Here is a 231,292-nt window from a genome sequence, read left to right on the forward strand (position 1 = left end):
GCTTTATTGGATTCATCTTGAAGAAAAAGTTCCTTATGCATGGATGCCCATAAGCTCAATTCTAGAGGGGCTTACCTGGGCTAATTGGCACTTCCAATGTTATATAATTGAAATCTAAATAAAAAAATTACAAAAATACAAAGCAGTCTCATTCATCCAGGAGAGGCTGACATCTCCCAATACCCCTTATGGGGACATATATTTCTCCGCTCCCACGTGGGCACTCATGTCCATAAGAGCATTTCTATACAAAGAATTGTGAGACAGGTTACACAATGGTGAACCCATGAAATGAGAAGCTGGGCACTGTTTTTAATGAATTTTAGTCAAAATATTCAATTTCTTTTGACTAGCGTTAATTGAAGGACCATCGAGGAGCAGGGGCAAATCTCCAGCATTTCTATTGGGGGAGGGGGAAAGAAAGATTCATATCCAGATAGTCAAGGGGTATGGGATGTAAAATATTTTTTTCTCCACATTATTCGGGAGGAACTGCCCCCCTTGCCCCCCTGATATAATTTTGAATTGCAATTTTGATCTCAGCTGAAGATTTTTGTTTTTGTCTGATAAAAAAGGCAGCAAAGCGAAATTCTCTTTGAATGTGTGTACATTTGTACAAACACACGCTGTGTACACTTGACTGGGAGTATTTAATGTTTTCTTCATTAAAATTTTTCTATTCCGCTTTATCCGAATAAAAATTTCCTCTTCTTCCTTTTGAGATCTAGCTTCTTTTTGTTGTGGGATAGCAAATTGTAATTTTAAATATTGGAAGTATTTAAAATTTTCTTCATTAGTTTCTTCTACGTTGTTATTGTAGAGAAAATACGCTCGGCTTTCGCCCTCTGCGTCATCAAACAAAAATAGAACAAATATCAACTATCCACATATTATAAATTAAATAAAATTAAAATAGAAAAAATAAAATAAAAATGTTAGACAAATCAATTCATCTTCTCTTCTCACCCATTCCTGAGACTGGCAACATGTAGATATCCTCTTGGTACCAATAAACCTACAATCTACCTTTTGTTAATAAACAATAATCCTTCTTTTCGTTGTGGAATAGCAAATTGTAATTTTAAATACTGGAAGTATTGAAAATTTTCTTCATTAAATTTTTCTATTCCACGTTATCCGAATAAAAATTTCATCTTCTTCCTTTTGAGATTTAGTTTATTTTTATTGTAGGATAGCAAATTATAATTTAGCTTCCTTAGATAAAATTGTTTCCATTTGTCTGATAAAAAAAAACGTTAACTGAAATTTTCCTATCTTCTCTTTATTATGGTTTTTGCCGTGGAAGTATTGGTGAAAAAATTTGGTTTTGATATGGCAAAGGTTTTAAAAAATTTGATTTCAAAATTTTATTCTGGCAATTAAATGAATTTTGCATCACAACTAAATGACGGCAGTAGACGAGACGTTAATCATTATCCAAAGAATCTGAAGATTTGTGATCTAATAGTTGAGTGTGCTGTTAAAGATCTGAAGTAAGATATTGCTACTGCATAGGCTAGATGCTTTTGAAGCTTTCATTAACTTTAATCAGTAGGCCTAGTCTAACTCTGTATTAAAAGACTAATGTTTTAATTTGGGTAAAATTGTACTTTAGCTACTTTTTGCTATCTTGGACAAGGGTTAGGTTAGGAAAATGAAACCTTCAGGGATAGGCCTACAGGCTAAAATACATCACTGGAAGGTATTTTGAAGTACATACCTCCACTAATTCTCTCTCTAGAGGATTCTGAAATTTTCCTACATGACAGGTCTATTGAAATTTTGACAAAACAACATTTTATCTTAATTTTCAGTTACTGCCCCTTCAGTCTTTTTCTTTGGCTTTAGTTCTGAAAATACAATTCCTGTTAGGCATTATAATACAATTCCTGTGACGTATTTTCCATTAAAATACAATGGTAAAATTCTACTTTAGTTACTTTTACCTATATTGGAAAGGGCTGAGGTTAGGAAACTGAAACTTTCAGGGATGGGTCTACAGGCTAAAATATGTCATGGGAAGGTATTTTGAAGTACTTATCTCCTCTCCTTCTCCCTCTAGAGGATTCTGAAATTTGCCTACATGACAGGTCTATCTATACCTATTGAAATTTTGACGAAACAAAATTTTACCTTAATTTTCTGTTATAAGATTCTTTTTCTCTGGCTTTAGTTCTGAAAATGCAATTCCTGCTTTTTGAGAAGTATTTTAAGCCATATCAATGTTAATTTTCAAAATTTAGGAAATGTATTTGCATATCTTTAAAACTCTATAAATCAGGATTGAGCAAAGTTGTGAAGCTGAAAACCATTTTGTTGGACTTCATTTTAAGTAGAAAATCTATTTTGCAAGGTTTAACTTTTATAAAACACATATTTTGAAAGGTCATCACAGGTCAGGACCCTGTAGAGGGAGAAGGAGTGGAGGTAGGTACTTCAAAATACCTTCCCAGGACATACTTTAGCCTGTAGATCTATCCCTGAAAATTTCATTTTCCTAACCAAACTCCTTTCCAAGATAGCCAGAAGTAGCTAAAGTAGAATTTTACCAAATACAATTCCTATATGAGTCAAATTTTAAGCCATATCAATGTGTTTTTGGTAAATATTTGCCAAATCACATTATTGAGTTAGGAATAAAGTGAATACAGCATTTGATGCCTTTTTTTTATGTTGATTATGAATATATTAATCATTTCTATCAGAAATGAATTTCAGCCCCCCCCCCCTAACCTAACCCCCACCCCCATATGTGCAAATATATATCCTGAATTGACATATAGGGGGGGGGCTAAAATTCAGTTCCAAAAGAAATGATTATTATATTTGTAATCAGCATAAAAAAGGCATTGAATGGTGTATTCACTTTATTCCTAACTCAATAATATGATTTGGTAAATATTTACCATTTTTTTCAAAATTTAGGAAATGTATTTGCATATCTTTAAAAACCTATAACTTGGGATTGAACAGTGTGAAGCTGAAAACAATATTGTTTTGCTTCATTTAAGCAGAAGGTCTATTTTGGGGTAAATTTTTTACCAAATCATATTATTGAGTTTCAAATAAAGTGAATATACCATTCGATGCCTTTTTTATGCTGATTACGAATATAACAACCATTTCTATCGGAAATGAATTTTAGCCCCCCCCCCCCATATATGTCAATTCGGGATATATATTTGCACATATGGGGGTGGTTAGGGGGGGGGGCTGAAATTCATTTCTGATAGAAATGATTATTATATTTGTAATCAGCATAAAAAAGGCATTGAATGGTGCATTCACTTTATTCCTAACCCAATAATATGATTTGATAAAAATTTACCTATTTTGCAAGGATTCACTTTTATAACACACAAATATATAAAGGTCATCAAAGGTCAGGGCCCTCTAAAGAGAGAAGGAGTATAGTTAAGTACTTCAAAATATATGCCCAGGACATACTTTATCCTGTAGACCCATCCCTGAAAGTTTCATTTTTCTAACCTAACCCCTTTCCAATATAGCCAAAAGTAACTAAAGTAGAATTTCACCTTATTTTGTTTTTATGATTTGTTTCACATAAATGTTGTTTTGCAAAACTCACTGCAGCCTATTTATTGATGTTGTATTTTCTTCTTTCATAGGCACCACAATAGTGCTGCCTAAGTAAAGAACAATGTTGGCACAATGTATGATTTGAAAATGGCTCGTTGGAGTGGCTAGTGCCCTTTTTAATAGTCGAAAGTGATTGGAGGGCAACTAGCCCTCCCCCCACGCCCATCATTCCCCCAAACACATCCAATCAAAATTTTGAGATAGCCATTTTGTTCAGCATAGTTGATCTCCAAATAGAAAATATGTTTTTAAGCAGGATACTCCCCCACAGCCCTTGGGTCAAGGGTTTTAAGTTATGCCCTGAAGGCATATAAGAATGATGTTGGCACAAAGTATTATTTATTATTTTTTCCTTTAGAGCAGGGCACTTATAATCAAAGAAGTTGTCATAGAAACTTTGAAAAGAGCTCATTCCATTAGAAATTAGAGCGGTTTGTCCCCTTTTTAATAGTCAAAAGTGATTGGAAGGCGACTAACACCCCTTCCACACCCACCATTTCCCAAAACACATCCAATCAAAATTTTAAGATAACCATTTTGTTCAGCTTAGTTGATTTCCAGATACAAATTATGGTTTTTGAGGAGGACACTCCCCCACAGCCTTCAGGGCAAGGGTTGTAAGTTATGCCCTGGGGGCATATAAGGTTTGTATAGAAGGTATTGTTGTAGAAACTTTAAAAATGGCTCATTCAATTGGAAATTCAAGGGCTAGTGCCCTTTTTAATAGTCAAAAGTGATTGGAGGGCAACTATCCCCCCCATGCCCATCATTCCCCCCAAGACATCCAATCAAAATTTTGAGATAGCCATTTTGTTCAGTGTATAGCCATTGTTTCCAGATAGAAAATATGTTTTTGAGGAGGATAATTTTGATATAGCCATTTTGTTTCCTGATAGAAAATATGTTTTTGAGGAGGACACTCCCCCACAACCCTCAGGGCAAGGGTTGTAAGTCATGCCCTGGGGGCATATAAGGTTTTTATAGAATGTGTTGTCATAGAAATTTCTAAAAGGGCTCATTCAATTGGAAATTCAAAGGGCTAGTACCCTTTTAATAGTCAAAAGTGATTGGAGGGCAACTAGCCCCCCCATGCCCATCATTCTCCCAAACACATCCAATCAAAATTTTGAGATCGCCATTTTGTTTCCTGATAGAAAATATGTTTTTGAGGAGGATACTCCCCCACAACCCTCAGGGCAAGGGTGGTAAGTCATGCCCTGGGGGCATATAAGGTTTTTATAGAATGTGTTGTCATAGAAATTTCTAAAAGGGCTCATTCAATTGGAAATTCAAAGGGCTAGTACCCTTTTAATAGTCAAAAGATATTGGAGGGCAACTAGCCCCCCCATGCCCATCATTCCCCCAAACACATCCAATCAAAATTTTGAGATAGCCATTTTGTTTCCTGATAGAAAATATGTTTTTGAGGAGGATACTCCCCCACAACCCTCAGGGCAAGGGTGGTAAGTCATGCCCTGGGGGCATATAAGGTTTTTATAGAATGTGTTGTCATAGAAATTTCTAAAAGGGCTCATTCAATTGGAAATTCAAAGGGCTAGTACCCTTTTAATAGTCAAAAGTGATTGGAGGGCAACTAGCCCCCCATGCCCATCATTCCCCCAAACACATCCAATCAAAATTTTGAGATAGCCATTTTGTTTCCTGATAGAAAATATGTTTTTGAGGAGGATACTCCCCCACAACCCTCAGGGCAAGGGTGGTAAGTCATGCCCTGGGGGCATATAAGGTTTTTATAGAACGTGTTGTCTTAGAAACTTCAAAAAGGGCTCATTCAATTGGAAATTGAAATGGCTAGTGCCCTTTTTAATAGTCAAAAGTGATTGGAAGGCAAATAACACCCCTTCCACGCCCACCACTTCCCCAAACACATCCAATAAAAATTTTGAGATAGCCAATTTATCCCATGACTTTCAAAGTTCAGGGAATTATACCTTTGAACAGGACACTCCCCCACAGTCTTCAGGGCAAGGGTTATAAGTTATGCCCTGGGGGTATATGAAATTTTTATTGAAATCTTTGTTCTAGAAACTTGAAAAAGGGTTCATTTGATTTGAAATTCAAAGGGCTAGTACCCTTTCTAATAGTCAAAAGTGATTTGAGGGCAACTAACCCCTCTCTCATGCCCACCTTTTCCCCAAACACATCCAATCAAAATTTTTCAATAGCCATTTAATTCAACATAGTTGAAAGTTTCGTAAATTAGGTCTTTAAGGATGACAACCCTTCAGGGTGTAGAAAAGTGCAGGATGGCTGGTCACCAACCCCCATAGCACTTCCTGGCTGAAGGGCCATGAACTGAAAATCAGCACCACCAGCAGGGACTGTTAAGTCCAATGACATAAATTAAAATGTTAAAACAACAAAGTTCTTATTTTGTAATATATACAATGTTTTTAGGCCATTAATCAGATAGCATGTTTCTTTCCCTTATTATCCACTTTTTAAGATGTTTCAGATAATATTTTATCTAATATTTCAATCAATCACAGACAAAACTAGATTAATTTGAGCCAAGACTATAGAAACCCATTTTAACTAAGAACCTATGATGTATCACAAGATTCAATTAAGTGGAAATATGTGTACTGGTATTTGTTTCTGATTTCCCCCCATCTCAATCTATTCAAAGCTTCCCCTTTATCCTCTCCCAAGAAATCCCTAATTTCTTTAAATCCTTCCTTACAACCTCTTACTGCCCCATTCAGGGGCAACATGCTTTTCATTTGGGCCTACATGAGTGCATTCTAAGACCACACTTGCTGTACATTATTAAAAAAAAAACAAGTTTTTTAAACTGAAAGTAAGGAGCGACATTAAAACTTAAAACGAACAGAAATTATTCCGTATATGAAAGGGGCTGTCCCCTCCTCTATGGCTCTCTCTTTATGATAACTTTTTTTTTTGTTTTAAAAAATAGAGTTGTGAGACAGAGTCTAACTTTAGCGTAAAGAACGAGACGGTGAGGAGGGGACAGTTCCTTCCATATATGGAATAATTTCTGTTTGTTTTAAGCTTTAATGTTGCTCCTCACTTTTAGTTTAAAATACTTATTTTTTTTTAAATTTCTGATCGTTTTTTAGTTAATGCAGCTTTTATTTGCATAAAAATTTTACTTTTCTTTTGCTAAATGGATGTCTTTACAAATTAACTTACGTAACTAACTTATATATTCGTATATTTTTCTTCTGGCAAAAAATACAAAGTTGCAGATTTTTGCAGATATGAGCTTGAAACCTATGTAATAGGGTTTTCTGATACGCTGAATCTGACGGTGTGATTTTCATTAAAATTCTTTCACTTGTAGGGGATGTTTCCCCCTCTTTAAAAATCGAGTAAATTTTCTCAGGCTCGTAGCCTTTGATGAGTAATACTAAACTTAATAAAATTTATATATTTAGAATCATCATTATAAAAACATTCTTTTGATAAATTTATTGACATCAAAATTCCGTTTTTAAAAGTTTCTATTACTATTGAGCCGTATCGCTTGTTTTTTTATTGTTTTTTTTTTATTACGTATATGTTATTACGTATATGAGGGGGTTGTGCCCGTAGTCAATACCATGTGCGTTACGTTAAAAATTAAAAAAAAATTTATGAACTAACCCCTGAATCACAAAGGCCGTTTAATTAGAATAGGTAGCTCTTTTGAAAGCACTAAAAAAAACTGTAGCGTAATCAGCGAGGTAATGACTTGGGGGTGAACCCCCTCACATACGTTATAATTTCTGTTCGTTTTAAGTTCTAATATTCCTTCTTACATTTCAGTTGAAATGTAATTATTCCGTATATGAAAGGGCTGTCCCCTCCTCAACGCCTCGCTCTTTACGCTAAAGTTTTTTATTGTTTTAAAAAATAAAGTTGTGAGACAGAGTCAAACTTTAGCGTAAAGAACGAGGCGTTGAGGAGGGGACAGCCCCAAACCCCTGAATCACAAAGGCCGTTTAATTAGAATAGATAGCTCTTTTGAAAGCACTAAAAAAAAACTGTAGCGTAAAGAGCGAGGTATTGACCTGGGGGAGAACCCCCTCACATACGTTATAATTTCTGTTCGTTTTAAGTTCTAATATTCCTTCTTACATTTCAGTTGAAATGTAATTATTCCGTATATGAAAGGGCTGTCCCCTCCTCAACGCCTCGCTCTTTACGCTAAAGTTTTTTATTGTTTTAAAAAATAAAGTTGCGAGACAGAGTCAAACTTTAGCGTAAAGAGTGAGGCGTTGAGGAGGGGACAGCCCCTTTCATATACGGAATAATTTCTGTTCGTTTTAAGTTTTAATGTCGCTCCTTACTTTCAGTTTAAAAAACTTAATGCAGCTTTTATTTGCATAAAAATTTTACTTTTCTCTTTGCTAAATGGATGTCTTTACAAATTAACTTATGGTACGTAACTAACTTCTATATTCGTATATTTTTCTTCTGGCAAAAAATACAAAGTTGCAGATTTTTGCAGATATGAGCTTGAAACCTATGTATTAGGGTTTTCTGATATGCTGAATCTGACGGTTTGATTTTCATTAAAATTCTTTCACTTGTAGGGGCCCCTCTTTAAAAAATCGGGTAAATTTTCTCAGGCTCGTAGCCTTTGATGAGTAATACTAAACTTAATAAAATTTATATATTTAGAATCAGCATTATAAGCGCATTCTTTTGATACATTTATTGACATCAAAATTTTGTTTTTAAAAGTTTCGATTACTATTGAGCCGTATCGCTTGTTTTTTTATTGTTTTTTTTTTATTTTGTATATGTTATTACGTATATGAGGGGGTTCTCCCCTTAGTCAATACCACGCTCTTTATGTCAAAATTTAAAAAAAATTTTGATTCACAAACCCCTGAAACACAAAGGCCGTTTAATTAGAATAGATAGCTCTTTTGAAAGCACTAAAAAAAAACTGTAGCGTAAAGAGTGAGGTATTGACTTGGGGAAGAACCCCCTCACATACGTTATAATTTCTGTTCGTTTTAAGTTCTAATATTCCTTCTTACATTTCAGTTGAAAAAACTTGTTTTTTTATTTAATTTCTGCTCGTTTTTTAAATAATTCTTGTAAATCCGGCGCCCCCTTCATAGAAATGTCCCTTACCCCAAAGAAACATCCTCCATGGAAATATTCTCCAGAGTAACCCCCTCCTCTAGCCCCCCCCCCCTCCAGAAAAAATCCTTCCTGAAACTGGTTGTATACTTCCCAATAACCAATAAATAATGCTGGCAAGTCCGGAGCCCCCTTCATGGCAATTTCCCTTCCCCCTTGAAAACTTCCTTCATGAACAGATCCTCCAACATAACCACCGACCCCACCGTCCCTCCCACTAAGAGAAAAAAAAAACACCCAAAAACTTCTGTATACTTCCCAATAACCAATACTATATGTTAACATTGGGTAGAGTTCATAACTTTTAGCCCTCCCCCTGGGAACTTTGGGGGATTAAGTCATCCTAAAAGACATATTTATCATATATTTGACCATGCTGAACAAAATGGCTGTCTCAAAATTTTGATCGGGTGACTCTGGGAAAGAAATGAGCATGGGAGGGGGCCTAGTTTCCCTCCATTTTTTTTATTCACTTAAAAAGGGCACTAGAACTTTTAATTTCCGTTCCAATGAGCCCTCACACGATATTTTAGAACCACTGGATAGATACGATCACCCCTGGGAAAAAAAAAACAAACAAACAAATAAACACGCATCCGTGATCTTTCCTCTGGCAAAAAAATGTAAAATCCCACATTTTTGTGGATAAAAACTTGAAACCTCTAAAGTGGGATTTTTTGATACGGTGAATATTAAAGTTTGATTTTAATTAAAGTTCTATGACTTTTAATGGGTCTTTCTTCCTTTTTTTGAAAATAAGCCAAATTTTCTCAGGCGCGTAACTTTTGATGGGTAGCACTAAACTTGATGAAAGTTATATATTTGAAATCAGCATTGAAATCTGATTCTTTTGATATATCTATTGGTATCAAAAACCCTTTTTCTAGAGTTTCGGTTACCATTGAGCTGGGTCGCTCCTTACTTACAGTTCGTTACCACGAACTGTTTGATAAATGATATAATCATAGGCAACACATAGGCAGCTCATAGTGCTGCCCAAGTAAAGAACAATTTTGGCACAATGTATTATTTTTTTTTTCATACCAGGGCACTTTTTATTGAAGGAGTTGTCATAGAAACTTCGAAAAGGGCTCGTTTGATTGGAAATTGGAATGGCTAGTGCCCTTTTTAATAGTCAAAAGTGATTGTAAGTTAGCTAACACCCCTTCCATGCCCACCATTTCCCTAAAAACATCCAATCAAAGTTTTGAGATAGCCATTTTGTTCAGCATAGTTGATTTCCACATAGAAAATATGTTTTTGAGGAGGAAAGTCCCCCAAAACCCTAAGGGCAAGAGTTTTTAAGTTATGCCCTGGGGGCATATAAGAACAATGTTGGCACAATGCAGTATTTATTATTTTTTTCCTTTAGACCAGGGCACTTCGTATTGATGAAGTTGTTGTAAAAACTTCGAAAAGGGCTCATTCAACTGGAAATTGGAGTGGCTTGTGCCCTTTTTAATAGTTGAAAATAATTGGAAGGCAACTAACATATATATATATATATATATATATATATATATATATATATATATATATATATATAGCCTAAAATAGCCAAGAAAACAAGTACTGGCTGCCTTGTTTTCTCTGTTATTTAACTATATATTCATATATTTTTTTTCTCCTTTGTCATATGTCCTACATAGATGGTTGAAAAGGATTATCTTTACTTATTGCTCATGCTTAATCTATGAAAGATAATCTTTACTTATTCTCTCATTATAATTCTTAGAAATAGCATTGTAATGCTTGTTTATTATAATAGTTTATTTGCCCAGGCTACCTACAAAATAAATAAATATCACTCACCATACAATAAGAATGCTGCATCTTCCTTCTTATTACTAAGAAAAAAAAAATTTGACAAAAGTCTTTCTCACTCTCACTCCTCCTCTTTAGTGTCTGTCTATTTTTTTTTGTTTTGTAATTGCTCCTACAGGTTCAGTTTCAGGGGTTTTCTTACAAGTCTGCCATATCTTGTGCATGCTATTGTTAGTGTCTTGTTAGATTGTAGAGGTGTCATCGTAGTGGTGCTCTGTTTCCATGGTCTGTCAGGCATTTTCTCAATGCAGATCACATCATATGGTTAAGCTACTTTACATCCATGGCTGATTTTTTGTGGTGAATTTTCTAGTGTTCTTGCATTTCAGTTTTTTGCTGGGTGAACTGTCTGGTAAGGATGACCTTGTTCTTTTAGTGATATATGGTGCATGATAGGATGGATCTTTGCTGATGAGACATAAGGTGTTGAGCAGGAGATGCAAACCCATTGACTGGTGTATTCCAATATTCTAGTATACCCAGGAAGGGGTTGTCCCCATTTTCAATTGCCTTGGTTATGATGTTTTTTTTTATAATCTGCCCAGCCTTCTCAGTAAGTTGATTGGATTTGGGATACCTGGGACTGGATTTGCTCAGTGATGTACCCCAGAATTTGGCAAAATTAATGAATTCTCTGGAGGTGAACTGAGGGCCATTGTCAGACATTAGCTATGATGGTATGCTGTGCTGGGGAAAGTGGGCCTTAAGTTTTTATGACCACTTTGAATGATTTTTTTTTTGTAATTCTGTTATGGTAACTTCAAAGAAATGGCTGTGACAGTTTATGGTTGCTAGGAAATTGAATGGTTGATGACACTGGGCCAGTACACTAGAATCCTTGCTTGCTGTTTGTCTTTTTTTGGTTCCAAGGTGGGCTGTGTGTAGCTCAGAGTTTGGCTAATTGCAGGTTTGTGGGAATGGTTAGTCTCTCTCCCTTCAGAAAAATGCCTTGGATGAATGACAGCTTGTGTTGGACATTCCAGTAGGTTAGGTTATTGGTTGGGCAGTCTTTTCTATTACTTGGCCAACCCTCTTGAATTGTTTTGACTAGAGTGCTCAAGGTTTTGTCCTGCATCATTTTGTCCCTATCTGCTCAAGCTTCTGATTGCTGACTGGATGGTTCCATACTATATGGTGTACATAGATATCCAGATCTTCTTCCAGTTTTGGATTTATCTTGCTAAGATGGAGGTTTGACAGAGCATCAGTGACTAGGATTTTGGATCCTGGTTGGAGCCTAAGAGTCAGGTGGTAAAGCTGGAGCTGAAGCATTAATTGTTGCACTTTTGGGGCTTTGCAAATCAATTTTGCTACAATAGTTTTGAAAGGGTGGTCATCAGTTGTGACATCAAATGGCAACTGTACGGATAATGGTCAAAGTGTGTACAGTGATACACAATGGCATATAACCCTTTTTCAAGTTGCAAATACTTCTGATCTGTCTTACTGAGCAATCTCAATGCATACTCTGTAACCTGCCCTTCCAAAACAAGGGCACCAAACCTGTGGCTATAGGTGTTGACGATGAGTTCAATGTTCTTGCTCTGATGGTTATAAAGCAGGGTGTATTAAACTATAGAGCTTTTCAGATCCATAAGTTTTTGCATATGTTCCTCAGACCAGGTGAATGTGCCTGCTTTGGTTTGGTCATGGAGTGGTTTGTTTTTTGTGGATAGGCTTGGTGTGTATTTGGTAAGATAGTTGATCCAAGGAGGATTAGGATGCAAATCTTTTCAGGATCTGGCTGCATTCCCATGGAGCTGATTATGTGTCCAAAATAGCTGACACTAGTGGCCAAAAACTCATTCTTTTCTTTGTTGAAATGGATCCCCTTAGCTAGGGTACATTTGAGTATCCTGCTAGGCATTCATTGTGCTCTTCTTGCATCACATGGTACATGATCATGTCATCAATGATGATAAAGAATCCTCTAGGCCTTCAAGGGCATCTTCCTCTAATATTCATCCTGTGCTGAGATGATTCCAAATGGCATTTGCTTGAAATGGTATCTTCCATATATTGCGCTGAATGTCATGAGGTAAGAAAAATTTTCAAATAGCAGGATCCACCAGAAACCGGAATGGGAATCAATTTCTGTGAATATTTTGCTCCATATAGCTGGGAGGTGGTGGTGTCTAGAGTGAGGCTGTTTGATGGACTTGTTTAGGTCTACAGGGTCTATGCACAGTCTTATGGACCAGTCCTTCTTCTCAACCATAATAATTGAATTTACCCACTCTCTTGGTGTAACAATGTTTCCAATAATCCCTAGGTCTTCTAGGTGGCTGAGTTCTTGCTTGAGTTTATCCTGCATGTCTGCAGGTACTCACCTAGCTGGGTAGACAGTTGGGGTGGCATTATTTTTTAGGTATATGTTGTATTCTCTATCATGTTTCCTGATTACACACGTCTGTACTTTTCTTTCAGAAATGGCACTCTTGAAGATGTTGAGTATATGTTCAGTACCATCTTAATCAGATCCAAGTTAAAGCTTGAACAGAAGCTTATGATGGGGAGAAGCTGAAGTATCTACTGCATAGAACTGTTGCCTGCTGCTGATGTTAGCTTTATAGCTGCATGATAATTCACAGACTCCCAATACTGGCATCTTTGCTCCACAGTAGCTGGCGAGGTGCTGGCTTATGGGTGTCACAGTGGGCTTTGGGGTAATGAGGTCAAAGTACTTCTTTGGAATGATATTGATCTGGGCCCGTGTGTTGATTTTGAACTGGACAGGAAACTGATTGTTGATGATCAAGAGTATTGCTGCTTTGTTTTTGTTTTCACATTGCTCAATAGGGAACAGGAAAACGGTTTCATTGCAAAAGTAAGCTTTAACAGTATCTTCTTCCACTGCACTTACTGTCTTGCTTTGATAAACTTATGCAAAATGGTTGAGTCTTTTGTATATGGAGCATGACTTTGCTGAGCAGACATGGGAAAGGGAGTATGTTCTGCCACAGAAGTTGCATGGTTTGCTCTTTGAGCTGCTTGCTTCCTGGTTGGTTTGACTGCTGTTCTGGTTTGGGTAACATGATATGACATCAATTTCTTGCTTTATGGGAATAGACTTAGTCCCATGGAATGGTTTAAACTGTTCCTTGGTCACTTCATGGATTCTGCACATAATAATTGCTTTTTCAAGTGTAAGTTCATCACCTTCAGCCAAGAGCTTCTTTTTATGTTTTGGTTTAGTATTCTGAACACTCTTTGATCATGGATAATTTCGTTTGGATCTTAGTAGGAACATGGTTTCACTGATGCCTTGTTCTCAGTAATATATTTCTTGGCACTTTCTGCCTCACTTTGGTCTCGTTTTTGGAACAGGTATCATGCAAAAACTGTGTTCTTCTGTGGTTCTGTTTCTTCTGTGGTCGTCTGCAATGGTAAAGGTATTGAACATTTCTCCTCCTTTTGCTCCAGCCCAGATAAAAAGGTAGGTACAGAGAGCTTTCTCTGTTTTGCCTGCCAATGGTCCTGCATACATCAGTTGGGTATGCTCTTGGAAATGGTCCCATTCTTCTGCTAGGGAGCTGGCTTCCCAGTTAATTGATGGCTGTAGGACATCCATAAGATCCCACTTCTGACACTATGTAATGGTTGTCTATTATAGTGGTTTATTGACCCAGGCTACCTACAAAATAAATAAATATGTCACACACCATACAATAAGAATGCTGCAAGCATAGAATCACATTTTTTGTGCAGCTTGAATTTTATGTGTTTTGGGAGGGGGATATGAATAATGTTTTGAAAAAATTGTCCAGCATGCCAAAAATGCAGACACATTAGCTAAATTAAGACATCAAAGATGCCCAAAGGTCATAGGTGTTGGCATGCAGTCCTGATGCCTTGGACCTTGGAGGGACGCCCCCGCCCCTTAGCTATGCTGGCCTTATCTTCTGAAGCATCCATCTTTCATAATTATATTCGACTACTGTCATCACTGTAGCTTCCAGTATTCTAATCTTGGTTTGCAGACTTATCCTTTCTACTGCTGCTCACTGTTTTCGGCTGTGAGAAAACACCTTGCTATTCTACTTCTTACATCTTTACTGCATCCACCATCTTTACTAATAATATTACCCAGGTAAGTGAAGCTATCCAATTATTGATATTCTTGTTAACTTACATCTTTACACTCTATTATTCCTGTTCTAAGCAACTTGGTCTTCTGAACATTAACTTTCAAGCTTAATCTTGCATCCAGAACTCTCAAAACCTCACAAAATTCTTTTTTTTTTGCTGGCATTATATCCAAGACACCCAATTGATCTACATAGTCAAAGCCTAGGAATGTTTTACCTTCCCATTTGATTCCTTGCTCTCCCGTAGCCTTTACTGTGTCCCTTTGGAAAAAGTGCATCAAAATCATCCACACAAATGGGGATAAAAACAGTCTTGCTTACCTCCTAGTGCAATACCACACCAACTACTAACCTTATTTCCTACTTTAACTATTGCAATATTGTATAGCATAGAATAGGACTAGACTATATAGTAGGCTATAGACTATTGTATAGAATAGGACTTTCATTAGGCATACTCTCTCAGCTAAATCAAACCCTTTTCATAACATATAAAAAACTGAGGACTAAAGGGTAATATGATTCTGGCACTTCTCAATTTCTAATCTAAGAGTAAAAGTTTGGGTATACATCCTCTTCTCTTCCCAAAACCATGATGTTCTTCTCTTATATCTTTATCTCTAGCATCTCTAAGTCTAAAAATATCTTCCTAGTTATAAGCTTCCTTCCTAGCAACCATATTGAAGAAACTCATTTCAACCCTTGGACATGGGGTCAAAATATTCATTAGTGGTTTGGGTTTCACTGTCTTACAAAAAAAAATCCCTATTGTTTGTGATTCTAAGGGCATTAAGGAGAAATTTTCAGAAAACGTTGAGGGGATGTTGAATTAGATTAAAACCCACTACAAGTTTAGGTTAGATTGAACCTCAACAGCCTGTATGCAGGCTGTCAAAAGGGTATATTAGTAGGATATCCAGAACATTTTAGAGTCGTAGATTGGTATTTTCAGAGAATGTTGAGGGGCATTACTATTTCTAAGGCTAATGTTATTAATGTAGAACTTTTAGAGACTGTTTAGGGAGACCTTGAGCTGAATCAAAACACTATGTGCCTGCAGGTTATCAACAAAGTGGATCCCAGAAGTAGATTAAAGTATTAAGATGTAACTACCAGGACGTGAGGAGGGGATGTTGAACTAGACCAAAAAGGCACAACGTGAATACTATTAATGCTTCTACTACTAGCACTACTGATGCTACCACTAATTTTACTCACAATGGTCCTACTTTTACTTCTGCTTCTATTGCTACTGTTATTGCTAATGCTAAGGGTATTAGTAAAACTATCAAGGAATTGCAAGGGCATTGTTGAGCTAGATAAAACAAACCCTTTACATGTGGGCTATCAAAATGGTGTATTAGCAATTTCCCTGCAACACCTTAGGGTGTAAACTTTCAGAGGTACTGCTATTACTACCTCTGCTTTTACTATTGAGCTAAATCAAAAGTATGTACATGCATCCAAGTTGTCAAAATAGCATAGATACAATGTCTTAGGAACATAAAAGAGTATTGAATTTATTTTTCAGAGAAAATTGAGGTGTGTAGCTAAATCAAAATATACTATGTGCATTCATATTTTCCAAAGGGTGAATATTATTAAAAATTGTTTAATTTTTTTCCAACATATGAATGGTAAACTGAAATCTTGATTCTTATAGAGAAAAACTGGAACGATTTGAAAAATGCTTTTCTTAACCAATGAAAAAGACTGTGTCAATTACGAACAAACTGAAATTATTAGAAAAAAATTTGCAAAAAAAAGTTTTTCAGAGAAAAGTAAAGAGCTAAAACTCAACCAAAGATAGGAAGAAATAAAGTCAATTCATTTTACTTATATAAAACTACCATAAATCACCATCAATAAATACTTGAAACCCAAAACAAACTGAAATTAAAATAAATAACCAAGTCATACTAAAAACAAGCAAAAACTAAGAGGAGTAGGGCTGCTGTCCCCCTTGCCTTCTAAGGATCAGAATATGACTTGTACTTTACAAAAAACAATCCGTATTTTGAGCTGTGTTTTTATTTCTCATAATATCGAAAAAAAAGAAAAAAATCACCATAATAACCAATATTACTGGAAAAAAAAATTAATGTTGATTGGCATATATATACTGATATTGGACTGATCTCTGGTAGGGAGCAATTCTCCTACCAGATGCACATCTGCTTGAGGCTCCCCTTCTTCAAATGCCTGCATATGCCCAGTGTTATATACCTATGCTCAAATGTTTGCCCAGTGCCCTATCCCCAATACCCAAGACACATATGCCCAGTATTTCTATACCTAGCTACAAAAACCCCAAATAACATATTTTTAGCTGCAATCATGAGGATAATCTGTGTCCAATACAGACATTAAAACAAACAGACAATACAGACGTTAATTATGTTTAAAACACTTTTTCCATGAAAGAAGTTTTTCAAAAAAAATAAAGAGCTACATTTAACCAAAGATGAGCAGAAATAAAGTCAATTAGTTTTTCAAGTGTAGAAATATCGTTTTGACTCTTAGAAAGGGCCTTAGAGCTTCTGATTTCCAATCGAATAAGCCCCTCCAAAGTTTATTCAACTACCCCTTTATAAAAACCTTATATATTAAGAATTGACAACTATTATAACTTATTGCCCTTGTCCTGAAGGCTGTGGAGGAGGGGACTGTCATCCCCAAAGACATAATTACTGGACCTTTTTAACTATGCTGGACAGAATGGCTATCTCCAAATTTGGTTGGATGTGGTTTAGGGAAATGATAGGGGTGGATTGGGGGGCTGGTTGCCTTCCATTCACTTTTGACTCTTAAACAGGGCATCAGAACTTCCGATTTCCAATTGAATCAGTCCCTTTGTAGTTTCTACGACGAGTCCTCGGATGCGAAGTGCCTTGGTCAGAAGATACAAAGAAACAAATAAATAATACATTGTGCTAACATTGTTCTTTACTTAGGCAGCGCTTTGTGCAATTAAGAGTGCTTATTGTATTATTGTATCCAAGTTAAATACAATGGCAATAGAAGGTCAAAATTTTAGTTTTTGATTGGGATGACATGGTATGAACACCATTGAGACCTACAGAATTAACCAAACTTGGAATTTTTTAATTCTAGTGAGTCAGCTGCTACTTGAAATAGTATGTATCAGCTTCTGCTGGGAAAACAGCTTGAAATTGTAGATAATATTTTACAGGCTGTCAATGATCCTGATTATGTTGGGAATTTTTTTTTTCATAGATGGTACTGGTAAAACTTTTGTGCCACATTCTGTATTGTGAAAATCACAAAGTAAAATGTATGGTTTATGCAGGAATAATATGGACTTTATTGACATTTGGTGTAACCATACACAAGACCTTTGGCTTTAAACTTGAAAGTTCTGCTTTCCTCAAATTCAGTTTCTAGCATAAGACTTGTTTCAAACAAAGCTTTAGAATTAGCTCAAGTAGAAGTTCTCTCACTTGACAAAGCACTGATTTTTACCAAGACTGGCTTACAAAGTATGGATCAGATGTTGCAATCCATTGCAAATCTAAACTTGCCATTTGGAGGGAACATTCCTGTTGCTAGAGGTGAATTCCGACAGTGTTTACTAGTTCAACTCCAAAGCAACCACAACGAAACACTTGAATTGTCAATACAAAAAAAGTCATCTTTGGAAGAATTTGAAGTATACGTCCTTAAAAAAATACACACACATGGAAGACCATAATACAAGGAATTTCCAAAATTCCTTTCTCTCTGCTTGGATTCAGTTAGCTTTGCAAGTCAGCTTTTTCAGTCTTATGTAACCTATGATGGTAAAAGTTATAGTTAGGCTAAGTTAGATTAGGGCTATTAGGTTAAATTTGGTTCCAAATATTAGAAATGGGTTAAAAACCTCACCCAAGCTAACCTAAACGAACCTATCCTTGTCTAATCTAATCTAACCTAAACTGCCATCATCAAACCTTGCATTAAATTGAAAAACATTGACTGGCAACAGTAACCAAATCTAAGGAGAAAAAAAAACGTATTTTGCACATTCACTGGTGTATATTGACATTAACCAATTTGCGGACAGTTACCATAACATATATATATATATATATATATATATATATATATATATATATATATATATATATATATATATATATATATATATATATATATATATATATATATATATATATATATATATATATATATATATATATATATATATATGTATATATATATAGTATATATATATATATATATATATATATATATATATATATATATATATATATATATATATATATATATATATATATATATATATATATATATATATATATATATATATATATATATATATATATATAATATAATATAATGTGTATATGATATGATTGAATGTAGTGCAAAATCGCAAGTCATAAAGGTTAAGCTCTGAAGCCATTCTTGATTCCTAATCTCCACTCTGATTTTGTGAAAACAAAAAGGCCTAAATGGGCTAGCGCTCAAAGAAGAAGACAAAGAAGAGTTGATTGAATATATCATTGTCTTCTGTCACATAACTATGTTTTTTTGCAGCTTTGAAGAAAGGAAACAGAAGATTATTCAGCATTTAAAAAGCAGTATCAGTTCCCTTGAAAGTATAACCAGAGCAGAATTTTACCTGGACAAAACGATTTTAGGAAGTTTAGATTTTGAACTTGATTACCTTCAATGTTTTGTTACTCCTTTGAAGTCTTTGAAGCTGGGATCAGAGGTAAGAATTGAAGAAGGTCTTTGCGAATTTATTATGAAAAATAATTTTTCTCTCAAATATTTTCAATCAATAATTTTGCTTATTTCAGCTCTAACAAATTAATCATACACTTAAAATTAGACAAAAAAAAAGAGTTATAGTTTTGGATTGAGACAGTGTATTTAAGAAAATTCTTATACCCGTTTCCAAATAACTCGGCTTCGTCTCTGGAAGATGAAGTGTAACAGAGAAGTGTAACGTCTACAGTGTAAAAAGAGAAACAAAAATTTAAATAGATTAAACAAATTAACACACAATGGCAATAAACATAAGATGAGAAAATACACAACCACTATACAAAGAAAAAACAAAAGGAACTAACACGTGATAAACTATTGTTGATATCTTTTAAACAAATCTGAATTTGGCAATCATACATAGGCTTGTTTTCCTATAAGATAAATGGCTTTTATGTACATTTTAAGAAATTGAGTATGTTGGCACTGTTGAAAATATGAGAGGGCTATTTAGAAAGTAGGGAACGTTTTGTTATAAAGCAAAAACTAGGTACAGGAAAAATATTTTATTATATACACCTGAAAGAGTGACTAAAATGCTACTTTTCTAAATAGTCACCAAACAAATTAAGGCACTTATCTTAGTGGTGGACAGGCTTCGAAATTTCTTCATCATAGAAATCCGCCGCTTACGATCTCAGCCGCTCAGTGACGCACGCTCGGAGCTCGTCGTCGTCATCAAAACGCTGTGTCGCTAGCCAGTTCTTCATCTTCGGGAAAAAGTGAAAATCATTCGGTGCTAGGTCGGAACTGTAGGGTGGATGTGGGAAAATATCCCATTTGAATGAGTCCCACGAATCCTCTCATCAACTTTGGCAAGAAGATCGTCTGTCACAATGGTCCGGCGTCCACTCCTCTCTTCATCATGCACGTTGGTTTGGCCATTTTTAAACCGGATACACCATTTTCGCACTGAACTTTCATTCATTACTTCGTTGCCATACACTTCGCACAGTTGCCGATGAATTTCTATCGTTTTTTTGCTAACAAAAACTGTATTACGGACCGCACTTCACAACTTGGAATATTGGGAAAACGGGCAGCGCGGAGATTTTCTCGTTCTCACGACTGGATTCCGACTGAAGCTACGAGCACGCGCATACCAAAACATGCGTGATCACCGCGTGTCTAGTGGCGTCAGACGGAAACGTTCCCTAGTTTATGAATAGCCCTCGTATAATTGACTATGTCATTTGCAGTTGAAAGTCGCTACTCAAATACATGGTAGAAAACGCAGTAGCAAAACAGCAGTTTGAACCAACACTTTTTTCGGACTTCGTTAACCAGTGTAAATCTAATAGCCTGCATCTGAACGAGCTGAAATCGAAAGTTCTACGTTTCAACCCGCTCAAACGAGATATTACAATACCAGATGCTCCCTTTCCAACTGTTTCGTCCGCGACAATACTAGGCCTGACTTTTACAAGCGATTGCTCGTTTAAAAGGACACTACTCAATCCAAAGTTTAACGAGTACGCGAAGGCTGGGTTTCTCAGATCGTCAGCTCTTACTGGCTTACACGACATACATCAGGCCAATCCTTGAATATTGTTGTCCTGTCTGGGGTCCCCAAGCACAAAACACTGTCAGAGGAATATATGTCAGAGGAACTAGAAGATGTTAAAAAACATGCTACTAAAATAATTCTTGGACCCAGGTATGAGAGTAACGAGCATGCCCTTGTGGTTATGAGCTTGCCCACTTTGTTTGCCCGAAGACACGACTTGATAATGATATTTGGGAAATCACTCATGTCAAGCGAGAAACATCGCTCAATTCTTCCTCCAACCGCACCGACCCCCAAACTCACCAGGCATCAGAACAGACTGCAACCTGTCAAGTCCCGAACAAACAGACTTGCAAATTCCTTCGTACCATATTTTATTAGTGTATTAAATAAGTGTTTTTTTGTTTCTTAAATGATTGTGAAAATAGCATAATTTAGCGTTCAGTTTTGTTTGCTACGAAAGCTATTTGATTAAAGGAATACGAATACGAAAGATAATAAATTGATAATTGGGTAGCATTGATGTGCATGTACAGATAAATAATTATTGAGTCATTGATAGAAGTTTAACATCTTGACTGAAGCTCTTGCATTCATAGTATATGCATAATTTTTACCATGCAACAATTCACCCTATGCGATTTCAAACAAGGTTAGATCTTAAAATTTCTAAAATGAAGGATTTTTATTCCTTCATTTAAAATTTCTATCATGGATTTTTATTTCAGTTTAAATGTTGTCCTTCCAGCACTAGAACTGTTGCTTTTCTCTACAAACTAAAAAATGGCCCGTAGGTTTAGTTTTTTAATTATTCACTTTATTTAAGTTTGCTACTCTTACAGTACCAAGGAATGTAAAAAAGAAATATGATCCTCTAAATCAGGTAAGTGGAGAATTACCCAACCATATAAGTCTTAAAACAATTTAGGAAAATTCGAGAACTTAATTTTCAATGTAAAAGACGTTTGATGCATGTATGCTGTTCTAACACTCAGCGGGATCCAAGTTTGAAAGTAAAGAACAAGTGCAAAAAAATCAGCAGAAAATGAACAAAAATAGATGTATCATCATGAAGCTCTAGGAAGTGTAACTTCCCTGATTGCTGTAGCAAATGACAAGCTGCAATTAATTGGCAGTAAACTAGCTAAAAAAAAAGAGAAAAGGGGGATTGAATGACAAAAATAATGTAATAATATAGCCATATCATCTTGTTACCAAATAGCAATTGAAGAGAAATGTATATGTAATTGAATAGCTAAAAATCTAAGCTACTCGTTAGTATGTTTTAATATTAATATTATTGATATTGTTCAAAATTAAACACTTCAAGGTATTTGTTAATTAAATTGCTCGTTTCCCTTTTTTGTCTCTTTTGTGTTTCGACTTTATTTCACATATTAATTAATCGTTATTTTCTTCTGATTCTTCAAATATGATTTTTTTTTAAAGTAAATTTTTATCATGTAAATCACGAAAATTAAATTCATTTTTTTTTATTAAGATAAGCATTGCCAAATTACTGGATTGGTTTCCGGTAAATTTTTTTCACGGTTCAGTATGGCAGCATGGTTAAACTTTGGGCAAGACAAATAATCTTTATAATTTTGAAACTAAGAAGAAGAAAAAATTGTGGAAAACCCCAGTTTTCAGGTATAAATAGACCTAAGATAAAGAGAGCAGCCATAATAAATAGAGCAGCCATAAAGATAAATAGAGCAGATAATAAATAGAGCAGCCATAAAGATAAATAGAGCAGATAATAAATTGAGCAGCCATAGGGCAAGAAAAGTTTTTATTTTGGTTTCCTTGGTACTTATATGTTTACCTGTTTTATATAAAACGTTCTTGTTTTAATAAAAGCCAGTCTGCATTTAGCAGATTCTGCAAATCTGCCATCTTGCAGAAAAAGCAACGTCGAAGGTTGTATTATCTGCAAACTGCCAATACGGAGCCGGAAAAGAAGTCCCCATTGAAATAAAATTTGTAGATTGGTGGTGCAGATTTGCAGAATCTGCCAAATGGAGACTGGCTTTAAGCTGTATTTCTCATCTTGTTCTATCTCGTTTTTAAATAATTGGGAATAATCTAGCTTTGCTACTGCAATAAATCTGGCTATTCCTCGTCTTTTAAGTATATACCGTGGCACGTAAAGCAAAAATTGCAAATGATGAAGTAGACCTTTGAAGTTATCACTTCTTAAGCTTTATGATCCCTGTGAAACATGTAATTTTGTGACAAGCCTAAAGCTGTAACTGATACCAAAACGGATTCATCAATTTTAGAAGGTTTGCCTGTAACTGAACCCCCGTTTAACTGAATCACCGTACAACTGAACCTTTGTGTAACTGAACCTTCGTTTAACTGGACCTCCATGCTACTCAATCCCATTTAACTGAACCCTAGTTCAACAGAACTCTCGTACGACTCTACCCATATCTAACTTGAACTCTCTTTTAACTGAACACCCGTTTAACTCAACCCTTATGGAGCTCATTTCTCATCTTAATCAAGTCTTGTTTGACTCAACTCTACCCAAGGCTTAAGAATAAGTTTGAACTATCGCTGATTAGAAGCTCAGAATTTACTTCTCGCTTCGTTTGCATTTTCTATAACTCGAAATAATTTTGCGGTTATATTTCACATGTGTAAATCAAAGTAACCTGAAAATTACCTGAAAATTACTCGAAATTCAGTAGATCAGTCGTCATTTAATCTTGACTTTACCTCCTACCTCCTTTACCTTTACTAACCAAAACGGTTATCTCTGAGTCTTGAAGTTTTTTCAAAGGACCCCTGTTAGTCGAAACCCTGGTATGCAGATTGCAACATGTAAACTTCAATTTGTATTAGTTTTTTTTAACATATTTTTGTACTAGATTCTGTTAATGTTCAAGTGTCTATTAAACTAAATTTATTATTGACATTTTAAGGTCAAGTCTTGATATTTGAAGTCTTGATATGTCAAGTTTATAGTAGCCTACACTAATAAAATTATTCTTAGCTTTGTAATGGCTGTAAGGAGTAAATTTAGCGATTTTGTATCTCTGTAACTTGAATTTTCATTTGGCTTTAGGTTTAATTTTATGTAGAATGACCTCTATACAACTCGAACTGTACATAACTCGAAGAAAATTCATGGTCCCATGAATTTCGAGTTAGCTGGAGTCGACTATATGAGCTTTTCAGTCAGTACTCAGGTAAGGATTTGTCAAGGCGCAAGTGAAAACTGATTTTATACCCGGTTCCCTAAGCGCTTTCAGTTTGACTTTTAAAATTACATAAAACTATTTTGTTTGGGCAGTTCCGCACAAGACCAACCAGGAAATGACACAGTGTTAAAGATTCTGAAAAAAAACTGATAGGTTTTTTCTCTGTCTTGGTTATAACAAGCCCTAAAAATTTCCCAGTGATTTTCTGTTTTTGGCTTTAAAGCCGTTCATAATTTTGACGATTTTGACTTAGTTGTGATAAGGAAAACAAGTACTAAAATTGGTTCTCTTTTGAAAATAATGTTGATTGTATTTATAAATTGATTTAAATCGAACTTTTGATTGTTGTAAACACCTATATGAAGAATTAGAAAAATAGTTTGAATATCTAGATCAGTGGTTCCCAACCACTGATTGCTTGCCCCCCCCCCCTTTCTTGACCAGTTTTTATTATTTTTAACTCTTTTATTTATTTTCCGTAGTTTAATTGCTTACACTTTCTTAGTATCCCTTTTAATTTAATTGCATTTAGGCCTCGTTCTAAGTTTAGTTTGACCATTTTTTAATGCATTTATGTCTCGCTCTAATTTTAGTTAGACCAATTTTCGTTTTTTTTAATTTTTTAATTGACTTTTTACAGTTTTAATTATTGACTTTTAAATGATGTTTATTAGGGTTTTCTCTATTTCGTTGTTGTTCTTTGCATTTTTAGTGTAACCATTTATTTGTTGTCGACTCCAAAGTCCGAATTCGGCCCTTTGTGGGCTTGTGATAGCGATTTTTTTGAAATAAATATCTTATCTTATCTTACCAATTGTACCTAGGCATTTCTAAAATGCCCCACTCGTGATATTTAAATTTTGTTATTCAAAATTTTACATGAATTCACCTGAAGGAAGCTTAAAAGGCTATTAACTTGGTATATTTTTTCGGGTTGTCCTCTAGACATATTTTATACTAATGGAAAATATTGTCTGAATACAACACTTGTTATACAATGTATAACATCTTTGCAATGCTGTCTTGTATCTTTCTGGCTCTTTAAATGTAGTAGAATGTTACGTCATTCGCGTTATTTTTTTTTCTAAAATTAAGGCCATGCTAAACTATAGTAAGCCGAAGGGTGCACGTCTTGCCCATGACTCATCAAAATATTGATGGGACATACGGCTCCAATGTTTTATTATTTATTTATTATTATTTTTCCCAAGAGCACTTCATATGGAAGGGGTCGTCGTAAAAACTTCAAAAGGGGTTAATTCGATTGGAAATCGAGAGTTTAGTGCCCTTTTTAAGGGTCAAAAGTGATTGGAAGGCAACTAACACCCCTTTCACGCCCACCATTTCCCCAAACACATCCAATCAAAATTTTGAGATAGCTATTTTTTCTACGTAGTGTATTTCCAGATAAAAATTATGTTTTTGAGGAGGACACTCCCCCCACAGCCCTCAGGGCAAGGGTTGTAATTTATGCCCTCAGGGCATATAAGCTTTTTATAGAAAACGTTGTCATAGAAACTTCATAAGGGGCTTATTCGATTAGGAAGTTAAAGGGCTAGTGCCCTTTTTAATAGTCGAAAGTGATTGAAGGGCAACTACCCTCCCCCCCCCTCTCACGCCCACCTTTTCCCCAAACATACCCAATCAAAATTTTGAGATAGCCATTTTGTTAATCGTAGTTGAAAATTCTGGAAATTATGTCTTTGAGGATGATAACCCCCCCCACACACACACAGCCCTCATGGCAACGGTTGTTAGTTGTGCCCTCGGGGCAAATAAGATTTTATAGAAAGCGTTGTCGTTGAAACTTCAAAAAGAGCTCATTCGTTTGGAAATTTAAATGGCTTGTGTCCTTTTTAATAGTCGAAAGTAATTGGAAGGCAACTAACACCCCTTCCACGCCCTCCATTTCCCCAAACACATCCAATCAAAATTTTGAGATAGTCATTTTGTTCAACGTAGTTGAACGCCTTCTCCTTGCTTTGTTCGTTATTATTTGTTCAAATCTTGAAATTTCGTTTCAAATTCAAATTAATTTATTTAACATAAAAAATACAAACAAATTTGCAGCAGCCATCTACAAAAACCCGAAGGTTTGTTTACGATGGCTGCAAAAAGTTTCAATCTTATACACACTATACCTTATTTTTATGGAAATTGAAATACAAGTTGAGCCTACTGAGTGCAAGATAAACTTAAAAGAAACTAACAAATTGAAGCTTAACCAATCATGCTGAAAAATTGATTGTATTATATTACTAGGAACAAAAAAAAAACTATTGGAGAAAATTTTACATGTCACCCAATAAGATAAAAGTTGAATATCGAAAGAAAGTTCCCTCAAAAGACCCAAATGCTTGTCATACAAAGGCATTTGATGCATATAATGTGTGGTGCAATGGTCTTGCTACTACTACTGAGACTCTCTGCAGCCCCACACCTCTGAGCAGGGTTTCCACAACGGTCAGTTCCTAAAGTGCTACAATCGCCCAAATTTACGTACTACACAGGTTTTTGATGCTACAGTCAAAAAATTGAATGTAATAGTGCTAAAATGGCACTTTTGGGCTAAAAATGGCAACTATGAGCACGTGCTGTTGTGCTATACATAATAAAATAGTGCTAAAATAGCCCTGTCGGGCTACAGGTGGCAACCCTGCGTCTGAGGCCAACACAGCTGTGCCTGCTCCTCCCATGCTCTTATCTATTTAGAGTTTCAGTGTTTATACCCCTCCGATGAAGTTTCAAATTTCTTTAAATCTTTCTGTATGCCCTATTACTACTCTATTGTGGTATATAACAATGTTACGATAAAAAGGGTATTGTTACCTGATCTACGGCTACCAGTACATAGACAAAACATTACACGGACTTAAAAATTTTTGATATTGCCCCTTGTTATTAATCTTTCTGATTAACGGTAGAATTAGTGCTTTACTAAAACTTTGAAAGCCTTTTGTCATTTCATAGTCCAGTTCCTTATAAGTTTTACGATGTAGAAGCTAATGCATTTTTAAGTAGGCTATTATGCAATATTATCTATATGATGTCATGAAATCATACATAGTTCCTATAAAAAAATAGTAGTTCATTCTTTATAGTATTTTAGTTATGTCTGTAAAAATATAAATCAAAACATTACTGAACAATCATTGGTGCTTCAAGACAAAGAAGCTAATATTTGATGTGATACCATGCCATTGTCAAAGCCTGTTGAATCTAAGAAAAGAGAAACGAAAAAAGGTTCAAACAAAGGAACAAAAATAATAAAACTTTTTACTAGAACAAATGTTTGAACAATGGGTAATTTACATAATTCAGGATCATGATGGGAGTTATGATGATCCTGAAGACACACTTATTAGACCTTTCAAAGTTACAAAAAAATTACTCTCCTAAATTATTGGATCCAAGATCATTATTACTATAATGCTTTTTCGTATTTTTATATTTATAGGTCAAATTTCGTATTTTTATATTTATAGGTCAAATTTCGTATTTTTATATTTATAGGTCAAATTTCGTATTTTTATTTTTATAGGTCAAATTTCCCTTCAGCACATCTTGTATATCTGCTATTAAAGTTCATTTATTTAAGCTGAGCAATGATGAAGCTGCTGAGGAATGTCTTGATGATGAGGATGAGGATTCAATAGCAGCAACTGTATGGACGGTGCCTTCTAGAGAATGGATGTGTTTATGGGACTCATTAATTTATGATGAAGGCATCAAAGAAAAAGTAGGTTTATGACAACTAAAAGAGCTTTTATGTGTGTTTTGTTAAAATTTAAATTTCCAAAGCTTAAGTATGTGTAGTACCTTTGAAACATGCAAGCACACTGAAAGGAGTAGATCTCCCATGAAATTCAATTGTGGATCCGTGTTTTTTGGGGCAGGTTGAGGAGCTAGAGTTTTGTGATAGTGACGTGTCTTAGTTCTTAATTTCCATGTTTCTATGTCAATTTCTTACAGCATTGTTTTCTGGTGGAGGAAGGTGACGTTGGAAGGGCAGGGTGGAGGAAGGAAGAGTGGAGTGCTGATAATTGATGGACATTGGGTTTATTATTACTTTTTATATTTTTATTTATCTAATATTATTTTTAATTCAGTTATTTCAATTAATTTTTGTTTTCAATTTTTTGTAGTATTTAGTATGAATAGATATTGAATATGATATTGAATTATAATAGATATTGAATTATGATGAATAGATATTGAATTGAAATAGGAATAGAATTGAATATAAATAGATATTTGAATAGAAATAGATATTGGCTGCTGGTATTTATTCTTCTTTATTTATAATATTGTTAGTTAATTAATGGAATTAACAGGGAAGCAGTTAAGTCGACTTTCGTGCGACCGCAAACCGTCATAAGTTTTTCTTTAGAGTGAAAGCCTGTGCGCGTTTCTTTTATTTTTGAATATTAAAAATAAAACTTTAACTGACGAAGGCACTCTAAGCTACTTCCCTGAATTGAAAATAGATGGCAAATAGATTTGAATAGAAATAGAATAGAATTGGATAGAAATGGATATTGAATAGAAATAGAATTGAATATAAATAGATATTTGAATAGAAATAGATACTGAATAGAAATAGAATAGAAATAGGAATAGAATTGAATATAAATAGATATTTGAATAGAAATAGATATTGAATAGAAATAGAATTGAATAGAAATCGATATTTGAATAGAAATAGATATTGAATAGAAATAGAAATAGAATTGAATAGAAATAGATATTGAATAGGAATAGAAATAGAAATAGAATTGAATAGAAATGGATTTGAATAGAAACATAAAATTTAAATGGACAGAAAGAAAAATGAAAATACTAACTCTCGTAATGCCATTTTATAAGATTTGTGTGCACCTGCAGTGTTTTTTTTTTTTTTTTTTGTATCAAAATTTGTGATTCCATAACTCACAAACTAAAAAAAGAGGTTCCTAAAATTAACCAATAAGAGGCGCCTTGTTTTCCATTGTAGCTTGTGGCAGTATTGTTCTTTTCCAAGATTAGAGAGAGGTTGGTGATAATTTAACCCTTCCTGGGTGATACCAAAATTGTACTTAAGAGTCTGATGCATTTCTGTGAAAAATCTCTTCCTCGGTTCTTTTTATGAAAAACAGAATTTGGATATCAATAGATACATCCAAAGAATTTATTTTTATGCTGATTCCAAATATACGAGATTCATTAAATTTTGTGTTACCTATCAAAGCTAGTAGCTTAAGAAAGTTTGTCTGATTTTTCAAAAAGGTGGAAATGTTCCCAAAAATTCAAGAAATCTTAATGAAAAGTGAAACATAACATTCGGCGTATCATAAAACCCTACTGTAGAGGTTTCAAGATCTCATATTTAAAAATGTGGAATTTTGTTGTTTTTTGTTTGCCGGAAGAAAGATCATGGATACGTGTATGTTTTTGTGTTTGTTTGTCCCAGGGGTGATTGTATCGAACCAATGGTCCTAGAATATCCGGAGAAGGTTTATTCGAACGGAAATTAAAATTCTAGTGCCCTTTGAAGAGACCAAAATGATTGGCCGTCATATTGGAACTTTAGAAACCATCCAAAAGGTTGTAACAGACATTCTAAAGACCATTAAGGTTGAAGACTTCCAGTGCTGCAACGAAGAGTGGGAACAACGTCTCCATTGGTGTTTAGCTACCCAAGGGAACTACTTGAAGGTTTGAATTTAATAGAAACTTTTTTCAGAACAAAAAAATCAGTCTCATTACTTTTCTAGCGCACCTCGTATATAGCTAGTTTACCATTGAAAACCACATTCTCTGCTCTTGCAAATAGAGCAGAAAATATAAACGATGAACAAATTGAAAAAGAGAATTTTTTTAGAAAAAGAACCGGGGAAAAGATTTTTCAACTAAATGTATCAGATTCTTAAGAATGATTTTGGTGTCATCACATAAGGGTTAAATTATCGACAATCCTTCCCTAATCTTGGAAAAGAATAATATTGTCATAGGCTACAATAGAAAACAAGGCGCCTCCTAGGGATTAATTTTAGGAACCTTTTTTTTATTTTGAGAATTATGGAATTACAAATTTTGATAAATAGTCTTTCAATAAATAATTAATTAGTGCAACTCGAGCTAAGCATATTTCTCCTAAAAAACCGCTGCAGGTGCTCGAAAATCCCATAAAATCTGATTCTTTACGCTCGTTAAGTGGAAACTTAAACAGCCACATACATCTTAAAAATTAGGAGAAACTGGAAATTCAGTTTTTAATGAAAAAGACATCCATACGTAGTTGTTAAGATTTTGATTGTTTGAGGGGAGGTTGGAAGAAAGGGAAAAGATTTTTCTTTCAGTCTGGGTGTAAAAAATCAATCTAGAATCATGTCTAGTTAACAGAGAACTATCAAATGATAGGCGGCTTGACGAGTTTAAATCTAAACTTTAAATATATTTCTTTGTATAATCTCAGCCTCTGTAATATAGAACAATCATTTATGTTCAAAAATAGATATCGCGTGACATATCATTAGAAAGCTCTTGACTGTCAATTTCAACTATAATTATTTTGACTTGAGGCTCCAGAACAGGAACGGGATTTGTTATATTTCTTCTTTGGTAGGTATGGTGGCATCCCAAGGATTTTTGGGAATAAGAAGTCATTTCGTTTAGGAGAGACCTTAGTTCAAGATGTCTTTTTCCCTATCCGAATTATTCTTGATCTAATGAGGAGGCTTTTTAGAGCCTATTCAGAGGAGGTGAGAGGTTTAAAGAAAAAGAGATTTTATTTAGATGTTTCAGTCTGGTGTGGAAATTCATACTAGAATCATTTCCAGTCGATAGTTTTCTGTCCATTTTCAATTTGATTGGCTTAAAGCTAAAGACCAGTAAGGGTGTTTAATTTATGCTTATATCAAGGACTGTAAAACTGATGTATTGTAAAGTCAATAAAATTTAGCCTAATGGTGATCGAAATAGTTATTTAGGAAAGTATCTTTTTGTTGTGACGGGGACCTTTTTCAAGGCTATATTAGGTTTATTCTATATAAAAATGGAATTTGTTCTTTTCTTGCCTTGTCTGTTGATTGTATTCTATCATCTGATTGTCTTCTAACCTTAAAATGTTCAGTTATATTTAAAGCCGTACCCAGGATTTTTTTTCGGAGGGGGTTTTACTAAAAAAAATTTGGGGGGGGGGGGTGTTACATAAATAAACCTCAAAAACGCATACAAAATTTGTTTACATCCATTTTGTTACGTTTTTACGAGTCAGACAAACATTTCAGGGAGGGTTCAAACCCCCCTAAACTCCCTCCCCCCTCTGGGTACGGTCTTGGTTCAATTTGATTACTTGTGTTTATCCTTCTTACATGAAATCAGTTTCATGTAAGCTTTTAGAGTAGTGTGACAGTGTGAAAATGTCCTTGACAAAAAATAGATCAGTTTTACAATCCTTGACGTAAACATAATTTATAGATTCAAAAAAAGAATCTAGAGTATGTATTCTCTTAAGATAAATGACATTCTGTAACAATGAATAATTGTTTACAAAAGAAACTTGTTTTTGATAAGAATAGTGAAACGCTCCTATCCTCTCTCCCTTCTCGAGTAAAAACTAGCTTTGTTGCTTCTTGACTGTGCAAAACTGTTATTTCTCCTTTTGAATGCTTTCTCTTGCCTTTCCTATCAAGTTTCCTAAGTCCAAGTTTCCCGTCTGTGCTGTATACAATTAGTTTTGTAGTGCCATCAACTCTTTGACGATATTTTGCTTGTACTGACAGTTAGGATTTTTTCTTATAAAGAAGGTGGAGGATTTTTTTTAGAAAGAGCTTGAGAGAACTCTTTTGTCATACCATCTGCTGAGTGGTCATCAAGGATGCTTAATAACATTTCATGTTGAGGAGAGGGGGACAAATATTTTTCAAGACGGAACATTTTTTTAATGGTTTATAACCATGTTTTAGTCAGAAATTTCATTTTGCTGAATTTTGTTATATATTTTACTGTTCTGAATCTTTTTGGTCTTCTAAAAGAGGGGCTGGGTACTCTCTCGCGCTTGCCAATAGTGCTCACTTTTTCTAAGTGTTGTTTTTATTCTTTATTAGTTTCTAAGCCGCCAATCCTTACTTTCTTTATTAAGGGTTCAATGCTAAGATTTACATCCTGGGTTTACAGAACGGAGATTTTACTATTAAGGAAGTAATTTAACCTTGTTGCGTCTACTCTGTAAAATGTTGTATGTGTGTATGTGTGTTGTATGTGTTGATACTGCGTTGTTGAGGTTGTAAAAGTAAGTTGTTGTGTTTTATACATCTGGAACTATTATTCGTTTTAAGGTGCGGCTGCTATTTATCTTGTGTTGGGTTGCTTTGTTAAAGATCTTTTATATTCTCTTGTTTTGTGTGTTTTTTTATATCTTGATTTGCATATATTGAGATCTGTAGGTTTGTTCTCGCTTGAGTTCCCTGTTTTGGAGGAGTGATAAACTCCTTCCTGTGACTTCCGTGCGTGGTTGCAAGTGATAAATTCTTCTTTTTTGATTTTGAATTTCCCGTGTTGGGGTTTAGGTTGATTAGTTGCATTTATTTACCAATGCGGGCTTTTATTGATTTGATTTTGAGGTTTTGTGCGGCTTTGCTCACATTGAGTCGTACATGTTGAATAGACTTTGCTATGCCAACTGCGTTTAGTTCAGGTGTATTGAGTTTCTTTCTTGAATATTCCTGGGTTTAGATAACTTAAATTGATTATCCTGTTTTTTTTTTGATTTTACATGGGTCTGTTATCTGTTAATTTATTTGGGTGGTTATACTGTCAGTTTATTATGGTTATGTCTCCCGTGTGGACTTGTTTGTGTATACTGGATTGAGCTGAAAGTGCTGATTAGCTTGCGTTTCCTTGGGTGGAGTTATGTAGAATTTGATATGTATATTGAGTTGAATTGGTCCGGATATCTATATTGATGTGTTTTGTTTGAGTTTACTGAATTTAAAATGGTTGGCACGTTGAGTTTCTTGTATTGAGCAATCTACGATGACAGTTCGGATGTGGATGTACCTTGTTTGAGTTTACTGAATTTAATGGTTGGCACGTTGAGTTTCTTGTATTGAGCAATCTACGATGACAGTTCGGATGTGGATGTACCTTGTTTGAGTTTACTGAATTTAATGGTTGGCACGTTGAGTTTCTTGTATTGAGCAATCTACGATGACAGTTCGGATGTGGATGTACCTTGTTTGAGTTTACTGAATTTAATGGTTGGCACGTTGAGTTTCTTGTATTGAGCAATCTACGATGACAGTTCGGATGTGGATGTACCTTGTTTGAGTTTACTGAATTTAATGGTTGGCACGTTGAGTTTCTTGTATTGAGCAATCTACGATGACAGTTCGGATGTGGATGTACCTTGTTTGAGTTTACTGAATTTAATGGTTGGCACGTTGAGTTTCTTGTATTGAGCAATCTACGATGACAGTTCGGATGTGGATGTACATTGATTGAGTTTTTGCATGTTTTTTTACACTGTTAGCCTTCTTCCCAGGAGTACTCCATAATTACTATTAAAAAATTGGAATTAAAGTTGAAGATAAAGATAAAATTCATAGGAAGGAGAAGAGAGCGGAGAAGGAATATGTGTAGCTGTAATAGCCTTCTTTTTATGATGGGTTCTCATTAGTATTTGAAAGACAAAACTAGGCTCGAAAAGAAATAAAAAACTCATAAGGGGATTTGAGAATGACGAAGAAGTATGCGCAATTGCTATGATGATGTATCATTAATATTCAAAAATAAAATTAGAATACAAAAGAAAGATAAAAATTAGACCTAAAAAGAAAGATAAAGTTCATGAGAGTATATAGAGGTTAAAACAGATGAATGTGTAGATCTATCTCCCGTGTTGCTAAGATAGGGATGAGGTATCATTAGTCGCTGCTCACCGCTAACAATTGATTTTCCCTCTTGTGCCAGATGCGTCAGTCTTCACGAGATGGATCGGGTTTTCGCACGAGCGAAGAATGTATGCAAAATAAAACTACCCGCTAGAAACCGGCCATGAAAAATCCTTTTTACCTGGAAAGCCAGGTCTTCTACATTGGAAAATGTTGTTGGAAAAGAAGAATATGTTTTTGACTGACAAACTCCTAACGTAGGGGTTTAATGTCGTAAATCTTATATCTGGTCAGTTAAGGTTCACAATAATATCTTCAGGAGGAAAAATCTGTCTTGAAAGTGTTAATTTTTGAATACGAATGATAGGGATCTGCAAGATATGTGAATCCCGCAGGAAATTCGTGTTCACATTACTTCTAGTAAGAATATATTACGAAATTCGTAATATATTCTTAACAATAGAACAGTAAAGAATAAAGGTTAGGAAAAAATAATATGCATATATATGGATATCATTTTCTTTTCGCAAAAGTGGTTTTTCTGTCGTTGGTTCGATGTAAAGCAAAAAGAAAAAAGGCTAGAAAGTAAAATTAGTATCAATAAATAGATTTTTGTAATTAAATCTATTTTCTGATGCTTAAATGCCTTTTTTTCTTTTTTTTTACGTGTATTTCTTTCTCTTATCAGTTTCCAATATCCTTTTTTGTAGCTGGTATCATGCTGCTGTCAGCTAAAAAAAATGGTGTTTTCTTTTTTAGTGAACGGTTTCCTCTCTTATTAGTTTCTCAGGTACTTGTATGATATACCCCCTACCCCTCAAACTGTTAATTCATCGACGCATTATAGAACCGTTTTTTTTCGTTTGTTCCTTTCAACATAGCATGGGCCATGCTAAGTTTGATTATATATTATCTCATATTTTGTTAGGATTGAGCGTTAGAGTAACATATTAAAGGATATTAGGTAGGGGGGAAGTTGTTTTTTTTTCATAATGACCTTGCTTCCTCTTTTTCATTTTCCTATACTTTTTGTTGTAGCAAAATTTAAAAAGTTCAGCGAGATTTGCGCTTTAGTAACAAATAAGGAATTCAATTAGTTAGCCAAATAAGTAATTTATTTTAGTTGTAACTAAATAATTTATAACTAAGTAATTTATTCAGGGACGAGATTTTTTACTTTGGGTTTGTTGTTAATAAGATAAGATTTTATTCATTATTAATACACATACAATAATACACTGTGCTTATTTCTTTTAATAAAACCTTTTTTCTTCAGATAAGAGTAATTATTCTAGTTAGTCAACTAAGAAATTTATTTTTGTTTTAGCTTCTGCATTATGCTTATGTTTCGATGATGCTGGCTGATAAACGAATTAAGAAAGACATTCTTTGTGTGAATAAGGTTGTTTTGCTGTATGGACCAACGGGCAGTGGAAAAACATCTCTATGCAAAGCGCTTGCTCAGAAACTAGCCATTCGTTTTAGTAACAGATTTTCGTCAGCAAACCTGGTCGAGATTAACAGTCACTCTTTGTTTTCTAAGTATTTTTCTGAGGTAAGCTAACCTCTTTTATATCTGATGAAAAACTATTGTTCTGTTGTATCTAACTCATAATTGAAGTTCTCTACAGGGCCATATCTAGGATTTTCGTTCGGGGGTGGTGAGTTTACACAAAAATACTTTATAAAACCCATCAATTTTTTTATACATTTTTGTTACGTTTTTACGAGTTGAAAAACCATTTTGAGTGGGGGGGGGGGTCAGACCCCTAACTCCTGCCTCTTGGATACGGCATTGGTTCTGTAATATTGCAAAGTTTTAAATCATGTATAAATTATAATATACATAAAGGTTTATAATGCTATGCTGAAAGCATTTATGAGTGCAAGAAATATTCTGTCGAATGGGTTTTAAGACATTTTGGCTGAAAATTGTATTGTTTAAAGCAAAACAATACCGTTTCCTATTCTTGACATATTGCGAATAAAAAAAAACAATCATTGATTGTTAAAATAAATAAACAATCAATGCAAACTAACATATAATAGATATTAATGTAAATGAAAAAATAAATCTTAAAACGAGTGAAACTTAAATTGAATATGCAAATCAAGCTTGAAACGAACAAAAACAACCGCAAACAAGAGTTTGGGTATCGCCTCCTTCTCTCACTGTAAAAGTCTAAAACCTACTGCGTCATTGGCGCTCTACTGAAAACCAATTCTATTACAAATATTGTCTTTTGTGCTTAATATTGAGAATAAACATTAAAATTATAGTAAAATTTTGAACTGATGAGCTTTCAGCAATTAATATCGTTATACATAATACATTAAACCTTTAGTTTAATTTATTAGTTCTTTCTAAGATTGTTCAATACGAATATGGTTTCACTACAAACGAGTTTGGATACTGCCCCCTTCCTAAACTGTAAATAAAAACCAAAAGCCTACTGCGTCATTGCCGCTTAACTGAAAACGAACTATATTACAAATATTTTCTTTTCCAGTTCTTACTGTCTTACAGCATATAAAATAAAAATAAAATTACAGTGAAATAAATTCTGGAACTGATGGACCTTTCAGCAATTAATATCATTATACATCAAATATTCAATTTGATGTTGTTTATACTTTCCAAGACTGTTTAAGACGCATATAGTTTTCGACCTTTAAACTATTTTTGATGAAATGGCTATTTAAAAAATTTTATCGGATGGGCTTGGGAAGAAAAGAGTGAGGGGGGGGCTAGTTGCCCTCGGATATCTTTTGACCCTTAAAAAGTGAGCTAGAACTTTCAATTTCCGCTCAAATGAACCCTCTCTGAAGATTATGCGTGAATCCCTTTTATAAAAACCATATACGCCCCAGGACAACACTTACAACGCCACCCACCGGGCCCTGGGGGGTTGCGCTGAAACCGGAAGTTTTGTTATCTAATTTTTGAACAATTTTCAAAAAACTGGCTATCTCAAAATTTTTAGTGGATGGGTTTGGGGAAAAAGGGCTTGGGGGGGGCTAGTTTTGCTTAAATCTCTTGACTCTTAAAAAGTGAACTAGAACTTTCATTTTCTAATCAAGTGAGCCCTCTACGAAGTTTATACGAGCATCCCTTTCATAAGAACAATACATGCCTTTAGGGCATAACTTAGAAAACTTCCAATTTCCGCTCGAATGACCCTCTCTGAAGTTTATATTATGTGTGGAAAAAAGGGCGTGGAGGGGGGGGGGCTAGGTGCCCTCCAGTCTCTTTTGACTCTTAAAAAGTGAAATAGAACTTTCAATTTCCAATCGCATGAGCCCTCTTTGAAGCTTATACGAGCATCAATTCGATAAGAACCATTTAGGCCCCAGGGCATAACTTACACTGCCGGCCCCGGGCCTGGGGGGGGGCTGTGTCGGCACCGTAGTTTTTGTTATATGATCTTTGAATTATTTTTAACAAAAAAGCTGTCTAAAAATTTTTATCGGATGCATTTGGGAAATAAGGCCGTGGTGGCGAGCTGGTTACCCTCCGATATCTTTTGACGCTTTCGATATCTTTGACGAAGTTTATACGAGCATTCCTTCCATAAGAACCATATATGGCCCCAGGACATAATTTATAACCCTTGCCCTGAAGACTGTGGGAAGATTTTCCTGCTCAAATATATAATTTCCAGAACTTTCAACTACGTTGAACAAAATGGCTATCTCAAATTTTGATTGGATGTGTTTGGGGAAATGGTGGGTATGGAAGGGGTGTTAGTGGCCTTCCAATCACTTTTGACTATTAAAAAGGACACTAGCCATTTAAATTTCCTATCGAATGAACCCTTTTTGAAGTTTCTACGACAACGCTTTGTATAAAAACCTTATATGTCCTCATGGCATAATTTACTATCCTTGCCCTGAGGGCTTTGAGGGGAGGGGGTTGTCATCCTCAAAGTCCTAATATATAGAACTTACAATCACGTTGAAACAAATGGCCATACAAAAATTTTGATTGACTCTGTTTGGGGAAAAGGTGTGCATCAGAGAGTGCTTAGTTACCTTCCAATCACTTTAGTCTCTTAAAAAGAGCACTAGCTCTATGAATTTCCGATCGAATGAGTCCTTTTTGAAGTTTCTACGACAAAGCTTTGTATAAAGACTTTATATGCCCCCGGGGCATAACTTACAACCCATTCCCTGAGGGCTGTGAGGGGAGTGTCCTCCTCAAAAACATAATTTTTATTTGGAAATCAGCTACGTAGAACAAATTGGCTGTCTCAAAGTTTTTATAGGATGTGTTTGGGGAAATGGGGGCGTGGTAGGGGTGTTAGTTCCCTTCCAATCACTTTTGACCCTTTAAAAGGTCACTAGAACTCTCGATTTCCAATCGAATGAGCCCCCTTTGAAGTTTATACGACGACCCCTTCCATATGAAGTGCCTCTGGGAAAAAATAAATAAATAATAATAAAATGTTGGAGCCATATGGCCTTTACTATAGGCAACGCTATAGCGTTGCCTCCGATGTGCAGCTTTAGGTCTCCGACAAACCTTTCTTTTTCCGATACATGGTGAATTCATTGCCAGATGCAAGAAACAAGAGAATTTGCTGGGCTTAAGCTTATTTTTCATTAGTCCATCCTTATTTACTATGCTGTTATTGTGTTTGGTCTGGAAGATTTTATGTTCCACTCCAATGAGTGGACTCCATTTTATGTTAGACTCCAATGTGCCTTCGTCATGTGTTTGAGCCAGCTGCTGATGTTCATGGGCATCAAACAAGACAGGTTGGTATGTATAGAAGGCCGATTAGAGTGTTTGCGAGGTCTGCTTTTTCTGCTCGTCATATTCTTTCGGTGCTGTGGTCTCTGCCGCCATCTTCTATTAGGGATGTTGTTGAAAGCTCTGGCTTCTTTGAGCAGTTGAGACACCATTGCCCGCAGGTTTATGAATTGTGACTTTTTTTTCATTAGTTCTATATGTTTTACATGTTTTATATATTTTTTGTTTTGTGGTGAAATGGGAGCCCGAATGCACTGGTGTAAATTAATGCCTTTTTTGGAGTGGCAATACAAGCCCAGTAACATGGCTTCATGCTTTTATTTTATTTTATTTTTTTAATAAATACTTCTCCATTGAAAAAAAGCTATGTGGCTAAAGAGAATAATCCTAAAAGTGTATGTTTGGCTTCAGGCAATCGGATATGTTGCTATTGTTACAAAATCGTAGTTCTAGGATTGAAAGTTTGAATTTTGATTTACTTAACTTTTGAAATCAGACGAGTGTAAATATTCGAGTGTAAATCTGGATTGATAACTGAAAATTTAGATTCTCAACTATCCTGATTAGGAAATACTGCTCCATGACAATCTGCATGACACAATTCAGTAAAGAATTCTCTATAAGAATCTACCACAGCTGGTGGTCATCTTCCCATTTTCTGAAGAAAATTTCCTATATTTCAGAATTTGAAGTGATTCATTGATATCGAAGAAAGAAAAGTACCATTGGAAAAAAGAGGGGATTTCAATTCAATTTATTCAGATAAATTTAAAACATAATACCAATAATAATAAAGATCCTGGAAGCGATCTTGTTGAGGACCATAACAACAAAAATTGAAAATGAAAATGAGACAAAAAAAAAGAAAAAAAGAAAGAGAAAACACGGTAAATTAAAGTAAATCGATTAAGAATTTGGAGAACCGGAATAATAATATCAAAGGCTAGTAACATTGATATATAGCGTGCGAAAACTTGTGGATAGCTTGACACTAGAGGGTATTATATTCCATTGAAGTATAAATTTATAAATGGTGGATCGCTGGGCTAGAGGTGACGACGAATGGTAAATTAGGGCCGGTGATGAAAAAGTTGCTATCGTCAGAAAAAAGTACTGGGTGCACTGATGAACCCAGGTCCGTAACCAAATCATTATTTAAACTGCAGATTTTGCTCATCAACCCTCAAAACTTTATAACACCTCATCTTTAGCTGCAATAGTATTGTAAAGTCAGCAAACAGAATAAGAAATATTTTCTCCAGACCAAAAATAAAGCCAGACACGAGCAAGCTACTTAATATCAAGTTGCCAGGAAATGAGGAAATAACATTATTCCAGGAGATAATTCATTTATTAAGGTGTAATAATATAGTTTAGTATGGTTGCCCTAACTCTAAAACCTGCTTCAGTTAGGTCAACTATAACTGTGAATGAAAAGTAGAAGAAAAAAACGGAAAGGAAATAAACCAGCGAAAAATTATATTTGAAGATGAAAGGAGACTGACTTTTTTGCTTGTTCAAAATAACAAAGATTCGTTTTATTATGTCCTCCTTCCTGAAAAAAAAACTCTGCATACAAGTCTGGTTAGGGGGAACCCACCTATAATTTTTTGCAATAGGATGCAAAATTTTGGTGCATATTAATTATTAAATATTGGCAAATTGATCGCGAGCATCGAAAAATCAGTTACAGACAATTTATGGTCTCCCTTGAAGAATAAGATTGGACATTTATTTGACAAAAGTCGTATCCAATAGCGTCGGATGCAAAATTGTATTTGAAGATGAAAGGAGACTGTTTAGACCCCAAGTGCTGCTTTTCCAGAAGAAAAATTGACTTTTTGAGTTGGTAACTTTGTTCTAGTTTGCTCATATTTAAGAGCAAAGTGATTTATAATTGGTAATTAATTGGTATAATTGGTATAAATTTGGCAAGTGGCAAGTATTAATTGGTAATAATGGTATAATTGGCAAAGTGGTATAATTGGTAATTGATTTATTTGCCATAGGAAGTAGATCCATAAAATAAAGGCAGTGGAGAAAAGTAGTGAATAAAAGTCACCACTGGTTACGATGATAAGGTTTTTGTTAGTTTTTTTTCCTTATGTTTGGTTTGTGTGTTTGAGTTTGGAAATATAATATGTAAGCCAAGCATTATGAATAAGAAAAAAAAGAGAGCGAAGACTAAAACTGAAGAAATATTTACTATTATTTAAGTATCTTGGTAGTATTATTAGTAACGATGATGGGAGCAGTGAAGACGTTAAAAGTAGAATAGCCAAGGCTCAGGGTGTTTTAATCACAGTTATAAAAAAAAGTTTGGAAGAATATGAAGATAATTCTGCAAACCAATATCAGAATATTGGAAGCTACAGTGATGACAGTGGTCAAATATGGCTCTCAAGCATGGACGCTCCGAAAAGCGAATGAAAATTTGTTAGATATTTTCCAGAGAAATTACCTATTGTTCTGGGTACCCGGCTGACTGACCGTATTTCAAACAGTAGACTGTATGAAAAGTGGGGTTCAATCCCGCTTTCTAGGGCTATAGTGAGAGAAAGATTGAGATGGCTGGGGCAAGTTCTGCGATTGCAGGTTGATGGATTTCTAAAGATTGTCCTTTTCGGCAAACCATTTAGGGCTTAACGGAAAGCAGGTCTTCCGTGGTGGGGGTGGGAGGGTGCCTCAAAGAAAGATTTAAGGGAAATGGGAACTTCCTTGGAGGGTGTAAAGATGGAGCTTTGAATGGATTGGGGTTGAGGAGGAGCGTGCGTAGCTGTGTTGGCCTCAGACTGCTTTGGGCTGTGGTGAGTTGTTAGTAGCAGTAGTAATTGAAGCTCTACCTTATTGAGTCACTTTCTGAATTGAAAATGAATCGGAAATGCTACAATTGCGATTTCAGTTTTCGCACCCCTACGTCAGTTACTTCTGAAAACGGTACGTCGTTTGATGCAAGTGAGTTTGAGAATATGACAGTTTAGGGAGGGGGCTGAACAGGGTTATGCGAAGGGCCGATCAAATGTTTAGTGTTAATATCCTTAAAACTATAAAAGTGGATTTAGTCCGTTTGATTTCTGAAATTTTCATCTAGTATTAAGAATTGGTAAAATATAGCTTTTGTTAGATAAATCCTAATTAAGCTAAAGAACTATTACAGGAATCATAAAACATATAGTTACCAAGAATTTCAAGAAGTGAAATGCATGATCAGTTAGAATTGCGAAGGGTTCCTGGTCCCTGGATGTCCCTAAAATCGCATAAATTCCCAAAATGATCCCATTAAAAAAAAAAAAAAGTTCGATATTTCCGCTCTGTTGTCTACACAGGACATATAGACTTTCATATATAAATACACCCTATATTTTTAAAAGAATTTCATTGATTAAACACTATATTAACTTAATGGACACAAGGCGAGCTCTTTGCTACATACTTGGCCCCATATACTTGGTCGATTAAATTCATACACATACCTGAACATTTCTTTAAAATACCCCGTGAAAGGGGCAAAAACAAGGTTTTTAGTTTTTGTGTTTCCAAGGTGGCACACAAAGAAGCGTCTGGAAGTAACATTCTTGGTGCCACACAGCACTTTCACCGGACGCTATCGGTCTTGCTTCATAAAAAGGACCTAAAAATGAGTTGAACGAGTCCTTAACATCTCTCCATGAGCAACCAGTAGCCTGCTAGTGATGGTGAAAAAGGAAGAGAAATCAATGCCACCCATACAAAAAAAAATGACTTTATTTAGTTTTTGGGGTGTGGTGCTGCAAATCTCCGGTAAAGGGTTTTAAGTCGTGACGAATCCTTGAATATATATATATATATATATATATATATATATATATATATATATATATATATATATATATATATATATATAAAACATTCATTTTTTTTAGGTTATTTTTTCGGCTGCATGATTCTCAGCCAAATCAGAATAACAGTTTGCCATTGATAAATAAATGTTATGTATTAGTGTTATTTTGCAGCGACTGGCTGAAAGAAACTTGTCCCAAAACTTCTTTGTCCCAGTCAATTTTGGCTGGGTAACTCTTATAGTGTAAATAAAAGACTAAAAAGTCTTTCCCTTTTCTTTGAAAAACTCATTTTGTGAAAAAAGTTTTTTTTTTAATTAATACTATAGAAGAGTATTCTCATATTAGGAATCCCTGAGATTGAGTACTGAGGGATTTCCTTGTATTTACCATATAATGGACTTTACAGTCCCTGGTGGCGGTACTGATCTCCGTTTCATGGTACTTCAGCCAGGAAGTGCGATGGATGTTTGAGGTCAGCTATCCTGCACTATCGCACACCCTTCCCATTTACCATCCCCAGGTTTTTCCAGATATCCACTAAGAGGTGTGTCAACTGTGGCTGAGCTTACTGAGTCAGGCCACAGACCCCCGTTTCATACCAAATAGTCAGCGACACTAGGAATCGAACCCGTGTCTTCACAGAAAAAGGATTTGAAATCTAGCCTGCTAATCACTCGGCTAGGACGGAAAATTTATTAGAGAAACCCTTTTGTCTGGGTAGCAACGTGAGTATGTCTATTTTTTTGTGTTGATTACCTCACTTGTGCATATGCACATGTTTTTGTTCGCATTTACCCACATAAATCTCTGTATCATGTCGCAGCCCATATATTATCACCAGACACGTAGAGAAAGGAAAGTTAGATTAGGCCTGCCCTCAAAATCCCTTCATTGTTTCTTTTTTTGTTTTTTTCTCAGTTTTAAAAATGCTCTTAAATATCCCTGCTTTGAAAAAACTTTAGTGAAAAAACTTTTTTTCCCTTTTTATGTCAACTATATCAACAGTTCTCTATTGAGTTGCAGTAAAAAGGGAAATAAAGTTTTTTCAGTAAAGTTTTTTGTGCACTTGCACATGTTTCCATTTTTTTTTTGCGTCTAACCGCAGACCATGTATTATCAAAAAAAAAAGAGAAGGGGAAATTAGGTCTTGGGCTGCCCTCAAAATATCATGAGTGTTTATTTGTTTTTTTCCTCAGTTTTAAAATACTCTTATAATACGCCTGTCTTTTTTTCTATATTGACAAAATTCTATTTCCGCTTTTTTTTATAAACTCAAAGGAGAACTCATAGGAACGGATGACTCGCTATTAAAACTGGGGTCAGATACATCCTTCGGTCTGTGTCATAACTGTGTTGTTGTATGTATTTCTTTATATGGGCCCCCGTTTGTTTTTGTGCACCCTTTAGGCCTTTGACGTCTTTCAGTTGTGTTTTTTTTATAGAGCGGTAAGCTGGTACAGAAAATGTTCAATTCCATCTACGAATTAGCTGAAAATCCGAATTCACTAGTGATGGTGCTCATTGATGAAGTTGAAAGCTTGGCTCTGGCCCGGAAATCGGCAGCAAACAGGAGTGAACCTGGTGATTCAATTAGGGTAGTTAACGCCATGCTGACACAGTTAGATAGAATTAAGAGGTAAGTTGAAGTTCGTATAATTTAAACAAGATTCATTTTTAGTCTTAAAATGGTTGACTTACTCTCAAAACGTTAAAAACATGTCATGTTTTACCTAAAATATGTACAAAATTTTATTCAAAGCTTTTGAAACTTATTAAAACGTTTTGCTTGCTCTTACAAGTCAAGCTACCAAGCATGCATTTCAGGGGCAATGCTATAGCGTTGCCTATAGTAAAGGCCATAGGGCTCCAATGTTTTATTATTTATTCATAAAAGAAAACTTCCCGAAAAATGAGTTTTTCAAAGAAAAGTAAAGACCATTTTAAACTTAAGCTCAGCAGATACAAATACCTGTTAAAATTCAAACTCAAAACGACCAGAAATTTCTATTAAAGAATAAATGAAACGCAAAACATGCAGAAATTAAATAAACAATCATAGCAAAAAACATACAAGATTTAATAATATGAATGAATAAATAGATCTTAAAGCGAGTAATGCTTATATTGAATATGAAAATCAAGCTTAAATTGAAAAAAAAAATTTCCTATTGAAGTATAAATGAAACTTAGAACGAACAGAAATTAAATAAACAATTAATGCAACCAAACATACAATAAACATTAATGTAAATTAATATATAAATCTCAAAACGAGTTAAACAAGAGCTTGGGTACTGTAAAAGTCTCTCACTGTAAAAGTCTAAAATCTACTGTATCATTGGCGCTTTACTGAAAACCAATTTTATGACAAATATTTTCTTTAGTACTTAATACTGAAAATAAACATTAAAATTATAGTAACATTTTGAACTGATGAGCTTTCAGCAATTAACATCAATATATATCAAATATTCAGTTTAATTTATTAGCTCTTTTTAAAGTTTTTCAAGATGAATATAGTTTTGCTACAAACAAGTGTTTGGATACTGCCCCCTTCATTAACTGTAAATAAAAACCAAAAGCCTACTGCGTCATTGGCGCTTAACTGAAAACGAATTATATTATGAATATTTTCTTTTCCAGTTCTTACAGCATTGAAAGTAAAAATAAAATAACAGTGAAATAAATTCGCGAACTGATGAATCTTTCAACAAATAATATCATTATACATCAAATATTCAATTTGATGTTGTTTATACTTTCCAAGACTGTTCAAGACGCATGTAGATTTCAATAAAGTACCAATGACGGAGTAGGTTTCAGACTTTTACAGTGAGGGAAGCAGGCAATATCCAAACTTCTTGTTTGTAGTGAATTTTGTTCGTTTCATGGTTGATTTGCAGATCCAATTTAAGTTTCACTCATTTTAAGATTTATTTATTAATTTACATTAATATCTACTGTATGTTTGTTTGTATTGATTGTTTATTTAATTTCTGTTCGTTTTAAGTTTCATTTATACTTCAATAGGAAAATCTTTTTTTTCGTTTTAAGCACGATTTTCATATTCAGTGTAATGATTACTCGCTTTTACACCTAGTTATTCATTTATATTATTACTTGTTGTATGTTTTTTGCTATGATTGTTTATTTAATTTCTGTTCGTTTTGGGTTTCATTTATTCTTTAATAGTAACTTCTGGTCGTTTTGAGTTTGAATTTTAACAGGTATTTATATCTGCTGAGCTTAAGTTTAAAATGGCCTTTACTTTTTTTTGAAAAATTTATTTTTCGGACAGTTTTTTTAATTAATTTTTGTTCGTTTTTGATTGCAAAAAGTTTAAAAATCAAACTTAAAAAAAAATAATCAAATGTTCATCAAAGTATCAAAACTAGCATCAGAGTATCAATACCAAAGTGAAAAAATGGGTTTGTGTCAACCTCGGGGTTTTTATAATCTGGTGTTTGAGCTATTTGTAACAAAATGGCTATCTCAAAATTTTTTTCGGATGGGATTGGGGAAAAAGGGCGTGGGGAGGGGGGGGGTTATACGAGCATCTCTTCTATGAGAACCATATATATCCCCAGAGTATACCTCACAACGCCTGTCCCTGGGCTGTGGGGGGTTGTGTCGACCCCGGAGTTTTAATATCTGATGGTTGAACTATTTTTAACAAAATGTCACCTCAAATTTTTATCGGATGGGTTTATCCATCCAATAAACCCAAAGGTGCGGAAGGCGGGAGGGGCTAGTTGCCCTCCGATCTTTTTTCACTCTGAGAAAATGCACTACAAATTTTAATTTCCATTCAAATGAACCCTCTCTGAAGTTTTTACGAGATCCCTTTCATAAGAACCACTTACAGCCCCAGGACATAGCTTTCAATACCTGCCCCCGGGCCCTAGGGGGCTGTGTTTCCGACACCGGAGTTTTTTTTATATAACCTTCGAACTATTTTGAAAAAATGGCTGTCCATAAATTGTTGTTGAATGGGTTTGAAAAAAATAGGGTGTTGAGAGGGGGGCTGGTTTTCGCCCGATATCCTCTTGCTCTTTAAATCTAAAAGAGGTCTTTTGTCTTTTAATCGATAGAACCCTCTTTAGAGTTAATACGAGCCTCTCTTTCAGAGATACCACCTATACCCCCAGATCAATGTTTGTGATGCCAGTTCTGAGCCCTGGGGTGGGGGGGATGTATCGACACAGGAGTTTTTCTTATCTGACCTGTAAACTATTGTTAACGAAATGGCCATAGATAAAGGAGTTTTTGTTGTATGATCTTTGAACTATTTTTAACAAAATGGCTACCTCAAATTTTTTATCAGACGTGTTTGGTGAAAAAGGGCTCTGGGGGGTTAGTTGCCCTCCGATCACTTTTGACTCTTAAAAAGGGCACTAGAACTCACGATTTCTAATTGAATAAGTCCCCTTTGAAGTTTATACATCGACCCCTTCTATATGAAGTGCCTCCGGGGAAAAAATTAATGGTGCGTGGGGGGAGGCTATCTGCCCTCCAATCACTTTTGACTCTTAAAAAGTGAATTACAACTTTCAATTTCTAATCAAATGAGTCCTCTATGAAGTTTATACGAGTATCCCTTCCTTAACAACCATATATGACCCCAGGGCATAACTTAAAAAGCCTACCCCCTGGCCCTTGGGGGCTGTGTCGACACCGGAGTTTTTTGTTATCTGACCTTTGAACTATTTTTAACGAAATATTTATCTAAAAATTTTTATCTGATGTATTTAGTGCGTGGAGAGGGGGGGGAGGGGCTAGTTGCCTTCCGATCTCTTTTGACTCTTAAAAAGTTCTTTTGACTCAAGAACTTTCAATTCCAATCAAATGAGCCCTCTTTGAACTATTTTTAATGAAATGGCTAATAAAATTTTATCGGACATGCTTGGGGAAAAAGGGTGTGTGTGGGGGGAGAGGGGGCTAGTTACCCTCGGATATCTTTTGAATCTTAAGAATTGAACTAGAACTTTCAATTTCCAATCAAATAAACCCTCTCTGAAGTTTATATGAGCAGCTCTTTCATAAGAACCATATACGCCCCCAGGACAACACTTACAACGCCTATCATCTGGGCCCTGGGGGGGGGGGAGTTTTTGTTATCTTATTTTTGAACAGTTTCCAAAAAACTGGCTATCTCAAAATTTCTAGCGGATGGATTTGGGGGAAATAGGGCGTGGGGTGGGCTAGTTGTCCTTAACTCTCTTGACTCTTAAAAAGTGAACTAAAACTTTCAATTTCCAATCAAATGAGCCCTCTATGATGTTTATACGAGCATCCCTTTCATAAGAACCATACATGCCCTTAGGGTATGACTTAGAATGCCTTCCCTCGGGCCCTGGGGGGTTGTATTGACACCGAAGCTTTTCTTATCCGACCTTTGAACTATTTTTGAAAAAATGTTTATCTCAAAATTTCCATCAGGGCGTGGGGGGGGGGGCTAGGTGCCCTCCTATCTCTTTTGACTCTTAGAAATTGAACAAGAAATTTCAATTTTCAATCAAATTTGCCCTCTCCGAAGTTTATATAAGCCTCCCTTCCATAAGAACTATATATGCGCCTAGAGCATTGGTTACAACACCTGCCTCCGGGCCCTGGGGGTTGCGTCGACAAATGATTTTTTCTTATTTGACCTTTTGAACTATTTTTTAATGAAATGGCTCTTATAACAATTGTATCGGATGTTCTTGGGGAAAAAAGGGTGTGTGGAGGGGGGGGGGCTAGTTGACTCTTAAAAAGTGAACTCGAACTTTCAATTTCCAATGAAATAAGCCTCCTCTGAAGTTTATACGAGCATCTCTTTCATAAGAACTATATATGCCCCTGGGCATAACTTACAATGCCTGCTCCCGGCCCTGTGGTGTTGTGACGACACCTTAGGTTTTGTTATCTGACTTTTGAGCAATTTTTTACGTAATGGCTATCTCAACATTTTTGTTGGATGCCTTTGGGTAAAAATGGACGTGGGGAGGGGCAGTTGCCCTCCAATCTCTTTTGACTCTAAAATCTGAACTAGAACTTCAATTTCCAGTCAAATGAGGACTCTATGAAGTTTTTACGAGCATCCCTTCAATAAGAACCATATATTCCCCCAGGACATAACTTACAACACCTGCCCTCGGGCCCTGGGGGGCTGTGTCGACCCTTGAATTTTCGTTATATGGTCTTTGAACTATTTTTTATAAAAAGGTCATCTCAAAGTTCTTATCGGATGGTTTGAGGAAAAAAGGGCGTTGAGGGGGGGGGCTAGGTGCCCTCCAATCTGTTTTGACTCTTAAAAAGTGAACTTGAACTTTCAATTTCCAATCAAATGAGCCATCTTTGAAGTTAATACGAGCATCCCTTCGATAAGACCCGTATATGCCCCCAGGGCATAACTTACAACGCCAACACCGGAATGTTTGTTATATGATCTTTGAAATATTTTTAGTAAAATAGCTATCTCAAAATTTTTATCGGATGCAGTTGGTAAAAAAGGGTTTGGAGGGGGGAGCGCTTTACCCTCCGATATTTTTTGACGCTTAAAAAGTGAACTAGAACTTTCAATTTCCAATCAAATGAACTCTCTCTGAAGTTTATACGAGCATTCCTTCCATAAGAACCATATATGCCCCAAGGGCATAACTTATAATCCCTGCTCTGAAGTCTGTAGGGGGAGTGTCCTGCTCAAACATATAATTTCCAGAATTTTCAACTACGTTGAACAAAATGACTATATCAAAGTTTTTATTGGATATGTTTGGGGAAATGGTGGGCTTTGAAGGGGTGTTAGTTGCCTTCCAATAACTTCCGACTATTAAAAAGGGAACTAGCCATTTAAATTTCAAATCGAATCAGCCCTTTTTGAAGTTTCTACGACAAAGCTTTCTATAAAAACCTTGTATGCCCCCAGTGCATAACTTACAACCCTTGCCCTGAGGACTGTGGGGGAGTCTCCTCCTCAAAAACATTATTTCTATGTGGAAATCAACTACGCTGAACAAAATGGCTATCTCAGGAATTTGATTGGATGTGTTTGGGGAACTGGTGGGCGTGAAAGGGGTGTTAGTTGCCTTCCGATCACTTTTGACCCTTTAAAAGGGCACTAGAACTCTCGATTTCCAATCGAATGAGCCCCCTTTGAAATTTCTACGACGACCCTTCCATATGAAGTGCCTCTGGAAAAAAAAAATAACAAAACATTGGAGCCGTATGGCCTTTACTATGGGCAACGCTATAGCGTTGCCTCTGATTTATTTATTTAATTATTCATTTTTTTCCCAGAGGGACTTCATATTGAAGGGGTCATCGTATAAACTTTGAAGGAGGCGTATTCGATTGGAAATTGAGAGTTATAGTGCCCTTTTTAAGAGTCAAAAGGGATCGGAGGGTACTTAACTCCCCCCCCCCCTTTTCACGCCCTTTTTTCCCCAGATGTAAGTGATAAAATTTTTGAGATACTCATTTTGTTCAAAACAGTTCAAAGATCATAGAACGAAAACTCCAGTGTCGACACAACCCCCCGGGGCCCGGGGGCATGTGTTGTAAGTTATGCCCTGGAGGTATATACGGTTTTTATGGAAGGAATGGTCGCATAAACTTCAGACAGGGCTCATTTAATCGGAAATTTAAAGTTCTACTTCAATTTTTAAGAGTCAAAAGAGATTGAAGGGTAACAAGTCCCCCCCCCCCCTCCACGCTTTTTTTCCCAAATGCATCCGATAAAACTTTTGAGATAGCCATTTTGTTAAATATGGTTCAAAGATCATATGACAAAAACTCCAGGGTCGACACAACCCTGCAGGGCCCGGGGGCAGGCGTTTTAATTTATGCCCTGGGGGCATATATGGTCCTTATGGAAGAGATTCTGTATAAACTTGAAAGAGGGCTCATTTGATTGGAAATTGAAAGTTCTAAGCAGTTTTTGAGAGTCAAAAGCAGATTGGAGGGCAACTAGCTCACCCACACACCCCTTTTTCCCCAAATGCTTCCGATAAATATTTTGAGATGGCCATTTTGTTAAACATAGTTCAAAAGCCAGATAACAAAAACTCAGGTGCCAAGACAACCGCCCCCCCGCCCCAGCGTCCGGGGGCAGGCGTTGTAAGTTATACCCTGGGGCATATATGATTCTTATGAAAGGGATTCTTTTATAAACTTCATAGAGGGTTCATTTGCTTGGAAATTGAAAGTTTGAGTTCACTTTTTAAGAGTCAAAAGAGATCCGAGGGACACTACCCCCCCCCCCACGCCATTTTTTTCCAAACACATCCGACAAAAACTTTGAGACAGCAATTTTGTTAAAAATAGTTCATAGGTCGGATAAGAAAAACTCTGGTGTCAATACAGCCACCCAGGGCCCGGGAGCAGGCGTTCTAAGTTATGCCCTGAGGACATGTATGGTTCTTATGAAAGAGATGCTTGTATAAACTTCATAGTGGGGTCATGTGATTGGAAATTGAAAGTTCTAGTTTACCTTTTAAGAGTCAAGAGATCGGAGGGCAACTAACCCCTCCCCCAAGCCCTTTTTTACCCCAATCCATCCGCTACCAATTTTTAGATAACCATTTGTTTTTAATAATTCAAAAATTAGGCAACAAAAACTCCGGTGTAAACACAACCCTCCAGGGCCCACTAAGTAGGCCTTGCAAGTGTTGTACTAGGGGTGTATATGGATTTTATGAAAGGGATGCTCGTATAAACTTCAGAGAGGGCTCATTTGATTAGAAATTGAAATTTCTAGTTCACTTTTTAAGAGTGAAAAGATATTCAAGGGCAACTAGCCCCCCTCCTTCCCCACACACACCCTTTTTTGCCCAAACCCATGCGATAAAAATTTTTAGATAGCCATTTCGTTAAAAATAGTTCAAAGGTCAGATAAGAAAAACTCCTGTGCCGACGCAAACCCCTAAGGCGCGGGGGCAGACGTTGTAAGTAATGCCCTGGGGGCTCAATGGATTCTTATGGAAGAGGCTCTCGTATAGACTTCAAAGAGGGCTCATTTAGTTGGAAATTGAAAGTTCTAATAAGTTTTTGAGAGTCAAAAGAGATTGGAGGGCAACTAGCCCCCCACCCCACGTCCCTTTTTCCCCGAATGCATCCCATAAAAACTTTGAGATAACCATTTTGTTAAAAATTGTTCAAAAGTTAGATAAAAAAAAATAACTCATGTGTCAACATAACACAAAACCCCAGGGTCCGGGAGGAGGCGTTGTAAATTATACCCTGGGGCATATATGGTTCTTATGAAATGGATGCTCTTATAAACTTCATAGAGGGCTCATCTGATTAGAAATTTTAAGTTCTAGCTCACGTTTTAAGAGTCAACAGCTATCGGAGGATAACTAGCCCCCCCCCACACACACACCCTTTTTGGCCCAAACCCATCCGATAAAAATTTTTAGATAGCCATTTCGTTAAAAATAGTTCAACGGCCAGATAAGAAAAACTCCTGTGCTGACGCAACCCCCCAGGGCCCTCGGGCAGGCGTTGTAAGTAATCCTCTAGGGGCGTATATGGTTCTTATGAAAGGGATGCTTGTATAAACGTCAGAGAGGGCTCATTTGAATGGAAATTGAAAGTTCTAGTTCAATTTTTAAGAGTCAAAAGAGATCGAAGGGCAACTAGACCCATCCCCACGTCCTTTTTCCTCCAAAGTCGCCCGATGCAAATTTATAAATAGCCATTTTTTTAAAATAGTTCAAAGGTCAGATAAAAAAATTTCGTTGTCGACACAACTCCCTAGGCCGGGGGGCAGGCGTTGTAAGTTATGTCCTGGGGCCGTATATGGTTCTTATGGAAGGGATGATCGTTTTGATACTTTGAGTTTTGATACTTTTGATACTAGTTTTGATACTTTGATGAACGTTTGATTTTGAAAAGAAAAAAGTTTGATTTTGAAAGAAGGAATTTTTTAAAACTTGAAACATTTTGCAATCAAAAACGAACAAAAATTAATTAAATAAAGACTTTCCGAAAAAACGTTTTTCAAAGAAAAGTAAGGGCCATTTTTAACTTAAGATCAGTAGATACAAATACCAGTTAAAATTCAAACTCAAAACGACCAGAAAATACTATTAAAGAGTAAATGAAACCAAAAACGAACAGAAATTAAATAAAACAACCATAGCAAAAAAAACACACAACAAGTAATAATATAAATGAATAAATAAATCTTAATGCGAGTAATCCATAAATTGAATATGCAAATCAAGCTTGAAACGAACAAAAATCACTACAAACAAGATTCTTGGTATCGCCCCCTTCTCTCACTGTAAAAAATCTAAAACCTACTGCGTCATTGGCACTTTGCTGAAAAATATATGGGTCTTAAACAGTCTTGGAAAGTATAAACAAAATCATATTGAATATATAATATATAATAATATTAATCGTTGAAAGATCCATCAGTTCAAGATTTTATTTCACTGTAATTTTATTTTTATTTTCAATGCTTTAAGGACTGGGAAAGAAAACATTTGTAATATACTTCATTTTCAGTGAAGCGCCAATGACGCGGTTTTAGGTTTTTACAGTTAAGGAAGGGGGCAGTATCCAAACTCTTGATTGTAGTGGAACTATATTCGTCTTGAACAATTTTAGGAAGAACTAATAAACTAAACTAAATATTTGATGTATAATGATATTAGTTGCTGGAAACTCTTCAGTTCAAAATTTTACTGTAATTGTAATGTTTATTTTCTATATTACGTGCAAAAGAATATATTTGTAATACAATTCGTTTTCAGTGAAGTGCCAATGATACAGTAGGTTTTAGACTTTTACAGTGAGAGAAGGAGGCGATACCCAAACTCTTGTTTGTAGTGATTTTTGTTAGTTTCAAGCATGATTTACATATTCAATTTAAGTTTCACTCGCTTTAAGATTTATTTATTCATTAAGCTAAGATTGTTTATTTAACTTCTGTTCGTTTTGGTTTCATTTATTCTTTAATAGTAATTTTTGGGCGTTTTGTGTTTGAATTTTAACAGGTATCTGTATCTGCTGATCTTAAGTTTAAAATGGCCTTTACTTTTCTTTGAAAAACGTCTTTTTCGGAAAGTTTTTTTGAATTAATTAAGTATAAAAAATGACAGGTTGTAGTCCAAAATAAGTGTCATGCATCAAATGCGTCGATGTGTCAATAAACAATTTATTTAGTGACGAAAAATTGAAAAAAAAAGGTTTCAGAGCACTATGTTCCACCAAACCTTCAATAACCAATGACTTGCGAAACTGCTTTCTTTTCAAAGGAACCATCCTCTCGCAAACGACCATAGATGAATTAATTTTTGATATACTACAACCTCATTGGTTTACAACTACAACCTCATTAGTTTTCGTCGAAATCAAGCTTGTTTTCTTCCATAAAAGCCATTGGAACGACTAAACGGGTTAAAAAATGAGCATAGTTCCTAACGACGCACTGCAGTACCAAGCCACCTGTGGCCAACGCAGCTACGCATGCTCCTCCTCTATCTCAATCTATTTAAATTCCCCCTCTTAAAAAGGGGATAATAAACGAGAGAAAGCATGGAGGCACTGCGTCCTAATAACCATTGAGTAAATCAATCTAAAGAAACGCTAGTGAAAGTGTTTTCCTTTCAAAGAAACTATCCTGTCGCAAATAACTTCAGACGTATTAATACATAAGAGACTACAGACAACATTGTTTTTAGTCAGAGTCAATCTTTTTTTTTTTTTTTTTTTTTTTTTTTTTTTTTTTACAAAAACTTTCGAACAACTAAACGTGTCAATAAAAAATGTAAAAGAAGAGATAATAAACGGGAAAAAACATCAAAGCACTGTATTCTGGCGAACCTTGAATAATTCACGTAAATTAAGGTTAGTGAAAGGGTTTTCCCTTTCAAAGGAACTCTCCTGTCGCAAATGACCACAGATGTATTAATGTATAAAAGACTACAGACAACATTGTTTTTGTCGAATCAAGCGTTTTTTTTTTCACAAAAACGCTCGAAACACCAAAACCTGTCAATAAACAATGTAAAAGAAGATATAATAAACGGGAAAAAGTATCAAAACACCGTGTTGTAGCAACCCTTGAAATTGAAAACGTTTAATTGTTTCATTTTGGGCACAAGGTGTGAACGGGTGAAGGTCACCTTGTCCATGATGTTTGTTGTTGAATCCCTCCCAGAATTTGAAGACGTGAACGACCGAGAAGGGTACCGTGGTGTTGAAACTTCCGTTGAAGATCAATGAAGATGTCCTGATGAATAAGCCCCATTGTCCTCTTATCTGACAGTTGGTGTTGAAAGATTTAAGCTACTGGCAATATGAGTTTTTGTGAGCTTCAAGCGCTTTGTCCTCCTTGGCGCCAGCAAAAGCTTCTTTCCAGAGATTTCTCTGTTATTTATGTTTCTGCGGAGAACGCTCCATTCGTGCGTGCTGGCTAATGGGTATTTATCAGTTCCCTTTTTTCAGTTATTATTATATATTATCTGGTACTATTCAGGTAATAAATCAAGCCAAATGACGTATACGTCAGACTTTCGTTGTGACTTTCTTTTTTCCTCTGCTCAAATTTGTATGGAAAATTTAAGACTCTTCTCATATCCTCTATAACAGTTCTTTTTGTTTTCCTCATTTTCCTTCTGTGATTCTGAAAGAATCACGGAGGACTCTAGACTACATGCACAAATAGATCATTAGCCGATAATCGTTAAGAAAATTCTGTTCTTTGTGTACATTGCAGTTTCAATTCATTTTGTGTAGGAGACTCGAGACTCTTCTCATGTCCTCTGTAAGAGTTCTTTTTTTTCATCTTTTTTACTGAGTTACTGAGGATTCTGGAATATATGTAAGGATAGATCTTTTCCGGCAATATTAAGGAAATTTTGTTCTTTTTGTACATTTCTCCAGCACAAAAAAGAGTGTTTTTGAAATTCAGCTTTTCTGGTGGAAAGACTCCATGTATCTCATCTCTGTACACAGGTATGTCTTTTGCTGTTTCAAATTATTTGAAGGTCACAGTGGACAGATAAAAGACTACTCACAGGATGAAACACGTGAGAGAATCAAATTTTCATTAGGTTTTTCCGCTTATTTCCTTCTTAATTTTATTTTACTTTTGCTTTTTAACTTTAATCTTATCTTTCGATAAGACATTTTTATAATATTTTAATTCTTGTCTATTTTTATTTGTTGATTCTTATTTTGGTTCTGAATTTAAATCTTTTAGTATGATTTAAAACTCTTTTGTTTTTGAAATTGTAATTCTTTTAATTCTTGTCTGTTTTTATCTGTTGATTCTTATTTTGGTTCTGAATCTAAATCTTTTAGTATGATTTAGAAATTTTTTGTTTTTGGACTTCTAATTCTTTTAGTTCTTGTCTATTTTTATCTGTTGATTCTTATTTTGGTTCTGAATCTAAATCTTTTAGTATGATTTAGAACTTTTTTGTTTTTGAACTTTTAATTCTTTTAGCTTGTCTATTTTTATCTGTTGATTCTTATTTTGGTTCTGGATCTAAATCTTTTAGTATGATTTAGAAATTTTTTGTTTTTGAACTTTTAATTCGTTTAATTCTTGTATATTTTTATCTTTTGGTTCTTATTTTGGCTCTGAATCTAAATTTTCGTTTGTATGATTTAAAACTTTTTGGTTTTTGAACTTTTAATTCGTTTAGTTCTTGTCTGTTTTTATCTGCTGATTCTTCTTTTGGCTCTGATTCTAAATTTTTGTTTGTATGATATAAAACTTTTTTGTTTTTGAACTTTTAATTCTTTTAATTCTTGTCTATTTTTATCTGCTGATTCCTATTTTGATTCTGAACCTAAATCTTTTAGTATGATTTAAAACTTTCTTGTTTTTGAACCTTTAATTCTTTTAATTCTTGTCTATTTTCATCTATAGATTCTTATTTTGAATCTGAATTTAAATCTTTCAATATGATTTAAAACTTTCTTGTTTTTGAACCTTTTTAATTCTTGTCTATTTTTTATATCTTTTAGTATGATTTAAAACTTTTTGTTTTTGAACTTTTAATTCTTTTAATTCTTGTCTATTTTTATCTGTTTATTCTTATTTTGGTTCTGAATCTAAATCTTTTAGTATGATTTAGAAATTTTTTGTTTTTGAACTTTTAATTCGTTTAATTCTTGTATATTTTTATCTGCTGATTCTTATTTTTGTTCTGATTTTAAATCTTTTAGTATGATATGGAACTTTATTTTTTGAAATTTCAATTCTTGTCTATTTTTATCTTTTGATTCTTATTTTGGTTCTGAATCTAAATTTTTGTTTGTATCATTTAGAACTTTTTTGTTTTTGAACTTTTAATTCGTTTAATTCTTGTCTATTCTTATCTGCTGATTTTTATTTTGATTCTGAACCTAAATCTTTTAGTAAGATTTAAAACTTTTTTGTTTTTGAACTTTTAATTCTTTTAGTTCTTGTCTATTTTTATCTGTTGATTCTTATTTTGGTACTGAATCTAAATCTTTCAATATGATTTAAAACTTTCTTGTTTTTGAACCTTTTTAATTCTTGTCTATTTTTTATATCTTTTAGTATGATTTAAAACTTTTTTTTTGAACTTTTAATTCTTTTAATTCTTGTCTATTTTTATCTGTTTATTCTTATTTTGTTTCTGAATTTAAATCTTTTAGTATGATTTATAACTTTTTTGTTTTTGAACTTTTAACTATTTTAATTCTTGTATATTTGTATCTGCTGATTCTTCTTTTTGTTCTGATTTTAAATCTTTTAGTATGATTTGGAACTTTATTTTTTGAAATTTTAATTCTTGTGTATTTTTATATTTTGATTCTTATTTTGGTTCTGAATCAAAATTTTCTTTTGAATCATTTAGAAAGTTTTTGTTTTTTAACTTGTAATTATTTTAGTTATTGTCTATTCTTATCTGCTGATTCCTATTTTTATTCTGAACCTAAATCTTTTAGTATGATTTAAAACTTTTTGTTTTTGAACCTTTAATTCGTTTAATTCTTGTCTATTTGTATCTGCTGATTCTTATTTTGGTTCTGAATCTAAATCTTTTAGTATGATTTATAACTTTTTTGTTTTTGAAATTTTAATTCTTGTGTATATTTATCTGTTGATTCTTATTTTGGTTCTGAATCTAAATTCTTGTTAGTATGATTTATAACTTTTTGGTTTTTTAACTTTTAATTATTTTAGTTCTTGTCTATTTTTATCTGTTGATTCTTATTTTGGTTCTGAATTCTAAATTTTTGTTTGTATGATTTAGAACTTTTTTTTTTGAACTTTTAATTCTTGTGTATTTTTATCTGTTGATTCTTATTTTGGTTCTGAATCTAAATTTTCGTTTGTATGATTTAGAACGTTTTTTTTTTAACTTTTAATTCGTTTAATTCTTGTCTATTTTTATCTGCTGATCCTTATTTTGATTCTGAACCTAAATCTTTTAGTATGATTTAAAACTTTTTTGTTTTTGAAATTTTAATTCTTTTAATTCTTGTCTGTTTTTATCTGTTGATTCTTATTTTGGCTCTGAACTTTTTTGTTTTTGAACTTTTATCTGTTGATTCTTATTTTGGTTCTGAATTTAAATCTTTTAGTATGATTTAGAACTTTTTTTTTTGAACTTTTAATTCTTGTGTATTTTTATCTTTTGATTCTTATTTTGGTTCTGAATCAAAATTTTTGTTTGTATGATTTAGAACTTTTTTGTTTTTTAACTTTTAATTCGTTTAATGTTTGTCTATTTTTATCTGCTGATCCTTATTTTGATTCTGAACCTAAATCTTTTAGTATGATTTAAAACTTTTTTGTTTTTGAAATTTTAATTCTTTTAATTATTGTCTGTTTTTATCTGTTGATTCTTATTTTGGCTCTGAATCTAAACCTTTTAGTATGATTTAGAACTTTTTTGTTTTTGAACTTTTAATTCTTTTAGTTCTTGTCTATTTTTATCTGTTGATTCTTATTTTGGTTCTGAATCTAAATCTTTTAGTACGATATAGAACTTTATTTTTTGAACTTTCAATTCTTGTCTATTTTTATCTTTTTATTCTTATTTTGGTTCTGAATCTAAATTTTTGTTTGTATCATTTAGAACTTTTTTGTTTTTTAACTTTTATTTAGTTTAGTTATTGTCTATTTTTATCTGCTGATTCCTATTTTGATTCTGAACCTAAATCTTTTAGTATGAATTAAAACTTTCTTGTTTTTGAACCTTTAATTCTTTTAATTCTTGTCTATTTTCATCTATAGATTCTTATTTTGAATCTGAATCTAAATCTTTCAATATGATTTAAAACTTTCTTGTTTTTGAACGTTTTTAATTCTTGTCTATTTTCATCTATAAATTCTTATTTCGAATCTGAATCTAAATCTTTCAATATGATTTAAAACTTTTTTGTTTTTTGTTTCTGAATCTACATATTTCAGTATGATTAAAAATTTTCTGTTTTTGTGATAGTAAAATATTGTACTGGCACGTTAACAAATTGAGAAGGAATAGTCAATCCGGACTTGGCCCAGTTAAAGATAGGAATGGGGTCACAATTAGCGATAAGGAAAAAACTAAGAGAGATGGGCCGAACATTTTGAGAATTTGCTTAATCGAGATAGAGTTGCAGGAAAAGATTTAGAGGAAAATGAAAAAGTTTCTGATACCTTGGATGTGAACAAAGATTTGTTTTGTGATGAGGAATTAGCAACAGTACTAAAAGGATCAAAAAATAATAAGGCTCCAGGTACCGATAGGGTGGTAAATGAGTTTCTTAAATATGGTGGCTCTGAGCGTAGAAATAAGTAACTGAAGATAATAAATATGATTTTTGAAAAAGGGGAAGTGCCTAACGATTTTAGGAAAAACTTAATTAAGCTATTTTATAGGAAAGGTGATAAAAGTGAGTGTGGTAATTATTGAGGCATTAGACTGGTCTCTGTAGGTAGTAAATTACTTAGTAATATGATACTTCTTACACTGAGAGATGCCGTAGACAAAGTTTTAAGAGAAGAACAGTGTGGTTTTAGAAAAGGTAGAGGATGTGTCGACCAAATTTTCACTCTTAGGCTAATAATTGAGAAGTGTCTGAGTTGTCAAACACCTTTGGGCCTCAGTTTTATAGATTATGAGCAAGCGTTCGATTCTGTTGATAGAAGGGCTTTAGTAAACGTTTTATCCTTGTATGGTATACCAGACAAATATATTAAAGTGATTAGTGCTATGTACGTGAATAACACCGCTGTAGTTAAGGTAGGAAGTGAGGTTAGCACCTGGTTTTGTATTAAATCAGGAGTTAAGCAGGGTTGTGTTCTATCCCCCTTTATATGGATTATTTTGATGGACTTTGTCTTAAGGAGCACAGGAAAGGCAATGGGAGACCACGGACTCAAACGGGGAGGAAAAACTCTGCTGGACTTAGATTATGCGGATGATTTAAGCATCCTAGATGAAAGTGTGAGCAAAATGAATGAAATTTTAGAGGTTTGGCGAGTTCAGGGTGCTAGAATTGGTTTGAAAATTAATGTTTGGAAGACTAAGTCACTAAGGCTAGGAATAAATGAAGATGAAAAGATGATGTCGGGTAATGAAAAGATTGATCAGGTGGGCAGCTTCACTTACCTTGGTAGTATTATTAGTAAAAATGGTGGGAGCAGTGAAGATGTTAAAAGTAGAATAGCCAAGGCTCAGGGTGTTTTTTCACAGTTAAAAAAAAGTTTGGAAGAAAAGGAAGATAAGTCTGCCAACCAAGATTAGAATATTAGAAGCTACAGTGATGACAGTGGTCAAATATGGCTCTGAAGCATGGACGCTCCGAAAAGCGGATGAAGATTTGCTAGATGTTTTCCAAAGAAATTGCTTAAGGATTGTTCTGGGTACCCGACTGACTAACCGTATTTCAAACAATAGGCTACACGAAAAATGTGGTTCAATACCGCTTTCTAGGGCTATAATGAAAGAAAGGTTGATGTGGCTAGGGCACGTTGTGCGGATGAAGGATGATAGATTGCCGAAGATTTTTCTTTTCGGCTACCCATCTAGGCCTAAACAGAAAGCAGGTCGTCCTCGTCTGGGGTGGGAGGACGTCATAAAGAAAGTTTTAAAGGAAATGGAAACTTCCTGGGATGGTGTAAAAAGGAAGGCTCTTAAATAGATTGGGGTGGAGGAGGAGCGTGCGTAGCTATGTTGGCCTCAGGAGGCTTGGTGCTGCGGTGAGTTGTTAGTAGTAGTAGTAGTAGTTACATGAGGAAATCCACTGATTCATCTTTTCGTGACAGATACTAATAAAGTAATAAGAGTTAAATCCATTTGGCTTCTTTTTCTATTCCTCTATCGTTTTCTCTGTCTTTGCATGTTTCTGCTCCCGAAGAAAATTAATTTTAGTTCACAGTTTTTGTTTTTTATCAGGGAAAGGGCTCCCTGTATACTCCCTCTTGTGTGCATATTTGTCCTTTATTTATTTTTATTTAGGTTTTCAAACGTTTTTCTTTACGGCTTTTTATTTAGGTTTTCAAACGTTTTGATATTCGTGACATCAAACATGACAAACTCGATTGACTTGGCCTTTGTAGACAGAGCTGATATCAAGCAATATATTGGAAATCCTAAATGTGGAGTCATCGAATCCATTCTGGAGTCTTGTATCAAGGAACTTATTCAGGTACCCCATCGTTCCCTTTTTTTCTCACTTTATTTCCAAAGACTATTTAACAATTCTTAGCTGTATTGAAAAAAAAACAACTCAACTAGACCCTGGTGCCGTGCAGATGAGGGAAGACCGGCGGGGTGGGACCAAAAACAGCAGGGCGGTGCGCCGCCTGTAAGTTGTCGGCAGCGTGCCGCCTGTAAGATGTCGGTGGCGAGTCACCGGCGCGTTCAATTTTGACCGAAAACATTAATGTTTTCATCAGTCTTTCACGAATCACAGTTTAAATTTACAAATTTACTTCCTCTACTCATTGACAGTACACTTTCATAGGATACTCCACCTAGTAGCTACTGGCAGCAGCCAAACTGTCATATTCTTGTGAAAGTCTCACACCTCCCTTCACACTCCCCTTTGTATTTTTTTAAAGTAGCCATATAATGTTCTATAAGATCCGTCTCTTCTTTAAATTATAAAAAAATAATGAACTTTTTGGCATCTCTGCTTTCAATAAAAAATTCAAGATATTATCATTTAAATATAATAATTACCTAACCCCCCTCTCTCTCTGGATACTACTTTGATAGGATACCGTCTCTGCTTTAAAAAAAAAATAAATTTGAGACATTATCATTTAAATATAATACCTCCCTAACCCCCCCCCCCCCTCTGGATACCACCTTGATAGAATACCGTCTCTACTATAAATTAAAAAAAAAAATAACTTTTTGGCATCCCGGCTTTCAAAAATTCAAGGTACTATCACTTAAACATAATAACTCCCTATGCCCCCCCCCCTCTGGATACCATCTTGATAGGGTACCGTCTCTGCTTTAAATTAAAAAAATGATTAACTTATTGGCATATCTGCTTTCCAAAAAAGTCGAGGTATTATCATTTAAATATTATAGCTCCCTACCACCCTCCCCCCGATCTGGATACCACCATGATAGGATACCGTCTCTCCTTTAAATTAAAAAAAAAATAATTAACTTTTTGGCATCCCTGCTTTCAATAAAAAAAAATCGAGATATTATCATTTAAATGTAATACTTCCCTACCCCATCTGGATACCTTGATAGGATACCGTTTCAACTTTATATTAAAGAAATGATTTACTTAATAATAAACTAGGTTACTATGTGGTTCAAACAAACACGCGAAATAACGTAAATGTTCCTTGAAATAAAGCTTAATGTTCCATGAAAAAAAAATTGAAGGTATGAGTAAGGGGGTACAATGACAACAACAAAAATGTCGAAATTATTCAGATATACCTCAAATTATAGGAAAACTGAGTCGTAGATTCGCCGTGGCATTCAATAAGATCCAAAGAATCTGATTAAAAGGGAGCACACGCAAAAGCCAAATTAGGGCAGTAGCTTATGAGAAGTTGCAAAATACCCGAGACACTGAACAAGTCTCAATGGAGGTCCCTGGGTCTATCAAAATATTTCAATGGTGTCGCAGGGAATTTGATATTATTTTCTTCCGTCTCCACTTTAAATAAAAAAATAATTATCTTTTTGGCATCCCTGCTTCCAATAAAAAAAAGAGGTATTATCATTTAAAAATGATAGCCCCCTATCCTCCCCCCCTATAGGCAATAATTTACAATTTTTTTATGAATTACGTTTTTGGGATAACTTCTGTTTCAATCTTTTTATTCCCCAACCTTGTAAATAACTTAGTTTATAGCTAAATTTTGTCTCAATAGAAGGGTTTTTTTTGGGGGGGGGGGTAAATTTTTTTCACTTAGAAGGTTGTATTTTCTTTAATCTATCAGGCGTCCAACAATTGTGTATTAAACATTAAGAAAATCTTATCTAAAAACAGCAAAAGAAAACAAAATTCTGCAAACTTACGATTCAGCTGTAGAGACAAACTGTCGATTATCAATTTCAAAATCTAACTGAAGCTGTTTCTATTCTACTCAAAAATAAATTCTTGACTACAAATGACGTAAGAAATAGCAGTTGGGAAACTGAATTCGAAATGATTTAATCTCATCTTATAAAGACGATACTTTTTTTGTCAACATATGAAGAACAGTGTATATTGCAATTGCATCTGTCTGGTTTGTATGCAAAGTAATAAAAGAGACGAAAATTGACGAACAAGAGAGTAGTGAAGAATTATGGTAATGCAAAGTAATATTTGGCAGAGAAAGCCTGCCAGACTGGTGATAAATCGCTAGGGGTGGCACCGTGATTGGGTGATTTTCGGGGATTCGGGGAACCAAATTTTTTTTCGGGGTGACGCATAGATTTTCGGGGAAATACCCAAAATTTCGGTGATAGTGCAAGCCCTGCTTGATTTCTAATCAGGAAAATCGAAATACTAAACCACACGAAAAAGAAAAGCTCCGACTTTGCGGTTCACGCAATAAAGAATTGCCACAAAATTGATTCAAAGTCAGCCGAATGCCACTGCCTATGCCGGCGGTGGAGCGCCTGAGTGCACCGGTGGCGTAGCGACACTTCGGCGGTGGTTAACCGGGCATCTCGTTGGCGGCGTTTAGTCGACCCGCCGGCGCGGCGCCGGGGTCTAAACTCAACTCTGTGTTGGCACATTGGAATGATCTCCCCTTGATAGAAAGGGGCCTGGAGTTTAATCCCAACTGATGCAGTGCCTGGAATTGTAAGGAGATATTGCACTAGTATATCCAAATAATCAAAAAAAAAGAAGGAAAAACTTCGCCTTCTAACTCTGTGGTAGCATAGTGGGATTGATTTGTGCTTAGCAATACGGGGCCCGGTGTTCGATTTTAGCTACCACAGGGCCTGGGATTGCACGGAGATTATGCACTAGCGGTTCAATTAATCAAACAAGAAGAAGAAGACCAACCATTTTTTATCCATACAACTTGAGGCCTTGCGGCTGTTGGGATCAAACGTTGGTCTCTGTATTGCCATGGATGCTCATTATGCTTGGTAAATTCTTTCTGTGCGAAATCGAATTTTTTCAAATAGAATTAAAGAACAAAGTTAGCACTTCAAATGAGCAGAAGCTATCCTAAACAAGACGGGGGATCCCGTCCTCCTCAATCTTGGCTCATAACGTTTAAGTGATGATGGCTATTGATGATACAAAAGGAAGAATAGCCTTTTGGTACTGACAAACTTTTTTGTCGTTTTTGAAAAAATAGAAGCATTTCTATAAAAATGTCAAAATTTCATGCTTTTCATGGAAAATTTTCATGCTTTGCATAAAAATGTCAAAAATATGCTGTTTCAGTTAATCGTAAGCCACACTCTAGGCCCACGGTAGTTTTGCTTCCCATGGGAAGTAAGGTCCCTTACTACCCTTACTTCCTTTACTTCCTTTACATAGGCCCAAGGGAAGTGAGTAACACTTAGAACCGACTCATGTTCGGTAACTTCTGCCAATCTAAGCTATGTTTGCTTTGTGCACTCACTGCAAACTGATTTGGACGTTTTGATCACTTAATAAACGGAAACGAGCTAGATCCACTGTTAAAAAACAATTCTGAAAGTATTTCAAGTCAGATTTGCTTGAAACACTTTTGATTCCTTATGTGGCAAACACGTCTCATTGGATTATTCCGTAGTGATTATAGGGTAAATTACCGTTCTCTACTGACGGAACATCATAAAATATGCAGGTGTATTGGAGAAAAGATATAAAAATCTTATCTCTGTTCTTGCTATGTTTTATCTTTCGTCTAAATTTTCTCTTTGTTTTTTTCCTTAATTATTCATTTATTTTACATATTTAGGCATAGTCTATTGGGAAGTATAGAGAATTACTGCTCCATATTTTTCAGAAAATTTCTCATTTTTTTCCTGCAAATTCTTGAATCACGGTTAAAAATTATTTTACCTGATATCAGTTGTACTTCAATTAATACGAGTTACAATAAATAACTTTATTAGAAGTTCCTGGTACAATATTAAAATATAAATTGATATATATATATATATATATATATATATATATATATATATATATATATATATATATATATATATATATATATATATATATATATATATATATATATATATATATATATATATATATATATATATATATATATATATATATATATATATATATATATATATATACGTTTTTTAAACTGAAAGAAAGGAGCGACATTAAAACGAACAGAAATTATTCCGTATATGAAAGGGGCTGTCCCCTCCTCAACGCCTCGCTCTTTACGCTAAAGTTTTTTATTGTTTAAAAAATAAAGTTGTGAGACAGAGTCAAACTTTAGCGTAAAGAGCGAGGCTTTGAGGAGGGGACAACCCCTTTCATATACGGAATAATTTCTGTTCGTTTTAAGTTTTGATGTCGCTCCTTACTTTCAGTTTAAAACACTTTTTTTTATTTAATTTCTGATCGTTTTTTAGTTAATGCAGCTTTTATTTCGGCTCACCGACATTGAATAAGCAAATAAAATTTGCATAAAAATTTTACTTTTCTTTTGCTAAATGGCTGTCTCTAAATTTGGTTCTGACGTAATTTACAGATTAACTTACGTAACGAACTTCTATATTCGTATATTTTTCTTCTGGCAAAAATACAAAGTTGCAGATTTTTGCATATATGAGCTTGAAACCTATGTTATAGGGTTTTCTGATACGCAGAATATGACGGTGTGATTTTCATTAAAATTCTTTCACTTTTAGGGGATGTTTCCCCCCTCTTTAAAAAATCAGGTAAATTTTCTCAGGCTCGTAGCCTTTGATGAGTAATACTAAACTTAATAAAATTTATATATTTAGAATCAGCATTATAAGCCCATTCTTTTGATACATTCATTGACATCAAAGTTCCGTTTTTAAAAGTTTCGATTACTATTGAGCCGTATCGCTTGTTTTTTTTGTTTTGTTTTTTTTTATTACGTATATGTTATTACGTATATGATGGGGTTCTCCCCTTAGTCAATACCACGCTCTTTACGTTAAAAGTTAAAAAATATTTGATTCACAAACCCCTGAATCACAAAGGCCGTTTAATTAGAATAGATAGCTCTTTTGAAAACACTAAAAAAAACTGTAGCGTAAAGAGCGAGATATTGACTCGGGGGAGAACACCCTCATATACGCAATAATTTCTGTTCGTTTTAAGTTCTAATGTTGATTCTTACTTTCAGTTGAAAAAACTTGTTATTTTAAATTTAATTTCTTATCGTTTTTTAAATAATGCTTGGAAATCCGGCGCCCCCGTCATAGAAAAGTCCCTTACCCAAAAGAAATATCCTCCATGGAAAGATTCTCCCAAGAAATCCCTTCCTCCAGCCGCCCCCCACCAGAAAAAATCCTTCCTGAAAATGTCTGTATACTTCCCAATAACCAATACAATATGTAAACAATGAGCAAAGTTCACAGCTTGCAACCCTTCCCCCGGGAACTTTGAGGAATAAGTCATCCTAATAGATATATTTATTCGATTCTCGACTATGGTGAGCAAAATGGCTATCTCAAAATTTTAATTGGGTGACTTTGAGTAAAAAATGAGCGTCGGAGGTGACCCAGTTGTCCTCCATTTGTTTTGGTCACTTAAAAAGGGCACTAGAACTTTTAATTTCCGTTTCAATGAGCCCTCCTACGATATTCTAGGACCACTGGGTCAATACGATTACCTCTGGGGAAAAGAAAGAAAAAAAAACAAATAAACACGCACCCATGATCTTTCTTCTGGCAAAAAATGCAAAAATCCACATTTTTGTAGATAGGAGCTTGAAACCTCTACATTATGGTTCTATGATATGCGAATATGATGGTGTGAATTTCATTAAGGTTCTATAACTTTTAGGGGGTCTTTCCCCCTTTTTTCGAAAATCAGCCAAATTTTCAAAGGCGCGTAACTTTTGATGAGTAAGATTAAAATTGATGAAACTTATATATTTGAAATCAGAATTAAAATCTGATTCTTTTGATGTATCTATTGGTACCAAAATTCCGTTTTTTAGAGTTTTGGTTACCATTGAGCCGGGTCGCTCCTTACTTACAGTTCGTTACCACGAACTGTTTGACTGGATCGTCCCACTAAATGTATGGGTCATGAGAGAGTCGCTCAGCATGTTCTCTGAGTGGAGAAAGGTTTTATTCCTAGAATAGTTCGACTAAGCAGCCTTGGTGGTGGTAAGGGAGAGACAAGACTGGTTAGAATTCATCTGGGTGGACGTGGCAGTCTGCATGCTCCTCCCAAAATCTGATAAGCTTTATTTATACTTCCCCCACCTTTTTTTCACTCTCCAAAAAACTATTTCCATGGTGTATCTGTTGCTGGGGTTTTCATTTCTTCTGGTCATGTTTGTTCTAATAAGCAAGTGTCTCATGTTGGAAATAAATTTAATTTGGCTGAAATAACTTCTAATTTAATAAGTCGATTTTCAATGAAAAGGTTTGCGTTGATGAATATTCTCTGTCAATATTTAGGACTTGCGAAAATAATAATAGATTTTGTTGTGATTTTTGTTTGCGCTATAATTGCGCTGCTTTTCTTCCTTTTGCTTTTTGTTTTATTGTTTGATCTTTTTCTTTTTTAAGATCTTTGTTCTAATTGGCATTACTGTGCATTTATTTCTGCATTAAGTTTATACATTGCGCTCTGCTCTCCATTGGCTAGGCCTGTAATTTTTTTCTAATTAACTAAATAAGTAAATCCTTCATGTTCATATACAATCTTCCTTTTTGCTACTTCGATTTGCTTTTTTTGTTCCTTCGACAAATTGCAAAATGATTCATCTAAATATTTTGTGTGACTAAACTACCACCCAAATGAGGCTGGGACAAACTTTAAAAAACAAGAAAAGCAGAACCTTTAAAGGGGTGAATGAAGGAGAAATAGTCGCCAGTGTGTGGCCCTTAAGGAATATAATGCTGCGTCAAATTTAGGGTCTTAGCAGCAGTAATTAGGTATGTAAAGGTACCAATTGCTGACTTGCTATTATGTTTTTTAGATATTATATTAGATTATTGCTATTATATTAGATTAGATATTATGTTTATAAACAATAATCATAGTTTAGCTCCTTTGATCCTGTTCAAAATTGTAGTCAAAATATGCTTTAGGAAGGGGACTTGTGCGAGATGGTAATAGACTGTTGCTATCAAATAAATAGGAACCTTATTAAGACAATTTGCCTCTGTTTTTGCGAGGAGGGGGGTCTGGATATGTGGAACATCCCGTCCTTTTTTATTATTGTTTCTTTTTTGCCCTTTATCAACATGAAAGAGTTAGTTCTCTTTGTACCTCTTTTTTTCTTTTTTTTTCTTTTTTTTCTTTTTTTTTAGAAAGGTGTCCTCTCTTCAGATAGAGCTCAAGGAGAATCAGGTCTCAGGAATGGAACATCAAAAGGGGAGCTCCATTTCAACAATACTCTGAAAGAAATTGCTGTGTAAGTTTACCTTCATTTGAATACGACGTTTTGCTTACAAAAGGATTTGTTGTTCATGGAGAGTACTAATTAAGCTTAAAAAAGTGTATATTGAGCATATAGTAATTTATCATATTTTCCAGTCATATGCAGTATATAAATAATTTATAAATCCTTTGTCCGTCAGCTCCTTCCCTGAATTTTGGAATTTTTATGTTTTTCCAAAGATATCGAACATTTTCCACATAATTTTTCTATATTTAGCTTTGTTTTGCTAACTTGCTCCCCTTTGGAATTCTGAGTCCCCTCCGTAATAAGTTCTTATCCGTGTGTCTGAATCTTAAGGTACATTCTTTTTCTGTGACTTTGTAGTCACATTGTAGTGTATCTGGTGTTTATTTAGTATTTATTTTTTATTATTTTTTAACATGGAATTTTTAATTTAACTGAGATAACTATTTATTTAAGTATTTACCAACATAATTAAGGTAGTGGGCACGATGAACATTGCCCTTGGGGCCTAATAAGTTTAGCTGTTTTTTCAGTAATTTCTAAAACTTTCCTTACAGTTCGCCTATATTTTGTGCATTTTCAATAAGATGAGTTTATTTATACCCGCTCGCAAACACACATAAAAGAAGTGGAGTAAGAAAAAAGGAAAGGAAAGGAAAAAGGAGAAAAGATCGAGATCTAAACAACACAAAATACAGAATCAATCCAAGCATTACCCATAAATAACGGTAAATGGCTTAAAATGAAAAGAAGGAATAAATGCATACCACTCTCTGTGATTCAGGACATCTAAAGGGTCGGGTAAAGAGCATTTGGCAATATAAAACTGTTCCTGAAAAACATTTCAAAAACTTCAAATAGCGACAATACCCAGAACCAACCACCAGCTTCTCAGCTAAAAACAACGAATCCCAAAGTGGTAGGAACATTCAGCGGCAGGGCCCAGTCGTTGATGAGTCTTCAGCAAATTCATAAAGATTAGTAAGTTTATAAAAATAAGTAAATTTATAAAGTCTACAAATAACATTAGCTGTACCTATTATCCTAAAGTCTATTTAGATATGTTCATATTCTAAGCAAACCCAAAACCTTTCTGGGGGAGGGGTCTTATGTTATTTGCATGGTTATAGATCATTTATATGTTACGCTATTTTTTGTTTTTTTACGGCTTTAATGTTTTAACTTTTAATTTCAATTAACTTTCAGCTTTCTTAGTCTTTAATAAGTAGTTTGGTTTATTCTTAATTTATTTCTCCTTATTGATATGTTATAAAGAGGGTGCTAAGTCGTTAACAAACTATAGAATTCTATAGTTCAAACTATAATATAATTCTTATAATATAATATAATTCAATGCAATTGTTGTCATATCAATTATGATATAAGAACATAATTCAAACTATAGTTCAATATAATATATAATTCGAACAAACTATTCAAATTATATAACACTCAAGAATAATATAACTCAAACTCTTTGTTATTAATAAGCTAAAGAATAACAAACTAGGTCATTAACAAACAAACTGTCGGAATCTCTAACAATCATATTTTATATGCCTTTCAAAGTTCGGTGTGTTAGTCTTATATTTTGTAAGTCTCTAATATTCTGTCATTGGCAAGTAGATACGTTGTATAATAACTATAGATGAATTATAACTTGGGTGGGACGATTTTACATGAGATTCCCCCAATAATGGTCCAATAGAATATCCTCCCGGCAAAAAAGGTAAATTGTTGCTTCTTCTTTTTGAGTTATAGATTTTGATTATTTTTTTCTTTTATTTGGATTAATTTTATTCTTCTTCTTTTTCAAGTAAATGTGAAGGACTCAGTGGTCGTTGTTTACGGAAGCTCCCTGTTTTAGCTCTAGTAGATGGCTGTTACGACGAAGTTATGCCTTTAAGTGAGTTTTTCTTCTCGCTTTCCTCTGTTATTGACAAGCAACACAAAGTTCAGGCCGAACTTGGACAAGAATTTCTATGATTATTGACGGAATTTTCATTAGTTTATATTAACTTATGTATGAATTAAATTAAATGTGGAGGCTTATATTATTATATGATTGTTCCTAAATGAAATGTCAAGGACCATTGTTTTACTCTTCAGCCTATGGCTGTAACTTAACTCCAGCCTATAGTAAGCGAAAATTAAAAAACGTGTTTTTAACTAAATTTTCAAATGTGGAAGAATCGCCGTTTGTCTCTGAGGTGAAGAAAAAAAAAATAGACTGCTACCCATGCAAAAAAGGGATTTCCTTGTTGTTCAGGCCGCAATTTTCCTGTACGGTGCAAGTAAGGGGGTGGATGCAAGTTTCCTGTATGGTACAAGTACGGGGGGTGCAAGTTTCCTGTACGGGGCTGCAAGTTTCCCTCACGGTGTTTTCGACAATGACAATTCCAATGGTGCACTTTTCGTTTGACCCGATACTATTTTCAAGGGCTTTCATACTGTTTTCGAACATCATAGTTATATTCCTGAATCAGCTTCAAATGGATATTCTTCCTCACATGACAATTTTTCTAAAACATCTTTATAAAGTTTCGGTTACTATGGGCTGAACTTCGTTCTTTACTAGGCTGTAACGAATGCTGATTCGGTAACGGTAAATATTATTCATATTAAACCTAAGGTAAAAAGTAATTACAAAAACAAATTGTTGACAATTTTATAGAAGAGCTTAAAAACTATCGAAAATGGCGGATCGAAGGAAAAAGTCCTTCGGGATTCCCTTTGTCGGAAACTCTAAACAGGAAGTTTTTTTGTTGTTTTTTTTTGTCAGTGACGTGTTTTGTTTTTCCTTTTTATGCCAAGATAGCAGGCTACCACAAGGTCATAGAGAGATGTTTTATGGCTCATTTAATAGCTAGTACAGGCATCTGTATGCTTTTTATAAATTCGTCTTGATAGAAGTACCAGAAACTGAATTTTCTGGTGCCATTTCCGTATTATTGAAATCATCACGGTGATATTTTACGTCATAACATCATGGTAAAATCTGACCCTTAGAGCAGTTATTCCCTAGGGGGGGGGGTCTTTATAATATGACAAAAAAAACTTTTAGGTAGTGGCATTATTTTGTCAAAATCCTGGGGGCGGGGGGCAAAGTTGGAGCCGATTTTCCCGAGTCAAGTGAAAATGACAGTGAAAATAAAAAATGAGCCATATAGTTATTCTCACTACTCACTCTCTCACTATTCTCACTATATTCTTATTCTCACTACGCTCTCTGAGTTTTGTACAATAATTATACTAATCTGTAAATTGAGCAAGTAGCATAATCTCAAGTAATGAGCAGTTGAAACTCCGAGAGCGAACATGAATAAAATTGCTGAAAGACCAACGTTGAGTCCAGTGAATGCATCAGCATTGCCAGGTGAGGACCATAGACGTTTCAATTTGCCCAGACAGTGTGTCTTTTTGCGGTCTTTCTCTTCTATGCCACCAGCGAAGTTTTCCTAAGGTGTTTAAATCAAGTAAAACCCTTCATTTAGGTCTGGTGCTTTATTGCCACCATTGATTGCTAAATGCTTTATGTATGTTTACTAGCCGCCCACATGTTGTAATTCTTTTTCTATGTTATCTGGCATCTATTCCTGTAATAAATTTTTGAATAACCACGCTACTTTATGCATGGACAATAAACAATAGGCCTAATATGATAATGCTGTTCATTGAGACATTTAATATTTATCGAGGGCAAATATTAGGCTTTTTTCCTTTATTCCGCTGCAATATTCTGTTGTTGTTGTTTTTGTTTTGTTTGTTTGTTTTTTTTTTTAACACCGAATGATTTCATCAATTGATAAAACCAATGCTTTAGAACCATACTTGTTGGGGTTTCACCCCTGTTTCTTTTTCTTTCTCAGATAAATGACCTGTTTTCTTTTCCGTAATTACATTTGCTTAGATTTGCCTATAGGATGATTTTCAGTCATAATTTTAAGTCTCGTTGCTTAGCTATAGCTGTTTTGCAATAAGCAAGCTTTCAAGATAAATTTTATTTTTATCTTCTTGACCTGGGCCATAGAAAGATCATATTATTCAAAAGAAGCCAGGGATTTGAACTTTGATTTAGCGGATTGGTCAGGGCCAATCTAAGGTCCACCCCTAAAGAAGTGGTGTTCTTGTAAATAGTCTACTTTGAGACCCCAATTAGGGAATCTGTCTTGAGATTTTATAGATGTGTGTTTGGTGACCTTTGGAAGAATACAAGTAAGCTATTTTCTACAGCCGTGTGAGATTATTTTCACAGGAGCCCAGGCAGGGTAGGGAAAGAGCTGGCGAGAAATACCGGCACTAGTATATCGACAGGTTGGCCGTTTACCCTCCAAAGAGATAGCTAGAGATGTTAGGGGTGACCCAAATGGGGTTACCCGTTGCCTTGAGAGTTGGCCGTTGACAGTTCGATCACGTTACCATACCCCGGAAAAGGGTATACCGTAATAGGGTGGTAACGTACTTTATAATGTTTCAGAGGTAATTACTTGGCTAAAAAAAAAAACAGGAGAGAGCGAGAAGAAGAAAAGAACTGTCATCCTAATCCAGAAATTGAGTTAAAGGCGCACTTGAACGTGGTTTTGACCTTGCTCATATATCCAATTACCTAGGACAACAGCATAAACGAACCGTCAACCAAATCGAAATGCCCAGATCCATGTGAGCCGTTGTAAATTTACAAGCAAAACTACCTTAAATCTAAGAAAATATTTCCATGCAATTGCCTTCCATTAGGGCTCATCAGAAGAAAACCGCCTGCCTAAATGGGTTTTGACGCTATACTTTCCTTACCCGGCACGGTGGAGCGTCTACCATAAGCTCTTTTATGGCATCCCTATGTTAGGTAAAACTTGTGAAATACATGCATGCTAGTAAAACTATTCAAAAAATACATACAAAATAAGATTTGTTCTATCCTTAATAGAATCCCATTGGTCAATGAAACTTAAAAATAATTCTGAAACAATTAGAGCCTATTGGCCGGAGATGAGTTATAAAACAGAGTGCTTTATTGGTTTCTGGAACCAATTATAGATTTAAAGTCCTTCAAGCTGGTCTGGAAACATTATACAAATTCGAAAATCCCAAAAGAAAAGTGAAAGAGAAATTACATTGCATTATAATTTTTGTATATTTACCTAAAACTTCATTTTACAGACAACTGAATTTTTTAAATTGCCAACTAATTTTATTGGCAGAAAAACCTCTTAAGACCAGTTTTTGGCTAAGCGTTTGAAATCGATTTTTTAAATCTGTGTAATTACTGCAAATTCCTGCATACCTAAATAATTGGGAATAATAAGCTGAATAAGTAATATTTGAATGAATATTACTTTCGAGGAATGGGAAATTAATTAATTCAAAATTAAAATCATCATTTTTATTATATATTTTAAAAACTAATTTAACATTGTCTGAGATATTAATATTTAAATCTAAGAAATGATCAGAGTGTCCTGTCCCATAGCTAGGCTCCAGAGTTAACTCTAGTGCAGTGTTTGGCAAAGTGCGGCTCTGGAGCCGCATGCGGCTCTTTGGCCCCTCAAATGCCGCTCCGGCACAAATATTTAAATGCAGGTAGCAGACGCGCAAGTCGCGCCGAGGGTATCGGTCGGTTGACGATTGAAGGGAACGCGGCGCGGGGAGACTCGCGCGTTTCTACATGCCAGCCACTGTGCCAGTCAGTTGCAGGTAGTGGTCGGAGCTTATCGTGTCTGTGCTTGTTACAAGGGTACCTTCTTGAAGATTAAAGTTGTTGTATTTTTCCATCTAGCTGCACATCTAACAGGTATTTTTCTCATCAATTTAAAAATGACAATAAGTTTGTATTGGTGGCTTTTGAAAAGATTATATTTAGAAATGTTTTTTTAGGGGCCTTGAAATGGCTACCAAAAAGAAGCAAAGAAAAATAGAAGATGAAAACCGTGAATTTAGAGCTGAGTGGACCGAGACTTTCGCATTTATGGTAAACTTAAATTGGTCTTCCGACATGTCTTATTTGTAAGGAACAATTCATGCATAACAAGAAGTCAAATTTGGAGAGACATTTTACAGCTAAACACGCGTCATTTAGCACTAAATATCCTCTCGGTGATGCAAGGAAGAAAGCAGTCGAGGAACTTCAGAAGAACCAAGAGACATCGGCTTCTGTATTTTAAGAACTGGATGCAATCTTCCAGTAATGTTAATACGGCAAGTTTTGTTATGAGTCAGGAGATTGCTAAGAGAGAGAAACCGTACACAGACGGTGAATACATAAAAAGTTGTTTTGTAAATGCATCTGAAGAGCTACTTCGGGGTTTTAACAATAAAGCAGATATACTAAAAAAACTAATGAGATACCATTGTCTGCCAAAACAATGAAAGATAGAACAATTAAAATGTCTTCGAATATAACCATCCAGCTAATCGAAGATCTGAAATTGATTTCGGCCTTATCAATAGCAGTTGACGAGTCTTGTGACATAAATGATACAGCGCAAGTTTCGCTTTTTGTAAGATTTATTTCTCATACTGGTCCTAAAGAAGAACTTTTAGGATTATTGCCACTCAAAGATCGGACACGTGGAGAGGATATCGCAAATGCTGTAATTCAGTGTATGGATAAACATCATATTGCTCTCGATAAAATTGTGTCGATTTCAACAGACGGGGCCAAAAGTATGATCGGCGTAAGAAAAGGGTTTCTTGCTATTTTGAAAGAAAAAATTAATCACGAGATACTTGCTTACCATTGCATCATTCATCAAGAAGCGCTTTGTGCGCAGACATTTCCAGAAGAAATTCGTAAAGTTATGGCATTGGTGATTACTATAATTAACTCCATTTTGGCTAAAGCTCTTAATCATCGTCAGTTCAAGGAATTTTTAGTTGAAATGGAGAGTGAGTACGCTGATCTTGTGCTTTATAATAAGGTTCATTAGTTATCAAGAGGAAACGTTTCGCATCACTATTACCAGAAATAAGATAATTTCTTCTTGAGAAGGGTGTTCACTATCCAGAACTAACGGACGATCAGTGGATACAAAACTTTTATTTCATGATAGACGTTACGTCTCATCTAAACCAGCTTAATCATAAACTACAAGGGAAAGGAAATACTATTTTTTCGATGTTAGAAGAAGTAACTTCATACGAAAATAAATTATCTCTTTTTGCTTAAGATTTTGAAAGGGAAACTTTGTTTCACTTTCCGAGCCTGTTGAAGCATCGCCAAAAAAATAATTCCTCTATTGACAAACACTACTTCAAAACCAACATTTTAAAAATGAGAGAAGCATTTCTCAGCAGGTTTCAGGAATTTAAAAACAGCAAAGCGACCTTAGCATTCGCCAAAAACCCCCTTAAAGCTACGATAACAGATTTAAATTTTCTCCTTTTGGCATCGACATTAGTAACTTCGAAATACAATTGCTGGATTTAAAAAACAAGGAAATATGGAGCTCTAAATTTGAACGTCTTTGTGTTGATTTGGAAATACTTGAGAAGAACAAATGTGAACTTCGTTCACAACACAAGTGGTCTGCTTTGAAAGACCTGGAGAAGGAAGACATGATCATGTTCAACACCTGGAATAGTATTCCTGACTCTTATGATCAGCTGAAAAAACTTGGGTTTGGTGTTCTTTGCCTTTTCGGCTCTATATATTCATGCGAACAATCTTTTTCAAGCATGTATTTTATCAAGAGTAAATTGAGAAGTCGTCTTATTGATGAGAACCTGGAATCGTGCCTAAAATTAAAAACAACAACATACAAACCTAACATACTCAAACTTACCAAGGAGAAGCAAGGACATTATTCGCATTAAGTGTTTGTCAGTTATTGTCATAATTAAATTTATGGATATCTTACTTTAATTCTTTTTTTAATAAATAAACATAATCTTTATTAATTTGAAATCAAGTTTCATTCAGTGTACCCGTAATTTAATGAAGGTCTAAAATTATAATAAAGGTTTACTACATTAATAAACAGATCTGGCTCTCAAAATTTTTTTACATCCTGTTAATGTACATATATAGCTCTTTGGCAAAAAAATTTGCCGACCACTGCTCTAGTGGATAAATATTTTTTGAAATCTCCATAAACTCCGCGCAATTTATTACCAAGAGATCATCCAGGTATCTTTTATTATTTGAAAGGTAATATTTTACATTACTTTGGCTATTTTTATTTATCATATATTCATATTCTAATTGACTTAAAAACAAGTCCGCTATAAATGGACTAGCGTTCCCACCCATAGGAATACCGATAATTTGTTTATATAAATTACCATCTAACCTTACAAAAGTATTGAAAAAACCAAATTCCAGTAAATCCCATAGCTATAACATCTTGAACTAATAGTATTTTTAAAGAAATTCGTCCATCGGGCTTTTTTGTTAAAACTATCAATTTTCAAAATTCCGGTATTATGCAAAAGAAAATATATCTTACCGACCGTTTTCAATTTTTCGAATACTAAATTAAGTGACAGATTTGTATACAGAGTAGTAAGATCAAATGAATCGACTATTAGCTGAAATTAAATAAAAAAAAACAAGTTTTTTAACTGAAAGTAAGGAGCGACACTAAAACTTAAAACAAACAGAAATTATTCCGTATATGAAAAGGACTGTCCCCTCCTCAGCGCCTCGCTCTTTACGCTAAACTTTTTTATTGTTAAAAAAAATAGAGTTTTGAAAAAGTCAAACTTTAGCGTAAAGAGCGAGGCGCTGAGGAGGAGACAGCCCCTTTCATATACGGAATAATTTCTGTTCGTTTCATGTTTTAATGTCGCTCCTTACTTTCAGTTAATTTTTTTTATTATTTAATTTTTGAACGTTTTTGAATTAATGCAGGTTTTAATTTTGGCTCACCTTACATGAATAATTAAAACAAAATTTGCATATTAATTTTACTTTTATTTGGTTAAATGGCTTTCTCGAAACTTGTTGAATTTTATTTACGAACGTTTTTATTAGTAATAAATATACATAACTTACGAATTAACTTACGTATCGAACTTCTATATTCATATATTATTAATACGTATATCTGGGGGTTTGTCCTCTAGCCAATACCTCGTTCTTTTCACTGAATGTAGAATTTTTTCCCAATTCCTTAAAATTCAACTCTTAATCAAACTGACCGTGCATTAGAGTTAATAACTGCTGTGAAAATAACAAGAATTGTCTAAGTCAATGACTAAGGTAATGAATAGGGGTGAAACCAATCATATTGCTAATATTTTCTGTTCGTTTTAAGTTTTGATGTTGCTCCTTACTTTCAGTTGAAAAACTTGCTTTTTTATATTTAATTTCTGATTTTTTTAAAATAATGCTGGGGAGTCCGGCGCCCCCTTCATAGCAATGTCCCTTCCCCCATGAAAACTTCCTTCGTGGAAAGATCCTCCCAGATAACGCCCGACCCACCCCCCTCCCCCACTACCAGAAAAAATTCCCCCCTGAAAACGTCTTTATACTTCCCAATAACCAACGCTATATGTTAACATTGTGTAAAGTTCATAACTTTCAGCCCACCCTCCGGGGGCTTCGGGGAATTGAGTCATCCTAAAAGACATATTTATCACATTTTCGACCATACTAAACAAAATGGCTATCTCAAAATTTTGATCGGGTGACTTTGGAAAAAAAATGAGCGTGGGAGGGGGCCTAGTGGCCCTCCATTTTTTTGGTCACTTAAAAAGGGCACTAGAACTTTTAATTTCCGTTCCAATGAGCCCTCCTACGATGTTCTAGGACCACTGGGTCAATACGATTACCCCTGGGAAAAAGAAAAAACAAATAAACACGTATCCGTGACCTTTCTTCTGGCAAAAAATGGAAAATTTTACATTTTTGTAGATAGGAGCTTGAAACCTCTACAGTAGGGTTCTCTGTTACGCTGAATATGATAGTGTGATTTTCATTAAGGTTCTATAACTTTTAGGGGTTCTTTTCCCCTTTTTTCGAAAATAAGCCAAATTTTCTCAGGCACGAAAATTTTGATAGGTAAGATTAAACTTGATGAAACTTATATATTTGAAATCACAATTAAAATCTGATTCTTTTGATGTATCTATTGGTATCAAAATTCTGTTTTTTAGACTTTCGGTTACCATTGAGCCGGGTCGCTCCTTACTTACAGTTCGTTACCACGAACTGTTTGACCATAGCCAAAGAGTCTATCACTTGTAATGAATTCCTAACACTCCAATATGGATTAAAGTTAGAAAAATTTTTAATTCCAGAGCAATATGCTTTAAATTTATTTTTAATTTCTCCTAAAATTAAAGACAGGTCAGTGGCCGCAATTTTGGTTGGACACCTCGCTGCCCCAGCAATAAAACGTGGTTCTGATGGATTTTTATGAAAATTTACCGTCTAATATCAAAAGGAAACTTTTTATCATTATCATTAATTTTAATATTGAATTTTCTCAAAACTTTCTTCTATGTTTTCAATTAAACTCTTTTCCTCTAGATGAGGCCTTTCGTATGTATTTTTTGTTTCTAACTCTTTTGATAAAAATCACAGTAGAGTTTCTGACAAATTATGGCAAAATTGTTGCTAGCTGTATCAACGGGTATAATTACAAATTTATTTTGTATATTAGCTATTGCTTGTTTCATATTAGCATTATAAAATATTGAATTTCTCAGAATTATTTGGATTAATTTTATATATGATATTTCGTGCACTAGTCAAAATCAAACTCCTCCAATTTTGAAAACTTTCTTTAAGAATTTTCTCCTTCTTGCACAATTTATCAATAAATAAATTTAATCGACTAAGAATACTTGCTGGCTTTATGTGGTAGGAAAGATGTAATTTAGACCCCATCTTCATTATATTTTGAAGATCAAGATGCTTTATAATGGACAAATCCCCTGTTACAACATGTTCCTAAATTTGATTCGCATATGGTAAAAAATGCTCGCAACTACAAACCGGTTTCCAATTACTCTCCTTGTCAAGTTTTTTAAGTATAAAATTATAGTTAAAAATCATTTGATTATCGTTTTGCAAATTTATACGTTAGTAGAGTAGTAGGTGCCATTTTGCTTGCCTTATGTTCCTTCCTGTGCTATTTGCTTGCCTTACGTTCCGTGGTACCTTTCCAGAGCATGTACTTATACTTTGTTTGCTGCCTTAGGAACCACTGAAGCGTATCAATTTGATAGACTTACAAAGTAATATAGCATTTGTGAATTGGACTCTATGAACGATATTAATTTTTGATTGAATAATATGGATGTGAATGATCCTAATTAGTGATCGGATTGTATGAAGGTGGAGAAAAAAGGGTTAAACTAATTGCCAGTTAAGGTAAGCCTAAATGGCTTATTAGCTCAGGCAATTTGTTATAAATTTGGAACAACATCAATCTATAAAAATGGTTAACGATGATAGAATGACCTTGTGACTTGACCTAACTTTACTTCTTCGATGTGTTCTGTATAATACACAAGTGGCGTTTGAACAGTGTTGTCAATTTAAAATAGGGTCTAACGTTATGGTATACTAAAAAGTTTATACTAATAGAGATATAGATGTCAAGAAAATAATTTTAATAATGAAATTCAGAACAATCCGTAGAAATCCTTACAAATCAAGTAGTGAGGTGTATATGAGTACGAACCGTCAAGGATCATAAGCACCAATGACCCTAACCACCAGGGACCTCAACCCCCAAAGGTCCCCTATCCCCAAACTCCAAAGGAACCCTCCCCCAACTTTTTGTCTCCCCCTGCCCCCCTCAATTTTTTTAATTTTATTTTTTATTTTTTTTAAACTTTGTTTTATTATAATTTTTTGACAGTTTTTTACAACTTTTTTTTATATTTCTAAATTATATCAGAAAAATAGAAAGACACTTTTGATTTAAACTTTAGAACATATTCTTGTGCATACCCATACTCCTATTGATGAGGACGGATGGTTCTCATTCAATATTTTTCATGAAAAACAAACTATTTTTTTAACTAATTTTTTTTTTTGACTTCGAAATTATTCAACTTTTTGACACTTTTGATTTAAATGTTAAAACATATTCTTATGCATATGCATACTCCTATTGATGAGGATTGATGGTTCTCGTTTAATATTTTTTCATGAAAAACAAACTTTTTTTTTTATCTAAATTTTTTGTATGGACTTCGAAATTATTCAACTTTTTTTTCTTTTTTTATTTGTTTTTTAAATTTTAAAACATATTCTTGTGCATACCGATACTCCTATTGATGAGGACTGATGGTTCTCATTCAATATATTTTCATGAAAAACAAACTTTTTTTTAACTATTTTTTTTTGGACTTCGAAATTATTCAACTTTTTGACACTTTTGATTTAAATGTTAAAACATATTTTTGTTCATACCCATACTCCTATTGATGCGGATTGATGGTTTCCATTCAATATTTTTTCATGAAAAACAAACTATTTTTTTAACTAAATTTTTTTGGACTTCGAAATTATTCAACTTTTTGACACTTTTGATTTAAATGTTAAAACATATTCTTGTGCATACCCATACTCCTGTTGATGAGGACTGATGGTTCTCATTCAATATTTTTTCTTGAAAAACATTGTTTTTTTAACTAATTTTTTTTGGACTTCAAAATTATTCAACTTTTTGACACTTTTAATTTAAATTATAAAACATATTCTGGCGCATACCCTTACTCCTATTGATGAGGACTGATGGTTCTCATTCAATATTTTTTCATGAAAAACAAACTATTTTTTTAACTAAATTTTTTTGGACTTCTAAATTATTCAACTTTTGACACTTTTGATTTAAATGTTAAAACATATTCTTGTGCATAGCCATACTCCTATTGATGAGGAATGATGGTTCTCATTCAATATTTTTTCCTGTAAAACAAACTATTTTTTTAACTAATTTTTTTTGGACATCGAAATTATTCAACTTTTTTCTTTTCTTTTTATTTGTTAACATGGTATTTTTTCAACTTTTTTTTACATCTCTAAATCATGTCAGAAAAATAGAATGACACTTTTGATTTAAATTTTAAAACATATTCTTGTGCATACCCATACTCCTATTGATGAGGACTGGTGGTTCTCATTCAATATTTTTTTCACGAAAAGCAAACTTTTTTTAAACTAATTTTTTTTGGACTTAGAAATTATTCACCTTTTTTTTATAACATGGTATTTTTTCAAATTTTTTTTACATCTCTAAATCATATCAGAAAAATAGAATGATACTTTTGATTTAAATTTTAAAACATTCTTGTGCATACCCATACTCCTATTGTTGTGGACTGATGCTTCTAATTCAATATTTTTCATTCAAAAAAAAAGATTTTTAACTAAATTTTTTTGGACTTTGAAATTATTCTACTGTTTTTTACATCTAAATCATATCGGAAAAATACAATGACACTTTTGATTTAAATTTTAAAATATATTCTTATGCATACCAATACTCCTATTGATGAGGACTGATGGTTTTCATTCAATATTTTTTCATGAAAAACAAACGATTTTTTAAAACTATTTTTTTTTTGGACTTCGAAATTATTCAAATTTTTTTAAAATCTCTAAATAATATCAGAAAAATAGAATGACACCTTTGATATAAATTTTAAAACATATTCTTGCGCATACCCATACTCCTATTGATGAGGACATATGGTTCTCATTCAATATTTTTTCATGAAAAACAAACTATTTTTTTAACTAAACTTTTTTGGACTTCAAAATTATTCAACTTTTTGTACATCTCTTAGAATGACATGAAACATTATTAAAACATTAAAACTTTACATTTAATATTTTCCAAACTCAAAATGACAATGGTGTAGATATGTTAGTCATGACCTTTACTATTAGAAAAATAATGTTTGTAATAGCACTTTTTTTTTCATTGGACTAAATTTTTTTATGCACTTCGAAATTATTAAACTTTTTTTTACGTATCTTAAAATTGCGTGTAATATGATTACAGCTATACCAGTCGTAATCTATGCTTGTTCAGAAACAAGTTGTGGCTATCAAACTGATACGTTATGGCCGGTTATCGACACTAGTTACTTTATTGCATGCATTCAATCAGTATTTTTTACACAATGGAAGAATAAACACATGACTAACATCTCTAAAAAGTGAAGATGAAGCATTTTAAGAAAGTGTGCTCACATGATAGTGTTATTGTAGCATTGAATGCTGACAAGGAGAAGTATTTAAGCTATGAAATAAGTACAAGTGGTAGCACTATCGGAAACGTATGCGTGCATTGTCATAACAGTAAGGAATTGAATTTCTTTGGGGTACCAAAAAATTCAAATCTTATGATGATGGATAGGCCTATGCGAGATTGAGATCTCCGGAGATGATTCCACTCAAAGAGAATGCCAACATAAAAGAAATAGTTGATAAAGAGGGGAATCTTCTTGCTAATGCTAGTGGTAACATGTTACCCAGTGTTAAACCATATCGTCAGCTTTCGGGTATTAGCATTCAAATGAAAGCAAAGACGAAAAGAAAGGCCTACTCTTCTACTAATATCATAAACCATATCTTGTCTACGTGCCGGAACTGTTACCTGTGTAAAAATAGTGGGATAATAGACAGTGAAATTGCCAGAAAAATAAAAAGGGCATTGGCAGAAAATATCACTAAGGAATATAAAGATGAATTGATGAAAAACAAAGTACCAGCAAGCGTTACTGCCATTGAGCAAACAGTCAATGAACCAAATAATACCAAAGACGGAAAGCATATTGAATCTGTCGATGATACACCTGTAAAAATTGTGTATAACTCAAAATGGAATAATGATTGTTCAACTGATTACGGACTAAGTGAAGACAATAGCTATAATATCAAGAGAGAACATGGTGAACCATTTTATGGAACAGATTCAAAATGTCCAAAGTTGTTCAGTGATATTAATAATGTATAATAATATATATTTTTTGTATTAATATTCTACATGACGTTATTTCATTAAAAATATGTTATGCATTGCATTTTTATGTGTTCTTTATTTTTAGAGTAACCTAGCATATCAAACGTTTACAATGTTTATTAAAACATCGGATATTTAAGAAAAGGAATTTACATACTTCAAATGTCGGATAGATAGGTCAACATAGAGAAAATCTAAGTATAAGAATGAATAAATTCTCTATCAACATCTATTGACATATACTTGGGATAGCATTAACAGAATTTAAGTATCAGAGTGAATAAATTCTTTTAAAATGTCTTTTGACAGAACGTTTGATAACACTGACATAATTTAAGTATCAAATTGAATAAATTCTTTATTAACATTCTTTATCGATATCATTTCTCGGGTACGTTGGATAACATTGACAAAATCCATCTATTAGAATGAATAAATTATTTATCATCATCCGTTGTCGGATTTGTCATTATGAAAAAATTGTAAGTAAGTAAGTAACAAACTCTTTCTTGAATTCAACTCTTGGATACATAATACAGAAAAAAAATCGTAATTTCCAGACTTCATTTACATGCAATAGATACCGAGAGTTCTATGACTCCTCCCCGCAATGAATTCTAAGGGTTTTATGACTCCTCCCCACAATGAATTCAGATTGTTTTAGGACTCATCCCCCTGCCATAACTCCATTCAACCTTGAACGAAGGTATAAAAGTTTAATGAAGTACTTTTCTACTTAACAACTACATTAATAGCTTCCAAGATGATAGGACTGTATGACACAGAATTTATCGGTTTGAAAAAATCATCTTGTGGTGCTATATTTGAATTTGCATTTTCATTATTGTCTATGGAACTCGAAGAAATTGACTGTTGTCATTGGGTATTGAACTATAATATGTTTGAGTATGATAAAAGCTTGTGGAGTACTACATTACGTCGTATAAACAGACTGGGATTCTACGATAGAGTGATTACACCACTTAATAATAGTGGTCAGGAACTGAGAAATGTTCAGGAGGAAGTCAGTGAAATTTGCAGCTTTTTCGGGGTTGAAGCACTACGTAAAGGGTAATGTACCTACAGATAAAGTTTTTATTCAAAAGTGTGACCCTAGGATTCCACTTTTCAATCTAGAAGAATTTATGTGTCCTAAATTTGAAGGGGCTTATCACCGTCCTGAAGACGAGGTTAGGTTCTTCGCGCAGTGGATGCCTAAGGACATATCTGGCCACGATAAATGCATAAGACACGGTAAAAAAAACTATTCTATATCATGGAAACTTTCTTGAAATCATATCATGGTGACTTTCTTGAAAGTCACCTCTTGGATACACAATGCAGAAATTTCATTCAAGAAATTATGAAAAAATTGTAAGTAAGTAACAAATTCTTTCATGAATTCGCCTCCTGGATACACAATACAGGCATTTCCTTCAAGAAATTACGACAAAATTCTAAGTAAGGAACAAACTCTTTCTTGCGCTTTCTTGAATTCACCTCTTGCGTACACAATATGGAAATTTCGTTCAAGAAATTATGAAAAAATCGCAAGTAAGTAACAAACTCTTTCTTGAATTCGCCGTTTGGATACACAATACGGAAATTTAATTCAGGAAATTATGAAAAAAAATTGAAACAAACTCTTTCTTGAAATCGCTTCTTGGACGCACAATACACAATTTCACTCAAGAAATTATGAAAAAAATTTGTAAGTAAGTAACAAACTCTTTCTTGAATTCTCCTCCTGGATACACAATACAGACCAAAAAGTTGGGTTGATCTAGGTTCGCTACAACCCAACAATGACAAGCATTGGGACTAGCAAACACCCGCCCCGACTTAGAGTGGTCAGACACACAGTCATAGTGAGAGAGATATCCAAAAAGTTGGGTTGATCTAGGTTCGCTTAGAGTGGCACGACACTCTTTTTAAACAGGTAACAGTTCCGGCAAGTAGACAAGATATGGTTTATGATATTAGTAGAAGAGTAGGCCTTTCTTTTCGTCTTTGCTTTCATTTGAATGCTAATACCCGAAAGCTGACGATATGGTTTAACACTGGGAAATATGTTACCACAAGCACTAGCAAGAAGATGCCCCTCTTCATCACCTATTATTTTTATTTTGGCATTCTTTTTTAGTGCAATCATCTCTGGAGATCTCAATCTCGCATATCCACCATCATAAGAGTTGAATTTTTTTGGTACTCCAAAGAAATTCAATTCCTTACTGTCATGACAATGCACGTATACGTTTCCGATAGTGCTACCACTTGTATGCCAAGTTCATTGACAAGTGCTATGCCAAGTTCATTCTTATGCCAAAAATGGACTGTCTAAGACAGGTGAACTGTCTAAGACACAACATCTAGTGAAACACCCATCAATGAAGTTTCTATGCCCAGCGCAAGTCCTGTGGGACATTTAGACTCCTATTTTAACATAGACACCGATACTGAAGCAGCACAGGTTCCAGCTCCAAATGAGGAGTAAATGTCAGCAGATGGTTTGCTCAAAGAGATCATCAATACAAACCCCTTCCCAAAAGGCTCACTGCAAAAAATTAACAGGAAAAAAAATATGAAGAAGTCAGAAGCGCTCACTGACACCCGTGAAAGAACACATTACTGTACTGCAGAGTTAAATGCTGCAACTGCCAAAAAAGCCCTAGTCCTGGAATATGAAGAAAGTCAAGCAAAAAGGCTAAAAAACGAAATGCTTGTTTCTCTTAACAATAGTCGCAATGTGAGTGACGATTCTGACATAGGTGAACATGTATACAACGACTCTTCAGACTCCAGTATGGACATTGAAGACGAGCTTTCTGCCAGCAGCTTCCAATTTGACACTGAGAACGTCAAGGTTGGCGATTACATTCTGGTTGGGCTGAAGAGCAAGAAAGGGAATCCCGTTCACTATATTGCCATTATTAAAGACATAGCAACTGAAGAACTTGAGACCCAGTTTCTGAAGAAGACTGGAGTAAGAGACTTTCTGCTAACTGGCAAGACAGCTAGTGCCTTCAAGACAGAAGTTGAAATAAAACTAGCACTGCCAACAGTTGCAGGTGGAACATCAAGGTTAGTGGAGCAGCTCACTTTTGGTGTTGATCTATCAATTTACAATTGGAAATGAATGTTTTGTCAGTTTTTTTTTAACCTTACTGAAGCTGATTCTCTATCTTTTTATACTGATCATACTCTTTTATACTTTTGTAGCCGTAAAATAAATTTTAAAGTTTTCCTGGGCAATTTTCTATTTGTCTTATCAGGTGGCCGAACGTAGGCCAGAGACGGCCAAACCAGTACCGGGGTGGCCCAGGTTTGGCACTTTTGGCCACTTGGAAAGAGCAGCTTCCAGCTAGAACAGTGGGGGAGTATTCCTAATTATTTTTTTTCTGAGATGATACCCACGTCCTATCAGTTGAATTAATGACTGTAGAATTAAAAAAGTCGAAACCTACCAATTGTGGGCTGGTCTCCCCTACTATTGCAGTAGTTAGGCCTACCGTCCTCTGAAGGAAACACCATGAAATCCTAAAATAGGCCTAGGTTATTTACTAAGCCTGGCCTATATCATCCCTAAAAGCACTTTACACCTATTTCCATTTTATATCTGCAAATATATAGGCTAGCCCGAATCATATAGACTAACAATATTAATAGTAATTTATTTTTAACCCACTAAAAACAACAAAACAAAAGGAGAGTTATGAATTACATAAAAGAGACCAAAATAAAACAAAAACATGGGATAAGATGATGAAATGGCTGAAACTTTGAAATAGCAGATTTGGACAACTCCCCATATAACAGGGCCAGTTTTGCCTTTATACATGGAGATTTTAAAAGGTAAAATTTTACTTTAGCTACTTTTGGCTCATCACTGTAGCTTCCAAAATTCTAATCTTGGTTTGCAGACTTATCTTCCTATTCTTCCAAACTTTTTTCAACTGTGAAAAAACATCCTGAGCCTTGGCTATTCTACTGTTAATATCTTCACTGCTCCCGCTCTTTACTAATAATACTACCAAGGTAAGTGAAGCTGTCCACCCAATCAAAGTTTTTTTTACTCAACATCCCCTTTATATCTTCACTTATTCATAGCCTTATCAACTTACTCTTCTTAACATTAATTTTCAAACATATGTTGCAAATCCTCTTGAAGTTCATTTGTTTTGCTTATGCTTTCATCTAGGATTAACACTTTCATTTTCATCAGTGTAGCCTAATCTAAGTCCAGAAGAGTTTTTCCTCCCTATTTGATTCTGTGGTCTTCCATTGCCTTTCCTATGCTTCTTACAACAAAATCCATCAAAATGATCAATATTAAGATGGATAGAACACAACCCTGGTTAACTCCTGATTTAATACAAAACCAGCTGTTAACCTCATTTCCTACGTTAATCACAGCAGTGTTATTCTCATAGATAGCACTAATCACTTTAGTGTATTTGTTTGGTGTACCATACAAGGATAAGATGTTTACCAAAGCTGTTCTATCAACAGAATTGAATGCTTGCTCATAATCTGTAAAACTGAGGACCAAAGGTGTTTGATAACTCAAGCACTTCTCAATTATCAGCAAGTTTAACCTTTGTTTGTTGGTGTCACTTTATGTGTCATCTGTGGATATAATACTTGTGTGTTACTCATCTGTATGGTATCCTCTTAATAAGAGAGACAGAGTAATAGTTGAAAAAGTGCAACAGAGAGCCACCAAACTTGTACCTTAACATTAACAAACACATCTATTATACCCCCTGAGAATGGAGAGACTAAAGTCACATAGTCTTCAGCTCCAACATGACCAAGAAGACCTAATAAGTACATTCTTCATTGCAGGGAACATTGATGATGTCAGTCCAGATAACTCATTCTCTTCTACAGAATATAATAGTAACCTACTTAACAACACCAATGCAGAATTTACTCACCTTTTTCCATAATAAAGGATTAGGCCAAAACTCTTTGTCCAGCCATGTAGAACTTAACCTAACCTGCAAAATACTTTATTACTTCAATTCAAAATCAACAGACACAGTCAAGGAACTTGTAGAACTGTAGAACTGCATTTGGAACTTGTAGAACTTACTGTATTTGGTGTTAATATATAAAAAAATAAATCACACAATAGGAAAATTCATAGAGATTATATAATGTGGGGTATATGTATTTGCACATTAGGGGATAGAGGTAAAGTAAAGTGGGAAGGATTCAACTTTTTTTAACATATCTAAATCATATCAGAAAAATAGAATGACACTTTTGATTTAAATTTTAAAACATATTCTTGCGCATACCCATACTCCTATTGATGAGGACATATGGTTCTCATTCAATATTTTTTCATGAAAAACAAACTATTTTTTTAACTAAACTTTTTTGGACTTCAAAATTATTCAACTTTTTGTACATCTCTTAGAATGACATGACACATACTTAAAACATTAAAACTTTACAGTTAATATTTTCCAAACTCAAATGAGAATGGTGTAGATATGTTAGTCATGACCTTTACTATTAGAAAAATAATGTTTGTAGTAATACTTTTTTTTCATTGGACTAAATTTTCTTATGCACTTAGAAATTATTCAACTTTTTTTACGTATCTTAAAATGGCATAAAATGTGCTTATGGCTCTACGAATCTTGCACTATGCTTGCTCATAAACATGTTGCGGCTTTCCCCCTGGTATTCTATGGCCGTTTATTGAAACTACCTAGTTTATTGAATGCATTAAATCAGTATTTTTTACACAATGGAACAATAAACACATAACTAATATCTCTACAAAGTGAAGATGAAGCATTTTAAGAAAGTGTGTTCACATGATAGTGTTATTGTAGCATTGAATGCTGACAAGGAGAAGTATTTAAGCTATGAAATAAGTACAAGTGGTAGCACTATCGGAAACGAATGCGTGCATTGTCATAACAGTAAGGAATTGAATTTCTTTGGGGTACCAAAAAATTCAAATCTTATGATGATGGATAGGCCTATGCGAGATTGAGATCTCCGGAGATGATTCCACTCAAAGAGAATGCCAACATAAAAATAATAGTTGATGAAGAGGGGAATCTTCTTGCTAATGCTAGTGGTAACATGTTACCCAGTGTTAAACCATATCGTCAGCTTTCGGGTATTAGCATTCAAATGAAAGTAAAGACGAAAAAAACGACCAACTCTTTCTACTACTATCATAAACCATGTTTTGTCTCTGTACTGTAATTCTTACCTTCATAGTAAAATGTGATCATAGACAATGCAATTTCCAGCAAAGTAAAAAGGGCATTGGCAGAAAATATCACTAAGGAATATAAAGATGAATTGATGAAAAACAAAGTACCAGCAAGCGTTACTGCCATTGATCAAACAGTCAATGAACCAAATAATACCAAAGACGAAAAGCATATTGAGTCTGTCGATGATACACCTGTAAAAATTATGTATGACTCAAAATGGAATAATGATTGTTCAACTGATTACGGACTAAGTGAAGACAATAGCTATAATATCAAGAGAGAACATGGTGAACCATTTTATGGAACAGATTCAAAATGTCCAAATTTGTTCAGTGATATTAATAATGTATAATAATATATATTTTTGTATTAATATTCTCCATGACGTTATTTCATTAAAAATATGTTATGCATTGCATTGTTATGTGTTCATTATTTTTAGAGTAACCTAGCATATCAAACGTTTAGAATGTCTATTAAAACATCGGATATTTAAGAAAAGGAATTTACATACATCATATGTCGGATAGATAGGTTAACATAGAGAAAATATAAGTATAAGAATGAATAAATTCTCTATCAACATCTATTGACAGATACTTGGGATAGCATTAACAGAATTTAAGTATCAGAGTGAATAAATTCTTTTTCAATGTCTTTTGACAGAACGTTTGATAACACTGACATAATTTAAGTATCAAATTGAATAAATTCTTTATTAACATTCTTTATCGATATCATTTCTCGGGTACGTTGGATAACATTGACAAAATCCATCTATTAGAATGAATAAATTATTTATCATCATCCGTTGTCGGATTTGTCATTATGAAAAAATTGTAAGTAAGTAAGTAACAAACTCTTTCTTGAATTCAACTCTTGGATACATAATACAGAAAAAAAATTGTAATTTCCAGGCTTCATTTACATGCAATAGATACCGAGAGTTCTATGACTCCTCCCCGCAATGAATTCTAAGGGTTTTATGACTCCTCCCCACAATGAATTCAGATTGTTTTAGGACTCATCCCCCTAGCCATAACTCCATTCAACCTTGAACGAAGTTATAAAAGTTTAATGAAGTACTTTTCTACTTAACAACTACATTAATAGCTTCCAAGATGATAGGACTGTATGACACAGAATTTATCGGTTTGAAAAAATCATCTTGTGGTGCTATATTTGAATTTGCATTTTCATTATTGTCTATGGAACTCGAAGAAATTGACTGTTGTCATTGGGTATTGAACTATAATATGTTTGAGTATGATAAAAGCTTGTGGAGTACTATATTATGTCATATAAACAGACTGGGATTCTACGATAGAGTGATTACACCGCTTAATAAAAATGGTCAGGAACTGAGAAATATTCAGGAGAAAGTCAGTGAAATTTGCAGCCTTTTCGGGGTTGAAGCACTACGTAAAGGGCAATGTACCTACAGATAAAGTTTTAATTCAAAAGTGTGACCCTAGGATTCCAATTTTCAATCTAGAAGAATTAAAGTGTCCTAAATTTGAAGGGGCTTATCACAGTCCTGAAGAAGAGGTTTGGTTCTTCCCGCAGTGGATGCCTAAGAAGATACCTGGTCGCGATAAGTGCATAACACACGGTAAAAAAAACTATTCTATATCTTGGAATCCTCGTTTCTGGATGTTTAACAGTGAACTTTAAGTACTACTTTTATGTAAATGTGTTTTTTCTCAAAAAATCTATTAACATGTTTAAGCAATAAATATCTTTGAGCTTAACCCGTATTTATTCTTTAGAATAGTTCTATTCATTTCATTAAATCATGAAGACTTTGTAAGTAAGTAACAATCGCTTTCTTGAATTCACCTCTTGGATACACAATACAGACATTTCATTCAATAAATTATGACAAAATTCTAAGTAAGTAACAAACTCTTTATTGAATTCGCTGTTTAAATGCACAATACAGAAAGTTAATTCAGGAAATTATGAAAAAAATGTGAAAAAATTCTTTCTTGAATTCACCTTTTGGATACACAATATAGAAATTTCACTCAAGAAATTATGAAAACAAATTGGAAGTAAGTAACAAACTCTTTCTTGACTTCTCCTGGATACACAATACAGGCATTTTATTCAAGAAATTATAAAAAAAATGTAAGTAAGTAACAAACTCTTTATTGATTTCACCTCTTGGATACACAATACAGATATTTCATTCAAGACATTATGAAAAAATCGCAAGTAAGTAACAAACTCTTTATTTTTTTTCACCTCTTGGATACACAATAGGGAAATTTCATTCAAGAAATTATGAGAAATTGCAAGTCAGTAACAAACTTTTTCTTGAAGTAACCTCTTGGATACACAATGCAGAAATTTCATTTAAGAAATTATGAAAAAATTGTAAGTAAGTAACAAATTCTTTCTTGAATTCACTCCCTTGATACACAATACAGACATTTCATTCAAGAAATTACGACAAAATTCTAAGTAAGGAACAAACTCTTTCTTGCGCTTTCTTGAATTTCACCTCTTGCGTACACAATATGGAAATTTCGTTCAAGAAATTATGAAAAAATCGCAAGTAAGTAACAAACTCTTTCTTGAATTCGCCGTTTGGATACACAATACGGAAATTTAATTCAGGAAATTATGAAAAAAAATTGAAAGCAAACTCTTTCTTGAAATCGCTTCTTGGACGCACAATACACAATTTCACTCAAGAAATTATGAAAAAAATTTGTAAGTAAGTAACAAACTCTTTCTTGAATTCTCCTCCTGGATACACAATACAGACCAAAAAGTTGGGTTGATCTAGGTTTGCTACAACCCAACAATGACAAGCATTGGGACTAGCAAACACCCGCCCCGACTTAGAGTGGTCAGACACACAGTCATAGTGAGAGAGATATCCAAAAAGTTGGGTTGATCTAGGTTCGCTTAGAGTGGCGCGACACTCTTTTTACACAGGTAACAGTTCCGGCACGAAGACAAGATATGGTTTATGATATTAGTAGAAGAGTAGGCCTTTCTTTTCGTCTTTGCTTTCATTTGAATGCTAATACCCGAAAGCTGACGATATGGTTTAACACTGGGTAAAACGTTACCACAATCACTAGTAAGAAGATGCCCCTCTTCATCAACTACTATTTTCATGTTGGCATTCTCTTTTAGTGCAATCATCTCTGGAGATCTTAATCTTGCATATCGATCATCATAAGTATAAATTTTTTTTGGTACTCCAAAGAAATATAGTTCCTTACTATCATGACAATGCACGCATACGTTTCCGATAGTATTACCACTTGTATGCCAAGTTCATTGACAAGTGCTATGCCAAGTTCATTCTTATGCCAAAAATGGACTGTCTAAGACAGGTGAAATCAATTCGTGCATTCCCAAGAAGTCATGTTGTCCATGCTAAATAAATGGGCAATATAGAATTTGACTTTAAAACTTCATCGGATTCGCTTAATTCACCTGATCCTTGATAAAATTTTGTACTAAGAAGTCATGTAGTCCATGCTAAATAAATGGGTAATATAGAATATGACTTTAAAACTTCATCGGATTCGCTTAATTCACCTGATCCTTGATAAAACTTTGTAATTTGGTTTTGAATTGCATATCAGCTATTATGGAGGAAAGTCTGTGGGTTGTGGTTTAGGTGAGGGGATGTGGCTGATGCCTTAAAAACGCATTCTTATGCCAAAATTTTCTAACTTCTTGTGAGTCTTCAGATAAGTTTAGAAGAGGGTCTGTTGTGGGAGGGGATAAGTTAATTTCTAATCTCCCTGGATTTTGGGTAAGCCCGAATATAGGTACTGCGTGGTAATACCTCCCTTCTTATTGGTTAAAAATGTTTGATTTGTAGTATAAAATACTATATTGGTACGCGTACTGGCACGAAAGGTGAAGGAGGTCTTCATGGAATTTCTTAAGAGGGGGAGGCAAGCCGCAAGCGTTACCAGGAGCTTTTTATAGACGTTTAAACGAAAATATTGAATTATAAGTTTATTTTTTTTTATATTAAACAGTTCTTCACAGTAAACTGCAAGTAAGGAGCGACTCGTGTTAATAGTAACCAGAACTCTGAAAAAAGGATTTTGATAGCAATTAAATAAAAAAAGAATTTTCAACTGAAAGTAAGGAGCAACATTAAAACTTAAAACGAAAAGAAATTATTACGTATATTAGGGGGTTCGCCCCCTCGTCAATACCTCACTCTTTACGCTAAAGTTCGAATTTTGTTCCAATTCTTTAAGAATGACCCCTGAATCACAAAGGCCGTTTAATTAGAATAATTAGGTCTTTTGAAAGTGCTAAAAATACTTTAGCGTAAAGAGCGAGGTATTGACGATGGGGCGAACCTCCTCATATACGTTATATTTTCTGTTCGTTATAAGTTTTAATGTTGCTCCTTACTTTCAGTCAAAAATACTCGTTATTTTTATTTAATTTCTGATCGTCTTTAAATAATGCTGGGAAAACTGGCGCCCCCTTCATGCAAAATTCTCTTACCCCATGGAAAGATCCTCCCATGGAAAGATCCCTGCCCCCGAACCCTCTGACCCCCACTCAGAAAAAAAATCCCCCCTGAAAACGTCTGTAAACTTCCTAATAACCAATACTATATGTAAATAATAGGTAAAGTTCATAACTTGAAGCCCTTCCTCCGGGAACTGTTGGGGATTAAGTCGTCATCAGAGACATAGTTATTCGATTTTTCGACTATGATGAACAAAATAGCTATTTCAAAATTTTTGCTCTGGTTACTTTGAGGGAAAAAATGAGCGTGGGAGGGGTTCTAGCTGCTCTCCAATTTTGTTGGTCACTTAAAAGGGCACTAGAAATTTTAATTTCCGCTCGAATGAGCCCTTTTGCAACTTTCTAGGGCCATTGGTTTGATACGATCACCCCTAAAAAAAAAAATAAATAAATAAACACGTATCCGTGATCTTTCTTCTGGCAAAAAATACAAATTCCACATTTTTGCCGATAGAAGCTTGAAACCTCTACAGTAGGGTTTTCTGATGCGCTGAATCTTATGTTGAGATTTTCATTAAGATTCTATGACTTTTAGGAGGTATTTCCCCCTTTTTTCGAAAATAAGGCAAATTTTCTCAGGCTCGTAACTGTTTATGGGTAAGACTAAACTTTATATATTTAAAATCAGCATAAAAATCCGATTCTTTTGATCCATATGTTGGTATCAAATTCCTTTTTTTAGAGTTTCGGTTACTATTGAAATGGGTCGCTCCTTACTTACAGTTCGTTACCACGAACTGCTTGATATCTAAATTAAAAGAATTTGTTTTTTATGTCGATTCCAAATATATGAACTTGTTAAGTTTAAAGTTATTCAATAAAGTTAGGAACCTGAGAAAGTTTGCCCCATTTACGAAGAGGGGGAGAAGCACTCTCAGAAGGATGAGTGATTTTGATAATAATTGAACCATCCAATTCAGGATATCAGAAAACTCTACTGTAGAGATTTTGAAATTTTGCATTTTGTTTCCGAGAAGAATGAACACAGATTCGTGTTTGTTTGTTTGTTGTTGTTTCTTTCTCTCAAAGGTAATCGTATCGAAACAATTGTCGCAGAATACCAGGAGAAGGTTATAGAAAAGACATGGAGAGTTTTATCGAATTTTTAAGGGGATGTGGTACCTAAAACTTGTTGCTCGATTTTCAATCTCTCTCTATTAGTCAGAAACTGTAAATGCACGAACAACTAAAAAAAATCGTTGAAAGTTGACTTCAAAAGTAGTCTCTCCGGTATGTGGATTCGGGAATTATCTCGTCAGTAGAAACACGCAAAAAATTCGAAAATTGTCGCTGAAATCAAATTCGAAACTGCGCCCAACCAGGGTGTTATCCTACCCCGAATTGATAAGTATTAATGGCAAGGAATACAAAAAAATATATATTTAGGTACGAATTAGAGTAGTTGCATACATAAATACAAATTAATTCAGCAAAATACTAACTCAGATAGTCTAACATAAACATATGAAGGTTTTATATACCCATTAACCCGCCCAAGAATGGCTCAGAGATTACCATATTAGGAGACACTAATCTCTCCACAGTTTCTGCTAACAAAGCATCCATATAAAATTTATAGAGCTTCGGAAACATTTTCTGTTGCCAGAAATTTTTGTCGTGGTTGATTTTTTCTGCATGGATATCTCCTTTACCGAAGCAAACAACGAAAATCGTAGGCTGAGGTCGCAAAACTTTAGCTGTATCACAACTTGATAGAAAAAATTATGGATTCTCTTTAAATTGACGCTGTTTTTATTATTGAAGAAAACACCTTTATTTCCCTTCTTTGCGTTCAGCCAGAGCACTCTTTCTAAGATTTAGAATATGTCTGAAAAATATGCGGTAGGGGGGGGGGTGAGATTTAAGTAGCTGGATACTATGAATATATAAACAACTAATATAAAAATCGGTAATTTCAAAGTAAACCATACCAGAGTCTTAACCTAAATAGAAAAAGTTCAATAATAAGGACCGTAAGAAACGTTGACACAATACACAGTAAATTCGTATATAAGTATAAATTCACAATTTTTTGCATTTTTTTATACGTTCAGCATATAAAAACTAATGCTGGAGTACAGTTTCTTGATGTAATGCATGCGGTTTTACTTACCCCTCGACTTGCCTAGAAATGGATCACGGATTGCTATATTACGTGGTATCCATCCACTATTTCGGGTAATAACGCCTCCAAGAAATTTTATCTTCACTGGTAATTTCGCTGGTAAAATTAAATTTCGCTGGTAATTAAATTTTAAATTCTGTTTTTCTTTGGTCTGCCTAGGATACTCGTTCTAAGAAACTGAATTAAAAAAAAATAACTGAAAGTGCGGAGCAACATTAAAACATAAAACGAACAGAAATTATTTCGTATATGAAGAGGTTGCCCTCCTCCTCGATACCTTGCTCTTTACGCTAAATTTTTTATCCTATTTAAAAAATTTCATATCAAACAATTTGTCGTAAGGAACTGTAAGTAAGGAGCGACTGGGCGCAATAGTAAACGAAACTAAAAAATGGAATTTTGATGTCAATAGTACATCAAAAGAATCTGATTTTTATGTAGACTTCAAATATATAAGTTTCATCAAGTTTAGTCACACCCATCGAAAGTTAAGTGCCTGAGAAAATTTACCCTTTTTTTTTCGAAAAAAGGGGAGAACACCCCCCAAAAGTCATAGAACCTAAATGAAAATCTTACCATCAGATTCAGCGTATCAGAGAAACATACTGTAGAGGTTTCAAGCTATTATCTGCAAAAATGTAAAATTTTGTATTTTTTACCAGAAGAAAGATCACGGATGCGTGTTTTTTTTTTTGTTTTTTTTCCAGGGGTGATCGTATTGACCCAGTTGTCCTAGAATATCACGGGAGGGCTCATTCAAATGGAAATTAAAAGTTCTAGTGACCTTTTTAAGTGACAAAAAATGGAGGGCAACTAGGCCTCCTTCCTCGCTCATTTTTTCCCAGTCACCCGATCAAAAATAAGAGATAGCCATTTGTTCAGCGTGGTCGAAAAATACAATAACTATGTCTTTGAGGATAACTTAATCCCCCACAGTCCCCGGGGGAATAGCCTTGTGGCATATTTTGTAATTTTGTGGCGCAAAACGATAATTTTGGGTCAAAGTGTGCCAAAAACCATCAAGTGATGTTTTCAGATCGCCAATCAATTCAAAATTATCAAAACACTGCATACTGGGCTTCCCAGTTTTTGAGACAGAAACACTCTGCGGTGGTGAATTCGTTCCTTAAGATGTATGTTGTAAATACAAAATAAACGGTTTATACAGATATTTGTTTTAAAGCTTCGCGTAACTAAGTTTTCTCATTTGAGGCTTCACAAAAGTATGTACAATAACGTATAATTGCACAAGAGCTATTATGAAGGAGGACGGGTGGCTCTTAATGTGGGTAGGGACGGGGAGTATGCTTAAAGCCAAAAGCGTGATTCCATGCCCATATATCCTAACTCTCCGGGAGCTTTCAGATAAATATATAATGAGGTTTGGAGATAGGAAGGGGGGGAGAAATTAATCTCAAATCTGTCTTGAATCCCAGAATTTTGGAGTTTTGGACCTGGTGGTCCAAAACTGATGGTTTTTTTGGACTGATGCTTGGAAGTTACAGATTCCCTCTTACTGCAGAAATTCTTTAGTAGTATATTAGGTACCATAATACATGGTCCTATATGCCATTGATAGGGAGTGCGTAGTCCCTGAGTCCCAAGTTCAAGGTCACAGGGGAAAACCCAGAAATGTTTTGTCAGCAGAGACCTTGGGAAATACCCTAGTTACATAACATGTTTGTGAGCAATTTTGGGAAAACCTAGCTAGTTTCTCAACAAGGGAAGACCTTGGGGAAAAATATACCTTCAATATGGGGTCACCACTGAAGTATTATGTAACATGGGGAAAACCCAATTACTTAACTTGTTTGCTGGTTTTGGGATAATCCAATTCACTTGGGCAATAGGTATTGTGATTGGTTAATTTTTTCTTGATATGAAACCGGGACTTTGGGGGGAAACCCATGACCTTCTGAAATGTACATATAAGGTGAGAAATCAATAATAATATTATCATTAGTTTGATAATACTTGACTGATGCAGAATAGTTAAGTGAATAAATTATGTCTGAGAAAAGAAATTTGGACTATATTGATTCTATGGAATGGGTAAGTGTTCTTTTTTTTATTATTCTTAGTGAATATAAGTGGAAGAGAGATAGTCTCATTAAAATATATATTTATAAATTTCATAGCTATTGAATTATCAAGTAAATATCTAGTGGGGCTATATAATTTATAAACTAATATATATATATATATATATATATATATATATATATATATATATATATATATATATATATATATATATATATATATATATATATATATATATAAAAAAAAAAAAAAAAAAAAAAAAAAAAAAAAAAAAAAAAAAAAAAAAAAAAAAAAAAAAAAAAAAAAAAAAAAAAAAAAAAAAAAAAAAAAAAAAAAAAAAAAAAAAAAAAAAAAAAAAAAAAAAAAAAAAAAAAAAAAAAAAAAAAAAAAAAAAAAAAAAAAAAAAAAAAAAAAAAAAAAAAAAAAAAAAAAAAAAAAAAAAAAAAAAAAAAAAAAAAAAAAAAAAAAAAAAAAAATATATATATATAAAGACAGATTACGTGCAAATGCGCTAAGTGAGCTCTTTTTCTCCAAGCACTACCGTGCAAGACTTAAAGTCTTTGATCCAAAGAGTCGTGTTTGAGGGGGTTATAGCCTCCTCAAAACTAGGGTAAAGCCAGGTTTGTCATTAAAAACGAACAGAAATCAAACTTAAAACAAAATTAAATAAAAAAAAGCAATTTTTCAGATGAAAGTAAAGAGTGATATTAAAATTCAAACGGAGCAGAAATTACTTCGTGAATGGGGAGGATACCCCTCCTTAGCCCCTCGTTCGTTACGCTAAAATTTGACTTGTCTGCCTCAATCGGTTTAGAATGACAGAGTAAATACATGGACCGTTTTTTAAGCACTATATAATTTAAGTGGAAAGATCGAGGGACTTAGAAGTGTTCAGTTCCCCTCATATAGGGAATAATTTTTGTTCGTTTTAAGTTCTAATATCGGTCCATAATTTCGTCTAAAGTATATCCAAGTCTAAAAAGTATCATCATAGTAAGTAATATTCTTCCTACAGATACCAGACAAATACCTCTAAAATTTCCACATTCATTCTTGTCACTAGGGGCTTAATTTTCTATGGGGGAGGGGGGCAACTTCCCCCTCCAGACCCACACCTCAGTCCCCCACCCCCTGAAATTGAGTTTCTGCTAAAATCTTGTCAAAACTAAGATAAGCCTGCACAATTCAATTATCCAGTGAAACAGGTCAGTTTTCTTTAGTAGTCCATATCTTTATCTTTATGGTAATATATGGATCATTTTTCTGTTTTTACTGTCGTTTTCACTTGATTTGGGAATATTGGCTCCAACTTCGCCTCCCTCCCCCCCTCCCCAGGTTTTTGACGAAATTACGCTACTGCTTGTCACCTTTCTTATGCAGGGGTTTAATTAAAGTTTTCCTGAAATCGCTAGGTAATTCCTCTTTTTCAATAATAATATTCACAATCTTCAGTAACTTATCTGTAACCTCACAACCACCATATTCATAAACTCATTTACCCCACTATCAGCACCTAGGGCTTTATTATTTTTTAATCCTTTTAGTATAGTCACTAATTCCTCCTCACAAAACAAATGTTTCTTCACATCCAAAGTGTCACAAAATTTTTCATTCTTTGCTGTATCCTTTTCTATAACTCAATCACGGTTTAGCACATTCTCGAAACGTTCTGGTCCCCTCTCTTTAACTCTTTCTGTATCACTAATTGTGGCCTTTCTTGTCTTTAACTAGGACAAGTCTTGATTGACTATTCCCTTTTAATTTATTAACATGCCCGTTCAATATTTTAATATTATATCGTCTGGTTGCATTTTTTTTCTTTTATATATTTTTGTCTTGCTATGGACGGCCTTTAGACATAAGGTCGAAATATTCATTCAAATTACCGTCACTGTCTTACAAACAGATTCTCCTGTTGTTTCTCGTGCTTTTGTTTTTTGTTATGGAAAAACACTGTTGTCTTGGTCGCTAGTTTCTTTTCATACACCCAACTAACCAGGGAAGGACATCCTACAAACTTGCAGAATCAGGATCTTTCAATCAGGAATTTGAAGCTCTAGCCCCCTAAGAGTCGTTAGTCCTTTTAGCGAACGGCTAAAGTTTCAAAAGTATGCCTCTGAGGTATTTTTCTTCACTATTGACACTCAGACTGCAGATTACAAACTAACTACTCTCCTAGAAAGAGTGTTCAACTTTCTTTTACTTCGAGTACTCGCTTCAGATTTCCTAAAGACAGAATAGGAGGAGGAGTAAACAGGTGACGTCACACTTTAAACATGTTTGAACAGGATTTATTTCCCGTTCTATTCGCTTCGTTGGAATGTGAGGTTTTAGATTTTCCATATAAACTGTTCCTATTGTTTTTGGAAAATCTATGTAATGTTCAAAAGCAAATCTACAATACTATTTTATTTTGTTTCAATTAGTATGTCAATAAATTGAGTGAATGCATTGGGACCACTATGTAAAAGCCCCATACAATAATCCAAGGTTGGAGAGTCCCGTTTCATGATGTCATCAACCATTCTTTGGCTGAAGATTCTCCTTTGCACCGACAATTTCGTAAACTGATCATTTAGATTTAAACATTTTTCCAAAGTGACAAGGTTCTGTATGATTGTTTCTTTCTCAAATACATTCATTTTTTTTTTTTTTACTCTTGATGTTTACACTGCTGAACACATACTAACTAAGAAATATTGAAGAAAGAAAATAGTCTCTTTCAAATACTCTCTCATCACCTATTGGCTCTTCTGGAAAGAGTAAACAACTCTCAAAAATGTTTAACTACAAAAAAAAGAAAATGATCATCAATATATTTATTCAACAAATTTATATAAATATAAAACACAATATTATGGCATTTTCAGCAAATGACTCAGACCATTTTTCTCTATATGCTCAACAATTGTATTCAAACCTGCTTTTAAGGTAGATATATTCATTATATTCACTTTGGCCGCAAAACATAACTGTTCATCCATCTTGAATCGACTCAGAGATATTACATATCTACTGAACATCTCATCCCACTCGAAAGTTAATTTACTTCCTGGTGCTATCTCTACCGCAGCATTTGGAGCTCTTATTTTCTCTTTATCACTATTCTCTTCCTCCTGTCTCTTAATGTTCAATACAGTGAAATTACTCATTTTTGTAATATTCCAAAGAAATTAAAATAATATTCACAATAAAACTATCGAACAAAATCCAATTCAGAACTGTGACACTAACTAACTCTTTCCCACTTTATATAGAGTATTTGCCAAGGCTATGGGGTTTTTCCCCAAATCCTAATGACAAATCGGTTAAGTAACTAAGTTTTCCCTTGTTGAGAAACTAATTAGGTTTTCCCAAAATTGTTCACAAACATGTTATGTAACTAGGGTTTTTCCCAAGGTCTCTGTTGACAAAAACATTTCTGGGTTTTCCCCCGTAACCTTGAACTTGGGACTCAGGGACTATGTACTCCCTATCAATGGCCTATAGGACCATGTATTATGGTACCTAATATACTACTGTCTTTTTCCACATTACAAGACAGATTACGAGCAAATGCGCTAAGTGAGCTCTTTATCTCCAAGCATTACCGTGCAAGACTTAAATTTTGATCCAAAGAGTCGTGTTTGAGGGGGTTATAGCCTCCTCAAAACTAGGGTAAATCCAGGAATGTCATTAAAAACGAACAGAAATCAAATTTAAAAAAAAATTTAATATAAAAAAAGCAACTTTTTATTGAAAGTAAAGAGTGACATTAAAATTCAAACGGAGCAGAAATTTCTTTGTATATGGGGAGGATACCCCTCCTTAGCCCCTCGTTCGTTACGCAAAAAATTTGACTTGTCTGCCTCAATCGGTTTAGAATGACTGAGTAAATACATGGACCGTTTTTTAAGCACTATAAAATTTAAGTGGAAAGATCGAGGGATATAGAAGTGTTCAGTTCCCCTCATATAGGGAATAATTTTTGTTCGTTTTAAGTTCTAATATCGGTCCATAATTTCGTCTAAAGTATATCCAAGTCTAAAAAGTATCATCATAGTAAGTAATATTCTTCCTACAGATACCAGACAAATACCTCTAAAATTTCCACATTCATTCTTGTCACTAGGGGCGTAATTTTCTATGGGGGAGGGGGGCAACTTCCCCCTCCAGACCCACACATCAGTCCCCCACCCGCTGAAATTGAGTTTCTGCTAAAATCTTGTTAAAACTAAGATAAGCCTGCACAATTCAATTATCCAGCGAAACAGGTCAGTTTCCTTTAGTAGTCTATATCTTTATCTTTATGGTAATATATGGATCATTTTTCTGTTTTCACTGTCGTTTTCACTTGATTTGGGAATATTGGCTCCAACTTTGCCTCCCCCCTCCCCAGGTTTTTGACGAAATTACGCTACTGCTTGTCACCTTTCTTATGCGGGAGTTTAATTAAAGTTTTCCTGAAATCGCTAGGTAATTCCTCTTTTTCAATTATAATATTCACAATCTTCAGTAACTTATCTGTAACCTCACAACCACCATATTCATAAACTCATTTACCCCACTATCAGCACCTAGGGCTTTATTATTTTTTAATCCTTTTAGTATAGTCACTAATTCCTCCTCACAAAACAAATGTTCTTTCGCATGCAAAGTGTCACAAAATTTTTCATTCTTTGCTGTTTCCTTTTCTATAACTCAATCACGGTTTAGCACATTCTCAAAACGTTCTGGTCCCCTCTCTTTAACTCTTTCTGTATCACTAATTGTGGCCTTTCTTGTCTTTAACTAGGACAAGTCTTGATTGACTATTCCCTTTTAATTTATTAACATGCCCGTACAATATTTTGATATTATATTGTCTGGTTGCATCTTTTATCTTTTAAAATCTTTGTTTTGCTGAGGATGGTCTATGGACATAAGGTCAAATTATTCCATCAAATTACCTTCACCGTCTTACAAAAAGATTCTCCTGTTGTTTCTCGTGTTTTTGCTTTTCCTTATGGAATGAAACTATTATCTTCGTCGCTAGTTTGTTTTCATACACCCAACTAACCAAGGCAGGACATCCTACAAACTTGCAGAATCAGGATCTTTCAATCAGGAATTTGAAGCTCTAGCCCCCTAAGAGTCTTTAGTCCTTTTAGCGAACGGCTAAGATTTCAAAAGTATGCCTCTGAGGGTAAAATAAAGCATATAGCCCCAGAAGCAAGCCTCACAAACTATACAACTAGCCCATATGATGCAGTGTCTTATAGAAGTATTTTAATCAATTTAGTTGTGTCGAAATCTACGTTCTGGATAGACATAATCTCTGTTTTTCTAGAATTTCAAAAGTGTACACATAGGAACAATAAGCTGGCTTTCTCCAAAGAAAAGGATGATACTCTCTCTCTAAAAAAAAAAAAGTTGTAAATTCAATATTGAAAGTATTCTGTTTTAATAAATCAAGTTCTCAGATTCTTCACAATTTAGCGTCATAAATTCGCAAATGGCTTTAGCCAAGATAAAATTCCTAGTTTGAAAGCTAGTGTAACATACACCTTTATTGAATAAATAAGATGGTTTTTAAACTTGAAGGTGTTAAGTCTGCTGAGGCCTATACTTCTTCTTTGAGATAGCGGCCTTGGGTACCGCTTGTATATGCCTTTAAGCGTTTTCCGTGGGAAACCAGATTCTTAAAACAAGATTGTGAATTGTCAATGAATCAAAGAAGCTTATGAAACTGGATTATTTATTCGCCAATTGTTAAAGAATAAAGTTTATAAACCAGACCAAAGCGACTGGGCAAAATCAATAATCCGAATCTTCCATCTTGGTTTCGATTTATCATCTAGATTTTGATCTCAAAGATCCGATCATCGGTGGAACAGTATTTTTGTGATCTGGCTTATCAGCAGAATGGCAAATTTACAATCCAGATTGCAATTTTACAATTTGGCTTGTCAGGTGAAAAGGCTTTTTGCCATTATAGTATACTCGAGATGCCATCTACTTGTAATAACTTCATCAATATTTATCTTCCCGAAATAGATAATTTTAGTATTCATGGATTCGGCTTGGACTTCGTGAAATGGGAGCTGTAACGAAATCAATTCTTATAGCTCTATTAACCCAAGGTAGTTTTTGGGAGGAAAGAAATTGGTAAAATTCTACTTTTGACTCTCTTAGAAAGGGGTTAGGTTAAGAAAACGAAACTTTCAGGGATGAGTCTACAGGCAAAAGTATGTCCCGGGTCCACTCCTTCTCCCTCTAGAGGGTCCTGACCTTTGATGACCTTTAAAACTCTGTGAGTTATAGAAGTAAAACCTTGCAAAATAGATCTTCTGCTTAAATGAAGCATAACAGAATTGTTTTCAGCTTACAACTTTGATCAATCCCAATTTATAAGGTTTTAAAGATATGCAAATACTTTTCCTAAATTTTGGAATTAAAATATTGATATGGCTTAAAATTCTGCTCAAATAACTAAAATTGAATTTTCAGAGCTAAAGCCAGAGAGAAAGAAACTGATAACTGAAAATTAAGGTAAAATGTTGTTTTGTCAAAATTTCAATGGGTATAGGCTAGACCTATCATGTAGGCAAATTTCAGGACCCTCTAGAGGGAGAAGGAGTGGTGTTAGGTACTTCAAAATACCTTCCCAGGACATTCTTTGGCCTGTAGACCCATACCTGAAAGTTTCATTTTCCTAACCTAAACCCATTCCAAGATGGCCAAAAGTAGCTAAATTAGAATTTTACCAAAGGGACTGTTGAAGTAGCCTACTTATATCTATCCATTGCCCCTCCAAAGGGAACTGGCCTTTGATTAACTGAAACCTTGTGTTATAAAAGTAAAATGGTAAAGTTCTACCAAATCATATTATTGAGTTAGGCTAGGGCTAAAGTGAATACATGGTCAATATCTACAAAATCATATTATTGAGTTAGGACAAAAGTGAATACACCATTCGATGCCTTTTATATGCTGATTACGAATATAATAAGCATTTCTATCGGAAATGAGTTTCAGCCCTCCCCCGTCTATATGCCAATTCAGGGTTAGGTTGGGTTGGGTTAAGTATAGCCTATATAGGGGGGGGGGTTGAAATTCATTTCTGATAGAAATGCTTATTATATTCATAATCAGCATAAAAAAGTCATCAAATGGTGTATTAATTTTATTCCTAACTCAATAATATGATTTTGTAGATATTGACCAAATACAACATTCAATGCCTTTTTTTATTCTGATTATGAATATAATAATAATTTCTATCAGAATAAATTTCAGTCCCCCCCTATATATGCCAATTCAGGGTTAGGTTAGGTATATATATAGGGGGGGGGGGGGGGTGAAATTCATTTACAATAGAAATGATTATTATATTTGTAATCAGCATAAAAAAAGGCATCAAATGGTGTATTCACTTTATTCCTAACTCAATAATATGATTTGGTAGAACTTTACCAGTAAAACTTTCAGATGTAGATAGGCCTTGAGACTAGGCCTAGCCTCTACTAATCTGTTCATTTGTAAATTTTATTTTGAGCCCCTTAAGAGACAAAGGTAGACTAACAGTGGAAGGTTATGTGTTTATTTTCTACCAAATCATATTATTGACTTATGATTAAAGTGAATATATAACTTTTATTTTCTATTAAAATAAAGTTATATATTATTTTCGAATATATAACTATTATTGAATATATGCCTTTTTTATTTTCTTTCCAAATATAATAATCATTTTTGTTGGAAATGAATTTTACCCCCACCCTATATATACCAATTAATGGTATATATTTGTACATTAGTGGGGGGGGAAGGAGCAAATTTTATTTCCAATGTAAATGGGAGGTAAGTTTAGACTTTATCTCTACCCCCCTAATGTGCAAATATATACCCTGAACTGGTATATAGGGGTGGGGGTAAAATTGATTTCCAACAAAAATGATTATTATATTTGGAAAGAGACATCAAGTGGTATATTCACTTTATTCATAAGTCAATAACATGATTTGGTAAAAATTTACCAGTTATGTCTCTTTTAAAGAAAATGTTGTAAAATTAAAAGAATAATATCTATAGAATTCTTATTCTGGTAGAGGAGACTGGTCCATGATTGGCACAGCCCATGTTCAGCCAAAGAAAATAATCTCAATTTAAAAACAGATGAAAACTTCTGGTAGATTGCAAAAGCTCTGCTGGATGAGAGTGTATGTTTGTAAAATAGCTCTCCTTGATAACCAATTTTACCAAAAATATCAGATTGGATCGTGTTTTATGGCTAGTAAATCCTGAATTTTGTTCAAGCTTTGTCTGGAGCTCTACGCCTAACTACAAATATTTGATAGGACATAAACTCATGTTGTGTTCTCTGATTAACTGCCTGTCTTTTTACATCTTCAAAGACGCGCCATCTTCACCGGTCTGCTGCTAACATTTTTTCATCCCGCGAGGTAGCAAATTCCAATGTTTGGCCACACTGTCCGGGGCAGGTTTGGCATGCCGAACCGAGGTATTCAAACATGGGTCATGCTTATAAAAGCTGAGTAAACAGCATATTTTAAGGTTGCATGTAAGCTCAGAATCCAAGAATCAATTAATTCTGGCATTATTAACCCTGTGAAAATAATAGATTGTATAAGGTAAAAATGCAGTACCCAAATGAAATTAATATTGAAAATAAAAAAAAAATCTAAAAATCAGTTAACTCTTGTTTTCTGAGAAGCAGAAGCAAGATATCATCAAAATGAATTTCGTGATTCAAATGTGATTCACCTCGGAAAACATAGAAAATAATAAATGAAAAAAAAATGTTAAAACAAGAAATATTCTATCCCACATTATAATTCATGAAGGCCTTAAGATAACTGATGAGCAAGGGATGGCAGAAGTATTTGCTGACCATTTTAGAAAAGTTGAACATGATCTGTTGGATCAAATTTCTGTTGAAACACATAATCATAGAAAATATTTACCAAATAAAGTAGATAAGACTATAATTATGTACCCTATCTGGTTTTTGGAGTACCAAAAAGCTGGTACTAATTTGAACAATGGATTTTTGACAGTGTATGATGGTAAATTGACTTCTCTGTTTAAAGAATTAGCTGGTGTACTTTTTCAGTCACTTTTATGTATTCTTAATTCTTTCATAAAAAATGGACTTTTCCCAGTTTGTCTTAAAGTAGCTAAAATTTTAGCTTCATTTAAAAAGGTGATAAAGATAACCCAAATAATTATAGGGTTTGACAACCGTCCACAAGCCTGGTAAAATCATTGCATGTCGAGGGAAGGAGCAAGTAGGGAAAGTCACGTCAGCGGAAATTGGCCAGTTGACCGCGATCTGTGCTGGTCGTTAATGCCATTGGGAACACAGACCCTCCTCTGCTTATTTTCCCCAGGAAACAGTGTCCATAAATTTTACTCAAAGGAGTTCCACTGGGAACCATCATGACCGGCTCAGAAAATGCTTTTGGCTGGATGACTGCCTCCCTTTTTTTGTATTACTTACAGCATATTATCAATCTTGTCAAACTTTCCAAACAGTCCCCATACTTCTGGTGCTAGATAACCACTTCAGCCAATACACCACTGAATTGCTTGATCTGGCTAAAAATAATGGTGTTGTGCTTTTAACTCCCCATACCTACTCACAAACTACAGACTCTAGACAGGACAGTCATGGGGACGCTCAAGACCTACTACAACCGGGAAACTGCAAGTTTAATGACTCTCCTTAAATGTAAAACTATGTCAATGTATAACATTGCCGAACTGTTGAGGAAAGCATATCCAAACGCTTTCACTCCTGATAATATCATCAGTGGATTCAGAGCAAGTGGGCTATACCCCACCATCAGAGATTTCTTCAAGGATTAAGGGTTTCTTTCGTCCTATGCCTCAGATAAAACACCAACATCATCTAGTGAAGCACCGATAAGTAAAATTTCTAAACCCATGGCATGTCCTGTGGGACATTTAGACTCCTATTTTAACATAGACACCAATACTTCAAGGATTATGAGTTCCTCTTGTCCTATGTCTCAGATAAACCACCAACAACATCTAGTGAAACACCCATCAATGAAGTTTCTATGCCCATCGCAAGTCCTGTGGGACATTTTAACTCCTATTTTAACATAGACGCCGATTCTGAAGCAGCACAGGCTCCAGCTCCAAATGAGGAGCAAAGGTCCGCAGATGATTCGTTCAAAGAGATCGTCGATACAAACCCCTTCCCGAAAGGCTCACTGCAAAAAATTAACAGGAAAAAAAAAATATGAAGAAGTCAGAAGCACTCACTGACACACCTGTGAAAGAACACATTACTGTACTGCAGAGTTAAATGCTGCAACTGCCAAGAAAGCCTTAGTCCTGGAAATAAAGAAATTCAGAGAAGCGAAAAGGTTAAAAAACGAAAACTTGTTTATCTTAAAAATAGTCGCAATGTGAGTGACGATTCTGACATAGGTGAACATGTATACAACGACTCTTCAGACTCCAGTATGGACATTGAAGACGAGCTTTCTGCCAGCAGCTTCCAATTTGACACTGAGAACGTCAAGGTTGGCGATAACATTCTGGGTGGGCTGAAGGGCAAGAAAGGGAATCCCGTTCAATATATTGCCATTATCAAAGACATAGCAACTGAAGAACTTGAGACCCAGTTTCTGAAGAAGACTGGAGTAAGAGACTTTCTGCTAACTGGCAAGACAGCTAGTGCCTTCAAGACAGAAGTTGAAATAAAACTAGCACTGCCAACAGTTGCAGGTGGAACATCAAGGTTAGTGGAGCAGCTCACTTTTGGTGTTGATCTATCAATTTACAATTTGAAATGAATATTTTGTCAGTTTTTTTTAACCTTACTGAAGCTGATTCTCTAGCTTTTTATACTGATCATACTCTTTTATACTTTTGTAGCCATAAAACAAGTTTTAACGTTTTCCTAGGCACTTTTCTGTTTGTCTTGTCAGGTGGCCAAACATAGGCCAGAGACTGCCTAACCAGTACTGGGGTGGCCCAGGTTTGGCACTTTTGGCCACTTGGAAAGAGCAGCTTCCAGCTAGAACAGTGGGGGAGTATTCCTAATTATTTTTTTTCTGAGATGATACCCACTGAGTTACCTTTGCTTTGGCACACTCAACCACGTCCTATCAGTTGAATTAATGACTGTAGAATTAAAAAAGTCGAAACCTACCAATTGTGGGCTGGTCTCCCCTACTATTGCAGTAGTTAGGCCTACCGTCCTCTGAAGGAAACACCATGAAATCCTAAAATAGGCCTAGGTTATTTACTAAGCCTGGCCTATATCATCCCTAAAAGCACTTTACACCTATTTCCATTTTATATCTGCAAATATATAGGCTAGCCCAAATCATATAGACTAACAATATTTATAATAATTTATTTTTAACCCACTAAAAACAACAAAGCAAAAGGAGAGTTATGAATTACAAAAAAGAGACCAAAATAAAACAAAAACATGGGATAAGATGATGAAATGGCTGAAACTTTGAAATAGCAGATTTGGACAACTCCCCATATAACAGGGCCAGTTTTGCCTTTATACATGGAGATTTTAAAAGGTAAAATTTTACTTTAGCTACTTTTGGCTCATCACTATAGCTTCCAATATTCTAATCTTGGTTTACACACTTATCTTCCTATTCTTCCAAACTTTTTTCAACTGTGAAAAAAACACCCAGGGCCTTGGTTATTCTACTTTTAATATCTTCACTGCACCCACCGTCTTTACTAATAATACTAACTAGGTAAGTGAAGCAGTCCACCCAATCAGAGTTTTTTTTAAAAATCAGAGTTAAAACCACCCAATCAGAGTTGACATCATTGATGATGTCAGTCCAGATAACTTATTATCTTCTACAGAATATCATAGTAACCTACTTAACAACACCAATGCAGAATTTACTCACCTTTTTCCAAATAAAGGATTAGGCCAAAACTCTTTGTCCAGCCATGTAGAACTTAACCTAACCTGCAAAATACTTTATAACTTCAATTCAAAATATAGAGACACAGTCAAGGAACTTGTAGAACTGTAGAACTGCATTTGGAACTTGTAGAACTTACTGTATTTGGTGTTAATATATAAAAAAATAAATCACACAATAGGAAAATTCATAGAGATTATATAATGTGGGGTATATGTATTTGCACATTAGGGGATAGAGGTAAAGTAAAGTGGGAAGGATCTCAACATTCCCTCCCTGCCTAATGGTGCTTATAAAGCCAAACTGAATGTATCTTTGATAGAAAAGAAATAAATAGCCTAGTGTTTATCACTAGAAATATTTTAAGAATATAAAAAAACATTAACATTCAGTAACCATTTTATAAAAAATTGGTTTAATATAATTTTGTCTTACATATTATGCAGTAAAAAATTAATTAGGCTGCTATAGTGTCCCCTTCAGAAGACAGCAAAGACAAGAGTGTTACCAGATTTTTTTTCTGTATTAGTGTAGTACCTTCAATGAAAACAGAGGCAGCATTTCAATAGACAATTAATATTAATAATATAATATGATGCAAAACAAATAGGCCACAGGGCCTCTATAAAAATCTTTTAAATTAGGCACTTTTACTGTAGTATTTGTCTAGTTCCTACTTGAACGAGTTTAATGAGTTGGCATTGATGACTTCAGAGGGGAGCTTGTTCCAGTGTTGTGTTACTTGGTTCTTGAATGCCCATCAGCCAATATCCTTTTGGAACATCTCCTCTTGAAGCTTTAGGTTGCAACCACAAAGGTTTGTGTGGCTAAAGTTGAGAACATTGGTAGCCTTGATGATTTTGTAGGTGTTGTAGCAAAGCTTGTATACTCTCCTTGGTGCAGTCAATAAGCTAGTGAAGGAAGCTTGAGCTTGCAGAGCTGACAGAACTTTGTTATTCATCTTTGAACTTTTTTGAGAGCTTTGATGTCTTTGTTGTAAAAGGGACATGTAGTGCAATGACTGTATTCAAGGATTGGCCATACTAGAGCTTTGTAGAGTAGGGACAGTGTCTTATCATTTCCAAAAGTGAAGTTGGGCCTTAAAAATCCTGCAACACAATTTGATTTCCCAATAATGCTGTCATAGTGGCCCTGGAAGTCGAGGTTGTTGTCAATGACAATTCCCAAGTTGTGCTCCTCCTGGCATGATGTGATTGGTAAGTCTCCTAGTCTATATTCATAGTGGATAGTAGGTTTCCCTATTGTTAGCTTGTGTCTTTCATTGATATTGATTTCCATCAGCCAGTTGGACAACCATCTGTTGAGCTTGTCAAGGTCCTCTTGTAGATATTGTGCATTGGCAGCTGTTTTGATTACTTTATACAGCTTGGTCTTGTCTGCATACAGTAGAATCTCTGAGTTGATGCCTTCTACTAGATCATTGAGATATAGGTTAAATAAAAGAGGGCCAAGGACCAAGCCCTGGGGAACACCACTGATTTACCTTGACTTAAAGTGTGCTTGGAACTCCATCTACTGATAGTGTTTGAGACCTTCCAATAAGAAACTGTTTGATCCAATCAACTGTGGCTCCTAGACCAAGGTTGCAGAGTTTGTATAAGAGGCAATGATGAGGTACTTTGTGAAACGCCTTTTTAAGGTTTATGTAAATGACATTGACTTGATTGCCCTTATCTGCATGCATTTTCCAGTTTTCCACTGCCAGAAGAAGCTTTGACTCTGTGGACCTTCTCTTCAAGAACCCAAATTGTTTGCTCATGCTTATCTTTCTTTTGTGCAGGTGCTCAAGGATGTGATCAGATATGATAGACTCCAGTATTTTGCAGGCTATGCAGGTTAGACTGATTGGGCAGTAATTTAGTGGATCTTGGCAGTTTTGCTTTTTGTGCTATGGTATCACTGTTGCCTTTTTGCAGATACTAGGGAGTTCATTTGACTGTAAAAATTTTTGAAAAGTCATTGGTAGGGGCTCTGTAATTACATCTGTGGTTTCTTTTAATACTCTGGAGTGAAGTCCATCCAGGCCTGGCAATTTGCTTGTCCTTAGCTCTTTGAGTTTCTTCGGGACCACTTGTGGATCTATCTCAACCCTGAGAGTTTGGTCAGAGACTATGGTTTGCAGAGTTGGTAGTGATGACTGAATGAGGTTCCTGGGTGAAGATGGTAGTGGAATACTTGTTGAGTAAATCTGCTTCTTCTGCATATTTTTCAATCAGGAGTTCAGTCGTAGGGTCTTTTAAGCTTGGAATATCTTGCTTTGCAATGTGTTTAGAATTTATGTGGTTCCAAAACATTCTGGGATTGGTCTGGACAGATTCTGCAGGGTTTTGCTCTTGCATGTTAGCTGCTTGCCTTGTTTGTTTCCTTGCTTTGTTTCGTAGCCTTTGATGGGCTCTTGCTCTGAGAGGGCTTGACTTATCAGCTGCGTAATTTTTCCAACAGACTTGCTTTTCCTTTATGAGGTCCAAAACAGCACATGGTAGGGTTGGTCTTTTATATTGTTTGGCAACTGATATGTGTTTCTCCTTAGCCTGAAGCATAACGGAGAGAAATTTGGAGTACATTTCATCACAACGTTTAGTCAAACTGAACTCTTTTTCCCAATCCACTATGCTGAGGTCATTTTCCATTGCATTGAAGTCTGCTCTGTTCTTATTTTTTTTTGTCTTTGCTGCCATTGGCCAAAATCTGGAAGCCTACAATACATTGATCAGACTTTCCCACCAGTGCTAATAGGCGGATATCCTCTATCAGTTCTGAATCATTTGTCAGCTGTAGATCCAATATACTTGGTCTGTCTATACCTCTGGTTCAGGTGAGTTCTAACATCAATTGGTTCAGATGAGAGTTATTCACCACTTCTAAGAATTTCGCCTCAGGTGGTGTTGGGCTGTGCGAGTGCATGTGCTGTCTGGACTAGTCCCCGAAGCCGCGCCACGCCGAAATGACGGCGGCGAATGTGTGATTCAGTATCGGCGGCCGATTTTTTTTGGCGGTGCGCCGATTTTTCTGATTAAAAATAATAATAAAAATTCCACTTCACCAATCACGTTCAACCTCGATTTTAGTAAGGATTTTTAAATGGTTGGCTAAAAACATACAAGAACAATATGACAAAACAGGAATTTGTTGGGCCGTGCGGAAAGTGTTTATGTTCACCGTCAATCAGACCAAGTAGAATTCTCATTTTTAGCCACTAGACCCAGGGAAACCTATGTTGTGTTTATGTTGAACATCGCATTGTTCCTATAAAATCCCGTGTTTAGTCATTTTCTTCTTTTTAATAATTTGGGCTAATGTGTGTATAACTTTCAAAGTTTGAAGTTCAAACATCTCCTGTTCATCAAATACATACGAAAAAGAAGTGAAAAAAAGACAAACAAATAACAACCTCGAAAAAACACTGTATACAAATCAGATACCATGGCTTAACAACACCAACAGTTTTAAATCAGCGGTTACATCACTTCAGTTACAATTGAGGTAACAAAAGTGAGTTTGTTCACTCTGCTTGGAGCCATTGATCTTTTTGCAGTCATTATCACTCCTGTCGTGCTAAAAAGCCGTTTAGCTGGGGCACATGTGGCCGGTACAGCCAGAACTTGACGAGCGTAAACTGCAACTCGCGGGATCTGATACTAGTATTGGACCTTGGGGTCCCACAGAATGCCGCAAATGGGCTTCTTCTTTGTATCTGCTGAAATAAGTTGTTTTATAAGGGAGAACAAACCTGCACCTTCACTATAACGCTCCTTCGCCCTACACTACAGGAGGAACTAAACTGCACCTTTACCCTTTATTCTTATCAACACGTACTAACCCTCCGAAATTTTTTTCTGAATGAAGTGGTCAAGTTATAACGTTTCAAGTCAAAGTTTAAGGCTACTTCAACTTCAGTGTGCTCTGCTAACTGTGCAAAAAAAATGTAATTCATTAATGTAGATATATTTCTATACTAGCTCTAGATAATCTACCAAGCGGGAAACTACCGCAAATCAGCATCGATAAATAAATGAAACCCAAAACGAACAAAAATAACAATGAATAACTGAGTCAAACTCAAAAGGAGCAGAAATTAACATGAGTTGGGCTCAAAACCCCTATGCCTTCCCAAGGCCAGAACATAATTTGCACTTTACTGAAAATATATAAATGTTTTTGCTTTTATAACTTTAATAAATCAAATAATATTAACATTTTGATTACTAAATATCAGTAAATGTATATTAAACTGACAATGCATATCCATTTGTATTTTTTTCAGTAAAGTAAAAATTATGTTCTGGCCTTGGGACGGCATTGGTCTTTTACGTCCTACCTGTGTTAATTTCTGCGCATTTTAAGTTTCACTCTGTTATTTATTGTAATATCTGTTCGTTTTGGGTCTCATTTATTGATTGGTGTTGATTTGTGGTAGTTTCACGCTTGTTAGATAACTTAATTTTAATTTTGCTCATTTTTGGTTTAATGGAGTTCTTTACTTTTCTTTGAAAAAACTTATTTTTTGGAAAGAGTTTTTTTAATTAATTTCTGTTCGTTTTATATTGACATAGTCTTTTCAGGGAAAAAGAAAATCATACTTTAAATGTTTTCGTTTTTTTAAGAATTTTTAGTTTGGCCTGCTAGTTATATGCTGGAAAACGATTTTCAGCAAAATTTAACAGCATAGACCCTTATAAAAATCTGGACACAAATAGTAGAGTTTAATTTAGTTTCATACCTCCTCTAGTTGACCTGAAATGGAAAACTTGAAAACATTCGCAAAAAAATTTGTTTACTTTCTGTGATAGCTTGGATACACTTGCACTATTTTGATTCGGTTAAATTTTAAAAGCAGAAGAAGCCCTGAAAGTTTGAACATAATACCCTCAGTCGTTCTTGGGATACTGCTGAGATGCCTTATTCGGAATTAATATAAACACAGTGCATTAGTAGTATCGTTGTAATAGATATCAATTACACATGGAATTACACAAGAACGTGCAACACAGTTTCACGTGGACATTTTAAAAAGCTGGCAAACCTTTACCTATAAAGTGGTCAAACACGTTTTGAGAGTATAGTCGAGATTTTTTTTTTTTAAATTGAAAAGAGATTGTCAAATTGCGTATTTAGGAATGATTTTGTTGGAAAACCTGTCTATCACCAATGCGTTATCCACTGTTCCATTTCTTTGAAGTATGTGCTATCAAGAGCGGTTTCTGATTTTTTTGGACAATTGCCTTTAGCCAAGAATAGTTTGTTATGAATGTGTCGGTAGATAGCATTTGCGAATTGGATCGTATGACGGTGGAGAAAAAAGGGGTGGTCTTATGACTTCACCTAGCTTTACTTCTTCGATGTGTACTGTATAATGCACAAGTGGTGTTTGAACAGTGTTGTCAATTTAAAATAGAGTTTAGCGTTATACTGTACTAAAAAGTTGATACTAAGAGAGATGTAGATGGCAAGAAAAGAATTTTAATAACGGATAGCTTTACTTCTTCGATATGTTCTGTATAATACACAAGTGGTCGGGTGATGGGAGCGGGGTGTCTTAGAGTACTTATAGTACTGTACTGTGGGCCGAATTCCTAGCGAAAAACCCGAGTGGGTGACTTGAAAATAAAATTTTTAACGAGAAATGGCTGAAAAGTGTTTTGGGGGAGACGGGTTAATTGGCAGAAGGATGTCTTAGCGTAGTTATAGTGTGATATTAGGGGGCGAGTTGCTAGCTAAAAACCCGTGTGGATGACAAATAAAATTTTTTAACTAGAAATCTCTGAATAAAATATTTTTGAAGGGATGGGGTGATGGGAGCGGGGTGTCTTAGAGTACTTATAGTGCTGTACTGTGGGCCAAATTCCTAGCGAAAAACCTGAGTGGATGACTTGAAAATAAAATTTTTAACGAGAAATGGCTGAAAAGTGTTTTGGGGGAGACGGGTTGATTGGCAGAAGGATGTCTTAGCGTAGTTATAGTGTGATAGTGGAGGGGCGAGTTGCTAGCGAAAAACCCGTGTGGATGACTTGAAATAAAATTTTTTAACGAGAAATCTCTGAATAAAATATTTTTGGAGGGATGTGGTGATGGGAGCGGTGTGTCTTAAAGTACTTACAGTGCTGTACTGTGGGCCAAACTCCTAGCGAAAAACTCGAGTGGATGACTTGAAAATAAAATTTTTAACGAGAAATGGCTGAAAAGTGTTTTTGGGGAAACGGGTTGATTGGCAGAATGATGTCTTAGCGTAGCTATAGTGTGATAGTGGGGGGCGAGTTGCTAGCGAAAAACCCGTGTGGATGACTTGAAATGAAAATTTTTAACAAGAAATCTCTCAATAAAATATTTTTGGAGAGACGGGGTGATGGGAGCGGGGTGTCTTAGAGTACTTAGAGTGCTGTACTGTGGGCCGAATTGCTAGCGAAAAACCCGAGTGGATGACTTGAAAATAAAAATTTTAACGAGAAATGACTGAAAAGTGTTTTGGGGGAGGTGGGTTGATTTGCAGAAGGATGTCTTAGCGTAGTTATAGTGTGATAGGGGGGGGGGCGATTTTCTAGCGAAAAACCCGTGGATGGGGTGATGGGAGCGGGGTGTCTTAGAGTACTTATAGTGCTGTACTGTGGGCCAAAATCCTAGAGAAAAACCTGACTGGATGACTTGAAGATTAAATTTTTTACGAGAAATGGCTGAAAAGTGTTTTGGGGGAGATGGGTTAATTGACAGAAGGATGTCGTAGCTTAATTATAGTGTTATAGTGGGGGGTGAGTTGCTAGCGAAAAACTCGTGTGGATGAATTGAAATAAAATTTTTTAACAATAAATCTCCTAAAAAACACTTTTGGAGGGATGGGGTGATGGGAGCGGGGTGTCTTCGAGTACTTATAGTGCTGTACTGTGGGCTGAATTGCTAGCGAAAAACCCGAGTGGATGACTTGAAAATAAAATTTTTAACGAGAAATGGCTGAAGTGTTTTTGGGGGATGGATTGATTGGCAGAAGGATGTCTTAAAGTAGTTATAGTTTGATAGTGGGGGGGCGAATTGCTAGCCTAAAATCTGAGCTAATAAGTGCTTTGGGACTTAAAATCTAGTATTTTGAAAGAAAACTGTGTAAAATACAATTTGTTGACTCTAAGGTAAAACCTGAGAACAGTTTAGAAACTATTTATATAAAATTGGAAATAATAAGGGTTTTTGGCAATAAACTCTAGTTTTTTGTAAGAAAACTATGGAAAATAAAATTCGTTGACTCATAGGTGGAACTTAAGTCCAGTTATGGATCCAAAAATAAAACTTTCCGTAAAATCTGAGCTAATAAGGGTTTTTGACCGTAAACTCTAGTTTCCTGTAAGAAAACTATGGAAAATACAAGTCACTGGTTCAAATATGAAACTTAAGTCCATTTAGGATGGAAAAATAATACTATTTCAGTAAAATATGACCTAATAAGGGTTTTTGACAGTAAAATCTAGTTTTTTGTAAGGAAATGATGGAAAATAAAATTCGTTGGCTCAAAGGTGGAACTTCAGTTAAGTTATGGATCGAAAAATAAACTATTTATGTAAAATCTGAGCTAATACGGGTTTTTGGCCTTAACTCTAGTTTTTTGTAAGAAAATTATGAAAAACACAATTCTCTGGTTCAAATGTGATATTTAAGTCCAGTTATGGATCGAAAAATAAACTATTTCTGTAAAATCTGAGCTAATAAGGGTTTTTGACCGTAAACTCTACTTTCTTGTAAGAAAATTATGGAAAATACAATTCTCTAATTCAAATGTGAAACTTATGTCCAGTTTTGGATACTCATAATGATGAGGACTGATGGTTCTAATTCAATATTTTTTCCTAAAAACAAACTTTTTTTTAAACTTCGAATCTATTCAACTTTATTTATTTTTTTTTTTGTACGTATCGTAAAATGACAAAATAGACTCACAGCTCTAAAAATTGTACTCTATGCTTGCTCACAGACACGATGAGGATTTCCCACTGATTCTTTAAGCCTAGTTGTTGACACTACCGAGTCTATCGCATATATCAAATCAGTATTTCTTACGCTGTGGAAAGATAAACACATAAATCATATTTTTAAAAAAAGTGAAGATGGAGCATTTTAATAAAGTGTTCACATGACAAGGTTATTGTAGCATTGAATGCCGACAAGGAGAAGTATTTAAACTATGCAACAAGTACAAATGGTAGCACTATTGGAAATGTATGCATGCATTGTCATCACAGTAAGGAATAAATTTCTTTGGAATACCGAAAAAATTCAACTCTTATGCTGGTGGTTATGCGAGATTGAGATCTCCAGAGATGATTGCACTCAAAGAGAATGCCAACATAAAATAATCGTTGATGATAGAGGACAACTCCATGCTACTGTTGCAGGTAACACATTACCTACTGATACATCCAATCGTCAGCTTTCGGGTATTAGCATTCAACGGAAGGTCAATAAAAGAAATGCCTACTCTTCTACTAATATCGTAAATCATATCTTGTCTACGTGCCGAAACTGTTACCTGTGTAAAAATAATGTGATAATAGACAGTGAAATTGCCAGAAAAATAAAAAGGGCATTGTCAGAAAATATCTCTATGGAATATAAAGATGAATTGATGAAAAACAAAGCACCAGCAAACGTTACTGCCATTGATCAAACAGTCAATGAACCAAATAATACCAAATACGAAAAGCATATTGAGCCTATTGCTGAGACACCAGTAAAATTATGTATGACTCTAAATGGAATAATGATTATTCTACTGATTACGAACTAAGAGAAGACAATAGCTACAATATCAAGAGAGAACATGGTGAACTATTTTATGGAACAGATTCAAAATGTCCAAAGTTAATCATTGATATTAATAATGTATCTTAATATATTTTGTATTAACATTCTACATAGCATTATTTCATTAAAAATATATTATGCATTACATTGCTATGTGTTCATTATTTTTAGAGTAAGCTAGCATATGAAACGTTTAGAATGTCTATTAAAACATAGGAGATGTAAGAAAAGGAATTTGCATACATCTATTGTCAGACACATGGGATAACATTGACAAAATCTAGGTATCAGAATGAATAATTTCTTTATCAACATCCGTTGTTGGATATGTCATTATGTCATTATGAAAAAATTTGTAAGTAAGTAAGTAAGTAAGTAACAAACTCTTTCTTGAATTCACCTCTTGGATACACAATACAGAAATTTAATTCAGGAAATTATGAAAAAAATTGAACAAATTGTTTATTAACATTCATTATCGACTGAAGTCGCTTCCTAGACAGACAATAGAGCAATTTCACAAAATCTAAGTATAAGAGTGATTAAATTCTACAAAAACATCAATTTCTCGGTTACATAGGAAAAATTTTACAAAACCTAAACGTTGAAAGGAATAAATTTTATTTATCAACATCCTGTATCAAATAAAGTAGATACAATTCACAGATTCTACGTGCCATAGTGAATATTTTTTTTATCAACAACATGTGTCAGATACGTAAAATAAAATTTACAAAATGTAATTTTCAGAATAAATAAATGCTTTAACAACATCCTTTATCGGATGTGTCGGATAAAATTAACAAAATCTAAGTATCAGAGTGAGTAAATTCTATATCAGCATCCTTTTCTTGGATACATAGGATAAAATATCGGGTAAAATTGAAAAAATTGAAATATCAGATTGGTTAAATTCTATATCAACATCCAATTCTCAGGAACATGGGATAACATTGACAAAATCTAGGTATCAGAATGAATAAATTCTTTATCAACATCTGTTGTTGGATATGTCATTATGTTATTATGAAAAAATTGTAAGTAATGTAAGTAAATAACAAACTCTTTCTTGAATTCACCTCTTCGATACACAATACAGAAATTTAATTCAGGAAATTATGAAAAAAAAATGAATAAATTCTTTATTAACATTAATTATCGATTGAAGTCGCTTCCTAGACAAACAATACAGCAATTTCACAAAACCTAAGTATAAGACTGAATAAATTCTGTATCAACATCCATTTCTCGGATACATAGGAAAAAGTTGACAAAATCTAAGTGTTAGAGTGAATAAATTTTATTTATCAACATCTTTTGTCAGATACATTGGATAAAATTGACAGAATCTAAGTGTCAGAGTGAATATTTTTTTTATCAACATCCTTTGTCAGATACATCAAATAAAATTGACAAAATCTAAATTTCAGAATGAATAAATGCTTTAAAAACATCCTTTATCGGATATGTCGGATAAAATTGACAAAATCTAAGTATCAGAGTGAGTAAATTCTATATCAGTATCCTTTTCACGGATACATAGGATAAAATTGACAAATCTAAGTATCAGATTGATTAAATTCTATATCGACATCCATTTCCTAGGTACATGGGATAACATTGAAAAAATCTAGGTATCAGAATAAATAAATTCTTTATCAACATCCGTTGCTGGATGTGTCATTATGTCATTATGAAAAATTGTAAGTAAGTAAGTAAGTAAGTAACAAACTCTTTCTTGAATTCACCTTTTGGATACACAATACAGAAATTTAATTCAGGAAACTATGAAAAAAAATGAACAAATTCTTTATTAATATTCATTATCGATTGAAGTCGCTTCCTAGACAGACAATACAGCAATTTCACAAAATCTAAGTATAAGAGTGATTAAATTCTATATCAACATCCATTTCTCGGATACATAGGAAAAAGTTAGCAAACTCTAATTTTCTTACAAAAAACTTGAGTTTACGGCCAAAAACCCTTATTAGCTCAGATTATACAGAAATAGTTGCTCTTTCTTGAATTCACCTCTTGGATACACAATACAGAAATTTAATTCAGGAAATTATGAAAAAAAATTGAACAAATTCTTTATTAACATTCATTATCGATTGAAGTCGCTTCCTAGTTAGACAATACAGCAATTTCACAAAATCTAAGTATCAGATTGATTGAATTCTATATCAACATCCATTTCTCAGGTACATGGGATTACATTGACAAAATCTAGGTATCAGAATGAATAAATTCTTTATCAACATCCGTTGTTGGATATGTCATTATGTCATTATGAAAAAATTGTAAGTAAGTAAGTAACAAACTCTTTTTTGAATTCACCTCTTTGATACACAATACAGAAATTTTATTTAGGAAATTATGAAAAAAATTGAACAAACTCTTTATTAAAGTTCCTTATCGATTGAAGTCGCTTCCTAGACAGACAACACAGCAATTTCCCTAAATCTAAGTATAAGATTGATTAAATGTTATATCAACGTCCATTTCTTGGATACATAGGAAAAAGTTAACAAAATATAAGTGTTAGAGTGAATAAATTTTATTTATCAACATCTTTTGTCAGATACATCGGATAAAATTGACAGAATCTAAGTGTCAGAGTGAATATTTTTTTTTAACAACAGCTTTTGTCAGATAAATCGAATAAAATTGGCAAAATCTAAATTTCAGAATGAATAACTGCTTTAAAAACATCCTTTATCGGATATGTCGGATAAAATTGACAAAATCTAAGCATTAGAGTGACTAAATTCTATATCAACATCCTTTTCTCAGGTACATTTGAATAAAATTGACAAAATCTAAGTATCAGATTGATTAAATTCTATATCAGCATCCCTTTCTCAAGTACATGTGATAACATTGACAAAATCTAACTATCAGCGTGAATAATTTATTTTTATCAACATTTTTTGTCAGTTACAACAATTATAAATAACAAAATTTAAATATCAGAGTGAATAAATGCTTTTTCAGCATCCTTGGTTAGATATATTGAATAAAACATGCAAAGTCGACATAGCTTTATTTCATTTTCTAAGGTTAATTTAGACGAGGTTACGTGTGCGCACGTAACCTCGTCTAAATTAACCTTAAAAAATGAAATAAAGCATATCCGACAAAGGATGCTGAAAAAGATTTTTGTGAAATTGCTGTATTGTCTGTCTAGGAAGCGACTTCAATCGATAATGAATGTTAATAAAGAATTTGTTCATTTTTTTCATAATTTCCTGAATTAAATTTCTGTATTGTGTATCCAAGAGGTGAATTCAAGAAAGAGTTTGTTACTTACTTACTTACAATTTTTTCATAATGACATAATGACATATCCAACAACGGATGTTGATAAAGAATTTATTCATTCTGATACGTAGATTTTGTCAATGTTATCCCATGTACCTGAGAAATGGATGTTGCTATAGAATTTAGAATTAAATACTTAGATTTTTTCAATTTTATCCGATATTTTATCCTATGTATCCGAGAAAAGGATGCTGATACAGAATTTACTCACTCTGATACGTAAATTTTGTCAATTTTATCTGACATATCCGATAAATGATGCTGTTAAAGCATTTATTCATTCTGAAATTTAGATTTTGTCAATTTCATTTGATGTATCTGACCAAGGATGTTGATAAAAAAAAATATTCACTCTGACACTTAGATTCTGTCAATTTTATTCGATGTATCTGACAAAAGATGTTGATAAATAAAATTTATTCACTCTAGCACTTAGATTTTGTCAACTTTTTCCTATGTATCCGAGAAATGGATGTTGATATAGAATTTAATCACTCTTATACTTAGATTTTGTGATATTGCTGTATTGTCTGTCTAGGAAGCGACTTCAATCGATAATGAATGTTAATAAGGAATTTGTTCTATTTTTTTTCATAATTTCCTGAATTAAAGTTCTGTATTGTGTATCCAAGAGGTGAATTCAAGAAAGAGTTTGTTACTTACTTACTTACTTACTTACTTACTTACAATTTTTTCATAATGACGTATCCAACAACGGATGTTGATAAAGAATTTATTCATTCTGATACCTAGATTTTGTCAATGTTATCCCATGTGCCTGACAATAGATGTATGCAAATTCCTTTTCTTACATCTTCGATGTTTTAATAGACATTCTAAACGTTTGATATGCTAGCTTACTTTAAGAATAATGAACACATAAAAATGTAATGCATAATATATTTTTAATGAAATAATGCTATGTAGAATATTAATACAAAAATATATTATGATACATTATTAATATCAATGATTAACTTTGGAAATTTTGAATCTGTTCCATAAAATATTTCACCATGTTCTCTCTTGATATTTTAGCTATTGCCTTCTCATAGTTCGTAATCAGTAGAATAATAATTATTCCATTTAGAGTCATACACAATTTTTACAGGTGTCTCATCAATAGGCTCAATATGCTTTTCGTCTTTGGTATTATTTGGTTCATTGACTGTTTGATCAATGGCAGTAACGTTTGCCGGTGATTTGTTTTTCATCGATTCATCTTTATATTCCATAATGATATTTTCTGACAATGCCCTTTTTATTTTTCTGGCGATTTCACTGTCTATTATCACATTATTTTTACACAGGTAACAGTTTCGGCACGTAGACAAGATATGGTTTACGATATTAGTAGAAGAGTAGGCCTTTCTTTTATTGACCTTTCGTTGAATGCCAATACCCGAAAGCTGACGATTGGTTGTATCAGTAGGTAATGTGTTACCTTCAACAGTAGCATGGAGTTGTCCTGTATCATCACTTTATTAAAATGCTCCATCTTCACTTTTTTTTAAAAGATATGACTTATGTGTTTATCGTTCCACTGTGTAAAAAATACTGATTTAATACATGCAATAGACTACGTAGTGTTGATAGCCGGACATAGAATACCAGTGGGGAAGCCACATCGTGTCTCTGAGCAATCATAGAGTACAATTCTTAGATCCGTGAGCATATTTTGTCATTTTACGATACGTAAGAAAAAAAATAAAGTTGAATAATTTCGAAGTTTAAAAAAAAGTTTGTTTTTATGAAAAAAATATTGAATTAGAACAGTCCTCATCATTATGAGTATCCAAAACTGGACTTAAGTTTCACATTTGAAATAGAGGATTGTATTTTCAATAATTTTCTTACAAGAAAGTAGAGTTTACGGTCAAAAACCCTTATTAGCTCAGATTTTACAGAAATAGTTTATTTTTCAATCCATAACTGGACTCAAGTTTCACATTTGAACCAGAGAATTGTATTTATCATAATTTTCTTACAAAAAACTAGAGTTTACGGTCAAAAACCCTTATTAGCTTAGATTTTACGGAAATAGTTTAATTTTTCGATCCAAAAATAGACTTAAATTTCACATTTGAACCAGAGAACTGTATTTTCCATAATTTTCTTACAAAAAATAGAGTTTACGGTCAAAGAACCCTTATTAGCTCAGATTTTACAGAAATAGTTTATTTTTCGATCCATAACTGGACTTAAGTTTCACCTATGAGCCAACGAATTGTATTTTCCATAATTTTCTTACAAAAAACTACAGTTTACGGTCAAAAACCCTTATTAGCTTAGATTTTACGGAAATAGTTTTTTTTTTTCGATCCAAAATGGACCTAAGTTTCACATTTGAACGAAAGAATTGTATTTTCCATAATTTTCTTACAGGAAACTAGAGTTTACGGTCAAAAACCCTTATTTGCTCAGATTTTACGGAAATAGTTTTATTTTTGGATCCATAACTGGACTTAAGTTTCACCTATGAGTCAACGAATTTTATTTTCCATAGTTTTCTTACAAAAAACTAGAGTTTATGGCCAAAAACCCTTATTAGCTCAGATTTTACAGAAATAGTTTATTTTTCGATCCATAACTGGACTTAAGTTTCACCTATGAGTCAACGAATTTTATTTTCCATAATTTTCTTACAAAAAACTAGAGTTTACGGCCAAAAACCCATAATAGCTCAGATTTTACGGAGATAGTTTTATTTTTGGATCCATAACTGGACTTAAGTTTCACCTATGAGCCAACGAATTGTATTTTCCATAATTTTCTTACAAAAAACTAGAGTTTACGGTCAAAAACCCTTATTAGCTCAGATTTTAGGCTAGCAATTCGCCCCCCCAAGCAATACGCCCCCCAACTATCACCCTATAACGACGCTAAGACATCCTTCTGCCAATCAACCCATCCCCCCAAAACACTTTTCAGCCATTTCTCGTTAAAATTTTATTTTCAAGTCATCCACTCGGGTATTTCGCTAGCAATTCGGCCCACAGTACAGCACAATAAGTACTCTAAGACACCCCGCTCCCATCACCCCATCCCTCCTAAAATGTTTTATTCAGAGATTTCTTGTTAAAAAATTTTATTTCAAGTCATCCACACGGGTTTTTCGCTAGCAACTCGCCCCCCACTATAACACTATAACTACGCTAAGACATCCTTCTGCCAATCAACCCGTCTCCCCAAAACACGTTTTAGCCATTTCTCTTTAAAAATTTATCTTCAAGTCATCCACTCGGGTTTTTCGCTAGGAATTTGGCCCACAGTACAGCACTATAAGTACTCTGACACCCCGCTCCCATTACCCCATCCACGGGTTTTTCGCTAGCAACTCGCCCCCCACTATCACACTATAACTACGCTAGGACATCCTTCTGCCAATCAACCCATCTCCCCCAAAACACTTTTCAGCCATTTCTCGTTAAAAATTTTATTTTATAGTCATCCGCTCGGGTTTTTGCTAGTAATTCGGCCCACAGTACAGCACTATAAGTACTCTAACACACCCCGCTCCCATCACCCCATCTTTCCAAAAATATTTTATTCAGAGATTTCTTGTTAAAAATTTTTATTTCAATTCATCCACACGGGTTTTTCGCTTGCAACTCGCCCCCCATTATCACACTATAACTACGCTAAGACATCCTTCTGCCAATCAACCCATCTCCCCCAAATCACGGTTTATGCAGTTCTCTTTAAAAATTTTATTTCAATTCATCAAATCGGTTTTTTCGCTAGGAATTCGGCCCACGGTACAGCACTGTAAGTTCTCTAAGACACTCCGATCCCATCACCCCTTCCCACCAAAAACATTTTATTCAGAGATTTCTTGTTAAAATTTTTTATTTCAAGTCATCCCCATGGGTTTTCGCTTGCAACTCGCCCCCCCCACTATCACACTATAACTACGCTAAGACATCCTTCTGCCAATCAACCCGTCTCCCCCAAAACACTTTTCAGCCATTTATCGTTAAAATTTTTTTTTTCAAGTCATCCACTCGGATTTTTCTCTAGGATTTCGGCCCACGGTACAGCACTATAAGTACTCTAAGACACTCTTATCCCATCACCCCATCCCTCCAAAAATATTTTATTCAGAGATTTCTTGTTAAAAATTTTTAATTCAAGTCATTCAAAAGGGTTTTTCGCTAGCAACTCGCTCCCCACTATCACACTATAACTACGCTAAGACATCCTTCTGCCAATAAACCCGTCTCCCCCAAAACACTTTTCAGGCATTTCTCGTTAAAAATTTTATTTTTAAGTCATCCACTCGGTTTTTTCGCTAGGAATTCGGCCCACAGTACAGTACTATAAGTACTCTAAGACACCCCGCTCTCGTCACACCACCACTTGTGTATTATACAGAACGCATCAAATAAGTAAAGGTATCCGTTACTATAATTCTTTTCTTGCCATCTATATCTCTCTTAGTATCAACTTTTTAGTATAGTATAACGTTAAACTCTATTTTAAATTGACAACACTGTTCAAACGCCACTGGTGTATTATACAGTACACATCGAAGAAGTAAAGCTAGGTCATGTCATAAGACCATCCCTTTTTTTTCTCCACCTTCAGACGATCCAATTCGCAAATGCTATCTACTGACACATTCATAACAAACTATTCTTGGCTAAAGGCAATTGTCCAACAAATCAGAAACCGCTCTTGATAGCACATACTTCAAAGAAATGGAACAGTGGATAACGCATGGGTGATAGACAGGTTTTCCTACAAAATCATTCCTAAATACGCAATTTGACAATCTCTAGTTTTCTATTAAAAAAAAAAATCTCGACTATACTCTCAAAACGTGTTTGACCACTTTATAGGTAAAGTTTGCCAGCTTTTTAAAATGTCCACGTGAAACTGTGTTGCACATTCTTGTGTAATTCCATGTGTAATTGATATCTATTACTACGATACTACTTGCATTTTGATTTAATCTTAAGGCAACATTTAGTTTTTAAACATAAAGGCGAATGGGAGGGTGGGCGTGGGAGGGGGATTAGTTTCCCTCCAATCACTTTCGACTATTAAAAAGGACATCAGCCCTTTCTATTTTCAATCGAATGAGCCCTTTTCAAAGTTCTTATGACAACTCCATCGATACGAAGTGCCCTGGTCTAAACAATAACAACAAAAAAATAATACATTATACCCACATCGATCTCTACTATAAATATGTCAAGCCTTCCAATCACTTTTGATTATTGAAAAGAGCACTAGGCTTTTTGATTTCCAAACGAATGATCCTTTTTTGAGTTTCTACGACAACGCTTTCTATAAACACCTTATATGTCCCCCGGACATAAATTACAATCCTTACCCTAAGGGCTTTGAGGGTGGTTGTCATCATCTAAGACCTAATTTCCAGAACTTTCAACTACGTTAAAAAAAATGACTATCTCAAAATTTTGATTGTATGTGTTTCGGGAAATGGTGGGCGTGGAAGGGGTTTTAGTTGCCTTCCAATCCTTTTCGAAAGAAAAACGAGCAAAAATGGGGTTTTACTTATTTAATTGCTGGTTCGTTTTGTTTTTTTGAGTGAATGAATTGGTTCCTTTTCTTTGTCAGTTATTCGCTAGTATCCGTCGATGGCAGTTCATATTTTTTTGGAGTTTGTGCAAATCGCGGATATTGACGAATAACTCGCTTTTATGGTTGTTAGGTGTTTGGTTTTAATTCTTTTAATTTTTGGCTTTTATTGTATTTTATTCATCTGTTTAGTTTTCGGTTTTTTCTTTGGTTTTTTGGTTCTTTTCACATTAAGTTTCTGTGTGTGTGTTTTGTTGTTGTTTTTTTCTCTTCGGCATTTTCCTTGGATGAATCGTTTCGTTTTGCACTGAACAAGAGAGGTGTTTGTACGCTCAAAATATTCGCTTTGTTTTTTCAGTATTTTCATTTGGCCTATAAAAACCCCATTTTTCCTCGTTTTTCTTTCTTTATGTGATGTCAGGCCAATGTGGTTTAAGAAATTATCTTAATCCTTTTCGACTATTAAAAAGGGCACAAGCCACTCCAATCTCTAATTGAATGAGCCCTTCTCGAAGTTTCTACGACAACTTCTTCGATATGAAGTGCCCTGGTCTAAAGAAAAAAAAAATAAATAATACATTGTGCCAACATCGTTCTTATATACCTCCAGGGCATAATTACAAAACCCTTGACCTAAGGGTTGTGGGGGAGTAATCTCCTCAAAAAACATATTTTCTCTCTGGAGATCAGTTACTCTGAACAAAATGGCTATCTTAAAATTTTGATTGGATGTGTTTGGGGAAACGGTGGGCGTGGAAGGGGTGTTAGCTGCCTTCCAATCACTTTCGACTATAAAAAAGGGCACTAGTTATTCCAATTTCCAATTGAATGAGCCCTTTTTGAAGTTTCTACGACACCTCCTTCGATACGAATTGCCCTGGTATGGAAAAAAAAAACAACAAAAATAAATTATACATTGTGCCAACATTGTTCTTTACCTAGACAGCTCGATTGTGCTGCCTGTGACAACATCCTGACTTGCCTAATGCTCTTTTACCTACCTCTTTTCTTCCGAAAAATCAGAAAGAAAAATGAACAGAATTTTAAAGTGGAAGGTAGAATTTTTGTTTAGAGAAAAATTTCTTCTTCTGCTTCCTATGAACCGATATGCATGGCGAGCCCAAGATGACAGTATTTATCTTTGAGAAACAAATTAGCCGGGATGACGGTTGAAGACCGGAGGTCGATATCGATAACCAAAAAAGAGAGAAAAAAAAAAAACGGCGGCGTATTAGTGACGCCGCCGCCGATAGAATCAGCGGCGGCGTCAGCGCGCTGATGCAAGCTCGGCGGCGCGCCGCCGTTTTTTTTTGGCGGCGCGCGGTCGACTTTTCGGCGCGGCTTCGGGGTTTAGTCTGGACCAGTTGATTTTCGGTAGGTTGAAATCGTCCACGAAGCCTATATTTGATAAGTTTTCACTGCAGATCTCAGTAATTTCTGCAACCACGTGCGAGTCATTTTCAAGACTGCTATTGAGACTTCTGTAGTAGATTCCGAGTTTCATATTTACTCCATCAGCTGCTGTTATTTTTAACCAGATACTTTCTTGGGATAATTCGTTTCCTCTGGGACTTACTGGGGTAGCTTGGATGTCCTGTCTGTAACAGCAGAGGATTCCCCTTCCAGTTCGCTGTTCAATGTTTCTCTCTAGGACCTTGTAATTTGGAATCTGTAGCTCTGGGAGTGTAGGCAGGTATCTGATATTTTTTGGTTTCACCTCAGCTATTCCGACTGTATGGAGATTTTCAGCGCTTGCAATCTGTCTCACTTCATCCATCTTGTTTAGCAGAGAATCAGAATTAAAATAAAGACATTAAATTCCAGTTGATGCCTTTTTCTAGAACCTGCAGCCTACGCCATGTCACTGATGACGTGGGCTGGATAGCGTCGACAATTCTCTCCAAAGAGGGATAGATCCATTTACTAAGTGTCAGAATACTTTAATGGAAAAATTAGACATTGTGATACAAACATTAGACAGGCCAGTGATACTATAAAGATATGAGATTCATTTCCAATTGTTACTTGAATTTTTTATGGGCCTTAGAACCAATTACGCTGGCTCACACATTTAATTTCAAGAGTATACCCCTGGGAAACTCTAGGAAACCTTGCCTAGTAAGCAATCTAAGAGTTCTAAGCTGATTGGACAACCAAGACCAAACGTGCCACCTTGCCTTCAATATGAAGTGGTTGGGGAAAATGCATTGAGGCATATGAATCTTTACTAAGGCAATGCTAATGTGGTTTATCCAATTTAGATTATACCAATTACCTCTGACAGAAAAATAAGCATAGCTTTGAGTTGTCTTTTTTATCTGACCCTCCTCTCCCTTCCTATAGTGATTAAATAAAAAAAACAAGTTTTTTAAACTGAGAGTAAGGAGTGACATTAAAACTTAAAACGAACAGAAATTATTCCGTATATGAAAGGAGCTGTCCCTTCCTCAACGCTTCGCTCTTTCAGCTAAAGTTTTTTATTGTTTCAAAAAATAAATTTGTGAGACAGAGTCAAACTTTAGTGTAAAGAGAGAGTCGTTGAGGAGGGGACAGCCCCTTTCATATACGGGATAATTTCTGTTAGTTTTAAGTTTTAATGTCGCTCCTTACTTTCAGTTAAAAAAACTTGTGTTTTTTTTATTTAATTTCTGATCGTTTTTTAGTTAATGCAGCTTTTACTTTGGCTCACCGTCATTGAATAAGTAAACAAAATTTGCATAAAAATTTTACTCTTCTTTTGCTAAATAGCTGTCCCTTAATTTGGTTCTGACTTAATTTACAAATTAACTTACGTAACGAACTTCTATATTCGTATATTTTTCTTCTGGCAAAAAATACGTTGCAGATATAGTTGCAGATTTTTGCAGATATGAGCTTGAAACCTATGTAATAGGGTTTTGTGATACGCTGAATCTGACGGTGGGATTTTTATTAAAATTCTTTCACTTGTAGGGGATGTTTCCTCCCTCTTTAAAAAATCAGGTAAATTTTCTCAGGCTCGTAGCCTTTGATGAGTAATACTAAACATAATAAAATTTATTCATTTAGAATCAGCATTATAAGCCCATTCTTTTGATACATTTATTGACATCAAAATTCCGTTTTTAAAAGTTTCGATTACTATTGAGCCGTATCGCTAGTTTTTTTGTTTTTTTTTATTACGTATATGTTATTACGTATATTAGTATATTAGGGGATTCTCCCCTTAGTCAATACCACGCTCTTTACGTTAAAAGTTAAAAAAAAATTTAATTCACAAACCCCTGAATCACAAAGGCCGTTTAATTAGTATAGATAGCTTTTTTGAAAGCACTAAAAAAAACGGTAGCGTAAGGAGCGAAGTATTGACTTGGGGGAGAACCCCTCATATACGTAATAATTTCTGTTCGTTTTAAGTTCTAATGTTGCTTCTTACTTTCAGTTGAAAAAACTTGTTTTTTTTTAATTTAATTTCTGATCGTTTTTAAATAATGCTTGGAAATCCGGCACACCCTTCATAGAAATGTCCCTTACCCTAAAGAAACATCCTCCACGGAAAGATTCTCCTGATTAACCCCTCCTCCAGCCCCCCCGAACCAGAAAAAAATCCTTCCTGAAAATGTATGTATACTTCCCAATAACCAATAGAATATGTAAGCAATGGGCAAAGTTCATATCTTGCAGCCCTTCCCCTCGGAACTTTGGGGAATTAAGTCATCCTAAAAGACATATTTATTAGATTTTCGACTATGCTGAACAAAATGGCTATCTCAAAATTTTAATTGGGCGATTTTGAGAAAAAAATGAGAGTGGGAGGGGGTCTAGTTGCCCTCCATTTTTTGGAGGGCACGCATCATGATCTTTCTTCGAGCAAAAAGTGCAAATATCCACCTTTTTGCAGATAGGAACGTGAAACTTCTTTAATAGGGTTCTCTCATAAGCTGAATATGATGGCGTAATTTTCGTTAAAGTTAATTCAAAACGCAAAATTCCACATTTTTGCAGATAGGAGTTTGAAGCTTCTTTAATAATGTTCGGTGACAAGCTGAATCTGATGCTGTGAATTTCGTTAAAGTTAATTAAAAAAAATTGCAATTAAAACCATATTTTATAGTTTAAAAAAAATTGAGTTGTGAGAAAGTCGAAGTTTAGCGTAAAGAGCGAGGCGTTGAGGAGGGGACAGCCCCTTTCATATACGGAATAATTTCTGTACGTTTTAAGTTTTAACGTCGTTTCTTACTTTCAGTTTAAAAAAAAAACTTGTTTTTTTTTGTTTCATTTGTGAACGTTTTTTAATTAATGCAGGTTTCGATTTTGACTCACCGTGCACGAATAATTAAAAGGAAATTTGCATATTAATTTTACTTTTATTTGGTCAAATGGCTTTCTGGAAAGTTGTTAAATTTTATTTACGAACGTTTTTATTAGTAATAAATATACGTAACTTACGAATTAACTTACATAACGAACTTCTATATTCATATATTTTTAATACGTATATTAAGGGATTCGCCCCCTAGTCAATACCTTGCTCTTTAAGCTAAAGCTTGAATTTTTGTTCCAATTCTTTAAAAATGACCCCTTAATCACAAAGGCCGTTAATTAGAATAAATAGCTCTTATGAAAGTACTAAAAAATCTTTGGCTTAAAGAGCAAGGCGTTGACTAGAAGGTGAACCCAATCATATAGCTAATATTTTTTTTGTTTGTTTTAAGTTTTGATGTTGCTCCTTACTTTCAGTTGAAAAACTTTTTTTTTATATTTAGTTTCTGATTTTTTTTTTTTAAATAATGATGGGAAATCCGGCACCCCCTTCATATCATTGTCACTTCCCCCATGAAAACTTCCTTCATGAAAAGATTCTCCCATATAACCCCCGACCCACCCCCACCCCCTACTACCAGAAAAAATTCCCCCTGAAAACTTCTGTATACTTCCCAATAACCAATACTATATGTTAACATTGGGTAAAGTTCATAACTTTCAGCCCTCCCGCTGGGGGCTTCGAGGGATTAAATCATCCCAAAAGACATAGTTATAATATTTTCGACCATGCTGAACAAAATGGCTATCTCAAAATTTTGATCAGGTGACTTTCGGGAAAAAATGAGCATGGAAGGGGGCCTAGTTGCCCTCTATTTTTTGGCCACTTAAAAATGGCACTAGAGCTTTTAGTTTCCTTTCGAATGAGCCCTCCCCCAATTTTTTAGGACCACTGGGTCGATACAATAACCCCTGGAAAAAAACAAATAAACACGCATCCGTGATCTTTCTTCTGGCAAAAAATGGAAAATTCCACATTTTTGTAGATAGGAGCTTGAAACCTCTACATCAGGATTCTCTGATACGCTGAATATGATGGTGTGATTTTCATTAAGGTTCTATAACTTTTAGGGGGTCTCTCCCGCTTTTTCGAAAATCAGCCAATTTTTCTCAGGCGCGTAACTTTTGATAGGTAAGATTAAACTTGATGAAACTTATATATTTGAAATCAGAATTAAAATCTGATTCTTTTGATGTATCTATTGGTATCAAAATTTCGTTTTAAGAGTTTCGGTTACCATTGAGCCGGGTCACTCCTTACTTACAGTTCGTTACCACGAACTGTTTGATATACTGCTTGCTTCTTGAATTCAACTGGGTAACACCATGCTGTTTATGATGCTAATAGTTCTTATTTTCCAAATCTGCCATGTCAGAAATCAAAAGATCCTGTTCTCTGTATATCTCAAAGTATAAATTTTGAGATTCAAAAAAGCTCAAAATCAACCCTTAGAGGGTGATACAAGTTTTGAAAATGGCTCTGCCCTTAGTAAACAAAAGTTGAATTTGTTATTATCCCTATTATTTCAGTTATAGCCAGAACCTCGGGAAAAATTTGTCCATTATTAGTATAGTTTAGTTTATAGTATAGTTTTAGTTTTTAGTATAGTTTAGTATAGTTTAGTATAGTATAGTTTTAGTATAGTTTGTCATATTCTACCCATCTATTGCTGGTTAATGCTATGTTGACAAAGTGAATGCAGAGGTTACCTAACTGCCTATAGGCAATTACCTCACACAATCGAAGCACACCACTGTTTTATTTCAAGTCCATTATTAGATAATTTTTATGATGAGATGAATTGCTTTAAATTGGAATGTTGGGTGATAATTTGACTAAAGAATATATTGATGTCTCCAATTTCTATATTTGTTATATATCCAATTCAATCTTTCTTTTTTTCCTAAAATTTAATCACTCTTTTCTTTGCCAATGTTCAGTAACAAAAATTGGAGTTGAAGAGCATTTTGCACAATTGTTTCCCAAACATTGGATAATATAAAAACAAGCTTTGATGACATAAATGCTTACCAGAAAAATCTAGATTTGAAAATACATGGGCTCAGCCTCTGAAGAAAAGAAATAAACTACTGGCTTTTTTCAACTAAAAGTAAGGATCAACACTAAAACTTAAACAAGCAGAAATTATTACCTATATGAGGAGGATACCCCTCCACAACACCTTGCTCTTCATGCTAATGTTATTTAGAATGTTCAAAAAGCTATCTAACTTAACAAATCTTGTGTTTCACTCGTGGTTTGTAAAGGATTGGGATTCAAAGTCCTATTTTAGCACGAGGGGCAAAGTATTTAAAAGGGGGCATCCCCAACACCCCACCACTGAAGATTGTCCCAAAGGAAATTTGCCTCCCAAAGAAAATTTTTTAATCCTTTTAGTACTGTTGTTGATTCTTCCTCACAAAAAAAAAAAAAATCTTATTTCACATCCAAGGTATCACAAACTTTTTCATTTTCTTTTATATCTTTTCCTGAATCTCTATCTCTGTCTAGCACATTCTCAAAATGTTCTGCCCATCTCTCTTTAACTCTTTCCTTATCACTAATTGTGACCCCATTCTTATCTTTAACTGGGACAGGTCAAGATTGACTATTCTCTCTCAATTTATTAACACCCCAGTAAAATATTTTACCAATATGCAGTATAGCTGCATCTTTCAAATCCTTGACAATTTTATCAATGGCCTTCACTTCACATCTCCTTAGTTCATATTTTTATGCTTTCTCCACTTTCGTTACATTCCTTTTGTTTGATATGATCTATCAGTCAGATAATTCTTGTACAAGCCCCTTGTCCTTACTATTGAACATAAAGCCTTTTCACTAATACTCCTATCTGAAGTCCCAAATTTCTTCCCTAAGATACCATCAGCAACTTCACAAATTGTTTTCCAAAAATAATTCCATCTATCTTCCACATTATCAAATTTTAAACTCTCAAGTTTAGTATTCAACTGTTCCTGAAAAGTTTCTCTCAACTTCTCATCCTGAACCCTACCAACATCATAACTTCCCGGGAGGTAGTTACTCTTCCGAAATTTCAACTTTAAATTAACCCTAAACACTTCAAGATGTTGATCTTTACATTTAACATCAATAACAGCACTCATATATGCCCTAGTATCTTGTTTTGATTGAATAAAAAAAACAAGTTTTTTTAACTGAAAGTAAGGAACGACGTTAAAACTTAAAACGAACGCAAGTTATTCCGTATCTGAAAGGGGCTGTCCCCTCCTCAACGCCTCGCTCTTTACGCTAAAGGTTGATTTTCTCACAACTCTATTTTTTTTAACAATAATAAACTTTAGCGTAAAGAGCGAGGAGTTGAGGAGGGAACAGCCCCTTTGATATACGGAATAATTTCTGTTCGGTTTAAGTTTTAACGTCGTTCCTTACTTTCAGTTAAAAAAACTTGTTTTTTTATTTAATTTTTGAACATTTTTGAATTAATGCAGGTTTTGATATTGGCTCACCGTACATGAATAATTAAAACAAAATTTGCATATTAATTTTACTCTTATTTGCTTAAATGGCTTTCTCGAAACTTGTTTAATTTTATTTACGAACGTTTTTATTAGTAATAAATATACGTAACTTACGAATTAACTGACGTAACGAACTTCTATATTCATAGATTTTTAATACGTATATTAGAGGGTTAGCCCCCTAGTCAATACCTTGCTCTTTAAGCGAAAGTTTGAATTTTGTTCCAATTCTTTAAAAATGACCTCTTAATCACAAAGGCCGTTAATTAGAATAAATACCTTTTATGAAAGTACTAAACAATCTTTGGCTTAAAGAGCGAGGTATTGACTAGGGGGTTAACCCAATCATATACGTAATATTTTCTGTTCGTTTTAAGTTTTGATGTTGCTCCTTACTTTCAGTTGAAAAACTTGTTTTTTATTTAACTTCTGATCTTTTTCTTTAATAATGATGAGAAATCCGGCGCCCCCATCATAGCAATGTTCCTTCCTCCATGAAAACTTTCTTCATGGAAAGATCCTCCCATATAAACCCCGTTCCACCCCAATTCTCCCACCTACCAGAAAAAATCCCCCCTGAAAACATCTGTAAACTTCCCAATAGCCAATACTATATGTTAACATTGGGTAAAGTTCATAACTTTCAGCCCTCCCCCTGGGCACTTCGGGGGATTAAGTCATTCTAAAAGACATAGTTATCATATTTTCGACCATGCTGAACAAAATGATTATCTCAAAATTTTGATCAGGTGACTTTGGGAAAAAAATGAGCGTGGGAGGGGGCCTAGTTGCCCTCCATTTTTTTGTCACTTAAAAAGGGCACTAGAACTTTTAATTTCCGTTCCAATGAGTCCTTCCACGATATCCTAGGACCACTGGGTCGATACGATCACTCCTGGAAAAAACAAAAAAAAATGAACACGCATCCATGATCTTTCTTCTGGCAAAAAATGCAAAATTCCACATTTTGGTAGATAGGTGCTTGAAACCTCTACAATAGGGTTTTCTGATACGCTGAAAACGATGTTGTTATTTTCATTAAGGTTCTAAAACTTTTAGGGGGTCTTTCCTCCTTTTCTCGAAAATGAGGCAAATTTTCTCAAGCGCGTGATTTTTGATTGGTAACTTTTGAGGATTAAACTTGATGAAACTTATATTGAAAATCAACATTAAAATCTGATTCTTTTGATGTATCTATTGGTGTCAAAATTCCGTTTTTTAGAGATTCGGTTACCATTGAGCCAGGTTGCTCCTTACTTACAGTTTGTGGACCATTTTACGAAGCTTATGGACCATTTTACAACAAAACACTATATTTGTTATAACTAGATTGTTATACCTACAAAATTGCAACAGTCCGTAGCCATTGCTGTTTTCTTTTCCTATACCAAATTTACCTAGGCTAATATACCATCTATCCCTAACTCTACCGACTTGGGAGTTAAAATCTCCTAATAAAAACACCATATTTTTACCTGGGACCCTGTCTGTTTGCTTCTGTAACTTCTGAGTCACTAGTATCTCCGTCAGTTGGCTCTACAGGTACATATACTACTATAACTGATACCCTGAACTTTTTAGTCATAAAATGAGCAATTAGTATTCATATTATTAATACCTTCCCAGCCTAAACAAGGCTTAGCAGCTTCCTTATTCATCCTGAGCCCTACTCCCTGTCTATGTACCCCATCCTTCCTGCCTGAGTAAACAAATTCTATATCACCTAATTTCATGCTTCTTACCCCTGGGATATGAGTTTTTGAGACTCCTAATAAGTCCAGTTCGTATCGTCTTAATTCGTCAGTCAAAATGTCGATACGATAGTTATTTTCTAGCGTTAAAACATTCCAAGTTCCAATTTTCATGTTCTTTAAATCATTGAAATTATTTTGACGTCAGGAAAAGCAATGGCTCCGGAATCTCCTGCATTAAGGCAGGATTTGCACAATCTTGGGCCTATTCTTTGTCACAACATGGTTTTCAGCACTTGGCAATGCTCTTCCATCAACAAGTCAAAATCCTGCACAGACAGTCTCAAGTCTATTACCTTCTACTCATGATATATCCATGACTCAGGGCCGTATCCAGGATTTTTGTTCAGGGGGAGTTTTACTAATTTTTGAATTTTTTTTTTTGGGGGGGGGGGTTTAATAATTTTTGACTCATTTTTCGACTAATTTTACTGACTTTTACCTAGGTTTTACTTATTTTCGAGTCGTTCAAAAATTTTTTTGGGGGGAGGTTCAAACCGGGTAACCCCCCCCCCTGGATACGGCCTTGCCCCGACTACAAATATTCTGCTACTACGCAGAGGCAAACCGTAGTAGATAAATTAGCTAGGAAGAGATTTTTCAGCCTGAAAACGCCCACCAAAACAAACCAAGCCCAGAAGAATTGTCCATTAATCAGAATTCTGTGTTAATGATGTGTCGTTTATTTCAAATACAAGAACCCTTTTATGAAATTAAATAGAAAAAAAAAGTACTTCAACTAAAAGTAAGGACCTACATTAAAACTTTAAACAAACAAAATTTTTCAATATATGAGGGGGCTTCCCCCTCTCTTTATGTTGTCTTTTTTCCGAATTCTTTAAGAAAGACTTCATAAAAATTTGGGCCGTTTAAATTAAAATAAAAAGCTTTGTCAAAGCAATAGAGACGTTAGTTTAATGAGCAAACGATTTAGGAGGATGCAACCCCACTCATATATGGGCTAATTTTTGTCTTTTTGAATGTTGTTCTGTACTTTAAGTTGAAAAAACTTGTTTTTAAAATTTTACTTTCTGATGGTTAATCAGATCATGCCGGAAAATCCGGCTCCCTTAAGGTGGTTTCAGGCACCATCCCCTCTCTCCACTCTCCGCCCACCAACACTCTTTCATGACAGATGATTGGAAGTTTAAAAACTGCTTATTGTTCTTATTAAATGGCCGTTGTTTTTCAGGAGTTGTTCTTAAAGAATTAGGATAAAAAGTGAAAACTTTAGCGTAAAGAGCCAGGTCTTGAGGAGGGGCAACTCCTTTCATACACGTAGCAATTTTTGTCCTTTTACGTTTTGATGTTGCTCCTTACTTTCAGTTGAAGAAACTTTTTAAAATTTAATTTGTGATCGCTTTTAAATAACACTTGAAAATCTGGCCCCCCCCTCCATGAAAGATTCCTTAAATTTACTTTACCCACGGAAAAATTCCACCATGGAAAGTTGTTTTTTACATAAAATACCCCTCCCCCTTCTCCAGGGAATGCCTCCAAGACAATTCCATTCTAGCTGAAAATTCCACCCAGAAAATTATTCTGGGGATTATCTCAGATGAAAAGTTGTTCTTAGTGCACTTTCATTTGAAAAATACTTTCATTTCTGATTGTTTTTAGAACCATGCCAGTAATCCCCCCCCTCGGTAGAAAATTTTCCCAGCAAAAAGGCAGCAAAATGGTATTTTCCAGAACAGGTTTTTTTGGAGGGAGGGGAGGGGTACAAAAGAAACTTTAAAAAAAACATCAAAATATGAAATGATATCTACTCCATTTTGAATTCTGGTAATATTTCTGGTCTATTCTGTTATTATGAAAGTAAAGAATAAAACTAAACCCCAACTAAGCAGAATTTATTCCGTACAGGAAGAGGACTGTCCCTTCCCCAACCACACCTCCATCTCAAGGTCGCAGAAACTGGAGTGTGCTCATTGAATCAGAAATTAAGAGTTCTAGTCCCTTTTTTAAAGTCTTTAGGGGCTAGAGACCAACCAGCCGTGTGGGGGTGGTATTTTCTGAGCGGGATGGGGGTATTTTCCAGGGGATTAACGTCTGCCACCAAAAAAAGACAAGCAAAGATAAAAAAAAAGACCGCTAATATCTTTAGATGTTCCAAACGAGACATGTTCAATGCTGATAAAAACCAGAAAAGAACAGAAACGTCTAACAGTAAGAAAAAAGGAATTACAACTAATCAAGTGACAAAGAGATGGTGAAAATCAGAATTGCTTGACAATAAAACTAAAAGTAATGAAAATCTAACCTGTATTACCTGGATGGGGTTCGAGTAGCTTAAATAAATATTGGCTTGCTTTTTTATTGTGCGGGGGGGGGGGAGGGAGGGGGGCAATCGTTTTTAGTTTTCCTTTAAAAAAATATTGTTTCTAGTTTTCTTATCTCTTCTTGCACTGTTCTTGTTGTTCCGTTCTTCTGGTTTCGTATTGCTTTCGTTTCTATTCTTTTGTTGTACCAATATAAATGAATAAGTAAATTTTAAAACGAGTACAACTAAAATTGAATATGCAAATCAAGCTATTTTACTATTGTAGCATAAGTAAAACTCAAAACGAACAGAAAGTATATAAACAATAAAAAAAAACATACAACATGTACTAATATAAATGAATAAATAAATCTTAAAACGAGTGAAACTTAAATTAAATATGCGAGTCAAGATTGAGACGAACAAATATCATTACAGAAAAGAGTATGGATACTGCCTCCTTCCCTAATTGTAAAAGTCTAAAACCTACTGCGTCATTGGCGCTTTACTGAAAATGAATTATATTACAAATATTATCTTACATACTTATTACAACATTGAAAATAAAATTATAGTACAATTAAATTTTGAAATGATGCGTTTTTCAGAAGCTGATATCATTATATATGAAGTATTAAGTTTACTCTAATTTCTTCCGAAAACCGCTTACGACGAATTTAGTTTCACTACAAGCAAGAATTTAGCTAATGCCTCCTTCCCTAGCTGTATAAATCTAAAGCCTACTGCTTCATTGGCGTTTCATTGAAAGGGAATTATATTACAAATATTTTCTTTTCCAGTTATTCTATCATTAAAATGAAAATAAAAAATTACACTATTCAAATGTTACTCAATCAACTTCATTTATTATAAAAACAATTTTACTTTTTCAATTTTGTTTATTTAAATAGAATTAAACCTTCAGCCTCCTTATAGTACGGTATATTAAACGTTAAATGCATATTAAATGCGTTAAATACCTTGTGGCAATTAAATGTTTCTCCTTGTACTAAAAAATATTACATTCAGATGCATACTGGTACACAAATTTTAGCACACTCCGCCACTGCAGGTGTGGGTAGTTTTAACAGATAACAAGCTGAACATGTTCGATCAAATCAGCTTCCAACCCGGATGTTTAGCCTTTTGTTAAAATAGGTTCCGACTATACCTGATTTGTGGTATGCTTTTCTTTTTGTTTTAATTTTATGTTAATTTGTATTTATATTTTTTGTATTTATTTACATTTAAATGTTTAGTTTTTTAAATATAAATTTATCTTATTTAGCCTAACTGTTTATATTCATGTTTAGATTAATTTTAAATTTACTTTGTGTGTTTAATTTGATTTATATTTGTATATTTAATGTTGAATTTTTATTGAAAGTATTTTAATTTTGTGTTTAATTATATTTAGTTTTGTATTTATCTTTGAATTTAAGACATTAATTTTGTCTTGAAAGATCCAAAACAAATTTAAGTTCATTCTTTTTCTCTAGACATTGTCTTGGGTCAGCTTGATGACAAAGCAAAATATTTTGGAAAGCTACTTGGTAAGCTCAATTCTTACCATCACCAAGTAGGAGGTGAAGTATATGCTGTTGATGAAAGCACACTGTACATTAAAGATTTTATTTATGATGGACTTGGCCAAGATACTTTCTTTTTTGCTGGTGGAACAAATAGACCAGGGAGTCAAGGTTTCATCATTCCTAATGAGTTTGGAAGGTATGTTGCTGGAATTCACAAATATAAGCTACTTATTTTGAAAATTTCCAATTATGGTTCTAATTGTTGTTGGATTAGTTAGTTTTTGTTCAATTGTTGCTAAAACAGGCAGAATAGTTTTCAAATGTTTTCATAATGCTAATGTCAATTATTTTAGTTTATATTATTTATTTTGGACTGTGAGTTAAAATTCGAAAGATGGATAAAATATATAATGAATAAGGATTAAGATTTATCCTGTTTTATTAATATGCGTTTTTTTCAAGTTTTTCTTTGTGTAGTTTTAGCATTTTGAAAAGTTGTAGGGGGAGGAGGATTCTGGGAAAGGAAGGTGGAATGGAACTAGCATAGGAGAATCTAAGTATATTAATTCTATTGCTTTAAAATAAGCAAGGAATTACTAAGTCTGAGCTACTAGTCTCTAACATTCAACTAACAGATTTCTTTTAGAGTGAAAAATTAATTATACATGAGACGGGGGATACAAATGCAGGGGGGGGGGGTCTAAATAACTAATTTGTCAAATTGATATCTCAAAATTGACTGCAAATATATATTATTTGAAAAATAACGTTACTTTTATATTTTCCAGAATGTTGCAATGTTTTGCACTTTTATAATTTATGATCGTCTGATGGGTTGTATTCAGGCTATGAGATGGATATTGCAAGAATTTTCACTGAAATTTTCTCAAAACTTCTTTTATAGAAGAAAGAGTATTTCTTTTTTTAGAAGAAGGAGAGATAGGGGAATAAATCCCTAGCGATAGTCAGCTGAGTTCTATTTTAGTCAAATGACTTTTGTTATCTCAAAGAAGAGAGAAACGCGGACAATAACAGGCCGTCGAAACCATAAGAAAAAATATACAAATATTTCGTTTGAGACCTCTGCTCAACCAAAGTTAGGCAAACGCCCTTTCAACACCAAAAGCATCTAGGCTAGTAGATCAATAAAATATTAAATAATTATAAATATTAAGGCTTCTGCTTTTGACAGCAAGTCATTCTGTTACTGGCAAAATTTCATTAAATAAAGATGCCTCCCAAAACTTGTGTTAGTCCAGGCGCCAAGTGAAACTATCTTGTTTATTTCCAAAAGTACATGTTGTGTCAGGTACAAATTTTCTGAGTGCATAGGTTTATAGAATCTATTTCGTTGATTCTGATTTGCTCGGGTCCGGCTTTCCAGAGGGGCGGCATCATAGATAAAACATGCTTAGAAATATACAGTTTTTTCGAAGTTTTCGAATGATAATATCGAAACATGGCCAATAACTTTGGGACTAGGCAGCAATCATGCAGCAAGAAAAGTCTCGTATTTATAGAAGAAAACAAAAAAAAATCTAAATTTAGACTTTTTGGGTATTTTCCAAAGTAAAGTATTTGTTAAATGCTTCTGACAGAAATTAATTTTAGGCCTATATTTGGATTCCAAATTGAATTCTAATCCTAAAGATAAGTTTATCTCTTAGTTAGCTATTTCAATCCTACATGAATGGGAAAATTTTTAGGCTGGAATTTGAAAAACCTAGTTTCAGTTTAGCTTTCAGCTCACTTGGGGTTTGGGGTCTAGGCTAGTCAGGAACGCGGTATTTTTTCCACCTTTGAAAAGACAGAGGAGTATAGCCTAGGCTAGTTTAATATGAGGGCAGGCTAACTCAAACCGAATTGCTGCTAATTGAACCAAGACCAGTGGCGGATCCAGGATTTTTTTTTTGGGGGGGGGGGGCAAAATAGGTTGATCCAATAAAATTGCGTTAGGAGCAAGTTTAACTAACGCAAATTTACATTAATTAAGTAAATTACTACAATATTAAAAAATAGCATATAGATAGAAAAATACCATGCTCCTTACTGGTTTAGGCCACAACACTCACAACTCCAGGGCCTGTCCCTGAATCTCTTCTTTGGTGAAGCTGCAGATTAGCTACCCCTGATAAAAATATCTTATTTCTACTAAAGCCTAATTTATAGAATCTAGAGGTAAAAAGTAAATAAAAAATATTTTTTACTAAAGCTTGATTTATAGAACCTAAAAGATGTACAGAATACTGTCAATGACATTTTTTTTTTAATTTCTGGGAGGAATTTCTGCAAGTAATGGTTGTAATATTTGGATACAGTATTGAATTCTGAATCAAATGGGTATTTTTGTTTCTTAGTTATCTTGTTACGTTAGTATATTCTGAAACAACCAATAAATTGGTAAAGTTTTTCAAAAGACATGGGGTATGGCAGTCCTGTGCTAGTCCTGCATGGAAGTTATCTAGTTACTGATTCAGGAGGGAAAAGAATTTCATGAATCAGGTGTTTTTTTTTTTTTTTTAAATATAACAGTGACAATTGAAAAACATAAGCAAGTATTAGCAAAGCTGACATCAAAATCTGACAAACTAGAGCATTTTTAGGTATTGTTTTTATTGCTTTACAGAGTACTATGTATGGTATATTATTGACAGGCATCTCATTACAGGCAGTACAACTTCATTTTTTCTAAACTCTAAAGGACCAGTGGCAGTATTTCATCCTTTTGTGCAACTTGAGGCCCTGAGGATAATGAAAACTCAAATTTTACTATCTTTTGAAAGTAAAACTTCTACCTTTGTTCTAGCCTGGTTGCAGGGATTGCTTTCCAATTCAGAGGAAGGGTAGCTTTAACAATGCCGTATATCAATACAAATTGCTGTACTGTAAGTTTTCTTTGAGAAGCATGAGTCACATCCAAGGAGATGCCATATAAGCATACAATGACAAGAATGTCACATTTTCACTTTTCAAAGCTTCCATCTATCATTTGCTAAAATTTCCAATTACATTTTAGTAAGGTTTTCCTTAAATCCTTTTAAAGTTTAAATGATTGGCAAAAACTGGGTCATTCTGGTCAATTTTGACACCTTTTAGTTTCTCAAAAGGTATGGCACTCCTGTGCAGGTCCTGCATGTAAATCATTTAGTTACTGATTCAAGAGGGAAAGGAGTTTCATGAATTTGGTGACTTTGGTGGCTTATTTATCCGTCGACTTGCCTAGAAATGGCTCGCGGATCACCATTTTGCGTGGCACTCTTCCGTCCATTATTTGTGGCAACAAAATTTTCGTATAAAATTTATGGAGCTTTTGATAGATTTTTTGTTGTAAGAAATTTTTGCCGCGGTTAATTTTTCAACGTGGATATTTCCTTTGGCGAAGTACACAACGAAAAATCCCAGGTTGAGGTTGCAACATTCCAGCTGCGTCTGAACTTGGTGAAAATAATATGGTTCCTCTTTAAATGGACGGTTTTTTATTGTCAAGGAAAACCCATTTATTTCTGTTAAGGCAGAGGGTGGACTATTTCTGTTAAACAAAAAAAAAACACTGAAAATTGACAAACCAGAGCAATTTTTGGTACTGTTTTTATTGCTTTACACAGTGTTGTGTCTGTGTATGGCATATTATTAACAGGTATCTGATTACAGGCAGTATAACTTCATTTTTATGCCTCTAAAGGGTCAGTGGCAGTATTTCTGTCTTTTCTGCAACTATTTTGCTGAGTGGCTAAGAGACCCCGAGGATAATCAAAACTCCACCTTTACTATTTATTGAAAGTAAAGCTTCTAGCTTTGTTCTAGCCTGTTTGCTGGGATTGCTTCCCAATTCAGAGGAATGGTAGCTCTAACATGTAATTATTCTAATCCACCATTTCAAAGAGTTGGCCACTCTTAGCGTAGTTAAAGAGCCAGAATTGTATCTGTACATGGGAGGAAAGCTGATAAAAACATGGTATTAGTAAATTCTATAGGATTGATCTACTGCATTAGTGGTTGTGATACAGTGAGGTTTTTCTATTTGAAAGGGAATAAAACTTTAGTTGGTGCTGCAGGAAAATCTGTAATGACAGAGCTCAGGGTAAATATTTATTCCATTTTCCAATGTAATATCTCAAATCTGCCAAAAAATGAGGAGGACGTTACAAAACTATGTCAAAAAGTGGTGCTTGGGTGTATGTTAGAATCTGGAAGTGCATTTATTCCCCCAAAGGAAAGACGTGAAGCGTTTGACTCCAATTGAAAACTCCTTTAAATATCACATAAAATGTGCCCTTCTATAGTGGTCTGTCATTGTATAAGACAATATTCTTAAGCTATATGTGCATAATTCACTGGATTTAGGCTGAGCTTTTAGCGAGTTTGAAGGATTGGTGGTTCCTGTTATGACGACTTTGCTGCAATACTGGGCAAATTTAAGATTTTCGGCTACTTTATGGTGGAAAATTTTGAAATCAGTCACTGAAAAGTGTATTTTCTTACATTTGCCTTTTAGTAACCTATTTTAGCCAGCAAATAATCTTAAAAAGTAACATTATACCATGAAGTAGCTAAGTTTTCTAGTTTGGCCTCAGTCAGTACCCTGAGAGGATACAAAGGTCATAGGTACAAAGGTAAACTTCACGACTATTTTTTTGTTTATTTTTAACTACACATATAAAAAGTTGAGCTCAAAGTAAGCTCAGAGATCCAGGACCCTGGTAGATTTGTGATCAGTATCTTTAGTGAGTCATGAAATATTATCATCATCTCACCTATTGTTATGCTTTGTTGGGTGGCATTTTTTTCTGCTAAAATCAGTGATTAGATCAGTCTATTTGCATCTAGTTATTTCTATGCTGGCATGCTTTGGAACTCTGATTGCCATATTGGCTTAGCAAAAATTAATTAAACATTAGCTTCGTTAATTTTTCATAAGTTAAAGCATAATGTTAAGAATTTACTCCTGTTACATCACCGAAAATTAAACAATAGAAATAAGAGGGTCATGCCAGTGCTGGCGGTCACGGGTCCTGACAGATTCGTGATCAGCAGGGTCAAAATGACCAGAATTCGTTCGCCAACAATTTGTACCTTTTACAACATGGGGGGGGGAGGTCAAGATTTTCGCACTTGGCGCCTGGACTATGTGTATTTAGTCATGATTTGTGCTTCTTTACTAGTGGGATGAATAATCCTAGAATAAGGGACTGTTCCATTGGACTATGTGTATTTAGTCATGATTTGTGCTTCTTTACTAGTGGGATGAATAATCCTAGAATAAGGGACTGTTCCATAATTTATTCAGCATTCAGTTCAATTTAATACAAACAAAAATAAGTATTAACTAACTTCCCCTGAAAGAAATTGCAGAACACCTACAGCAGGGTAGCTACCCTGCTGTAGGTGTTTGACTACCCTGCTGTAGCTACTATGCAACGACATTAAACAAATGATAACCATAATAGAACAAATAAAATGAACAGAAAAAAGCACTAGTAATTACGTAAAAAATGTAAGGAATCTCCTATCTGCATATTCTATAAGAATCATTAAGAAGAAATGAAAACAAGAACACTAAGCCCTTTGCTTACAATGCCTCTTAACTTACTTTTAAACGACCCCAGGTGCTCAACTTTCCAAATGCTCTCCTGAATAGAGTTCCACACACCAGGCCCTAAAAACCAGGTAGAAAAGTCAGCCCCAATTCAATGCAGAATAAAAAATTTACTTGCATGATGGACTTCAAAATTGTGCAACAGTCTACTATCATCAAAAAAAAAAAAAAAAAAAAAAAAAAATTAAAATCCAACAATTTTTTTTTGGCACTGTGGACAATCGAGCAGTGGTGGCGGCCGAAATATTTGTATTGTATTTGCATTTTTACTGGCTGAAAATATCCTCGTTTTTTCTGCTTTTCGATTTTTCTTATCTTATCTAACTGTATATGGAGGTCTTATGCATTAAAAAATTAAGTTCTCGGATGTTACTCATATTTTAAGTGTTTATGGTTGTGTAAGTTTCCTATTAACCAATTCAAAAAATCAGATTTCATTTTTAATGTCCTTGGTATTTTAAAACCTTCCAAATACACTTTGAATCAGTTTCCATTCACACTACACAATCTATACACTTGCATTTCTTCCTTTATTTAATTGAAGGTATTTACAAAACTTTTTAGAATGAACAAAATCGATTTGGCTTGTGGATTTTGACAAAGTTAGGAAGCGGCATATGTTTCAGTATGTATTGATAGTTATATAAGAGGAGCTGAGAGAGAGGGAGGCTGCTTGCAATTCAACCGATATTCAAGCATGTAGAAAATATTAGAAATGCATAATATAACATTTTTGGTGCATGTATAAATCTCCAGAACTGATTTTGAGGGATGAAACAAGAGGTTCAGACCCCTAAAAATCCTATTTGATGGGTCACTCACTTTAAAAATTGTGTGTGCTAGGCTCTGTGCGTAATACTTAGTTGAAATGTGCGTGGTGGTACAGACTTCTGCGCGTCATTTCAGGAGGCTGCCACGAATAGTGGAACAGGTGATGTTCCAAAATGTACACCAGGTGATGGCAAGTGGGCTACCCCTCACCCTCGTTATTGATATGATGTTTTTATAATCAGTCTTTTACGGTTGCTTCAATTAATGATGAATTGAGGGGGGGGGAATTTGTAGCTTTTTCCAATGAAAACACCAAAAAAGAAGAACATATATTTTCCAATGAAAAAAAAAGAAAGAAAAAGGAATTTTTCGATATCTAGGGGGGGGCGAAATCTAGGGATGAAATGCTCCTCCCCCTATGGATAACACAGGTCTGTTTTGACATATTCATAGCCCCCTCCCCTGAAAATTAATGGGTCCTTAGAGTAAATATAGCCCCCAGACTGGATCTAAATTGTACTGTTAGGGGAATCACTAAACCAAACTACGTTGGCTTTCGTAATGAGAGGTTTCTGGAATTCGGTCCCACCCATAGTGAAGCTTGGTCATCTCTGTTATAAACCAATAAAAGTCTTGGTGAAACATTCTTAAAACATTAAATGGTGCAAAGACAATGATGAACCTTTGTTACAGCAACACCCCTCTGGTATTACCATGAAAGATTACAATCAATGCCAAAATTTAAATAACAGATATCCTCAACTTGTGCAGCATGATTATCATCAAAAATATTATAGAATATTAAATAAAATAGTCTCGTCAACATTAGTGATAATAAACTCTAACTGGTAAAAACATTAAAACTTTTTTCTCGTAATACCATTTACTTTCAACACAAGATCTGGCAAATAATGAAGAGAAAACATAAAAATCCTCTGAAATTATTTTTATTTTTACCTTCAGCCTTAAATTGCAGATACCAATAAATTTATATCTCAAAATTTTTTATAAATAAAAGAGATAAACATTTTAATCTGTTCTGCACTTTTAGTTTTACAAATTGCTTATAATCCTGCCTTATTTGGTGTCTTTGATGCAAAATAACAAATGTTAATAACAACTCATGTCTGGAATGCGCCCTAAGGTCTCACTGTTCCTAATGAGCTTGAAAGAACATTTAGGCATAGCGGATTTTCTGGCTTGATCTCGCAAATCTCGCCAAACTTCTCCAACTAGAGCTTCTGTCAAAATTGCTGCCACAAAAATTACAGCCTAAATATTCCATAGTTGTTGCGAAAACTGAGAAGGATTGAAATTGAAAAGGAGGAACAGAGAGAAGAAGGAGGAAGAAATTGAGAAGAAGGAAAAATTGAAAAGGAGCGAAAACAGAAGGATTGAACAATGAGCTAGGAAGATGAAGCCAGAGAATTCTGCTTGATTTGAAGCATGTTGATTTTATGCAGTCCATCTTGATTCAGAATTAAGAGCTTGCTTGCTTGCAGAGTTTAATTTTGCATTTTCAGTTGGAACTCTGATCTATTTTGTCAGGAAATCTCACTTATCTCTGATATTGATGTGTTTAAAAGCTGACTTTATCTGTACACGATTGACATTTACACATGTATCAAAAATCTTTGTAGTTGATAAGGAAATTTCCAATATATTTTATCCTATATAATTTATTTGCCTGTTTATCCTTTTGTAAATGTTTTTTCTAATAATGCATTTCCAAAATTGTTTTCATATTGAGTCATTTTACTAAATAGACTAAAATTTAGAATTACGATGCACTTAGAACACATTAATTAATAGGTTTAAAAAGATTTAGAATTAAGATACATTTTATTAAAGGACAATGATAAATAATATATAAAAAGAAACATTACTTTGTGAATATTATTTTAAAATGTTAATGTAACAATTGCTGGTTATTTTCTGCCTATGTAGTATCAGAAATGCATCCGAGTAGAAATCCTTAGGATGGGTAGAAAACTTTGCTGGGGTCTAATGATTAAACATGTTAAATCTTAGCTCCAAATATAATTTTTTTGACTTTAAAATTTTTATTTAAGAATAGCTAATTATTGTCTACTTATGTAGCAACAGAAAGGCATCTAAGCAGAAAGGCTTTGAATGGGTAGATGTGTTTGCAGTGGTTTGTGATTAAACAGGTTAAATCATAGATCCAAATGTACTTTTTTTTTATTAAAAATTTATATTTAATAATAGCTAATTATTGTCTACTTATGTAGCATCAGAGATGCATCCAAGCAGAAATGCTTAGAATGGGTAGAAAACTCTGCAGGGGTCTAACGATTAAACAGGTTAAATCTTAGGTTCAAATGTAATTTTTGTTGCTTTAAAATTTTTATTTAAGAATAGCTAATTATTGTCTACTTATGTAGCACCAGAAAGGCATATAATCAGAAAGGCTTAGAAGGGGTAGAAATGTTTGCAGGGTTCTAATGATTAAATAGGTTAAATCATAGGTCCAAATGTACTTTTTTTTTGTTTAAAATTTTTTATTTAAGAATAGCTAATTATTGTCTACTTATTTAGCATCAGAAATGCATCCAAGTAGAAATGCTTTGAATGGGCAGAAAACTTTTTAGGGGTCTAATGATTAAACAGGTTAAATCTTAGGTTCAAATCAAGGCTTTGGGTTTCAGAATTTTTATTTAAGGGTAGATAATTTTAAGGGTGCATCTGTAGACTCAGATCCATCAATAAAGCTTAGGGTGGCTAGAAATGTTTTGTGGGGTCTAATTATAATAAAAGTTCCATCTTAAGTCAAAACGCGAAATTTTTTTAGGTTTGGAGTGTGTTTTTCAAGAAAATTTTCATATTCGTGGCAGAAGTTTTAAGGGCAAAAACTCTTGGCTACTACAACATTGCTGAGTATAGGGACCTTTTTCAATGAATTGGTGACTCCCTGACATTGTTTCCCTTAGAGGCTGGGAGCTGGGAAATGAATTTTTATTTAGTTTAGCTAATTTCCATTTTTAACAACTCATATCTTCATTTTTTTCATTATTTTTATCACTCAAATGTTGATATAAGGACACTATATACCCAAAACCCTTGGAAGAAGGTAAGAATTTCCATTGTTTATAAACAAAAATTTCCAATGGTATCTGTTTTTGTAGAAGAAAGTTTTAATGCTTTCAAAAAAGGAGGAGGACAATTTATCTCTTGGGCATTTTTTTGAATTGAGCTCAATCTTCGTGAATAACATGTTTTTTTTTTTTCAGAACCAATATCTTGAAGGCTTATTTGAACAAAAACGTAAAACTGACTTTACCTGATAGTAAGAAGATTAGTGAGCTGAAGTGGTTTGCAATTTTTGACATTTCTAGTCAGGTAAGACAAGGTTAGAAAAAGCTGTAAAATTTTCTTCACCAGCATTCACTGGAACCGTAGGACTCTGGAGAAGATCCCTTGAGTTTCTCCAGAAGGACTCCTAAGGTTTCATATCAGTTTGTGGTAACGGACTGTAAGTAAGGAGCAACTCGTCCTAATTGTAACTGGAACTAAAAAAAAAAGGTTGAATGGAAAATAGTATACATAGAAAAGAATCGAATTTTTTTGTTATGTCAAATATCTAAATTTCATTAAGTTCTCGGTTACAAACCTGAGAAAATTTGCTCCTTTTCTAAAAAGTAGTAAATCATCTTCAAAAGGGCGAGTAATCTTGATAAAAATTGTACAATCAAATTGAGCATTATCAAAGAACCCTATTAGCTGGGTCCTAAGCTTCAATCTACAAAAACATGGAGTTTTGGATGGTTTCTGAGAAGAAAAATCGAAGACGCTTGTTTATTAGTCTTTTTTTGTTTTCTCTAGGATGATAGTATAAAACCAATGGTAATTGAGAATCGCGAGAAGGCTCATTCGGACAGAAACTGTAAGTTCTGGTGCCCTTTTTATAAGAGGGTGGGAAAAATGGGCTTCGTCAAAGTAGTGCCTTCTACCATTGTGTGGCTCAAAACTACAGTTTTGGCCCAAAGGGGCAGAAAGAGCTATCGATCGGCAATTGATCTGAGATAGTCAATCGATAATTTAAATTTGAAAATTGCCCAGTTTCTACTGCCCAGTTTCAGGGGCAGTATGGCCGCCCAGGGTCTGTTCGTTCCTAAAGAGTCATTTGCAAAACAAATGGTTAGGATGGACCAAGGCCGTACCCAGGATTTTTTTTGGAGGGGGTTTTACTCAAAGACTTTTTTTCGGAGGGGGGGGGGGGGTGGGTTACACAGAAAAAAAACTCAAAAACGCACACAAAATTTGTTTATATCCATTTTTGTTACGTTTTTACGAGTCAAACAAACATTTCGGGGGGGGGGGTTCAAACCTCCCATAACCCCCCCACCTCCCTCTGGGTACGGCCTTGGGATGGACATTTGTTTTAAAGCTGCATTTGTTGATTCATTTGGGGCTTGATAAAATCATACAGTGGTGAATAATCGTATATCTGCCATTATATAGGAGGGTCATTGGATCTTTGTGTAGAAGGGGGGAGTAGCCTTGAACCTTAAAAAGCGCGGTTTTATGCCCAAATTTCTTAACTCTCCGCGAGCCTTCATATAATATAACAGAAAATTTGAGGGAGGGGGAGGCAGGAATTAATCTCTAATCATCATTGATTACAGGGAATATTTTAACACTGAGTCTGTAATATGGATGCTGTGGGATGATAGCAGCCCTCTTACTGTGGGCAATATCTCTTTGTAACATAAAAGATTTTATAACATAAATTCGCTTGCTTAGTGGCAAAAAAGAAAAGAGGTGGAGGTGAGGCATCAAGAGCGCCATCAAGAAGTTTCCCGTGGATTGGTGGGGGTCTGTGATTAATTTATTTTTAATTCCCCCCCCCCGGCTTCCATGAAGAACGCGTCTATAAAAAAGATTTGTTCGAACAACTCGCCTTGAAGTGAGTAAATGTAATCTCATAGTGAATTTTCGATATACCTTCTAATGAATGTTTGGAGGGGTGCATTTTTTCAGAGATGATTATCTTCTTAGAAGCATAGCTATCCGAACATTAAACTTGTAAGTTAAAAACGGGAGTTGAAGGAGGAAGCAGTAGCTTCCGTCACATTCAAAAGGACCTTTGTCATTAGAATTGAAACTATAATAAAAACTATACTATATAAAAAAACAAGTTTTGATTACAATATATGCAACAACAAAATCTATTATTCATGCTGATTCCAAGCATGGAAAGTGTGCTAATTTAAAATCTGCTCACCGTTGATATTAGCTCATGAAAGATTGGCATAATTTTGGAAACAAGAAATAAACTCGCCCTGAAAAAGTGGTGCGATCTTTCGAGAAATTATGCAACAGAATTCAACATGTGTGAGACCCTGAGGGGTTGAAAGCTCCCATCTGATTGAGGAGGGGATTGTATATTTCGGACAATAATACTTTGCTTCGAAAAGCAAAAATCACTAAATGAGCTTTTTTTTGCTATAACATTGCTATATTAAATTAAATTCAGATTTTAAAGAGTAAAGGGGTATAAGTCCTTGTCACATTCAGGTTAACGCTGGGAATGCTGTTAAAAAAGAACAGAAATGGAAAAAACTTTTTTTCTCAAATCTGAGTAAAAAGTGACATTAAAACGCTAAAGTCGGACTTTTGTCATAACTCTTAAGAAAGACGAGGGCTGGCCAATATGAATAAGAAGTATTATTCAGTATTATTAAAGCGCAATAGAACGTTCCTGTAAAGAGCGAAAGGGTTGAGTAGGGATTAGGGCCCTTCATATACGAATAAGCGAAAGGGCTGAGTAGGGGTTAGGGCCCCTCATATACGAAACAGTTCTGTTTGTTTTAAGTGTTAATGTTGATCTTTACTTTCATTGAAAACATTTATTTGTTTAAATTTAATTTTAAGAAAAAGTGAGATAAGCTAATATAATAATTGCTAAATCAAGCATGGTAAGTAAGAATGACTGCACTAGACCCTCAAAGTCCAAACCGGCGGTGATGATCTATGTTTCGTGGCCCTTCAGCCAGGAAGTGCAATGAGGGCTGTGGACTAGCCATCCTGTGCTTTCGCACACCCTTTCTGCTTACCTTCCCCAGATTTTTCCAGGTACCCATTTAGAGCAGGGTCGACTCTGGCGGAATTTACAGAGTCACGCCACTGACCCCCGTCACAAACCAAATAATCGGTCATGCCAGGGATCGAACCCATGTCCGTCGGTCGAAGGATTTCCGACCCAGCGAGCCAACCACTTAGCCAGGATGGCATAACAAACATGGTGACATAACTTTTCTTTGATAATTCTCGGAATAAGGCGCTGTGCATACTTTATTCTGTAGTTCTTTCACAGGAAATAACTGCTTTTTCTTCTATTTTTTCTGATAACTAGAAGTAAGAGTTATGTAATTAACGTATACGAAAAGAAAGCGATTTTTATATCCAATTTATTTCTTGTTTACGTTAGAATTTTAAAAGAGAGTTAAAGAAAAATGACCTGGCCCATGTTCAGCTATCGTGAGGATATTATTTTACTTTTAAACTATTTTCCTTGATGCTGGGCAATCATGTAAGAGTATCTCCTTATTTAGCCCATTTCAGTTGCATCTTTAAAGGGAGTACTTCCTCCCTTTTCGGATCCTTTCTTTCCAAAACATTTGGGACTGTTTTAATTCTAGATTCTTGTCTTTTTTTGCTCTCTTTTACAATCAAATTTTTTCAGGTCTGGAAAATTATTTTCTAATAGCCTTAGTTTAATATTCCAAATAACAATCTCACGTAAGCTAAATTGTGTGTTTTATTTGTTTAACACTGCTAACAGTGGTAATTTTTAGGCTCATCTGAATTGATCATTTCGTTAATTGTGTTGTTGATCACTTTCCAAAGAGTACTTGAGTTTGGAGAGTATTTGCGGTAACAACCGCCTTACATACCTTCTCTTGGCCCTTAGACTATAAGATGTTTTGTTCTCTTCGAAACTCCTAGCACTGTAAAAAGGTTAATTCCGATGAAGCTTGTTCTGTTTTTTTTTTGTTTTTTTTTATAAATCCCTCGTTTGTGGGCCTTACTGTATTTTCAAAAACTGAACAAGCGGCTGATTTGGATGCTCATTTGAATCGGAAATTTTTTTAGGAATAAATTTTTTATCATTCCGGAAAAGTATTTGAGTTTGGACCAAACGTGTTGTTACAACAACCTTACTTGCTTTCTCTTGGTCTCCTAGACTTAAAATATTTTATTCTCTTCGAAACACTTTACGTGGCATGATGGTAAATTCAGTTTAGGCCTGTTCAATTTTTTAGGCCTTGTTCAGTTTTTCAGGCCTTGTTCTGTTTTTTAGGCCTTGTTAAATTTTTAGGCCTTGATTTCAATTTATCAGGCCTTGATTTCAGTTTATCAGGCCTTGTTCAATTTTGAAAGCCTTGTTCAGTTTTTAAGGCCTTGTTTAGTTTTCGAGGCCTCGCTCAATTTTTCAGGCCTTGTTCAGCTTTTCAGGCCTTTTTCAGTTTTTCAGGCATTGTACTGTTTTTCAGGCCTTGTTCAATTTTTCAGGCGTTTTCCAGTTTTTCAGGCCTTGTTCAATTTTTGGTCAGATAAAGTCCATTGGTTTTTATCTGTTTCTATGTAGACATAGAAGAATAATTAAATGCATATCACATTAGTTAAGGCTGTCACCCAGCTCCTGGATATCTGCCAAGGTTTCGTAGACAGCCCGTGCGCAATTCCCGGCCTTGGAGGGTCTAAGGTTTTATCCCCAGCAAGGAAACGGCTGGGATTCTTGTGAAGTAGCAGGTGAAATATAGTGTTTATTCTAATCGGTGATATAAACAAGGCTTAATTAAAAGAGGGAAGAAAATCATACGCCGAAAAATTAAGAAGGAATAGCCATTGATTTAATGTATAATTTATATTATAATAGTAATTTACATAATAAATAATTATTTATACTAATTATGAATAATAATTTATCATGCAAAACACTTTAATGCTGGAAAAAGATTGAGAATTTTACTATAATGCAAGCCCAACTATTTTGCAAAAGTCTCTTACTCACTGATGGCTGGTCCATCACCATATGCAATGGGAGATTACAGTCTGGATATTTTGCACAGAATAAAAAAACTTAGATTTTTATAAACAAAAAACAAATTTTCTATTTCAGTTTATTGCAGGAAGTTTATGGTGACATATCTATCCCTGAAGAATTTGAGTCCCCAGTTCGTCAGAGCCTTTCCGAAATGTCACGTCGACTGAATGGAGTACAAAGTGGCAACGTTGTCATTTTAGATGCAAAAACAATAAAAGTTCCAAAGTTTTATTATGATGGCCAAGCCGATGCTCGATTTTGGGCAGGTGTTGGCCCTCAACCCTCCTTTAAGGGCTTTATAGTACCTGACGAAAAAGGATAGAACATTTATCTTTCAGTATATTCGAAGTCTTTATCATAAAGTTCATACTTTGTTCGATGATCGATTTAGGGCAGGTGACACACCTCAACACTCTTCTATGGGCTATATGTTACAGGACGAAAAAGGATAGTACGTTTATATTTCAGAATATTATAATTTTTTAGGATAAAGTTAATACTATGTTCGATGCTCGATATAGTGCAGGTGACACACCTCAACCCTCTTCTAAGGGCTTTATAGTACCTGACGAAAAAGGATAGTAAGTTTATCTTTCAGTATATTAGAAGTCTGTAGCATAAAGATAATACTATGTTCGATGCTCGATTTAGGGCAGGTGACACACCTCAACCCTCCTCTAAGGGCTTTATAGTACCTGACGAAAAAGGATAGAACATTTATCTTTCAGTATATTAGAAGTTTTTATCATAAAGTTCATACTTTGTTCGATGCTCAATTTTGGGCAGGTGACACCCCTCAGCACTCTTCTAAGGGCTATATGTTACCGGACGAAATAGGATAGAACGTTTATATTTCAGTATATTATAATTTTTTAGGATAAATTTAATACTATGTTCGATGCTCGATTTAGGGCAGGTGACACACCTCAACCCTCCTCTAAGGGCTTTATAGTACCTGACGAAAAAGGATAGAAAATTTATCTTTCAGTATACTCTAAGTCCGTAGCATACAGATATTACTTTGATATAACTGGTTTTATTGCATTAACATTTTGATTTAATAGAAATAAATGAATTATATTTAATAATATTAAATTTAATACTTACTAGAATTAGATTGAATAATTTATGATAAAAAGTGTATGATTTTTCCACTGAAAAAGTAAAGAAAATTTAGATGATGATAATCTGGATTTGGATAATGGCATCGAAATTTAACGTACTTATTGTATACACACTTTCATTATTTGTTTTTTTTTCCATTCATAACTTACATTCGGTTATTTTAATAGTATTTACGTTTTCGATACTAAGGGATGTTTTGATATCAAGAAAATTTAATAAATTTTGCAGGATGATATATGATCAAATTTTATTAGAAGGATCAGAAACAAAAATTTCGGTAAGAGCTTGATTCATGATGGATAAATTACCATGTACGTAAAAAAAGCATTCTATAATATATATATTACCTTCCTTCTCAGGCATTTTGCAAAACGATCTCGGCTAGATTTGAGGCTACTAAAGTCACTCTTGGCATCCTCATTCGTGATGGTTTTTTTACTCAGGGAACCTGTGGGCGGGACCATTTGTCGAATATCGTCGAATGACGATACCGCGCTTGGTGATCAGTCCTCTCAGTAGAGGCGATTTCAGATAAGTCACATTTAAACTATTTCAAGTTTCAGCCGTTTAAAAGACGATTGTTGACAAGGCTAGTGTCATCCTTTTTTTTTTGGGGGGGGGGGGCATAAATTGAATAAATAGATGAATAATTTGAAAAATTTGATAGCCTACTGGCAAAAATTTTGACAACTAGAGGCAGGGGAGGGTGGAATGAGTCCCGAGTTTTTACATGCCTATGTGCTGAGTGGCATATAAGGTTGAATCATATTAGTGTAAATCGTTCAAAAAACAGCTTTTAGCTCTATTGTCATATTTTCTTCTTTTATTGTTTCAATTTTGAATAAATTCGAGTTTATCCTATTATTTTAAATGAATATATTCCTTAAACTGGAAAAAGGGACAGTTTATTAGTAAACAGAGTCCTGAAAACTATTGGATTGTATGAATACTGTAAAGAACGAAGAAAAAAGAATATTACTTATATTATTATACAGATTGACGTACTAGTGACGTACTAGATTGACGACCATTTTAGAATGAACCACCATTTTTTCAATAGTTTTCTTTAAATTATTATAAAATCCAATCTTTAAGCTATATAACAAAAAAAGAACTAATAAAGTACATCCATTTACAAAAATCATATTTTATTTAAACTGTAAAGTGATTAATGCGATACTTTGTACATATGCGCCCGTCGAAGAATATTATGTTTGCTTCGAGCATTTAAGAATTTTCTCTCTGGGTTTATTTTGATCTTCCCAGAGGGAAAGATCTTTGCCATCCCCTAGTTTCAAGAAAATTTACTTTTTGCTTAATTTTCCTAAAAGCCGTATTAGTTCAATCTCTTCTGGGTACTTGTATGATAAACCCCCTACCGTTCAAGTTGTTCATTCATTGGCGCATTATAGAACCGTTTTTTCTTTAGTTAGTTTCTTTCAGCTTAGCGTGAGACAAGACAAAGAGATGCGAAAGAATAGATGAAAATATGTAATTTAGGCTACATATTTGCACATTAGGGGGGTGGGGGTAAGTATTTGGATAATGTGAAATTAGAAAACAATTATTACTACATAATATGCAGAATAATTATACCTACAACATTAGGCATGCAGACCCGTTATACTTTACCCCCACGCCCCCCCATTTTTGAGTAGGTTGTAAGAAGCCACAACCCCATTGTAATTAGGGTTGTGTTCTATTCCCATTTATATGGATCATTTTATTAACTTTGTCCTAAGGAGCACAGCAAAGGCAATGGGAGAACACGGAATCAAATGGGGAAGTAAAACTCTCCTAGACTTAGATTATGGTGATGATTTAAGCATCCTAGATGAAAATTTTTGCAAAATGAACCAACTTGTACATGTTTTGCGAGTTCAGGATGCGAGAATAGGCTTGAAAACTATTGTTAAGAAGACTAAGTCGCTTAGATTAAGAATAGGTGAAAATGAAAAGGTGATGTTGAGTAACGAGAGGATTGATCAAGTTGAGAGTTTTCTATGCCTTGGTAGTATTATTAGCAAAGGCGGTGGGAGCAGTGAAAATGTTGAAAGTAGATTAGCCAAGAGCCAGGGGTTTTTTCCACAGTTGAAAGTAGTTTAGAAGAATACGAAGGGCTCGAAGGTCTGCGAACCAAGATTGGAATATTGAAAGCTACAGTAATGACAGTGGTCAAGTATGGTTCTGAAGCATGGGCGATCCGGAAGACGGACGAAGATTAGCTTGATGTTTTCCAGGGAAATTTACTACGGTACCCGACTGACTGACCGTATCTCAAAAAGTAAGCTCGACGAAAAATGTGGTTCAATCCCACTTTCTAGTTCTATAATTAAAACAAGGTTGAGATGGCTAGGACACGTTCTGCGAATGAAGGATGTCAGATTGCCAAAGATTGTCCTTGACGGCCAACCATCTAGGGCCAAACAAAAAGCAGGTCATCCCCGAATGGGGCAGGAGGTTGTCGTAAGGAAAGATTTAAGGGAAATGGTTACTTCCTGGGAGGGTGTAAAAAAGAAGGCTTTCAATAGATTGGAAGGAGGAGGATTTTTTTAGCTGTGTTGGCCTATGGCGCTTTGTGCTGCAGCGAGTAGTAGTTGTCAATAATTCATGATCAGTTATTGGCAGTTTTTCGGGGTTGTCGATAGGTGATTTACTGAAGGTATATACTTTACAATTAGTTATTAATTTTGGAATTACTTATTTGGAATTTGGAATACTTATTAGATTTTCCTAGACTGCAAGACAAATTATACTTATCTAAGTCAAACCGTGTGTTTAGGCACTGTTAACTGCTACATTACCTTAAAGCTTTGTTTTGACTGGGTTATACATCCATTTCTTTCTTGTTTTTACTTTTAAGATTTTGCTACAGATGTTTGGAATACTTAATAATTGGATTTTGCTTACAGTCTTGGGACCTCCAAGTTTGAAAGGCCAATAGCGTTTCTCCTTTTTTTTATGTATAAATTACAAAATATGTAAAATTCTATGCTATTGAAAAATTCACTTACAGCAAAATACTACCCTTAGTTTTAATAGGAATACAAAAAAATAGAAACAAATATCTCACTTAATTTAATTAAGAGACATCAGGTTGTTGCGTTTGAATTTACCCACATTGTCAGTTTGAAATTAGAATCGTCAGATTTTAGCTATGAATCATAAATCTGACTTTTTTTAGGCTATCTATTTGTTACTTTTGCTTTGTAATATTTTACTTTAGATACCGTAGAACATAAAATTGTGCCTTATACGGATGTCTCTTATTGCTACAAAAACCCTTTTTTGTTTCTGAAACATTATGATTTTAAAGCAATTTTTCGGACTGTTTGGCCAATTAGATTTTAGCACGTTTTTGGGATTATCTCCATCTTGAATTATTTTTGTGCCCTGTCGTATTTCATTTCTTTATGTTCCTATAATAATTAAAATGAAAAGAACATAACTAAAAACGGGTAAAATTTTTGGCAAGCCACTGAACGTTAAACAAAAAAAAGGTTCATTTGTATAAATAACATTGAAAAACTGAAGATTTAGCCTCCATATCAGGAATCATTTAAAGACAAAAAAAAGGGAAAAATGTAAGAGAAAACTAGCTTAAACGAATTAAGACATACATAACGAGTTGAGAAAAACACAAACGCTATAAAAAACAAATAAATAAAAAGGAATGATGAATCATTTGACTAATTACTTTCCTTTCATTTTTACTGCCTCGGTTTCGAATTTTCACTTCGTGGTTTTTGTTTTTTTTTTGGGGTGTGTTTTTGTTGCTGCTTTTGTGTTTTTCTGAACAGAAACTGAGAAGACCTGCAAATTAGACATTGTTTTTCCTTAACCAGAATTTTTTGTGAATACATCTTACGTTGCTATTTTTACAAAACAAGTAAAAATATTTGATATTTTAGCATTGACAACCTGAGACCTTATTCTGGTGAAGATGTGATATTAGTTCTCCCAGGTGACGTTACTGTAAATGATGTTGATTGGTTGAGTGTCTTTAATATTGAAACCAATGAAAATCTTGGATCTGTTCTAGTTCCAGACAGCCTGAATGTACCTCCTTCTCTACTAGCAATTGTTGTAAGTTTTGAGGAATAATTGTGTCTAGGTGGTGGTTTTCGCTAAAAACGATGCTGATTGGTTGAGTATCTCTAATATTGAAACCAATGAAAATCTTGGATCTGTTCTAGTTCCAGATAGCCTGAATGTACCTCCTTCTCTTCTAGCAATTGTTGTAAGTTTTGAGGGAAAATTTGTGTCTTGGTGGTGGATTTTGCTGAAACTGCTGATTGGCCGAGGATCTATAATATTGAAGCCAATTAAGTTTTGGATCCGTTTCTACTTATACCCACTCCTCTTCTAACGGTTTTTGAAAGTTTTGAGAATTTTTTTTTTTGATAATATTATGCTAGATTCATTTAATGTCTATGCTATTGAGACCAACGGTATAGTGTGCCCCCTTCATGAATTCGCCCCCTTCTCTTCCAGGATTTGTATGTAAGTTTAATAGAGTATTTCTGCTTAGGTGTTGGATTGCATTGTACATAAGAATGATTTTATATTGAGGCGATCAGTAGACATAATTTTTTCTGTAAATAGTGTTGCCTGGAACGTATGCACATAAATAGTATATATATATATATATATATATATAAATAATACGCGTAAATGATATGTAAATATATAGTATTGTATTCATACAGAAAACGTTTTCAATTCACTCCCAGTATCAGATAATTAATTGTGGCAATGGAAAAGAACAAACAAAAAACAGAAAATAATGAAACTGGATCTCTAAAAACGGTAACTATTTGGCTGAAAATTGAATGTTTTGTGCCATTTGCACTGCTCATCCCGACTTCCAAAAGTCATAATTCACCTTACTAATATATATATATATATATATATATATATATATATATATATATATATATATATATATATATATATATATATATATATATATATATATATATATATATATATATATATATATATATATATATATATATATATATATATATATATATATATATATATATATATATATATATATATATATATATATATATATATATATATATATATATCGGGTTTTGTAAACGCTTGTTTATCGATTGCTAAAATTTTTCGGTGTTTGAGATGGTCTAGTAGGCATAGGATGTAGTAAGCTGATGAGGCTAAGGATGTGCTCTGCGTGGCTTATTGGCCGTTATCTGAAAATATTTTGGTCTAAGAAAGACCATGTCTCAAAGTTGTCTAATGAAAAAAAAGCTAGTATTGTTCTATCAGATTAAAATGGAATAGTCAACTCAAACCAGGCTCTGACTGGGGTTTACTTTTTCTTTGCGGACTGAATTTCAAGTCTTCTGATAAAAAACAGCCTTTGCATTTTCGAATAATTGGTTCGCTTCTGTTTCGATTAATCGTTGATTTTTTATATTTTTTTCTCTCTCTATCCGGCAAAATTGTGTTTGAAAAGAAGGAAAGCCGCTAGACGAGCTTATTTCTCAACTTTGCAAAAGTCATCACTTGTTCATGAAAGTATTTAATTTAAATATCTCATTTTGATTTCATTTCAACCTTTATAAACGGTTGAGTGAACGTTTGGCAAAGGCTACTAAACAAATTTTTCATTACACAAGATTTCATATCGTTGTTAACATCTCAAACCCTGCTCTCAAACTAAATAAAAAATGTGGATTATTCCAGTAAAATAAGAAATATCAATTTATTCCTAGCTTTCTACAACCAGTACGTACCTTTGTGGAGCTAAAAAAGGAAAGTGTGACATTATTTTTTTGCTAAATCTCAGGTCAAATTTTCCTTAACGATTATCATAGTAGTAGTACAATAATTGTGAGTGCTTGTTGCGAAAGTAGTGACAGCTAAAATGTAAAAACCATAGTAAATAAAGTTCAATAATTATAATAAAGTAAATTTTGAAAGTATTTTAAATAATAATAATTCCAGGAGGGTGGGGGGCATTTATAGGAGACTTTCGAAATGTATACTTCAATCAATCAATCGATTTATTTACTGCGCCGTAATATTATAGAAATAACAGTGGCATTGTCAACAAATTCAACATAAAATTAAAGCACTAAAAACATTTTACTATGTACAATTATTAAAAGATTTCAACTAATAAAATAGTTACCCATTAAAACTATTGTGCTTTTCTTGTCCCGATTATATGTTTTGCCTTTTTTAGAAAACTGACAGCAATTTGCCAAATTGTGAGACCCTTCATAGGGATATTCAAATATCATGGGAAATCTTTGGCCGAGCCATAACCTTTGAAATAGCATACAGAGCAAGTAAGTTTTTTTCTTTTATTTGTTTAAGAAGAAACTAGTTATAGTTTCCTTTCGGACTTTCCTTTTAGATTCAGGTTAACCTTTTGTATCTAATTCGAAGGCGATATTTGTCGTGAGGGCGATATTAATGCGAAGGCGAAGATACTAGTCATAGTTTCCTTTCGGACTTTCCTTTTAGATTCATGTTAACCTTTTGTATCTAATTCGAAGGCGATATTTTCGTGAGGGCGATATTAATGCGAAGGCGAAGAAACTAGTCATAGTTTTCTTTCGGACTTTCCTTTTAGATTCAAGTTAACCTTTTGTATCTAATTACTATTACTACTACTAACAACTCACCGCAGCACCAAGCCGCCTGAGGCTAACACAGTTACGCACGCTCCTCCTCCACCCCAATCTAGTCAAAGCCTCCCTCTTTACACCCGCCCACGAAGTTCCCATTTCCTTTAAATCTTTCTTTATGATGTCATCCCACACCAGACGAGAACGAATTGCTTTCTATTTAGCTCTAGATGGTTGACCAAAAAGAACAATCTTCGGCAATATCTCATCGTTCGTCCGCGCAAAGTGTCATTGCCATATGAGCCTTTCTTTCATTATAGCCCTAGAGAGCAGTCTTGAACCACATTTTTCGTATAGCCTATTGTTGGAAATGCGGTCAGTCAGCCGGGTACCCAGAACAATCCTTAAGCAATTTCTCTGGAAAACATCTAGCAAATCTTCATCCGCTTTTCGGAGCGTCCATGCTTCAGAGCCATATTTGACCACTGTCATCACTGTAGCTTCTAATTTTTCAATCTTGGTTTGCAGACTTATCTTCCTATTCTTCCAGACTTTTTTTTTACTGTGAAAAAACACCCTGAGCTTTGGCTATTCTACTTTTAGCATCTTCACTGCTCCCACCATCTTTACTAATAATACTACCAAGTTAAGTGAAGCTGCCTACCTGATCAATCTTTTCATTACCCAACGTCACCTTTTCATCCTCACTTATTCCTAGCCTTAGTGATTTAGTCTTCTTAACATTAATTTTCAAGCCTATTCTAGCACCCTGAACTCGCAAAACCTCCAAAACTTCATTCATTTTGCTCACACTTTCATCTAGGATGCTTAGATCATCAGCATAATCTAAGTCCAGGAGATTTTTTCTTCCCCATTTTGATTCCGTGGTCTCCCATTGCCTTTCCTGTGCTCCTTAAAACAAAATCCATCAAAATAATCCATATAAAGGGGGATAGAACACAACCCTGCTTAACTCCTGATGTAATACAAAACCAGCTTCTAACCTCATTTCCTACCTTAACCGCAGCAGTGTTATTCTCGGACATAGCACATAATCTACACATGATACACTCTCATAGGTCATATACCAAATAGCAACTACAACTAAGAACGAAATAAAAAAAATAAGTCTACGGCATCTCTCAGTCTAAGCGAAGGCGATATTTTCTGAAGGCGATATTAATGCGAAGGCGAAGAAACTGGTCATAGTTTCCTTTCGGACTTTCCTTTTAGATTCACGTTAACCTTTTGTATCGAATGCGAAGGCAATATTAATGCGAAGGCGAAGAAACTAGTCATAATATACTTTCGGACTTTCCTTTTAGATTTAGATTAACCTTTTGTATCTAATGCGAAGGCAGTATTAATCCGAAGGCGAAGAAAATAGTCATAGTTTCCTTTCGGACTTTCCTTTTAGATTCAGGTTAACCTTTTGTATCTAATGCGAAGGCGATATTTTCTGAAGGCAATATTAATGCGAAAGCGAAAAAACTAGTCATAGTTTCCTTTCGGACTTTCCTTTTAGATTCAGGTTAACCTTTTGTATCTAATGCGAAGGCGATATTTTCGTGTAAGACCATATAATATTTTGGCTGGCGGGCTGAATGCACGTCAAAATGACGTCAAAAATAAAGCTTGGCCCTTCATTTAGTTACCAAATTGATAAATCGCTGTATACGCTGTCGAAAAATTGCGCTCCAGTTTTAATTTAAGGGGATCGAAAGCAAATATTTCCTGAAGTTAAATTTGTCTGCGTTTGTGAAAAAAAAAACTTGCCAAGTAAAATTGTGGAAGCCATTTAATTTAGACGGAAATCGCACGTCAGAATGGCATTCGGTCCATTTCACGAAATCTTTATTTATCTAAAACTCAAATCATTTCACAAATCCAGTTAATCCATAGAGTACCATGCTATTTTACCAGATTATTTTAATTTTTAACTTTTTTTTAAATTGTTTTTTATTAATTTAATTCATTAGACTTAAAGTTAGCCGGTTTTTCTGGCCTTGTGAATGCAGCGATGCTAGTTGAAAAATAAAATAAACAGCATTGCCTTCCTAAAATTTTGGCTTTGGGCACCCACTTGGTGTATTTTTGACTGGCCATAGATGAAAAGAAGAGTGGTTTTACAAAAAACATATTCAATCATTTTTAGGTACATCAGAATATGTGGCTTTTGGTTTAAGTGGCTCAGAAACCTCTTCAAGAATGGTTGGAAGTGACGCTTTTATTTTGTACACAGATGGTGTTCAGGGGCACGCTGAAGATTACAATATAACCGCCAAATCGATGGTTCGTATTTACTCTTTTAAATATTATTTTAAGATAATTCCTACGTCTCTTTGATGTCTCTGATGAGATGAACGTTAAAAAAAAGTCCATTATGGGGGGGGGGGGGGAAAAATAAGAAAAAACATCTGATCATTCTTCTACGGAATTTTGCAACTAAATCAAATAAGTGAAATTGGTAATTTTTTGCCAAATCATATTATTGAGTAACAATTAAAGTGAATATACCATTCAATACCTTTTTTTATGCTGATTACGAATATAATAATCATTTTTGTCGGAATTTCAGCGCCCCTCTAACCTAACCCCCACCCCCAATGTGCAAATATATATCATGAATTGACATATATAGAGGGGGGGGGGGCTACAATTCAATTACAATAGAACTGATTGTTATATTCGTAATAAGCATAAAAAAAGCATTGAATGGTATATTCACATTATTTGTAAGTAAAAATATTATTTGGTAAAAATTTACCGTGAAATTTCTTACACCAGTTTGTCAGCACTTAAAATGTAACATAAAAACAGTCAGATCATTTGGAATCAGCTCATATTAGCACCGAAATGACTCTAGATATTGGCAATAAGTATTTTGTATAAAATTCTGTCATACTTGACATACATCACTAAAAATTAAGTGCAACAAGTAGGCTACCATAATTAGTGCGTTCGAGCATCCCAAGATTACTTATCCGACAAGCCCGATTATTTATCCTGAGCGTTTCACGAGCCATAAATGGCGTCGGACGTTAATAGGATTACTACTTGAATCGATATGGATTAGTTATCGGATAAGTTACACCTGCTAACTCTGGAAAATGTAGGATTACTGAGGATAAGTGACGTCATAAGTAAACAAAAAGTTCAATCTTTTCAAAAATAGAAAAATATGTGAAACTCAAGAGCAGATCCAGGATTTTTGTTCGGGAGGGGGGGGGTACCCGATTTTTACAGGTATTTACCTGTAAAAATACCTTTACAGGTATTTTTAGACTAATTTTCGACTCGGTCAATTTTTTTTTTTTGGGGGGGGGGGGTTCAAACCGGGTACCCCCCCCCCTGGATACGGCCTTTATGAAATTATATGCAGAGGACAAAAAGGGGAACTAATAGTAAGATGTGGCATGCCTTCAAAGGTTTGGGAATAAGATATGTTTACATAGATAATTTCGGAGACCACATTGCCTTTCCACGACGATAAATAAAAGTTCAAATAGGGATAAAATCCTTTTAATAAACAGTGATAAATTTTCACAAAAATAGTAGATATTTCGGTCACATATGCAGTGGCCGCCATTAGTAGTAAAACTGCTTGTGACGGTCACTGCTATATGTGACCGAAATATCTAGCATTTTTGTGAAATTTTATCACTATTTGTGAGATTTATCACTGTTTATTAAAAGAAATTTATCCCTATTTGAACTTTTATTTATGTTAACAGTGGAGTACACGTGATTTATGTTGTTATTCGCCTATAGAGTTTCAGTTGACAAGTTGCTGGATAAGTATTTTTGTTATATTTTATGGAGTAAACCCAAGGAACTTGTAACAACAAGTTGGATCAGCGATGCTCAAGCGCACTAAAGACTGCTCCTTAAATTTATTTGACAGGAAATCTTATCACCTTAATTCTGCTGGTGCAAATTAAACGTGCTGGTGCAAATTAAACGTGCATTAAACGTGCTGGTGCAAGTTTCTTATGCATTAAAAACAAAAACAAAAGCAGACTAAGTGTTTATATGTAAAGCCATGGCCATATGCAGGATTTTTGTTTGAGGAGTAGTGTTCATAAAAAAAGTTTTTTAGTGGGAGGAGGGTGCTGCTAAAAGAATGAAGAAGAAGAATGGCTAACCTCCCGTGGACTTTGTCTAAAGCCCTCAGATGACGGTTTTTTACCTGTGTTTTCAAGATCAATGAATGAGCTGGAGAAACGGCTTTTAGTCTTTGGTAAAATATTTTTTTATTTTAAGAGCAATTTACGTGTTGGAAAAATATTTTGAGGATTAAAACCCGGTACACCCTCTTCCTCGATACGGCCAAGTATATAGCCAGTCATGCAAAGGGCAAAGTTCCCATGTTTGCACTTTATAAAAATTTAAGCCTTAAGAGGCCAGTAGTCTAATGGTGCTGAAATAAGCAAACGAATCGAGAATATTGCTGATTCTTCATCGAATTGTAGAGGTGTGGGAGACGGACCTGGCTAAATAAACGAAGTCTTATTAGCTTCAGTGTTGTAAACGAACGAGCGGAAAGCAACACACAGCTCGTAAAAAGGGGATTTTGGCCTATTTTCATTGTGTAATGACGGATGGTCAAATTTTGGCAATAAAAGATGGTAAAAGGATACTATTTTAGTCCGAACTTAGATTGTCCTTTGTATCCGACCGTCAAGGGCTAAGCGGAAAGCAAGTCACCCGCAGTTGGGGCGGGAGGATTTCGTAAAGAAAGATTTAAGTGAAAGGGGAACTTCCTGGGAAGATGTAAAGAGAGAGGCTTTGAATAGATTGCGTATTAAGAATCTCAAAAAACCGAATAAGAAATCGTCGTGGCTGTTCCAGAAAAAAGCACTGCTTTTTCTGGAAGGGAGCAGTTTTTCACGTATATGGAATAATGGTCAATGACCTGCAGATAATAAGGTTTTTTTTAGGGGTTTAAAGACTAGGCCGGAATACCAGTAGACCTTTAGCGTTAGGCAGTTGATACAGTTGGTTCACTGTTTTTTTTTTGTTTTTATGGAAGAATTAAAGAGATTTTTCGTGATGAACATTGTTTTAAGGTAAAATTACCCGTTAAGCACATTGGGATTTGCATTCAGGTTTATGTAAACTATCTCTACCTCGTTTTAAATTGGAGGGATTTCTTAGTTTCAATTTTGGGAAAGTTCTATGCAGTTCCCTACTATGTGGTATTTTGAGGGTGGATTGGGACTTTTTATTTTGAGATTTGATGAACTTTTGAATTTAAGGGGAAGTTTGTTCAATAATAGAAGTGAATAGTGATTCAGTGAACTATAAAGATTTATGATTCGGTGAATACTAAGGTTTTTTTTTTATGTGTGGCCCTATGAAAATATTTTAAAACGCAATTTAATTGTACGTGTCGTGAAGGAGTTTTCTCAATGGGATAATCTAAGTACTCCAAAAATTTTCGTACGTGGCTTTAATAACGTGCTTTTTGTACTTTGTTACTCCCTATGAAGATCTTTTATTTCCCTTTAAGTTTCTCTTATGTGCCCTTATGGGTAAATAGCATTCATTTATTCAATCACAGTAAAATTATTAATGCCGGGCTGGAAACTATGACTTTTTAAGTTTTTTTTTTTGGGGGGGGGGGGTCGTGTTCTTTTGACCTTTTTTTGTTTTATTCAATGTAAGTGTTCAACGTATTGCAGTGTGTTGACGTGTTGGGAGCCAAACGAGGGGTTTGCAAAGATGCTGAAGTTGGAGGTCAGGAATCCTTGCAGTTTTACACAATGTCTGCTGTTAATGGTATCAACTTCATCCGGTTTCGCAGAGATTTAACCTCACGTAAGATGATTCTTAATTATATATTTTTAATTAAGCTTTAATGACTCAAGTTAATTATTTAATCAAATGTTGACGCGTTGGGAGCCAAACTAGGGGTTTGCAAAGATGCTGAAGTTGGAGGTCAGGAATCCTTGCAGTGTTACACAATGTCTGCTGTTAATATCATCAACTTTATCCGATTTCATAGAGATTTAACCTCACGTTAATATAGGGATGGGTGTGTGGGGGGAAGTTTTTTTTTTTAATAATGCAAAATTCTGTACCTTTGCAGTGGCGATAGTTCACAAAAATGTTTGAAGAGGGGGAGGGGGAGGTATTCTTATCGAGATACAAAAAAGATATGTTTCTAATTGTAGGGGACATGAAGGGCTTTTCGATTAAAAAAAAAAGAATTAGAATCAAAATGTATTTTTCAAATTCTCAAGGGGGTAATTGTCACATCACCCATGGGCCATTCCCCCACTCCCCTTCCCACCCGCTTGGTGTTCCAGTACCTTTGTGTCTATTATTTATTCTTCTTTTTTCTTAGCTCAATTTTATTTTAACGAAAATTATCGAAGATATTGCACAGAAAACTGTCTGAATTCTGATTTCTATACCCTCAAATGTCTTGAATTAATATCTAAGCCCAAAGCTATGCCGAAATACATTTTGGTCTAAAGATCATTTCGTCTTAAAAAAAATTATTAAAAAAAAATTCCGAAAAAGAAGTTTTTGAAAGAAAAGTAAAGGCCATACTAAAATTTAGATCAGCAGAAATAAAAACCTATAATAATTCAAACTCAAGACGAACAGAAATTAAATAAACAATCATTGTAAACAAACATACAACATGTACTAATATGAGTGAATAGACAAATCTTAAAACGTGTAAAACTTAAGCTTGAATTTGCAATTCAAGCTTAAAGTGAACAAAAACGACGACAACCAATAATTTGGCAACTGCTTCCTTCCCTAACTGTGAAAGTTTAAGAGGCGACCGTTGTCCACGTGCAGTAAGCATACAATTCAACTTTGATAATAGATCGATTCAGAAATAAATGGGTTTTAAAAGGAATGACGTACATTTATTGAGGCAGTGTTTTCATGTCTTTCTGTTATGGGTCGTTACTTTGCGGATTTATTTCCATTACCGATTCTGAATTTTTTTCCAGAAAATAAAAAGCAAAGAGATTACTTAATCTAGTGGCAAGAATCTGTAACATTTTATAAGGAATCTAACATTTAGTAAGCTCTTACAGGTGATTAGTTGTCATCAAGAATTTGTGGTTTGACTAGTACTAAGGGAGCAAAAATTGGTTGAAGTTTTCAAATGAATGTATTAAAGCAAATTTTCCTATGCAAAATGCCTTGTACCTTGACGGAGGAAAATAAAAAGAATGAGTCAGAGGTGATTTTAAATAAATTGGCTATTTTACAAAATGAGTTTATTTTGACTGACGAAAATCTTTATACGCGGGGAGGATTTTTCTGAGAGGGAACTGTCTGAGGAAGGAATTAGCAGACACGTTAAATACTTGAGCAGCTAAAAGAAACTTTCATTACAAACCTAATTCAAAACTTGAATGTCTATTTGGTTTGCCTACTTTCTGGAAAATGAAATATGATTGAAAAATAGACTGAAAAGGGATGGGGGCAGGAATCAACTGAAATTTAAATATATAAACAACTAAAAAAATGTAAGTTTTTGAGAAAGTTTGAAGAAAACCCTATAAATTCATTCAGGTTAGACAGTTGATACTTTTAAATGCGAGGAAGATATAAACGTTATTGCTGAAATACATTTTCATCGAAGCAAGGCTGTATCCAGAGATGATTTAGCCTCCCCAAAAAATGCAAGTTTTTGGGAAAGTTTGAAGAAAACCCTATAAATTCATTCAGGTTAGACAGTTGATACTTTTAAATGCGAGGAAGATATAAACGTTATTGCTGAAATACATTTTCACCGAAGCAAGGCTGTATCCAGAGATGATTTAGCCTCCCCAAAATTTTGTCAGACTGGTAAAAACCCTACAAAAGTGTATATAATCTAATTTTGATGTTTTTTTGTATTCCCCCCCCTCCCTAAAAAAACAGCAGATACTTCCTTGCTTAGAATCCATACATGCAATTTTATTTGCCCCTCGACCAGTTGCATATTTTTGTTAAATTCTGGCGGGAGGGGGTGGGGGGCGGTAAAGTTGGAGCCACTTTTCCCAAATCAAGTGAAAATGACAATAAAAACTGAAAAATTACCCATATATTATTACAAAGGCAAAGATATATTAAAGAAAACTGACCAGTTTCTCTGGATACTTGAGTTATTCAGGTTTATCTTAATTTTGACTCGATTTTTTTGCGGAAACTCAATTTTAGCTGGTAGGAGGGAACTGCAAACTGAGGTCTGGGGGGGGGGGGAAACAAAATTGGATCTGCAAGGAACAGTTGTCCCCCCCCCCTATCCCACAGCAAATTGCGCCCCTGCACTTGATACGTTATCCAGAAATGGATTGCAGATTGTGATAATATGTGGTACTTGTAAGCACCACAATGACTTTCAGAGCCATGACTAAGTCCTGGGCTGTATTTTCTTCTTTCGTGACAGTAGCAATTGTATTCATTACGAAATCGCGCATCTTTTTATATATGAAGGGCATACACATGGGGCTTTCCTTTTATCTTTTGGTCCAGACTGACCTTGCATATAAAAGGAAATTTTTGTTAATTCTGAAGAAAATCCTACCATGATTTTAGCATAATCTAGACAGGAAAATTTCAACGACAAGGGCAGCTAAGAAACGTAAATTCATATCCACTACATAGTAATAACATACATATGTACAAATGCATTCGTTTTCAGCATTTAAGACATTTTTTAGTGCGTGCAGTACATAAACACTAATGCTGAAATACATTACCTTTGAAGCCATGTATGCAATTTTATTTACCGTTCATGGGGGAAGGGACATTGCTATGAAGGGGGCACCAGATTTCCCAGCATTATTTAAAAAAAACGATCAGAAATTAAATTAAAAAAAAACAAGTTTTTCGACTGAAAGTAAGGAGCAACATCACAACTTAAAACGAACAGAAATTATTACGTTTATGATTGGGTTCGCTCCCTAGTCAATACCTCGCTCTTTACGCTTAAGTTTTATTAAGTACTTTCATAAGAACTATTTATTCTAATTAACGGCCTTTGTGATTAAGGGGTCATTTTTAAAGAATTGGAACAAAATTCGAACTTTAGCGTAAAGAGCGGGGTATTGACTAGGGGCCATACCTCATAATATGCGTATTAAAAATATATGAATGTAGAAGGTCTTTATGTTAGTTAATTCGTAAGTTATACATGTTTATTACTAATAAAAAGGTTTGTAAATAAAATTAAACAACTTCCTAGAAAGCCATTTAACAAAGAAAGTCAAATTAATATGCAAATTTCATTTTAATTAATCATTTACGATGAGCCAAAATCACGAACCTGCATTACTTCAAAAACGCTCATAAATGCAATAAAAATAACAAGTTTTTTTTTTAAACTGAAAGTAAGGAGTGACATTGAAACTTAAAACGAACAGAGGGGCTGTCCCCTCTTCAACACCTCGCTATTTATGCTAAAGTTCGACTCTTTCCCATCGCTCTTATTTTTAAACAGTAAAACACTTTAGCGTAAAGAGCGAGGCGTTGAGGAGGGGACAGCCCCTTTCATATACGGAATAATTTCTGTTTGTTTAAGTTTTAATGTCACTCCTTACTTTCAGTTAAAAAAATTGTTTTTTTTATTTAATAAAAAATCTGTTTTATTAAATAAAACAGGTGGATGGTACACAATTCAGCAGACAAAACGGTACTGTATTACAAAGCGGTAAGCGCGTGAAAAGTGAAGTTTCGTTAACTCTATTTGAAATAAAACAAAATAGGATGAAAATATAATAGTTCAGAAACAAATTTGGGCTATATATTTGCACATTAGGGAGGTGGGGGGGGGTTAAACATAGTATATATTAAATACATACCCTAACCCAACCTAATCAACCCAACTTAGGTACTTTTTAGTCCCTCTAAACCTCAAAAAACTAAATTTCAAATATAGTTCCCGGAGTGAGAAAACCCTATGTAATGCCTATCTTTATACAGCGTCTCGTATTAGTACCGGGTTTTATCCTATCTGATTTTCAATACAATTGTCGCGCGCGTACCACTTTGTAAAACAGTACCAACAAAACAGAGGATCCCAATGGAAGGAGAATAAAAAGATTAAGGTCCAGGGATGGAATGCATGCAGCTGCTCCACCTTTCTTACTATGGACAGATTCATCTGTATGAATTTGTCACTAATCATGTTATTTTTCGAAATTTGTTTTGCAAAAATAGTATTCACCACATGATGCTATGGAATCAGGCTTTTATTTATAGGAATGAGATCAGATGGACAATAAGGTCAGCCAATCTCCCTTGAGGGTGTACCAGCACATAAGGCTGATTAAGAGAAACTTCACCTTGAAGAAGCTCATTCAAATAGCTCAACCGATTAAAAAGGCTTATTATTCAGATCGTCTGGACTAAAACAAGTCATGACATGTAGAAATACTGTTTCAAAATACAACAGTTCATTACAAATGAGAAAAAAGTTTTACTTGAACACAAACAAGCTTATATTGATTGAAAACAAGCAAAATACGCTTGAAAACAAGCTTATATTGATTAAAAATACAAATAAAAACAAGTACAAAATCTGTCTGTTTTTCTTCTGGCTACAAATCTGATTCCAAATTATGTGATTGGCGAGATGGTTTCGATGTCTTTTTCGGTGCTGGTGGCATTTCAGTGTGTAAAGTAACCTCTTCACTGCACGATTCACATTTGAAAATAAAACGTGAAGATAATCCAGCCCTGAACTCTCTGTCGAACATCATATTTGCGATAAGTTGTATGTTTTGGCACCTGAAAGAAGACATTGGCTAAGAATTTGACATTGGGGGGGTGTATTCATGGGATGAGATTAAATTTGTCACTGCAGTAAAAACGGAAATGAGTATAGGCGTTCCCCCCGGAAAAATACCCCCCCCCCTCCCCCGAAAATTAATACCCCCACCCGGTTGGTTTGCAATACATTTCGATTTGTAAAAATGGACTAGAAATCTCTTTGAACCTCTAAAATGGGGTTCTCTATTTATTTTGTAGTTACGGAGGGAAGGATGTTTTTAATGCCAAAACATCCCAAGTGTCATGTAGCCTTCAGATAAATAGAGAATTAGTTCTAAGGAAGAGATGAGAGGGTAGAAATTGATATATAATCCCCAGGACCACAGCCAGGACTTTGGGGAAGGGGGTACAGAAAACTTTAAAATGCCCTTTAAACTTTAAAACTTTAGAAGGGGTGCACCCTTTAAGGCATCTCCCTCTATCTAACTACAAAACAATCAGAGAACCCCATTGTAGTGGTTTAGAGCCCATATATGCAAATGTTTGGAATTGTAAAGTAACAAGGAATTCACATAAGACATAAAAATTTGTTTAGACCTTGAAAATATTTCGGCTAACAAGGGAGGGAGGGAGGGAGATGTGACATTAATATTTAATCCCTCTTGATTTCTGGAAATATTTCTGCTCTAAGCTATTATTATGAAAGTAAAGAGTAAAATTAAACCACAAAATTAGCAGATTTTATGCCGTATAGGAAGGGGGGCTGCCCCTTCCTCATCTGCACGTCCACATCATGGTTACAGAAACTTCGGAGTGTGCCACTTACTTCAGAAATTGAGAATTCTAGTATTTTTTTTTATACAAATCAAAAGTGAGACCAACAAGCCGAGGGTGGATGGGGTATTTTCCGGTAGGGGAGGGGGTGTGTGTGTAAACGCCGTCTCTCTAGAAACACCTATTGCACGAAAATGACAAAAAAGAAAAAAAGGAAAAAGAAATTAAGAAAAATAGATGATAAAAAAAGAAAATAAAATTGCATGAAAAAATGTAATCAAAGATTCAAGGCAAATAGGGGCCAAATACATCAGCAAAAAGTTGTGTCAGTTTCTTGGATATATTTACCTATAGGAGGCGAGAGAGGGATAAATCAGCCCCCCTATTTCAGCAGTCTAGAGAGAGACTATATAAATTTATAAGAATAATGGGATTTATGGGTGGAGGGTTAAAATAGAAAAGATACACCTCTAGGAGTTCCAGGTTACAATAAGGAGTTTTTAATATGCTATGCGGAAGTAAATTGGTAAATTGGAGTAACAGAAAAATATATTGGCGATTTTGAAAATTTAACCAAAAACGGAAAGTGGGGGGCATGGAGTTAGCAGATACCTGTCAGGGCATCTAATCAACATTTTGAGCTAAATGTTTTGCGCTTTCTCTGTGATGCTGTACTTTATGTATGGGGAAAACTTTCGTGGGGGGTTTTCAGTGGGGGATGGATTTCCTGTGGGGGGGGGGGATTTTTCAGGGAGGAAAACCATAAGCTCCAATTTTCCTCCCTAGACTGTTTTTCTAAAAATATTCTTACAACTTTGGTTCCTATAGGCTATGGTTCGCTCTTTACTGCGGTGCAGCTATCGCTGCTGCCATCATCAATAAAAAAAATAAACTAGTGAATTTAAATAGAAAGTGAAAACCATAAGCATTCTAGGAAATCAGATTATGACGAAATTTTTGAATCCAAAGGATTTTCCTTTTTTGACCAAATGAGAAAACTGTTTAATGGTATTATTCTAATCCTAAGAACTAACTGATAACCTTTTGGAAAAAATTAAGAAAATTTGCAGTTACTGTCATAATTCTGATTGGATGAATGGATGGATTTTGAGAGTAATGAATACAGGGATATTCGGATTTTGTCCCTCAGATGCAAGTTGCAGCTGCAGGCTGGATACAAAATTCTATGTTTTAGAAGAAAGATAGAACTTAAACAGTATAATTTTTATATCAGATGTTTTTAAAGACAATTGGCAAAGGAAACGCTTTGTGATCACCATCTGGGTAGGCCTATATGGTTTTTTTTTATTCTACAAAAGACTTGAAGTTAAGCATTAATAAACCTTAGCGTAAAGAGCGGTACTTTAAAAGGTTGGTAGTTCCCCATATATTCAGGATAATTTGTTCCATCTGCGATTACAAAAGGTTCAGACTTGGATTAAAGGGAGCAGGGATTGATAAAGAAAAATAAGCTTCAAGTTATTAGGCAAGTAAAAGGAACAATGGATAAGATTATGGGTAATGACCAGATCAAGAACTTCTTGGGTAGCAGAAAGTCTTGTTCCGGAATTTTAAGGTCGATAGCTTGAGCTTTTGGTTTCAAAATTGGCACTGCACTTTTTCATGTGATTTTTGGGTCCTTGCAATCATCCCTGGCTTCAAATGGTAGGAATTGCGGTACATAGTCGATATTGTATTTTGCTTACGGAAACCAAGAAGTATTACATGGATCCTTTGGTTTCGTACGGATAACTATCCCTTTGTCAAGATGAATCTAGATCACCCTTAGTAAAAACATGCAAATGGTAGCCTCTAAAGCATGTCACATACGGGGATTCCACATAAAAATCAAGCAAATTTATTACAGCAAATCAAGGCATCCGTGAGTCCAAGTCTTTATTTATGCATTTTACTCTGACACACATCAAACTTAAATCCAACAATGAATAAATAAATAAAAGTAAATTTCACACACGTGCAGGGGCACCAGTTTTTGAAAACATCGGAAAGGGTGAGAACTCCTTGTTTAATAAGAAAATAAGATACCCGCATAAATTTTTTTCAAGATTTAAGAGAATTTTTGGTAGGCTACTTGTATGGTATAGCCGTGAGCACTCAAGTGGTTCATCCATTGACACATTGTAGAACCGGTTTTTTTTCTCTCTTTTCGTTCAGCTTCGCACGAGACAAGACACAGAGAAGTGACATAATAGATGGTAAATATATAATTTTGGCAATATAATGGCACCTAAGGGGGAGGGGTGTCGGTAAAGTATTTGGACAGTGCTAAGTTAGAAAACAATTCTTAATTTATAATATGGAAAATAATTTTACCTAACACATTATGCTTGCAGACCCGTTGTGCTTTACCCCCCCCCCCCCCGCCCTAATAAGCAAATATATAGCCCAAATTTGTTTCTAAAGTATTATATTTTTATATAATATTTCATATTTCATTTGGATTGAGAGTCAGAGAAACAGGTTCTACTTAGATGAAGAATATTAGGTCAGGGTTCAGGGGCGGATCCAGGATCTCTTTAGGGGTGGGGGCAAAATAGGTTGATCCGAAAAAAAAAATTAGGGGGGGGGGCGCAAAATAGGTGGATCCGATAAACTTGCGTTATGAGCAAGTTTAATTAAACCAAACTTGAGTTAATTAAGTAAATTACACTACCTTAGACTACGCTAGGGGGGAGCGCCCCCTCTCCCCCCTGGATCCGCCACTGTCAGGGTTATATCGTACCTGCCTGATTGGCATCCTTGCATCTGCAGAGAATTGTTGGATATAATAATGGAGTCCACAAACAATATCGAAGAATTGTCTTTAATGAAGCTAAAGTCTCTTATATCTCCTTTTGGAGTAGAGCCAATCCGGTTACCCTTGAGGAAAGGAGAACAAAAAATTGCTTACGTTTCGCCCATAGTACTTTCCACAGCCCCTGAGTGAATTCACTTTTTTTCTGGTCATACCCTCCCCCCCCCATAGACTTCGCCTCCCTCGCTTTACCTCATCAAAAGATTTTACTTTTGCTGCAATGCAATTTTCTATAGAAAGATTTAGGAGAACTATTCTCCCTTATATAATTATAACGTTAAATGAGCGAGTCTCTTCGCTCTCTTTCCTTTATTGTTTGTACCACTCATTGTGCTAACTTTACTCTTTAAATTATGGACATTCTATTTTTGGCTCTAGGCATTTACCCCCCGGGGAATATCCCCTCCCGAAAACACCCCTCCCCCCCCGCGAGAAATACTCCCGGGGAAAATATCCCCCGGAAAATACATTGCCGCTAAAGAAATTATTCCCAAACATTTACTCTCCACTGAAAATTCCCCCAGATAATCCCCTCCTCCCTGAAGAAAACTCCCCTGCGAAAAATGTCCGTATGTACCCAATAAAAAATACTATCTGTAAACAATGGACAAATTAAACAAACTTGAAAAGGAACTTAAACTTCTACAATGGGGTTTTATGACTGTTTTGTAGTTTAGGAGGGAAGGAAGATACATCAAAGGGTGCACTTTAATGTCATTACATCCCAGCTCGCATTGAGCCATCTCATTGAGTTAGATCTAAGAAAGAGACGAGAGGAGGGTGGTGGTTGAAATTGCTCTATGGTCCCCAAGGCCGTAACTAGGATTTTTGTTGGGTGGGGAGGGGCTCTAGGGGCTACCCCAAAATGAGCAGAACATATTCCTAAAAGGAGGGTGACTGCCCCTTCCTCATCCACATCTCCACCTCATGGTCAAAGAAACTTCGGAGGGTGCTCATTAGATCAGAAATTAAGAGTTCAAGTCCTTTTTTTTATAAATTGAAAGGGTTTGGAGACCAACCAGCAATGGGGCGAGTAGTATGTTCCATGGGTGTTTTTCGAGGGAAGATTTTCCGCAAGGTGGGGGGGGGGGGAATAAACGCTGGCCACCGCTATTTTTACGTGCTATATTTCGCTAATATATTTCAATTTCTATATTGATCATCTTATGTATGACACATTTCGTTTTTAAATAGTTGTTTGGTTGTTTATTGTTTCAGTCTTTTTGTATTTATTTTTTTCTTTATTTATTTTTTTTTACTTGACATAAGTGAATTCAGCTCTATTAGATGATACTTTCTTTGGAAATAAGTCCTACCTTGTTTTGATTTTCCTCTTAAGATAGTTTTCTCATGGTTAATACACTTACCTTACCATACTTCATTACCACACTGTCAGTACTTGAAAAGCATGCCTAGTTAGCCATGAAATTTTCTTTTAAAAATGCTCAAAATATTGGGGACGGTTCCATTAATGCTGAATTATTCAGAATTTTCGAAAGTTAATCCTCCCGAATTTCTCCGCAAAAAAAATCCCAGAAATCTACCGGAAAGTTAACGTTACCGGAAATTTGGCTACTGAATTTTATTCGTGTTATTGTTCGGGTATTAATAAGCGCTATTTTTGGGATTTTTTTTTCGAGGAAATTCAGGGAATCCGTGGAAAATTGAGGAATGGTAGAACCACTGATCTTAACTAGCAATCCATTAACCCTAACTTGTTACAGCTGATGATGGTGACCAAACTATTAATACTGATGGGCATACATATGTAATTTGGTCCATGGGTCGATTGGACGATAAAAGAAGACCAACTTTTCATCGAATTTGGCAAAGAGGCGATAGAGCAATTGAATTCGGTAGACAGGGAAAGAAAAACTGTGATAATTTCGTTATAGTTCCTGAAGAAATGCCGTGAGTACATTTTTTCAAAAATGCAATATTTAGCTATTCGGACTGACAGGGGAGGAATTGAAAAAATTAATTTCTCTCAAATTTCACATTCCTCCCCAGAACAAAACTTTTGAACAATAAGCAAAAATTTATTCATTTGATCCGAAAAATATCAGGGTAGCTTATGCCTTCTGAAATTTAAGTAGTTTTGGCTGGGACTTACCCAGGATTTTTTTTCGAGGGAGATGGGGGTTTACCAAAGGATTTTTTCGGGGGAGGGGCAACAGAAAAATCTTGAAAAAAACGCATTAAAAATAGGTTCAAATTCATTTTTTTTACGTTTTTACGGGTCGGACTAACATTTCGGGTGAGGGGAGGGGAGGGTTGGTCAGACCCCCTAACCCCCTCTTCCTGGATACGGCCTCGATTTTTGGGTATTTGAAATTTGGGTACTGCATATTTTAGTTTGGTAGATGTTTTTACCATTGTTTTTGCGATTTTTATTCTAATGGATGAAAATTCTAAAAGTCTCATGCAAGTAATGAAAACAAATTATAAAATAAATCTGTGTAAGGTTACACGTTGAGTTAATTTTAGACCCGATATGTTAAAGAGTGGGGTCAATAGTGCTTATTGCGTGTTTTTAGCTATTTTTGATTTCTCAAATCTCCCCGTTCTTAATTGGTTGTTACAACCTATTCATTTAACTTATTAATTGACTTAATTTTACCAGACAGGTAAACTTGCATAGAGGGGAAAGGGCTACGGTCCCAGGCCTTAAGGTTTTCGAGATTTTTATGATTTTGGCGGTATTTTGATATAATCTGTCTCTTATTATGTTTTCAAATTTGAACCAAGATGTAATACAAAGTGCGAAAAAAACTAAGATTTTTGTATAATGTTTTGAAATTTTACATCTTAGGTGTATGTTTTCTTGTTCCGAATATTCTTTTTTCCTATACCAAAGTAATTAATTGGCCACTATTAATTTTTCATTGTTGTACCTGATAAAGCTCTAAGCTTCAAGATAAAGCTCTAAGCTTCATCAAGTCCTAATCTTCATTAAGACATTCATTTATTCATTAAGTCATAAACAGAAAATTCCCTTTTAATTTTACTAGTAATAAATTCATCAAGCTGTATAGGTAATAGTTCTGCCATGTTTACTATTGTAAGTGTTGTAATGCTTAATCGTATGTCCATAGATCCCAATTTTTTAATTTTTCAAAATAGACGTTGACATTCGTTTTTTGCATAACACCAGGTATGTACGCAATAATTAATTTCAGGATGGATGGAGGGGGAAGGAGAGTCCGTCAAAGCCTCAGAACGAAGGTGAGATAAACAGAAAATATAGAAAAAATAGTAGAATTTGGAGATTTCGTGAAGATCTCGGCTCTATAGTGCTTCCTTCACAAGTGCCTGTTTTCCAACATACAACAATAATGGAGACGAGAAGTGAATTAGTCCACTCACTTAGAATCAGGGTTGCCATATGCAGCACGGGCTATTTTAGCACTATTTCATTATGTGTAGCACTGTGGCTTGGAATATGTACTTTGAGGTGATATATCATTGAGTATTTCAACAACAGCAAATTGCCAAAACCATATCCCATTTAACCTGCTATCTCTAGTCACTATATGGTCAACTATAATGACCTTAGAATCGGTCATTGTGTTTTCTAACTCAATTTGAAATTTTATTCTAGCCCAGTTTTAGTCTATATTTTTCTCTTGATGTTTGTATTATTTTGCAAATCATTTACTACTAATAACAACTCGTCGCGGCACAAAGCCGCCTGTGGCTGTCGCAGCAGTGTGGAGCTGCGGTTCTTTTTTTGGCTGTGCTTACCTGAAGGACTGCCACTCGTTGAAGGAGGGGGATTGTGACAGGTTTTTTTTTTCTTGCAGTGTTTTTTTCCAAGTAGGTCAATATATTTTTCATACGCTTAAATATGGGACCTCAAGTTCAATAAGAAAAAAGGTAAAGGATACGACACTAGACCCTTCATTTCCAAACCGGAGGTGCTGATCACCGCCTCAAGGCCCTTCAGCCTGGAAGTGCAATGGGGATGGGGGCCAGCCATCCTGTGTTTTCGGACACCCTTCCTGCTTACTTTCCATAGATTTCTCCAGGTACTCATTTAGAGCTGGGTCGACTCTGGCTGAGCTTACCGAGTCACGCCACTGACCCCCGTCCTAAATCAAATAACTGGCCACACCAGGAATCGAACACTCGCCCTTCGGAAAAAGGATTCCAAATTCAGTGCGCCATCCACTTGGCTAGGACAAGTTCAATATGTGTACCTCAAGGTTGAAAATAAGGATGGGAGCTGGACCTTTGCCCTCAAAGACCAAAAGTATATAAAAAAGGGCCTAATCGAGTAATATTTGAAAAAAATATGAAACTTTTGTGTAGGGGTGTCAGTTAACGAAAACAAAGGAGGGGGAAGGGCAAAATGTATTTATCAAAATGTAAGAGTGCAATTTTGTTCTTTATTTTGTCCATGAAAATACCAAAAAAGCTATTTTAGGAAAAAATAATGCCAAAAAAAGATATTTTTCAGATCTAGGAGGCAAACTCCGATTGAAGCGCCTGTTTTTGCGACAAAAACAGATTTTTTAAGTCTTCTCTGAAAATATACTTGCAGACTCACTCCCACTGGAAAACTTGCAAACTCACCCCCACTGGAAACATTTTGCAGCCATCCTTGGCCTACACCCTATAGTTGATCCTTACGAAATTGACTTGGTATGTGTATTTGATATAGTTTTCTCTGCCCCTCCTTCTGGTTGTAACGAATCTTTCATCATTAATTCTCCTATGTCGACAAACGTCTAAAATTTCATTTCTGTAATGAGTACGCACACACAGTGCAATTTGCATTGCTTCTTCAATTATTCGCTGTTTCCAGTTATGCGTAGCATGCTCGCAGGAGACGCGGTATGTGAAAAGAAAGATGTCGAAAGAAAGGCAAAATCACTAAATATCCATTTTTATTCACTTAGGAAAACGTGGACCATACCCCCTATATTCGATCCCTCGAAAAGGGTATTTGTCGCAAGAATAGGTCCTAGTGGGCAAAAAAGAGGATATTCAGGACTCACAGGATTGCCCTCATCTAGCCTTTCCTGGTAAGTCTGTATTCCTATTTTTTCGAAGGAAATGGACCGCAATTTCAATTGTGGGTCTTCAACTTACTCACACCTTGCATTAGATTCTCTAATCATAAAGAGTGAAAACTCCTGCGCAATTTCAGGTCAATCAAAAGTGTAACATGCCTATCTTTCAGCTAAAAAGTTACCTTGGAAGGGCCACGGGCCCAAATCATAATTTCAGTAATACCTTTTACGGCTTCTCTCTTCAGTTTAAAAACGTTGTAGTAAACTGCTCTGTTCGTTTTTTGATTTGCTTTATTCGTATTCTTTTTCTTTGGCTACTGTAAACATATAGTAAAGCGCTAACTCGAATTTGATTTTTTTTTTTTTTGTCTTGTTTCGGTAATTTTTTGAAGTAAATGCACATACTAACATTAAAAATTATGTCATTAATATAGAGGTTGTCTATAAAAATAGAGTTTAATATCCCTTTCCCTGCTCTCTCAAGGTGAAATCAGATTTATTCCCTCCTCTTCGAAGAATTTTTCGTTCAATTTATATTTGCCTGAGATTATCACAAGTGATTGAATGAACTTTAAAGGGATTGCTAAAAAATTTGTAGTGTAGACTATTTTGTAGTTGTTGGACCATGCCCATTATGCTGCATAATGGTGCCAAATGGTATTTTAGGTCCAGACGGTGTCTCCAAAAGTGAGAAATTCCCGGGAGTTTCAAAATTTTCTGAAATCCCTCCTGGATAGTATTATTAAGTTCCCAGAATTATACATAGCACCGTTGTTGTTTTATATATACGTGGTTAATTTGAATAATTTGAATTTTCTTGTTTTGAATAATTTGATAGTCTCGGTAGTCAATATTTTTAGACACACACTGCATTAAACAAATATTTCAAACAAAGGGCCTCTCTAATAATTAACTAAACATTAAAACAAAAGATAAAAAAATAAATTAACTTAAGAATTGAAAATGTTTTAAATTTAAAAATGTAAGAATAAAGAAACATGGAAATTAATATTTAATTTAGCTTATTTTCTCTTTAAAGAGTTTCTTGTGAAAAAGCGAAACTTGAAGAAAAATAAGAGACATAAAAAATTAGAAAAAAAGAATAAGAAGACAAGAAATTCAAAAAAAAGAACAAGAAAAAAAGAAAGATGAAAAGACAAAAAACTCATTTACTTGGTTTGTGCGACTAATTTATGTTTGTTTTTGGTTTTCATTTATTTGTTGATACAGATTTGTGAAAGTTTCGTGCTTGTTAAATTATTTGATTCTATTTTTTTTCACTTTTAGTCTAATAGAGTTCTTTACTTTTTTTTAAGGATTTTTTTTGTAGAAGAAGTTTGTCAGATTAGTCTCTCATCGTTTTATATTTACATAGTCTTTTTAAAGAAAAAAGACTGACTCTTCCGAAGTTAAAGAACCATCCCTTCCATAAAAACCTTTAATACTCCCTGGGCATAACTTATGACCCTTGCCCCTAATCTCTGGGGTTTCTTTCAACCCCAAAAGCCTTGTTGTATGATATTTAGACTATTTTGAATAGAATGGCTACCTAAAAATTTCTATTTGACGCATTTCGGGACAATATGAAGTGTGTGTATGGGTGAAAGGGTAGCTGCCCTCTGATTACTTTGACTCTTAAAAAGAGCACTAGAGCGTCTGATTACCAATCCAATGAGCCCCCTTTGAAGTTTATATGACCACACCTCTATTAAAACCCTATATGTCCTCAGGGCACAACTTACAACCCTTGCCCTGAGGGCTGGGGGGATTTTTTATCCTCAAATACATAATTTCCAGACCTTTCTGATAGGCTTGACAAAATGGCTATATCAAAATTTTGATTGGAAGTGTTTGGAGAAACAATAGGCGTGGAGGGAGAACATTTGCCCTCAAATCACTTTCGACTGATAAAAAAGGCACTAGTCCTCTCAATTTCCAATCGAATTAGCCCTTTTTGAAGCTTATACGACAAAAATTTCTATAAGAATGTTTAATGCCCCAAGGGAACAATTTAAGGCTCTTGTCTTTAAGGCTATGGGGGGAGGGTTTTCGTCCCCAAAACCACAATTACCCGACTTTCCAACTAAGTTGAACAAAATGGCCATATCAAAATAATGATCGAAAATATTTGACAAGAGATAAGATAAGATATTTATTTTAAAAAAATCGCTATCACAAGCCCACAAAGGGCCGAATTCGGACTTTGGGGTCGACAATATAAATGGTTGCACTGAAAATGCAAAGAACAACAACAAAATAAATGAAAACCATAATGAATAATCATCTAAAAGTCAATAATTAAAACTGTAAAAAGTCAATTAAAAAAATTAAAAAGATAAAAACTGGTCAAACTACACTTAGAGCGAGACATAAAGGCATTAAAAACTGGTCAAACTAAACTTAGAGCGAGACATAAATGCATTTAATTTACAAGGGATACTAAGAAAATGTCAATAGTTCAACTACAGTAAATCAATAAAAGAGTTAAAAACAATAAAAACTGGTCAAAAAAGGGGGGGGGGGCAAGCAAATGAGTGCAAGAACCTGGGCAGTACCATCAGCTAATAAACAAAAAATAGGGGGGGGGAAGAAACTATTGAGACATTTTATTTATTTTTTATGTAATGAAGGGGATACAAGTTCTTTCGTATTTGGAAGTAACGCAGCGAATGGGGGACAAAGCAGGGATGGGCTCAGAAACAGCTCGAGGCGGCCGTAATCTGGATAGGGAGTGACGTTTGGGGAAAATACTTGCCGTCCGAGGGTTTGTTATGGCATTTTCTGCAAAACGGAGGCACAACGAAATCCTCCTTTGCTCTAGGGTTTCCAAACTATCTTTTTTTTAGAAGCAAAGAGTATTGCACCATGCCTTTTTTACAATCATTTGCAAGGCTCTTCTTTGAACTGATTTGATTTTTTCTAATTCTTCGCGAGAGATACCAGGGTGCCAAACTGGACAAGCATATTCTAGATGCGGGCGGACAAAAGACGTGTAAATTCGTAAGGAGTGGGAGGGGGGACGCTGAATTTATTTAGGAGCTTAAGGAGGGCGATAGACAAATTAGCTCTATGGATGATGTCTTTAAGGTGGATATCCTCCTTTAGATCTGAAGAAATTTTGACGCCAAGTAGTTTAAATGAGGACACAGAAATTTCAGGAGGGATAGGATTAAGAAAATAGGGCGAGGATTTGAGGAAACAAATGGGCATTATCATGGACTTAGAGGCGTTTACTGTCACGTCTAAGTCCAAGGCTTCGTCTCCAATTTGATTTAGGATAATCATATGGTCACTTATTAAATTTCTGAAGCAAGTTTCAACAACCGTTAGGTCATCAACAAATTTCCATTGGTCAGGAAATTCCTTTGCGAGGCTGTTGATCATTACTGAAAAAAGGAGGGGACCTAGGAGAGTACCTTGGGGTATGCCGTTGTGAACAGGGAGAGGATTTGAATAATGGTTTTGGTATTTGACAACTTGCGATCTATTTGTTAAGAAGGAGGCAACTAATTTCACCAGTAAGGGATCAATATTGAACTCGTTGACAAGTTTCTCAATTAAAATATTGTGGTTAACAAGGTCGAATGTTTCTGAAGGTCAATGGAAATTAAATTTAGCCAGGAATTAGGCTTTTCAAGGGTTTTCCCGATGTGATCAATAAGAAAAACGAGGTAATGGGAAGTAGAGGTGGATTTTAGGTTCCAAAATCGTTTCAAGTCAGTAAGAGGTAGGATTTTTTCCTTTGGCCAATCTGCAAGTAATCCTTCATAAAGTTTTGAGAAAATAGGAGTAAGAGTTATAGGCCAAACGCCTTCAAAACCAGGCTTTCCGTTTTTCTTTTTCAAAGGGGTTATGAAACCCTGTTTCCATATTGTAGGAATTTGCCCAGACTCCGTAATTTTGTTAAACAGGAAAGACAAGGGCTTAGACAAGAAATCACCGAAGGCACTAACAAGAGGAAAGGGGATATCCAAAGGACAAATATTTGTCTTTCTTAGTTTTTGAATTCTTCTTTCTATCTCAGACGGGGAAACAGTGGGTAAATAAGGGGCAAGGGCTCCTGAAGGTAATTGGTCGGATAGTGTTGGAAGGCTCTGGACAATGAAAGAAAGGAATTCAAACCTCCTGCCACATAGCTTTTTAACCTCAGAATACCAATTTTTGGTTTATTAGTGAACAATACTTCGACCCTATTTTTGTAGTACGATCGTGCCAATTTACGAATTTCTCTTTTAATTGATTTTCTTAGTTTATTGGCTTCACCTTGTTTACCATTTTTGAAAAGCTTCAATTTGGTTCTAATTAGTGTTTTTATAGTTTGGTTAATAAAGGGTTTATCACTGGAGCACTTTTTATTTTTTTTTTCAGGGAAACAAATTTGATATTTGTCAATTAGCTTTTTGTGGAATATAGCCATTTTCTCATCAAGATTTTTTAAAGTATAAACATCGGACCAAGTATTCAGACCCAGTATTCAGCCACATACCAAAAGAAAGAAGACCAGAATTTTGAAGAGGGCGATAACTGCCATAAGTTATTGAGAAAGAGTGCTTTAAATTTGAAGAGGGATAAAAGAATCGAAAGATGATAACTCCCACCTAATGGGGGCAAAGCTGAGGAAAAATTATACATATTAGTTAAAATAATATCAAGAGAGGTATTTCCCCGAGTCGTTGGTGTTTTAAAAAATTTCTTAAATTTAAGTGAGGAGCAAAAAGAATCCATTTTAAGGTCATTTGCATCACCAACTAAAAATAGACCAGCATTGGGGTATTTAGAAATAACAAAATCAGCACTTGTCTGCAATTGCTGGATGAATTTACGTTTTGACTCGATATTTTGATTTGGGGAGTAATAGAAAACAGCTATTGCAATAATATTAAATGGACGAGGAAGAACTTTTGGTCTAATACTTAGCCAGAGGATTTCATCATACTCGGATAAACTAGGGACTCGATTAACCTTTGGGTAAAGTTTACTCTTAGTAAAGAACAAAACACCGCCACCTTTTTTTTCAAGTAGGTGGTCTAAAGGAAGGAGTTTAATAAACTCCGTATAATTTATCAGGTGCAGAGACCCTGGGTCATGGGACTGTACTTCCGTAATAGCTATAATATCGATTAGTTTTGATTCTGAAAGCACATCGAGGTTTGTAAGCTTTTCAAAATTAAGACTTTCAGCATTAGTAACTAAAAGTTTAGGAAAAACAAACCGATTGGGGAATCTCGACAGGGATACTTGGTATGTTTGAGAATCTCCTGGGTGGGGCTTCAATTTAATATTATGATGCTGCGGAGAAGTAGGGTAAGAGAAGAATTTACCTTGGGGATTTGGAGATAGAAGGAAGGGCGAGGATACAGACGAAGCATGATGAGGAAGGTGCGACTTGTTTTCAGTTGTCGGGAAGTGCGAACAATTAGGATTTAATACAAGACAATTATTAAATGCAAACGATCTCAGACCTGAGTCACACTGGTAGGGTGGGCACGCGGGGTAAAACGAATGGACTTCTCTGGCAGAGAAGTCCTTATTATTAGTCAGAATCACTTCAGTACTTTCAAAACAAATTCGGTATCTCTGATTGAGTTCTCAAGGACAGGATTATAAATTAGGTTGAATAGAGGTGATATTGGGGTCAGGTACAATTTCTGAACTTAGGTTTATGTCACTCGTAGTGGCTAAAGTTGATGAACTTAATCCTCTGCTTCCTTCATTAATATTCGTTGAGCTTGGGGACAATGCACTGGTTTGATGATGACAATCTAAGGTGTTATTTACCTTGTTTGTGATGGAATAATTTGTAAGTTGACTTCTTGAATCATTTTCATAAATTGACAAAAAATCTCTAATTAGCATTAACACATCCGTTAGCTTTTCTTTTAAAGTCAAAATTTTTGTAAAATCTGCTTGTGATGAGGGGGTGTCGTGACACTGTCCGTTTGAACATATTTATCCATGCTGCATTCAGTGGTTTGGCATGATACATGCATTGGGCCTTCGGGAAGAACTTCAAGATCTTGGCACTGGGGTGGGACAAGTACAATTGTAAGTCCAACTGAACTAACCTCCTTTGGCTTGTTTGATTTTTCTGTTGAAACAGAAAGCTGGCTGTGTGGAGTGTAAGGATAAGGACCAGCACTGCTTAGGTCACTTAGGATGCTAAGAATTCTTTTTCTTTCAACTGGGGTACGAGGCGTTCGGGGTAAGCCAGAACTGGGTACAGAAAGACCCGGAGAAGAAGTAAGGTTTACCTTGGATTTAGTGGAGCGGTCAAGGCGCATCCAGGAGTTACCCCAATTAGTAATGTCTATCCTGGCACACTTTTCGGCCCCTGCGTGGAACCAAGAGTCACAATTGGCACATTTGATTGAGTTAGAAGTAACTCGTAATCTGCATTCTGGACAGTATTGTTTTTGTTTTGCCATTTGGACAAAGGTCACATTCACTGTAGCTTTGAACTTAGAGAGAGAACTTAGATGGGCGTTGGAGGGGGGGGGGATTCTCCCTCTGATTATTTTCGACTATTAAAAAGGGCAATAGCTCTCTTAGTTTTTATGCATAGAAGGCGCATTTTGGTGTTATTTTAACAATACATTCTATATAGGAATACGTTCACCCAGAGAAAAGCTTACAGCCTTAACCCTGAGGGCTGTGGGGGGTCGTTGTACTCAAAAACAAAATTTCCGGATCCTTCAACTACGTTCAACAAAATTGGTATATCGAAATGTTGATCACAAGTGTTTGGGGAAATGATGGATATGGGTAGGGGGGCATTCGCCCTCCGATTGCACTATGTCGTATATGTCGTAGAAACTTCAATAGGACTCAATCAATTGAGAATTGAGAGGGCTAGTTATTAATAATAAAAAAATAATCAACTTATAACTAGCCCTCTCAATTCCCAATTGATTGAGTCCTGTTTGAAGTTTCTACGACAACACTGGCAAAGACCTAATTTCCGGAACTTTCAACTACGTTGAACAAAATGTCTATCTTAAAATTTTGATTGGATGTGTTTGGGGAAGTAGTAGGCTTGAGAGGGGCGTTAGTTTTGCCCTCCAATCACTTTCGACTATTAAATAGGGCATTAGCGCTTTCAATTTCCAATTGAATGAGCTCTTTTTGAAGTTTCTACGATAACGCTTTCTATAAAACCTTATACGCCCCTAGGGCATAATTTACAACCTTTACGCTGAGGGCTGTAGGGGAAGCGTCATCCTCAAAGACATAATTTCCGGACTTTTCAACTACGTTGAACAAAATGGCTATCTCAAAATTTTTATTGGATGTTTTTGGGGAAATGGTGGGCGTGGGGGGGGGTAATTTTCCTCCAATCACTTTTGACTATTTAAAAGCGCACTAGCCCTTCGAGGTTTCTATTACAACGCTCAATAAAAACCCTATATACCCCCAGGGTATAACTTACCACCCTTGCTCTGAGGGGTGGGGTGGGGGGTTAACCATCCTCAAAGCCATAATATCCAGAACTTTCAACTACGTTGAAAAAATAGCTCTCAAAATTTTGATTGAATGTGTTTGGGGAAATGGTGGGCTTGAGAGGGGGGTTAGCTGCTCTCCAATCACTTTTGATAAATGAAAAGTGTACCAACCCTTTCAATCTTCAGCCGAGCAAATCCCTTTTTAAATCTCTACGAAAACACTTTCTATAAAAACTATATATGCCCCCAGGACATAACTGATAACCCTTACCCTGAGGACTCTGAGGGGATTGTCATCCTAAAAGACCTAATTTCCCGAACGTTTAACTACGTTGAACAGAATGAATATCTCAATGTTTTGATTGGATGTGTTTGGGGAAATGGTTGGCGTGGAAGGGGTGTTAGTTGCCTTCCAATCACTTTTGACTATTAAACAGGGCACTAGCCACTTCAATTTCCAATCGAATGAGCCCTATTCGAATTTTTTACGACAATTCCTTCGATATGAAGTGCCCTGGTCTACCCCCCCCCCCCAAAAAAAAAATAAAAAAATAATACATTGTACCAACATCGTTCTTTACTTAGGCAGCAAGATTGCGCTGCCTATGATAATCTAGCTAAATTGTGTTCTATTCTTCCAATATACGAGCGTCATATAACAAATGATACCCATGATATAAATAATACAAAAAATTCTTTCCTTTTTGTTTAAACATTCTTTTGAAGGATTCAAGACTAGTAATCAGCCACTCTTACAGATTCTGAAAGTCATTCCAGTTTTATATTTGAGAACATGCCAGTTAAGTTTCAGTTTGTGGGTTATACCTTTAGTATTTTGCTTGTAGTCGTTAGGTCTTATGGTAGCTGATGACCGGTGCAACTTTAGGACTGGGTACCCAACTCTGGTAATGATTGATGTGATAGCTCTTTGCGAGCAATGGGTCATTAATGCGTTAACGTGTTCTAGTATATTTTCAATAATTAGAACGGGGAACAGTTGATGCTCTTTCCTTGTGCAAAAACAGGAACGTCAAATCACGAAAATGTAGGGGTGGGGAATTCATTTCTCTATATATAGGGGTCAATTCTTTGTCTTTTTAGATTCTTTTCCATGAAAATACCAAGAAAAGGTATTTTCCAAATTTGTGGAGCAATTTTTCCAAATTAAGTTTTTCAAATTTATAGAGCAATCAAGTTAAGGTCGTTCTTGATACAATTACAGGTAGGATTTGAACAATCACATTGAATAAAATGAACAATTTGAAGAATACTGAAAAGGAATACTTAAAATTTGTTAAGAAAATCTATCAATGTTGGGAACCCACTAACGCTTTTCTGCTAGGGGCTGAATTTTGTAAACCCTACCTATATAGTGACTATAAGTTACTAACAGCAAAGGCTTTTTATCAAGTCTAGTGGATCATTGAATCTCTAAATAACATCAAATTCGTAACATCAACAAATACGGTACAGATTATCATACGGTACAGATTATCATACGGTACGAATTATCATACGGTACAACTACGGTACAGATTATCATACGGTATAAATACGGTACAGATTATCATACGGTACAAATACGGTACAGATAATCATACGGCACAGATTATCATACGGTACAAATACGGCACGAATTATCATACGGTACAGATTATCATACGGTACAAATACGGTACAGATTATCATACGGTACAAATACGGTACAGATTATCATACGGTACAAATACGGTACAGATCATCATACGGTACAGATTATAATACTGTACAAATTATCATACGGTACAGACAAATACGGTACAGATTATCATACGGTACAGATTATCATATGGTACAAATACGGTACAGATTATCATACGGTACAAATACGGTGCAGATTATCATACGGTACAGATTATCGACGGTACAAATTATCATACGGTACAAATACGGCACAGATTATCATGCGGTACAAATACGGTACAGATTATCATACGGTACAAGCTATCATTAATAAACAACTCAAAATGCCCCACTCAATCCGTGGGGATAACAATTGATTTACGCTATTCAAGACCTCAAATCCAAGACCATTGTTTCGAAACTGTTCACCGCTTAATCTGTTTAGGTACTGAAGTCTACATTTAGACACGCGTATCTAAACTGTTTAGATACGCGAGTCTATCAACTCGCGTAAGGCTAGGTTTTGGCAATGAATATTGAAATGTTATTTAATTCTTGTGTTGCTGAATCCTATCTTGATTCTCTAATCTATTTTTCAGTGTTGAAGGAATGAGTTTATTATTACTTAGTTAACCTTTTAGCTTTAAGAGGAAAAAAATGTTATGGAAAGAGTCATAGCCAATAGTGAAACATTTGAAAAGTAGACATTTACAAATCTACTTGCCATCAGATGTCATGAAGTTAACTTTTTTTGTGCTTAACACCTATCTCATCTCCACATGAGGTTAAGTTTTAACCCAATTTTGTTATTGGCCTTACAAGAAGTAAAAGCTCGAAGCATAGACCAATATTTTAATAACTTATCAAAAACGGCTTTTCCACTTATATTTCTTTTTTCTACCCGTTTTTTTTTCTACCCGTTACTTTCTTGCACTAGGAATGTCGACTTTATTATACTTTTCAATAACTAAGATTATCAGCATATCAGCTGACTTGTGACCTAGAAAGAATCTTGTTATTGTTGTATTTCTCTTCTCATTTGCGAATTCCTCCGAATGACGAGTAAAATAATATTCATAAAACCAGTTAGTGTTGCAAAAAAACTCATAAAAGTACACCGGGTTCACCTTATTTACCCCTTGGATTACAAGAATATTTAGCTAGTTGTCACAAAGTTCCCTACGTTGAATCACTTAATTTTACTGTAGGTACATTGATGGTTATATTGTTCCTGATCTTGTGCTGAAGCGGGGACTAATCTACCAGTTTGTCGTTGAGGGAGGAAGCGACCCACACTCTGCCACAAATTATCACCCATTGGTTATTACTAATGAACCAATAGGAGGCTACGAGACTTTGAGTGAATCTGAAAGGAAAAAGGTTCGAGTGCTGGCTGGTGTAGAATTTACTAGACGAGGAGTTCCAAGACCTCAAAAATGTAAGTTTATTCTAAAAATTTTGATATAAACGTGTTGAAGACTTTTATTGAGTTCTGAAGCTAATTATCTCTCTCTCTGTCTCTCTCTCCATATCCCCTCTCCCCCCTTCGGCAAAAGACTCGTCAGAACATAAAAAAATTTTGTGCTAGAGAAGTGGTATTTTGAGCAATGAGTTTACCGGAAAGTAAGGTTATGTATGACTTTCCCAAAACTCCTTTTTGACTTGGAATTCTATTCAAGTCCTGAGATCCACTTTACTAAAGCCGTATATTTTCTATCTACTTCTGCTGTTTTAAAATAATAATGTAAATTATGCTTCTCGGGTTTCAGTAAATTCAAATGCCTAGTTTTGACGATTGACCCTGGAAGAACATCACAGTGGCTAATAGTAACTTTTGGTAGTGAATTAGTGCGTATTCAGATTATGTCTGCTTTTAGAACTACATCGACCACCTGGCGGCCTTGCTTGTATTGTGAAAAATTAAACTGTTGATTCGGAGTAATGTGTAGATAGTCATTTTTGACTTTTCGAATAGGCAACATCGTTTTGATTATCACTCTCTACAGTAGGATAAGGAAGATGCAATTTCTTCCTTGGCCTATTGTATTGGTTGCAGGAAATTGAGGTTTGATGTTCATTATTATTTATAAAGATTTAAGCTGGCTGATTCTTTGAAGAGCTTATTCTGACATCCCAAAAATACCCAAAACAATCTAAAACATTAACTTGTACGTTAATGGATTCCTTCTAAATTTTGTCGAAAACTGCAACTTTTACTTACATAAACCATTCTGGTTCTAAAGCAAATAGTGGCCTTTGACTTTTTCAGACCTTGAGTTTCTGCTTCACAAGCTTTGATGGATTGTTCGTTCTTGTTCTTAAACCAGGATTGATAGTTGTATAGACAAACGAAACTTAGAGAGGAAAGAAAATAACAAAATGAAAAATAAAATCAAAAAAGGTGAAAAAACGAGGATTTTGTCAGCCAGTGGAAAACCATGAAGAAGAAGATATAAGCAAATATTTCGGCAAGGACCTCCGCCAAGTCGTCCTCAGTGCCAAAGAAAAAAAAGAGAAGAAAAAAACAAACGAAAATCTAACCTTTCGAAGTTTACCCGACAAAGAACAGACACTAAATAAAAACCAGGCAGGAATCAATGAAAAAGAATTTACCAAGATGATTGAGCAAGAATCCTTTGCCTTGCAATAGTTTTAGCCGGTCTACATTATCGGTTTTCATTAGATGTGCAAATAGGTTCTCTTAAGTTATACCGGCTGAAAAGTTTGATTGAGTCCTTCAAAATTAAACTGTCGTAAATTGGGCTTAATGGAATATCTCCAGCATCTTTATTTATTGCTAAATTTTGGTTCATGTATTTTTTTTTAGACCAAATACCTCTTTAAAAGTTTGTGGTAGGCCGTTTACAGTTGATATTAAGGTTGCCTCGTCAAAAAGAACCAGATGGGTCGGATTTACGAAAATATGCGAAGCCAATGCCGAATCAAAGTTGTCATCGTTATTTTTTCATCTGCTGGACTTATCCATTGAAAATTGGTGCTCGTACAAACGTTTACCGGGTTGCTTACGGATCCTACCAATGTAAAATTTCCCACATGAAGACGGGACTCTGTAGACACCACTACCCAATACAGGATCAGTTTTATCCGTTACTGAGTTGAAAAAATGCTCAACTTTTTGTTAGGTCTTGAAAGAAACAGAGAGATTGTGTGTTTTTTTTAATTTTTAAGTCGCGGGATGTATGGGTAAAGCGATGAAAGTTTTTTTCTCAATTGCCGGGAATATTGAATCAAGGGGGACGGGCTCCTTATTTTGTTGTTTTATCTTTTTTAATCGTCTATCTATGATATATTCAATAAGTTTGATTGGGTAAACATTGCAGAAAGAATATCCCTTGACATAGTTTAATTCAGAATTTTTATGATTACGGGAACAAATTTTTAAAACTCTGTCGACTAAAAAGATTATTACCCCTCTTTTCACAGAAGGAGGGTGGTGGAAAGAGAAATGTAGATATCGATCATTATGAGTCGGCTTTCTGTGTATAGAAAATTCGAGGCTAGGAGTAGTTTTTATAATGAAAACATCCAAGAATGGCAGCTTACTCGAATCTTCGAGTTCCATTGTGAACTGGAGATTCGAATCAAAAGAGTTCAAATGTTCCAAAAAATCTCTTAGAGAGTCTTGTTCATGTTCCCAAACAGATAGGATACCATAAACGAAACGAAACCAGATAGAGTGTTTTAAGTGGAAACTATTCAAAGCAGACTGTTCTATGAAATCCATGTAAAAATCTGCCAAATAAGGAGACAAGACAGTGCCCATGGATAAACCCATTGTTTGAAGGAAATTTTTTTTTCGGAATTTAAAATACGAGGAGAACTTGTTGCAAAGACGACAAGGGTCATTATTGTATCAATTTCCAAAGTTTTGTAATCCGACCAAGCTGAATTTTCCTCTAATTTTCTTTGTAAGGCCTGCTGAAATTTATGGACATCGCATGAAGTGTACATAGAAACTGCATCAAAACTAGATAAAATAGTTTTTTCTGTTTTACTTTGATTTTTTTAACTTCTCAACAAGATCTATGGAGTTTTTTATATAGGATTTCTGTGTGCTTAAAAGAGGCTTAAAAATGGTGGCTAAAAATTTTCTTATACACGTAGCTGGAGAACTATAACATGGTACAATAGGACGTAACGGAATATCTTTCTTATGGATTTTAGGCAGACCATAAAACTTTGGGGCTGAACAACCTTTGGGGTAAGATTTTCTCTAGATTTGAGGGGTAATTAGTCTAATATCTTTTAAAATTCCTAGTTCTTTTCTCAACTGCTGTGTGTATTTGTCCGTGGGATCAATTTTTATTTCTTTGTAAATATTTTTATCCATTAAAAGGGTGTTAACTTTTAATTTGCAGAATTCATAATTACAAATGTGTTTCCCTTGTCCGCTCTCGTAATCACTGTGTTTTTGTCTTTTTTTAAGTTTCGGAGGATTTGAATTTCTTCCTTTAATTGGGTTGAAAGCGACAAGGATGGCCTATAATCAAGAATACTCTTTACAATTTCACCTCTGAGTAGGTCTGGATTTTCGACTTCACCATGAGAGCTAGAAATAGCAGATTCCACGCTCGTAATTATTTCTTATGTATTTACGTGTGTTTCAGGCACTAAAAATTTTGATCCTATTGAAAGAATACTTAGCTCCTTGGATGTAAAAAACCTTAGAGAGGATAGATTTTCCAAAGGAGGGCCAGGACAAAATCTAGGAATGAAAATCCGTGTTTGTTGAAACTGCTGAAATTCCAGTTTTAAGAATTTTTCCGATAAACGAGTTTTTGCTAAATGGAATATGTGTCTGAAAGACCTATGTGAGATTTGTAAAATCTGTGAGATTGATTTTGTTTTTCATTTTGTTATTTTCTTTTCTCTCTGAGTTTCATTTGTCATGTATAGCCAGTGTGGTTTAAGAATGTATAGTTGTATATTCGGACCTAGAGTTGATGCTTAACAAGTTCTGCTTGATAAATATGGTAACGAGATTGACCATCTTCCACTACCCGCCACAATTCATGTTACTGGCTTCCGACAGTATGAAGAGAGTTTAAGTGGTGTTGTCGAACAAGCTGGAAAAAAGTCAACTTGTGGGTCTACCTAGCAACTCCAGTATCTTTTCTATCAGCAGTGAAGCTTCGTATTATTTGCTTCAGCTGAATTTTTTACTCTGCAAAGTGCGATATGTGAATCTTTATTATCAGTCTTATTTGTTGTCTGATAGGTGCTGAGAAAGTTACCATCCTACTTGAATAGTTTCAAATTGGTACCCGGAAGTCCGTGGAATATTGATCTTGGTCTTAAAAAATATAAATGATATTAAAGTAATAAATAAAAAAAAAAAAAAATGGAAATTTTAGTAAGCTTGTTGATTTGTTACTAAGAACATATAAGGTCGTTATTCAAAATATTCAGTTTGTTAGACTGCCGCATAAGTTAGACGCCTCAATCCGTAACTCTCCTTATTTTCAGTACTCTAATAATTTATCTTGCTATACTGTTTGTTAATAATAAAAAACAAGGGGTTATGGGGGGGGGGTGTTATGCTCTAACTTAGAGGAGGTGGTAAGGATAGAAGTCTACATAAAACCCTCAGACTGAATGTATCCTTTTTTTTCTGAAACCTTTAAATTGAAACTTTTTCGTTGCTTGTTGTTTATATCCAAAACCGTTAAACTGAACCTATTTCGTAGCCGGTTGTTTGTTTCCGAAACGTATTTTGTAGCTGGTCGTTTATGTCTGAAATCTTTTAATTGAATTTATTTCGTAGCTAGTTCTTTATGTCTGAAACCGTTACTGAAACCATTAAGCTGAATCTAATTAATTTATAATTAATACATGAAGCTGGTTGTTTTGCGTAAAACCGATTAAATGAATTTATTTCATAGCTTCTTGTTTATGTTTGAAACCATTAAGCTGAATCTATTTAGTAGCTGGTTGTATATTTATGCTTGAACCGTTAAACTGAATCTGTTTCAAAGTTTCTTGCTTATTTCTAAAGCGTTGAACTGAACCTATTATATAGCCTGTTGTTTATGTTTGAAACCGTTACTAAACAACTAAACTGAATCTATTTCGTAGCTGGTTGTTTATGTCTGAAACCGCTAAACTGAACATATTTCTTAACTAGTCGTTTGTGTCTGAAACTGTTAAACCGAGTCTATTTTTTAGCTGGTCGTTTATGTCTGAAATATTTAAAATGAATATAATTAGTTTCTACCTATATAAATCTGAAATAGTTCATATTTTGGTTATATCTATTTAACAGAATCTATTTCCTAGCTGGTCGTTTATGTCTGAAATCTTTAAATTGAATTGATTTCGTAGCTAGTTCTTTATATCTGAAACCGTTACTGAAACCATTAAGCTGAATCTAATTAATTTCTAATTAATCCATTAAGCTGGTTGTTTGGCGTAAAACCGATTAAATGAATTTATTTCATAGCTTCTTGTTTATGTTTGAAACCATTAAGCTGAATCTATTTAGTAGCTGGTTGTATATTTATGCTTGAACCGTTAAACTGAATCTGTTTCAAAGCTTCTTGCTTATTTCTAAATCGTTGAACTGAACCTATTATATAGCCTGTTGTTTATGTTTGAAACCGTTACTAAACAACTAAACTGAATCTATTTCGTAGCTGGTTGTTTATGTCTGAAACCGCTAAACTGAACATATTTCTTAACTAGTCGTTTGTGTCTGAAACTGTTAAACCGAGTCTATTTTTTAGCTGGTCGTTTATGTCTGAAATCTTTAAACTGAATCTAATTCGTTGCTACCTATATATGTCTGAAATCGTTAATATCTTGGTTATATCTATTGAACAGAATCTATTTCCTAGCTGGTCGTTTTTGTCTGAAATATTTAAATTTAATTGATTTCGTAGCTAGTTCTTTATGTCTGTAAACGTTAATGAAACCATTAAGCTGAATATAATTAATTTATAATTAATCCATGAAGCTGGTTGTTTGGCGTAAAACCGATTAAATGAATTTATTTCATAGCTTCTTGTTTATGTTTGAAACCATTAAGCTGAATCTATTTAGTAGCTGGTTGTATATTTATGCTTGAACCGTTAAACTGAATCTGTTTCAAAGCTTCTTGCTTATTTCTAAATCGTTGAACTGAACCTATTATATAGCCTGTTGTTTATGTTTGAAACCGTTACTAAACAACTAAACTGAATCTATTTCGTAGCTGGTTGTTTATGTCTGAAACCGCTAAACTGAATATATTTCTTAGCTAGTCGTTTGTGTCTGAAACTGTTAAACCGAGTCTATTTTTTAGCTGGTCGTTTATTTCTGAAATCTTTAAACTGAATTGCTTTCGTAGCTAGTTCTTTATGTCTGAAACCGTTACTGAAACCATTAAGCTGAATCTAATTAATTTCTAATTAATCCATTATGCTGGTTGTTTGCCGTAAAACCGATTAAATGAATTTATTTCATAGCTTCTTGTTTATGTTTGAAACCATTAAGCTGAATCTATTTAGTAGCTGGTTGTATATTTATGCTTGAACCGTTAAACTGAATCTGTTTCAAAGCTTCTTGCTTATTTCTAAATCGTTGAACTGAACCTATTATATAGCCTGTTGTTTATGTTTGAAACCGTTACTAAACAACTAAACTGAATCTATTTCGTAGCTGGTTGTTTATGTCTGAAACCGCTAAACTGAATATATTTCTTAGCTAGTCGTTTGTGTCTGAAACTGTTAAACCGAGTCTATTTTTTAGCTGGTCGTTTATTTCTGAAATCTTTAAACTGAATCTAATTCGTTGCTACCTATATATGTCTGAAATCGTTCATATTTTGGTTATATCTATTTAACAGAATCTATTTCCTAGCTGGTCGTTTGTGTCACTGGTATCATGATGGAACTGACCCAAGATTGGATGATGACCTGACAACATTTCAAAAATACCGCAACACATTGAGCTACAGTTGCGAAGAAGGGGACCAGGCTCGATTAGAAGTGGCACCGAATTCAAGTTGGCCAGATGTAGTTTATTACCACAGTTTTACCCACCCCTATATGGGTGGAAAAATAAAAGTCGTTGACTCCTATAAATCATTTACTAGTAATAAGGGTGCGATTATTTATCCCGGTTTTCTTGTATTCCTAACTATTCCTTTATGTTTGCTAAAATTAGTTTGTTGTGTCTAATTTTACTTCTTTTTCACGACTCATTCTTCCACTTATTATTTCAGTGAATGTTTATTTTATATATTTGGGTGATTTGACTGTTGCTAAAGATACATTAGGTTGTGAATTTATTCTCAGATACTGTGCTGCTTTTCAATGCATCTGTTCTAAGACATTGTTCGAAAAATCGTTTGTATATGAGAAATAATTTCCATAAGATGATTTACTTCGTTGACCTTTTTTTGTCTTTTTTTTTTGTCTCATAGAATCTCGAACTGTTACATTTTTCCATTTTAGTCTTATTTTTTCTTCTCAGTTTATTCTTAAAGTTATCATTGAACTTGATATGTTTGATAAATTAATCAAATTATAAATCAATATAATTTATATATTAATTATAATATAATATATTAATTACGTATAATATATATTAATTAATATACATATTTTATAAATTAATTTGATAAATTATAGCCTTTTATTCGGATTTGCTTCTTAAGATTGTAAGCACTGTAAGGTATTGTAAGCATTTACGTGGTAACTGTCTTGTGAAAATTTTAATTTTCTTCATTTATTTTGTTCTTTGAAATTACGTTTTTTATGTTTACGTTTTTTGAAATTACTTTCTAATTTTACGTCTCCGTAGTCTTAATTTATGTTTTTTTTGTTTTTTTTTTTAGAATTTTAGTTCTCTTTTCATCTTTGGTAGACTTTTTTTTTATTCTAAGGATTCCTTTTTGGCGTAAGCTGGATTAAATAGATTTTTTGATTCAACTGTTCAGTTGGCAACTATTATTTTATAAGAAATTATTGACTTTGCAAAACCTTTTGGGTCAAATCATGATAAAATAGTGTTGTGGTATTCTTTTAAAGCCAAAGAGAGGTAGAAATTGGCTGTAAAAATTTTAACGTCTCATTATATAAATTTGTTCTAAGAGCACTTCGGTTGAGACGGCAAATGACGTGTAACCAAAGCGAAGAAACGAAAAAAAAGTAAGAAGATGACAAAATCAAAGAAACGACAAAATCAAAACGAGGGCCCATTTTTGAATGTTCTTTCGTATTTTTTTTTAATATTTTAAAACTTTTTTTTACATATAGTATGACCGAACTGTATGTAGCTATTTGCTGAGACTTCTCAAATTTAATTCTCAAATAATTCTATCATGATATGGGTCAATTTTGTCTTACTTAAGTCATTAAAAGAACCTCCAAAAGGAAGCTTTACATTGACATGATCAACCGTTTTTCTTCGGAAATCATTTTACCTCAACCATTATATATTCGGAATATTTAATTTTTTTTTTTTTTTTTTTTGCTGGATCCTACTAACTTCCTCCTTTTCAAAATAATAGTTGGAGCGAACGTTTGCTTCGCTCCCGTTTCACTGAACGTTTGCTTTCTGGACATACATCTTTACTGGAAAGACTTTTTTAACATAATATGACTGACATTAAATGTTACTGAAAATTGTCAAACAATAATTATTTGTAATTGTCAAATAACAGAATGTAATTATCAAAAATTTGATTGGCTAATAATGTCAAATAATTGGTAATTACTAAAATTTTTATCGTCATATAATTGACAATTACTCGGAATTTAACTGTCCTACAATTCCATTATAAAATGAGCCAATGGTGCATTACTCGAAGAACTAAAAGAAGCTCCGATAAGCTCCATTTTATTTGCTTTGTTAACACTTAATCAAACTGTTATATAATATATATATATATATAGATATATATATATATATATATATATATATATATATATATATATATATATATATATATAAGTTTTGATTTCGATGGTACTAGTTCGGAGTTCTTTTTGTGCAGCTCAAATTGGGTGGTTTATATATGACAGTTTTCTATAGTTTTTGAGACTGTTTTACCCCTGAACAAACGAATAGGGAAGAGAGTAAGGCGTATCTATGTCCCAAATATAAAATTACACCCGAAAATTAGCACCGAAGAACCCCCTTCCCCCAAAATGTTATCGAAATTGAAATAAAAATGTTTTTCTTAATCGAGACCAGACTGGTATTCCTGGAAAGTATACTGTACTCTCCCTTTCTCTTACCTAACCCCAATGAAATTTGAATCCTATAATGGCATTAAAAATGTTCTTTAATGAATGTTTTTGAATCAGGTTTGACAGGAAAAAGAGATTGTAAAAAAACACAAAAAACATCGAGACATATTGATTATTCCAATCATTATATGTATATCCGAAAACACATCCCTCAGAAACTATTTGGAAGCTTAAATGTTTTCAGATCTGTTTCTGACAAGCCTGAAAAGCTTCCTTTCTGCCTAAATGATATACCTATAAATGCTTCAATTTGCCATATTGAATGTATTTATGGCCGAGCTGTCACAGAAACGACAATAGTTAGGGTCAGATAGGCACACGATAATCTAACATTGATATTATGTATGCAATTAGGAACATTAGAGCGCAAAATCCAACTAGACCCACTTTTCCTCATAAATAAAACATCCAGTTATCTAAGTGAGTGGAGTTCCTGGAATTTTAAATTTGTTACTTAACACCGCTGTATATAAATTTAGACAATACAATCATTCTCTATCTCAACTATTAAACAAAGCTGGACCGAGATGTAAGTACTTCAGAGAACATTTAAACAAGTATAAACATAAGCAAAATTGGATTTTTTCACGGATAGATAAGTTAGATTTCTCTTGAACACAAAACTTGGCTTCACCTTTGTAACACTCAATTTTAAAGAATCTAATTTTAAATTAATTTATTCCATTACATACTTAAAAATTGGTAATTAGTAGTGTAGTGTTATTTTTAGATGTTTTTAGAAATTACAAACAGTCTTGAGTTAGTTTCAAAGGCATTTTGAGAAAGTTTCTGCCAAAATACGTGTTCCAGGGTAATTTATACTGGGCTGCTGATGATAGATTAAATGGGAGGAGCTCCTTGTACGCGCAGAGAATATAGTAGCCAAAAATTATTGAGTTTGATTATACTGTCTAAATTTTTATACAGTGCTTAACACCCTTAGCTATGGCGCTTATTATGCCTACATTTTACCTTTATCATCTTCAGTAAGTTCTAAATTAAAAAAGGCAAGATTATATATATATATATATATATATATATTTTATTGGCTCTTGCGTTAATTGCTGTCTCTTTTGTATGTATATTGTGTATTTAATTTGGTTGTTGGAAGACGAAAATAAAACTAAAAGTTTAGACTCTCCTTGTTAAACATCTTGCTTCCCCAGGTTCTTCCTTATGCACTTTCTCTATGGAAAAAAGACCCCTCCCCCCTCTTTTAGGGGGGGGGGGGTCTGCACAAAACTCCCCGTCTAAAATTGTTAATATTCATTTCCACTATCAAATACTTTAACATATGGGTGCAACGAGAAACTGTCTAAATGTTTGAGTAAAAATCTGATTATGTTTTCCATTTGGCATACACAGGTGCGTTAATCTTCCTAATTTAATTCTTAATCCTAATTTAAGTCTTCCTAATCCTAATTAAATTCTTGATTCTGAATCGAAATAAATAAGTGAGCAATAGAGTTAGAAGCCAGGAAGAGGAAAAAGAGTGACACTATTAATATTATATTATTTAATATTAATAATATAAATAAATATTAATATTATTTAAATATAAATATTATTTAAGAAGGAATAAACAAAAACGGAATAGTTGTCAACAACCGCTACAACAAACCTGACAAAAGATAGACAAATTATTTGGCCAAGTTCGTGCAAACTATGATTCTTTACTGCAAACGTTTTATCAAACAGTTCGTGGTAACGAACTGTAAATAAGGAGCGACCCGGCTCAATAGTAACCGAAACTCTAAAAAAACGGATATTTGGATACCAATAGATACATCAGAAGAATCAGATTTTTATGTTGATTTCAAATATATGTTTCATCAAGTTTAGCCTTACCCATCAAAAGCTAAGAGCCTGAGAAAATTTGCCTTATTTTCGAAAAAAAGGGGAAAACAACCCTTAAAAGTCATAGAACTTTAGTGAAAATCACACCATCTAATTTAACATATCAGAGAGCCCAGGTGGAGAGTTATTAAGCTTGTTTATGCAAAAATGTGGAATTTTGTATTTTTTGTCAGAAGAAAGATCACGGATGCGTGTTTATTTGTTTGTTTTTGTTTTGGTTTTTTATTTTCCCTGGGGTGATCATATTGATCCAGTAGTCTTAGAATATCGTGCCAGAGCTCGTTCGAAAGGAAATTAAAAGTTCTAGTGTCGTTTTTAAGTGACCAAAAAATTGGAGGGCAACTTGGTCCCCTCCCACGCACATTTTTTTCCCGAAGTCACCCAATCAAAATTTTGAGATAACTATTTTCTTCAGCATAGTCTAAAATTTAATTAATAATATGTCTTTGAGGATGACTTAATCCTCCACAGTTCCCGGGGGAAGGGCTGCAAGTTATAAACTTTGCCCATTGTTTACATATAGTATTGGTTATTGGGAAGTATACAGGTGTTTTCAGGAGGAATTTTTTCCTAGTGGGGGGGTCGGTGTAGGGGTTCCGGGGGAGGATATTCCCATGGAGTATTTTTACAGGGGGAAAGGGATATTTCTATGAACAGGGTGTCAGGTTTCCTAGCATTATTTTAAAAACAAGCAGAAATTAAATAAAAAAAACAAGTTTTTTTTCAGCTGAAAGAAACGAACAATGTTAAAGCTTAAAACGAATAGAAATTGTTAAGTATATCAGGGGCTTTGCCCCCTAGTCAATACTTCGCTCTTTACGCTACAGTTTTTTAGTACTTTCAAAAGAGCTATCTAATCTAATTAACCGGCCTTTGTGTTTCAGGTGTTTGTGATTTGAAAAAAAATTCGAACTTTAACGTAAAGAGCGAGGTATTGACTAGGGAGCGAACTTCCTAATATACGTAATAAAAACATACGAATATAGAAATTCGTTACGTAAATTAATTCGTAAGTTACGTAAGAACAAAATTTCGAGAAAGCCAATTAGCCAAAAAAAGGAAAATTAATACGCAAATTTTGTTTTGATTTTTCATGTACGGTGAGCCAAAATCAAAGCTGCATTAATTCAAAAACGTTCCGAAATTAACTAAAAACAACAAGTTTTTTTAACTGAAAGTAAGAAGCGACATTAAAACTTACAACGAACAGAAATTATTCCGTATATGAAAGGGGCTGTACCCTCTTCAACGCCTCGCTCTTTACGCTATAGTTTGACTCTGTCTCACAACTTTATTTTTTTAAACAATAAAAAAAACTTCAGCATAAAGAGCGAGGCAGTGAGGAGGGGACAGCCCCTTGCATATACGGAATAATTTCTGTTCGTTTTAAGTTTTAATGTCGCTCCTTACTTTCAGTTTAAAATAAACTGTTTTTTTTCTAGTTAATTGCAAAATGAGTCGCATATTCCACCCTGATTTACTGGTTCAGTTGGCAAATCTTATTAATATTTCTGTAAACTACTAAGATTAGTCAAAGAGGATTCAAATACTGACTTAAGATCAACATTTTGATTTCAAAGGGCAAGTGCAGAGGTTTCACCGAGAGAAACAACAAGGGGTTGATTTATCATTGGTGAAGGTAAAGTAAGCTAAAAAGGCCGCCAGGCTAGGAAATTGGTTTTGCAGGTTGGTGGAAAGCGGGAATTCCAAGTTGTCTTTTCTATTATTATTTTCACTTTAATTTAAGTATTCACTAAATGTAAGTATTCACTTTAGGATACATTCGACGTTTAACGACCTCAAAAATGCGGGGAATTCCCTCCAGTTGTCCGTCGATTTACGTTATAATATTTGTGAAACACCCTCGCGCTATCTTCTAGACCAATTTGGTAATTGGCATTCCACATCATTTCTTTTAGTTTTTTTTAGTTTTTTGTTACGCTGATATTTGTGTTATTAATTGTGTGATCTAATAGACGTACCTCACTTTATTTCACTAGTGGAAAAGATCAAAAGAAGCGTCGATTTTTTGTATTTTAGGATTAAAGTTCTTCTAACTGCGGTAGGTTTTCTTTAATTTTTTTCAACTTTGAGTATTGAAGTTGGTTTTGAATTGGTTGAAAATTTGCAACCTAAACCTATCAACATTTCTAAAGTTACAAAAAGGAAATGATTTAGGGGATGCTTTCTTCATATCCCAAAGAATGTTTATAGACGTCATAGTTGTTGGTGACCTAAAAAATTAATTCAAATTCGCTGAACCCTCAATGTCCACACTAATTCATGTTTGGCGAAAGTAAAGTAATTAAAAATCGTCGCAAGGCTGAGAAAAGGGTTTAATAGGTATTTCAAAGCGAGAATTCCAAGCATCCTTTTTCATTGTTATTTTTATTGTAGGGGTTATTTCTTATTTTCTACCAGGAATAACCTCTCCCTTGCATTTCTTTTTCAATTGGTATATTAACCAGTATTAGGATTAGAGCCTTTCCGTGTGCATGCTAATTGACCATGATGGGTTTCTCCCTAAAAAGCTCTCCCTCTCAGTCGTTCGTCCTATGTCATGCTTTTCCCCTCTCCCTTAGTTAATCTCTCTTTCACATTCTTTTATCATATTTTGTCACTACCTTTCTCTTTCGTACTCTTCCTCTGTCAGTTTTTTTCTCTCCCTTTTCTTTTTCTTTCTGTCCCTCTGGCAGTCTCTTTCTCTGTCACACTTTTCCTGCCTCTGTCAGTCTCTCATTCTCTTTGGTGTTCATCCCCAATCCTCTTCTATCAGTCTTTCTTCCACTTTCATTCTCTTCCTCTGTTAGTTTTGCTCTCTCTCTCTCTCTCTCTCCTCTCTGTCTTCTTTCTCCTTTTCCCTCCTCTTTTGATATGGTTTTGTAAATTAGTCTGAAAGGAAATAAAAATTTCATACTCGTACTTTTTGTATTTGTATATGCTTCTGACAGCTGACACATTGGTATTGACTTGGACTTCAAAATCACATCGTGAATTCTTGGTTGCATGTTAAATCTCTATTTATATTGCGCTTAAAATTTCAACCAATCAAAATAAAATAAGATACAAAACAAGAAATAACTAGCAGGTTCAGACTTCACCATTGGCAACTTTTCTGTCGAATAGCCAACCAGCCAAATTCTCATTCTTGCGTAAATTCTCATCGGTTTGTAATGAAGTCATGTGTGTAAGGGTGTTGATCAGTCCAGCAATCTTTCTTTGTCCTTGGACTTGCTCTTTCAAGAAATCAGCAGTAATATAATCAGCAAGCTAGAAATTAAAAAGGAAGTAATTAACTAAATTTATGGTCTATGTTATCGTACTAAAGTTTCTTTTGGCTTTGACAACTGCTATAAAAGGATAACTTAGTCATGGGAGGGGTTTGGTTTATTCAGAGGCGTATCTATACATCCGCTAAACAGTAGTTAGTGCCTGGTTGATCTGCATCGGGGATTTTTAAATTTTCAGATTCGAGACTATTGGTACAAATGGTAACAGAGATCTTTATATCTTATTGACTAAATATCCTTTTTGGTAACATACTTCCATAAGAAACATCAAATTCCAAATAGTTGCTTCTTGATCATAAGCCACATTTTGCCACCGCTAATCATAGGCAGCGCAATAGCTGCCTAAGTAAAGAACGATGTTGGTACAATGTGTTATTTATTATTTTTTGGTCTGTTTGTTTGTTTCTTTAGACCAGGGCACTTCGTATCGAAGGAGCTGTCGTGGAAACTTCGAAAAGGGCTCATTCGATTGGAAATTGGAAGGGATTTAGCCCTTTTTAATAGTCAAAAGTGATTGGAAGGCAAGTAACACCCCTTCCACGCCCACCATTTCCCCAAACACATCCAATAAAAATTTTGAGATAGCCATTTTGTTCAACGCAGTTGAAAGATCTGGAAATTATGTCTTTGGGGAGGACACTCCCCCCACAGCCCTCAGGGTAAGGGTTGTAAGCTATGCTCTGGGGGCATATAAGGTTTTTATTGAAAGCGTTGTTGTAGACACTTGAAAAATTGTTCATTCGATTGGAAATTCAAAGGGCTAGTGTTATTCTTAATAGTCGAAAGTGATTAGAGTGCAAATACCCCCCCCCCCCTGACGCCCACCATTTCTCCAAACGCATCTAATCAAAATTTTGCTAGAGCCATTTTGTTCAACGTAGCTGAAATTCTGGAAATTAGGTCTTTGAGGATGACAACCCCCCTCCCACACACACACACAGCCTCCAGGGCAAGGGTTATAAGTTATACCCTGGAGGGATATAAGGTTTTTATAGAAAAGTTTTTCGTAGAAAATTCAAAAAGGGCTCTTTCGATTAGAAATTGAAAGGGCCAGTGCCCTTTTCAATAGCCGCAAGTGATTGGAGGGCAACTAACCCCCCTCTCACGCCCACCATTTCCCTTTGTAACACATTCAATCAAAATTTTTAGATAGCCATTTTTTCAACGTAGTTGACAGTTCTAGAAATTAGGTCATTGAGGATGATTATCCCCCACAGCCCTGTATTTTTTTAGGGTATTTTTATAGTCATTCGGCTGTAATAGAAACTATTGAATTGAATTCACATCTCTATGTGGAGGTATACTTAAAGAAAAGTTAAACTAACCGTGCAGCGTTCTTCCAGAGTTGATAGGATAATAGCTTGCCAGCTTGGATAGGACTTGACTATCCAAATGGTGGCATGAGTTGGCATGAGTTTGGCTCTAGATAGCTTGTAACTTATGCCCTGGGGGCTTATAAGGTTCTAATAGAAACTTCAAATTAGAAATTAGAGTGGCTTGTGCCCTTTTTAATAGTCAAAAGTGATTGGAGGGCAACTAACCCCCTCTCACGCCCACCATTTTGCCAAACACATCCAATCAAAATTTTGGAATAGCCATTTTGTTCAATATTGACGAAAGTTCTGGAAATTATGTCTTTGAGGATAACAAACCCCCACACACCTCAGGGCTTCAAAAAAAGGCTCATTCAATAGGGAATTGCGAGGGATTGTGCCCTTATTAATAGTCAAAAGTCATCGGAAGACGAATGCCCCCCACCCATCATTCCCCCTAACTCTTTCGATCAGCATTTTGATATATCGCTTTTTTGAACGTATTTGAAGGACCCAGAAATAATGTTTTTGAGTATGACAACCCCCCACAGCCCTCAGGGCTAAGGTTGTAAGTTATGCCCTGGGGCTATATAAGGTTTTTATAGAAAGCGTTACCGTAGAAACTTCAAAAAAGGCTCATTCAATTAGGAATTGAGAGTGCTAGTGCCCTGATTAATAGTCAAAAGCGATCGAAAGGTGAATCCCCCCCCCCCGACGCCCATCATTTCCTCAAGCACTTCCAATCAGAATTTTGATATAGTAATTTTGTTGAACTTAGTTGGAGGGTCCCGATATTATGTTTTTGAGTATGACTACCCCCCACATCCCTCAGGGCTAAGGTTGTAAGTTATACCCTGGGGGTATATTTATAGAAAGTGTTGTCGTAAAATCTTCAGAAAGGGCTTATTCGGTTGAAAATTGAGAGGGCTATTGCCCTTTTTAATAGTCGAAACTAATCGGAGGGAGAATTCCCCCCCCCCACTCTACACGTCCATCATTTCCCCAAACATTTCTGATCAACATTTTGATATGGTCCTTTTTTTCAGCGAAGTTGAAAGATCTAGAAATTATATCTATGTGGATGATACCCCCCCCCCCACCCATAGCCCTCAGGAAAAGGGTCGTAAGTTATGCCCTTGGGGCATATAAGGTTTGTGTATAAAGTTTTGTCGTAGAAGCTTTAAAAAGGGCTCATTTGTTCGGAAATTGAAAGGACTAGTGCCTTTTTTATTAGTCAAAAGTGATCCGAGGGCAAACACCCCCCCCCCCCTCCCCACGCCCATCATTTCTTCAATCACTTCTAATCAAAATTTTGAGATAGCCGTTTTATCCAGCGTATCAGAAAGGTGTGGAAGTTCTGTATTTGAGGATAACAAATCCCCCCAGCCCTCTGGGCAAGGGTTGTAAGTTATGCCCTCTGGGCAAGCCCTCTGGGCAAGGGTTGTAAGTTAGGACATATAGGGTTTTTATAGAAAGTGTGTTCATATAAACTACGAAGGGGGATCAGTGGATTGGTAATCAGACGCTCTAGTGCTCTTTTTAAGAGTGATCAGAGGGCAGCTACCATCTTCCCTCTACAGATGCGTCGTATTGTCCCGAAATGCCTCTAATAGAAATTTTGAGATAAAAATTCTATTCAAAATAGTCTAAATATCATGTAACAAAGCTTTTGGGGTTGAAACAAACTCAAGAGATTAGGGGCAAGGGTTTTAAGTTATGCCCAGGGGGTATTTAAGGTTTTAAAGGGAAGGGATGATTGTTTAACTTCAGAAGAGGCTCAGTCTTTCTCCCTGAAAAAGACTATGTCACTATATAACGAACAGAAACTAATAAAAGAAAATTTTTCTACAAAATAAGTTTTTTTTTAAGTAAAGAACTCCATTAAACCAAAAATGAGTAAAAATAGAATCAAATAAGCTACCAAGCATACAGCTACCACAAATCAGTATCGATAAATAAATGAAACCCAAAACAAACAGAAATTAAAATAAATAACAGAGTTCAAACTCAAAACGAGCAGAAATTAATCTGCGTAGGGTTCTAAACCCTTTGCTTCATAAAAGCTAGAATATAATTTGTACTTTACTGAAAAAATTAGATTAAGTGTTTTCCTTGTAATACATTTAAGAAATCAAAATTTACTAAGATTTTAAGGAATAAATATGTGCAAATGTATATTAAACTTACAATGCTCATTTTTTTCATTTGAATTTTTTTCAGTAAAGTACAAATTATATTCTGGTTTTTAAAAAGCATGGGGTTTAGAACCCTACACATATTAATTTTTGCTCGTTTGAGTTTGGCTTATTTTAAAGTAACAACAACAAATTTACCTGATAGTCAGATTTGATAATGCCGTCTACATCTTCACCGTCTACTTCACACTTGGCAACGACTACTTTTAATGCATTGGTGACATCTTTTTCCATTTTCAGTGCTTGATGAAGAGCTGCTTTCATACTAGTGGCATCATTGGTGGATGAAACCAAATCAAAGTCACCAGTGGCTGGGTACTAAAGTAAAATCCTCATTAATTAGATGAATACTTAATTATACGAAAATCCTTGTCAATGGTACTTGCCTATAGGCTTTAAATTTACTAGACGCCATTTCTGTTCGTGGAATTTCAGCTAAATTGTAATATTTCTTGTATTTTCTTCTTCTTGTATGGATTATTATAGAGTCACTTTCGCATAATCACATCATCGGATGTGATTCAAATCGGATCATCGATTTGAGAATCGAAATCCATCATCGGATTTTTTTGAATGGTCTTGAATTAAGACGGGTGGATCAGTTCAAATATCTTGGGATTATTTTAGATGAAAATTTGTCGTTTCATAATTATGTAAAAACACTGTCGTTAAAAATTTCCCGAAAAATTTGAATGCTAACTCGGATTTGTAACTTTTTTACTAAAGCTATTATAAAATCTATTTATTATTATTTTGTACACCCATATTTTCTCTATTGCATTTCGGTTTGGGCATCTACCTTTCCGTCTGTTTTCAAATCTCTTCAAATACTTCAGAATAAAGCAATGAGGATTCTTTTAATGTTGATTGCAGAACTTCAGTTAGACACCTATATGGGACTTCAGGAATTTTTTCTTTGGACCAACTTCATTTAATTTCTATTTCTAGTATTTGTCATGATTATCAATATAGTAATTTACCTGTAAATTTCTCCGGCATTTTCTCAACTAATTCTCAATTTCATAATTATCCTACTACGCATCGTTCAGACTTTTCGTGCGAAATTCGCCCGAAAATCGAGAGCGGGATTCAACATCCGTCACACTGGCCCAAAAATCTGGAACTCAATTCCTGCATCAGTTCGAGAATGTAGCAACAAGTGACATTTTCTAAGACTGGTGAAGAAATATCTTATGACATGCTAAGCATTTTTTTCATTAGGATTTTCTTTTTCGTTGTTGTAAAATTTAGTTAGAAAATGGCTGTGTATTTTCGTTGGCAATATTTTCAGCGCTAAAGTATGCCACCAGGCATGTGCACTGTTTTGTGACATTTATTTATGTATGTGTTATAAATAAAAATATTCTACTCTACTCTATTCTACTCGGAATCAAATTCTGGGCCCAGTAGCAGGTTGATGAAGCTGAAATCGAACTCTGGGTTCCATCTTACCAAGGAAAACTCCATTTTTTTTTTGTAAATCTTTCTGTCATTTATACTGACCAATCGAGTGTTAATGGGTGAAAAAAATCAATATTTTACTGACTTATTCTGACTAATCGAGTGTCAATGGGTAAAAAAAAGAAGAAAAATCGACATCTGATTTTTTGTTATGTTGCTACCTTCGAAGGTGCATACTGCCTGGTTGCTACCCTTAGGTGTCTGGAAGGGCATAGTTATATTTTCCTCTCTACATCATAAGGGAAGATAGAACTAGATTGTAATTTACTAAATTCCTTTCTGAGTAGTCAGCACGAATGTCCTTCTTTGATAAGCGGCTTTCAGTGATCATGGAATTAGTATGACGGTACATCCAAGTTATGTAAAACGGTTAAAGAAGAATAGCTCTAACTTGATAGATCCTTGGGACCAAAGGTGGGGAAGATGGAATCCTCCTCGCCTCATTACAACAGTCAAAAATGTTAAATATTTAATTTTGAGTAATTTGTCTAGAAATTCATATAAATTTAATAAAAATCTTCTTTTTTTTTAAATCAGACGATAGTCATTTCAACTTCAACAAATTGACTTTGGTCCACAAAATACAAACAAAGCTTCATTCTCAAGAAAAATCAATTTTAGGGAAAATATTCGTTCCTTATTAGCTAATAATAATAATAATCAGTTATTTGCGCAAAGACCAGCGTGGACCGTAGCCAATATTGTGATTATATTTGCAAATCTGGGGGGGGGGGGGGTGTTCTGCTGTTCCTTAATCACACTTGAAAGTCGAAAATTTGAGTCAAAGTCGGCTTCGTTGTTTTTAGCTCCAATATTTAAATTGGTGCATATACAGCTCCCTCCGATTTGACTCTTATAATTTTCCTTTATAGAAAATTATACAATCCAAGCTTTTGGCATCAAAGAAAAATTTGTTCTAGCTTAATTATTACCAAAGTATCTGGAAGATAGTCATCACTTATGTCACCGCGCATGCGTAAGTAGGCAAGAAGCTCATGAGCATGTTGCCTCTCTTCTGATGCTGAATCCTTGAAAAACTTTGCCAAGCCAGGTCGATTGATTTTGTCTTGGTCAAAGAAGGCACCCTGAAATTGAAAAAGAATGGTAAGGTTTCCTTTGATCTCAGAGGTCTATTTATAGGAACATCTGAAATATTTTAATATTTGACAACAATTTTATTTATTATTTTTTGTCCAGATTTTTTCAGTCTAGCTTAAACTGTTCATTGAAATTTTGTTATAACATCTAGCTATTTGTCAGCTATCCATGATAATTCTGGCCTGAAGTGTTAAAGAAATATTATATGAAATATAATAAAAGTTTGACAACAATTTTATGTATTATTTCGTTGTTCGGATTTTTTCAGTCAGGCGTTTCCTCTAGCTTCAACTGTTTATTGAAATTTGTTATAACATCTAGCAATTTGTCAACTATCCATGATAATTCTGGCCTGAAGTGTTGAAGAAATATTATATGAAATATAATAAGCGTTGGTTTTTAAATTCTGTTTAAAATATCTGTTGAATATGTAATTTTAAACAAATACAAGGAAGTAACGTTTCCAGTTCCTCGATATGCGTTGGAACGTGATACCCCAGGTAGTGTCTACAGAACATGATGTGTTATCTATTCAATAAAAAAGCCTACAATAAAAATTTTTTTCGCTCATAACCTACATAAATAATTGGCAGTGCCGACAACTCCCAGCAATCGCTAATCTGAAAACAACTATGGGGTGTTATGCAAAAGGCATAACGGGTAAAGTCAAATTCAGGGGGTTTCCGACCTGTAGCAGAGCAAAAGGCTCTGCTGCTTGTTCACTAACAGTTTTGTTTGTACTTGATAGTTACTAGTCCTTTAATTACTGATATTACTGCCGTTCATTCACAAAGGATGAGGTTATGTAGGAGGATCTTTCCATGGAGTAAGTTTTCATGGGGGAAGGGAAATTGCTATGAAGGGGGCGCTGGATTTCCCAGTATTATTTCAAAAAAACAATCAGAAATTTAATTAAAAAAAAACTATTTTTTCAACTGAAAGTAAGGAGCAACATCAAAACTTAAAATGAACAGAAATTATTACGCATATGATTTGGTTCGCCCCCTAGTCAATACCTCGCTCTTTAAGCCAAAAATTTTTTAGTACTTTCATAAGAGCTATTTATTCTAATCTACGGCCTTTGTGATTAATTATTCTGATTAATTACTGATAAATACTTGTTAGGAAAACTTTCTGAAAGGATAAGTGCCTTAAGTTGAAAGACGCACAAATTCATTAAAGGTTGCCTCTGACTTGAGAAGAAAAACAAGCATTAGACTAAAGGAAAAGTTTCCCAAAGTGCAATGGGAGTACATCTTTGAATAAAAGCAAAACAAAAATAGACAAACTATGCGGAGATTTTGTAAAATAATAGAATGAAATCATACGCATATTATGATTTATTGAGGAGGGGAAACAGCTCTCAGGAGTTCTTTGACTATTTCGAGTCGCAAAATAATAAAGTTGAGTCTAGTAACAGTTAGTGATAGACTTCCTATTTCTAAGACAATAAATACTAGAGAATTATGACATAAACTGGGTAGTCCAATTTAGTTTGGAAACGATAAGGATACAAATTTGTGCTAATCCTTTGAAATCTAAAATATACTTTTCTATTAAGCGTTCGAAACAGATGCTAACTTTCAAAAAGTTTTAATGCGGATTATTACATTTAGCTAAATGATAACTTAATTAACTAAATGATAAGGGTGATTTAATTGATTCCTTCTACAATTCAGAAAGGATGCTTGACAATATTTCCCTTAAATTGCGCTGAAAATGTGTTGTTCGTTCAGCAGAAAAAGGAGAAGAATGAGGGATAAGCCCATTAAATATCAGTACTTATGATTGGTGATTTAAAAAAAAAATAATTTGTATTTCTAGAAAAAATTCAATGTGCAAAACGGAAGTAAAAAGAAGTACGGAACCTTGTAGTGTGACTTTGCCACACCCCCGCCCCCCTCCAAAGATGCTAAAAATTATAATAAAAGCATTATTTTATGGATTTGCGAAAAATATAATGTTTTTCTGTAAAAAAAAACTTCGCTTCCCCCGCCCATACCTCAAAATCTATGGGCTTTCAAAAAAATATTGTCACCCCCCCCCCTTTTCCCATTCCAAAGTTGTCGAATTTGGACGATTATTTCTGATAATGTAATTTGGTATGCAATTGGAATTTGGATTTAGCTTGAGTTTTCCTTCAACGTTTTATCTTTAGTTTGCTCCTAGAGCTTTGTTACATAATAATACAAGACAAATTAAAGTTATCTAGAAAAATTACCATCGATAAGTAAGTAATAGCAGCACCTAGTTCAACCTTCACATGGTTACGAAGTGCAGAAATGCAGTCTTCATTGTGGCCGTGCTCTCTAGAGCAAGAGAGCCCCTTGCGATTATCTGTAAAAAAAAAATTACCTTTATATACCAAACTATTTTGTGTCGTATGATAGGCAGTTATTTCGGTGTCGTTGGCTTAAAACTAACTGAGCACTGAAGATTAAGACTATACCCTTGTAAATAAGGGTATACAATGGTATATCCTATGGTATATATGGGTTTCCAAATGATTTCCAATGGGCTTCCAATGGGTGTCCGATGGTTTCTGAAAAAAAAAGTTTCCCTCTTTTCTCTGACACTTTCCTCTGAAAGTATCTCAAATTGATAAAGCTGATGAAAAATATGTTTAAATACAGCGTTTGAATGTATAGACCCTGAATTTGAAATACCAAGCTGAAACGTGGGGCGGGCAAATTCAAAATCACGCGAATAATTGGTATATTTTTATGTGCAGTGGAGGAATCTGGGTTTGTAAGGGTTTATACTCTAGCTGGTTCTGTGTATGAAAATCTATTTCTTATGTAGAAGCTAAAGATGGCAGTGGATAGTACCAGCCAAAGATTGTATCCTCAGAAATTGAACCATTGGGAAAAGATACCCATTAGAATTGGCCTAGAATCATGGGTGTAGGGAAAGGGGGTCAGTTTTCCCCCTTAGAATCTCAAATTTACACTAGATATTAACGAGAACTTTTCGTATGTTAGAATTTTTCAGTTGGATTTTCTCTAGTAGATGGTTGAAATAGCTGGAAATAAACCGAAATTTTGAAATATCGTTTCCGATATTGATATTTACGTTTCGATATTCAATATTGATTTTCGACCCGATGTATAGATAGAGCAATTTCGGTATTTAATATCGGCCAACTTTAAATTTCTGAATCGAATTCTTAGAACAAGAAGCTGTTATCTTAATGGGATTTGTGTCAAATCGCTTTTATGGTGCTTATGTTTGCTGCAAATTGGAAGTAGGATAGTGGGCTTATTATATTATAGTATTGCAAGAAGGTAATAATAGTAATGCTGAAGCTAATTGATGATTTAAGATTTTTGGTGATTATTGATGGTGTAAGGTTTTGTGAACTGCCGATATAACTTCAGCTCATCCACCAGTCCACCTTCCATCACAGAATTGGGTTCCCCCTCCCTAGACAAAACGATGCCAACGTCCATGCCCAGAATAAGGATATTTAGATGGAGTTGAGGGTGTTACATAGTTTTACATAAATAGCTCTGAACTATTGCCCTTCGGCTACCTCCATTTTTCTGAAGTATACTCATGCTGAAATAAATTATAGCGCACGTGGAAATCAATTACAAATTGTATTATCAAATTGAAAATTAAACAAAACTATTACAATATTTCTCAGAAAAAAAAAATCCAACTCGTACTTATTTGAATGTCAAATAAAATATAAAAAAATTGAATAAAATTGAAAGTGTGTTTCAGCAATGTCAAAATTCTTTTTTAAGCCTAGCCTTTGGTGAAAACGCAACAAAATAAGTCTAAAATTTTGTTTAAGTGTCATCTTTACCACTTATGAATTAAGGTTCAGGAGTGCAACTTCAGAATCACAAGAAATCAGACTGATAAAATATAGTAATAAATATATTTAAGAGGGACTAAAGCTAATATTTACTACCAGAAGTCAAAGTATGGCACCTACAATTTAATTCTGGCTCATATCTTCAAAACTAAAAGCAGTTGCACACGTTTCGCTAATATTCTAAAATTTTGGCTCAGAGTTTGAGTAGAGGCGCTAATTCACGAAAACGTAGATGGGGGATGCACTTATACAAAATAAAAGTGGGGTGGAAGGGGGGGGGATTTCAAGCTTGGTTCACTTGAAATGTTAAAAATAAGTATATTTGGTAAATATTTATTGATTGGCATCTTCATGGATACATGCTAATAAAAGTGCTAACATTAGATTCCTAACTTTATGCTCTTTTCAAACATCACAGTCTCTTTTCTTACAATGCGCAACACCTCCCCCCCCCCTGATGGTCCCAGATATATACCCTAATTATATATTTCTTCGGTAATTGGCTTTTGTTATACGTCTTCGGTTCTTGGTTAAAAACAATTTCAAGAAGTGGATAAAAATCTAAGGAAACATGATAATCTGAGTAATGAAAACTTGCTGCATAATATAAAGTAAGAATTTTGTTGTTACACGGTTTTCTTTTATTTTTATAGATATATTCCAGGGGCTGTTTCTTGGGCCATCAAGGGGGACATGGTGGGTTTTATAGTGTAGGAGAGTGTAATGTAAGAAATGCTAAACAAGCAGATTTGGAAAATATAAATTTCGTTGAGTGATGAAGTAGTCGTAGCAATTGCAGCAATTGTGAAAGAACACAAGTTGTGTAAAAGATACCACAGCCATGTGGAAATTGGACTTAGGTTATGTTAACTGTTCTAACACGTATACAAATGCCGAGAAGCATCTTTTTTTAGAGTTTAGTGTTTCACATTCTGTTTTAACACTTTAATTTCGTTTTTGCTGAAAAATGAAAGCCAAAAAATTATCAGCTCAACTGAAATAATTCATAAGGTTTTATTTCATTTTGAGATTTCAAATGTTAATGTCGACTGGTTTGTAAAGGCAGGTTTTACCGACATTTAGGGTACGGTATAAACAAGTTTGAATCAAAAATTCAATATACCAACTATATTTGTCATGAGGAAAGAGGATATCGCACATTTTGGATCAAACAGAAGCTTCTATATGTCCAAAAAACAAGAGAAAATGAAATCAACCATACGATAGAACTTACTTCTTGAAATGAGTGGGTTAAAAATCTACATTTTACAAGAAATGTCTCAAAAATCTTTTGAATTACAGCGGCCCAACTATCTATTAAGCCTATTGCCGTATGATTATCTTTATTTGGGAATAACAGTACTAAGGTCCTCCATTTCTGGGTAATAGGGAGAATTAGGTGATTAGCGCTAATAATGTTACAGTAGAACCTTGTTCCATTTTCTTGTTGCTCTTAATATTGAAGAAATAGCCATTTACAGTTTTGAAATGGCGATCAGTTCACAAAGAGAGGAAGATGGAGTCTCTTCTAATCCTTTCATATCTACAACGAGGAGAGTACTACATGTGAGGAAGGCGTGGTCTCTTCTAATCTCCTACACATGAAGTAACACATGGTGAAAATTCTTTCCGTAATTTGTATAAGTTTGCTAAGGTAAGAACCCTCAAGACCCTATTATAACAATCAAGACGTGGCTTTGGGTAAATATTAAAAACTTACGCTCATAGTCGTCACACGTTTCTCTGCCAGTTAGCTCTCTGGCTGAAGCGACTACCAGAATTGCTGCCAATACGATGATGATTTTCATTTTTTCTGTAGATATTTTCTCACTAAATCTCAACTTCAATTTATTCGTTGCTACTAGAACTGAGCAGGAGGTCCAATTCACTGATTGGGACACGTCTTGCTTAGCTCTCAAAATAACTATATCTGAAAGAAGTCTTTGGGACAGGAGGCCTTTATCTTCTCTGATAAAGATAAGAAATGAATAGATTTATTGTTGGTGAGTGTTTACTTTTGGAAGTATGCATATACTGAAAGAAAATGGCTTTAGTTTTATGAACTTGAAACTTCAGACGTGACATTTGTAACATAACATTGCAGACATGACATTGATTTCATCTTCGAATGGGGGATATCATTTAAAATAGGGATTTTAAACAATATTAGTATCGACGGTGATAATTGCAATTTTGAAATTCCTTAAGCATTTTATGAATTGAAAATCTTATATCAATTTAATATGTCTCTATGAACAAGGGGGCCAACATAAACTTGTCAAAGGAGGGCCAAGACAGCAAAGTGTTCACCGGGATGGCCAGGGTTAGAATTTTTTTTTTTGCCAGGAAAATGTCACATCTTTTTTAGATCACCAAAAAAACAATGTTGTACTTTTATCTACATATTTGATCATGTATGGATACTATTATATGCTGCTATTATAAGGATTCTACTATAATAAGCTAATAGCCAATATAGTAGGCAATTGTCTAATTAACAAGCTTAAGGAGAGCTTTAATATAAACAGGAGATATAACATAATGTATATAATATTATAGAATTTCTAAAACTGAGCTCATATTCCCTCTTTTACATCTGAGTAAACAGTGTTAACGAATGCGGAAACATCAGCATGAGAGCCACCCTATATAGACTCTTGGTTAGAATGTATGCGGGACATCCTTCAGGGTATCTGTGGGTGAGGAGAGGGAGAAAATATAAATGTTTTTACTTTTATAACTTTAATAAATCAAATAATATTAACATTTTGAATACTAAATATCAAAATATGTATATTAAACTGACAATGCACATTCATTTGTATTTTTTTTCAGTAAAGTGCAAATTATGTTCTGGCCTTGGGAAGGCTTAGGGTTTTTGAGCCCAACTTATGTTAATTTCTACTCGTTTTGAGTTTGAATCGGTTATTTATTGTAATTTCTGCTCGTTTTGGGTTTCATTTATTTACCGATGCTGATTTATGGTAGTTTCACGCTTGGCAGATTATTTGATTTTTATTTTTGCTCATTTTTTTTAGTGATATGCTTTAATTTTCTTTGAAAAATTTATTTTGTGGAAAAAGTTTTTTTTTTAAATTAATTTCTGTTCGTTTTATATTGACATAGTCTTTTCAGGTAAAACGAAAATAATACTTTAATAAAATAATACCGTCGTTCTTGGGATACTGCTGAGATGCCTTATTGGGAATTAACATTAACACAGTGCATTTTGGTTTAATCTTAAGGCAACATTTAGTTTTTAAAAGTTGCCCTCCAATCACTTTCGACTATTAAAAAGGGCATAAGCCCTTTCTATTTTCAATTGAATGAGCCCTTTTCGAAGTTCCTACGACAACTCCTTCGATACGAAGTACCCTTGGTCTAAACAACAACAACAAATAATATATTATACCCACATCGATCTTTACTATAAAAATGTCAAGCCTTTCCAATCACTTTCGACTATTAAAAAGGAAACTAGGCCTTTTGATTTCTAATCAAATGAGCCGTTTTTGAGTCTCTACGACAACACTTTCTATAAACACCTTATACGCCACCAGAGTATAAATTACAATCCTTACCCTAAGGGCTGTTAGGGTGGTTGTCATCCTCTAAGACCTAATTTCCATTACTTTCAACTACGTTAAACAATGGCTATATCAAAATTTTAATTGGATGTGTTTGGGGAAATGGTGGGTGTGAGAGGGGTGTTAGTCGCTCTCCAATCACTTTCAACTATTAAAAAAGGCACTAGCCCTTTCAATTTCCAATCAAATGAGCCCTTTTGAAGTTTCTACGACAACGCTTTCAATAAAAACCTAATATGCACCCAGGGCATAACTTACAACCCTTGCCCCGAGGGCTGAGAGGGGGGGGGGGGAGCTGTCATCCTCAAAGACCTAATTTCCAGAACTTTCTACTAAGTTGAACAAAATGGCTATCTGAAACTTTTGATTGGATGTGTTTGGGGGAATAATGGGCATGAGAGAGGGGTTAGTTACCCTCCAATCACTTTCGACTATTAAAAAGGGCAATAGCCCTCTCAATTTCCAATTGAATGAGCCCCTTTTGAAGTTTTTACGACAACTCCATCTATAAAAACCTTGTATGCCCCCAGGGCATAACTTACGACCTTTGCCCTGAAGGCTCTGGCGGGTTTGTCATCCCTAAATACATAATTTCCAGAATTTTCAACAACATTGAACAAAATGGCTGTCTCTAAACTTTGATTAAATGTATTTGGGGACATGGTGGGCGTGAGAGAGGGTTAAATACTCTCCGCTCACTTTCGAGTATTAAAAAGGGCAGTTTGCAATCAAATGAGCCGTTTTTGAAATTTATACAACAACTTTCTATATTGGTATATCTTATGGGGTATATTATGTTGCAGTGATTATTATTTGACTTTCTATTGGTATATTATGGGAGTATATCTTATATACCCCCATGGCATAACTTACCACCTTGCACTGAGGGCTCTGAGGGGTTATCCTCCTAAAAGACCTAATGTCCAGAACTTTCAACTACGTTGAACAAAATGGATATGCCAAAATTTTGATTGGATGTGTTTGGGAAAATGGTGGGCGTGAGAGGGGGGCTAGTTGCCCTTCAATCACTTTCGACTATTAAAAAGGGCACTAGCCCTTTCAATTTCCAATTGAATTTCCAGAAGTTTAAACTGCGCGGAACCAACTGGCTATCTCAAAATTTTGGTTGGATGTGTTTGGGGAAATGGTGGGCTTGGGAGGGTGTTAGGTGCCTTCCAATCACTTTCGACTATTAAAAAGGGCACTAGCCATTTCAATTTCCAATCGAATGGGCCCTTTTTGAAGTTTCTACGATAACGTTTTCTATAGAAACCTTATATGCCCCTAGGGCATAACTTACAACCCTTGCCCTGAGGGCTCTGGGGGGGGGGGTGGGTCATCCTCAAAGACCTAATCTCCAGAACTTTCAAATGCGTTAAACAAAATGGCTACGTTTAAATCTTGTTTGGATATGTTTGGGGAAATGGTGGGCGCGAGAGGGGTGTTAGTTGCTCTCCAATCACTTTCGACTATTAAAAAGGGCCCTAGTCCTTTGAATTACCAATAGAATGAACCTTTTTTGAAGTTTCTGCGACAACAATTTCAATAAGAACCTTATATGCCCAAAGGACTTAACTTAAAACCCTTGCCCTGAGGGCTTTGGGGGAGTCTCCTCCTGAAAAACATAATTTCTATTTGGAAATCAACTACGCTGAACAAAATGGCTGTCTCAAAATTTTGATTGGATGTGTTTGGGGAAAAGGTGGGCGCGGAGGGGGGTTAGTTGCCTTCCAATCACTTTGGACTATTAAAAAGGGCACAAGCCACTCCAATTTCCAAGTGAATGAGCCCTTGTGAAGTTTCTGCGACAACTTCTTTGATAAGAAGTGCCCTGGTCTAAAGGAAAAAATAATAAGTAATAAATTGTACCAACATCGTTCTTACATGCCCCCAGGACATAAATTAAAACCAATGCCCTGAGGGTTGTGGGGGAGTGTTCTCCTTAATAACATATTTTTTATCTTGAAATCAACTACGTTGAACAAAATGGTTATCGGAAAATTTTAATTGGATGTGTTTGGGGAAACGGTGGGTGTGGAAGGGGTTTTAGTTGCCTTCCAATCACTTTCGACTATTAAAAAGGGCACAAGTCACTCCAATTTCCGATCGAATGAGCCCTTTCCAAAGTTTCTACGACAACCGCTTCGATACGAAGTGCCCTGGTATAGAAAAAAAATAATACATTGTGCCAACATCGTTCTTTACTTAGGCAGCTCGATTGCGCTGCCTATGATTCTTTGAGTATAACTAGTATGTACCCCAATACTCCAGAGGAAACTTAATTTTTTTATCGCTATAGGCTACAATATGTCCTGAATACAATTAATTTATTCATCATTAGTACTTGCATGATGCAGACCATGCTTAGATTTTGGTCAGATGAAACAATTAGCAAAATTATGGACCTAAGCAATGTTCAATTATTATAAAACTTACTCAAGTCATGACAATTATATCAATATTTGTTTTATCTTTTGAAAATATTGTTTAGTATTGAGGTATGCATAAAGTTGAAAATAATAAAGTTGAATGTATCTTTAGCAATGGTACGACAACCCTTGGTCATCCATGTCCCAACCTCAAAGGGCCCTAATGAACCCCCGTCTCACTTATTTCCCTCTTTTTTTGTACTTACTTTTTTTATTGAAGTTAAGATTTTACTTTTTTAACTTTAATTTCTTTTTTATTTTTATTTTTTGACCTACAAATTTTTTCAACTTTTTTTTCATTTCTTAAAATGACATAAAATATACTTAAAACAAAAAAAATTCACTTGTGATATTTTCGAAATACGAATTGAACATGATATAGATGTTAGTCGTGATTTTTCCTATTAGGAAAATATTGTTTGTAGCAACACCTTTTTTTATTTGGAATTTTTTTGGGACATGAAAATTTTTTCAACTTATTTTGAATTTCAATTTTTTTAAAGTATTGATTAGTATTAGGTTATACATACAGTCAAAATTAATAAACTCATATATATTTTTAGTGATAATACGAAACCCCTATGACGATAATAATACAATAAACCCTTTTGAAAACTACTGGTTAGTATTGGGGTATACACAAAGTCACAATTAATAAAGTCATATATATTTTAAGCGATGGTACGACAGTCCTGTGAAAAAGTGATACAATAAACCCTTTGTAAAAGTATTGCTTAGTATTGGGGTATACACAAAGTTGAAATCAATAAAGTCATATATATTTTAAGTGATAATACGAAAGCTCTATGAGGAATATGATACAATAAACCCTTTTGAAAAGTATTGCTTAGTATTGGGGTGTACATAAAGTCGAAATTAAAAAATTCATATATTTTAAGCTATGATACGACAGCCCTATAAGGAAAATGATACAATCAACCCTTTTGAAAAGTATTGCTTACTATTAGGCTATGCATAAAGTCGAAATTAAAGCTCTGTGAAGGAAATGATAGAATAATACCTTTTTTAAAAGTATTGTTTAGTATTGGGGTATGCATAAAGTCAAAATTAATTAAGGTAGTATATATTTTAAGCGATGATATGATAGTCCTTTGAGGGAAATTTAGCCCTATGCATGGAACAAACTCAGTTATTAGGTAAATTCCGAATATGATAATTGCTAACTGAGCATCAAAAATCTAATAAAATCACTTTTGTCTACAATAAACGAATGGAGTTGATAAATTCCGAGTGTCTCAGTTGCTGACTGAGTATTGAAAATTTAATAAAAGCACTTTTGAATACAATACACTAAGGTAGCTGAAACATTCTGAGTGTTTTAGTTGCTGGATGAGTACCAAAAAATTAATAGAATCACCTTTGCTTGGAAAAAAAACCAGTTAGTACGTAAATTCCAAGTCTTTTAATTGATGACTGGGTGTCAAAATTAATATAAAACCACTCTTGTATGGAATAAACTCAGCTAGTAGGTAAGTTACGAAGGTCTTAGTTGCTGACTGAGCATCAAAAATCTAATAAAAGCACTTTTGACTAAAATAAACTAAGGACTTGATAAATTCCGAATGTTTTAGTTGCTGACAGAGTAAAAACAAATAATAAAAGTATTTTGACTACAATAAACTCAGCTACTTGGTAAATTCCAAGTCTTTTAATTGGTGACTGATTAACAAATATTAATATAAAAAAGTACTTTTGACTACAACAAACCCAGCTACTTGGTAAATCCGAAGTCTCTTAATAGGTGACCTAGCATCAAAAATTAATGAAAGAGCACTTTTGCATACAACAAATTGAGCTAGTAGGTAAATTTATAGTGTCTTAGTTGTTGACTTAGTATCAAGAATTTAATACAAGCACTTTTAACTACAATAAACTGAAGGAGTTGATAAATTATGAGTTTTTTAGTTGCTGGCTGAGTACCAAAAAATTAATAAAGCACTTTTGACTACAACAAACTCTTTTACCAGGTCACTTGCAAGTCTTTTAATTGGTGACTGGGTATCAAATAATGAATAGAAAAGCACTTTTACATGGAACAAACTCAGCAAGTAGGTAAATTTTGAGTCTTTTAATTGGTGACAGAGTATCCAAAAATTAATATAATGCACTTTTGCATGCAACAAACTCACATAATAATTAAATTCGGAATGTCTTAATTGCTGACTGAACATTAAAAATCTAAAAAAAATCACTTTTGACTACAATAAACTGAGTGAGTTGATAAATTCTGAGTGTTTAAGTTGCTGATTGAGCACCAAAAAATAAATAAAAAATACTTTTGACTACTGCAAACTCAGCTACTTGGTAAATTCTGAGTGTTTCAATTGGTGACTGAGCATCAGAAAATTGATAGAAAAGTATTTATACATGGAACAAACTCAGCTAATAGGTAAATTCTGAGTCTTTTAATTGTTAACTGAGAATCAAAATTAATAAAAATCACTTTTGCATACAACAAACACAGCTAGGAGGTAAATTCTGAGTGTCCTAGTTGCTGTCTGAGTATTTAAAATTTAGTAAAATCACTTATGAATACAGTAAATTCAGGTAGTTGATAAATTGCAAGTGTTTAAGTTACTGAAAGAGTACCAAAACAATTAATAAAAGTACTTTTGATTATAACAAACTCAGTTACATGGTATATTTAAAGTCTTTTAATTGGTGACTAGGTGTCAAAAAATTAATAGAAAAGCGCTTTTCCATGGAACAAACTCAGCTCTTAAGTAAATTTCCAAATTCTATCGTTGCTGAGTGATATAAGAAATCACTTTTGACTACAATAAACTGAGGGATTTGATAAATTCCGAGTGTTGTAGTTGCTGACTAAGTACAAAAAAAAAATTTATGAAAAGCACTTTTGACTACAACATACTCAGCTACTTGGTGAATTCCAAGTCTAAATTGTTGACTGGGTATAAAAAAATTAATAGAACAGCACTTTTGAATGGAACAAGCTCAGTTAGTAGTTAAATTCCGAATGTCTTGGTTTCTGACTGAACATAAAAAATCTAATAAAAATAATTTTGACTACAATAAACTGAGGAAGCTGATAAGTTCTGAATGTTTTAGTTGCTGACAAAGTATAAAGAAATTAATAAAAGTACTTTTGACTACTGCAAACTCAGCTACCTGGTAAATTCCAAGCCTTTAAATTGGCGACTGAGTATCAAATAATGATAGAAAAGTACTTATACACGGAACAAACTCAGCTAGTTGGTAAATTCTGAGTCTTTTAATTGATGACTGAGTATAAAACATTATTATAAAGCACTTTTGCATGCAACAAACTCAGCTAAGAGGTAAATTCTGGGTGTCTTTGTTGATGAGGAAGTATCGAAAATTTAATAAAATCACTTTTGGCTACAATAAACTCAGGTAGTTGATAAATTCGAAGTCTTTTAAATGCTGACAGAGTACAAAAAATTAATAAAAGCAGTTTTGACTATAACAAACATAGCTACATGGTATATTCCAAGTCTTTTAATTGGTGACTGGGTATAAAAAAATATTAGAAAAGTACTTTTTAATGGAACAAACTCAGCTAGTAGGTAAATTTACGAATGTTATAATTGTTGAGTGTGCATCAAAAATCTAATAAAAGCACTTTTGACTACAATAAACTGAGGGACTTGATAAATTCTGAGTGTTGTAGTTGCGGACAGAATACCAAAAAAAAAAAAATTTATAAAAGCACTTTTGACTGCAACAGTCTCAGCTACTGGGTAAATTCCAAGTCTTAATTGGTGACTGGATATAAAAAAAATGATAAAAGAAAAGCACTTTTGTATGGAACAAACTCAGCTAGTAGGTAAATTTCGTCCGAATATCTTAGCTACTGTCAGAGCATCAAAAATCTAATAAAAGCACTTTTGACTAAAATAAACTCAGCTAACTTGATAAATGTCATGTCTTTTAATTGATGACTGAGCATCAAAAATTAATAAAAGAGCACTTTTGCATGTAACAAATTCAGCTAGTAGGTGAATTCGTAGTGTCTTAGCGGTTGACTGAGTATCGAAAATTAAATAAAAGCACTTTTGACTAAAATAAGCTGAGGGAGTTTATACATTGAGAGTACTTTAGTTGCTATCTGAGTACCAAAAAATTAATAAAAGCACTTTTACTGCAACAAACTCAGCTACTGGGAAATTTCCAAGTCTTTTAGTTGGTGACTGGGTATCAAAGCATTAATAGAACAGCACTTTTGTATGGAAAAAAATCTAGCTAGTACGTAAATTCTGAATGTCGTAGCTGCTTATTGAGCATGAAAAATCTAATAAAAGCACTTTTGACTACAATAAACTGAGGGAGTTGATAAATTTAGAGCGTTTTAGTTGCTATCTGAGTACCAAAAAATTAATAAAAGCACTTTTACTACAACAAACTCAGCTATTGGGAAATTTCCAAGTCTTTTAATTGGTGACTGGGTATCAATGAATCAATAGAAAAGCACTTTTGTATGGAAAAAAATCTAGCTAGTACGTAAATTCTGAATGTCTTAGTTGCTGATTGAGCATCAAAAATCTAATAAAAGCAGGTTTGACTACAATAAACTGAGGGAGTCAATAAATTCCGAGTGTTTAAGTTGCTGAAAGGGTACCAAAGACAAAATTATTAAAAGCGCTTTTTATTACAACAAACTTACCTACTTGATAAATTCCAAGTCTTTTAATTGGTTACTGAGTATCAAAAATTAATAAAAAGAACTTTTGCACGGAATAAACTCATATAGTAGGGAAATTCTGAATGTCTTAGTTGCTAACTGAGCATAGAAAAAATCTATTGAAAGCACATTTGACTACAACAAATTCAACTACCTGATAAATTCTGAGTGATACAAACCTGATAAAAAAAGAAGAATTTTTGCATAAAACAAACTCAGCTAATATGTAAATTCCAAGTGTCTTAACTGCCGACTGAATATCAAAAATATAATAAAAGCACTTTTGCATACAATAAACTCAGGTAGTAGGTAAATTCCGAGTGTTTTAGTTGCTGACTGAAAATCAAAAATTTATTAAAAGCACTTTTGACTAAAATAAACTCAGGTACTTGATAAATTCCGTGTGTTTTAGTTGCTGATAGAGTACCAAAAAATTATTAAAAGCCCTTTTGACTATAACAAACTCACTTAGCTGATAAATTCCGAGTGTTTTACTTACCGACAGTTTATATAAAAATTAAATAATAGCACTTCTGAGTACAACAAAATTAGCTTTTTAGTAAATTCTGAGACGTTTAATTGGTGAGTGAGTACGAAAAAATTAAATAAAAGCAAAAATTTAATAAAAGCATTTTTGCATACAATAAACTCGGGTAGTAGATAAAATCCAAGTGTCTTTGTTGCTGACTGAGTACCAAAAAAGTACTTTTAACTACAACAAACTCAGCTACTTGGTAAACTCCGAGTCTTTTTAATTGGTGACTAAGAATCAAAAAGTTAATAAAAAACAATTTGTATGAAACAAACTCAGCTAGTAGGTAAATTCCAGGTGCCTCAGTTGCTGACTGAGTATAAAAATTTTAATAAAAACAATTTTGACAACAACAAGGTCAGCTAGTTTATAAATTACTACGGTTTACTCACAAAGGACATATGAACGTGAGGTTAGGTTATATTAAGCTAAATACCTTTAAATTAGGTTTGTTTAGGTTAGTTTAACGGGGCCGGTTACGCTGATATAACCTAAACGAACGTAATTTAAAAGTGGTTAGATTAATATAACCTAAACTCACATTCACGTGTCCTTTGTGTGTAAACAATCGGAATTTATAAACTAGCTGACTTTATTTTGTCAAAAGTCTTTTATTAAATTTTTTATACTCAGTCAGGAACTAAGGCACCCAGAATCTACCTACTAGCTGAGTTTGTTGTATGCAAAAGTGCTTCTTATTAACTTTTTTATACTCAGTCACCAATTAAAAAGATTCAGAATTTACCAAGTAGATGAGTTTGTTGTAGTTCAAAGTACTTTTATTGATTTGTTTTGGTACTCAGTCATTAACTAAGACACTTGGAATTTATCTAAAACCTGAGTTTAGTGTGTGTAAAAGTGATTTAATTAAATTTTTGCTTTTATTTAATTTTTGATACTATTCACCAATTAAAAGTCTCAGAATTTACCAACAAGCTGAATTTGTTGTACTCCAAAGTTCTATTATTTAGTTTTTGATAAACTGTATATAACTAAAACACTCAGAATTTACCAGCTAGCTGAGTTTGTTGTAGTCAAAAGTACTTTTATTAATTATTTGGTACACTGTCATCAACTCAAACACTCGGAATTTATCAACTATCAGAGTTTATTGTAGTAAAAAGCGCTTTGTTAAATTTTTGATACTCGGTCAGCAACTAAAACACTCAGAATTTACCTACTATATGAGTTTATTGTATGCGAAAGGGCTTTTGTTAAATCTTTAATACTCAGTCAGCAATTTATGCACTTGGGATTTACGTATGAGCTAAGTTTGTTGTATGAAAAAGTCTTTTTATTTAATTTTATTTGATATTCAGTCACCAATTAAAAGTCTCCGAATTTACCAACCAGCTGAGTTTGTTGCATTCAAAAGTATTATTATTGAATTTTTTGATCAAGCTGTCGGTAGGTAAAACACTCGGAATTTATCAGGTAGTTGAGTTTATTAGAGTCAAAAGTGCCTTTAATAGATTTTTTGATGCTCAGTTAGCAACTAAGACATTCGGAATTTGTCTACTATATGAGTTTTATTAACTTCTTTTTATTAATTTTTGATACTTAGTGACCAATTAAAAGACTTGAAATTTTCCAAGTAGCCGAGTTTGTTGTAATCAAAAGTCGTTTTATTGATTTTTTTTGGTATCTAGTGAGCATATACAACATTTGGAATTAATCAACTCCCTCAGTTTATTGTAGTCATAACTTAATTTTTTTAGATTTTGATGCTCAGTCAGCAACTATGACATTCAGAATTTACCTGCTAGCTGAGTTTAATTCATACAAAAGTGCTTTTCTATTAATTTTTGATACCTAGTCACCGATTAAAAGACTTCGAATTTACCAAGTACCTGAGTTTCATGTAGTCAAAAGTGCTTTTATTAACTTTTTTTGGTACTCTGCCAGCAACTACAATACTCGGAATTCATCAAATTCCTCAGTTTATTGAAGTCAAAAGTGATTTCTTTTGATTTTTGATGCTCTGTCAGCAACTAAGACATCCGAAATTTACCTATTAGCTGAGTTTGTTCCATACAAAAGTGCTTTACTATTGTTTTTTTTATACCCAGTCACCAAGTAAAAGACTTGGAATATACCAGGTAGCTGAGTTTGTTGTAGTCAAAAGTGGTTTATTATTTTTCTCTGTACTCAGAGAGCAACTAAAATAACTAAAACACTCGGTATTTAACAAGTACCTGAGTTTATTGTAGTCAAAAATGGTTTTATTAAATTTTAAATACTCAGTCAGTAACAAAGTCATTCAGAATTTACTTACTAGCTGAGTTTGTACCTTACAAAAGTGCTTTTCTATTAATTTTTTAATACCCAGTCACAAATAAAATGACTTGGAATTTACTATGTAGCTGAGTATTTTGTAGTCAAAACAGCTTTTATTACTTCTTTGCTACTCGTCCAGCAACTAAAACACTCGGAATTTATCAACTGCCTTGTTTTATTGTCGTCAAAAGTGCTTTAATTAAATTTTCAATTCTCAGTCAGTAACTAAGACTTTCCGAATTTACCAACTAGCTGAGTTAGTTGTATGCAAAAGTTTGTTCTATTCATTTTCTGATACTGAGTCATCAATTAAAAGACCCAGAATTTACCAAGTAGCTGAGTCTGTCGTAATAAAAATTGTTTTTGTTAATTTTTTTTTGTAATCAGCCAGCAACTAAAACATTCAGAATTTAACAACTCACTCGGTTTCTTGTAGTCAAAAGTTATTTTAATAGATTTTTAGTCCTCAGTCAGCAACTAAGACATTCCAAATTTAGCTATTATGTGAGTTTCTTGTGTGCAAAAGAGCA

General features: G+C 34.5%; 4 protein-coding genes across 5 annotated transcripts; 3 read left to right on the forward strand and 1 right to left on the reverse strand.

Moving 5' to 3' along the window:
- Positions 1–1,270: 1,270 nt before the first annotated feature.
- Positions 1,271–70,644, forward strand: pch2 (pachytene checkpoint 2 protein). Of its 2 annotated transcripts, none has more exons than XM_089087656.1 (8): positions 1,271–1,493; positions 19,191–19,368; positions 27,739–27,879; positions 35,340–35,567; positions 44,029–44,222; positions 61,045–61,198; positions 68,455–68,558; positions 70,367–70,644. In XM_089087656.1, exons 1-8 carry the CDS (start codon positions 1,384–1,386, stop codon positions 70,533–70,535), a joined length of 1,278 nt encoding a protein of 425 aa, XP_088943782.1. In that variant the 5' UTR covers positions 1,271–1,383; the 3' UTR covers positions 70,536–70,644. The 2 variants fall into 2 exon arrangements, with proteins under 2 accessions (XP_088943782.1, XP_088943781.1); XM_089087655.1 differs by having other exon boundaries at positions 1,274–1,493; positions 27,682–27,879.
- A 4,285-nt stretch (positions 70,645–74,929) lies between these two features.
- On the forward strand, positions 74,930–75,472 carry LOC148953399 (protein ZBED8-like). The gene has a single exon (XM_089087951.1). The coding sequence runs from the start codon at positions 74,930–74,932 to the stop codon at positions 75,470–75,472; it is 543 nt and encodes a 180-aa protein (XP_088944077.1).
- A 28,965-nt stretch (positions 75,473–104,437) lies between these two features.
- Positions 104,438–203,369, forward strand: LOC148953400 (protein Skeletor, isoforms B/C-like). Its single transcript, XM_089088523.1, has 12 exons — positions 104,438–104,511; positions 141,327–141,555; positions 150,978–151,086; positions 155,883–156,118; positions 160,834–161,008; positions 163,143–163,248; positions 165,686–165,822; positions 169,215–169,350; positions 179,572–179,758; positions 182,749–182,874; positions 193,172–193,401; positions 199,821–203,369. Exons 1-12 carry the CDS (start codon positions 104,466–104,468, stop codon positions 200,138–200,140), a joined length of 2,037 nt encoding a protein of 678 aa, XP_088944649.1. The 5' UTR covers positions 104,438–104,465; the 3' UTR covers positions 200,141–203,369.
- A 3,706-nt stretch (positions 203,370–207,075) lies between these two features.
- On the reverse strand, positions 207,076–219,172 carry LOC148953401 (ferritin heavy chain-like). The gene is made up of 5 exons (XM_089088524.1): positions 218,974–219,172; positions 215,652–215,767; positions 213,265–213,417; positions 211,010–211,189; positions 207,076–207,343 (listed from the first exon to the last, which is right to left on the reverse strand). The coding sequence occupies exons 1-5, from the start codon at positions 219,059–219,061 to the stop codon at positions 207,164–207,166; spliced, it is 717 nt and encodes a 238-aa protein (XP_088944650.1). The 5' UTR covers positions 219,062–219,172; the 3' UTR covers positions 207,076–207,163.
- Between the last annotated feature and the right edge of the window lie 12,120 nt (positions 219,173–231,292).

Source organism: Artemia sp. Qi Xiang Cuo, chromosome 4 (assembly GCF_049724085.1).
Source record: "Artemia sp. Qi Xiang Cuo chromosome 4, ASM4972408v1, whole genome shotgun sequence".
Lineage (NCBI taxonomy): Eukaryota > Metazoa > Arthropoda > Branchiopoda > Anostraca > Artemiidae > Artemia > Artemia sp. Qi Xiang Cuo.

Bases quoted from the DNA above. Each gene is read 5' to 3' on its own strand.
- LOC148953399 (XM_089087951.1), top strand. From the start codon at position 74,930: ATGTCTTCGAATATAACCATCCAGCTAATCGAAGATCTGAAATTGATT.
- pch2 (XM_089087655.1), top strand. From the start codon at position 1,384: ATGAATTTTGCATCACAACTAAATGACGGCAGTAGACGAGACGTTAAT. The intron at 35,568-44,028 runs GTAAGCTAACCT...TTTTTTTTATAG, and splicing joins TTTCTAAGTATTTTTCTGAG to AGCGGTAAGCTGGTACAGAA. The intron at 44,223-61,044 runs GTAAGTTGAAGT...CTTTTTATTTAG, and splicing joins CAGTTAGATAGAATTAAGAG to GTTTTCAAACGTTTTGATAT.
- LOC148953401 (XM_089088524.1), bottom strand. From the start codon at position 219,061: ATGAAAATCATCATCGTATTGGCAGCAATTCTGGTAGTCGCTTCAGCC. The intron at 215,768-218,973 runs GTAAGTTTTTAA...TTTTTTTTACAG, and splicing joins AACGTGTGACGACTATGAGC to ATAATCGCAAGGGGCTCTCT. The intron at 207,344-211,009 runs GTAAATTTGTTG...TTTAATTTCTAG, and splicing joins TTATCAAATCTGACTATCAG to CTTGCTGATTATATTACTGC.
- LOC148953400 (XM_089088523.1), top strand. From the start codon at position 104,466: ATGGGAGCTGTAACGAAATCAATTCTTATAGCTCTATTAACCCAAG. The intron at 104,512-141,326 runs GTAGTTTTTGGG...CTTTTTCTCTAG, and splicing joins TATAGCTCTATTAACCCAAG to ACATTGTCTTGGGTCAGCTT. The intron at 161,009-163,142 runs GTAAGTTTTGAG...TGCCTTTTTTAG, and splicing joins CTTCTCTACTAGCAATTGTT to AAAACTGACAGCAATTTGCC.